General features: G+C 38.0%; 3 protein-coding genes across 3 annotated transcripts in view; 2 read left to right on the forward strand and 1 right to left on the reverse strand.

Moving 5' to 3' along the window:
- cntfr (ciliary neurotrophic factor receptor) overlaps positions 1 to 64,478 on the forward strand; it is a 667,317-nt gene extending 602,839 nt beyond the window's left edge. Inside the window, exons 8-11 of the mRNA XM_055154209.1 lie at positions 30,550 to 30,618; positions 33,711 to 33,834; positions 53,405 to 53,534; positions 64,161 to 64,478. Of these exons, the coding sequence (XP_055010184.1) occupies positions 30,550 to 30,618; positions 33,711 to 33,834; positions 53,405 to 53,534; position 64,161 (324 nt within the window). The 3' untranslated portion in view covers positions 64,162 to 64,478. The remainder of the gene's footprint in view (positions 1 to 30,549; positions 30,619 to 33,710; positions 33,835 to 53,404; positions 53,535 to 64,160) is intronic.
- Positions 64,479 to 73,841: 9,363 nt separating this feature from the next.
- Positions 73,842 to 86,169, forward strand: tmem267 (transmembrane protein 267). The gene is made up of 3 exons (XM_020938201.2): positions 73,842 to 73,931; positions 77,055 to 77,508; positions 80,000 to 86,169. Exons 2-3 carry the CDS (start codon positions 77,107 to 77,109, stop codon positions 80,333 to 80,335), a joined length of 738 nt encoding a protein of 245 aa, XP_020793860.1. The 5' UTR covers positions 73,842 to 73,931; positions 77,055 to 77,106; the 3' UTR covers positions 80,336 to 86,169.
- Positions 86,170 to 93,254: 7,085 nt separating this feature from the next.
- il11ra (interleukin 11 receptor, alpha) lies at positions 93,255 to 201,989 on the reverse strand. The gene is made up of 12 exons (XM_020938193.2): positions 201,852 to 201,989; positions 138,730 to 138,829; positions 126,613 to 126,679; positions 125,185 to 125,351; positions 121,070 to 121,184; positions 120,627 to 120,787; positions 119,275 to 119,441; positions 117,585 to 117,729; positions 116,439 to 116,531; positions 105,087 to 105,192; positions 103,934 to 104,013; positions 93,255 to 101,991 (listed from the first exon to the last, which is right to left on the reverse strand). Exons 2-11 carry the CDS (start codon positions 138,827 to 138,829, stop codon positions 103,935 to 103,937), a joined length of 1,200 nt encoding a protein of 399 aa, XP_020793852.1. The 5' UTR covers positions 201,852 to 201,989; the 3' UTR covers positions 93,255 to 101,991; position 103,934.
- Between the last annotated feature and the right edge of the window lie 19,194 nt (positions 201,990 to 221,183).

A 221,183-nucleotide genomic window follows, 5' to 3' on the forward strand; every position in this document is an offset into this window, starting at 1 on the left:
AAGGCTACGGAGAGGCCTTGAATGTGATTTACAATGTGTGCAAGCGTGTTTTGAGTTAGAAGGGAGAGATGGACGATCCAATGGGGCATATTTAAGACATGAAAAGGCATTCTGGGAGATGTTAAGACCAGAGCAGAGGAGACATGGGGACGGGCCACTCCATCAAAAACACAAGGCCAGATCCCATTTGTCAAACGGAGGAGATTTTCTATTGAAGAACGTTAGAAGAATTGAGAATATAAACAGGGGTAATTTGTATCACAGGGTTTCTAAGGTTTGAGTCAAACAAAACAGGCTAGCAGCAAAGCGAATGGAATTTATAGTGAAATATTAATTTGTGTTACATAAGTTCCAGAAGGCAAAACATCAGTTAAAGAAGACATATTGTGCTTGAGCCTGCTGAATAGACCTGTTTAAATCACAATATTTAACTAAAATTAATTAATAAACGAAACAAGTCCACTGATTTCCACATTAGAAAACGGTGATGCCCAATGGGAACTGACATCGCCATAAATGTCATCGCAACAAACAGTCTGTTACGGCTACGTTTATATGATGACGGTCTGAACAGAAGATGTAAAAGTGGTGTCGCGTCTTCACTTTTTATTCCGTGTTTAGACGAGCGTTTTCGAAAGGAAATCTGCGTGCATATGGTGACACAAAGTGTGTGGAATTAAATTGTGTAAGCATGTCAGGCGGTTAGGTGGTGACGCTAGGTGGAGGTGTATGTGACGTAAACATGTACTCGACGTGAGCAGATTTGACCAGAGTTTTGCGTCTTGGGCAGCGTAGACGTAAACTCTACGGTGGAGCGTATTCAACTTTTCCACAGTGGAGGGTGGGTTTTTGCGTTTTTAAGCCCCAAAACGGCGGCAAGGTCTAAACAAAAGGCACTTCCGATAAAATATTTTGTCGTTTTTACCCGCAAGCGTTCTTGTGTAAACATGCCCTGACTCCGATGGATAGCTGCAGATCACACTAGCGAGTAGAGTTTTTGTTTTCATTAGTACAAAAATGACTACACAATGCTGCCGAATCCTATGTGGACCACTGATTAAGAAAATAAAATTGGAGAACAAAGTTAGCTTTTCTTTCTCACCTCCTGTAATACCTCAGCTAGATCAGTGCGACCATGAAGATCCACAAACGAAGTCCAAGGAGCATAAATCGTGACAAGGGAGCATAAACTCTATCACACACGGGATACAGTCCTGGAGAAGGCGTCATACAGTAGGGGGCATAAGCTTCCCCCCACTCTCACGTCACTACACCATCACTTGTCGCTTCTGTGGGAGGCTACTGCAGTGTTTCCTAAACGTTTTCTGGGGACCCGTATTTTAAAAGTCACAATTCTTCGCACCCTGATAGACATTATAGACTCAATAGACATTATTCGTAAATCACAAAATAAATGTGTGATCCTTATTGAACATTAATGAGGATATTTTATTGTTGACTGAGTGATCGTGTCTCTCTGAACAATTAGTATTACTGTACTTTTTGAACTATAAGGTGCACTGGATTATAAGGAAAAGCGAAACAAACGGACGACACTTGAGACTTGAAACTTGAAACTCAAATATACATTGAGTAATAATGTGTTTAATGCAGCTTTGCACACATTTGTTTAAGTTTTACAGAAATGAAAAATAAAACCACATCGCTCATTTGCATAAACTATAAGCAATAAAAAAAACGGACTGCTCATTTACAGCATCAGTGGAATATAGGTGAAAATCGGTCTGAGGTCAGTAAGCACAACCAGAATTAATACATTAGGCGCACCAGATTATAAGGTGCACTGTCGATTTTAAGTGCGTCTTATAGTCCGAAAAATATGGTACTGCCAGCGGTGCACGGAGATTTTGTGCAAGGACAAGAAATGAGGAGCGGGGATGCATTGAGATGTATGTATATGTATATTGCAGACCTACATGCAGATCGTGATAAGGTAACCCAAAAAAAAATCTCTTGCGATCCACCTGAGGGTCGTGATCCAGTCTTTGGGAACTAATGGGCTACGGGAGATAGTCGGAACATGTAAAGCGGATAAACAAACACTCCTGTCTGACAAAAAGAATCGCTAGACAGAATGAAACTTTACCAAAGACTAAAAGCGAGGATTGGCTATATGTGGTCTTGAAAATAAGTGATTAAAGATTGCTCAAGCATGCATGAATCACTTAAATACAACTTCGAGAATCTAAATGAGAAGGGGATACAACTATAGCATGTATCTGTGTCTTAAAAATGTGTGAATGAAACGAAGCACAACTCCAGGTATGATTGTGATGAGGACACAACATTATAAAAGATCAGAAAATAGCATAATGCGAGCCCTGTGAATGACATTTGCAGCCCTCCACCTCTCGGGGTCTGGCTGCTCTCTGTACTGTACAATAATGTGAGGCAGCTGACACTTTGTGCAGGAGACTGACACATTCCACTCAACAGGCCACAACAGGAGGGCCACAGACAGCTTTGTGTACTGGAGCAAGGGGACAAAAATACACACTGCTGCTGCTGCTAAAAAAGGGAAAAAAAAAAAAAAAAAAAAAAGCTCTCCGTCTACTATAGAAATAAAATTGAAAAATGTTACATGGGGCGAAAGAAGCTCAGTTGGTAGAGCGTTTGTTGTCGGCTGATCCAAAGGTCGGCGTTTCAAATCCAGCTCTCGACATGAACGTCGTTGGTCGAGCAGTCAGATCCACAGATTGGCGGTGTGATTCCAGCTCTCACAGATGAATGCTGTTGTTGTGTCCTTGGGTGAGACACTTAACCCAGCTCATCCCCAGTGTCTTTGTACACTGGTGTATGAATGTGTGTGTTTGTGTGAATGGGTGAGTGGTTCTTTGTTGTAAAGCGTTTTGAGTGCCTTGAAGGGGAAAAATGGAAAAATGCGATATAAAAATGTGACTAATTACCATTTCCCACTTTTTTTTTCATGTATTATTTCATTTCATTTATTTTTTGGCTGGAGTTGTGTATGCAAAAAAATAAATAAATAAATAAAGTAAGAATGATATAAAAATGTACATCTGAATCCAAAATTGACTAGCCTGGTTCATCACCCGGTTTCACTTTGTGGAAACCGTCTGACCTCGCAGCACTAACATTCGTTTGCTCAACGGTTGGCGGGTACTTTTTTTTATTTAAGCAATTGCTGCTATTTGGTCATGATGTATGTAATGCGCCCGAACTCTCAGTGTAAGTAACTGCCGACACAACAGCAAACAAAACAGAGAGTGAACATGCCTGTCAACATTTATTGTGGTTTCTGCGAGATGAACATGCAAATTAAAGGTGCAATAAAAAAAATGCGAAGTTTGTATTTGACAAAGGAATATAGGGTATGCAGTCTGCTATCGCAACTCGGGTCGGTTCAGCTCTTCACTCAACAACAACTTTGTCTAGTGCAGGGGTGTCCAAACTTTTTTCATCAAGGGCCACATATCTAAACACAGATGAACCAGAGGGCCGATCGAGGGCCGTAGACTGGTGCTCATAACAGTGAATAATTGAAATATGTGCATGTTTAACACTTTAGAATGAGCCATCGGTCTTTATTCACTCTAAAATCCTCAAACCACACATTAAATTTTCAGTGTTGGCTTTATCAGAGTAGATTTTCAAAAAACTTGCAGTAAAAAGTTGATTTTTATTTGATGCAAGGTAATTTGGGCCAAATCACCTGGAAGCCTGAGGGCCAAGAAAAATTTGTCCGAGGGCCGCAGTTTGGACATGCCTGCTCTAGTGTATTTTGATTCCTGACCTAGTCGCTGGAGAGAAATGAAATTGAGTGGAGGTACTAGGTCGGGTCAGCCTGGCTAAAAATGTACCTAACATAAAATACAATAATTAACGGAAATGCACATAACCATAACCAAGAGCTGTAAGATCTGTTTTACTGTGCCCAAAACTGAAATTGTTTTGTTTCCTCAAAAAAGAAAAAGAAAACAAAGATAAAACTATGAAAAAAATATATATAAATAAAAAGTCCCATTTTCTGTCATAAGCAGCTACGATGATCAAAAGCATCGAAAAATCAGATACTGGGCCATACTAATATCATCCAATCATTTGAGCAGATATCGATACTAAAAAAGTCACATTCACAGAACACAAATAAAGCTTTTCTGAATGTCTTTAGAATGATCTTGAGCTGTATCAGAGCAAATATAAGAGCACATAGACTAGTATACACCCATGGACCACTATGGAACCTACCTGGACCTCTGAGGGATTACACACATATAAGACAACATGGTAATATAGAAGAAAGTTTTACAAATTAATGCTGAAAATCAAATTAAATTCTTGTCATTGTGGTATCGTAATCAGTATTGAGTATCGAGTCTATTCCTCAGTATCGAAAGAGTTTGAAATTGTGACCACGCGATATGCAGTACAACAAAGCCCGTGTATTTCTCATGTATCAGTCTATACTCTGAGCGCAGGGGCTGGAGCTATTGATTCAGTAAGTGCTCACTTTGGCCAGCCATTATAGAGCATTGGTGTACAGAAGAGGAAGAGCGGAGAGACAGACAAGAGGAAGGAGTGAAGGAAGGAGGGATGGATGGATGAGAGAGGAGAGGAAAATGATAAATAGAGGGAGAGAAGGACAGAAGGACAATTATTAGTTCTAATGTTGTTTCCTCGTCACAAACAGACCTGGAGTTGTGTTTTGTTTCATTAAAACATGTTTAACACACAAATCCTGCATATTTAGGGTTAAGATTCGCAACAGAAGATACTCTGTTCCACCTTGTGATGTCATGTGGTAATACACAAAGTGCTCCAGTGTGTTTTTAAACTCCATACACCTTCACTAGAATCATTTAAAGCAAGGGTCCCAACTCCCGGGCCGTGGGTAATTTCCCGTGCCTCTAAACCAGAACTAAAACCGAGACTAAACCAGAAGTAAAACCAGGACTAAAATCAGGTCTAAACAAGGTCTAAGCTAAGGACTAAACTTGCGGACCACATCTGCTCCCGTACGCCGCCGGTCCATGAAAATATTGTCTCGAAAAGAGCGCCACCCATGGAACAGAGCATTTTGATCTTTGGAGATGTAGACAGACTAATAATAAATAGTTACTCAAACATGTGTGAATGAAATAAAACACAACTCCAGGTACGTTTTTGAGGAGGCAACAACAATCTAACATGATAAAAGCTCACAAAAGTCAATTTTGCATAATAAAGGAACTTTAAATCCTGGGAAAATTTCAAATCCAACCTTTTTGCAGTGTGTGTATTTGTAAGATCACAGATGTAAAAGTAGTAGTTGGTATAGTAGTAGTAGCAGCAGCAGCAGCAGCAGTAGTAGTCGGAGTAGCAGTAGTAGTAGCAGTCAAGTCACGACATTTTATTTATATAGTACATATAAAACAACCATTACACCGTAATGCTTTAGAAAAAGAAATACCACATAATAAAAAAAAATATAGTAGTAGTAGTAGTTGCAGTTGCAGTAGTAGTAGTAGTTGCAGTTGCAGCTGTACTAGTAGTTAGTAGTTAATAGTAGTAGTAGTAGTTGCAGTTGTAGTAGTAGTAGCAGTAGTAGTAGTAGTAGTAGTAGTAGTAGTCGTAGTAGCAGTAGTAGTAGTAGCAGTAGTAGTAGTAGTAGTAGTAGTAGTAGTCGTAGTAGCAGTAGTAGTAGCAGTCAAGTCACATAATTTTATTTATATAGTACATATAAAACAACCATTGCAACAAAATGCTTTAGAAAAATAAATACCACATAATAAAAAACAGAAGTAGTATTAATAGTAGTAGTCATTGCAGGTACAGATATCGGAGTAGTTAGTAGTTGCAGTTGTAGTAGTAGTAGTAGTATCCACCTAAGTGTGCTTTTATATACAGTTGTTGGCAGAGAATTTGATAGAATATGTGAATTTGGAGTTGTACCAGCAGGAGGATGTCTCTCAGGAAAAGACTTCAGGGCTCGTGTCTCCAAAGGGAGGCCCCGGGGCCAGCCTATGGGGCCCAGCCTGGGGGCCCTGAGGGTATGTGGATATGAGCTTGTCTATCACTGAGGAACAGTGTGGAGGAGGCTGGAGAGGGGACTGATATCAGTGCTGTAACCTGTATATAGAGGACAGTTTACATCTCTAACTGCTCCAGACAGAAGCAGCACTGAAGAACGGGTCAAATACAGGGGAAAATCTAATAATGACACAGATGTTAAAAATCCTATATCACGCAAACTGACTCTTGTGAGCTTTAAAGGTGCATTGTGTAACTTTTTTTGGTGGAGGTTTTGTCAAATGCTTTTCTCCGTAGAGATATTCTCACTTTGTCTGGAATGTTTCAGTGTGGTATTGGCAGAGGTGGGGACTTGCAAATCATGACATGAACTCGAGTCAGACTTGAGTCACTATTTTTATGACTTGAGACATGACTTGACAAGACTTGGGACTCGACTTGAACTTGAAGATCAATGACTTGGGACTTAACTCGGACTTAAGGCCTGTGACTTGAGAAGACGTGATGCTTTTCATAAAAAAATATAGGTATTTAAAAAGTACTTTTCTCTTCACAGTTCATATATGCATGATTAATTTTACAGGAACAAACTAGAGAATGTCCCTCCCACATGTCTGTTTTTTACTTTCTGTAATTGAAGTAATGTTATATGGTATCCTCAAATGTACTACAGTAATATACAGCACAATACAGAGGGAACTACAGAAAACATGATCCCTCATGACAAAATAACTGTTTACTTTTAAATCTTAATTCTTTCTATTCTGACTGTAATGATTCACTCTAAGATCTTGTGAAGACATTTAAAAAGGAAAAAGTAGCATTTCTACAACTCTTATATAAATACTCGTATATAAATATATCATGATTTTTTAAGAACAATTTATCTTAAAATTCATATGAATTGCAAAAATCTAAGCTATATACTTTGGTTTTAGGATTTAAAATGATTTGAAGCTCAAAGCAAACGACTTGGGACTTGACTTGGACTTGAGGTCAAAGACTTGAGACTTACTTGAGACTTGCAAAACAAAGACTTGGTTCCACCTCAGCTTCATGAAGACCAAACCAGACCAAGTCACAGGTCAGATCTTGGAAAGGCAATACCACTCTCAGTCAGAATGGTATGTTTGAGCAATAAAACCACCTGTAATTGAATAAATGTATGTTTAATGCCCTATTGTGGAACCTTCTTAACACAGCAATGACATATCCATAAAAACTAGAAGATAGGAAGGCAACTCCCAATAGAAAAGTTACACAGTGCACCTTTAAGTTATGTTATAATGCTGTGTTTTAGTACTTATTATTATTTATTTATTTATTCACACATGTCTACATCTCCAAAGCTCAAAATGCTCTGTTCCACCTTGTGATGTCATGCAGTGGTAGTTTTCAAGTTAACAGCTACCTTGTACCTTTAGTTCATTTCAGTAGAGCAGCAATTCCAGGACTGAAATGATCCAAATGATTCTAGTGAAGGTGTATGGAGTTTAAAAACACGGTGGAGCACTTCCTGTATTGCCACATGACATTACAAGGCGGAACACAACCAACGTTTGGTAGTGTATATGTGAAAATATGTGAATATTATTACTCTGTTTGCGTTGGAGTGTAATGAATTTGCATCACTGTAGAATTTGGGTATAGTTAGACTGCAACTTTAGCAGAAAAAAAGGGGTCATGTATTTGTAGATGTTGTGATTACATAATTAAAAATGTCCTGGAAAAACCTTGTAGATTCACTATGTACATTTACAGGTAGAGAAAAAGAGACGGGTAAATGGATGGATAACTACTGCACACATTACAAAGGTGGTTGAATCCAGCTGATGTTACATTGTCTCTGAAGTCTGCCTGTTTGGCACTGACCTGTGACAAACCCAATGTTAGTGATCATAGACTGTATATCAGAGGTGGGACCAAGTCGTGGTTTTGCAAGTCTCAAGTAAGTCTCAAGTCTCAAGTCAAATACAGGCAAGTCCAAGTCAAGTCTCGAGTAACTGGCCCATAAGTCCAAGTCAAGTCCAAGCCTTCTGCTTTGAGCTTCAAATCATTCCAAGTCTTTAGATTTTTACAATTTATATGACTTTTAATATAAATTGTACTTATAAAGTCATAGTATATTTATATTTGAGTATTTACACAGTATATAAGAGTTGTAGAAAAGCACATTTGTTTCCTCTTTAAATGGCTTGACAAGATCTTGGACATAGCTAACCCACTAGTCGCCACGTTCCAAATAAGCACTTTCGGCTCCATCGATTTTACATTGAAAAAATGTCGCCCCTTTCTCTGTAACTGCAGTGAGCCTCGTCATGTTGGTCTGAAAATGTTCGTATTAACCCATTCCATGTGATGCCTAGTGTTTCTATTTAATTATCTTTGTCATTAAATAAATTCCTATATCATGAGCTTCCTTTGACTGGAGCCGAATACTGTAGATGACGTCACACTCCCTTAAGTCCACTTCTTTACACATGTTATAATGTTGTTCCCTCATCAAAAACAGACCTACAGTTGTGTTTTGTTTTATTCAAACATGTTTAACATACATTTAACACTGCATATTTAAACTGAATTCTTCTCTCAAACTGAAAACACTCTGTTCCACCAGATCTCCTTGTCAAAGCCTGATCCTGTCAGGTCTCAGAAGCTAAACAAGGCGGGCCTGGTTAGTACTTGGATGGGAGAACATTGGGAAAATCAGGTGCCACAGTGGGGTGCCAATCGCAAAAAAAAAAAAAAAAAAATGTCATTGTGTCCTTACGTAAGGTACTTCACCACATTGTCTAGTAATGGTGGTGGTCGGAGGGGCCGATCACATATATTGGTAGCCTCACCTCAGTCAGTCTGTCCTAGAGCAGCTGTGGCTACATTAGTATCTTATAGAGATGCAACAATCACCGAAATATCGTGATATCGTATCGTCAGAGTTCTCACAATGATATCGTGGACCATCACAATATATCGAATTACAAGTCTCTTTGCTTAAATTAAGAGTTCTGGTGCAGCAATAGCTAAAAAAAAAAAGACAGAGGGAACTACATAGACCATGATCCTTTGCTCCATTTCAGTGTAGACTCCAAGAAGAAATAACAGTTCTAAGCACTTTTAAGTCTTAGTTCTTTGGATTAAGTCTTGTCGAGGCATTTTAAGAGGAAAAAGTAGCATATTAACAGTTTTGTTCGCAGCCTCCACAAAATATCACAATAAATATCGTACCATGAGATATATATCGTGAAAGTATCGTACTGAGAGTGTAAAGAATCCCTCAGTCGTCCAGGTAGAATCCATGGCGAGGAGAAAATTCAGTTTGTCGAGTGGACAAAAGTTAGTTTGGTTGAAAACGTTTCGCAGCTCATCGACAAACTGAATTTTCTCCTCGTCATCGTACTGAGAGATTTGGATATTGTTACATCCCCACCATAATGTGAGCTTTCCCACGATATCACAATAAATATCGTTCTGCGAGGTTCATACCATGATGATACCGTACCGTGAGAGTTGGATATCGTTACACGCCTAGTATCTTACCACCACCGAATGTCATGTGATGTGTTGTGAATGATTTCAGACCTGGAATTGCCCGTCTCTACTGAACAAAACATAAAAAGTAGCTGTGAACCTGAAAACTACCGCTTCATGACAACATGGAACAGAGCTTTTAGAGCAATGTTAGATTTATTCAAACATGTGCGAATGAAACAAAACCCAACTCCAGGTATGTTTTTGACGAGGTAACAGCATGATAACATAGCTTAAAACCCACAAGAGTCAATTTTGCGTAATATAGGACAACTTTAAAACAACTGGACCTCAGCCTCACCCCGATAGGCTTCATGTTTTTGGGCTAACTTTTCAGATTACACGGGCTGCTCCCATCACGGTCAGCGGTGCAGGGTTTAATTGTGGTGAGATTTGGAGCTGCGCAGGAGGCATGAACCGGAGTCCATGGGAAAGACAGAGCTCACTCCATTGATGAGGTCACTGACGGAGAATTTAAGCACAGTTTTTGGAGCGATTCTGGCCCATCTGCATTATCTTGTCGTGGGAATACCTTTCGCAACAGGATAGGGAGTGGTTGAAGCAATAGAACTTTAAGATAAGCAGGAAATTGTAGATAAATGCTAGAATTTGAGGTAAAAATGTATTCTCATAGGCAAGTTTGAGCTCCGCAGTTGAGTACCTGGAGGATTGGCGTATACTTATGTTGATGGGAGAAACCAAAATTTAAGTAGACACGGGAAGAAACTTCACACACACAAAAAACTCCACACTCCACAAATCTACGTTTTTAACAATAAACTTCTGTAGATGTTTTCTTTTGTAACATATGACACATTTTGCAACTAATTTTTTTAGCGAACTTTAAGCCAGATATATTTTAATATTAGACTTAGGCTGCTCACAACATTATTATTGTTGTAAAATAAAAATAAAAAAATAATAATAATAAAAATGGAGAGAGAATTAATAATTTTTGGTTTTGACAGAGAGTTAAATAATGATGGCTTTCACATATGACATCGACAAGTACTCAGTGTTGCTACAAAGTACAGATATTGGAGCACGGAAAAGACTCAAAAAAACGACTTCAGGAAAAGTATTTTATCGTATTTTTCGGACTATAAGTCACACTTTTTCTCATGGTTTGGGTGGTCCTGCGACTTATGCTCCAGTGCCAACTTATATATAAATTTTTTCAGACTGACAGTCACTAGAAGGCGGTCTAGGCTTGTGTGTCAGTTTTCTGCAAACATCTCCTGCAGAAAAAGCCACTGTCCTGCTGCAAGTAGTGAAATATGCAGCCGAAAACGGTAATCGAGCCAACAGAAAGAAAGTTTGGAGATTGCAGGAAACTTGTGAGGGACTGACGGAAAGTTGGGATGGAGAACTCAGCTTCACAGCAACCGGGAGGGTGCACCATGCCTGGACTTCAGTGACAGCTGAAGTTGCACGGAGTTGCTCAGAATTAACACCGAGGATAAAGAATTCAATGGATTCAGTGGATTTATTGATTTGGAGCGAGATCGAGAGTTTGGTACACTTGTGTTATGTTGTTTATGCTATAGTTCACTAGCTAGGACAACAATATAGTGCGAAGAAGTTTATTGATAATGTACAAAGTGAGGCAGAGATGACTGGGTTGAGACTATGGGTGGGGGCTCTGTCTCAATCTGCAAGTGGCCCAGCTGGAACGGGACCCCCCTTGTAGGCGTCTTATGACTGAAAGACAAAATAGGGGATGGGAGGGTGGGTTCGAGTTAGCCGAGACAAACTGGGATGATGGGAAAGGCTGATACATATAGGCTTCTGGGAAATTAAAGGCGTGGTCGAGGTGAGTTGTGGTTCGCTGGTGAGAGGAGAGGGCGGCTGAGGCGTGGTCCTGCTCCTGAATCTCAGTTAATCATATTAACTACATTTATCTGAACAACTGTTAATATGTTACATTAACATACCAGATGCCTGTTCAGCTTATTGTTTTTACTATAACTTGCCTTTCAAGATGAAATGTCGGTTCCTGGTCTCTGATTTTATAAAAATAAATTTCCCCCAAAAGTGCGACTTATAGTCCACTGCGACTTATATATGTTTTTTTCTTCTTCATTACACTTTTTTTGGCTGGTGCGACTTATACTCAGGAGCGACTTATAGCCCGAAAAATATGATAAATGTGGTGAAAGAGTAAAAAGTACAAGTAGTTTGCGCAGATTTGAAGTAAAGATTCAAACATAGCAATTTTGATAAAGATTTGTGCTGCATTTTGACCAACAGAAAAGCTAGAAAGAGTATGAAAAAGAGAAAGACAGAGAGAGGAGAGAGAAAGATAGAAAGCGTAAGAGGCTGGAAGAGAGAAAGAAATAGAAGAAGCAGAGAAAGAGAGAGAGAGAGAGCGATTCCGAGTAGGTTTGATAAATGGTCTGTCTCGGCCTGTGTCCTTTGGATGAGATGTTTTCCCCAAACAAGGTCCATGCATTCATCACGCGCCCACGGACCCCAGCGCCACCGTGAGGGATGGGTGCGGAGAGGGACCTGGGTGCGGACATGTGTGGTGGAGTGGAGGGGTGGGTGGGAGTAGCGGGCGTGCATGGAGAGACCGGTAGAACGCGTGTAAGTTGCTCTGTGTAATTTTTCTGGTGGAGGATGCTTTTCTCCATGGAGATGTTATTGCTTTGCCTGGAATGTTTCACAGTATGGTATTAAGCCTTTCGATCTACATGGTGACAAAACCAAAAGTTACTGGTCAGATCTGTGGAGGGGTGACCTCACTGCTCACAGTCAGAATGTTTTTCTAAGTATTTTTGAGCTATAAAACACCACATGTAATTGAATAAATGTAATGCAGAGCTGTTTAATGTCATACTGTGTGTCTGGAACATTCCAGAAAGAGCAATGACATTTCCATAGCAACAAGAAGGTGATGGATCCCCAACCAAAAAGTTAAAAAATAAAATCTAAGATATCTGTACTTTACTTGAATAAATTTTAAAGTGGATACTTTTTACTTCACTATATCTGAGAGCAAGTATCTGTACTTACTACTCCATTACATTTTCGAACAGAACTGAAAAGTAGTTTAAGGATTTTTTTATTATTGTCTGAGACCTGCTGAAAAGGCTGAGAGTTTATTTTTAACACGTTGATAGTGTGAGCAAAGAAAAATGTACAAATATAAACTATACAGATAGAAACTAAAATTAAAAAAAGATTGATCTCAAAATCAGCATGAAATACTTTTACTCTAAGTACATTTTTAAACAGGCTTTACTTAAGTCAGTTTTCCCATGAGATACTTTTTTACTTTAACTTGTTTTTTTTGTTTGTTTTTTTGCTACAGTAACCTTACTTTTACTTAAATAACAAAACCGAGCACACTTCTTTCACCACTGTCGGGAGGCGCGGGCGTGCATGGAGGAACCGGCAGAACGCTGGCACCGGATAACACGACCGACTGGCTCTCATATGTTTTCCTCATTATTTTTTTAGCTGAGCCACTGATTATGATAATGTCCGAACCTGATTTATGTCCATTTATTTGTAAGCTGATGGCTTTAAGGTCTTTAAGAAGAGCTGACTCAGCGGCTAGTGTAATAGATGGAGACTTTGTAGGGATGCGCCGTAATGTTATGAAATGGTCTTATTGTTTTATGTATATAAGGGCTTTTAGCGATTTAAATAATGCAATGCCACCACAAGATACTTATTTTGATGATTAAATGGCCCATATTACGCTATTTTCTGATCTATGCTATAATGTTGCTTCCTCATCATAAACAGACCTGGAGTTGTGTTTTGTTTCATTCACTCATGTTTAACGCACAAACTTTGCTTATTTAGAGGCTAAGTTCTTTTCCAAAACCAAAAACACATTGTTCCACCTTGTGATGTCATGCTGTAATACAGGAAGTGCTCCACAGTCTTTGTATAATTCCATACACCTTCGCTAGAATCATTGGAATGTTTTCAGCCCTGGTTCCCAAAGTTAATTTGCCATTAATTTTTCTCATAGACTTTGTGAAAAAAATAACTGTTAAATATTAAAGTGAAACCTCAGGGTTAATCAGCTCTGTGGTTATTAATGAGCACAAGAACTATAATTTTATGTGAAATTTGTTTCTAAAACTTTATACACCACTATTAAAGCATTTCAAAGAACATTTCGTTTTAAGTGTTTTTTCTTTTTTTTTAAAATATATTATGGATTTATGAATAATTTGCTCATAGCTGGTTAGCCTCCACGAAGTCTTTGAACTTTTAATATCTGAAGTTTTCAAAAAGTCTATGAGAAAAATCTAAATTTGCTTTCGGAACTAGAGCGGACTTCAAAGTGGACGAGACTGTTGCACTCCATGGTTGCTCTGTTTTTCCAGTATCACTCTGTTTAAAATTTCCCTGGATTGTTACACCATATTTTCTTTGCAAATACACAAACATATCTCTCTGTATGTTTTATACAGAGGATCTTGATGGTCCCCATTCCCTCCATTGCATCTCGAGCCAGAACCAAACATGATCGTCCAATCAGATTGATTCTATTTTAGTGACTAGTGACAGGTTAGTAGCCTGACCTCGCAGCATTAGAATTTGCACGGTAGGCGGGTACTTTTTTATTTAACTAATCACTGCTATTTGGTCGTGACGTGTAATGCACTGCTAATGGGGTTAACTGGTATATTAAGCTTTTCACAAATCCCGTAGGAAGAAGGACAATAACGTCTTTCCCCTTGATGAAATTCACCAAACATTCTCTTTATTGAGAATTTGAGATACTGCGATTTTTAGAGACTGATGTAATTGTTTGTTTTATGTTTTAATGAATGATGTTGAGTGTCTAATTGTTTTAACTCCCCTTCCCTTCCTTTGGCTACTCTGGCATGCCCAGGCCAACATTGTAAATAAGAATTTGTTCTTAATGTTTTGCCTGGTAAAATAAAGGTAAAATAAAGAAATTATTCCGTCTTTAAATCCTCGATCTTGCTCGGAATCGTTGACAACACTGAATATATGGATCTTCACTGATTGGCTGGTGCCCGAACTCGCACTTTCGGGGTTTTTGCGAACCATCTAGTGTATTCCGATTCCTGACCTAGTTGCTGGAGAGAAATTAAATTGAGTGGAGGCACTAGATGGCGCCAACCTGGCTAGAAGGTTAATGCTTCGCTCACTGATTCAGCTGAAACTCACAATGTTTTTTGGTCACTTTTTTCCTATTAAGCAACCATATTTGTTTTGGTACAGACAAACCACGCATGTCTCTGATAGGCTAATCCACTTCAATCATGTCTACCTGAACTTGACTAGACTCACATCTTCGTAAAGTACTGGAAAAGTCTGTATTCTTGATCCTACGCAAACCCTACACTATTTCTTTAAAAGCACATGCCCCTATATTTTTCCTCCTGTCCCCGCTTCGTCCTTGAACATCTCCGGCTCCTATGAGTGAGTGACCACCAGCCCTCACGCTCCAACCGCTCTCCAAAACTGTGCCGCACAAATGCAGTCCATTTAGCCCGGTATTGCTCCATACATCACTGACAGACAAAGCAAATGTAACACAATGTTTTCTACTATTCCTTCAGATTTGTCCTGTGGGTGCACGGCCGGCTAAATAACAGGAAGAATGGCCATGTCAAATGTAATAACAAGGTTCATTTTTAAACCAAACTTGGAATATTCTTGTGCCAAAATTCCACAAACTTTTAAAAGCCGTCATTAAATGCTTAACTGAAGATTTAAATGCTGGCGTTCCTGAAAATGGGTCACTGATTTATATGGATGGAATATGGGTTGGAATCATTTCACATGATGCTTACAGATGGGTGAAGGTCCTTAAAGACTTCAAGCAGGTGAATGAAAATGTGGTTGAAATGGTGTGAAAACGCAGTGTACATTTTGTTGGCTAAAACACAATATTGAATCGGTTTTGGTCAATGTCAAAACCCCAAAACTATTTATTGTCTAAAACCATGACTAAATATCTGTTTCTTCAAGGTCGTCATAAAGGATAATAAGATTTACAATTTGAATTTCATTTTGAAATGTGTTTTATTTGGCTTGATAAAAAGAGAAACTAAAAGCTGCTCTCTGAAGATTATGACAAACACTTATTTTGCCAAAGAGTTGCCAAAATGATTGTTGGGTTACATTTGTTCTGAAGGAGGCAACTCACCAAATGGAATTATGTAACCGCTTACGAACAAAACAAATTACTGCTCCAATTATTTATTAAAGGAAATGTAGGAAGCCTGCATGGTTACTGTTTCAATAAAGATACTACAATAACAAATAAACCTGGGTTAGTGCCTAAAACAACTGCAGATAGAGGACACATCCACGTATTCCACAGTATATGGACTTAGCCGGGTTGGCGCCACCTAGTGCCTCCGCTCAATTTCATTTCTTTTCAGTGATTATGTCAAGAATCAGAATACACTAGATGGTTTGGAGGAACACCAGAAGTTGTAGACCACAGACAATCAGCGAAGAGCTGTGAAACCAGGACGTCAAACTCAAGCACCTGTCTGGGTGCTTTTTGGGGTACAGCATAACAGTAAACAAAGCAGTCGAGATGGATGTAGACGAAGACATACATTCTGAGGATTTAAGGCAAAGAGAATGTTTGATGAATTTTATGAAGGGGAAAGATGTTATTGCCCTTCTTCCTACGGGATTTGGGAAAAGCTTAATATACCAGTTAGCCTCATTAGTGGTGCATTACATACCTCACAACCAAATAGCAGCAGTTACTTAAATAAAAAAAGTACCCGCCTATGATCGAGCAAATGAATTCTAATGCTGCGAGGTCAGACGGTTTCCACGAAGTGAAACTGGCTGATGAATCAGGCTAATATGGACAGCACTGATTCATGATGGCTGCACATGCCTTTAAAAAGGTGAAGTAAAAGCTATGTTTGCTTTGAACATGTTTACTTCAAGTTAGGTTTATGAAATTTCAAATCAAAATCATGCATACAGTTCCTTTAAATTCCCCGGGTTATATATATATATATATGTGTGCGTGTGTGTGTGTGTGTATATATATATATATATATATATATATATATATATATATATATATTAAGTAAATTTTTTTGACAGAGAAAATAGCAAAAAAAACTTCACCACAATCATGTAGAACAGGTTAATATGAACATTTTAACCAAAATGACATGGCTCACAGCAGCAGTTACAGAGAGAGGGGCCACATTAGTCCAATGTAGGTCAATGGGAGCCAGGGTCAGTAGGAGTCTATGGTTCCACCTTGTGATGTCATGTGGTAAAACAGGAAGTGCTTTAAACTACACGTGTCATTTCACACAATCATTTGGATCATTTCAGCCCTGGAATTGCCGATCTCTACTGAACTAAAGTGAAAAGCAGCTGTTAACTTGAACTATAACTTCATGACATCACAAGGTGGAACAGAGCATTTTGAGCTTTGGAGATGTAGACTGACTAATAATAAAGCATTAATCAAACATATGTGAATGAAACAAAACACAACTCCAGGTCTGTTTTTGAAGACGTAACAATATTATAACATGACTTAAAGCTCACAAGAGTTCATTTTGGTTAATATAGGACCTTTAAAGATTCAAACTTTACAAACTGTCAAAATCTCTCTTTTTTTTCCTTTTCCTTACCCATACATATCCCACTCAAAACTACCACTACCACTTTTCCAGACATATATGTTAGAGCACTTAACCTCCAGCTCCCTCTCCCATCCATCTTGGACTGACATCTCCAACATGACAACCTAAAGTCGGGTTAATGCTTCGTCACCTTTCGCGCCACCACACCACCACACCACCACACCACGCTGTTTAAGGGTGCACCGCCAGCTATGGGGACTTAGCATCGGATTTAGCTTTCCTCCCTCCATTTATTTTCCGTACTGTAATTGCCGGACTTCAAAGACCTTAGGAATATTGTGTGTGAGAAATTACCCCCGGACTGGACGGTTGCATGCATTTGTGAGCTTAAATGGAACGGCGAGCGGGGTGGAAAAATGGCCGCTGTCAGTCAAGCTAATGAGAGCTAGCTTCCCCGCGCGGGCACAGACACTCGTATATGTAGCGCGCCATCGGGACAGTGGTAGTGCGGTGTAATTGGGTTTTCCTTCCAGGACAATGGGCATGGTGGCTGGATTAGATCTGACCACTAACGGCACTTTCCTCAATGTCCATCTCACTTCGAAATCTCTCTCTTGTTTGTGTCTGGCTCGGGCTTGTTCACCTCCAGACTAAAAGAAAAAAAAACAGGTTGCTATTTCTTGTGTTTTGCTTTTTGCCATTATGGTTTAAAGCTACAGTATGTAACTTTTTTAGCCAAATATTACCAAAAATAAAAGCTCTTTTTTTTGTTGTTGCACTAAAAAACTGATAAAAACGTGTCCTTATTCAGAGTGGGCTTGCATCTCATCAAACCTGAAGGAGAGCCTCTTCTAAATGGTTTCTGTGGATTTTTTTTTCCCTTTAGCTTTTATCTTTCACTATATAGTGTAAAACATAATCATCTCCATGGAGAATGTTCTGAAGTATGGTTTTCTAAAGTGCATATGACAGATTTTTATGATTCTCTCATTTTGACTTAACTGGGAGGATAATACTCACTTATAAATAAATTATAGTTGTACATCAAACAAGCAGTTTGATAAGAAAAGTTGAAAAATATGTTTAAAATTATGTGGTGAAAGGTTCAAATAGGGCTGGACGATATGGAGTAAAAAAAATATCGCAATATATTTTGCTGTATCACGATATACGATATATATCTCTATCTGTACAGGAAAATCATGCCCCAAAAAGGTCTTTTTTTATGAAAGTGTGAAGAGTTCATGTAGGAACAAAGTGCTTCTGCGACACACACACACACAAAAATCCCTGTATACAAAAATAATAATATTACTCTAAAATAATACACATTGCCTTCTTTTTATTCAAAAATAAAACAGCTCAACTCTGTGAACCAAATGATAATCATAACCATGAGCTCCTTTAGCAGAAGAATCTCGGGAGGTTCCTTATTTTAATAGATCCATGTTCATAACGAGCAGTAAGGAGCTATGAGGTATCCCACAATCCACTGCACAGATCAAACCCAATGTTTCCAAACACTACTGTTCAAGTTACACTGCAGCAGATTATTAATTCAAATCTTCTGCATAAATAAACTTTACATTACTAAACTTTACAACATATAAACCATAACTCCTGTCAGCCCACCACATTAACCCGTTTGAGATTATAATGAGTTTTAATTCAACTTTGTGCACTTTTGTTTATGTTTTATAGAAACAAAACTTAAAGTCACGTGGCTGATTTGCATACATTAAAAGCTCTGAAAAAAACAGCTCACTCCTTGTGTCGGGGGAGCGGGGGCAATCACAGAGCAAAGCAGCAAAATCAGAATTGCATATAAAGATTATATCAATATATACAATATGACAGAATCCATTTTGTGTTTATAAAATAATATCTCAATATATTTTAAATATCGAGATATTGCCCACTCCTCAGTTCAAACATACTGATGACATCACACATCAGCTAATATATTCTTAATGACTCAAACTAAAAACAAAGAAAACTAAAATGTTTAATATAATGGCCAAGTTGTTTATGCTCTATTTGTGTTTTTTTTTTAAAGTTCCTACATTGTTCAGAACCAAAACCATCTTGATGTGAGGTTGAAATTCTAACCACTATGTCAGCATGGAGTCTCTCTTTACCAACTTTTAATTGAATTCGTAAACTTGAGAATAACTGATGATTGCAAACTGCACTGCAAAGCCTATACGCAACCTCAAGTTACACCCTGCGACCCACCAACTCTCAAAACTTCTCGAATCGTTTGCATTTTTTTCCTCGCAATCATTTCCTCAACTTTACTTGCGATGCCAACTTAAACTCCGAGAAGACAAGATGAAGCTTTATCGATCAGCCCCGCGAAGCAATTACACTTTTTTGCAGGGGTAAACAAAAATCATCAAATGGAAGATGGCGTAGACGAAACGAACTTTGCGCGAAAAGAATGCCAGACCTTTCTTGCAATACCTTGCCGTCTAATTAAAATGTCCCCTGCTCCGGTTGAGTCCACCAAAAGACTGGAATTCGGAAGGATTTAAAGCCTGGCTGCTAACAGTAACGCACCAGTACTTTTTCTCACAATTTCTTATGCAATCCCCGTGGAATGTCCCCTCCCATTTCAATACACATTTCTCCAAGAGTCTCTTTGCTGTATTTTGCTTGCATCTTGACCTTGCCAGTATTGTTGTAGATAGATTTCGCGGTATCTAGTTCATAAATAAAACATTGTTATCTTGTGAAAGGGGAGACGGTAATAAAAAGAATCTGATCCGTTCATGACTTGTATAATGATGTTTTGTGTTGTCATGGATGTTTACAGTCTGTTGGAAGTGAGGAGAGGTGGGGGACTTTGCTGGGTGCTGTGTTTGTGAATTCCAAGCTCGTACTTACAGTAAGGGCATATGCAGTGAGCTTATCTGGTTCACTAATCAAGGGGTAAAGGCTGTACGCATTGAAAAAAAGGTTGTCTTAAAGGGCCCATATTGCGCCATTTTCTGATCTATGTTATAATATTGTTTCCTTATCACAAACAGACCTGGAGTTGTGTTCTGTTTCATTCACACATGTTTAACACGCAAACCACGCATATTTAGAGTGGGTTCTTCTCTCTCTAGTGTCAGTGTCAGATTCACCTCTAAACTGTAGAGACACTGGCAGTCTTGTGTGTATACATTATAACATGCATTGTATATTAATTTTCTTGTTATTCTTAATATTTTTTTTATATACATACTAGTATGAATTAAATATCATGTGTTCTTAATAAAGGTATAAATAATAAATTAATTGAACTGATCTCAAAGGGAAAACGGTCTGTTCCACCTTGTGATGTCGTGCAGTAATACAGGAAGTCCGCCACTGTGTTTTTAAAGTCGATACACCTGCATTAGAATCATTTGGATGAGTTCAGCCCTTGAATTTCCTCTCTCTACTGAGCAAAAGGTAAAAGGAGCTGTTAACTTGAAAACTGACATCACAAGGTGGAACAGAGCGTTTTGAGTAAAGAGTTACATTTGTGAATGAAAGAAAACACTATTCTAAGTCTGTTTAACAACATGCTCAATGCTCAGTTGTGCTCATTTGTGCTCAATTGTGCGTAATATATAACCTTTATTTTATATTACCTATATTATTTTAACCATATATTTGCCACGTTGAAATTAAACTGATTTGATTTCACGTTCATCATTTGCAATGCTGATATGTTCTTTTTAATTATATATTTTGGTATTGGTGAATATCCAGTCAGAATGCTTTCTTTCTTTAGGGTTGCCAGTTCCTATGAGTAAAACTAGTTTGAAATATAAACCTAAAATGAGTCTCTGATCTGAATGGTCACTACTTAAACCTCAGCGACTGCAGCCAGTCATGAGCCAGTTCTAGTGTGGCCTGTGCAGCTCAGTGAGGGAACTCTGGAGGTTCTGAGCTTTCACATGAGCTCTGTCCATATACTGAAAATGAGGAAAACTTATATGTGTGGTGTCCTCTGGTGTCCTCCATCTGCAGGTTCATTATAGTCATGAAGTGAAAGAGGTACAGGTGGTAAAGTGGCCATTTTGTCACAAAATTACTGGTTTAAGTGCAGCGCTATATTTGCAGTCTTGCAATTTTTCATCCTAATCTTTAATAAGCACACTGAAAAATATGATTTTTTTTCTGTGAGCACTGTCGCCTATCCACAAATCTGACTTGTGACGTAGCCTGGTGGCATTGCCTGCATGTCTATATAAGTTGAAGGCCATGATGACAGCCTTGACGTGGACCCTTCACGAGACAAGCGGTCTAGTGCGCCTTTAGAAAAAACATGATGATGTGATGTGTGCATATGTTTATTCTGCGCTGTATTTGCATGACATTTGTATTTGTACCAGACAACCAAAGTCTGCAGTTATTCTGTCTTGTACAATTCTATTCACTTGTCTTTTCAGGGACAGAGCATTAGCAACAAGTCATTCAATGTCAACATTCTTACAACAATAACCAAGAAAAATCTTTTGAAATCCCCAAGTCTGTGCATAATTATGGTTTTATAGAACACCATAAAATAGGAATTTCCATAAATACCAAAGACAGTTTTTCATCCAGTACAGAATGTGTATGAAGTTATGACTGAGGTTGCAGGCGGTGATTACTAGTATCTGATGTGGTGCAGGAAATATTGTACGCTTCATTTCGCATTCATTTCTTAAAGCTACCATCCGTAATTAGATCTAGCCCCGTTGTAATTCTCACGTATAACCACTAGATGTTATCTTTGTTACTGCTGTCTTATAGTATGCCAGTTTTAGTCTGACAGAAGATCACAGAGCACAGGTGAGTCTGAACAGAAGATAGGTGAGGGGAGAGGCCAGGTGAGTGGTTTCACTTTTGCCATCTACTGGTAAAAAAATCTAAATAAAAGGTACATATGGTAGCTTTAAAGTGCACACATTATGTAAAACTTTTTGATCCTTTAACCAAAAAAATGGTTTCCCCATGAAAAATGTACCTGAAGTTGTATATATTTTGTGTTCTTGTTTACAATGTCCTCTCCCTTTGAGCCTCCAAAATCACTTTGTTTTAATTTTCCCTAGATTGTTACATCACAGGTAAAAGTCTGGAGATCTCTTGTGCAGCTTTAAATTTCATAAATCGTCGCCAGATTTGTTCTTAGCTTTTTTTTTTTTTTTGTATAATTTCCTTTTTTATTGCTTTTTTTTAAATGGCCAAGTGTGGACAAAATTGTTGTTCTGAGCATTTCATCAAAACACATTCATTACAACTGCATGCTCTTTTTAGCACGGGGCACATTGCTTAATTACTAGCTTTTGTTTGTTTGTTTTTCACTCCATGTTAATTACCTTTGCTGCCAGTGCGCACAAAATCCAATTGAGGGACTCCCTAAATGATATAAAGTAATGTGTACTTTCAATACAAACTTTCAATAGATACAACAGATACAAGTTCTAAATCATGAGATGCCAAAAAAAAAAGGTAGTCAAGAGCACGGTTAAAGGCCAGCAATGCATACAACTTGTTCTTAAAGGTTCTATATTGTGGAAAATGTACTTTTGTGAGCTTTAAAACCATGTTAGAATGTTGGTACCTCATCAAAAATATATTCAAAGCTGTGTTTTGTTTCATTCACACATGTTTGAGTAATCCTTTATTATTAATTTGTCTACATCTCCGAAACTCAAAATGCTCTGCTCCACTTTGTGATGTCGGAATTTTGGCCATAGGACCTCATTTCCTTCATTCCATCCAGTCCTTGTATTTGCAGAGGTCGCTGGTGCTAGGCTAGTGCATGTCAATGGCCATAGTTAGCCTTCCAATAAAAACAGTCTTACCCACTCCACAAAACACCCGAAGAAAATCTATTATGAATGCCAGACTGTCGATGTGAAGGTTTGTGTCGATAGAATAATTTTGAAGTAAAACCAACCTTGCATTTGAAGGATTTATGTCTGAGCAGCAGCAGCGAGTTGTACTTCCTGATAGAAAGCTTGGCAGCGACGGACTGATGAGAAAATAGTCCCTCAACATGCGACGATTCATGGTTAGGTTTACTTCAAAACATTATTCTATCAACACAGATATTCACATCAACAGTCTGGTGCAATAATAGATTTGCTTCTGATGTTTTGTGGAGTGGGTGAGACTGTTTTTAGTGGCAGGCTAACTATGGCCATTGACATGCGCTAGCCTAGAACAAACGACCTCTGCAAACACAAGGACTGGATGGAATATTTTAAAAAGTGTCTCCACATGTCTCCAACACTTTGGTTCACTTGGAAATGAGGTCCTATGTCCAAAATTCTGAACTGTCCCTTTAACCTCTTGTTTAGAGATTGGAAATCCCAACTCTGAAATTATCAAATGATTCTAGTGAAGGCGTATGGAGTTTAAAAATACAGTGGACCAATTCTTGTATTACCACTTGACATCACAAGGTGGAACATGGTAGAGTCTTTTCTGTTTGAGAGAAGAACTCAGTCTAAATATGCAAGATCTGTGTGTTAAACATGTGTGAATGAAATGAAACAAAACAAAACACAACTCCAGGATACAACATTATAACTTAGATCAGAAAATAGCGTAATATAGGCTTTTTAAATGAACTATAAATGAAAGTAGGATCTCTCTTCTGTACAAAGTTGCTCTCCAGTAAAATTAGATGTAAGAGTGGCGTGGGGTCAGCCTGATAAACTGTTGAACTCTGCGGACTGAAGAGCTGGTGATAAGGAAGAGGCAGGCTCAGGTTTAGACAAAGGGTCAGTGTTAGATAAGTGTGTGAAAAGATAAGAAGCACAAGGGACACTTACAAGACTGGCCATGTGCGAGCCCACTCTTTTTCTACTGACTTTATATTTGGATACAGTGATGTTTGTGGATGCCTGTTTAGCAATACACATATCCGGTATTTGAAGCTGTCATTTTGACCATTTTAAAAGGTGTGTCATGTGACTTTCTCTGTTTTGGCGTCTTTTATTTTGTTTCACATATGGTTAACACACAAACCTGGTATGTTTCGCCGGGTCATTTCTCAAATTGAAAGTAGGTACTTGAATGCTACCACTACATGACATCACAAGGTGGAAATGTTTTGTAGGGGTGTAACGATATCCAAGTCTCACGATACGATATCGTCACAATATGAACCTCATGGTATGATATTTATTGTAATATTGTGGGAAAGCTCACGATTAGGGATGTAACAATATCCAAATCTCTCTGTATGATATTTCACGATATAGGTCTCATGGTACGATATTTATTGCGATATTTTGTGGAGGCTAAAACTGTTAATATGCTACTTTTTCCTCTTAAAAAGACTTAATCCAAAGAACTAAGACTTAAAAGTGCTTAGAACTGTTATTTCTTCTTAAAGTCTACACTGAAATGGAGCAAAGGATCATGGTCTATGTAGTTCCCTCTATCTTTTTTAGTTATTGCTGAACCATAATTCTTAATTTAAGCAAAGATACTTGTAATTTGATATATTTTGATGGTCCACGATATTATTGTGAGAACTTTGACGATACGATATCATGATATTTCGGTTATTGTGACATCCCTAGGGTTTTGAGTTTTGGGGATGCAATCAGGCTAAGAATAAAGGGTTATTCAAACATGCGTGAATGAAACGAAAGGAAAATACATAAATACATAAAATAAATACATAAAATAAGCTAAATTTTGCATAATATAGGATCTTTAAATGTACAGCTTATGCATTTTTTGTTTTACTACATGGGTTTTTCAAAATCCTTGAAAAATCAACCAAACAAATTCTTAAATGAGCATTGCCACCTCTCCACAGATGTGATTTGTGACTTTCTTGTGGCATCACCTGCTTGTCTTCATAGAGATAGATAACTTGAATGCCATACTGTGGAACATTCCAGATAATTCAGCCTTTTAAAGCAGATGTTTTGGAGTCCAGTCCAAGTTAAACAGTCTGTGTGACGTGAATAATGATCCCAAATATTTGTTTTATTTCTCCTTTCCATTTATGAACTAAAAACGATTTGCAAGTATGAGTGTCCAACCTGAGTTTTGGATGGCTATTTGGGTATGCTCTTTGACTAATTTCTCTCATTTCTAAAACCTCTTCCAACCTCAATGGTCACTCAAATCTGTTCATCTCACTTTATTAAAAACACACTTTTCCAAAAGGATATAAACAGATAAAGGATTTCACTCAGAAATTGCTTTAAAAGTTGTTGCCTTTTACTAATTTGTGAAGTTATATACAGTATGTTGGGGAAAAGTATAAGAGTTTTACCATCTTTGTCGGTGAAAAATGATCTTTAAAGGTGCAATCTGTAACTTTTTGGTTGGGGGTCCGTCACCTGCATGTTTCTATGGATATGTCATTTCTCTGCCTGGAATGTTCCACAGTAGGACATTAAACAGCTCTACCTTACATTTATTCAATCACAGTTGGTTTTATAGTTTTAAAAAAAAATTAAAAATTGTGACTGTGAGCGGGGTCGCCTCTCCGCAGATCTAACCTGAAACTTGGTCTGGTTTGGTCTCCATGAAGATAGAAAGTTTTAATACCACACTGTGAAGCATTCCAGACAAAGCAATACCATCTATATGAAGAAAAGCATTTGACGGACCCTCCACCAGAAAAGTTACACAATTCACCTTTAAAACATAATACACAATACAAAAAATGTACATGGCACTTTTCATTGTACTTTTGTTGTTGTTGTTTTTCATTTGTTTGTTAATTTTTGGAAAATCTGGAAATGTTACACACCCTCTTGATTCTCCACCTTCATAATACAAATTTAAAGTTGCACTGTGTAACATTTCTAGTGGAGGGTCCGCTACCTGCTTATCTCAACGCACACCTTAAGTTATATATGTCATAAGCTATAGAGTTTTACCATCTTTTTCTGAGTCTGTGAAAAACGATCTTTAGGGTAATTAAAGAATAATAATAATAATAATAAAATAATGCAAATATTAACATGACTTTTTTATGGTTATATATTTGCTGTATTTCAAGGTGCATTGTATAACTTTTCGGTGGAGGGTTGCTTCATCTGGAATGTTTCACAGTATGGCATTAAACCTTTCTACCTTCATGGAGACCAAACAAGGCCAAACAGAGGTCAGATCTGTGGAGAGGTGTTACGACCCAGCTCGTTTGGGGTGAGAGAAGTAACAAAAAATAAAACCAAGATGTAAAATGGAATAAATTAGATAATGTTTAATTGACAAGAATGTCAAAGTAAATTAACAAAAGACTAAAAATATACAGAGAACAATCTAAACTAAGAAACAGAACGAGAGAGTAAACAGAGTTTTGTGCCACAAAAGGGGTCACGCAGGCTTACAAAAAATGAGGGACACACATAAGGGACACACATGAAACCAAAACACAAGTTCCCCAAATTAAACCACATAAGCCCACAAACAGAATCAAGTGACCAAATCAAAAAAGTCACAAAACAGAACAAAACTAAACTACATACACAAAACCAAAATGGCATACTGGCCACCAAGGCCAGCAGCCCCAAACAGGTGCTGGTAATCTCCTTAAATAGGGGGAGGTGGCTGCAGGTGAGGTGGGCGTCGACCTGCCCCACCAATCACGGACCAGGGCTCCTGCAGCAGGAATCAAGAGAACTCGGCAAAAATCACACAAACAAATTAGAACTAAGGCTTGGGTCCGTAACAAGAGGCGACCCCGCTCACAGTCAGAATGCCTGTTTTTCTAAGTATTTTTGAGCTATAAAACCACCCGTAATTGAATAAATGTAAGGTAGAGCTGTTTAATGTCATACTGTGGAACATTCCAAGCAGAGCAATGACATATCCATAGAAACAAGCAGGTGACAGACCCCCAACCAAAAAGTTCCACAGTGCACATAATGACATGTTTTCTTAGACGAGTAAAACACAGTAGACATGTCTGGAGGAGTCTTTTCACGCTGTAGCACACAGGTCAAAGACAGCTCTGTTTATCACTGTTTATCTTTCACACAAGCCATCATTTATAAAAGAGCTACAAATCACCGCTCCGGTCTCCATGGTGATCCAAACATTAAGCGACTCCAAGTGTGTACAAAGTCTGGGAGTCAATGGCGTGTTTTATACAGCCTTATAAGCAGAGCTCAAAAATATGTAGTCTGTAATTATTTTAAATAGTACTTATGTGGAAAGGTATTCACGAAATGTGTGATAAAAATGTAAGAAAGTACACATAAATGTCAAATCTGCAAATGGTTGTAATTGCAGTTATTTATAGTACTACCTCTATAATGACATTACTACTACTATTACTACTACTACTATTACTACTACTACTACTACTACTACTACTACTACTACTACTACTACTACTACTACTACTAATACGACTACTACTACTACTACTATTATTACTACTACTGCTACTATTACTACGACTACTACAACTACTACTATTACTACGATGACTACAACTACGACTACGACTACTACTACTACTACTACTACTACTACTACTACTACGACTACTACTACTACTACTACTACTACAACGACTACGACTACTACGACTATGACTACGACTACAACTACTACGACTACGACGACTACTACTATTATTACTACTAATATTACTATTACTACTAATGTTACTACTACTACTACTATTAGTACTACTACTACTACGACTACTACTACAACTACTATGACTGCGACTACTATTACTACTACTAATACGACTACTACTACTAGTACTATTATTACTACTAATATTACTACTACTGCTACTACTACTACTACGATTACTACTATTACTACGACTACTACTATTACGACTACGACTATGACTACGACTACTACTACTACAACTACTACTACTATTATTACTAATACTACTACTACGACTACTACTACTCCTATTACTACTACTACTACTTTCGACAAAGCAAATGGGCTTTTGAATGAAAAGTATAAAAAAATAGTTTGTAGTTATTTAAGTTTTTTGCCACATATTTCCATATATCTTGCAGCATATATCTTGAGGTCTTCTGTGTGTACTAGTATATAAAGTATTAAAAATAGTAAACTTAAAGAAAAATACACTGAAAAAGAAAGAATGTCCAAACCTTTTGACTGGTAGTGTACGCTGAAACCGCCATTGCTATGCTGTATAAAACTTTAAAATGCACAGTTTGGGAAAGTCCGCATTTTCATAGACTGCATTTCACGCTATTATTGTACCACGTTACTACATTCTCTGCTTATATAATGATGTACCCAGGACGCCAACAGCTTTTACTACTCCCAAAAACACCACAATATTTTCAGTTTTGGATGCTATGTACAGTTTATAATGATATAGTATAGAAATTCACAACCTTGCTCTAGACCTTTCAAAAACACATTGTAAATAAATAAATGAACAAATCAAAAAGTGGATGCCAGCTTGTATGCAGCTTGTACGACGAGTCCAGGTCTAGTGCTATACTGAGAATGTAATTTCTAGTTCCTACAGTGCTGTGTGTTTAAACCCCATAGTTGACTTAAGACCTCACAGCGCCCTTATTTTAGCTACACATTTTCATAATTCATAATGTTTTATCCCAGCGGCCTTGGAGCGCGTTCAGAAATGTGTTCAAAATACATGCTTTGGAGTCTGGAGGCCATACAATGACAACAGAAAACTTGTATTTGTAGATGCAGATATGTCATGGGTAAAGTGAAGTGAAGTGAAGTATGTGTTATGTGAAATTTACTTCTCAGAGTTTTTGACGATGTTGTAGTTGTTCTCACGATTTACTTACAGTGTTAGAGTGACTTGAATTAAGAAAGTTTTATCGTGATTTCACAAAATTTCCTCCGCTCAATTTAATTTCTCTCTAGCGACTAGGTCAGGAATCAAAATACAATAGACGGTTCGCAAAAACCCCAGAAGTGCAAGTTCGGGCACCAGCCAATCAGCGAAGAGTGATATATTCAGTGTTGTCAACAATTCCCGAGATCGAAGATTTAAAGACAGAATAAAGAGAATGTTTGCTGAATTTTAACAAGGGGAAAGACGTTATTGCCCTTCTTCCTACGGGATTTGGGAAAAGCTTAATATACCAGTTATCCCCGTTAGCGGCGCATTACATACGTCATGATCAAATAGCAGCTATTGGTTAAATGATAAAAAGTTCCCGCCTACCGTTGAGCGAACAAATCTACGGCTGCGAGGTCAAACGGTTTGTACGAAGTGAAACGAAGTAAAACCAGCTGATGAATCAGGCTAGTAAATTTCTCTTGACAAGTAAAATGATCCAGCAATGGAAAGACTTTTTTGTACTTAAAATATGAAAATGTGTCTTACTAAACAACAACTCTTTGCACTTAAAATAAAAAACTAAATAGAATGTTGCCTGAATTAAGAAAAACTTTCCATTGGTAGATAATTTTACTCAAGTCAAGTTGAATCTACTCAAATAAAGTGCAATGTTTCTCATTTTAACTTACTCAGATATTCATTTTTGAGGTGCAAAGTTGTGTTTGGAGTATGGTACTGTATTTTTGGACTATAAGTCGCTCCGGAGTATAAGTCGCACCAGCCAAAAAATGCGTAATGAAGAAGAAAAAAACATATTTAAGTTGCTCTGGACTATAAGTCGCACTTTTTGGGGGAAATTTATTTAATAAAATCAGAGACCATCAACCAACATTTCATCTTGACATTTGTTCTTGATTACTGTGTTCTGCTGCATATTTCAATACTTGCAGCAGGACAGTGGCTTTTTCTCCAGGAGACATGCGCAGAAAACTGATACAGAAGCCTAGAGCGCCCTCTCGTCGCTGTCCTTGTGAAAATTTTAATGTATAAGTCGCACCAGAGGAGGACCAGCCAAGCCATGTAAAAAAGTCTAACTTATAGTCAGAAAAATACATTATTAGGTTCTTTTTTCAGACCAAGAGTTTGTTTTCATACCTGACAGTTTCGACTGCTCACTGGCGCTCTTCCTCAGAGTGGTTACGTGAAGTGTTTGGAGTGCTTTGTGCATGTTTGAGGACTCTTTATGTGTGGGTTTATATTTACTAAGTTTTACTGCTGCAGTTTTGCTATCTATCTATCTAGAAGTTTTGTTGCATTTTGCACAATGTCGATAAATGTAATCTCATTTTTAATCGCTTATTTTCAGGACGTCATTTTGTTTTCACTCAGCTCTGTACTTACTTTCTTCTCCCATTTTACTTTCCTAATCTGTGATAGGTGTAGGATTCAGCAGCGTCGTGTAGTTATTTTAGTACGATTGAAAAAAATCTGTGCAGCGATCCATCGGAGGTGCCAACAACTTCACAACGTCAGCTCCCATTGGGCACCACAGTTTTTTAACGCAAAAGTCAGGGAATTTGTTGTTATTAAGTTGTTTTAAATGAATATTGTGATTTCAAATGTGCAAATGATAACATAATGATCAATGCCTGTCATAGATTATGTATTTATATTTGTTTTTTTCTTGTTTAGGTGGAACTTTCGGACAGCACCTCTCACACCATCACTGACGCCTACGCTGGGAAGGAATACATCATCCAGGTAAACTTATATCAGCTTTAGTTTCTGTTTAGTTGGTTCGCTTTAGAGCTGGTTTGCACGTGTCTCCACCGACTTAAAGGACAGTGGACTGTGTAACTTGTCCGGTGGAGAGTCCGTCACCTGCTTGTTTCCGTGAAGATGCACCTAGAATATTCCACAGTTTGGCCATAAACTTAAGAATCTCTATGAAGACTTGCAAGACAAATTAAGGGTTAGATCTGTAGAGAGGCGACCCCACTTAGAGTAAGAATTCATGTTTTTTTAAGATATTTCTGAGCATTAAATAACACCTGTAGCTGAATAAATGTAAGACAGATTTGTTTGGATGCTATAAACCAAAGCATCTCCATGGAGACAAAAAGGTTGCAGAGCCTCTCCAGAGCGTTGCATCTTTAAGTGAACCGTACTGCAGATTCTTTATGGGGTCTGAAGTGGACTCTGGGAGGTACTGGCTCTCAGCAGTGTCTGGGTCACTTGGGCTTCCGGACCAGTTTAGATATAAGGAAGGGCTACACGATGAAACAAGATGACTGGACAGAGGACGCAGACTGAAGTGAAAACAAGACTCCACAGCACTGATTTGACCATTGTATTTCTAGCAGATGTTTCCTGTTTATTAGGGATGGGACAAGATCTCTCATCACAAGATCTCTCTAGACAAAACTACTCCAAGGTCGTGCACACCTAAGAAAAATGATCTGACGAGACTTATTTTCCATGTTTTTATGTTTGGATTGGATAAAAAATGAAGTTAAGTACTGGCGAGTTACATTTTTGAGAAGCAGTCTTTCAGTGACGACAGAAATATGAAATAAAGTAAATCAAAAATAGTGAACTGGACTGAGCAATGTCTATATTATAAATAATGTCAAAATCGCGTCTTGTCTTGTATATTCCACCTCATTGTGTCTCGTCTCGTCACTGTTTATCAGTGGACAACACTTGCGTAAACATTGAAACTATGATATTTCCAGTCCATAATGCATTAATCATAACCCAAACCCAATATCTCACATAAGAGATGTGAGTGCTGCCTAGAGGTGCAGAGAAGAGAACTTCATTTAGTAAAAGATGTCTGATGAACTGCCATGTCTCACAGAGCTACAAACTTGCAATTACCAAAAACTGCTAGAATGAATGCAAAGAATTCAAAATAGGCAGACATCAAAAATACATACGGTATTTTTTGGACTATAAGTCGCTCCGGAGTATAAGTCGCACCAGCCAAAAAATGCATAACAAGAAGAAAAAAACATATATATAAGTCTCACTTTTTGGGTGAAATGTATTTTATAAAATCAGAGACCAGGAACCGACATTTCATCTTGAAAGTCAAGTTCTAGTAATAACAATAGAACAGAGAACAACAGACTGTTAATGTTACATATGAACAGTTCTTCAGATAAACTATAACATAAACAACAGAACAGAACAAGTTTAACAAACTCTAAAATCCACTGAATTCTTCATCCTCGGTGTCACTTCTGAGCAACTCCACGGCCTCCGGAGGTAAACAGAGCAGCACTTCCTCTTCTGTGTCGCTGTCGTCAGACTCAGCATCAGTTCCAGTTAGAATTATTCCGGTCTTTCTGAATCCCAACAGGATGGTTTCGATTGTCTTTATGTTTGTTTAAAGCAAGGGTCTCCAACCTTTTTCCTCCGGTGAGCTACTTTTATAAAACAGAGATGACAAGAGAGCTACTCATTTTAGCGGTCACAAGAAATTGAGTAAAATATAAAACATAAATCATTATTCATTTATTAGTGTACAAATTTAAGCAGTAAAATGATACATGTACAATAGTAATAGGCATTTAAATAATCAAATTTGACTTATTCAGCATAATACTTGTAATTCATAAATCCCTTGGTGAGCTACTTGAAAGGGAGTGGAGAGCTGCCAGTAGCTCCTGAGCTACAGGTTGGAGACCCCTGGTTTAAAGTTTAAATTGTCACTGATACAGAAGTAATGGTGCGATCGACTGACATGATACAGACAGGACAGTGGCTCTTTCTCTTTCTTTTACAGCTAAGAGTGAGAAGTGACAGTGGTACAGGAGCACACAAGCCTAGAGCGCCTCTCCTGTCAATGTGAAAATTTTAATTTAATTTAAGAAATAAGTCGCATCGGAGTCTAAGTCGCAGGCGACTTACAGTCAAAAAAATATGTTACTGTCAAAATGAATAGTCCTATCAAGTAGTCCTAGTGAGCTTGGAACTTTGAATTCAGTTGAATATTCTTCATGAGAGGTTGCGTTACCAATCTCTCTAGTAACAATAGCAATGCAGTATGATTTAGACTGCTGTCACATTTTCACACAAACAGCAATTTGAGCAAACCTGGACTAAATCAGAACTAGAACAGGACAAAACCAAGTCTACTTCAGTCCTAAAAGTTGTGAAAGCACATTTAGATGACTGATGCTTCTCATTTCTATGGATATGTCATTGGTCTGCCTGGAATGTTCCACAGTGTGACAATAAACAGCTCTACCTTACATTTACTCAATCACAGGTGGGAAAAAGCAGGTGGCAGACTCTCCACCGTAAAAGTTATACAAAACTCTTTGAAACTTAAAACTTCTTTTTCTTCGCTCACTTTTTTTTTCACTTTTATAAATGCTATGGGCATGTTGATAATGTCTTTTTAACTTTATATATGCATTTTTCCAAGATTTATTTTATTTTTTTCAAATTTGGTTAAACATTTTGGTTAAACAGTAGTTGTTATTATTTTTCATTTATATTGCTTATGAACAAACTGGATTGTTCTTTTTAATGTTGTATAGGTAGTTTTTAGATTTTAGAATGTAATGATGTCATACTTTCAGATGGGGAGCAAGGCACAGTTTTTTCAATTAATTAAAATATCTAAAATATAAATGCACAAATAATATTGAACCTGATCATTTCAACAACTGACCAAAAACTGGACCAAAAACTAACTGTATTACAAAACAAATCTGCATTTTATCGATAATATTTTTAGTTGACTCCATCTGTATTAATTAATATTGGCCTATAGAATGTTGTGATGTCATTTGAAACCCAACAATTACTCTCGACTAATTTAACATCGTTCATTTTCTCAGGTGGCTGCTAAGGACACAGAGATCGGCACATGGAGCGACTGGAGCGTGGCGGTGCACGCGACCACCTGGATCGGAGAGATCACCTCCCCTCCCGAAGTGGAGCCGGTCCCAGGGGTCATCCCAGGTACGAGCGCACCCCTCACCCTGTACGATGGTGTTAGAGCGGGGCGGCCAAGATTTTACAGGCCCGTTCGCGGATATTTGGGGTCCCAGGGCAAGAAGACGCACATGGGCCCCCATCTAATATAAACAGAGAGAGTTCTAATGCTGGGGCCCAGGACAACAGACCCCTCTGTGTCCCCCGTAGAGTACCAGGAACAGGCTGCAAACTGGACAAAAAATGGCGCACAAAAAGTACAGAAAAATAAAATAATCAAATAATCAAACTTGAAGGCACTACACACAATTCAGTAGTTAATTTGTAAAAACTAATACCTCCAATTTGAAAATGTGCCTTTTCCATTTCACTGGTGTTTTCTATGAAAGTAATGATGTGTGGATTTGATGAAGGACAAATGGAGTAGTATTATTAATATTTTTATTGTAGTAAATCTGGATTGGCTTTTGAAATCACTGCTGTTACAAAAAGTCATTTAGCATCGTCAGACATATCTTTTTGGAAATGTACTCTTCAATTTGTAACCAGATTTCAACCAAATATAACTTAGATTTTTGCAATTTATATGACTAAACTGTACTTCAAAAGAAATGATAGAGATTAATTTAGTTAATTTTTCCTTTTTAAATGTCTTGACGAGATCTTAGAGTGAATCATTACAGTCAGAATAGAAAGAATTCAGATTTTAAAAGTGCTTCTCAAGTTTTCTCAAGTCACAGACCTTCAAGTCCAAGTCGAGTCCCAAGTCTTAGTCCGTTTTATCAAGTCAAGTCTCAAGTCGTAAAAATAGCGCCTCAAGTCTGACTCAAGTCCAAGTCACGATTTGCAAGCCCACACTTCTAATGAGAGTAACTATTAATTTCTCAGTATACTTTTCCTCCAATACTTTTTCTATTGCTCTCTTGTTAAATTTTTCTATTTATTAATTTGTTCAGTTTTATTTATCAAACTTTTTCTTAAAGCTTACAGGTCCTATAGAGCACAAAAGTAGAAATGCACTCTTCAATTAGGATCCAGATTTCAACCAATGTAAAAAACAAAACTAACAAACAAACAAAAAGAAGTTAATAAAAAATCTAATAGTCATGCTCCTCATCAACCATTTAAACAGTCTGCATTACTTACATTGGCCAGCAGAGGGAGACAGAAGCATTTTCTAGTTTTCTATGCCTAAACCTATTGACGATTTAGAGCTTTTTTGGGTTGCAAATTTTTGATTTTGCTTTTTTTTTTTTTTTAAGTTTAGTAGACCTAGTAATATATTAAAACTGTATTTACATAACTTTTTGGTTGGGAGGGTCCATCATCGCCTTGTTTCTTGTATGACATTAAACAGATACTTTACATTTACAAAATTACAGGTGGGTTTTTAGCTCAAAAATACATTGAAAAACATGTATTCTGACTGCGCCTCCCCACAGATCTGACCAGTAACTTAGTCTGGTTTGGTCTCCATGATGATAGAAAGGTAAAATACAGACAAAGCAGTAACATGTCCATGGAGAAAAGCATTTGACGGACCTCAAAAACGTAAACATATGATTAAAAATATAGAATTAGTGCTAGTTCTGGGTTCTATTTAGCTTACTGTATTTATTTATTTGTTCATTTCTTTTCATGGTGTTGCATCCTTTCTTGTTTTCATCTTTTTGTTCCAACATTATTTTTGGCCATAAAACACAAAGTTAGCATAAGACAAAGTACAGCATTAACAACTGTATGGAAAAGGGACAGTGATACTTGCAGCACAGTGCTTTGATACATAAAGATACCTCCCTAACTCCACTTCATCCTCTTCTCATTATCTCTGGGGTTATTGTATTTCCAACTACACCATTTTTATTCTACAAGTGCCATCAGTCCTCCCTTTATGTTAACACTAGTCTGGCGCTGTCCCTCCATAAATCGCCCCGAACCAGTTAGGTATGAAATGAAGTTTGCTTAATAACTTTCTTTATCATTACACAAAGGCACAGTGGAGAGCGTTTTCGAAATGTCCTGAACTTTTTATCACCGGTTTAAGCTCCGGGATACACGCCTCTGCAGACAAATGGCCGGTCTTAGCTGTAACGCGCCGCCCCGAGAGAAAGTAGTCCCGTGTATTTGATTAAGCGTGCGCGTCGAGCTACTTGATTGCATAGTGGTTTTAAAGAGGGGGAGTTATGTGAAATAGATTTTTTGAGCTTTCTACCATGTTATAATGTTGTTAGCTCACCAGAAACATGCCTGACATATTTTTAACGTCATCCATGACAATTCTAGACTGATTCATAAGCCGGTTTCACTTAATGGAAACCGTCTGACCTTGTTCGCTCGATGGTAGATGGGTACTTTTTTTCATTTAACCAATCGCTGCTATTTGGTCGTGAGGTATGCAATGTGCCTCTAAAGGGGCTAACTGGTATATTAAGCTTTTCCCAAATCCCGTAGAAAGAAGGGCAATAACGTCTTTCCCCTTGATAAAATTCAGCAAACATTCTCTTTGTTCCGGCTTTAAATCCTCGATCTCGGGAATCGTTGCCAACACAGAACGTATGGCTCTTCGCTGATTGGCTGGTGCCCGGACTCACACTTCCAGGGTTCTTGCAAACCGTCTAGTGTATTTTGATTCCTGACCCAGTCGCTGGAGAGAAATGAAATTGAATGGAGGCACTAGGTTGCATCAGCCTGGCTACGACAATTCTCCATAAATATACAAAAGCGTGATACTAAAGTGTACACAACAACTTGACAATCCTGATGCGATGTGCCGTAGTTTCAATAGCGGGATGCACACATATTGTGTTGTGATGCCGCGCTGAAGGGGGAGAGACTTAACACGGAGAGCAAAGGGACAAAAGACTCAGAACGTCAAAAGTGAAAGTGAAACATGTTAATATGTTGTTTTCAGCGAATATAGCATTTTCAAAAATGGTGAGTGTGTGCTAACGCTAGTGGCCAGTGTAATTTCAAGTACTACGTGACATCACTCAGGACTGCCCTGATTACAGCCAAGTGTTTCTGCTTACCAACAGCAAGACGCTGAGGCGGAGTTTGAAGTGTGGATACTTCTAAGACCAGTCAAAGTCTTCCTTACACCCACAGACCTCACCCCTCCTCCCCAGTTTAGCAGCTCTTTTTGAAATGAGGTTATGAGAGGCAGAGGTGGAACCAAGTCTTTGTTTTGCAAGTCTCAAGTAAGTTTCAAATCAGTGACCTCAACTCTGAGTCAAGTCCCAAGTCAAATACAGGCAAGTCCAAGTCGAGTCTCGAGTCACTGGCTCTTAAGTCCAAATCAAGTCATCTGCTTTGAGTCATTTCAAGTTGTTAAACCATCTTAGATTTTTGCAATTTATGTGACTAAACTGTCATGGTATATTTATATATGAGTATTTATAGAGTATATAAGCGTTGTAGAAATTAATTTAGTTATTTTTTCCTTTTTAATTGTCTTGTCAAGATCTTAGTGTGAATCATTACAGTCAGAATAGAAAGAATTCAGATTTAAAAGTGTTTCTCAAGTTTTCTCAAGTCACAGGCCTCAAGTCCCCAGTCAAATCCCAAGTCACTGACCTTCAAGTCCAAGTCGAGTCCCAAGTCTTAGTCCATTTTATCAAGTCAAGTCTCAAGTCGTAAAATTGTGACTCAAGTCTGACTTGAGTCCAAGTCATGACTTGCAAGTCCCCACCTCTGATGAGAATAACTATTCATTTCTCAGTATACATTTCCTCCAATACTTTTTCTATTGCTCTCTTGTTAATTTTTTCCATTTATTAATTTGTAAAATTTTATTTATTAGACTTTTTCTTAACACGTAGATGTCCTATATTGCACACAATGGACTCTTGTGAGCTTTAAGCCTTGATAAATTATTGTTACCTTCGCAAAAACATACCCGGTGTTGTTTTATGTTTCATTGAGTATTTCTTTATTAATAATCTGTCTGCATCTCCAAAGCTCTGAATGCTCTGTTCCACCTTGTGATGTCATGAATGCTACTTTTTACCTTTGGTTCAGTAGAGATCGGCAGTTCAGGTCTGAAAGTATCCAAATGATTCTAGTGAAGGTGTATGAAGTTTAAAAATGCTTTCCATTTGAGAGAAGAACTAACCTAACCTAATGTTAAACAAGCGTGAATGAAACAAAACACAACTCCAGGTATGTTTAACATAATAACATAGAACATCAGAAAATAGAGTAATGTGGGCCCTTTAAATTTCACACATTGAAAACTGAGACTGTTCCGGACCTTCTTTGCTCTGACCTGATCTGAACCAGCGCGTGTCTGCTCCTCAGACTGATAGATGATGATGGGATGCTCTGATCGCTCATCTGATATTTTGGTTTTCCAGGACAAATGCCTCTGTCTTCTGCAGACTCATGCCCCAGTACGGCTCACGTCTCTGGGCTGAATTTGAGCGCACGGTGGGGTGGTCTGATCCTGGTGCTATAAAAAAACTGTATACATGCTCACGTAACAGGGACCTTGCTTCCTTACGGCGACAAAAATCTGGTCCTAATGATTTAAGTCCTTTATAGGCTCTATTCACGCTTACTGGAAGACACAACGATACTTTGCATGAGATAAAACCATGGATTCAGCTGCAGCAGTCTTCAAAACCAAAGCTTTCCATGGGGGATGTGACTTTCTAATCATATCTTCAATGTCACTCACAGACAGGTGCAATGTCACAGTGGGATCTTTTTATTTATTTATGTATTTTTTCATTAAGTTAGACAAATTATAATACACATATTAATAGGCAATTTATAAAAGGGAAAATGAAAGAATACAAGGACATCTAGATCAAGAAAACCGGGACATTTTCTCAGTTACTATCACCAGCAGAGGAAGTCGTCATCCACATGCTTCCAAACGTTTTGTGACGTAGCGTGAATAGAGTCCATTATTAGATCAACAACAATGTTTAAAGTTCAAATATGGGTTAAAATAGGTTATGGTTAGGGTAGGGTTGGGCGGTATCGACATTTTGATACTGTTAAACCACCTCAGGATTTTACCGGGGTATATGGTATTACTGTATTACCAAAATGTTTTAGTACGACTTTGGTAAGCTACGAAGCCACACCACGGTATGGTCTATGTGTATGACCTGCAGACTTATAATCTCTGAAAAGTTTTTAATGAATCATCTCCAACACAATACATGCACAGAACAGACTCACCATCAGCCGCACAACCTCTGTCACAGAAAGAACACTCATATTCCACTGAGTCATGTCCTTTAGTCCAACAGAATTTAAACCGCATCAGCGCACAAGGAAAGAGCTGTTTTTATTGGCGCTGTATAGTTTATGCAAATGAGCCATGTGGTTTTAAGTTTTGTTTCTGTAAAGCGTAAACAAAGGTGCACCTGAAGCCAAAATACCGCCAAACTGCAGAAGTACCAGTATTTTTTGGGACCAACTCGCTTACGACCTGACTTGCCGTCTTGTCTTGGTCTCCCTTATGAGCGTCACGTGATGACGGAACAAAACTAACGTCATCTCCCCAAGCAGTTAAAAGAAACATTATAGACACCGTTAGTTTTAAATCGTGATAGCATTAAATTGAAAATACAACCACATATTCATTTGTGCTGAGCAAACTAATTTAGGTATGAATAAATTAATGAAGATTTTTTTTAATGATGGTAATGAAACTGATACCATTGCTACTTTTTGATACCATGGGATACCGTAATACCGTATTACCGCCCAACTCTAGATTAGGGTTTAGGTAAAGTGACTAAAGTGAAGAGTGAAAAAGTGGTTATGACAGGTTAGACTACTAAAACAAAGTTCTATATTATATAAAAAATAGTACAGGCCATGCCCAATTTTTTTCTAGTTTTTAATTTTGGTGAAGTTTATCATTTTACTTCGTGGTTGGACATGGGCAGCAGATATGACACACACAGAGGTCATGTCTATACCCAGCAAGTATCGCATAAACAAGGGTCCAAACTTGTCTTAATTGCACAATAGTTATGATTAAACTTAAAAAATAAAAATAAAAAATAGATAACAACATCCATAAAATCCATTCCCTGCATTTTGGATGGAGTTTTCTGTGTTAATGACATAAGTAGAAGTATTGCATTTTAAAAGTCACCTCTACTTCATGTATTTTAGTACTTTTCTTCTCAACTTTTTTTCCACAAACTGCCACTTAAACAATATAAAACTATGATAACTATTAAGTCCCATTTAGTCTTCCTTAGAAAAAAAATTTAAAACCTGTCAAATGAACTTTAAGGTTAGAACTGACTGACTGACTGAATTATTTATTTATTTTATGCTTGATTTTTTTTAATGTGTTAATTTATACTGTGCCTACTCTGTGCAGCACTTCGGTTGTTGTGTTGCTAAAATGTGCGACACAAATAAAGTTGGACTGGATTGGATTAGATTGGACAAAGTGTAGAAACATGAGTTGTGTGTGAGTGTGTGTATTTATAGACAGGTCTGAGAAAAGACGGAGAGAAGAGCTTTGAGATCACACACACTGACAGCGCGGGTTAATGCCACACACAGACGAACAGACGAGGTGTCCTTAAAGCTCAAATTAGAATATAAAAGATTAAAGATTGAAGTCTGGGTTAAAGTCTGACAGAGAACACAGCGCTGCATATGAGGAGGTGTGTTTTGTGATGCAACAGTGACTCCTACAGGCGCTCAGAGGTATTGCAGTTTAGGACACTAGATTACAATAGGGTCGTTTACCTTTAGAGTCTGCCTTTAAATAACTGCATCTCCTCTTTATCTCTTTCTTTTATTTGTGTTTGTGTTTATCTTGAGCTATGTGAAGTGTCTTTGAGTGTCATGAAAACTGCTATACAACACGTTATTATTATTATTATTATTATTATTATTATTATTATTATTATTATTATTATTATTATTATTATTATTATTATTATTATTATTTTTTTTTTTTATTATACTGCAAAATAGTTAATAGATGTAATTAACAGAAGTGGGTATATAGCCAAAATTGTACTTGAAGTAATGGTATTTCAAAATACTGTCATTAATACTCAATTTTTCTCATAGGCTTTCAGGAAAAAAAAACAAAAAAAGATAATCAGTTATGTGGTAACTAACAATGATGAGACCGGTAATTTTACATAGATATAAAAATACATAAAACACATAAATAGTGTAAAATGAAGAACACTATACACTACTTCTATTTCATAAAGTGTCGGGAAAAAAAATCCAGAAATAAAATGCAAATCAATTAACAGTTTTTTCACTGTACACTGTAGTAATACTTGTAGTGTTAAAAAATCTACAAAAAAAGAATGTTCTAACATCACTTTACCTTAAGCCTTCTACACTCGGGAAAGTGTAGTTTTAAATCATTTTAGTGTGGACCCCATATGACATAGCCAGGCTGGCACCACCTAGTGCCTCCGCTCAATTTCATTTCTCCCCAGCGACTAGGTCAGGAATCAGAATACACTAGACGGTTTGCAAGAACCCTGGAAGTTGCAGGTCAGTCAGCGAAGAGCTGTGAAGCCATGATGTCAAACTCAAGCACCTGTCTGGGTCCCTTTTGTAGTGCAGCAGTAAACAAAGCGGTCGAAATGGATGTAGACAAAGCCGTCGAGGATTTAAAGCCAGAACAAAGAGAATGTTTGGTGAATTTTATTAAGGAGAAAGACGTTATTGCCCTTCTTCCTACGGGATTTGGAGCATTACATATGTCACGACCAAATAGCAGTGATTGGTTAAATAAAAAAGTACCCGCCTACTGTCAAGCGAACAGCGACAGCAAATCCTAATGCTGCAAGGTCAGGCAGTTTCCATGGAATGAAACCAGCTGATGAATGAGGCTACATATGACATGGTGTTCAAAATAACAATATATGAGTTGAATTGACACTCTTACTGTGGATACATAAAGGTGTCACAGAATCTTGTGTTTTGAATGTGCTTCTTGGACTTGAAGTGACTCTTAATATAAGATTTTTTTTTTTTTCCTTTGGGAAAAATGAATGACAAAATGTACTTCTAGAACCAGTGGTCACTGTTCAGCTCCATAAGACAAAGCATGACCCTTTGAAACATATGATGAATTCTGAATATTCTTTAAAAAAATAAAAATAAATAAAAAGTGAGTTTTATGTTTGCGATAGAAGGTCTCTGTCAACTTCTACAGCACTTTTACCTTTTCGCTCCATCTCCCTGTGCACTCATTACTGCTGTTCTCAGCCAAAGCACAGGGGCTCATCAGGATTCTCCTCATGCCTCCTTCAGCTGCCTCCTCACCACTCGTTCCCTTTTCTCCTCCCCTCTTCAGTTTGCCACCTCACTCCCTTCCTCCCCGTCTACTTCCCTCCTCTGTTTGTGTCCTCATCCCTCTCTCCTTGTCTCTTCTCTTCCTCCTCACCCTTTACTCTATCCCTCCTTATCGCCTCTCCTCCTCTGCTTACCACCTCTCTCCTCGTCTCCTCTCTTCCTCCTCCCCCATACTCCCTCCCTCCTTATCTCCTCTTCTCCTCAACTTACCTCTTCCCTTCTTATCTGCTCTCCTCCTCGTCTCCTCTCGTCTCCCTTACTCCCTCTTTGGTCCTCGCCTCCTCTCCTCCTCCCCCCCTTTCTCTCTCCTTCATTATCTCCTCTTCTCCTGAGCTTACCTCCCCTCTTCTTATCTGCTCTCCTCCTCGTCTCCTCTCCTCCTCCTCACCCCTTACTCCCTGCCTCCTTATCTCCTCTTCTCCATACCTCTTTGGTCCTCGTCTCCTCTCCTTCTCCCCTCTTTTTTCCTCCGTCCTTATCTCCTCTCCTTTTCTGCTTAGAACCTCGTCTCCTCTCTCCTTCCTCCCCCTCCCTCCTTGTTTCCTCTAGTCCTCTGCTTACCTCCTCTCTCCTCTTCACTCCCCTCTTTCCATGCCTGCTCATCCTTCCCTCGGCCCTCGTCTCGTCTCCTCTTCATCTCATCTGTGTCTGTATTGATCGCTGACACTTTCAGCACCACGGCCAGCGCTCTCGTTGGTTTGTATTGGGCTCCTCAGTCAGAACAGTGCACGTGTGAACAGCTCATTTACTAAAGGGCGCTAGAGTCATGTGTGAGGTAGCGTGGAGAAGACAGGGGCTGATTGGTTGGTCATAGAAAGTCAGAAAATACAATAGAATGAGAAATTATAACAGTTGTATTGGTGGTTTAAAGGTCTTCCATTACGCAGAACTGACTCTTGTGAACCTTTAGCCACGTTACCTCAGAAACATACCTGGATTTGTACCTCTGGAACATCCCCCCACGTGAGATCATATCATGTACAAATTATGAAATGTTTACACACTGGACCAAACAATGATTTTAACAAAACAAACCTGTACACATGAATCTGCCTTATCTTGAATACAGCAACATGAACTGTATATGTTAATAGTAGGGGTGTAACAGTACACAAAAATCACAGTTTGGTACGTACTTCGGTTTTAAGGTCATGGTTCGGTTCATTTTCGGTACAGTTTGGAACAAAATGCAAAGCCATTTGCTTGTTGTTTTTTGTGTGTTTCTTAAACCAACAATTAGTTTTAACATTATACAAACGGGAAAATGAAATAAATGCAAAGTGCTGCTTGGAATTACTAATAAGTATAAAGTATAAGTAATAAAATATTCTCAAATAAGCAACAAATGTATGAAATATTATAAGAAATAAATTCCTTGTAAAAAGTAAACAAAACTTTTTTAAAAGTCAAGCCCAGCACAAACAGTTCCAGCATGAACTTTTACTCAATCTTCATATTTTTGGCCAGAAAAAACAACTTGTCCACACTGTCTGCAGTAAGTGCAGATCTGCTGCAGTTACAACGTCCCCAGAGGTTGAAAATACAGTTTTGCTAGAAACAGAGGTCGCGGGTGTGAGGGGCGGAGATTCCATGTCGGCGAAAGGTGAAAATGAGGACGGGGGTGAGACGACCATAGTTTTGCGAAGACTCATGTGGTTCAGAGGGACATAGTAGAGGCGGCTGCCCTAACTATAAAGTGCTGCAGGAAACACTGCCACCCCAATTATTCCCTCATGAATATTAAAGGACTGAGCCTTCGTGTAGCTGCACATGTGGCGGAACATAAACATACAGAAATTGCGGGAACTCTCTTGTGCACAGCCCTGCACCAAAACGAAGATCCTTTAAGGAAACGGTTCAGCATGAAAACATGTACCATTACACCCCTAGTAAATAGTGTGGATGGATGTGGGGACATTCACTGGGACTAGTTTTACTTATTGATTTAGTGGATGAGTGATTGCATTTATATACATGGTATTTTATTGGCATATATGCCATTTATGACATCAATTTGTCCAGGGACTGAAGGTGGAAATTAGCAATTTGAGATATATACTGTATATGCTTATTTTTACCATTTATCTTTCCCTTAACAAGAAAGTTTAGTAGAGAGAATCGCCCCTGGCCACCATCACAGTCATCACTATTCTTCAAATGACAAAGACTCAGTTTTAGTGCCTATTTTTGCTTTTCCAAAATAAAGAATAATATTTTGGATTCATTGTAGACTGTGTATAAAGAAACAGGAATTATGCAAGTGTGGCCAGAGTGGAGTTTTGCTGTCATGGTAACACAAGTTAACAACAACTAGAATGATAATGTGCAGTTCCTGATTATCAGACAATAAAGCACATTATAATTAGAAGCAGATAGCACAAAGCAGACTTATTTTGACCTCAAGTCAAATCTACAATAGAACTGTCAGTGGTGGAAGAGGAACTCAATTTTGTTACTTAGGCAGAAGTACAAATATCAAATTAGATAAATACTCAAGTAAAAGTAAAAGTATCACATGAAAAAAACTTTAAGTAGAAGTGTTAAAGTATAATTTTAAAAATAATGTAAGAGTAAAAAGTTAAAGTATTTCGTGCAGATTTTGAGATCTAATAAAGCTTCAAATGTAGTGATTTTGATAAAGATTTGTGCACTTTTTTTTTTCTTATCTGTTTTTATCTGTATGTTTTTGTTTGCCCATATCAAGAATGTGTTAAAAATGAGACCCTCTACCTTTTCCTCAGGTCTCAAACTATAATAAAAACTAAATAAACTAAATACTTCTACTTTAGGCCAGTCAAAAATGTAGTGGAGTAGAAAGTACAGACACCTGCTCTCAAATGTAATGAAGTAAAAGTGTCCTTTTTTTTTTTTTTTTTACTTATGTACAGTGCTTATGTACTGCTTTTACTTCGTTACGTTCCACGACTGATATTTGTAGGTATAGATCAGGCATGTCCAAACTATGGCCCTCAGACAAATTTTCCTTCCAACTGAATTAGCCCATCAATTAAAAATAAACTTTTTACTGCAAGTTTTCTTGAAAATCTGCCTTGATAAAGCATTAGTGTGTGGTTTTAGGGATCATAGCATGAATAAAGACAGATGGCTCATTAAACATGCACATATTTCAATTATTCACTGTATTCAGCTCCAGTCTACAGCTCTCGATCGGCCCTCTGCTTCATCTGTGTTTAGATATGTGGCCCTTGATGAAAAAAGTTTGGACACCCCTGGTATAGACCCTTGCAGGTAAAGACCCTTTTAAGTGTTGCTAAACCCAGACAATCTGTTCAAAATGTTACAAAAAAAGCCTGTATTATGAATAAATGTTAAGTTATTTTCCCAACAGCCTTCACTTTGCACATTTGTATTCTAACAAATCCTAACACATTTTGTAAACATCTTTTTAAACTATTTACTCTTGAAATCTGCTCATATAAGTTCATTTTGCCGAGAGAATGGGACGACACCGCCCACGGCAACCATCACCAGCTCTCTGAATGACAGATACTACGGCAAATATTTTTGCTTTTCCCAAATAAAGACTGAAGAATAATATTTTGGATTAGTTGTAGATGGCGCAGTGGGAGACAGGAATCACTCAAGTGTGAAATAACCCAAATTTGGTTTTTGAGCGGTGTGCAAAAGTGAGAATGAAACAGATAAGATCATGTTAAGGGATGTAGCGGAGGAGTGTGTCTGTGTAATAAGCAGGTTAAAGGTGCTGTGCCTCATTTTTACTCGTTTAAAAATGTGAAAACAGAACTGGTTTATTTTGCAGTCGTCCAATTTTATTCCTCACTTAACCTCATTCGGTCAAAGCATCGTAATGATTCACTATGATGAGTTTCTAAGCAATTTGCTGCCATGAATTGCTGTCACTAGCATGCTAACTGTGCTCTTCCTAACTATTGAACATTAAAATGCTTTATAATAAGATTCAGATAGTATACAGCAGACTTATTTTGACCTCAGAAGTTGCTTATACAATATCTGTACAGGTGCAAATCATATTTTTTTCAAATACTTAAAAATCATGCCGCAGATTAAGATAAAACATTATTTTGTTTGGGACCCACAACCTGCTTGGTTTAATTATATTGTTTCCCTGGAATAGAAATGGACAGAGCTAACCCGCTAGCCACTGTGTTCCAAATAGGAAGCGAGCATGGGGACGCCTCTGGCTCCATGGACTCTGGCTCCAATTGACTTTACATTAAAAAATTGTCACCTCTCTCTCTGTAACTGCTGCAGTGAGCCTCATTATTTTGGTCTTAAAATGTTCAGCCCACTCTACGTGATCCTTTTTTTTATTTCGTTAGTTTGTCTGAAATAAATTTCTGTTCCTAATATGGAAGTCGGCTCCAAATTTGCTAGCCTCTTGAGCTTCATTTGACTGGAGCTGAATGCTATGGATGACATCACACTCCCTTAGTTCACTTCTTTACACAGTCTATGACCCTAACCCAGAAAAATGTGATTGTCAGTGACATCTTTCTTATACATGTTAATAAGGTCTTCTTATATTGCACATTTACAAGCCTCACATATCTCTCTAGAGACGCACTCACACTAGGACTTTAGAAACGTGCCTTGCCCAGGCACAATTGCGTCGGGTTTTATGGCCGCACTCACACTTGCACATTCGAACCGGGCCACAGCCCAGTGATGCCATCACATGGCACTGTTTGTTTACATGTGCTAATGCTTTTAATGGAAAAAAAAAGTCCACCAGCAGAAATATCTATTAAATAGTGAGGCAGATGTGTGTCCCCTTATCATACGTGCTCCTCGGTGAGTTTATTGATATAAAAATAGTTGCCACAGTCCTTATTGAAGGTGGGTGTAGGTTTGCCATGTGTTTTGGAGCAAAGTTTATTCACTGTTTTCCTCATATCAGATGTTAATCTGCACATCTGATCATATAGTAAAGTCGTGTGTGTGTGTGTGTGTGTGTGTGTGTGTGTGTGTGTGTGTGTGCGTGTGTGTGTGTACATGAGCAACCATGCTGTGCTTTGGCCCACCTCCTTCAATCAGGCCAAAGTATCATCCGTGCCGCACCTGAGCATGGTTCAACTGCGCTCACACGGGACAAACGTACCATGCTTTTGGGGCAATCCGTGCTTGGGCACGGTTCTAAAGTCCTAGTCCCTGCACCTAAGTGTCTTGCCCAAGGACTGAACAGTAGTATTAATACTTTGCAGGGACATCATGCTGGGGCTGTTCAACCTGTATCTCTAGTGGCAGAATGTTCAGCAGTTACCACGGTGACATAATGCACACATTAGCAAACAGACAAAAAAAGCTTTATGATCAGACTGTGTTCCAATAAAGTTCAGATTAAAGTCTAGTAAAGCCTCAGACAGAGCAGAGCCTACAGTTAGCATCACACCCTCAGAGAATGTTGATGACATCAACTGCAAAGTATCATGATATTATACATTAATTCCTCTGTGAAAACCCGGGTGCAAAAGTACTGAGCTAGTCACAACTACGATCCTGCTGCGTCCCCTCATATTGAAACACACCCGTCGCATGTATAAATAGTAGTAGTATTTTGTAGTACTTGTATTTTTTCTGTGATATCTGGTGTAGTGTTTCAGGTGCTAGACGGGTCCAGTGTCTGTCTCTGGTCTGGGCGAGGCCGACATTTAAATCCAAAATACCTCTGGCCCTACCCGTCTCTGCTCTGGGGCGGTATGCATCCAAAGTATTCAATACAGTGAATGATTTATGAAGTGGATCCAGAAAGGTGTACCCAAATACACTGTGTGTGTTTTGATGTACTAGTATGTATTGGCACACAATGCAGATTAAATGAGCAAATGGTGTGTCTGCCCAATTTAGGGTCAGAAATGTCCCCAATTTATTTAATTTGTATTTAATTTGTATCTAGATGAACTGTCAACAAAGTGTAAAACATGTAAAGCTGCTTCTGTGGCTGGAAATCTTGTTGTGAATCATTTAATGTATGCAGATGACTTGGTTGTTTTTAGTCTGAGCACCATTGGTCTCCAGCAGCTACTCAACATCTGTTCAGTTTACAATGTGGAGCCTGATTATAATGCAACTAAGGGTGTGATCATGATCTGGAGCATTGTATCCCAAAGACTGGGTCACAAGATATTTTTTTGGGGTCACCTTGTGCTCTCCTCCTGCACCCCGGACTGGAACGCACTACAAAAACACAGACACACCCACCTATCTCATTAGAAACATTGAAATGTTAAGAAATGTTATGTATCATTTCTAATCTTTTTGTAATTATTTTACTGACTATTTTACTCCAATATTGCTGGTTCAATTGAATGCTGAAAAGAAAAAGAAATACATTTAATGTCCAAATAGGCGACTTATGGATCCTTTAACTGCTGCTTCAATGACTGTTTGTCATTGTTTAAAATTTGAGTAATACAAATTGTTCAGAGAGACATGATCACTCAACAATAAAACAGCCTCTTTAATGTTCAATAATGCTCAAATCCATCTTTATTTTGTGATTCACAAATAATGTCTATTGACTTGGGTCATGAAGGTTTGTGACTTTTAATATATGGGTCTCCAGAAAAAAAGTTTGGGAAACACTGATCTGGAGAACCAAAGAAGACAATCACGAGACATCACATCCTGACTTTTGCCTGTCACAACAAAAATTCTATATCTTGGGCGTATCATCACTGCAGACATGGAAGATGATGATGATGATGATGATGATGATGATATGTATAGACAGTGTAGGATGCTCTATGCTCAGGCAAATACTCTTAAAAGTTGCTGTAAAGTTGTTATAGTTTAAATCATATTATACACCGCTGTACACAGCCCACCTCTGGATTAATTACACAAAATCCAGTTTGTAAAGACTGCAGGCGCCTACAGTGATGCTTTGTGAAAGTTTTTGAGGAGGCCACGATGGAAAAGTGCGACTGAGATGTTTGTTACAGCACGAGTGAACACTCTGCAAGCTCTACTAAGAACTTTAATGTACAGTTTTATTTGCGGACTGTACAAATCAGACAATGAAATAATGTCACTCACAAATTGGAGATTCAGTGCAATAAGATATCAGTCTAACATGTGGAGACACTGGTATGACTGTCTTTTAAAAACATAAATGCTTATTGTTTTGTAATGTCACTGTCCTTGTCTGTTTTAAAAATTGACCAATGAGTCTGGAATAAAGATGGATTAGTATGTGGTTGCTAGGTGATAGAATAACTGGGGCATTATGATGGTTTCAGTTGATTTCTTTGTCCCTGTTGGAAAGAACACATTTTGTGGATTTAAATAGAAGTTTGATTGTTTTCTCATGTTGTTTTCCTTGACATTTTTGAGATTTCTTTAAAGGTTGTATGGAGGATTTTTTTTTTGTTTCAAATTGTCAATGAAATTTTAAAATACCATTACAGAGACGCAGCAGCCTTGTAATTATGATGACCAAAAAAAATTTTAAATTTAAATCTATCAACTGTGGACGTAGTGAGGCCAGATAAACTTCAGCGAATAGATAATGAGGCTATCTCATTTTCTATTGGCTGTTAGGTTGTCAATCAAACTCCCTACGTTTCTAGTGTAACTGACTTGCCGGCATGCGGGGATTACGTGGTTTATGCAGCAGTTCTTAGAGGCTTTTTCAAACTGTAGCTTCCTCGCAATTCGCACAAAGTTTGTTGCGAAGGCGGACGAGAATCCGCGACCAGTTCGCCGCAAAATAAAGTCAGTTTTTGAGGTCGCTGAAAGGAGAAGGGGAAAAGGAGCAAAGCCAAACTGAGGTGATTCTTGGAGATTCCTTCCAGCGACTAAAGCAGACGAAGGGTTTAAAAACTGACGCTAAATTATTTCTAGACAGGTCACTTCAACAGTAATTATGAATGCGCACTGGCTGTAAAAAAGAGTGATTTCTAGAGTAAGTAGGCGGGACGAGGTGTTTCTACTGAGGGAGTTGTGGAGGAGGAAGGTGGTGTCACGCATGCACAACATTTGAAAAAGGGCTTTCGCTGTATTTCTCTTTCCTTAAAAAATCCTCTATACAACCTTTAATATGTAGGCCATTTGTAATCTTGCAAATTTAGATTGGCCCCAAAATTTGAAATATGCTCCTCCATGTTTTTTAAAAGCCCAACGCATTTGGCCAAATCATCACATCACTTTTGTACACTGCGTCATTCCTTAGTGCTCAAGCATTTGGAGTCATGGCGCCCTCTGCTGGCAGGGCTGATTTTTTTACAATAGGGAACTATATTTTACCTTAAGGTCCGCCACCTGGTCTATGAAGATTTTATTAGTTTGCTGGAGATGTTCCAAAGTATGGCATTGCACTGATTTCTCTTTATGAAAACAAGCAAGCGCCAGCCAAAGTTACAGGTCAGATCCGGGGAGAGGTGACCCCACTCTCAGTTTTTTGGAGCAATAAATTTGAATATAATCGAGACAAGTTCAATGCCATGCTGTGCAACATCTCCATAAAAATAAAAATAAAAGTGCACAGTAAATGTATTAAAACTGAAACCAAATCATGACCTAAATATTAAGATAAAAACAAACTGTGATTCAAACACTTCCTATATACTTTCGCCAAATTTTAGACGTACAAAAATCGTAACTACGGCTGACGCGAACCACAAAACAAAACGCACTCAAAACAAACAATAACAATATTGGTGAGTGCGTTTTCTGTCAATTCTTCACGAGCTTAAATCTGCTTTGACGTTTTTATTACCGTCCCTGTTCATCCATCTCTATCGCACTTCTGTCTTTGAAACCTACTCATTTATTTTACTCCAGCAGACCTATTATTTTTCACAGTATTTTATCCCCCCTTCTCCCCGGCTTATCTGGACTGCCGCTCCCCACCCGAGCCACTTCATAACCGCCTTGACAAGTCGGCGTATTGATTGCGTTTGCAGATTAGAATTGATTCCGACTGCGTGATGCTTTTTCCTATTTGTTTACTTCTGTGCCTCTCCGTGATGGGCACTTTTCGCTCATTCATCAAAGTGGCGTTCTGAAAGTTAAGACTGCCGCGGGCATCGCAAATAACAAGTCAACTGTACATCTGCGCTTATGTGATTGTGATTAAAAGTTGTCTGCAGGCTACGGATCGTTGTGATGGAGCAGGGAGAAGCATTCAACTGCACGGGGTGGAAAAAGATAGAATGTACAATAGAAATAAAGGTTTGCTTTTGAGACTTTGCAGCTGACAGAAGTGGGACCAAGTTGTTCTTTTGTAAGTCTCAAGTAAGTCTCAAGTCTGAGTCAAGTCCCAAGTCAAATACCGACAAGTCCAAGCTGAGTCTCGAGTCACTGGCTTACACTGGAAAAAACAATATCTATGTAAGTTAAAATGACTTAAATTAAGAATATTTTACTTTATTTGAGTAGATTCAACGTGACAAGTAAAATGATCTACCAATGGAATAAGTGTTTTTCTTAATTCAAGCAACATTCGATTTTGTTTCTTATTTTAAGTTTAAAGAGTTGTTGCTTGTCTTATTTTAAGTGTAGCAAAATGTACTTTCATATTTTAAGTACAAAATGTCTTTTTTTTTTTTTTTTTTATTTTACTTGCCAAGTGAATTTTGACTCAAATCATGATAAATGTTCTTAATTCAAGTAATCTTAACTTGACTAGATTTAGTTTTTTGCAGTGTATAAGTCCAAATCAAGTCCAAGTCGTCTGCTTTTAGCTTCAAGTCATTTCAAATCTTTAAACCAAAGTACCAAATATAGCTTAGAATTTTGCAATTTATATGACTTTTTAGAGAAATTGTACTTATAAAGCCATAGTATATTTATATAAGAGTATTTATAGAGTATGCATGATTTGTAGTAATGCAAACCTTTCCTTTTTAAATGTTTTGACAAGATCTTAGAGTGAATCATTACAGTCAGAATAGAAAAAAACTGATCTAAAAGTGCCTCTCAAGTCTTCTCAAGTCCAAAGTCATTGACCTTCAAGTCCAAATTGAGTCCCAAGTTTTAGTTCATTTTATCAGTTCAAGTCTCAACTTTTTTTCTGGGGACCCATATTTTAAAAGTCACAGACCTTTGCGACCCAAGTCAATAGACATTATTCGTAAATCACAAAATAAAGGTGGATTTGACCATTATTGAACATTAATGAGGATATTTTATTGTTGACTGAGTGATCGTGTCTCTCTGAACAATTATTATTACTCAAGTTTTAAACAATGAAAAACAGTCACTTGAAGCAGCAATAAAAGGATCCATAAGTCGCCTATTTGGACATTAAATGTAGCCCATTTCTTTTTCTTTTCAGCATTCAACTTGAAGCAGCAATACTGGGACAAAACAGTCAATAAAATAATTACAAAAAGTTTAGAAATGATACAAAATATGTCTTAACATTTCAACATGTGACCTTCAAGTCCAAATCGAGTCCAAAGTCTTCGTCCATTTTGTCAAGTCAAGTCTCAAGTCCTAAAAATAGTGACTCAAGTCTGACTCGAGTCCAAGTTACGACTTGGAAGTCCCACCTCTGGCAGCTGATGTCATTAACATTCCCTGAAGCGGTGATACTACTCAATCTCAAGCTCGGTTACTCAAGTTAGATTTTAAACTGAGCTTTATTTTAACACAATTTGACCATAAAGAAATGTCCTAAACAAGTCTCTCACACATAAAATTACAGTCATGGGCTAGTTTGCATTAGCCAAGAGTTTCTCAGTTAGTCACTCTCTCCTTTTTGTTCAATGTTTGCTAATATGTGCACTGCAAAGTATCAAAAGTATCAACATTTAGGACTGCAACTATTTTTTTCATGCAATCCTGTTAGATTATGTTGTTCAGAATTTTGGTTTACAATGTTAAAAGCAAAAGTGAAAACTACCAGAGCTTTGTTGCTTTTATTAACGCAGCAGACAGCAAATTACTTGTGAGCAACACATTTTCTACCATAAATAAGAAAGTAAGGTTCAAAGTCAACAGGTTGTAGCTCTCCACAAACCTGATATATACAGTATAAAACCACTATTCATTTTCTAAAAGTTGTTAAAACCACTTCTAAACTCATTGTGGTGAATAATTAGGATGCTGAAATTACATATGGTCATCGAGGAACAACTAGTACATGTATTTAAGAGTAAAAATCAGGTACAGCGCCTTCAAGTTACTACACAATACTGATTCACACATATTCACTTCTTTGCCTATAGACCGGGACAAGTCTGACTGGTTGGAAAAACAAGTTTAGAAATCATACCAAGAGCACACTCAGAGTTCCAGTGCATGTATACATTGCGACTCATCTCTTGTTTGTATTGTTTCACAGCAAAGACCAGCCCGTCCTCCGTGCCCTCGTCCAAGGCTCCTCAGAAGGCTGAACCTCCAGTGGGGAGAGCTGCCAGAGTCCTGACCCTCTTCTCTCCGCTCATGCTGGGGATGCTGCTGCTGCTCATGTGGTAAGACTCACTCTCATAGCACACGCAGATGGCCGATATCCAAAAGCTTTTTTTTTTTAAATAACGTTTTGGCAAAAAATGTCCGTCAGATCATTTTTCTTGCTTTGGACCACAGTACACATAATGGTTGCCAGCCCAGGTGCTCATATCCCCAACAAAGAATACGAGGTCCCAAGGTGAGGTCACCCCGTGAGATCAGCCCACTCTACAGGAAAAAACAATAGGCTTCAAGGGTGTAAGAAAAAATCGATTCAGTGATATATCATGATACTTGGTAAATGGTAAATGGTCACATTTTTCTATAGCGCTTTTCCACCTTCAAGGCACTCAAAGCGCTTTACAACAAGGAATCACTCACCCATTCACACACACATTCACACACCAGTGTACGCAGACACTGTGGGCAATGTGGGTTAAGTGTCTTGCCCAAGGACACAACGACAGCATTCATCTGTGGGAGCTGGAGTCACACCAGCCAACCTGTGGGTCAGTGGATCTGACCACTCAACCTGTGATGTTTTTTATGTTGAGAGCTGGACTCGAACCACCAACCTTCAGATCAGTGGGCGAATACTTCATTGCACAATTCTCAAATAAATTCGAAATGGATCCAAAACAATTTTTAAAAATAATATTTTCCACAAAAGTTCATTAGTTACATTCACTGTTCTCATTAGGGCTGGGTATCATTAAGAAGTTGCCGATACGATACATAGGCCATGATACGATACATATCTCGATACAGTGAGCTTTTGATTCGATATGATATATTTCAAATCAAATCAATATGGTTTAATAAAAAATAAAGGCTAAATTATGGCTGTGACACTAAAAGTCTTTGTTAAACCACTTCTTGTGCAAAGTTCATTTGAAACACAAACATTTTAATCATCAAAACAGTGAAAATGTCAAATGTGTCGCATATACGAGTTTCCTTTCTCTAAACAAGCAACAAAACTGTGGCACTGTAACAAAATGATTTAGTTAAATATAGAAAAAAATACTCTTTGCGATATATCGATACAGCAGCTCACGATATCGATACTGTATCATCATATTAAACTATATTTCAATATTTTTGCACACCCCTAGTTCTCATGATTTTAAAAAGTTTATAAACTATATTTCATACAGTTGTGTTCTTTTGAAGGTGTAGTTGACTATATTATTAGAAGGAATTACTGTTAAGTTGCCATATATCATCCATTGTTTTAGTATCGTGATATATTGAATCATGACATGCGAATCATGATATGTATCGTATCGTCAGACTCAAAGCAATGCACACCCCTAATAAGCTCTATTCACGAAGACGTTTGTAAAGATGCGATTTCAACTTCCCAGGCCCAGTTCTTCATCTACACTTCATTGTAGCTTTCCGTTATGTTCGGATAATCAAAAATAGGAGGGTTTCAGTCACGTGATCACGATGATGCACGAATTTCAGGTGGAGGGCAGGAAGTGAAAGCAAACATGACAAACACGGCTCTGGAGAACACAGATATGGAGAAGAGTCCTTATTGTAAGGATTTAGAGCCAGCAGCAAGGCAAAAGTACGAGCAGTTGGTCGACAAATATATTGGGCGTGACACCATCTTATTGAAAATGAGAGAATTTTCAACCGAAGTAAAAGATTTGCCGACAATCGAGGCAGAGGAGATCAGGAACTATTTAGCTCTTCAGACATCGTTCTACACCAGACAACAGATGAAGGCGTACAAAAGTTTGGAGGCATGTAACTTTTTTTGTCAGTGGATGGGTCCTCAACCCCAATGCAAAACGCCTAAATGATGATTATCGTTTGGTCTTCGCCGGGGTGAGTGTTTCTCTTATTTTATGTGTATAGACTGTTATGGGAAAAACTGCAGTGTATCGGCACTAACCTCTATCTGAACTATTTCATGTCAACAAACGTCGTTAGCCGTTAGTTGTTAATGATTCGTTTATGTTTAGATAAACCACAAAAAACAATTTAGCTTTGTAACAAACCTTTGTTGAAGTGGTCACTGCAGACACGAGCATTAGCAAATTCTGCTCCTTCCGACTGCAAACAGGTTTGTAATCCACTTTTTACGGCGTTGTTCTGTCAGCTTTTCCCATTTCTGACCTTTGTGGACGACTATATTCGGTACTCTAAAAAAATCGCTTTTCCTTCTCTCGGTTAGAACAATTGGCACAGCCGTAAACTACACAACACATCGGCATTTTCCTCCAGTCAGTTCACTTCCTGCCCTCCATCTGATTTTGCATGCTGACAAACGTAGCCCTGTGACGTCACGTGAAACCCAGATATTACAACCACACCTCAGTTTTTATCATTTCCCCACTGACGCACAACTCCGAGCGCACTGGGTACATGCGATTAGAAGAGATGAAGCGCCAAATTCAAGATGATTCCAAACAGCACATACGTATGCAGTCTTCATTTTACTGCTGATCACATTTACTTCAATGGCTTTGATCACAGTCGGCTGGTGAACTCAGTGTCGAGAACTACACCAGAAGTTGTCATTGAATCTTTCCAAACGTCTTCCTGGTTTGTGACGTAAGCGTGAACAGAGCCTATTGGATATTTACATAAAATCATGATCATAAAATACAAAAATAGTTGGACCATATCACAAAAAACATCTTAGATCAAAGTACACATTAAGTCCTTGAGGAGCAAGAGTCTTAAGTGGGTGAATCCAGAAGTGCTCAATTTTTGGCTGGAGCATTTCCAGATTCCCACTCTCTCAGTCACTGCACACATCCATGTATTATTCGCTCCAAACTCTGCGGTTGTGAGCTTCTTTTGTAGCCACAGCTGCCCTGGGACAGATTTATATTGATTTAATTGTTTCCTGATCTTATTCTGGGTCTATATAACGCTATTTTCTGATGTGTTATAATGTTGTTTCCTCATCACAAACATACCTGGAGCTGTGTTTTGAATGATCTATCTTTCAAGTCCAAGTTACAGGTCAGATCTGTGGCCAGGCGAGCCCACTCATTTCAAGTCTTTCAAGAATACAAACAAACTTTAACAACTTATAGAAACATCTGCAATTGAATCAGTGATAGAAATGTTTAATGTCCTACCGTGAAAAACAGGCAATACTATACGTCTCTATGGAAACAAGAGTAAAGGTTACATAGTGCACCTTTAAATGGCCCATATTACGCTATTTTCTGATCTACTGTATGTTACAATGTTGTTTCCTCGTCACAAACATACTTTGATTTGAGTTTTGTTCACTCCAAACTCACTGGTGGTAAGCTTATAGTGTAGCCACAGCTGCCCTGGGACAGACTCATTCAAATTATTGTATTGATTTTATTTATTCTTTTATTGATTTTATTTCTTGCTAGTTTATGGGTATGCTTTTAATTGACTTTACTGGTTTTAGTGTTTTAGGACTGGCGAGGTTAAAGGTGCATTGTGTAACTTTTCTGGGGGAGGGTCCATCACCTGCTTGTTTCTATGGAGATGCCATTGCTCTGCCTGGAATGTTCCACAGTATGACATTAAAACAGCAGTACTTTACACGTATTTAATTACACTTGGTTTTATGACTCAAATATACCTAGAAAAACAGGCTTTCTGACTGTGAGCGGGGTCGCTTCTCCACAGATCTGACGTGTAACTTGGTCTGGTTTGGTCTCTATGAACATAGAAAGGTTTAATATCATACAGTGAAACATTCCAGACAAAGCAATAACATCTCCATGGAGAAAAGCATTTGACGAACCCTCCAATAGAAAAGTTTCACAATGCACCTTTAAACTGTACCCTCTTTTTTTATTTTATTTTTTTCCATTTTTATATATGCAGCACTTAGGAAACCACAAACCTGAGCGCACACTAGACTCATACTTGGCAATGTGGGCGAAGTGCCTTACCTAAGGACACAACAGCCTCCCATCCAAAATACTAACTAAATACAAACCCGCTTAGCTTCTGAGATCACAATCAATATTTATAAATAATCCGTGTATCATTCGTTTTTCAATATAAAACCAAACATAAGAAAATGAAAAAAACAACTACTTTCTTCATTATTTGTCTCCAAAACCAAAATGAAAAAAACGAACAACGATTCTTTTTTTTTTTTTTTCAGTTTTTGATTTTGTGTTTAAATGAATAATGGAAAAAACGGATAACGGCCGTTTCCTGTTTCTGTGACTTAAACTGTGATGCCGGACTGAACCAGAACTGAACCAGGACTAAACAGTTTTCAGTCCTGGTCTGGTCCCAGTCTTAGTTCTGGTATGGTCCCGGTCTCAGTCCCAGTCGCAGTTCTGGTCTGGTCCCAGTCTGGTCCCGGTCTCAGTCCCGGTCTTAGTCCTGGTGTGGTCCCAGTCTCAGTCCCAGTCTCAGTCCCAGTCTGGTCCAGGTCTCAGTCCTGTTTGTTTCCAGTCTAAGTCCTGGTCTCAGTCCCAGTTTGGTTCTGGTCTGGTCCCTGATCTGGTTTACTCCTGGTTCAGTCCGTATGTGATGCAAAAGTCCGGCATCACAGTTTAAGTCACGGACATGGGAAACGGCCGTTATCCTTTTTTTTTTCCATTATTCATTTAAACAAAATCAAAAATTGATTAGTTTTGGTTTTATATTGATATATTGTCCAGATGATTTCCCACCAAAACCAAAAAGTCGCAAGTCTCAATATACAAGCAAAAAGAGCACTACAGAGCCGCAGAAAGAACATGCAAACACCACACTGAAACTCCACTTGGACGCTAACCGCTCCACCGTGTTTGAAATGCGTAAAGAGCATACAAGCACTTTATTATTCAGTAACAAAATACAGCTTCAGCAAATGACCCACACTTACCCGAGCTTATAATAGCCCTGTATCTCCAGATTGATCCAGCCATTCAGTTCCATATTGAAGTCCCTCGTGCCTATTGATGTAAGGAGCGCATTAACAAAAAAAAATAAAAAAACTCTATGGAGATGCTTGGGTCTTCTTTATTATCCATCCGCTCACAGCCAGAAGCGACGGAGGAAAAAGTCAATCCTGAAGTGTCTTGTCCCATTAAGTTTACTGGTGTAGCTGAATAAATCACCGCTAATGGCCATATAAAGGATTGAGAAGTCGTGGACGAAGTAGCAAACCATTTTTACTAGTTCAACATTACACAGTACAGCTATGGCATATGGGGTTGACTTGCTGTTATAGCTTGGTCTGGAATGTTCCACAGTATGACATTAAATAGCTCCACTTTACGTTTATTCAATTATAAGTGGTTTTAAAGCTCAAAAATACCTAGAAAAACAGGCATTCTGACTGTGAGTGGGGTCACCTCTCCACAGACCTAACCTATAACTTGGTCTGGTTTGGTGTCCATGAAGATAGAAAGGTTTTAATGCCATACTGTGAAACATTCCAGCCAAAGCAATAACATCTCCATGTAGACCCTCCACCAGAAAAGTTACACAATGCACCTTTAACTTTAACAGCCAGTCAAGTAATTTTATCACTAATATCAGGGCCTGTTTACACGAGAACGCTCAGGGGTAAAAATGACAAAATATTTTATTGGAAGTGTCTTTCGTTTAGACGGTTGACGGTGTTTTTGAGGCTTAAAAGTGCATAAGTCTGAAACCACCCTCCAGAGTGGAAAAGTTGAATACGCTTTGCCGTAGCGTTTCTGTCGACACTGCCCAAGACGCAAAACTCTGGTCAGATCTGCTCACGTCACGTACGCGTTTACATCACATACATACAGTACACAGAAACAAACATGTTGGACCTTCAAGCCACTCTAATAAACTTACAGGAGGCATCCCGACAAATGTACAAAATATGCAGAGATACTTTTCGTGAACAGAGAAGGATTTGCAATCACTTCTGCCAAATTCTGGATGCACCAGTTCATCACAGGCAAGCCAGACGGATATGGACGAGACCTGGAGAACCAGTTGATGGTGGGACAACTTTGTGGAAGGACTAGCTGATGAAAATGCGTGACGTGAAAACTTCCATATGTCCAAAGATGCTCTTGTTGCTTTGAATACAAGCAACCCAATCCAATTTCACACACTTTTGCGTCACTGTATACATCCAGATTTCCTCCTGAAAACACAAATAAAAAGTAAAGACACGATGCCACTTTTGCATCTTCTGTTCAGACCGTCATCATATAAACATAGCTTCACGTTGCATTCTTGCCATGAGTACGATCGCCTTTCTACACATCTGACCTTAACTTGTTACACGCCATTTTTAGTGGTGTCCGAACGTCCAGTGAGTGAAAAAATAGTGCACTGAAAATTTCCCACAGCGCACCTTGAAAAGCAGTGTCAAGCTCTGGTCAGTAGATCGGTCAATATAGACCACAAGGCATTAGAAAAACAACAGTGGACAGCGACAAGTGATTAAGTGGACACAACTCGACTGAATAAAGCAAACAGAAGCGCTGGTTTGTGGCTCTGTTCTTTTAAATAAACCATTATGGTGTAAAGATCGATCATTTCCATATCTCAGACAAAAAGCAAATCATTTAAATGGTCGTCTTCATCTTTATGTAGTGCTTTTCCACCCTCAAAGCGCTTTACATCAAGGAACCACTCACCCATTCATCCGTGAGAGGTGGAATTGTGGGTCTGACCGCTCTGCCAACCTCCGAATCAGTGGGCAAACGCTCCACGAACTGAGCCGCTGATGCACGTAAGGTAGTCCTGTAATCTAGTCCGTTTGGGTGAGGTCCAGCTTGACAAAAATACCTACAGATACCATAAATCCTCGTGTTCCAGTCCAAACTGATCCTTATTTATGACAGAAATCAAGTTTTATCAGTTTTATCAACCTTTAGACTCTTTAGTCAAGAGTCAAGTGAGCTGTGTGTCCAAATCTCTCTGTGAATGAGACACTATAGAGTCCTCTAAAGCAGTGTTTCCCAAACTTTTTTTCTGGAGACCCATATTTTAAAAGTCACAAACCTTCGTGACGCAAGTCAATAGACATTATTCGTAAATCAGAAAATGAAGGCGGATTTTACCAATATTGAACTTCGGTTATTTTATTGTTGACTGTTATTGTTACTCAAGTTTTAAACAACAAAAAATAGTCATTGAACCAGCAGTAAAAGAATCCATATGTCGCCTATTTGGACATTAAATGTAGCCCATTTCTTTTTCTTTTCAATATTCAACTGAACCAGCAATATTGGAACAAAATAGTTAGAGATTAGAAATTATACAAAACATGTCTTATTTGATTTTGTGTAATTAATCCAGAGGTGGGCTGTGTACAGTGGTGTATAATATGATTTAAACTATAACAACTTTACAGCAACTTTAAGAGTATTTGCCTGAGCATAGAGCATCCTACACTGTCTATACATAGCAGCATCATCATCATCATCTTCCATGTCTGCAGTGATGATACGCCCAAGATATAGAATTTTTGTTGTGACAGGCAAAAGTCAGAATGTCTCATGATTGTCTTCTTTGGTTCTCCAGATCAGTGTTTCCCAAACTTTTTTTCTGGGGACCCATATTTTAAAAGTCACAAACCTTCGTGACCCAAGTCAATAGACATTATTTGTAAATCACAAAATAAAGATGGATTTGAGCATTATCGAACATTAATGACGCTGTTTTATTGTTGAGTGATCATGTCTCTCTGAACAATTAGTATTACTCAAGTTTTAAACAATGAAAAACAGTAAATGAAGCAGCAATTAAAGGATCCATAAGTCGCCTATTTGGACATTAAATGTAGCCCATTTCTTTTTCTTTTCAACATTCAACTGAACCAGCAATACTGGAACAAAATAGTCAAAGATTAGAAATGATACAAAACATGTCTTAACATTTCAACATGTGTCAGAACTGTATATTGCAGACCTACATGCAGATTGTTACAAGGCGACCCAAAAAAAATCTCTTTTGATCCAACTGAGGATCGTGACCCAGTCTTTGGGAAACAATGATCTAAAGAGTACAGGACGATGTAGAGAATCCAAATCCAAATCCACTTTACGAACAAAGCAGTTTCCAAAGTGCTGCACAAAGATCATAAATTGAAGACAACAAAAAGGTCAATTGCTAAAATTGGGTTATACCAGTCCTAAAACAATAAGAGCAGTAAAATCAAATAAAAGCAAAACCATAAAATCATAAAATAAATAAGTAAGATAAATAAAATAAATAAAAAAACACAGAAGACCGCACAACTCACACAGTGTTAAAAGCCAAAGAACAAAAGTGGGTCTTGAGACGAGATTTAAAACACTCCACTACCATGGCCCCCAAAAACTTTAGACAAATGAAATTATAACACCTATACTTTTTATTAAATCGAGGTTTAGACTGGTATAAAAATGTGTTCTTTGCATGTAAATTGTCACTGAATTTTGGATGGAATTTTCAGTAGTAATGACATTAGCAGATGCACTTTGTATTTCGTCTGTTTTTTTGTACTTTTCCTCTCAACTTTGGTCCACAAACTGCCACTTAACTGATGCAGAACTGTGAAAAATGTGGAAACCTATCGTTTGACCTTTGAAACTCAGAAACTCAGAATACGTTTACAGATGCTTGGAAGATGTTGCCACCACTTTATTTGTATTTTTTCTCAAAAAGTGACTGTTGTTATGACTGCAGGAGTGTTTTTCGGAGCAGTGTGACCTATCCAGACCCCTCCTGACCCTCTCGTTCTGGGGGCAGTGCAGCTTTAATTGGACCAAGTCTGGGAGGAAAGTTTAAGGTCAAAACTTGGCTTTCCAAAAAGTGAAACCACCCTCTCCAAATGTTAAAATACAAGTCACTTTCTTTTGATGTTTTATGAATAACTGTGGACTGGATATGTGCACATATTATCTCCTCCACATTAATATTCGATTCAAATGGCATTTTTGACCAATACTGTATTTTTTGGACTATAAGTCGCTCCGGAGTATAAGTCGCACCAGCAAAAAAATGCGCAATGAAGAAGAAAAAACATATATAAGTCACATTGGTCTATAAATTGCACTTTTTGGGGGGAAATGTATTTTATAAAATCAGAGACAAGGAACTGGCAAGTTCTAGTAATAACAATAGAACAGAGAACAACAGACTGTTAACGTCACATATGAACAGTTCTTCAGATAAACTATAACATAAACAACAGAACAGAACAAGTTTACCAAATTCTCCATGTCACTCCAAATCACTAAATCCACTGAATTCTTCATCCTCTGTGTCACTTCTGAACAACTCTGTGACGTCCAGAGGTAAACAGAGCGCCGCATCCTCTTCAGACTCAGTTCCAGTTAGAATTATTCCGGCCTGTCTGAATCCCGACAGGATGGTTTCGGTTGTCACTGAAGCCAGGCTTTGTCGATCCATCCAATGACTTCAGGAAAGTTGCATGGTGCACCCTCCCGGTTCCCCTGAAGCTGTGTTCTCCATCCCTGCTTTCTGCCAGTCCCTCACAAGTTTCTCGCTCACTCCAAACTTTCTTTCTGCTGCTCGATTACCGTTTTCGGCTGCATATTTTGCTACTTGCAGTTTATAATCTGCAAAATCTGATTTTCTTTTTAGGAGCATTTGTGTTCAGTTTTCTCAGTCGTCTTTATAAGTTTGTTTAAGTAAAAAACATTTTCACTTGTACATAAGTAATGGTGAGATTGACTGACATGATACACACAGGACAGCGGCTCTTTCTGCAGGAGACATGCGCAGTAGAAGGAGGTGACAGTGGTACAGGAGTAATAGGAGCAGCAGATACTGACACACAAGACTAGAGCCTCTCGGGGCTGTCAGTGTCAAAATTGTAATATATAAGTCGTACCTGAGTACAAGTCGCAGGAAACACCCAAACCATGAAAAAAAAAACAGTAAAGCCAATATGAGGACAGTATAGCCTAGAGAGTTGGCATGCGTGCAGTAAAATATATTGATTATGTGGGACAGCTGTGGCTCTAGTGAAAATTGTTGTTTTCTACTCACTCAAGGCACTTCCCTCACTGAAAGACACAACACAGTGCATAAGCAACCACATCATTTTTAAAACTATGTAATGAATACGGCTGGGTTAATATAAGTTTTTTTCTCTTTACCACTTCTTTTCGAGAAATGATTTGATTGCATTTCTTTATTTATGAAGCTTTTGTTTTGCTACTTTGAATAATTTTTTACGGATTCATTCACTTTTTTCGCCTTCTGACGTATTTCAGTGATCAAAACTACTACATGGAAATAAATTTGAAAGAGGAAATGATTTAAAGTTGATTTGTTTTTTGTTTTTTTTTATAAATTTTGAAAGCAAATTACAAAGTATGTATACCAAACATCATATTTGTGCAATTTTTTTTCCATGAATAACCCCAAGAAAAAAATAAAATAAAATAATGATTAATAATAATAGCAATAGTACTAAAGTTGATTTGGTTTTGAATGTAAAATTGTCTAAAATGTATGTCAAACCCTAGTGGTACTTAAAAATGAAGTGGTAGTAAAAACAGTTTTGGAGTTTGCATGTTCTCCCAGTCTGTTCTTACAAATAGTTATAAAACGCAGAATATTGTGCAATAAAACCAACAAAATTGCGATACGGCAAGTCAGCAGTTCAACACAGATATTCAAGTATGACATTTTCAGTGTGTTTTTCGTGTATTACCAAACCCGTAACTTTATTTTTGTGTTTATTTCAGATGCGGAGGTCCCGTCCCGAGAGGAGGAAGAGGAGGAGTGGGAAGCAGAGGAGGGGGAGGGCTGTCCTTTTTTCTATTTTGCACACGTTTTTTGAGGACAGGTGCAACAATCGGTTCTGCCCATCACACCCAGATTACAAGACTTCTAATCTGACAACTCAAATTCCCAAATCAAAATCGTCCACTTTGGAAAATCTCAAACTTTTGTAAAAACCCACGGAAGCGACAGGAGCTACACTGCGTTCTACAGTCTTATACTCCCCCTGGTGCCCGTAAAGCGCTACTACAAACTGATTTCTTGACTTGGGAATCTCTTGATCAGTTGCTTCATGCTCAAAAAGTTTTTTTTTCGTTGGCTTAAAAAAAGGATTAATTTTTTTTTTTTTTTTGGAATTTTGAAGATTCAATTAAAAATTTTTACAAAACAACATTTTGTTTAAGCTTTTTTTTGTTTGTTTGTAAATTTGTTTTCTTTTTCCCCAAAAGAATCAAAAAATTCTTTAAACATTTTTAATTGAAGCCATTTCGGAATTAACTCCACTTGAAGTTTCCTATTTTTTTTGTAAACTATGATATGTAACTTTAACATTGAACAAGAAGTTTATTATTTAATAATAATAATAATATGAATAATAATGTATGTACTAGCCGTAGAATGTGGTAACCTGTACCTGGGGTCTTTTTTATAGATGTATATACAATGACAGGTTTCAGCCATTAAATGTGACCATTTCACAATCAGCCTGTCCGCTCTCTTCACTCTGCACTCACACGGACACAGACACATGAAGAGCTGCTGCTTTTTAACTTTTTAATAATCATTAAATCTACAAGTCATCAAGGTTTTGTTCTCTCTTGATTAAAAAAAAGTTATAAATTAAGTTCACAGATGTGAGTGGGATACTTAAAGAGCCCATATACGTTACTTTCTGAACTATGTTATAATGTTGTTTCCTCATTATGAACATAACTGGAGCTTCCAGATGAAGAAAAAAGGTAGAGCGCTTCACTGAGTCATAAAAGAGTTAAAAAATAGCAGCACAGGTCTTCTACGAGGGTTAAAACATTAGTCTTTAAAGAGACAGTTCAGAATTTTGGACATAGGACCTCATTTCCCAGTGAGCCAGAGTGTTGGAGACGTATAGAGACACTTTTTTAAATATTCCATCCAGTCCTTGTATTTGCAGAGGTCGCTGGTGCTAGGCTAGTGCATGTCAATGGCCATAGTTAGCTCGCCACTAAAAACAGTCTTCCCCACTCCACAAAACACCCAAAGCAAATCTATTATTACATCAGACTGTCAATGTGAATGTCTGTGTCAATAGAGTAATTTTAGAAGTAAAACCAACCTTGCATTTGAAGGATTTATGTCTGAGCAGCAGCAGTGTTATGACTCAGCTCATTGGGGTGAGGGAAGTAACAAAAAAAAAAAAAAAAAACAAGATGTTAAATGGAACAAATTAAATAATGTTTAATTAACAGGGATGTAATAAGTAAATTAACGAAACAAACTAAAATATATACAGAAAATAACTTAAACTAAAAAACTAAACAGAATTAACAAATAACGAGATTTGTGCCACAAAATGGGTCACACAGGTTTACAAAAAAACAAGAAATACACAAAACTAAAACACAAGTGCCCCACATTAAAACCACATAAGCCCACAAACAGAATCGAGTGACCAAATTTAAAAAGGCACAAAACAGAACTAAACTACAGAACTCAACACACAAACACAAAATGGCAGACTGGCCACCAAAGCCAGCAGCCCCGAACAGGTGCTGGCAATCTAATTAAAAAGGGGGAGCAGGCTGGAGGTGAGGCAGGATTGGCCAGGTGTAGAACTACTCCACCAATAACAGGCCAGGGCTGCCACAGCAGGATTCAGAACAGCCAGCAAAATAATTTAAAACACACATAACAAATTACAACTGAAGGCCTGGGGCCGTAACAAGCAGCAAGTTGTACTTCCTGATAGAAAGCTTTGCAGTGGCAGACTGATATATGAGAAAATAGTCCCTCAACAAGCGATAATTAATGCGTTGCAAGGTTAGTTTTATTTCAAACATTATTCTGTTGACACAGACATTCACATGGACAGTCTGATGTAATAATAGATTTGCTTTGGGTGTTTTGTGGAGTGGGTAAGACTGTTTTTAGTGGCGGGCTAACTATGGCCATTGACATGCACTAGCCTAGCACAAGCGAACTCTGCAAATACAAGGACTGGATAGAATATTAAAAAAACACTCTGGATAACTATGAAATGAGGCTCTATGTCCAAAATTTCAAACTGTCCCTTTAAACATAAAGTTGCCCTTACTGGAAAATGTAAAAAATGTACAAACCCGAGGCAGTCGACTGCTTCATGAGATTATAACATGACATTATAACATGGCTAAAAGCTCAGCAGACCTTTGAAAGTGTAACTCATTTAAAGGGTCTGAATCTGATTCTTATTTTTTCGCAAAGTAAAATGTGTCTTGCTTTTACAGAAGCAGCTTTTAATATCAAAATGATACCACCTTGAACAGTTTGCAACTAATTCTAACTCCACCACAAATCAAGAAGTGCGCTGACAGCAAACTAGTTGATGATCACATTTTTATACAGCACTTTTCCACCTTCAAGACACTCAAGTCTTTACATGAAGGAACTGCTCACCCATTCACACACACTCTCATACGCATCAGTGTACACAGACACTGTACACAGATGAGGTGGGTTAAGTGTCTTGCCCAAGGACACAACGACAGCATTCATCTGTGAGAGCTGGAATCGCTTTCGCCAACCTGTGCATCAGTGGATCTGACCGCTCAGCCAGTGATGTTTATGTTGAGAGCAGGATTCAAGGTCTTGCCCGGTGATGGGACTTCCAACTCCTTTACTGGATCCGAATCTTTTGGAGCTGTTCATGTCAAAGAGTCGCTCCAAAGATTGGCCCTTTCGATATTTTTCAGAAGAAAGAAGCTCATATAAGAACTCAACAATAAACTAATCACCGGAGAGAAATGACTCAGATCTGTTTTAAATGGTTCAAACTGAGAGTGGGAGTCTGTTTTCCCTTTAGAATTATGCAAAATCAAAATAAAGCATTGCACTACGAAAATAATAATAATAATAATAAAAAATAATAAAATCTTATTATGATGCCAAATATGTTTCTAGCTCATACTAGTGTTATCTGCTCTGCTTCTGTGCTGGTTCAGCTTTAAACAATATAAACATGCATAAAAATTACACAATTACACAATTACATAGTTCACAGTTCAATAAAACAAAAGGACTGGATGAAATAAATATGAATCCTAGTCTGAACCAGGTCTAATCAGTCCTGGTTTAGTCCTGGTTTAGTCCTGGTTTAGTCCTGGTTTAGTCCTGGTTTAGACCTGGTTTAGTCCTGGTTCAGTCCTGGTTCAGTCCTGGTTTAATCCTGGTTTAGTCCTGGTTTAGACCTGATTTAGTCCTGGTTTACTCTTGGTTTAGTCCTAATTTAGACCTGGTTTAGTCCTTGTTATTCCTGGTTTATTCCTGGTTTAGACGTGCTTCAGTCCTGGTTTAGACCTGATTTTGTCCTGGTTAAGTCCTGATTGAAACGAGATTTCATATTTATTTCATACAATCCTTTTGTTTTATGGACATATTTAAAATAGTAATACATTTTTAAAAGTAAATATTTGTATTGGCCATATTTTAGACTCAATGTCATGACATATTTCAGCCACTAGGGGGCAGTGTCACCCCTGACCTCCACAAACTTTGCCTATGCATCTGGTTCCAATTGACTTTACACTGAGTAAAATACAAATCTGATAAATATTAATCTCATAAATATTAAGAATGTTAAGAGCAGATGAGTTGTGTTTTGTTTCATTCACACATGTTTGAGTTCTTTTTTTACTATTATTATGATCAGTCTGTCTACATCTCCAAAGCTCAACATGCTCTGTTCCATCTTGGTAGTGGTAGTTTTTAGCTTAACCTTTAGTTCAGAAGAGTTTGGCGATTCCAGGGCTGAAATCATCCAAATGATTCTAGTGAAGGCATATGTACTTTTAAAAACACAGTGAAGAACTTCCTGTATTATCACATGACATCACAAGGTGGTTCACTATTTTCTGCTTGAGAGAAGAACTCACTCTAAATATGCAGTATTTGTGTGTTAAACATGTGTGAATAAAACATAAGAAAACACAGCTCCAGGTCTGTTTGTGAAGAGGAAACAACATTATAATATAGATCAGAAAATATTGCAATATGAGCTCTTGAATCCTACATTCCATCTTCATGTTCAGTAGACAGTAATGCAATTTGAAGTCTGTCAGTACATTGATTGATTATTATTGTTTACTATTTGGCACTGCATTCCAATTTAGCCCATTAATATGTCAAACTTAGGCTACGTTCAGACTGCAGGGCTTAACGCTCAATTCCGATTTTTTTGTGAAATCCGATGTTTTTGCGAGGTCGTTCACATTTCCAATTAAATGTGACTTGTATGTGACTCCAGTGTGAACATTAAACGGCCCGAAAGTGTCCCACATGTGCAGTGGAGACACAACGACGTCAACCGCAGCGAGCGTCTCTGTGTTTACAGAAGTTGTCCAAACATGGACACGAGCATTGAGCACCTGGAGATTTTAAAGTTCCTCTTGTACCGGAGCCAGAACATGAACAACTTACTTGTTTTAAGGAGGAGATTGAGAAGGAGAAGGACGAGGTTTTTGGCCGTGGTGTTTTGTGGGGCAGCAGCTGCGACGTCCGTTGAAAGGAACATGTGGATGCGCAGACGTAGCCAAGAGTGGTGAGTGGTGATGTGCTTCGCTTCAGTGACACGGAGTTCATTAACAATTTTCGCCTACTTCAGTGATGTTTGTGGCTTGTTGATAACATGTAGGTTGGATTCATGCGCTTTGACCATTCAGACTGAAGTCACATGTCAAAAGATCGGATTTATATCGGTTTCAGGACCACATATGCAAGTGGAGTGGGTCGCATTTGAAAAAATCGGATCTGTGTCGTTCAGACTGTCATTAAAAGATCTGATACAGGTCAAATAGGGGCCAAAAAATCGGATTTGGGTCACTTCAGGCTGCAGTCTGAACGTAGCCTTAGATACTGTCTTGACATTTAGAGATTATTAGGCTTACTTTAAAATAAATGTTGAAATTAGAGATGCACCAATTCTGATTATTGTACTGAATATTGAATATCGGTTGCAATATTGAAAAAATGGACCAGGTATTGGTTCCACGATACTGAGTCAATATCCGAGTGGAGAAAGCAAGACTAACGTTAGAGTTGAGGGAGTCCTGTGATCACTTCATCCAAAAAGCAGGCGATACCAGCAAAAAGTGGAAAACTGAGGATTGTGTGAGCCATGTCATATCCAGATTAAAACACAATGGACAAGACGAGAGGGCATCCTGCCAAAAGCCATCGGGTGGAATGACCTATGGAAAATACCTCAGACAAGACTGAGTTTCATGATAAGAGCTATGACCTATGAATAACTCCCATCTCCAGCCAATCTCTCAAGTTGGTTTGGTGCTCAAGATCCGTGTGACAGTTTTGCGATGCAGGTAATACAACCTACATGTCTCAAAGCGCGCCTTTAAATGGATGTAATAAGACTATTTATAGGTTGAGTTTGGCCTGAGCGTCTCATATGTTTGAACTTCTATTCATGCAGAACTGTTCAGTAGTTATCGAAGGATACATTACAGTTACGATTGCCTCTCTTGTGCATTAAAGGTTGTATAGAGGATTTTTTTAAGGGAAGAGAAATACAGCGACAGTCCTTTTTCAAAAGTTGCACATGCGTGACACCACCTCCCTCCTCCACAGCTTCCTCAGTAGAAACATCTCGTCCCGCCTCCTTACTCTAGAAATCACGCTTGTTTACAGCCAGTGCGCGATCAGAATTACTGTTGAAGTGATCCGTCTAGAAATGATTTAGCGACCGACGCGTCAGTTTTTAGACCCTTTGTCCGCTTCATTCACGCCATCGCTGGAAGGAATCTCCAGGAATCACCTCAGTTTGGCTTTGCTCCTTTTCCCCTTCTCTTCTTCTTTCAGCGACCTCTAAAAACGGACTTTCTTTTGCGGCGAACTGGTCGTTGATTCTAGTCCGCCATCTCAACAGACAAGCTACAGTTTGAAAAAACCTCTAAGAACCACTGCATAAACCACGTAATCCCTGCGCCGGCGAGTCAGTTACACTAGAAACGTAGGGAGTTTGATTGACAACCTAACAGCCAATAGAAAATGAGGTAGCCTTGTTTTCTATTGGCTGATGTTTAACTGGCCTCACTACGTCCACAGTTGATAGATTTTCATTCTTTTTTTTTTTTTTTTGATCATCATAATTACAAGGCTGCTGCGTCTCTGTAATGGTATTTTAAACTTTCATTGACAATTTGAAACAAAAACAAAAAATCCTCCATACAACTGTGTTTTAGGGAAACAAGTGCCATTTTTCGTTAATCTTGGGCATTGGCAGATACTTAAAGTCAAAGTATCAGTATCTGAACTGAAAAAGCTGCATCAGTGCATCCCTAAATGAAAAAGCATTTGAAATTGACAATTAAAGTAAACTGTAGTAAATGCAGTTATTGGAGGCTTTCAGATTTTAGAGTGTGATGATGTCGTACTATCAGAGGAGGGCAAGAGCCAGTTTTCCCTATAGATTACATAGTTTGCCATAAAATATCCAAAAGGCAAATACTTGTTGAACTTTCTAATGTTTAGAGCCAGAAACATACTGGATTACAATAAAAACCTGTATTTTAACAATTTTAATTTTGGCTTCCCCATTTGTATTCAGTATTGTTTTAGCTCGTCCGGTGTAGGATGTTTTGGTGCTCTGTGAGTGCGGCGTGTCAGAGCAGGTGATAGATACACTGATGTTACGTGTTTTGGCAAGTAAAGAAAGGAGCAGAGACAGCAGAGAGGCCGCTATGCTCTGGGACTTAATAAACATCATGAATTTAAAGTCGGACTTAAACTTCACCCAAAATGATATTTCAAACAGAGCTCCTAAACTGGGCAGTACCTGGAGCACTGAAGAGGAGAGTGAGGGGGAGGAGGGGCTGGGTCTGGAGGTATAAGGAAGACTGTGATTGGTCGAACAGGTATCCACACTTCACATAAACACCACACTGTAATAAGGGCAGTCCTGTGCGATGTCATGTAGTTCTTAAAATGTCAGCAGCAGATTTATCTAGGTTGAATTACAATTGCAAAAAAAAGAAAGAAAGAAAGAAGAAAAAGAAAAGAAAAGCACTAGAAAAGAACAGTAGAAAATGCTATTAAAACACCATGAAGACTGTTTAGTTCCACTTACCTGTGGTAGTACTACCTGTATAAAAATATAGGCCTACCTAAAGAGTAAAAAGTAAAAGTATTTTATGAAGATTCTGAGATGTAATAAAGCTTCAACTGCAGCAATACTGATAAAGATGTGTGCTGAGTTTTGTTCAACAGAAAAAAAAATGTTTTGATATTTTTTTTATTCTAGCTGTTTGTTTTATTTAGGCCTGTTATAGTATTTTTGTGTGCTAAAACTATGAGCAAGTTAAAAATAACCTCAGCCTTTTATACAGGTCTCAAACAATAATAAAAAATAAATACTTTTACTTCTCAGTCTGGTTCAAAAATGTACTGGAGCAGAAAGGACAGATACCTACTGCTAAACCTATACCTTCTACTACTAAATATAGAAGTAAAAAGCAGTGGCAGACTGTGCATTTTTCACCCAGGCCTTCAGTAGTAGCACGGAGTGAGAAGAAGAAGTGAGTAGTGGAGGGGACCGGATCATAGCCAGTAAGCCAGAAAAGCCAAAATTTCAGCAACAGTTTCCGAGACATTTTGCGTGGTCGCAGAATTTCAAATTGCATTTACTCAAACACTACTGATCTGAAACCCCAAGGTATCTCTGGAAAGGGGAAATTGTAAGAAATCCAAATCTGGCATTATTATTTTTGCATTTGAGTACTTTTGAGATGAATTATCTTTTGCTGGTGGTTGAGTCTTGCACCAGAGCAGGATTCATGGGGACAAATCATTCTTTTAAGTGGCATCTTTAAATCATCATCATCACTAAGGTGTAAGGTAATCAGATTTTCAAAATCATAAACTGGGACACCCCCAGTTTGGGATGGTTGGTAAGAAAACAAGTTAAACGAGTGCCGTAACTATGGAAAATTGTTCAGCACTTGGCTCATTCATGACTAATATGAATCAGTATAGTTTGTTTTCTTGTGTGTTTTGGTCATTTTAAGCAGGTTTTCTGTATTTTACCTAAACAAGTGATAATTAATGACTCTCTTTACTGGCACCTGGGACTTTTCTTGTATAAAACTGGGGCATATTTTGGATTAATCTGATGGGACACGGGACACAGGATCAAAACTGGGACTGTCCTGGGTAAATATGTTTTGTCACCCTACTGTGGCGGACGGGGGTTCATGCACACGTCAACTTTCCATCTGACTTCTACCAGTGTTGGGGAGTAACAGATTACATGTGCCGGAGTTATGTAATCAGAGTACAAATTATGAGTAACTGTATTCAGTTACAGTTACTGTTTCAGTGAGTGGTAATTGGATTACAGTTACTTTGTTGAAATAAATGGATTACACAGCAGTATTTTACGGTTTTCACATTTTCAGCTAAACCAAAAAACCTAAACTAAAACAGGACTAAAACCAGGACTAAACCAGGACTAAAATCAGGACTAAAACCAGGACTAAAATCAGGACTAAACCAGGATTAAACTAGGACTAAACCAGGACTAAAACAGGACTAAACGAGGACTAAAACCAGTACTAAAATCAGGACTAAACCAGGACTAAAACCAGGACTAAACCAGGACTAAAACAGGACTAAACCAGGACTAAACCAGGACTAAAATCAGGACTAAAACCAGGACTAAAATCAGGACTAAACCAGGATTAAACTAGGACTAAACCAGGACTAAAACAGGACTAAACGAGGACTAAAACCAGTACTAAAATCAGGACTAAACCAGGACTAAAACCAGGACTAAACCAGGACTAAAACAGGACTAAACCAGGACTAAAACCAGGACTAAAATCAGGACTAAACCAGCACTAAAACCAGGACTAAACCAGGACTAAACCCGGTCTAAACCAGGACTAAACCAGGACTAAACCAGGCAGCAGTGATCTCATATAAAAATAATTTCTCTATCAATAATATTTTTAATCTGGTTAAGCAAAGTCTGTATTTTTTGTTTTTTTTCTTTCTTTTAGCAGATAAAACATCTGATGTTAAGATCCTGGTCTTCTCTTCTCTACAGTAAAACAAAAGTCTGTTCATGGAGACTTGGACTCAACAGACAATTTGAAGAGAACAAACAGGAATTTTCAGGATGTGGTTGATACATTCATGTAATTTTAAAAAGCACAACAATATCAAGTAATCCAAAGTATTCAGATTACGTTACTCACTTTAAGTAATTTAGTGGATTACGTTACAAACTACATTTTGGGGTATGTAATCTGTAATCTGTGCTGGAATACATTTTAAAAGTAACCTTCCCAACATTGACTTCTACTGCCAGTCTCCACTTGCTGCCCCGTCATACCAACTTGTAGTATCACATTATATCCACACGATGGCAGCACTCTACAGCAGAGCTCTGAGTCCGCACAGTCAGGTCCGTCAGAGGAAGCGCGGTGTGTTGTTGGAAGGGGACACATCACCGTCAGACCGCCAAACCCTGCACCGGACCGAGCGATGGGGTAAGCGCCTCTGTTTGTGCCTTCTACCTACCAAAAAAAACACCGATCATACCTTTAGATCCCTCTCCCTCAACGCTACATCACGTTTAATCCCAGATGTTACGTTACGATCGCGTTTTTCCCGTATACAGAGCTTGTGATCGGGGCTGTTTTGCGAGGCAGGTGCAATCATCCGCCTACATGAAGCATCCTCCGGGTTCCCCCTGTCGTTGCTCCTGTCACCTTTAGCATTTTAGCATTTAGCACGAACCACCCAGCTAACATGATTCTGCTGATTTAGCTGCACGATTTGATCCCACATATCAATAAATGCTAACTAGCCGGCTTGTAGCGTGCTAAATTGCTGCCCGATATGTGTCACCTTACGTATTATTGTTTACAGCTTGAATTCACCACGTAAAAAAATATTAAAGCTGTAACAATAGAAGGCAGTTTACATGCAAAAACATATATTCACATAGAACGGCTTTTAAAAATAAAATGAATAAAATTTGTCTCGAATCTGCTGCTAAGAGTGCTAATTCGAAGTGATGTTACTAAAATGTGCCCTATATTTCACTGTATTGCACTAGACTCGTCCCAAAAACGCCAAAATAAAGCATATAAACGCGTATTTCTGCTTTTAAATGGTATAGTAATGGGTTAATAGAAAACCGAGTATATTGTAGTCAAGTATGATGTTCAGAAATGTCTTGATTCTTGTAAAAATAACATTCTTGTCCTCATCCCACCTCCTTGGTTACTGTTGCTATGCTACGCTTGTCTCTGTTGTGAGGGCTTTCAGCGTGGATGGACCTAAATAGAAATAATTAGACATGATGAATAGCTTCACTCTCTTACAGAACAATTATGTAATGTAAAAACAGTTTTGTGAATTATTGGAATTATACTGATAATTCTGTGTTGCTGTAGTCTTGATATTTTCTGTTTAAAGCTTATGATGATTGAATTGAATGAAGCATTGGAATTGGTTGAATGGTAATAGTAACACAAAAAGTATTTAATCATTGCATATTATTGTCTTTGCCCACTCAATGTGCAGTTTAGGTCAGAAGTTTGATTTTGATGAACTTGCTGTTGAGATCTTGAGCAGTTCTTACCTGGCGTTGTATGCATGAGTGTGTTTGTGAGCACATGTGGGAACAGAGATGGAAATTGTATGGTTTGTGACCACAGGTTTGGTGTTTAACATGCACTGTCCCAACCTAAACACAAATGACCAAAAATCAAGTATGTAAAGGTGTACAAAAATACAAAGATACAAAGACTGAGAGGGAGGGAAGGCAGGGAAGGTCGGGTTAAATAGGTATACCGTATTTTCCGGGCTATTAGACGCGCTCTTAAGCCTCCAACCCCATCAAAAAAATCGCCTGCACGCCCCGCAATCCAGAACATACTCGAATCCACTCGGGTGTCCCAGCACGACTTCAGTAAACTACAAAGCCGCAGCGCACGTAAACACACACGGAGCAGACAGTGACCGCGCAGCGAAACACACACGCAGATAGGGGTGTGCAAAAATATCGAAATATCAATATATCGTATTGTTTAGTGTGATGATACAGTATCGATATCGTAGCAATATATTGCCAAGGGTATTTTTTGGTATATTTTGCTAAATTATTTTGTTACAGTGCTACAGTTTTGTTGCTTGTTCAGAGGAAGGAAACTCGTTTATGCAACACATTTGACATTTTCACTTTTTGATGAGTAAGATGGGTGTGTTTCATTTTAACTTTGCACAGTAAGAGGTTTAACAAAGACTTTTAGTATCACAGCCATGATATAGCCTTTATTTTTTACTGAACCGTATCGAATCGTTTTGAAATATATCGTATCGAATCAAAGTACACTGTATCGAGGTATATATCATATCGTGGCCTGTGTATCGAGGTATGTATCGTATTGGCAACTTCTTAATGATACCCAGCCTTACACGCAGCCACACTCATCACTCCACGCGGATGAGGAACGGAACAGAGGAACGAACTGAAAAAGCGAGTGCAATGTGCCACTTCTAGACACAACTGAACAATTGAGTCACTGCGAACACGCCGACAATCCAGCGGTCCCAGACAGCACCCTCCTTACACGCCACAACTGAACAAAGCCCAGAGTCACCGTGAACGCGACAAACAGAGTCCCACTGAGCCATCAAACTGTTGTGTTTCGTTTAAAGTCCGATGCGGTTTATCTGTGAAAAAAGTTTGAAAATAGACCATTCAGTGACAGTGCGCCTTATAATCCAGAGTGCCCTATAGTGCAGAAAATACGGTATATGAAAAATAAGAAGAACCAACAGTTGACGATATGTTTAATGGAATGTATATTGTGTATTGTTCTTAATAAAAAATGAATGATAAAATATATATATATATATATATATATATATACAAATACTGAAAAAACACAGTTTAACTTGGTGCATGAATCAATTGGCAATGCAGCAGTGGTAATTCTTACTATGTCCTGTCTACTTGCTTCATGTATTGTGCTGCCATGTGTTGTGTGTGCTTTGTACAGTTGGTCTTATTATGGTCTGTACTGTGTGTGTTGTATGTTGTTTTTGCTTTTACCTCCTCACCCCATGGGACCACGAATGGAAGTAGCTCTGAGCTAAATCTGGGGTATTTACAGCACTTTCTGTCCATGAATACATGCTGTTCCATTCAAATAAATAAATCAGTTAGACCCAATTTAGATAATAATATGTCCTCTGCAGAGAACAAGATGTTTCTCTTTTTACATAGAAAACTATTCTAGTACCTGTAGACTGGACTTCTACAAACATGTTATGAATTTATGAAATGCATGGGACTCTTGTATTCGTTTATTACTTTGTTAGTTTGTTAGTTATTATCAGTTCAGATTTCAATCTTCTCTGGAATGTTTGTGCTTCGGGTGTTGTTTCAAATGAGTGTGCACTCTGAACAGAATTCTACATTTCAACACTAATCACAAATCTAATCACAATTGCAGTTTTTCATTCGTTTTTCCCCAAACTCACGCAGCCCTAGAACAAAGATTATCTTGCACTTCTTGATTACCAGGAAATATTGTTTTTATATGGGTTTTTAACAATGTTTTTACCAAAAAATAACATGGGAATCCTCTGTCCTTCAGTCTCCCAGAGTCGTGCTGACCCCCGTTACCTCCCGCCCCGTCCCACTTGAAGATGCAGGGCTTCTACTCTAAGCTGGACTCGTCCCCCGCGGCCTCCCCTCTCCTGGGTGTGCGAGCGGAGGGTGGGCCGGTGCCTCTGAGCCTGGCGCTGGAGACAGAGAAGGCCCAGGCTCTGCTGCAGACTTTCAGCTCGGCGTCTCTTCTTGCCTCTGCTGGTCTGGGGGTGCTGTGCGTGCTGGCTGACCACGCCCTCCAGCTGTGGGTGATCCAGCAGCACTTGTGGCTCCGCGCTGCCCTGGATAATGCCACACATGGCCTCGTAGGGCTGTGGGCCTGGGCTGTGGTCATCGGGTTGAGGAAGAGGAGTGATCTGTACGAGGTGCTGCTGGCTGGGCTGCTGGCGTCGCTCATAGACCTGGATCACTTCTACATGGCCGGGTCACTCTCACTCAAGGTACGTGAGCTCCCACATACTAGGCACATACAGTACATGAGTCTAATCTGATTTAATCAAGCAAACTCAAATTCATTCTGTCCAAACATATATTTTTATAAAAAAAATATTAAATGTGCAAAGCTGGATGAGGGTCAACCCATCTTCTCCATGAGGGCTTTATTCAGGGTTCTTAATAGTCTTAAAAAGGTCTTGAATTTCATGTTCCTAAATTAAGGCCTTAAAAAGTCTAAAATTAAATTATGTTGTCAAAGTCTTATGGGTTTTTTTCACAAAGGCAGCAGTGCAATGTTAATTGGAGGGGGGAAAAAAAGTGAAATCATATAACTTGAAAGAACGTCTAATTTGGAGTATGTGCAAACAAGACTTAGTTTGTCTTATGTTATAAATCATTATTTGGCCATTTTATAAGCAATGCATACTGCTACAAATGAGTTCTGAATGGTATTTCATAATAAAAGTATTTTTTGTCATTTAAAGCAGTGAGTAATGATCATTATTAGAATTGGATCTACTGTTTTTCTCCCGCATAATGGGTGCGATGTAGGTCTTAATTTCCATTTAAGTGGTCTTAAAAAGGTCTTAAATTTGGGGTAGTCAAACCTGGAGATACCCTGTTATTGCTTTGCCTGGAATGTTCCTCTTTTTTGCATTAAAAATCAGATATTGCTTGTTACACATACATATTTAGACCATGTTACTTTTTATTGTTTTGAAAATGCTATATCCGACAAAAAACTGCATATTAAAATGTTAAATAACTTTTAGTTTCGGCTTTGAAGCTGAGTCCCTTTCCCTTTGCTCTCAGCGCTAAGTCATTCCTTCAGAGCACTATCACAACAATCACAATCAGCATGCATTTCTTTAATTAAACTACATAACATCACATCAGGTTTGTGAAGTTGTAGGTTATGGTTTTGTGTCATGCTTTTATATAATTATATTAAAATTGTCATGTTGGAGAATGGCCAATGTAGGCTTGTGGGCTGAGCCTCAGACAGAATGATACTAATTGTAACTTGTAAGGAGAGTTTGAAGAGGGCCCAGGAGAGATGACAAAATTACTGAAACATGCATTGATGACATAGAAATATGTGCTGGTAGTGATGTTGCGGTTAACTTAGGATCCTTGGCACCGTTTGTCAAACCCACTGTCACAAACCTGGGAGTGAAAATTGATCAAGACTTTAAACTTGACAGACAAATTAGTGCTGTGGTAAAGACTAGCTTTTTCCAGAGACAGATATAGATGGATAAAGCCATCACTCTCAAAACACCATTTTGAGATTCTGATCCACACGCTTGTCAAGACAAGACTGGATTACTGCACTCTACTTTATGTTGGCATAAGTCAGTCCTCACTATCACTATTGCAGCTAGTACAAAACACAGCCGCTCATCTTTTAACTGGTTCACGGAAATACGACCACATGTCCCCAATCCTGTCTTCCCTTCACTGGCTCCCTGTTCGTTTCAGAGTGGAGTTTAAAATACTTTTATTTGTTTTTAAATGCCTAAATAGCCTTGCCCCACAATACCTTGCTGACCTGCTAATGCCATACTCTCCAATGCGCTCCCTCAGATCTGCTGATCAGGCTTTGCTCATGGTTCCTCAGTCCAGGAGGAAGCTTAGTAGCCTGATTCATCAGCCGGTTTCACTTCGTAGAAACCGTCTGACCTCACAGTGTTAGAATTTGTTTGCTCGACGGTAGGCGGGCACTTTTTTAATTTAACGAATCACTGCTCTTTGGTCGTGATGTATGTAAAGCGCCGTTACAGAGCTAACTGTTATATTAAGCTTTTCCCAAATCCCGAAGGAAGGACAATGACATCTTTCCCCTTGATGAAATTCACCAAACATTCTCTTTGTTCCGGCTTTAAATCCTTGATCTCAGGAATCGCTGACAACACAGAATATATGGCTGTTCGCTGATTGGCTGGTGCCAGAACTTGCACTTCCAGGGTTTTTGGGAACCATCTGCAAATTCTGATTCCTGACCTAGTCACTGGAGAGAAATGAAATTGAGCGGAGGCACTAGGTGGCGTCAGCCTGACTAGGAGCTTAGAAGAGACAGAGCATTTTCTGTTGTTGGGCCTAAATTATGGAATGAGTTGCCTACTCACATAAGACAAACTGACTCTTTGGCTTTGACATAACTTCTTTAAACATACTTCTTTTCTTTGGATTTTAACTAGATTTGAGGTCTTTTACTGTTCAATAATTGTTGTATATATTTTTCATTGTATTATACCTATGTTTTTATCTTTGTGTACAGCACTTTGGTTAAATTTATTGTTTTTAATAGTGCTTTATAAATAAACTGGTTTTGGATTAGGATTTGGGAAAACCCCTTCAGGTCTGTTTTTGATGAGGGAACAATCTTATAACATGGTAGAAAGCTCTAAAAAGCCAGTTTTGCATACTTCTGTAAAACTAATGTCTTGGTAAATAAATATAAATATAAGCCTTTTGTGTTTCTCTCTCCTCCAGGCCGCTGTGTCTTTACCCCAGCGCCCTCCTCTCCACTGCTCCTCCCTCATCCCCGTGCTGTGCCTGTCCCTGCGCTTCCTCATGTGGATCGGCAGACTCAAGGACGCCTGGTGCTCCCTGCCCTGGATGCTCTTCGTCTCCATGGCGACGCACCACATTCGGGACGCTGTACGCCACGGCCTGTGGGTGTGTCCGTTTGGGAACACCGCGCCCGTCCCCTACTGGCTCTACGTCAGCACCACGGCGACGCTCCCTCACCTGTGCTCCGTGCTCATGTACCTGACCGGGACCAGGGACGTGATCTCCACCAAGCACGGGGTGGCCATCGACGTTTGACCTGGGCTGTCTGCGCTGGGAGGAGGAGCGGGGTCGGTTGTATACTCTGTAATGTTTAAAGGGAGGGAAAAGTCGGTTCACAAACATCAGCTTCACAGATTCTTATAATGTGAATATCTTGTGACTGTGACCACGCTTCTAACTCACCGGGAGCTGAGTGCACCAATAGGTCTTGAGTTAACCCTCTCCAGGCAGGTGTTGCAGATTTGCAACAGCTAAATGCCAATTACCTACTTACTCCAAATCCATATTTTATGAGCTTTTTTTTACGCAGGAGCCTTTTCTCACATCCATGCTGATAAACGTGGACGATGTAGACTGTGCAAGAATGGCTGCACACAAACGGCCAGAAGTGCAAAGTACTTTTGTTGTTTACAAAGGATAAAAATTGTTTCTTGGAGAACCACACGAAAAAGTGATGTTGTTCTGCCACTGTAAAGCTGTTACGCTGTGCTTTATGTTTTCATTGTTATGAAAAGTGGTTTAAAGTTAGCATTCATATCATTTTCAGTCTTCAGTGTTAATTTACCACACCGGACCAATGCTGCAAATCTGCAACATCCCAAAGAATGCATTGGATGTGAAGGTCTCTCTCAAAAAAAAGTCAGGATTGTATATTAGTACCCCATATGATCATTTTCCCCAAATATCTGATTTTTTCCTGTTACTAAAATTTAGTTTGAGCCTGAGAGGGTTAAATGAGTCCTAATGCTTACTTTGGGGCTTTGTGCTTTTTGCTTGGATACATCAAATGTTCTTTAGTTTAACAGTGTAAATTATCTAATAGACTTGTGGTATTACTCTATTAGAAGGAATGGCATATGGTCCGGCGATCGTGGCACTCGCTGATCGTCTTTGGCTGCTCTTTCAGCCATTTCTCATGTGGGTACGTGCAGAGGGCTTAGCTGGAGCACTAGTCGTAATTATAGGCTCAAAGTTAACTTTCAGATTTAAGTAGGGTTACGATTAGTCTCATGACCAGCTGGTGCACTTGGCTCCTGTTCAGTAGTGATGTGCGATCCCACATGTTGGATCAGATACCAATACTGATGACATAATACCACCATTTCCAGTGAAAAGCATTATTTTGGATTACAGATGCATTTCAGCGTATTTTAGCAGAAACTGACTATTTTGTAGGGATGTAACAATAATAGAAATATCATCATATAATGTGGTCTCATCATGATATCCAGCTCTCTCCAGCAACTAGGTCAGGAATCAAAATACAATAGACAGTTCGCAAAAACACCAGAAGTGCGAGTTCAGGCACCAGCCAATCAGCGAAGAGACATACATTCTGTGTTGTCAACAATTCATGAGATCGGGGATTTAAAGCTAAAATGAAGAGAATGTTTGGTGAATTTTATCAAGGGGAAAGACGTTATTGTTCTTCTTCCTACGGGGTTTGGGAAAAGCTTAATATACCAGTTAACCCCGTTAGTGGCGCATTACATACGTCACAACCAAATAGCAGTGATTGGTTAAATCAGGGGTGTCAAACTCATTTTGGTCCGGGGGCCATATCCAACCTACTCTTGATCCCAAAGGGGCCGGATCAGAAAACTCATGTCATATAAACCCCAAAAATAACAATAAGTTCAAATATTTGTGCAGAGAAACACAAGTCTATTTCAGAAATCTTATTTAATTGATGAACTCTTTCTTTTACAAAATATTATAATATTATGAACAACCTGAAACTTTAAGAAACATGCAATTTCAACACAAAGTTTTAACATGAACTTGTATGTAAATAGGAATAAGTCAATTTTTCTTTTAAAATCCTGCACTCGGCTCCACTTTTCTCATTTGTGACATTTTTCTGATGAGGGTGTCACGGTCAACAGTCAAAACGATCGTCCTTTAAGAGCGTCTGGAAAGAGACAAGTCTTCATTTGTGCTGCTCTGGTGGGAGGGGCCACGTACAGAGACGCTGGAGACGCTGCTGTGATAAACACCACAGAAAATTAACAATATTTTAATAGAAAATATTATTAAAATATTTTAGTAGAAAATCAGATGAGGGCCAGAGTAAAGGTCTTGGAGGGCCGGATCTGGCCCCTGGGCCTTATGTTTGACATCTGTGGGTTAAATGATAAAAAGTACCCGCCTACCGTCGAGTGAATGAAATGTAAGGCTGCGAGGTCAGAAGGTTTGTACAAAGTGAAACTAAATAAAAAAAAATAAAACCGACTGATGAATCAGGCTAATCATGGACCAGGACAATATATCAAATTACAAGTCTCTTTGCTTAAATCCACTGTTTTGGTGCAGCAATAAAGGGTGACAACAGAGGGAACTAAACAGGCCATGACTCTTTGCTCTGTTTCAGTACAGATTAGATGAGACATAACAGTCATTCAGCACTTTTACAGGGTAGCCGCGGGGTCTTAAAAGTCTTTAAAAGGTCTTAAATTACGTGCTCCCAAATTATGGCCTTAAAATTCTGTTGTCCAAGTCTTATTTTTTCTTAAATTTCATTAGCCTATTTTTTGTATACTAAACCGAGCTGTAGTGTAATGTTAAATAAATAGTGGGAGTAAAAATAAAAAAACAACGTGAAATCGTGTAACGTGGATGAACGTCTAATTTGGAGTATACACAAACAATACTTTGGTTTCTGGCCCCGGCGGCAATGAGTAAACAATGAGTAGAGTGGAAGAAGACGTTGGATGGATCATGGGGAAGTGTAGGTTTAATCCACAGTGGCTCTTAGATTCTAGATATTGTACCGGTAGTTGGTTGGTCATTATTAGAAGTGGATCTGGTGTTTTTCGCCTGCATAATTGGTGCGATGTTAGTCTTGATTTTTCTTTAGGTGGTCTTAAAAAGGTCTTAAAAAAGTCTTAAATTTGGGATAGTCAAACTTGGGGATACCCTGTTTTAAATCAGGGTACCAAAGACAAGAAAAAACAGCCATGCATATCATTAAAAAATATTGTATTGAGAGATTTGGATATTGTTAGACCCCTACTGTTTAGTGTGTGAAAAATGTGCAGAAGGTTAAAGCTTTGTGCATTTGTGGACAGGGAAGATCTGTGTGTCTGTGCTTTTCTCTCAACTGGAAACTGAAAGTTAAATTTTTCAGCTTGCTCCTCTTTCAGCAAGAGTGCTACAAAAATCAGTCTGGATTTAGCCAGATGAATTGACAATGAGCAGAATTCAATCCTTTGGTATCATAAGCATTTGCTCGCACATCACTGCTGACAGGTGACAGTCTGCAGACTAACACTGACACTGCAACGTCTCTCAAGGACTGTGCCACCAAAGCTTAACTGCTGCTGTCACTGTGCTCTGCCCCACACTGTTTAGCACGACCCACTCACACTGTGGATCTGTCCTTATAACATGCACATTACACTCACGCTGGTTGCTTAGTAACCAGGTCTGAGCAGATGGGTGGGCCTCGTCACTGTTGGACTGAATGTCAGCTCCCACACAAATGCTCTCTGGACTCTCTGGACTCTGTGCGAATGGAGAACAGTCACTAAGATCCGATCTTCATTCACATTTGGTTGGAGTTTGGTTTCATTGATTACACAGGTACAAATACAATCTGATGCCTGGGATCCTGAATACACACTTGTTCATTATTTTATGAAGATGTGAGTCTGGTCACTGTGAATATCCCTGTTTTCAGATGGGCTTGATTGACAGGTGGATTAGCCAACCTGGGACAGAAAGGAAAAAATATATATCAATCACAGGGGGCTGAAAAACATCATGGATTTCTGCAGAATCAATGAGCAAAGCACTATAAACTCTTAATCTGAGATGAGAGAAATTAAATTGCTTTGTTTCACATGCACCACTGAAAAAAGAAAAAAAAAAAAACAGATCTGATTGGACGATCATCAACAGAGGGCATGGGGTCCAGACTGATATCAATCTAAAAATACAGAGAGATTCTGGATTTACCAGGCAGACGAACTGGCAGAACTGAGAAGAGATAATCAATACTAAAAACTAGTATTGAAACACGATGTTCATTTGAACAAGTGATCACGCTCTGATGAGTAACGTTCTACTTTCTGAATAGTTTCAGACTCTTTCATCTTTATTTATCAGCACTTGTGTTGGACCAAAAGGTAAAATTACTGTTATTCCGTGTTGAAAATGTTTAGTCTATCTGTTATAATTGAAGCATTTTAAGTGTTATCAAGCCTTTTCTTATTGAGACATTAGCCAAGTGCACATGTTTTGGATTGACTGGGAAAGCTGAATAACCTAGAAAAAACCCACCCAGACACAGAGAGAACATGCAAACTCCACACAGAAAGGCTCAATCCAGCCGGGAATCAAACTTGGGACCGTCTTGCTTCTGCTTAGTGCTACAATATTTAATATTCTGCAGGTTTAGAAGGATCTCAACAGTTTAATCTGACACAGATCAATCATACAAACATTAATACACATTTCACTCCCTGTGTATGAGAGGAGGGAATATTTTAAAATGCTGTACGTTTGGTTTTTCATTCTTTTTGTGCCAACTAACCACCAGATTTTGTTGAATGTTTGTGAATTGTCTCATATCCGAGGTGTTGTGAAATAATGTAAATATTTCAAATGATTTTGTATTTTAGTCAGAAGTGGCCTATTTTATCAACACCAAATACAAAAGGGAAATTTGAAAAGATGGGCAGAAAGGATTGATAGTAATGTAGATAGTAATGATAAGGAAATCACTCAACAGTTGTGAAGTAGAGGTATTTTTGGTATTCTATAGATTCAATATAGTTATAGTGTAGTGCACATTATATAGTCTGTCCCATGCTGATAATTTGAAACTTTTTAATTTATGTTACACTAGGCCATACATTCTGTATAATCAAAAAGTTTTTTCATTCTTCTTTTTTTTTTTTTTTATTTATTTATTTATTTTTATTTTTTTTTCATTTTAAACAATTCACTTTGAATTTTCTTTGTCAAAATTGCCCAGAGTTTACAATAGATTAAGGCAGCACAATTTAGAAAAAAAAAAAAAAAACAATAAAAAATTAATTAATCAAATAAAATAAAATGATTCAAATGCAATTATAAATGTATTATTATTATTATTATTATTATTATTAAAGTTTTAGTCCACATTTCAAACATTTGGGAAATTAATTTCAACTGAATTACATTGTGCTGTCCTACTCTAGATTTGAAATTTTACTTAACAAATAATCCCTTTATTTTCCAGATTTGAATGTATTCATATGCTGTTATTTAAACTACTGTATTTCGTGCATTTTCTTAATACTTTGACTTTGAATTCTATTGGTATGGTCTTATTTTCTAGCTGTAGTTCTGACTGTTGTCCACTAGATGTCGTCATAGAGCCTTAGTAAGGTGATCCCGGTGAGAGAGTGGCGTTGGATGGCCCTGTTGTCCATTTCCATCTCCTTTTACAGCTAAGGGAAATTCCAGTCTGACAGTGAATACCTGTGTATTTTGTATACAGTATAATATTTTGCTGCTAATTTATTGAAACATTTTGTACTTTTGTTTATCTAATTATAGTTGTGCATAGAATGGGTAAGTTGGAGCCTTGTTCTTTTGTGAATAGAATTAACGGTGTGTTAATGACACTTTTTGATTTTGCAATTTGCACATTTGTTTTGCCTTCATGTACTTTGCATATTATTGACATACATGGCAGTAGTTGCACATGTATGGAGTCACTAGTGAACTTTTTACAGAAATAAACTTGTAACTAAAGCTGACTTTGAATCGTTTTGTAAACGTTTGTTATAATAGAATACATTTTAATTTGCGGTTGTAGTTCTAATTTATGTTATAATGTTGTTTCCTCATCACAACATAAAAGGAGTTGTGTTTTTTTTTTTTTCATTCACACGACTCACAACCCTGCATCTGCAATCTGAGTTCTTCTCTCAAACTGAAACCACTACTTTTACTACTACTACTCCTAGTACTATTGTTGCTGGAGTGCTTCTACTACCACAACACACACAATGCACATATTCTCTGGTATTTATTGTGTCTGATGACAATGCCCTTTCAACCATTCAGGACATTTTAGACAAACAATCGGTGTTAAGTGGATCATTACACTTTTGTTAGACTAGTGTCTTCCACTTTCTCCTGTGAGCCAATGTCCTCATGGAGCCATTGTGTGAGCCCAGGACACTAATGTGAAATATCCTGAAGGCGGAGCGGGAAGGAAGACTCTGAGTCACGTTCAATGAGTGTGAGTTTTAAAAGAACACTCATAAATCACGTCAGCGGCAAACAAAACAATTCCATTTTCATTCATTACAACTGTGTTTCTCTTCATAGCCGAGAGGTGATAAGGTCCTTTGTGAACAAAGAAAGACAAGATGGTGGAATTGTACCGGTTATGAAGTAGGCCTTAGTGAGCTCAGTGTGTCTCAAAGCTAACAGTCACTTTTATTAAAATCATCCATCCATCCATTTTATTCTGCTTATCCAGAGCCAGGTCCCGGGGGCAGCAGTCTAAGCAGGGACTCCCAGACTTCCTCCAGCTCCTCCGGGATGACCCCAAGGTGTTCCCAGGCCAGCCGAGAGACATGGTCCCTCCAGCGTGTCCTTGATCTTCCCGGGGGCCTCCTTCCGATGGGACATGCCTGGAACACCTCCCGAGCTCCAGGCTCCTTCCGTGTGACTGAGCTCCTCACCCTATCTCTAAGGAAGTGCATAACCATCTTGCAGAGGAAACTCATTTCGACCACTTGTTTCCTCAATCTCATCCTTTCGGTCATTACCCAGAGCTCATGACCATAAGTGAGGGTAGGAACCTAGTCCAATACTGCATCACTGCCGACGCTGCACCAATCCACCTGTCAATCTCACGTGTCATCCTCCCTCATGAACAAGACCCCGAGACACTTGAACTCCTCCACTTGAGGCACTGACTCTCCACCCAGCCGGAGAGGGCAAGACACCTTTTTCCGGTCGAACACCATGGCCTTGGATTTGGCGGAGCTGATCTTCCTCCCAGCTGCAAACCGCCCCAGTGCACGCTGCAGGTCCTGGCCTGATGAAGCCAACCTGACATCATCCGCAAACAGCAGAGATGAGATACTGTGGTCCCCAAACCGGACCCCCTCCAGCTCCTGACTGCACCTAGAATTTTATTAAAATCATAAAATATAAAATTAACAACCTATTAAAATTCAAATTAATGAAAGCCAAGTGTACCCAACTGTTTTTATGTGTAAAATAGGCCTACTTGAGCCTTTTATTATTTATTACTAGGGGTGTAACTACATGCAAGTCTCAAAGTCACGATACAATATCAAAAGAGACAGAAAACGCACACCAAAATTCTTGTAGCGGTGCAAATGCAAGGAGCAGCCAGACAAAAGTGAAAAAATGGATAGCACACTCAGATGCCGATGTCCAAAAGCTTTTTTATTTTCAAAATAACGTTTCGGCAAAAAAAGCCGAAAAAGATATTTTTCTTGCTTTGGACCACAGCACGATACGATATTGTCACGGTATGAACCTCACAGTACGATATTTATTGCGATATCGTGGGAAAGCTCACGATATGGTGGAGAGGATCATGATTAGGGATGTAACAATATCCAAATCTCTGTACGATATTTTCATGATATACATCTCACGGTACGATATCTATTGTGATATTTTGTGGAGGTTAACAAAACTGTTAATATGCTACTTTTTCCTCTTAAAATATCTCGACAAGACTTAATCCAAAGAACTAAGATTTAAACGTGCTTAGAACTTTTATTTCTTCTTGTAGTCTGCACTGAAATGGAGCAAAGGATCATGGTCTATGTAGTTTCCTCTTTTTTTTTTTTTTTTTATTATAGGCGAGTTTCATTGTTGACAAAAGTGCATGTTGCATGCTGGGAAATATTTTGGTCAACGGCAAGAAACACGGTAGCGTAACCTCACGTATTTATCCCCGATAATGGTAAATTCCTGCTGCGTTATCGGATGCACAAATAAAAGCACGGAAGAAGGAAAATGTCTTTTTCGTATTCCGAATGAAATGGCTTTCAAACATCCGCAGAGCAAACGTAGAAGATCCGAGCAAACCGTGGACTCCAAGTTCAGACCGCGTATGTTGGGCCCATTTCTTGACAGGTTTGTGCATTTCTGTTAAATAAATTATTTTAATGTGTAATTTCAATAAATTTTAAGGCGAAATGTGTCATCTTTTTGAGAGGAGAGCCGCATTGTGATCTGAATCATCCAGAGTACACACTGAATTTGGGACACAAATACCAGAAAAACAAGGTCACGCTCAAACGATCGCTGAATCGCTTCGAAAGACAAAACAAACAATTCCGTAGTGACGTAGCAACAGTTTCTGATAAATCCCAGGATGAAATTACCACATGTACTTCTTCACATCCGATTCTAACTTAGAATCCACAATTTCTTACCAAAACTCAGAGCCACAAACCAGCTTGAATGAACCTACTGAAAAGAGTGTTAAGACCGATGGAAACGGAATACGAAAAAGACCTTTTCCTTCTTTTGTGCTTCTATTTGTGCATCCGATAATGCAGCAGGAATTTACCATTATCGGGGATAAATACGCGAGGTTACGCACTGTGTTTGACGCTACCGTGTTTCTTGCCGTCGACTAAAATATTTCCCAGCATGCAACGCGGGCTTTTAATAACAATGATGTCAGCTGAAACTCGCCTATTACTGCATAACTCTTAAATTAAGCAAAGAGACATGTAATTCGATATATTGTGATGGTCCACGATATTATTATGAGAACTCTGATGATACGATATCACAATATTTCGGTTATTGTTACATCCCTATTTATTACGGCTCAAAAATAGCATTAACTTTCGCATCAAAACACACACATCTCTCTTTCTAAATACAGAAATGTCCTCCACTGAAGATTCATTTTGTTCGTGTACTTTTTCACATGTTTTCAGTGACATCCACGCGCAGCTCCCTGTTCAAACTGTCTTATCTTTAAATATTTATCTGTCTTAGCGTGACTCAGCAAAGACCTCACAGATCCACCGCTGAACAGGAAGTAGTGACGCTAGCAGTGTGGTTGCCAGGTGCTATTGTGGACAGAGTCGTTCGGAAACATCTACATTGCGTTTTAGCGTCGCTTTGCACAGACTTAACATGGACAGAGGTGGTTATTCATCAATGAACTGAAATCCGGTCTAGAAATCAGGACTAAAACCTCTACAAAACCACTCGATACTGCCTATATGTGTATGGTGAAATGGTCAGCAGTTACCATGGCGACACAAGATTTTAAATGGTCTATAAAAACTAGAAAAATACAAAATGGATTATAACGTTGAGGGAATCGTTTAACAGCACAAAATCAACTCTCCTGTTGTCGTTTTAGTTAAATCAACAATTTATGGTGAGATTGTGTTAAAAGTGGAGTAACGGAGCTTCAGACACACCACTGCCTCTAGTTTTACCACCCAGGAAATGTTGATGACAGTAATAAACCAGAATTAAACTGACAAAACAAGGACAAAATCAGGATTTAACAAGAACTGAACCATAAACTTTGGGTAATCCAGCACTAAATTTGGTCAAGACAAGAGATTAAATTAGGTATTGAGTCTGAAACTGGACTGTATCAGGACAAACCACTGAAACATAACTGCTCAGAATAAGTTAAAAACATATTTTTACTGATAATTTGGACAGTTTCAGAGTAGAAATGTATTTAGTCTTGTCTGGCCAAGACGTCAGGATGCACCTCCACCCACATGTCCATCACCATTTTTCAGGAGTTTACTTCATTCATGACTTTCTATCAGTTGTTACTTTAGTTCATTATCTATTAAAGATTACTGAAAGTGATGAAGCACATTTCAAATTGTTGGGTGTGAACCACTTAGAAGATATTTTATATAGGGTGACCAGACGTCCCTATTTACCCGGGACCGTCTCAGTTTTGACTCTGTGTTCCCTGTCCCAGCAGATTTATCCAAACCAGTGACTTGTCCCAGTTTTATACAAGAAATGTCCCAGGTCTTCCGTTCAGATCGTCATCATATAAACGCAGCCTAAGGGCAACGTATTTTGTTACTCGACATAGTCAAAACGTCAATTTTGTCAACTTTTAACAATGATTTTAAACGCTGAAGTGGACTAAGGGAGTGTGACATCACCCACAGCGTTCGGCTCCAGTCAAATGAGGCTCATCAAGGCTAACGGTTATAAAGATAAATTATAGATTTATTAACTGACAAAATGGCGAAATAAAAACACCAGGATAATTTAGAGCGGGTTAATACGAACATTTTAAGACCAAAATGACGAGGCTCAATGCAGGAGTTATAGAGAAATGGGCGACAATTTCTCAAAGTCAAGTCGATGGAGCCGGAAACACCTCCATGAACACTTCCTATTTGGAACGCAGTGGCTGACGGGTTTGATCCGTCTATACAATCTATGGTTATCGGATATCCATGTATCGTATCAAGGTCTACTCTATATTATCTAGGGCAGGGGTGTCCAAACTTTTTTCATCAAGGGCCACATATCTAAACACAAACGAACCAGAGGGCCAGTTGAGGGCCGTAGACTGGTGCTCAGTACAGTGAATAATTGAAATACAGACATGTTTAACATGTTAGAATGACTCATCAGTCCTTTTTTCATTCTAAAATCCTTAAAACCACACACAAAATATTAAATATTAAGTTTATCAAGGTAGATTTAAAAAAAAAAAAAAAATTGCAATAAAAAGTAAATTTTTGATTGATGCAAGGTAATTTGGGCCAATTCTCCTGTAAGCCTGAGGGCCAAGAAAAATTTGTCTGAGGGCCGCATTTGGCCCACGGGCCGTAGCCTGATCTAGGGTGACCAGATGTCCCCATTTACCCGGGACAGTCCCAGTTTTGACCCTGTGCCCACTGTCCCAGCAGATTTATCCAAAACCAGTGATTTGTCCAAGTTTTATACAAGAAATGTCCCGGGTGTCGCAATTTTTGACCAATCTGACCCCTGCCAACAGTAAAGAGAGGCATAAATTGTCATTTGTTTAGGTAAATTACAGAAAATCTGCTTAAAAATGACCAAAACACAAAGAAAATGTGGCAATACTGACTCACATGTTAGTTATGAGTGGGCTAAGTGCAGAACAATTTTCCTTAATTATGCTCTCATTTCACAGTTTTATTATTATCAACCACCACAAACCAGGGGTGTCCCAGTTTTTGATTTGGAAAATCTGGTCACCCTAATTTTATCACCAAAAGATTTAATTTCTAGTTTGAAATGATCTTCTTGTTGCAGCATGAATGTTTTGCCATAGGCCCTGTGTGTGGTTAAGATTGGAGAACGGAGTTGGGCTTGTTTTTAGTGTACAATTAACTCAACCTTTGTAATGTTCAGTAGAAAATAGCAGCCAGGAAACCATGGACTTCATCGATCTTTTGACATGGCTGAGTGTGTTTACTTTTAGGGATGGAGCATAGACTGTGTAATAGATTTATTTATTTATTCCTCTGGGTGTAGGTCTGCTAGCCTGATTTATCAGCTGGTTTCACTTCGTGGAAACCATCTGACCTCACAGCATTAGAATTCATTCCCTGGACAGTAGGTGGGTACTTTTTTTTATTTAATCAATCGCTGCTATTTGGTCATGACGTATGTAATGCACCACTAACGGGGCTAACTGGTATACTAAGCTTTTACCCCGTGGCTACCCTGTGAAAAGTGCTGAATGACTGTTATGTCTTCATCTAATCTGTACTGAAACAGAGCAAAGAGTCATGGCCTGTTTAGTTCCCTCTGTTGTCACCCTTTATTGCTGCACCAAAACAGTGGATTTAAGCAAAGAGACTTGTAATTTGATATATTGTCCTGGCCCATGATTAGCCTGAATCATCAGCCAGTTTTACTTTGTTTCACTTCGTACAAACCGTCTGACATCGCAGCCTTAGATTTCATTCACTCTGGACAGTAGGCGGGTACTTTTTATCATTTAACCAATCGTTGCTATTTGGTTGTGACGTTTGCAATTCGCCGCTAACGGGTCTAAATGGTATATTAAGCTTTTCCCAAATCCCGTAGGAAGAAGGACAATACAGTCTTTCCCCTTGATAAAATTCACCAAACATTCTCTTTGTTCCGGCTTTAAATCCTCAATCTCAGGAATCGTTGCCAACACAGAATGTATGTCTCTTCGCTGATTGGCTGGTGCCCGGACTCGCACTTCCGGGGTTTTTGCGAACCATCTAGTGTATTCTGATTCCTGACCTAGTCGCTGTAGAGAAATTAAATTGAGAGGAGGCACTAGGTGGCTCCAGCCTGGCTTTAGGTTTGCAGCCAGATAGGCGCCTTTTTTTGTCACATGAATGGCAACAACAACAACAACAAAAAAGTGTTCATGCTGCCTTTTGTCTTTCACATTCGGTAAAATTGCAATCAAAATTTTGGATTTGGTTACCCTCTGCTGGAACATGTTGAAACGGCTTAATATTATTAACATTCTGGTCATGGACTGTATAAAAAAAAAAAAAAAGTGGATTAAGTGAGTGTGAGGTCCCCCATAGCATTCGGTTCCAGTCAAATGAAGCTCATCGAGGCTCGCATTAGGAGTACATTTGGAGCCGAGTTCCATATTAAAAAGCGAAAAAAAAAACCCATCAGGATCACGTAGAGTGGGTTAATACAAACATTTTAAGACCTAAAACGAGGAGCCTGAAAGTGGCAGGTACACAGAGAGGACCGATGTTTATTTAACACAAAGCAAATTGGAAACGGAGTCTATGGAGCCCGAAAGTTCCCCCATGCTCACTTCCTATTTGGAGCACGGCGTCCAATGGGTCAACTATGCCCATTTATACATACAGTCTATAATTCTGGAGCTAATATACGGCTTTAACATCCACTTTTAAGCTGCTGTCTCTCAATATTAAGCAAATTAAACGACCTAAAAAAGCAACAAATAAATCAGAAAATATTTTGTGATAAAATAGTTTGTTTTTATTTCACAGAACACAGACACAAAGAGGAAAAACATACAAGAGCTTATGGTGCTAAATGTACCCCTGCAGAAACCCAACATTGAAGAAAGGACATGAGGAGGTGGCAACATTTACTCCGGAGGGATGTTGAGGTTAGAATGTTGACGTTTTGATAGTCTAGAATCTACATAATGAAAGATTAGTGAAGTCAGTGAATTTGGAGAGGACGCAAGATCCAAAATTGAGTTGAAATCAGAAATCAAACTGCAAACTTTAGGGGCACTTTGGATTTGTTTTTCTGGTGTGACCTACTAGCTTCAATCTTCCATGCTTTTCTTCCATTAATGCTGTAATACCATAACATTAAGCCATATTTCAGAATGACATTTAGCTCAAATTTTTTCTTTTTTTCTTTTGTGGACTGCGGTCTGAAGCCCACAGAAAGTTCCCATTACATACTTCTCCTGGGTCTTGCATTAGGATTTCACATTTTATAACAATTGGGGCGCCTGGAACAGTTCAAATGAGGCTAATAAGAGTTTGATTAGTGGTTGCTCCATAGGGCTTTACCAAAATATCGATACGGCGATATATCGTAACGGACTTCTTGGCAATATCGACACAGAGATGCATTATATACACTTAACCTGCTGGTATTAAGGATGAAATTGCTGTGCTAAAAATGGGATTTATTCATAGGACAATTGTATTTTGAGACGAAGGGCCTGTTTACACGAGAACGCTTGCGGGTAAAATCGACAAAATATTTTATCGGAAGTGCCTTTCTTTTAAACGGTGACGGCATTTTGGGGGCTTAAAAATGCAAAAATCTGAAACCACCCTCCAGAGTGGAAAAGTTGAATACACTCCGCCGTAGCATTTCCATCTACACTGCTCAAGACGCAAAACTCTGGTCAGATCTGCTCATGTCGCATACACGTTTACGTCACATACATCACCACCTAAAGTCATCACCTAATCGAATTCCACACACTTTTGCATCACCCCATGCGCGCAGACTTCCTCCCGAAAATGCTCGTCTAAACGCGGAATAAAAAGTGAAAACGAGACGCCACTTTTGCGTCTTCCGTTCAGACCGTCATCATATAAACGTAGTAAAACATCTATTTAGTCAACTTTTAACAATGATTTTAAGCGCTGAAGTGGACTAAGGGAGTGTGACGTCGCCCACAGCGTTCGGCTCCAGTCAAATGAAGCTCATCGAGGTCAACGGTTATAAGGGTAAATCTGAATCTGATTTATTAACGGACAAACTGGCGAAATAAAAACACCAGGATCATTTAGAGCGGGTTAATAAGAACATTTTAAGACCAAAATGACGAGGCTCACTGCAGGAGTAAAGTCAACGTAAAGTCAATTGGAAAGTCGATGGAACCAGAAACACCTCCAAGAACACTTCCTATTTGGAACGCAGGGGCTAACGGGTTCGATCCGTCCATACAGTCTGTGGTTTTAACGGACATCCATGCACCATTTCAAGGTCTGAGTATCAAAATTTTGAAAAAGATACTTCTCCATTATCACAACATAAACTTTTTCGTGCTGATTGTGTGCGCATGACAGGTGGTGTTATTGACAGTATGGACATTTTTGGCATCACGCATCAATGAGCTCAGACCTTTTTAAACCAATACGACAACATCTTTGGTTCATTTTCCAGATCTTATTATAGTTCCATGGGAGCACTTCCTGGAAAAGGCGGGGCCAACCGAATGATGTAGAGAAGTGCAGCTGACATTTTTCATCTCTCAAGAAGGAAACAACCTCAGAATAGAAAAAAAAAAAAAACGTGGACGTGGATGTAGACATGTAGACGAAAACTAAACACAACCTGAGGTACATTTTTGAAAAGAAAACCAAAAATAGTGAGATTATATAAGAAGACCTTTAAATTAGAACTTCGAATTTGTTAGTAACTAATGTGTACAACCTATACTGAACTCTGGCAATATTGCTTTGTGCACTGTCTAACTTTTCTGGTGAAGGGTCCGTCAAATGTTTTTCAGTATGGCATTAAACCTTTCTAGCGTCATGGAAACCAAGCCAGATTCAATTACAGGTCAGATCTGCGGAAAGACGACCCCGCTTACAATCAGAATGCCATTTTTTCTAGGTATTTTTGAGCTATAAAAGCATCTGTAATTGAATAAATGTAAAATGTTGCTGTTTAATGTCATACTGTGGAACATTCCGTGTAGAACACAAGCAGGTGACGGACCCCCAACTAAAAACTTTAAATGTTGCCACCTATTAGAAACAATTTTACAGTTGACATGACGACGCACTGCTAATTAAAGTAAAAGTGAAAGAAAGAAAGAAAGAAAGAAAAGCAAAATGGTAAACAAATTGTCCATACAGTAAATGTACAGTAACAGCTTCATATAACTGGGACAGAGGACACAATGTACAATACAAGCAGAGATGGTCCTAGACATGGGTTATTCTCAAAAACACAACGGACATTTTTAGACACTTTTGAAATAGAAAATTGTAGATTGTTTGAACACTGAGTGGACAAGATTGCAGTGTTTAAATCTGTGCAAATCGCAAGGTGTTCCGAAACAAATTTTGACAAAACAAAATCTAAAAAGTGAGAAAACCCATCTCCGTGAAGCAACCCCGAGGATTTTTTTGTTTTGTTTTTCTACATTACAGACACCAAACAATACATGGATTTCATAAAATGTGATATACAATAATATACAAATAAGCTTGAATTGGACTCATGCAATAATAGGTGAGTTATAGCTTGAGAGAACGTACGGTTGGTGCACCTTTGTTCAGAACAATCAATCAAGAAATAGTCACGCAGTTCTGAGAAAGAAATAAAGAAAGGGTACAAAAGAGTTTCAAGAATGCCGTGTTTGAAAACTGAGGGCTCAGAATCAAAAGGGAAAAAAAATTAACTGAAAGCGCATGGGGCTGCTGCTTTTTACCCATAAATTTTTCCCATAGACTTTCCAAAAAAAATGTATGTTAAAATTTTGAAAGTTTGCTCAGGGTTAATCAGCTATGTGGTAAATAATGAGCACAAGACCCATCATGTTATGTGAAAGTCTGCTAAATTATTACAACATTTCACATAATTTAGCATTTTAAATGTGCTTTATGGGCTTAAAACTTTTCATTATTAGGTATCACTATGGGTGTAACGATATCCAAGTCTCACAATACGATATCATCACGGTATAAACCTCATGGTATGATATTTGCTGCGATATCGTGGGATAACAATATCCAAATCTCTCGGTTTGATATTTTCACGATATACATCTCACGGTACGATATTTATTACAATATTTTGAGGAGGCTAACAAAACTGTTAATATGCTACTTTTTCCTCTTAAAATGCCTTGACAAGACTTAATCCAAAGAACTAAGATTTAAAAGTGCTTAGAACTGTTATTTCTTCATGTAGTCTACACTGAAATGAAGCAAAGGATCATGGTCTATGTAGTCCCCTAGTCTTTTTTAGCTATTGCTGCACCATAACTCTTAATTTAAGCAAAGAGACTTGTAATTCAATATATTGTAATAACGATATTTTGGTTATTGTTTCATTACTAGTTATCACATGTTTTGAAAAGTTTATGGGAAAAATTTAAGGAAAATTTATTGAGTGGGTGAGCTCTGTTAACAAGGAATTAAAATAGTGTCATTTTAATTAGTAATGTGCACATTTTTAAAAGTAAATTTAAAAAGGTAAAAAGTAAAAGTATGTTTTAAAAGTAAAAGAAATTTAAAAAGTAAAAGTGATTTTCCTGGAAAGACATTTTGTGCACTGAAAATGGTTCCTTTGAATAAATCTAAAATAAAAAAGAATATTTATTGTAATATTACAGAGCTCAAGTTTTCATTTTCCAATTTTCCAAAATGTCCCTATGATACTAACCCCTCAAAGAAAAGGAAATATTTTTTTATTTGTTAAACTATGGGTTTTTAAAAACATTTTCATAAAAAACAAAAACAAAAAAACAAACAAAACAAACAAAAAAAAAAAACCAACAGTATTTTATTTTTTTCATTGTAACCAAATTCACTTAAAGCCTCCTATCCAACTTCTACTTCTACTGTCACTACTTGAAGCACCCGCCTTGAAAACAGTTCAGACACTTGCTATCAACAGAACGGTGTATTCCTCCTCAGTGTAGGCTGTACTTATACTCATATTCATATTCATAACAGATTTGTATGGAATCATGTGTAAAGTGGAAAAAGCTGCTCGGTGGTCAGATCTGGTTTGTTGCCTGCTAGTGTTTTCAATAAAGTCAACAGATGCGTACGTAGTCAAGGTGTAGTGCTATATTTACATGTGAGGCATAGACAGGAATTGCACATAAAAATAAATTTACGCTACCAGTCAAAAGTTTGGACACACCTTCTCATTCATTGTTTACTGCCCTGTATATTGTGGATACATACGGAGGACAATAACATATGAAGCAAGGCATATGGAATTTTTTTTTCTCAAATTATCCATCCTTTGCTTTGTTGACAGCACTGTGAAACTCTTCTCTTTTTGAGTTACTTGATGAAGTCTCCTGAAATGGTTTTCACTTCACACTAGTGTCAGGGTCAGAGAATGCTGAGACTGTGCAAAGTAGTGATCAAACCAGTGGGTATTTTAAAAAATCGTTAGTTATTTTAAGTTTATTTTTTTGTTTTCTACATTCCATATGCCTCATTCATAGTTTTGATGTCTTCAGTGAGAATCTACAATGTAAATCATAAATAAAATAATGAAAAAACTTCAGTAACAACTGGACTTACTAAGGGCCTGTCCACATGACAACGTTTTTTGGTAGAAACTGTGAAGTTTTTATTGTTTTGGCCTTTCGTCCACATGGATCCAGCGTTTAGAGTGGGAAAAACTGTTTTTTGAGAACGGGTTCCAGAATGGAGAAATCTGAAAAACAGCCAGCGTTGCGTTGTCGTGTGGACAAGCAAATCTCAGCTTTTGGAAAACGAAGACGTCGTGACCCCATCATCGCCAGGGTCCTACGATGCAGTGAAGGCCGCAAGACCGTTGCCGAAATGGGAAAGGTGTAGCATAATGCTAACAACACGCACTGCAGATTACACACACGGCTCAATAACAAAGATTACACACGCAACTGTTGGATTCTGAGACCAAGTTATTCTAATAATTCTCATCCAAATCTTATGGCTAAAACTGAAAACTTATGTTTAACTTTTGCAAAACAAAACGGCTATATTTCTGGGATACATCTAAAATCGGCTAAATTACCTTAAAGTTTTAAAAAAAGGTGATGAGATTTGCATTATTAAATATTATTATCATTGTTAACAGCGCCACATACAGGTGTGGTATATGTATTACATCGTTTTCACTCAGTGCTCCGTTGTCGTCTGGATGTGAACATTTATTGATCCGACACGTGTGTGGATGCAAATTTTTTTCAACCCGCAAAAAAAAAATAAATCCAGAAGCGTTGTCGTGTGAACGTAGCCTAAGATTTTTGCAGCCAACTTTTCGCTACCAACCAGGCAGCTTCTTCAGGGCTTTGTGTTAGTGACTGTGACTCCCGGCCCACTGCAGCGGAGGCAGTAAGTCCAGTTGTTTTGATTAACTTGATGATATCACGAACTGAATCAAAAAATCTGGACTTACTAAACTTTTGCAGCCAACATTCCGCTACAAACCAAGTGGCTTCTTCTGGACGAGTTTAGTGAATCCAGTTGTCTTGATTCAATTTCGTGATAATATCTTAATCCTGGATATTTCGAGATTTGTTTCGATTGATACGTTAAAAAGTGTGTCCACATTTTTGACAGGAAGCTTATATCATAAAAGCAACAGGCAGCTAACAACTATACTTGCTCAGTCGTAGTAAGTGCTTGGATTGAAACGCAAATCGTCAGCGTTGTAGCTAACGGAGCAGATCGTGCAACCGTATCCGTCACAATTCAGGGGTCATCGTGGCAGTGAAGTAAAGAATATATAAATATGTCCCCGAATATACAACTGAAATGGTTATATACTGCATATTAATCATACGGTCTGCATTTTACTTTAAGATGTTTAAACTACTTCTAGTTCACATTTCAGATTTCTGTTTTCAAAAGAATATTACAAAAATGAAAGTAACTAGTGTCTTATGTGTACTTGGTGTAGTTGGTGAATTACCAACAGTGCATTCTTGTGAGAAAAGGGTAAAAGACTCCACTCAAAGCAGCAGTAAACAGCAATTACAGCAAATGATTACAATGTTTAGAGGGCTTAAAACAGATCCAGGAGAAAAATACATGTTTTAAAAAGTTATCAATGAAGCGATTGTTTGTCCTCTAACTCCAGGAAGGACAAGGGTTTTGATGTATTTCCTTGTTTGTTTTTATGATTCATTTTCACACAATGTTCCTTGTTAAAAATGTACAAGCACGGTAAGTGATATGATTTTTTTTTTATAGTTCAGGATATTGCCCTTTGCACCACTTATTAGATGAGACCCATCAAGTAAAAAACAGGCAGGGCTGGGTTATCTAAAAAAAAAATCTAATCAGTTAACTTAATTTGTGTTTTCGTTGATCAAGATTCAGAAAAATTGCTAAATTGTGAAATTGAGGATTATTATGAAGCAAGTTTACTCCTGTCTTTCTTACTTGCAAAGCAGGGTTATGATGAAATTAAACGACTCTCATTCTAATTTAAAAGGTGCACTGTGTAACTTTTCCAGTGGAGGGTATGTCACCTTCCTGTTCCCATGGAGATAGCATTACTTTGCGTAGAATATTCCACAGTATATTAAACTTGAGCAAACTGGTTGAGAAAATGGCACAGTTTCTGTTTGTTATCTAGGTTTGTCATCTGTATCTGAGGATCCTCTCACTCTCATACACATGAATAGGCTGAGCTAACAAACAGAAACTGTAAGCAAGTAGGTGTGTTAGTTTCAGAGTAGTTTCAGAGTAGTTTCAGTGTAGTTAGCTCCTCCCTTCAGGCAGATATAATTCTGACCTGAACTGAAGAAGCAGCTTGGATGAGCTGAGAAACATTTTCAACCTCAATAAATGTTTGTCGAGTTGACCAATTAAAAGAATGAGAACTTCGCACATCAATTACTTGAGTCGGGTGCGTTGGAGGAGCGGGAGCAGCCTAAGAACATAGAGAAAAATCCCGCAAACGGTGTGCCTAATGTAGGCCTAGTGCTGAAACGTTGCACTGTTTGTACTAAAACATCTCACATTTTGCAAGTAAGACGGAGTGAGGGATTTTTCTCCAGTTGACAAATGGAATTTCTCCTTTGCTCTGGATTCCAACTGGACGACTGAGGGATTTTACACCCAAGCGTGCACATGGTAAAAATTCATGTTCATTCATTCACTACACAGCACATGTACTGGAACAAATGCAAGGGAGATATGTTTAACGCACTACTGTGAAACATTCCAGACCAAGAAATAACATCTCCAGGAGACAAGCGAGTAGCAGAACCTCCACCTTAGAAGTTACACAGTGCACCTTTGTTTTGGAAATGTGCCCTCTGCATTTGACCCATCCCTTAATGAATCAGTTAATTTAGATTTTGACACTGGGCACAAATTTTGAATGTCTCTACCTTCTCTCTCTCCAAATCACGGTACAGTAGTCTCTAATAAAGCCTTCAAATAATAATAAAATTAAAAAATAAAATCAGGCACAGGGCCTTTCATGAAGATTATGCATTGTGGACATTTTGGAAGCTGTTTACTGCTGCTACGTTCTTCTCTTTATTCTTTGCTCACTGAGTTTTATGTATTCTTCTAGGTAATCTTCTATAGGCTAAAGTGAATGTCTTCAGGCTAGGCTTGTTTTACCTGATTCTTCTACTTAAGTGCACTTTACAATAGTGAAATCTTTGGATGGGGCTGGTCGCTATAATATATCTCTACACTACAAGTTAAAATACATTTTGCTGGTGCTTTGTGAACGGCCCATGCATACCTTACCTCCTCTTTGAGCATCAAATCGGGCTAATATTACACTCATTCCAAAATATATATGGATCGAGAGAAAGAGGATTCAACATATGCACAAAGGGATGACAAAAAAATATAACGCAAGAAAATAAAAGTCTATATACCCCGCCCCATATATGTATTTTTATAGTCCATTTTAGCAAGTTAGCCTTAATGCCCCGCGATACTGCTTTGGCCTGATCGAAAGAGAGATACTTCCTTCACAGCATTGGGTCGGCCGCTCAGTCAAAATGGACGAACATTTTCTCACAACAAAAACGACGAAAAAGTGAGGAATCCGGAATGGGAGAACAGCCAATTAAAAAATAACAAAATAAAATAAAATAATAAAAAACAAAACCTTAAAATCTTTGGCTTGCGTTCCCCATTTTGGCAGCTGCACTCTAAATCCTTACTTGCAGTGAAATGTCTCCCTTCTTCAAAACATGAAAGGGTCCTGGAGCAGCATCGGTTGTGAGTAAACTCCAAATATCCATGTAACTAAGTCTTCTGTCCCACTGGTGCATTCTGGGTATTGTAGTGTAGATTGGGATAGAAATTCCAGCAGTTGTAGTCGACTCATAGCAGCCTTTTTGGCTTTAGTCAGATTGTAAAGGCTTCTGAGAGGTCATTGTGATGCTGTTTAGAGGCTGAAAAAGCGTCATTCAGCTTCGGATGGGCCAGTTGTGATTCAGCGGATGACCAGCGGGAGGAGCCCTAGAACGGGCCGATGAGGAGAACATGCTTTGATTCAACCTAGAAGGAAGAAGAACAAAACAAAGCAACATTTAAGCAACTTTTAAACATCGAATTCTTATAATACATTTTAAAGGGCCTAAATTACGCTCTTTTCTGATCTATATAATGATGTTGTAGTTGTGGTTTGTTAAATTGACACATGTTAAAGACACAAACCCTGCTTAGTTCTTCTCTTAAACCAGTGGTGTCAAACTCAAATTCACAGAGGGACAAAATAAAAAACTGGGACTAAGTTGTGGGCCAAACTAAATATTTAGTGAAAAATTTCAACAACATCTGCAGGTTTTCTCTTCTTTTGAGATATGTAATGTTAAACCTTTTCTTATTAAAATAAATGTTTAATAATAGTTTTGCTTAAACACTGAATCCAAAACAAGCAGAATATGAAATAATAACAGAATTTTAAATAAATAATGTCTCTATAGTCTACCTGTAGCCGATGAGCCAGCTCTAATACATATTTGGTATGATCTCGGGGGCCAAATTTGGACCCCAGGCCTGAGTTTGACATGTCTGTCTTAAACTGAAAACACTATTCCACCTTGTGATGTCATGTGGTAATACAGGAAGTGCTCCACTGTTGTTTTAAACTCCATACTCTACTCCAATCTCTATTGAACAAAAGGTAAAAGGTAGTTTTCAACTTGAAAACCACCACTACATGACATCACAAGGTGGAACAGCACATTTTCAGCTTTGGGGATGTAAACAGACTAATAAACCAGGATAACTCAACAACATTCTAACATGGTTCAAAGTTCACAAGAGTCCAAATGTGTGTAAAATATGACTTTTACTTCTTTTCTTGTTCCACATATATAGACATTATTTAAATTTAATCAACATTCTACCTGCAATCCATAAGTGTACAAAAGTAGTTTAAAAATGCTGCGTAATTCAGTTTTAAATAGACAAAATAGCATGTTAGACATAGTTAGCCCAGTGGTGCAATTTGTTTGGTTTTCGGAAACACTGTGTGGATGCTGTTTCCAAGGCTCTCTTAAATACATTTTTGCAGTTGCTAATTTGAAGACATCTTGCAACACTTCTACATGTGATACATAATTAGTCCAGCGCTTAAGCTTCAGCCACCAGACAGTTAGTCATCTTCTAGAACTATCTACCAGTGAAGAAAAGAAATGTGTGGCTACAGTTGGGGCTTAACTAAGTACATAACAGACTGGAAAAAACGGTACCAAATAGACTTTAAAATCCCACTTATAATCTACAGATCATTACAATTTAGCGGCCGTTTACCTCACAGAATTACTAATGCCACCCACCATGAAGGCTGAGATCACCAGAGCAAACACTCCTCACAGTTTCAAGGATTAACCTGTTTAAGTCTGTCTATGGGGCATTCAACCACCATGGTCTTATAAAAAATCCCATGAGCTTTTATGTAATATAATGCAAATAATGACTTGTCTTTTTATGTGCTGTAAAATTGCTTTTTTGTAGTGATGCCCAATCCAGCTTTTTCAGTTCCAATACCGATACTATAGACTGAGACTGAAAGCAGCATTTATTTCTTTTGCACAAAAATAAGATAAGACAAAACTGATCCAGATGTGTTATGCAGCTGTTATGTATCTCTCTCTCTTGTAATTATACAGAACCGCTTTGTAAATACAAATACAAACATTCTGAGGTTTTCTGGGCCAACTACCACCAGTGAATGGTCTTATTACATAAATGTAAATGTCTAAACAGGATATCGTCTGGACTGCTATTTGGAAGTTTTCAGTGTCGGGAAAGTTATCGGATTTCGGTATCAGATTGAGGCATCCCTATTTTTATGTAACCACTCTGAAGAACTCTAAACTTGTGCTATATAAATACAAATGCATAAAATTAAAGTTAAATTAAAGCAGCAGTAAGTCTTGTAACATATGAACGTAGAATAGATTATCTTGTATTCTAGCTGTCTTTGTCTTACATTATATTGACATGGACTTCATCTTGACCATGGAGGTGAGCTCCTGCTTGTTCGCCTGATTCCGCCGTCTCTGCTTCACCCTAAGACAACAACAGATCAGTCAGATCACAGAGGTGTCCAAACTTTTTTCATCAAGGGCCACATCTCGAAACACATAAGAAGCAGAGGGCCGATCGAGAGCCATAGACTGGTGCTCATTACAGTCAATAACTGAAAAATGTGCACGTTTATCACATTAGAATCAGCCATCAGTCCTTTATTCAAGCTAAGACCATCAAAACCACACTAAATATTAAATATTAGCTTTATCAAGGTAGATTTAAAAAAAAAAAAAAAACTTTTTCATTGATGCAAGGTAATTTGGGCCAATTCTCCTAGAAGCCTGAGAGCCAAGAAAAATTAGTCTGAGGGCTGCATTTGATGAGTCAAATGCAGCCATAGTTTGGACATGCCTGCTGTAGACTAAATATTCAGTAAAATCAGAACAGAAGCAATACAAAAGTGCTTACTTTTGAGGTGATTTTAGTCTATGCCAACAGAGGGCATTGTTTATGGGAGAATGCCTTTAACCAGATGCACATTTGACCAAAGAAATGAAGCTGCCCTGACATGTCCACTGATGCCAAGGAAGTGAATTACTGTAAATAATTACACAGCACTACTGCACAGTTAATATAATCTCTTGACTATTCTGACCAACAAACACAAATGAGGCTTCACAATATAAGAAAAAATGTAGTATTCAGTAACAATGCGTAATACTTTTAATAACTATATTATTGTGTTTTTTCAACATAGAAGTTCAGTTAAACTCATTAAAGTAAATGTAATTACAAATCAAATTTAAAACTTATCTTAAAATAATAACAATATGAAATGTGTACATATTGAAAATAACACTATCTACTACACTTGACTTTAACTTTATACAATATTTCTTGTCTTGCGGATATTGACAATTCTGATATGATGTTAAAAACCCTACATACCATCAACAAGTCATTTGCTTTGGTTTTGGAGTGAAGCGAGCACCAATGTAGTGAATTATGAAAGATGTGGTTTGCGGCTGTGGGCTGAGAGTGCACGTGGAGCGGCGGAGTGATACCAGGTCGCACTGAGGCTCGAACAGTGTCCAACAGTGTGGGAGTCTTACCACATCACAAACACCAGGGACAGGACGGTGGAGAGGATGACCACAGAGAACAGCACCAGCAGAATCACCAAACCCACGTTCCCGTCATCCTCATACTGCGGATGATCTGCAGAAGAAAAACATGAGCAGAGTTAAGATAGAAATGCTGATGAGGTTTGGCAACTAACTATAAAGCTACCATTTGTAAATACTAGTCAACTGGCCGACCTGCTCCAGTTGTATTCTCACTTATCACCACTAGATGCTATCTACATTACTGTTGTTTGATAGTGTGCCAGCTTTGGTCTGACAGAAGACCAAAGAGCACAGGTGAATCTAACCCTGCGTTCGATAAGCCTTCTGAATCAGTTTTCCGAGGAAGCTGCCTAGCGACACAAGTGACACGCCCCTTTTCCTTGGACGGACTGTGACTCGAACCTCAACCCCCGAAAAGTAGACCGAGAAAGGATTCCGAGTCAGAAGCCAAAATGGTTACAGCCACTGGGACATGTAAATATGCAGTGTTTTCATTGTGTTTGGACACTTTGGTGGTTTAAATGACAATTTCAGTCACTTGTACTTTACTGTGTCCATATCACTGCCATTGGGTTTGGTAGTCGCTGTTGTGGTGAGGCCAATATTGAACAAATACTTGAATGGGTATTAACATCCCTAATGTTGTAACGGAAGAGAAATCATAACATAAAATGAAGAGCAAATTTCTTTTTCATAAAATGAGGGAATAGTCATAATCATAATCCACGTAGTCCGACAAGCAACACATAATAATACGCTTCAAGCTCGGACGTGACATCAAATCCAAGTGAGGTCCAAGTGAAAGTCGGATAATCGAACACAGGTGAACAAAGGACAGGTGAGGGGAGGGGCCAGATAAGGGGTGGTAGATTTCACATTTACCATCTACTGGTGAAAAAAAAAAAAGGTACACTTGCAGATTTAAAGGTGCACAATGTAACTTTTTGGTTAGGCGTCTGTTGCCCGTTTGCTTCTATGGAGATGTCATTGCTCTGTTTGGAATGTTCCACAGTATGACATGAAACAGCTCTACCTTACAACCTCACATTTATTCAGTTACAGATGGTTTTATAGCTCCAAAATACCTAGAAAAACAGACATTCTGCTGCCTCTCCACAGATCTGACTCGTAACATGGTCTGGTTTGGTCTCCGTGAAGATAGAAAGCTTTAATACAGGGGTGTCAAACTCATTTTGGTCCGGGGGCCGTATCCAACCTACTTTGATCCCAAAAGGGCCGGATCAGAAAACTCATGGCATATAAACCCCAAAAATAGCAATAAATTCAAATATTTTTGCAGACAAATGCAAATCTATTACAAAAATCTTTTTTAATTGATGAACTTTATCTTTTACAAAATATTAGAACAACCTGAAACTTTAAGAAAAATGCAATTTCAACACAGTATTTTAACATGAACTTGTATGTAAATAGGAGTACATTTTTCTTGGTAAATCCTGCACTCAGCGTCCACTTTTCTCATTTTGGACATTTTACTGATGAGGGTGTCACGGTCAACAGTCAAAACGATCGTCCTTTAAGAGCGTTTGGAAAAAGACAAGTCTTCATTTGTGCTGCTCTGGTGGGAGGGGCCACGTACAGAGGCTCTGGAGACACTGCTGTGATAAACACCACAGAAAAATTACCAATATTTTAACAGAAAATATAATTTAAATATTTTAGTAGAAAATCAGCCGAGGGCCAGATTAAAGGTCTTGGAGGGCCGGATCTGGCCCCCGGGCCGCATGTTTGACACCTGTGCTTTAATACCACACTGTGAAACATTCCAGACAAAGCCAGAGCATCCCCTTGAAGAAAAGCATTGGGTGAACGCTCCACCAAAAAAGTTACACAATGCACCTTTAAGCTACCTTGCCAAGATGTATTGTTACTAAAGATAATAGTCACCCATTTTGGGGCCATAACCATCAACTGAGAGACACCATTTTACAGTATGCAGTTAAACTTCAAATTGCAGTCTAATCTTCCAAACACAAGTGGCATTTCTGTGCTAATCTTACATTCCAGTCATTTTTTTGCACAATACCCAAACCTCAATTAAGACATTTACCAGCATGCTGTATTTTGTAATAGTAAAAACTGTAAAACATTGTGTCCAAACCCTTGACTGGTAGAGTATGTTTAAACAGCACTAATCAAACTTCTGGACACACCTTTCATTCTTTGCTCTTTTTTCTTACCACTTTGTACATTTGATATATATACAGAAGACATCAAATATATGAAAAGTTCAGATAGAAATACTGAAAAGATTTGGCAACGTGATTAGACATGTTTGCTCCGAGTGCCAATAGAGCTAGACTAGAAAGAATGCGACAGCGCTTTATTTCATGGAATATAAAAGGAAATAGTTTAGTAGTACAGTGGAAAATCAAGCTGTAAATCAAGTCATTTTGAGTCACAAACGAAAACAACTTGGTCATTTGGCAAATTTGTACAACAGATGCCCATTCTGTTACAAATGTGTGTCTAACCAAGCACCGTTAATCCTACCAGTGTAAAATATTTTTGTGTTTACGTGCTGTCTGCATCTGATTATAAAGCGTTTGATCCTCTGGGAAGCAGGAAGGATACGGTTAACATGCTAGTTGTTGTTAGCATAATAACACTGGCGCCAAAACTCCGCTCTGGCATCTGGAAGTGGTGGAGATTTGCTTATGAACTCATTGCAGTGAGGAATTAGGATGAAGAAGAATTTTGGGCCAGTGTAATCTCTTTTACATTTAGCTTTTCCCATTTTTATTATTTATGCAAAACTGACTTTGTATGCATCTGTATGTAGTAGGGATGTAACAATAACTGAAATATCGTGATATCGTATCATTAAAGTTCTCCCAATAATATCGTGGACCATCACAATATATCGAATTACAATCTCTTGTCTTAAATTAAGAGTCATGGTGCAGAAATAGCTAAAAAAAAAGGACAGAGGAAACTACATAGACCATGATCCTTTGCTCCATTTCAGTGTAGACTACAAGAAGAAATAACAGTTACGGTAGAAAAAAGGGGTGGGGTTAAATAAGGATTTACTTCCTCCCACTCCTTTTTCGGACACAAGGAAAATCGGCGTAACATTTATTTTTGCCTATTGTTATAGAATAGAAATATTTACTTTTTGTGTTATATCTATGTATTTATGTTTTTTTGTATGTATATTCTATGTATTACTGGCCAAATAAACATTCAATCATTCATTCAAAAAAGTTCTAAACACTTTTAAATCTTAGTTTTTTGAATTAAGACTTGTCAAGGCATTTTAAGAGGAAAAAGGAGCATATTAACAGTTTTGTTAGCCTCCATAAAATATCGCAATAAATATGGTACTGTGAGATGTATATCATGAAAATATCGTACTGAGATTTGGATATTGTTACATCCCTAATCGTGAGCCTCTCCACCATATCGTGAGCTTTCCTACGATATCGCAATAAATATCGTACTGTGAAGTTCATACCGTGACAATATTGTATCATGAGACTTGGATATCTTTACACCCGTAGTATGTCGCCTCATGTATTTTAGTGCGAGTGTGTGTGTATGTGTGTGCGCGCATGTGGGTTAGACTGTGCCTGTGAGTTGTTTAGTTGTGTGGGGTTGGGCAGTTGAGTTGTGGGGAAGTTGGGTGGAAGGGCGTGTGGAGTTGTGTTTTGTTTCATTCACACATGTTTGAGTAACCCTTTATTATGTCTGTCTACATCTCCAAAGCTCAAAATACCCCGTTCCACTTTGTGATGTCATGTAGTGGCAGTTTTTAAAGTTAAGAGCTACCTTTTACCCTTTTGGAGACGGGTAATTCCAGGGCTGACATTATCCAAATGATTGTAGTGAAGGTGTGTGTAGTTTAAAAACAAAGTGGATCACTTCTTGTATCTTCCTGAGAAATACTCACCCTAAATACGCAGGGTTTGTGTGTTAAATATGTGTGAATGAAACATGAAACACAACTCTGGGTATGTTTGTGATGAGGAAACAACATTAGAACATCAGAAAATAGCGTAGTATGGGCCCTTTAAAGCTGCCATTTGTAATTACAGCTCCCACATCTGACATCTACTGGTATATCAAATAAACTAATGTTGGTAGTTTTATTATTAAAGATTAGAGCCCGACCGATATATCGGCTGGCCGATATTATCGGCCAATATGGGCACCTGGAGACATATCGGCTATCGGTCGATATGCTTGCTGATGTGGGCCGATATTTCACGTGGGCATGTTATATCTCGTTATAAAGCTTAGACTCTCTACATTATGTTCATTTAATCCAATTTACAGACAGATAAATGTCCTCATATGTGGCTCCGCACCAGTATTTATCTGCGGTGTAATTTGTCTGTGTGTGTGTGTCCGTACTGTCCCTGAACACACCACAGAGTCACGTCACTTCACGTGTGTTTGTTTACACCCGCAGCCGTGCGCAACACTGAGATTATATTCTTTTTACAGACAATCTGTTTGAGTTTGGATTAAAAGGACATTTATTAGTGCAAACTTGTGATGTGAGGAGGAGCCTGTGTGAGCGCTGAGTGTTGGAAATACATCGACTTTGAAGCTAGTTTAGGTTTTGTTAGCGGTTAGCTGCTGTAGCTCCCACACATAAACAGACTGTTTTCTATTGGTCTATTGTAAAGTGATTATATTGGCCGTATATTTGTTACTGGACCAGTGAGCTGTGAATAGACGTGTGAATGATCCACATTTATGCATATAATTAATTACCGCGGCGCGCAAGTTTTTACGGTTAAAGGCTAATAGCGGTAGTTTCTTTACTAGCTAGGAGTTATGGGTCGGTCGCGATCGAAGCGGCTCTTAGAGTCCGGCTCTTTGAAGCGAACAACGGGAGCATGTTTCTTATTGGGAACTGTGTTTTCTCTTTTTCTCACTTTTTCTCTTCAAGCCGCTTGTAGACCCGTAGTTTGACAGCAGCAGCGGCTGAAAACGAAACTTTCAGAAATATGCGTGTGCACAGGATAAAAAAAAAAGTGCATATTTGGCTGCAGTTCATCATAAAATGAATAAACCAGGACTAATCTTGAGCTCGAGTGAGGGAGAGAGATAGAAACCGAGTCCCGACACTCAGACCTGGTTAAGTTCTGGTTTAGTCCTGTTTCACACATGGTTTAAATCTGTTTTAGTCCTGGTTTAGTCCTTTTTCAGTCCTGGTTCAGTTCTGGTTTAGTCCTGCTTGCAACAAAACAATCTCAAGAGTCGCTTGGGAGCCGAAAGAGCCAGCTGCTTTAGTGAGCCGAGCCAAAAGAGCCGGTTTTCCAAAAAAAAAAAACTGGAATACCCATCACTAGTAGCTAGAATGTGATGCAAAAATGCCATTAGGCCAATCTACTGTATGTAAATATGATGTAAAGAGGCAGAACAACAATAAATGTTGCCTAAATAAACCCAATTTAGAATCCACTAGAGCCAAACCTAAGTTTTTTAAACAATTCAAGATTTACAGTGAATTTTTACATCACTAAATATATCGGCAAATATATCGGCTATCGGCAGCTCCAACTCCCATTATATCCGTTTCATATCAGCCACAACAAAATCCATATCGGTCGGGCTCTATTAAAGATTAAGATCTTTCTAGTCATGACTGTCTTTTCATGTATTTATCTGGCACTCAAACTTAATATGGGTCGAAAGAAGAATTGATGACTAGTGTAGCAGGTGGTGGCATGATATTAATAACCGACAAACCACATTTTCATACTTTATCTTCCACCCATTTGACTCATCCCGCGCATCTGGATGAAAAAATGCTTTGAAGAAGAAGAAAAAAAAAAGAAAAGGAAAAAAAAAAAGAAGTCTTCTGTGTGTGTTCTGTGTCTAATTACTCCCTGGCGACAACTTCATTTGAAAGCTATCATTATAGGTTTTACACAAACACACATTTATCATTCTCCGGGGCGTAAACAAGGCTGGTTCACACACTGACAAAACGGACCATTTCTAGCCAATCAAAGTGACTAAAACACATGATTTTCAGATTGGAATAATGCCTTTCTGTGGCTCCCCCTCGCTGAGAACACGACATCTGGCTCACAGTGTATTTACGCATAAATCTCTCCCCAAATGCATGCTGGATTTAGAGGAGGCGAGTTTTGGTGGAGTTTTGTGGTTCTCAAATAGTGTTACTTTGAGGCCAAACTTTAAAGCTGCCATTTGTAAATAGACTGGCCGACCCGCTCCTGTTGTATTCTCAAGTATCACCACTAGAGGCTCTCTGCGGTACTGCTGTCTGATAGTGTGAGCTTTGGCTTGACAGAAGAAGAGCAGGGAGCACTGGTGAGTCTGAACACATGTGAGGGGAGGGGGGAAACATTATTACTGGTGAAAAAAACAAAAAACAACTAAACAATAAACTTGCAGCTTTAAACTAACTTTTTGTGTCCTGACCCACAAGTTGAGAGCCACCATTTATTTACCAAGTACTGAACTGGTGTTTTGAAAAAAATGCAAAGTTAGGCTACGTTTATATGATGACGGCCTGAACAGAAGACGCAAAAGTGGCGTCGCGTCTTCACTATTTATTCCACTTTTAGCGTTTTCGGGAGGAAATCTGCGTGCATACAGTGACGCAAAACTGTGTGGAATTTGACTGGGTATGCATGGCAGACAGCAATCACTTAAAACAACAAGGGCATCCTTGGACATACAGAAGTTTTCAAGCATTTTCATCAGCTATTCCTTCCAAAAAGTTGTCCCACCATCGACTGGTTCTCCAGGTTTCGTCCATTGTAATCGCAGATCCCTCTCTGTTCACGAATACTATCTATGCATCTGTACATATGTTGGGACATTTGTTTCTGTGTTCTGTATGTATGTGACCTAAATGCGTATGCAACGTGAGCAGATCTGACCAGAGTTTTGCGTCTTGGGTAGTGTAGACAGAAATGCTACGGGGGAGCGTATTCAACTTTTCCACTTGGAGGGTGGTTTTTGATTTTTGCATTTTTAAGCCCCAAAAACACAGTCATCGTCTAAACGAAAGGCACTTCCGATAAAATATTTAGTCGTTTTTACCCACAAGCGTTCTTGTGTAAACTTAAACAAAGTTACAAGAATTACACAAGTGGTATTTCTGTACTAATTTTCCAGTCCATTTACAGTTTGAGTCATACTCGGGCGTCATTTAAGACTTTTACAAACATGCTGGATCACATTTGAGATGAAATGCAAAAATATCAAAATATCCTGATACTAAATTTGGTGAAACAGTTGGCTACTGTATTGATGTATATTAAATGTTTTTTGGTATCTTTTCACTTTTTTTTGTGACTGTTAGGGCTGGATATCATTAAGAAGTTACCTCGATACATTGGCCACGATATGATACACTTTTTGATACAGTGCACTTTTAATCCAATACGATTTGATACGATTCAGTGAAAAACAAAGCTAAATCATGGCTGTGATACTAAAAGTCTACAAAGTCCACTAAGTTTGTGCAAAGTTTATAGAAAAAATGCCCATTTTACTCAAAACAGTGAAAATGTCAACACAATTGTAGCTCTTACACAAAATAATTTAGTAAAATATACCAAAATATACTCTTGGCAATATATCGATACAGCAGCTTACAATATCGATACTGTATCATCAAATTAAACCAGTATTTTATCAGTATTTCAATATTTTTGCACACGCCTAGTGACTGTACTACAATTGTTTTGCTTATTTAGTGGAAGGAAACTTGTTTGTGCAATACACTTGACATATTCACTGTTCTGATGATTAAAACAGATGTATTTCATATGAAGTTTGCACAAGTAGTATTTTAACCAGACCAGAAATGTCTTATATGACACAGGCGAATATGTTTTATATAACCGTGCATAACTTTACAACCATATAAGATAGAAACTTATTTTCCTTTTTTTTCTCTTTGAAAGATAAGACTTTCGGCTTTCCGAGCATATCTCCGGCATTATCCTACGTCACACACTGCGTGATGACGTCAGGAAAACAAATGTCCAATAGGAACTTTGTTTTCCGTCAAACGCATGCACTCCATCCATTTTGATTGGCCCAAACTTTGCCAAAGAGTGTAGTGAGTCAAGATGGTTGACTGCTCTGAGCGTCAATGCTTCTAACAATAGCTGGGTTTCACGTGACGTCACAGGGCTACGTTTGTCAGCACGCAAAATCAGATGGAGGGCAGGAAGTGAACTGACTGGAGAAAAATGCAGATGTGTTATGTAGTTTACGGCTGTGCCAATTGTTCTAACCGAGAGAAGGAAAAGAGATTTTTTTAGAGTACCGAATATAGTCGTCCACAAAGGTCAGAAATGGGAAAAGCTGACAGAACAACGGCGTAAAAAGTGGATTACAAACCTGTTTGCGGTCGGGAGGAGCAGAATTCGCTAATGCTCGTGTCTGCAGTGAACACTTCGTCCAAGGTTTGTTACAAAGATAAACTGTTTTTTGTGGTTTATCTAAACATAAACGAATTATTAACGACTAACGGCTAACGACGTTTGTTGACATTAAATAGTTCAGATAGAGGTTAGTGCCGATACACTGCAGTTTTTCCCATAACAGTCTATACACATAAAATAAGAGAAACACTCACCCCGGCAAAGACCAAACGATAATCATCATTTAGGCGTTTTGCACCAAGGTTGAGGACCCATCCACTGACAAAAAGCTATATGCCTCCAAACTTTTGTACGCCTTCATCTGTTGTCTGGTGTAGAACGATGTCTGAAGAGCTCAATAGTTGGTGATCTCCTCTGCCTCGATTGTTGGCAAATCTTTTACTTCGGTTGAAAATTAGGAAAATAAGATCAGGGTCACGCCTAATATATTTGTTGTGATCACGTGACTGAAACCCTCCTATTGAAAAAGCAGCTCTAAGTGCTGTTATGTCTCAAATAAATAGCAAATTATGCATCGTGGTCTGCGTAATTGCACATCCCTTGCTATTTTTAACTGTAATAAATGTAAATGTAATAAACACTATGGAAATGCACTACAAGTGATTTTGGCTCTATGCCCTGTACTTTTCGGGAGGTCTTTCCATAACTGGCACCAGTAAAGTAAAGGGGCAACTGCACTTTTTTGTTTTGTTTTGAGGGCAATAAGGATATTTTTAGTTTACTTACAGACTTGATATTTTGCACTTTTGTAGCTAAGGCCCTAAATTAAGCATGTTTTAGGTCCAAAAATGTGTTTATATATGTTTGTTTAGTGAAATAACAGGTTGTACTGAAAAAGGGGGTTAAACGGAGGAGTTTTAATAGCAAAATTAAGAAAAAAATCCAGGTGAGGACAGATGTACTAAAAATGCCCTTAGGTCTGGAAGGGTTAACAAAGGATGGCATGTATTACCATTTATTGTATATATTGCACCATGAGCTATGTATCATGTATCATATCAAATCATGAGGGACCCTGTGATTCCCAGCCCTATTACTATCATAAGAATTATACAAATATTTCCTGAGATATTAATTACTGTCAACATTTTCACCTCTCGCTGGATTTGTGTACTACTTTTTGTCCAAATGCGACTGTGCGGAGCCTGTTTTCATCTTGTTTGCCCTTGTGTTGAGTGAACGGATGTGTACTTTTCATCTGGAGTATATGCTGTACAAAACAAAATATCCAGCGGCTGCAATTTACCCCAATTATGTGTCATTTGGTGATGAAGCCGAGAGCTACCTGCACTGTTCCATCAGCTTATAATAACAGTAAACAGAGCTCTTTAGGGAGGTGGGGGCGCATTAAAGGTTAGATATGTTTCTCAAAGGGGAAAAAAAAGTGGTTCAGATGCTAGGGCACAGATGAGTGAAGCAGTCTGAATCAGGTTAATAATAGTAGCTGCTAATGTGGAGCTTTATTAGATGTGCGGTACAGTGAAGGGGGTTTGAGAGGTGAAATGAATGAGCCTGGTGAATAAATTGAACATTTTGAGCTTTGCAGGATTACGCAAACATGTGATTGTTTTTGATGATGAAAGTACTTTAGAACATGGCTAAAAGTTAAAAAAACAACAAAATACAGTCACAAACATACCTGGAGTTGTGTTTTGTTTCATTCACACATGTAACCCTGCAAATGTTGATTGTGTTCTTCTCTCAAACGTCGGTTCCACCTTGTGATGTCATGTGGTAACAGGGGCGGACTAGGATCAAAAAACAGCCCTGGACTTTTCCCAGATAAATCCCCGTCACAGCTGTTAACTTTAAAACTTCCGCTTCATGACATCACAAGGTGGAACAGAGACTAATAATGCAGGATGTGTGCATGAAAACGTGTGAATGAAACAAAACACAGCTCTGATTACATTTTAACAGCTTTTAACTTGGCTTAAAACTCACAAGACTCTATTTGAGTAGTATCTTTTTTTTTTTTTTTTTTACAAAGAAAACATTATTAATGATGACACGGCTTGGCAGTTTCCTTTCCATCAGTCTGCCACAGGGCAACTGTGGCTACAATAGCACTTTACCACTACTGAGATTGGAGTGAATGGGTAATGCAATGCAAAGCGCTTTGAATGTCTTGAAAGGTGCAATATAGATCAAATGTCTTATCATTATTATTAATGGGTAAGCTTCAGATGCTTTTATTGTTTATGGTAGAATTGATGACTGTGTAGGAAATGTGTTGCCTTGAGTTGGTTAAGTTTATTATCACTGCAATTTTGGGTCTTACATACATACATACATACATTCATACATACATACATACATACATACAGTACATGCTACATACACACGTACATACATAAAAACATGCATACATACATACATACATACATGCAACTTCTTTCACTTTCTGATTATCGAACTATAAAATGCATTATAATTAGATGTTTAGACAGTAAACAGACTAAATAAATACATACATACATACACACATATATAAATAAAACAGGCACCCTTTTTGTATTGAAGCACAAAACAATAATCCCACACAAAACTGATTTAAAAATAATGAATTTGGACATTTCAATAACACCAGTACTGTGCACTTATAGTATTGGTAAATGGTCACATTTTTATATAGTGCTTTTCCACCTTCAAGGCTAAGCGCTTTACAACAAGGAACCACTCACCCACTCACACACCAGTGTACGCAGACACTGGGGGCGAGGTAGGTTTAATGTCTTGCCCAAGGATACAACAACAGCATTCATCTGTGGGAGCTGGAATCACAACCTGTGGGTCACTGGATTTGACCGCTCAACTAATTATGTTTGCATTAAGAGCGGAATTCGAACCACCAGCCTTTGGATCAGTGGACAAACGATCTAACAACATTGAACAAATTGTGATCAGAGGTCTGTCACGGGGCTGTACTCACTGTGTGACCTGGCTGTAGAGGTTTCAGGCTTTGTGGAAATAGGAAATATTTCAGGTGTTACATCCTCGTCTGTGGGTTCAAGCGTGGAGTCGTCTGTAACACACACCAGTAATAATGAGTGGAAACAAATGTACTATGAAGGTCAAATGCTACATAGAAAAGGTGTGGCAGGTGATACATGTGTGTGCCTTTATTACATCAATGTTTATTTTCAACAGACAGACTTCTTGTTGGTTGATGACAGGGTACCGATTTTTGATCAAGCAGATTAAAGGGCCAATATTACGCTCCTTTCTGCTCTGTTGTTTCCTCATCATAGACACACCTGCAGTTGTGTTTTGTTTCATTCGCACATGTTTAACACACAACTCTCAACTCTCAAACAGGAAACAGTTCCACCTCGTGATGTCATGTGGAGATGTAGACTATAATGACATAATAATGGATTATTCAAATGTGTGAATGAAACAAACTACAACTTTGGTTATGTTTTTGATGAGGCAACATTATATCATGTCTTAAAGCTCACAAGGATCCATTTTGTGTAATATGGGACCTTTAAGCAAAAAATGTATGGCTACAACAAATGATTTATTATTTATTTGTATAAGAAAATAAATTTTGTTATTATTTTTGATTAACTGCAGGTACTGGGTAATGACAGTTTAAACTAGAGAGTGTCCATCATCAATGAATCTGACAAGTCAAATGATAGACTTATGTGATTCTCATTCTGTTTTCTGATCGTCTTCATGGTCAGGGTGGCTTGGCTTTGGAATGACCTGCTTAAGGAGATAAGGCTAGTGTTATCAGTACCATTTTTTAAATCACATCTTAAACTTCATGTTTATCAATTCATTGTGTCTTTATGATTTTTGTATTGTTGTTCTTTGCTCAGTGTACAGGACTTTGTAAACAAAGATTATATTGTTATTACTGATTTAAACATATCTACCTATCTGGGGACACACGTCATGTTTATGGACTTTAAAATCAAAATCTTACATATGGTTCCTGGCATAAATGTGTGGGGTTGGCAAAAAAAAAATTCAAATCAGACCATCCCTAGTGCCACACACTGTGGATTATGATGGAAATATGAATACTTTGAAAAACTAAAGAACTTGTAGAACTTTTGCTACTGACCTTCCCAGGGCTGTACATAGACCGGGGCGCTCCACTCGCTCCAATGGGACGATGGATTGACCTCGTCCCGAGCCCGCACCTCCACCTGGTGGACGTGCCCCATCAGTGCGTCGTATATGACGATCTGGCTCTCATCAGAGTACATCTGAGGAGGGACACAAACAGCAGTGAAATCCAAGTGCAGCCCACACAAACGCCTCATCAACACAAATGTATTGTTTTTGGCTTAAGCCTGGGGTCACACTGACCTAACTAAAAGTGAAACTTAGAAGGTGCTGAAAGAGTCTGATGAACTGTTGTGAAGCAGGAGCCAGGAGTGAGAAAAGAAGCATTGACTTATTCTATTTTATTATTCATGGTAAATATTATTCTGAGCAAGCAGTGCACTGGTAAAAATGTCTGGAAAAATCTATCTCTTTTATATGATTTAAATTTAGACTATCAGTCTGGCTATGAGTGACAGACTAATTTAACTATTTAAATGTGTGTAACTTTTCTGGCTGGGGGTCAGTCATCTCCTTTCTCCATAACAATATCAATACAATATCATACATACATTTGTCTGGAACGTCCCGCAGTATGGCTTGTAATGATTTTATCTTGCGTGTTTTTATTGTTCTGGAAATCTTGAGACCAAAGCCGCTTCTCCAGAGATCTGACCTATAACTTGGCCTGGTGGCCTTTCACTTTCAAACTGTTGCACAGTATGGCATTAAACTTATTTACGTCCAAGCACACAAGCAGATGATGGCACTTGGCCAAATAAGTTACAGGTCAGATCTGCATGTCTTTGAAACACTAAAACACTTGAGATTGTTCAGTGAAGTTTGATACTTTTAATGCCATAATGTAGAACACTGTAGACAAAGCCAAGTTACAATGCACATTTAATCAATCTTAACTTGTAAAAATGACTGAAAGGCACCTGCACCTGATTTTTACAGTCTTAAAAATGTGGAAAACAGAACTAGTTCATTTTAAACAGTTTGCAGTGGTCCTGAGTTATTTCTCACTTACCTAATGCATTCCGAGCAGCCTAATTATTCACTTATTCATTTTTTTCACAGCTTGGTAACAACTAGCATACAGCAGACTCACTTTGACGTGTGAGCTTTTTACACAGTATATCACAATATATCTGCACTGGGTCGAGATACATTTTGCCCAAGAAAATTTGCTGATAGAAAAAAGATCATGTTCTGTGATTAACAGCTTTTTGTTTAATGCAGCTCTATGATCAGAAACAGACACTTGCAGTTAACAGCGGGTAATTTTAGTTATCTCATAAGGACTATAAAAGATCAAGATCAAATTGAAATCATGATGATTTGGCTCAGAGAAAACTGTAATGTTTTTCTTTTTTTTTTTTTTTTCCATTATCTCAATTGATACTTTGCAGCTGATGTCATCAACATTCCCTAGCGGTGTGATGCTAACTGTAGGCCCTGTTCTTTCTGAGGGTTGTTAGACTTTAATCTGAGTTTTATTTGAACACAATCTGACCAGAAAGAGCTGGTTTAGTTGAAACTACAACAACAGGTGAGGTTTTACTGTTAAACAAGATTTGGTTGTTTTTTAGTAATGTGTGCATTGTGTCACCTTGGTAAGTAGTGCTTGGTAGTAGTAAGTAGTAATAATTCCGCCACAGACGTACATTTATCACCCCCCTTCAGCATGATTGGTTCCATACCTCTGACCAGTAAGCAGATCCCTGGGGCCTGTATCGGACTTGGAAGGTGAGGGGGAAGGCGATGCTGTCTTCATGCCAGGAGGAGGGGAAGCTCCAGGACACATGCAGCCTGGTGGGGTACCCCTCTATTGCCTCTGCCGCCACCGACTCTGGAGGGTCTGGTTTTACTGTGAGCACACACAAACACACATATTTTGTCACCGGCACAATTAAATGTGATTTTTACTGTCTTCAAAATGAACCAATTCTGTTTTTCACATTTTGAACTGATTGCAGTGATCAAAACATATTCCCTATATTACACTAGGAACAAATAATATAATAACACGCCTGACACTTTACAGGTTTGTCAAAGCCCCTCAATGTGATACACTGTAGTCATTATTCATTCACTCCACACTCAGTGACGTGCACCTCAGTGCTAGAACTGTAGCCACAGCCTCCCTGGGGCAGAGTGCCAAACTGCACCATCGACGCCTCCGACCACCACCAATCATTCACACACACACACGCACGCACGCACACGCACACACACACACACAGACTGTATAAAAGAAGTGGACTAATCGAGTGTGACGTCACCCATAGCATTCAATGTTCACAGTTACAGGAGTGAATCTGGAGTCAGGCTCTATGTTATGAATAGAATTTTTTTTGACAAACAAAAGAGAGCGAAAAAAAAAAAAATCAGGATCATGTGTCACAGGTTAATACGAACATTTTAAGACCAAAATGACGAGGTTCACTGCAGCAGTAACAGAGAGAGTGAAGACAAGATCCTAATGTAAATCAATTGGAGCCAGAATCAGAAGGAGCCGGAAGAGCCTCCTGGTGAACTTCCTATTTGGCACGTGGCGGCCAGCGCATTAGCTATGTCCACTCATATATATGGTCTATGCATGCACACCACTTTGATACTAGGCAATGTGGGTGAAGTGTCTTGCCTAAAGATACAACGGACATGATAAAACAGTTGCATGTAGTTGTTATAGACCAGGGATCTCCAACCTGTAGCTCGGGAGCTCCTGGTATTTCTCCACCCTCTTCCAAGTAGCTCGCCAAAGGATTTCTGAATCATATGTATTGTGCTGAATAACTCAAATTTGATTAAATGCCCCATTATCATTGAAAATGTATAATCCTGATGCCTATCTTTGTGCACTAATAAATGGATAATAACTGTGTAAACGTTATCTGCACCATCTAACAGCTCTTATTGCGTGTAAGATTTCAATTTCTTGCGGCCACTAACATGAGTAGCTTTCTGGCTTTTTCATCTTGAAAAGGTAGCTCACCGGAGGAAAAGGTTGGACACCCTGTTATAGACACACTGAAAAGAGAACAGATCGTACATAGGTCATGGAGCTTCAAGAAGATAATGGTGCTCTGTGAGCCCAGGGCGTTGGTCTCGGTGACCCGCAGGAAGTGTGCGATCTGCCAGAAGCCGGGCAGGTGGATGTCACAGTGCTTCCCCGAGGCGTCCACCACACACTCCTTCTCCTGGTTTTTACTCCTGGAACCAACAAACAACAAACAAGGCAAAGTCACGCTACTGATACTTTGCAGCTGATCTCCTCAACATTCCCTGACGGTGTGATGCTAACTGAAAGCACTGCATTGTCTGAAGCTCTGTTACTCATGTTAGACCTGAATCTGAGCTTTAATTTAACACAATTTGACGAGAAAGAGCTGGCTTTTTTGACACTACAACAGCTGATTTGTGCTGTTAAACAAGTCTGTCAGACATTAGCCAACAGTTGTTCAGTGAGTCACAAATGCTCTTCCTAAACCTTACCCGTACGAGGCAGTGTACTGAGCCGGGAGGTTGGTGTCTGCAGAGTCAGCCCACGAGCAGAGGACGTGTTTGTGACTGGGTACTCGACAGGAAATACTCAGAGGGCCTGGAGGATCTAGGAAACAGAAGCAGCAAAAGGTCACTGCCGAGTCAAGCAAAAAGGGATAGGGCACAGTTCAGTGGGTTAAAGGTTTTTACACTTTTACACTGGGTTTTAACTGTGGCACAATAACTAATCATTTCATTCACACATGTTTGAGTAACCCTTTATTATTTGTCTATCTACATCTCCAAAGCTCAAAATGTGAAGGTGAAGGTGTTTGGAGGTTAGAAACACATTGAAGCACTTGTGTTGAAACATGACATCACAAGGTGGAACAGAGTGTTTTCCGTTTGAGAGAAGAACTCATAAATATAAACATGCAGGGTGTGTGTGTTAAACATGTGTGAATGAAACAAAACACAACTCCAGGGATGTTTGTGATGAGGAAACAACATTATAACAGATCTGAAAATAGTAACATACGGGCCCTGTAGTTTTGTATTTGTGGTTAAGTTCACATAGCATAGCAAAAATCTGATCATTACATGACTTCTGGAGTAAAAGCCACCATCTGTATGTGATTTTTTTTCACTAGTAAATGTCAGTTGTGAAACCTGTTTGCCCCTGCCCCCTCTCCTCACCTGTCCTCTGTTTAGACTCACCTCTGCTCTGGTTTTCTTCTGTCAGATCAAAGCTCACACACTATCACACTGCAGACTAATTACAGATGGTAGCTTTGTATGTCATGTAAACCATTACATACAGTATAATATAAGTCATTTCTTTTTGTTTGTTCATACCCGCGCAGATTTTGACAAGTTATGAAAAAAAGTAATAACTGAAATAATTTATTTTAAATATTTATTAATTAACTACATGTCACTAGGCATTTTTGATCACCCAACATCTAAACACACAACAGAAATTGTATTGAATCTAATTATTGGGTTATCTGATTTTCACTTCGCCTGATTCATCAGCCAGTTTCATTTTGTAGAAACCGTCTGACCACACAGCATTAGAATTAGTTCGCTTAACGGTAATGCGCCGGTAACTGGGCTAACTGGTATATATATTAAGCTTTTCACAAATTCCGTAGGAAGAAGGGCAATAATGTCTTTCCCTTTGATAAAATTCACCAAATATTCTCTTTGTTCCGGCTTTAAATCCTCGATCTCGGGAATTGTTGTCAACACAGAATGTATGGCTCCTGACCTAGTCGCTGAAGAGAAATTAAATTGAGAGGAGACAGTAGGTGGCGCCAGCCTGGGTGATTTTCACTGGCCATGTAAATGTAACCAGTGTCTTTGTAAACCTATATTGATATGTTTCCCTCTTTTTTTCAGTTTTAAAACGCGTGGAATACCCAGCGGAATAAAATGTTGCTATGATAATTCAAATAAAACACTGCTATATACAGAGCCGGATCTTTCTATATGCAGACTACGCAAGTTAGTTTTATCATTTTGCTTCTCCATGTAAATATTACTTTCTGATTTGTTATATGTAATCACACTATTGAAAAAAAAACATTCAGAGGCACTAGAAAACAGGAAAACATTTCTATAATATTGAACATTTTCTGAGCAGTTCCTCTCCTAGCCCCCTCTGGTTGATCATAAGAAAAGTGTTCTTACTTATTTGTTGGTGGTGTTGATGTTCTCAGCCTCTATTATTGCCTTTGTACTTTACTGTCTGATGTGGGTATTTCAGATACATGTAGTAAAGCTCTGGAATGTGAATGATCAATATTTTAGCCAAATATCCCCAGAGCCTCAAGGTCAAATTTTGCTTAGGGCCCTCTTAAGGTTAGATCCGGCTCTGGCTATATTCCTGAAAATTCAAATAAGTCATGTTTGAATAAATAAATAAATAAAAATAGCAGTCTGCATTCTTCATCGGTGAGATCCAAGTTTTTTTTTTTTTCATCTCACTGTAAGGCATTGAAAGATAAGTAAACATTTATGAATGAAACAAAAAACACACAAGTCCATCTTTGATTTTTTTTTTTTTTGGCAAACTTAAGCAACAACTATGTATAAATTGTCCCTAAATGTCTCTAGAGCACGACAGCTCCCCTTTGGCACAATATTCTGTGGAATGTCACGTGTGATGGAAAATCCCTCTCTATCATTCTTCGATAGCGCTCTGTCCCCAAAACGGAAGCCCATTTCCTGTAGGAACAGTCAGAGGAAGTGGACAGCTTTTGTCTGTGTAACAACCAAGTTCATTCACCACAGAGGACCTTGCTTCACTGGCCTGGTTTCTTGAGAATTTTGAAAATAGAAATAACAAAATTTATGAGAAATTACATTACATTGTTCAATTCCGTTTCAGAGAATTTAAAAGGAAGTCAGTAGAATCATCATGTACTGTACTGGAGAAAATGTGTAATTGCATTTTTTTTTATTAGATTATGTTTTAATCAAAGAATTTCTTTCAAAGTTCACATTTTAAACACGTCCAGAAGAATTCAAAATTAAGAATTAACTAAAAAAAAACTGAAATATAAACTGAGAACTAATCGTAAATCGTCACATTTTTATAAAGCTTATGTCAAGAGCGAGACTCGACCCTCCAATCTTCGAATTAGTGGACGAACACGATGAACTGAGCTATTGTCACTGCAAGAATCACTTTTTTTCCAATGAGAATAACACAGAATAAGTTGTTTGCGAAGTAAATCATGAGAAATTGCAGCCTTTGTGTTTCGATTCAGGAGTGATTATTAATGTTCTTGTTTCTTGTCATCACATTTCCAACTTTTTCCATCAAAACTAACCATTTGTCTTCCTCACTAAAAGAATCCTTGTGTCTGGATAAACCGAGTAATGTAAACCTATCTGACGTGCAATATTTCCGTAGATAAATGCAGATTAATGGGAAAGTATACACTCCCTGATCCCATTATCTCATTTTGTATCAGTGGGTTTCAGAGAGATGAAAAATTAGCACCACTGTTGCCGTAGCGATTAAACATGCTGTACCTGATTTTAAAATAAAAAAAACATGAAAAACAGATTTGCAGTGGTCTAAAGTTATTTCTCACTTCAGACGTTTCACTGCAATGAGTTTATTAGTGCTTTTAACTAATTTCAGAGACTGCTGCCCAGATGGTTAAAGCTGACAACTAGCATACTAACACACGCTTTCTGATTATCACACCATAAAATGCTTTCTAATGAGATGCAGACAGAACACAGCAGACTTATTTTGACCTCAAGAGCTGCTTAAACTATATATGTACTGGGGCAAGGGCAAATTTTGCTCAGATACATGTGAAGAAATCAGGTACAGATCTTGAAGTAAGGCCACATTCAGACTGCAGTCTGAAGTGACCCAAATCCGATTTTTTCACCCCTATGCGACCTGTATCTGATCTTTTAATGACAGTCTGAACGACACAGATACGATTTTTTCAAATATGACCCAGGCCACTTGGATATGTGCTCCTAAAACTGATACATATCCGATCTTTTGACATCCGACTTAAGTCTAAACAGCCAGACCAGGTCGCATTCATCCCACCTACGCATCAGAAATGTACAAAAACGTTCTTCTTGTCATACAAAAATTGTGTATGAACTCCGTGTCAGTGAAGCAGTGAAGCACAGAGCAATCCCACAACTCTTGGCTGTGACTCCGCACCCACACGTTCCTTTCTACGGATGTTGCTGCCACTGCCCCACAAAACACCATTGTCCTTCTCCTTCTCAGTCTCCTCCTTAAAACAAATAAGCTGTACATGTTCTGGCTCTGGTACGACAGCAACTTTAAAATCCCCAGCTGCTTAAGTTCTATCGTCCATGTTTAGGTGACTTCCATAAACACTGAGCACGCTCTCTCGTTGTGTCCTCCAATGCACATGTGGGACACTTTTGGGGCGTTTAAAGTTCACACTGGAGATCAGATAAAAATTGCATTTAATTGGAAATTAACAACCTCGCAAAAAAATTCTAATTGAGCATTAAGCCCTGCAGTCTGAACGTAACCTAAGAGTCCAAAGGTCCTCCAAATGTAACTAATAAACAGGATATGAAGTAAAAGTGGTGTTGACAGTGTCCGAACTTACATCCGAGTCTGAGCCTGAGGGAGCGCACGAGCAGGCCCTGGTTGTCATAGCAGCTGTAGTCGCCTTGGGCCGAGTGGTCTGTCTGCAGGAGGATGAGGCTTCCGTTGGAGGTCACTTGGTGCCATGGCAACTCTGAGCTGTGGTTAAAATGCCACACCACGGGCGTCCTGGGGGGGAGCAGGGATGTCAACAATTAGTGTGTACTCTAACCCACATCTGTTTCATTTTAAAGGGACTTTGATCATGTTTGCAAACACAAACACTAACATAATGTAAGTGCGTGAAACCAAGTTGTGTAGCTATTTGTAGTATTTGAGCAGCGTCGGCTCTAATCATTTGGCTATGCCTTCTCATTAGTTTGCTTCTCAATGTTGGCAAAGGTACATTGTGTCAGTCCTACTCTGTAAGTTGAGAATAGTGATCTTGTTGGCGGTCAGATCCCGTCTCAGCTCTAACCAAAATAACAATCAGTGGTTTGAAAGTAACTATCAGTGTTAAAGTCTGGTCTGGAGAAGGGTATTCTGAATTTTATGCAATGCATAACTAAATAAAAATAAATAAATAACTAGTGCATACTGCCATTATGCCTTTGGACAAAATCAAGCGCACATTTTTCAGTAACCCTCTATTACAGACAAACTCAAACTCAGGCCCGGGGGCCAAATTTGGCCCGCAATATAATTATATTTGGCAAGTGAGATCATATCAAATTTGTATTAGAGCTGGCACGCCGGCTACAGATAGACTATAGAGACATTATTTATTAAAAAATGTGTTATTATTTTATATTTTGCTTGTTCTGGATTCAGTGTTAAAGCAAAACTATAATTAAACATTTATTTTAATAAGAAAAGTTTAACATTACATATCTCGAAAGAAGAGAAAACGTGCAGATGTTGTTGAAATTTTTCAATAAAATTTTTAGACTTAGTCCCAGTTTTTAATTTTGGCCCTCTACATCTCAAAAGCTCGAAATGCTCTATTCCACCTTGTGATGTCATGAAGTTTTCAAGTTAACAGCAATTTTTTTCTTACCTTGTGTTCAGAAGTGATTGGCATTTCTAGAGCTGAAATTATCCAAATGATGCTAGTGAAACTGTATAGAGTTTAAAAACAGTGGAGCAGTCCCTCTATTACCACATGACATCACAAAGTGGAACAGCGTGTATTCTGTTTGAGTGTAACATGTGTGTGCGTGTGTCAAATAAGTGTGAATGAAACAAAACACAACTGGGTTTGTGATAAGGAAACATTAGAACATAGATCAGAAAACAGCGTAATGCTGACCCTTTAATGGATTTTGTTCTATATCATGTTTACTTGCAAATGTCGCTGGTTTTGTCTAATAAGAATTCCAATCGCATTAGGAATGTCTTACAGGAACTAGTACCCTGGCATGTCTGTGTACCAGTATTTGTAGTAGCATACCTGATTGGTGACTTCCCACATGCCAGAGTCACATTGGACTTCAAGCGGCCGTACTCCAGTCCCGACACTGCAAAACAGATTCAAACCACACATTAAAAACAGCGTTGAGATTGTGAAACCCCTGCTCAGTCGACATTAACATGATTTAAGCGCCGCCATTTACAATAGTATCAACAGTGTGACAATAACATGACCATACAAGGTTAGGGACCAGAGGGACGTGGGCCGGGAAGACTGTGGCTCCTACATAGACAAAAGCCAGTTGAGTGTAATAGGTTTTATTATTTTCTGGGAGTTTATTACAGCTATCACTGAAATATAAGTCATTGTGAGGCATTAAAAGTGGTCATAATGATAACACTAGAACCGGGGAGTTAAATAACGGGTGTATTTCATCGTGGAAGTGTTGAAAAGCAGATTCTGTTCCCGCCATGAACTCGAAAACATAACATGATTATAACAAACTTCAAATTCTGTGAAATGTTAGCGGGCTGGAGTGTGACTTGGATGGGGCATATGCTGCTCTTCAGCCAAAAGATCAGGTTCAGATTTAGAAAAATAACACAACAAAATAAAAAATAGGCACTTAAATGGGTCATATAATTTAACAGCCTTTTTTTTAACCACATGGTCTTTATTGTCACCGTTTCAAATTTAGGAAAGTAACAACAAAGCAAAACAAAACTGAAGCACTCGAAAGGGTCATATCATTTACAGATTTTATTACAACATTGTTAGGTTTTTTTGTTGTTGTTTTTTTTTTTTTTTTTTGTGGTTTGATCCACAAGGGAACTTTTTGGACACAGTAGCTCACACATCACAATGTAATTTAATAACAAGTGCAAGAATATAAATGGTAATAATAATTCAAAATAAGTACCAATAAGAGCAAAAGATTGGTGTTAAATAATGCAATGTACAAGTAAAAATAAAAAATAGAAATATAGTAATACAAATATATCGCAGTTATATAGAAGATGTTGTAAGGAGAAAACTGTGCAAAGATGAAATTATGATTGACAGGACATAGGGTTATCTGTTACATAAGGGAGAGTTGTTGTACAGTTGTAGGGAGTATTATCTGTTACATAAGGGAGAGTTGTTGTACAGTTGTAGGGAGTATTATCTGTTACATAAGGGTGAGTTGTTGTACAGTTGTAGGAAGTATTATCTACGTTATTACAATATACGTTATCACAGTTCTGTTTATTATGTAATTGTGTGTGTATTATTATGATGCAGGAAGCCGCTCAAAGGCACTTGCTGCTTTCTTTTGATATACAAATTTAGAGCTGAAGTGTGCAGCAGCCAGGTTTAAAGAGAGCAGACTTCGTGGCTCCGTGGAGAACAATGCACAATACTTTACAGCAGCCCGGGCCTTCTTAAGTAACCCCGCAGAGCGCACACTATATACACACAACAGGTTAAATCAGGATACTTCTGCACTGGATTATCCTCCTGTACTGTGACCAAAAACACTGGGCCTGAATTCCATTTGGGAAAAAAAAGTATCTACTACATGCACTTTTTCTGACAAGCTTTGCAATTGTGATTATAGTTGCAAAAGCATTACATTTACCATTTGCTAATTGCGTCCATTCAAATTTGATTTCAATTTGTAGCGTTGTCGCGATACTAGGGGTGTAATGATATCCAAGTCTCACGATATGATATCGTCACGGTATGAACCTCATGAATTCGTGTATCATTCGTTTTTCATTATAAAACCAAAAAAGAAAATGAAAAAAACAGTTTTCTTCAATTATTTGTGTGCAAAACCAAAATGAAAAAATGGATAATGAGTTGTTTTTTCAGTTTTTGATTTTGTGTTTAAATGAAGAATGGAAAAAACTGACTTTTGCTCCGCATACGGACTGAACCAGGACTGATCCAGGACTGGGACCAGAGCGGGACACACGGATTCTCACGGTACGATATTTATTGCGATATCGTGGGAAAGTTCACAATACGGTGGGGAGGCTCACAATTAGGGGTGTAACAATATCCAAATCTCTATTTTCACAATATACACCTCACGATACAGTATTTATTGCGATATTTTGTGGAGGCTGTGAACAAAACTGTTAAAATGCTACTATTTCTTCTTAAAATGTCTTGACAAACCTTAATCCAAAGAACTAAGACTTAAAAGTACTTAGAACTGTTATTACTTCTTGTAGTCTACATTGAAATGGAGCAAAGGATCATGGTCTATGTAGTTCCCTCTGTCTTTTTTTTTTTTTTTTAGCTATTGCTGCACCATAACTCTTAGTTAATCAAAGACTTTTAATTCGAAATATTGTGATGGAACACGATATTATTGTGAGAACTTTGATTGTTACACCCTAAAATGATACTAAAATGACTACTAAATTGGATTACTAAACTTGAACTCAATGCCGATTTCGATACCAGGCTGACAATAAAAAACACGCTTTATTTACTCAATAGAATGTGCATTAAATCATGGTTCTTTCTTTTTATCTTACCACGTGGCCTTATATCTGTGTAACTCCTCATTCATCCGGGTATATGTGGTTTTGTACTAGTTATTGACACAGCTCAAGATCTTTATAAACCCTATTTCAGAAAGGTTAATTTTGGTCCTTTTGAATGTGATGTTTTTAGTATTGATACTAGTTTTAGTATCGATTTGTATCTGATTTTCGATACTTTTGACAACCTCAGTAGATTGTGATTAAAGAGCCCGTATTGTGCTATTTTCTGATCCGAGTTATAATGTTTTTTCCTCATCACAAACACACCTGGAGTTGTGTTTTGTTTCATTCACACATGTTTAACACATAAATCCTGCATATTTAGGCTGAGTTCTTCTCTTAAATAGAAAACACTCTGTCCCACCCTGTGATGAAGTGCTCCATTGTGTTTTTAAACTCCATACACTTTCAGTAGAATCATCTGGATAATTTCAGCCATGGAATTTACAATCTTTACCGCTTTACTTACACTACTAACAAAAGGCAAAAAGTAGCTGCTAACTTTAAAACTACTGCTTTGTGACATCACAAGGTGGAACAAAGCATTATGAGTTTGGGAAACGAAACCAAATGAGTAAACCAGGATTACCGGTACTCAAGAATGTGTGAATGAAACAAAACACAACTCGGGGCATGTTTACAATGACGTAATACCTTTCTAACACGACTTAAAGCTCACAAGAGTCAATTTTGCTCAATATAGAACCTTTAACCTTCCAGCCTGCATGCAAAAGGTTAAATCAGCCTACTTTCTCTTCTGAACTAGATTTTCCTTCCTCCTGTACAGCGACCAGTGACACTAAACCTATCCCCCACACTGTCACTCGAATTGAAAAAGCGTGCAGTGGATTCGAAGCAGTGCTGTGAGTACCAAAGTAAATATTTGCGGTTGGGGCTAATTTGCCGAGTTGATACTTTATCTGGCCCGTCCGAGTGTGCCGGCCAGCGCACGTATGTTTAGCTTGGCTCCGAGGTTCCACAGCCTGGCATTTGCTGTAGACTTCGAGTGGAAAAACATGGGCCCAGCTGCCAGCCTGCCACGCATACACCTCCTTCATTAATTCGCAATCATACAGGCATGCACACTGCAAACTCTGCACACTGCACACTGGGCTCTCTGCACACTGCACGCTGCTGCAGAGTGGAGTTTGACAAGCTTATTTTTAGAGCTGCATGTAGGGTTGTGAGAAGTACGGAAAATCAGATAATAAAATGCTAAAAACAGTGGTGGAAGAAGTACTCAAGTTGTAAGTGAAAGCGCAGATACCGGAGCAAAAAAATACACGCACATAAAAGTAAAAGTATCATGTGAAAAAAATCAACATAAGAAAAAACTATTACCTGTTTAAAAATGTACTAAAGAGAAAAAAGTATTTTGTATTATGTATATATGTAGTGTTTTTAATCAAGATTTGTGATAAATTTGGTTCAATAGAAAGCGCAAATTGAAGATAAAAAAGTAGATCAAATTAAAAAAAAAGAGTAATATAACAATGATAATATAATATAAAACAAAACAAAAAAATTGTAGAAAAGAGAAAGGCTACAGTTTTTGAAGTATCATAATTTTCCTTCATAAACGAGTATCCTGTCTAATCCTGACTAATAAAAAAAAAAACTGCTAATGGTGTTAGTTTGGAATGATTCGTGCATATTTTGAGAAATCTGAAATCACTTAATTTCAAGATGCTATTTTGTCGATCAACCTCGGTTTTTCTGCGGCACAAGCATACACCAACTGCTCTGTGCTTAGTTTGTTCTCCAGTTTTATTTAAATTTTTATCTACAGTACGTGCAGATAAAAATGGTTGATAAAAATTGGTTTAATAGAGTGCACCGGACATGTCCCACCGGAAGACTCAGGACACGCTGGAGGGACTATGTCTCTTAGCTGGCATGGGAACGCCTCAAGGTCCCCCTGGAGGAACTGAAGGGAGTGTCTGGGGTGAAGGAAGTCTAGGAGTCCCTGCTTAGACTGCTACCGCCGCAACCGGGTCCCAGATAAGCAGAAGAAAATGGACGGATGGGTTCTTGATGTGCAGCTATCCATTGGAGGTGTCGACAACTGCATGGCTCTTTGTTGTGATGATGTTTCCGGCGACACCAACTCCCACTGGGCAAGTTTTCTAACATGGAAGTCAGTTGTTTTAGATAAATATTGCAATTTAATGTGTAAATTATAACTACTACTACTACAAATCATACACAAACACAACAGGTCTTCTTTAATCGCAATCGCAAATCTAATTTAATCGCAAGGCTTGTCTGAAAAAAAGTAATTTGATGTTTTCCCCTAATCGTTGCGCTCTACTTACTGTATATTCATGACCAAAACTGCTTGTCTTGGATTCACTGGTGCCAACATGGAACCCGCTCAAGCCTAGCTACTTTCTAATAGGAATAAATGACTCTTAATACACAAAGTTGTGTGTAGGCGGAAGAGGAAATGAGCGCGTAATGGTTTGATTTTCTCTAATACTTTATTTTGAGGATACATTTCTATTGCTATAACCTCATATGCCCCCAGAGACCAACTAGAGTAATCCTTAATCACATTTTATACAGAAGGACATTTAGAAAGGGCATTTCAAGACTTGGCTTCCACCAACACCTCAACATACTGTAGCTTTTTTTGAAATACAGAAACAGCTGGAGTTCTGTGCGAGAGGTTACATTGTGGCTTTAAATGAAGAACCAATATGTTGCTAGCTTGGGAAGTAGTTTTCAATATTTTTTTATTTTATTTTAATACATCTTCAGTCTTTCACAGTGTAATTATGGTATGGGATAGTGCCCAATGGTATGGTGCTCCAACTTGTAATTAGAACTAAAATGTGACTGGAAAAACCATACAGTAATTATCCAAGTGCAACATTTCTCTTCGTTGCTTTTGAAGTTGTTGAAAGACTAAATGTCCAAATTAAAGCAATATTATAGTTACACATATCTGTAATGTAATATGATTTATTCTTTGTGGTTTAGGTTGAATAAAAATACATGTGTTGTTTTTTTTCATAGTTGTTTTAAAGACCAATACTTGGTCTTGGTGTACTTCCCAATACCGATACCAGTCCGATACCATAGTGTGAAGAAATACACTTAGGCTACTTAATTTGTAACACACAAGAGCAAAAAATAAACCTTCTAAAAGGCTCTTTTTAAAGAAATGCAAGAATAAATAAGATTTAGAGGAATAAAATATTTGTGAAATGTATTATAATCTTGACAATAAATAGTGCTGATTTAAGCTGATTGAAGCACTCACTTTATATCAAAATCCCGTAGGAAGAAGGGCAACAGTCTTTCCCCTTGATAAAATTCACCAAACATTCTCTTTGTTCAGGCCTTAAACCCTCAATCTTGGGAATCGTTGCCAGCACAGAATGTATAGCTCGTCGCTGATTGGCTGGTGCCCGGACTCGCACTTCCAGGGTTCTTGCAAACCGTCTAGTGTATTCCGATTCCTGACCTAGTCGCTGGAGAGAAATGAAATTGTGCAGAGGCACTAGGTGGCACCAGCCTGGCTAGATAAAAAACAGCAGTGAGGTCTGTAAAAAGACGCTCATCCTCAGAGCTCATGGCTAATCATGCAGAGTAAAGAAAGTCTGAGTTAGCACTATTGCCGCTGTTATCGGTTATTAGTGTGTTTTAAGAGTCTACCGAGCCGCCACAGTCTATTTAACCTGCTCTGGGCGGTAGCGGTAGTGTTAGCCACCGAGGTAAACAGTAGCGGCTCGCATCTTCAGGTCCTTATGATTTCTCATGTCCTCATGATTTGATTTGAGTATTTGCCGGTACCAATACCTGAAAAATATGCCGTATCGGAGCTTTTGACAACCCTAGTACTTAGTAGTGTTTCACGATACTAACATTTCAAACTCGATTTCGATACTAAGTAATAGACTTGAGTCGTAATACTGTTTCTGATACTGTAATGATAACTAAAACCACTAACTAATAGACTGTGATTTTCAACATTGAATCATATACTTTCATCCCTCAGTGGTGCAGGGAGGTTCCACAGTGGTCCATGGGAGTATACTAGTCTATGTGCTCTTATACTTGTTCTGATACAGCTCAAGATCATTCTAAAACTATTCAGGAAAGGTTCATTTCTGTCCTGTGAACGTGGCTTTTTTTAGCATTGATATCTGCACAAATGAGTATCTACTTACAATATTAGTTTTAGTTCTACTTTGCGATTGTTTTGATAACCCTGTTTTTTAGTAATACATACATTCCTCATAGGATTACATAATGAGTGTGTTCCATGGAAATCTCTGTCGTTCACAGGAAAGCTAACGAAAGCACTGTCCTTCATTTCAGGAAGTTCAATTATAAAGAAATACATATATAATACTTGGCTGAGTGGCGAAATTTGCTCTTCAAAATGTTTACATTTTATCTTGCTATAGTGTTGGAACCCTTACATAAAAAAATCAGCCATGTGTGTGGCAATGACGCAAAACACTCACACAGATACAGTATATTAGCTAAACAATGTTAAAAAGTAAACAAAAGTGCAGTGGATTGAGTCAGTAAGCTGCTTTGTCACTACTGGTCAGACAGTATAATATCATAGCAACTTTTAGGCCATTAGGCTCACAGAAATTTCTATGAGGCATGCCACAATCCCATAGTCTGATTCATCAGCCGGTTTCACTCTGACTGCAGCGTTAGAATTTGTACGCTCAACAGTAGGAGGTGACTTTTTTATTTTTAACCAATCACTGCTATTTGGTCGTGACGTATGTAATGCGCCGCTATCAGGACTAACTGGTATATTAAGCTTTTCACAAAGGGAAATAACATCTCTCCCCTTGATAAAATTCACCAAACATTCTCTTTGTTCCGGCTTTAAATCCTCGATCTCGAGAATCATTGCCAACACAGAATATATGGCTCTTCACTGATTGGCTGGTGCCCGAACTCACACTTCCGGGGGTTTTGCAAACCATCTAGTTTATTCCGATTCCTGACCTAGTTGCTGGAAAGAAATGAAATTGGCGGCACTAGGTGGCACCAGTCTGACTAACAATCCCGAGGTCTAGAAAACTAAAGACAAGATACTGAAAAAAAATTATATATAAAAATAAAAAAATAAAAAATGTGTTTCTCACCTTCCACGGTGGTAGGTCTCTCTCACCCTCATTCAGCTCGGGTCCTCTACCAGAGGCCTGGGAGCTTGAGAGTTCTGCGCAGTATCTTTGCTGTTCCCAGTACTGCACTTTTCTGGACTGAGATGTCCATTGTTTTTCCCGGTATCTGTTGAAGCCACTCTCCCAGTTTGGGGGTTACAGCCCCGAGTGCTCCAATCACCACAGGCACCACTGATGCCTTCACTTTCCAGGCTCTCTCCAGCTCTTCCTTGAGCCCCTGGTATTTCTCTAGCTTCTCGTGTTCCTTTTTCCTGATATTAACATCGCTTGGTATTGCGATGTCCACCACCACGGCTCTGCTCTGTTTCTTATCCACCACCACTATGTCTGGTTGGTTCGCCATCACCATGTATATATATATATATATATATATATATATATATATATATATATATATATATATATATATATATATATATATATATATATATATATATATATATATATATATATATATATATATATATATATATATATATATATATATATATATAATATTACTTTCATGTTTATTGTGTTCTATCATTATTTTATTTGATCACATTTTAGAGTTTATGAGTGAGAGATGTGTGTAGAAGCTGTTATTACAATAATACTTTTATCATGTTTGATAAATTGTGTGGGTTATGTGGCTTGTCTTGGATGGAAATTATATTTGGTTACAATCCTGCATATTTACAAGTATATGTTTTTTCTTTCTTTTGCATTATACTGTCTTTTAATATGCACTGTCCCTTTCAATAAATTATTGCTTTTTTTTTAAACTATGTGCCTAACATCAGATTCCTTTTTTTTTTTTTAAAGTACTTAAAAGTTCACTATGTAACTTCAGCAGTCCAACTTTTACGAACACACAACACTAGTACATAACTCAAAATTATGAAACATTAATGCTCTAATATTTCAACCCATTTTTGTCTCTGCACTGTTCAAAGTTGGCCAGCCTCAATGCGTGTATTCATGTTTTATTGGCAATGGGGAACATAATTCTCCCCAAAAACCCACAACGTTCCACACATATCTGGTTTACACCCTTGGGCCTAGACACATCGCACACACAGCCGAGCACGCCCATAGTAAATAATACGCACATGCTAATGCTAACTCACATTCGTAGCTATACATTTCTCCTGACACCGAATCTTGACGGTAAAAACTGCAAGCTGGTCGAAACTCTAGTCTTTTCCAAACAATATAAAAAAGAGCATACAGGCTGACGCTAAGCTTGCATAGATGGAAAACTCATGATAGACTTACCTGCAGGGAAGCCGTATTGTAATTTAGGGAGTGAGGAAATAAAGATGTCAAGTAAGTAGTGTAGATGCTTTTTTTTTATTACATGAGGGGCCCTGTAGCACTTAAGTCCTGGCTTGTGAGCAAATGCAGAGCTGAGAAGTCGAGGGACAAAAAAAAAAAAAAGAACAAGTTTGAACAAGAATATAGGCTCTCTGCTTGGAAAGAATAAGTCAGCGTTTTATGGTGTGTAGAAGACTGGATAATGGAAAAATCCTGCGCCATGTTCGGTTCTTTCGCTTCAGAAGTTCAGAAGTTGGATAAATTTAGAACTTGGAAGAGGAGATAAGTCAAAAGAACCGAGAAACCCAGTGCACGAAAGAGATGTATGTCTGCTGTGGACCAAGCTGTGGTTTGTAAAGAGTACGAAGGGAGGATGATGTGTGGGAGTTTAAGTGAATGTGAGTTTGCATTGGGGAGTCAGGTAAATCTGGCTGTTGTGAATTTTTATTAGGAAAAAGAAAGTTTCCTAAAAGAGCAATGAAAATCTTTGTTGTAATTTATGGGGGGGATTTTGAGTGATGGTACAGGAATGACAAAAAAAGTAGATATAGGTATACAACGAAAAATGTTGAATAAAATAAATTACTTTTATGAGTGAAAGCTTTTTAAACAATAACATTAAATTTCATTAGCCAGGCTGGTGCCACGTAGTGCCTCTGCTCAATTTAATTTCTCTCCAACGACGAGGTCAGGAATCAGTGCGAGTTCGTACACCAGCCAATCAGCGAAAAGCCATACATACTGTGTTGGCAACGATTTTCGAGATCGAGGATTTAAAGCCAGAATGAAGAGAATGTTTGGTGAATTTTATCAAAGGGAAAGACCTTATTGCACTTCTTCCTACGGGATTTGGGAAAAGCTTAATATACCAGTTAGCCCCAGTAACCCCCGGCTAACCTTTAGGAGCAATATGAGGGTGGAGGGTCCGTCAAATACTTTTCTCCATGGAGATGTTATTGCTTTGTCTGGAATGTTTCACAGTATGGTATTAAATTAAACCTTTCTATCTTGATGGAAACCAAACCATCCAAGTTACAGATCAGATCTGTGGAGAGGCGTTTCAAGGCAGAGCAACGATATATCCATAGAAACAAGCAGGTGACAAACTTCCACCCAAAAAGTTAAGAGTGCACCTTTAAGGCCCTGCCAAAAAATGATCTTGCTAAAGATGTCTAGAGACATGGTCAACTTTTTAATTGCTTAAATATTATTTCAGTAAAATTATTGTATATAATGAACTGTCTAAAAAATATGAAATAATTCACATAAAAAATATACAATTATATATATTTTATGGTTACAAAGGGCACTGATTTTGGGGAATGACACCTAGTTGTAACTTGTTGACTGTTTTATGAAATGAAATATGTACCATTTACCAAGTGCATATATTAATTTGATTCCTTCACCCAGGTTTCACAAAATCTCATATTTAACCCGGTGAAGAGACTCTTCATTGTTTTCAAAGCCCCAAAATCATCACTAGAAGCTGTGCATTTCTGCAGACACATGGCCTTCACTATAGCTGCCTCAACTTGTTACCATGTTAGCAAGAAGGCCCTGGACTTGATCTAAGTTGAGTTGCCCAAAATTGATTCCATCATCTTAAGGTTCAGCATCCGACATGTCAAACAAGAAATCCCCCGCACTGAGTTATTCTTGTGCTTTGTTTGTTGGGTGAGATGAAAGTCCTTGTGATGGTTAATCTGGGATTTCACGATAAAAGCGAACACTTGGTTTTCAGATGTTCATTGCTGTTGATTTTGGAGGTTCCTCGTCATTGATCACATTGACTCTTGTTGGATGAGATAAGCTCGTTTCCTTCTCATGTTACATTTTTATTTTTGTTTACATCTCACTTGGAAATCCAGATGTCTCCGCAGTGACATTTGTGGAACTTTCCCCTTCCGATTTGTTTGTTGTGATCTCCACAGATGGATGTACTTGATCTTTGGTGTTTGGACCTGGGCTACTGGAGATGCCTGATCATTGGACTGACTACTGACAAACGTCTTCTGTTGTGGCCTTGTGATCACCTGTCATTCTTGGAAGACATTTGGGTTTTTTTGTTTCTTTGTCCATCTGGCGGCAAGGACAAGCTTCAATAAATTATAGCAAGGCTTACTGGGAGCTGTGATCAGTTGCAATTAATAACATGTCAAAAAGTGCGATTCATCTGATTTTTAAATGGTTTGATTTGACAGCACTTGTAAATACAGTATGGAACATTATTACACGATGTCCCTTACCTTTCAGGCTAAAAAATTAAAATTCAGCAAATTGTAACAACAATGCTAAGTTATAGCCAGGCTGGCGCCACCTAGTGCCTCTGCTCAATTTCATTTCTCTCCAGCGACTAGATCAGGAGACACTAGACGGTTCACAAAAGCCCAGGAAGTGCGAGTCTGGGCACCAGCCAATCAGCAAAGAGCCATACATTCTGTGATGGCAACGATATCGAGGATTTAAAGCTTTGAACAAAGTGAATGTTTTTTATCAATTTTATCAAGGAGAAAGATGTTATTGCTCTTCTTTGTATGGGATTTGGGAAAAGCTTAATATACCAAATAATACGACCAAATAGCAGCGATTGGTTAAATTTCTAAAAAGTACCCACCTACCGTCGAGAGAATGAATCCTAATACTGCGAGGTCAGACAGTTTCCAAGAAGTGAAACCGGGTGATAAATCAGGTCCAAAATTACGCAAAATTGACTCTACTGAGCTTTAAACTGTGTTAGAATGTTGTTACTTCACCAAAAACATACCTGGAGTTGTGTTTTGTTTCATCCACACTTTTGTCTGTCCACATCTCCAAAACTCAAAATATTCAATTCCACCTTGCGATGTCATGATGTGGTAGTTTTCGAGTTAACAACTACATTTTACTTTTTGTTCAGTAGAGATTGGTAATTCCAGGGCTGATATCCAAATGATTCTAGTAAAGGTGTGTAGAGTTTACAAACATAGTGGAGCACTTCCTGTATTACCACATGACATCACAAGGTGTAACAAGTGGAGGGTTTATGAATGAAAAAACACAACTACAAGTAAATTTGTGATGAGGAAACAACATTATAACATAGATCAGAAAATAGAGTAATATATGGACTTTTGACATAAATATCCTCATATATTGTTGAAGTACAGTACAGCATGCATTACCTTCATCTTTTCCATTCTGAGCACGACTGGGAGCCAGAGACCAGGACAAGAAGCAGATGACTGTCAGACACACAGGGCTGCTGGACCAGAGGCCTGGCATCTGCAAAGGCAAGGACACAGAGGACACATGCTTAGATTGAACACAAGATGTTACACACGCCATTAACAACACAGTCAACAAGTGCAGTACAATTACTCTTTAAAAGGAGGAACACTTTGTGAAGACGCAGCATATAGCGAAGCCTGTTACTTCAAAGGACAGTCCTGAGAGATGTCACCGAAGGCGGACGTCAGATCGGATTTGTCTGTGGCGCTTCTGCTAAACAAAAAGCATACCGCTATAACTGAGAAAACGCACAAGCGATAATAACGGCTGTGTCTCATTCCCATTAACTGTACGACCTTAATGAAGCACAAACGGCTGCTTTAAATCCAAAAGAGGTCACGGAGGGGTTGATAGTATTTGAACTTTTCCTTGTTGCGTAAACGAGTGAACGATTAACAGAGAAGTAAGTTGGGGTTGGAAAATGTGAAGTGAAGTCAAATTTTCCAGAACATTAGTTTGAAATAATTACGAACTGGAGCCCAGTGCACAAAATCAAATCAGTGACCTTCATCAAAGAGGGGGTATTATTACACTTGAGATACTACTATTACTTTGGGGTACTCACGACTAACACATACCATATTTAGAACACTGTGTTACCTTTTATTGTTTTGAAAATGTTATATTCACCAAAAACAACACACACTATGTTTAATAAGTTTTAATTTTTGACACTCTAAGACCTCACTCCCTTTGCTTTCTGTGTTAAGTCACCCCCCCTTCAGAGCACTATCACAACACAATCAGCGTGCATTTCGCTTATGAAACTACCGCACGTCTCACCAGGTTTGTGAAGTTGTAGTGCAGGAATATGGGTGACGTAGGCTTGTGGGCTGAGCATCGGAAAGAATAGTACTGCTAAAGGTATACAGGTTTCAAATAGGACCCAGGAGAGATCGTTAGATTTCTCAAACATGCATAGACGACATATGAAACCTCTTCAGGGATGTTTACGTTGAGGGAACAACTTTTTAACAACGTAAAAAGAAGGTACCCCCCTCTCTAAGGATGTTGCCAAACGTAATACTTTTGTTTCATACCTTGTGGTTGGATACAAGGGATTAGTTTTTATTTACAATTCATATTATTTTCATCTTTTTTTCACCAAAACATAGAATTTATGCACAAACTCTCACACATTTCATTAGCCTAGTGCCTCCGCTCAATTTCATTTCTCTCCAGCGACTAGGTCAGGAATCGGAATAAACTAGACAGTTCGTAAAAACCAAAACCACTAAGAGCCAGACATTCTGTTTTGTCAACGATTCCCAAGATCGAGGATTTAAAGCCGGAACAAAGAGAATGTTTGGTGAAAAATTTTAAACTGAAAAAAAGTACCTGCCTACCATCAAGCGAACAAATTCTAATGCTGCGAGGTCAGACGGTTTCCACGAAGTGAAACCGGCTGGTGAATCAGGCTATGATTTCATATCCACAATACAATAAGAAACAAATCTGTATTCTATTCTTTGAGACATAAAAAGGATAACTTCAGCTAAATTCAAAGTTATATGTCATTCTGCACATCTATTAAAAACTACGCTCTAGGGCCTATATCAGACCCGTAAAGCTCTGGAACGCTGCCGTTGATAGTTTTATCCAGAGGGGATGAACTTAAGCTGTGTCAACAAACACCCACACAGAGAACAAGTGTCTGATAAAACACCAGAGACTGAGCAGGTACAGCGGAGGTCCAAAGAAGGCTAACTGCACACCACACACAACTCAACCCTGGAGGAACTGTTGTCTTATCTCTATGTCACTACTCATTCACATGCACTCCCCAGTCAGATTCCTTTCATTAACACACTACAATAGTCATATGTGCATTTCAGAGGTGTGCTCGTCCAATTCTTTTCTTCATGCTTATCTGGAATGTAGGGATGGGCATGATTAGTCGATTAATCGATATTCATCATAGAATTTCATCGATTACGTTCATTTTAATCGACAAACCGAATGTACGTTGCTGTGTGTAGTGTGACCAAACAGGGGTCCGTACATGTAGCTCTCCGCACTCAGAAGGAGCGAGCAAACAGAAAGACAGTCCGCCTGCAACGTACCGAAGCACAAATGCGTATTTAACGATGATTTGTACAAGAAATTCCACACTTTCCGTTCCGGTCGGGACAAGTGGGAGGCCGTGTGCACAGTGTACAAAGCAGCACATATGTTTTGGTGTCCAGTGGGAAAAAGATTTGCCAGGTGAGAGTCGCACAATGTGGATGACGAGTCTCCACCTCCCACCCCCCGTACGGTGTCCTGGTTTTGACAAACGCAAATATGGTCACACTAACCTGTATTCCACTAAGTCATGTCTTTTAATCCGACAGAAATTGAACCGCATCAGCGACACAAGAGCTGTAGTTTTATCTTCTCTTAGTTTATTTTAAGTTTTAAGTTTCATTTCTGTGAGAGTTGCGCAAAACTGAATTAAACACATTATAATAAACGGGCTGATGTGGCTCTAGTGTCGTTACGGTTTATATGTCGTAAAGTTTAATTTATTTATGCAGATTAGTAGTGCAGATAGTAATAATAATGATGATCATTTTAATATAAAAACGTTAATGATTAATCAATAATCGATCGTTAATTCTCTTGACGATCGATTAAGAAAATTTCATCGAATGCCCATCCCTACTTTAATGCTTCACAGTATGGTATTAAACCTTACTATCTTCATGAAAACCAAACCAGACCAAGTTACAGGTCAGATCTACGGAGAGGCGACCCTGCTCACAGTCAGAATGTTGTTTTTCTAGGTATTTTTGAGCTATAAAACCATCTGTAATTAAATACATGTAAGGCAGCTGTGATTAAAGTTATACTGTGGAACATTCAAGGCAGAGCAGGGACATATCCATAGAAACAAGCAGGTGAAGGACCCCTAACCAAAATGTTACAGAGTGCACCTTTAATAAAATAGTAATAACAATTTAAAGAGACAACGTGCAACTTTTTGGAGGTATATATCATCTGCATAATTCCATGCAAATAGAAAGTTAAAACCACACTGTGGAACATTCTCCAGGGAGATAAGATATATTTTAGGCCAATGTGGAATATAATATTAGCGTGATTCATCAGCCGGTTTCACTTTGGGGAAACCGTCTGACCTCACAGTATTAGGATTTGTTTGCTCAATGGTAGGCAGGTACTTTTTTATTTAACCAATCGCTGCTATTTGGTCGTGCCGTATGTAATGCGAGAGCTAACTGGTATATTAAGCTTTTCCCAGATCCTGTAGGAAGAAGGGCAATAACGTCTTTCCCCTTGATAAAATTCACCAAACATTCTCTTTGTTCCAGCTAAATCCTCGATCTTTGGAATCATTACCAGCACAGAATGTATGGCTCTTTGCTGATTGGCTGGTGCCCGAACTCGCACTTTAAGGGTTCTTGCAAACCGTCTAGTGAGTTCCGATTCCTGATTCGCTGGAGAGAAATGAAATTGAGAGGACGCACTAGGTAGCGCCAGCCTGGCTAATATAATATAGCCAAGGGAACAACATATCCATGGAAACGATCAACAAACATGAGTCAGGTCTGTGAAGATGCAAGCTAGTTCAGAGTAAGGGTGCGTGTTTTTAGTTGAACCAAAAAAAAAAAAAAAGAAATTACCTGTTTATTTTTGGTTTTGTTTCATACTCTAGCTTTAAAACAAACAAAAAGAAAAAATCCGTGATTGGTCAAATTGTCTGTTGTGGCCTGAGCATTAGCGTAGATGAAACGGACAATTTTTCTGGTGAATGATTCTAACTCAACTTCTGCTCCTTCTGTGCAAATGGTGACGCTGTTACTTGTATCCATTTTCACTTCATCAGAAATGTGATAAACTTGTGATAAACCAAAACATGATTCATTTTACCAAAGAAAAAGTATCTGGACCTCACACAAAAAGCGAACTGTTGATACATAGTTGTTTTATCTCGCCATGTTTTCAATGCCATGTACCAGACACTCCTCCACCTTCAGATGCACAACTGTTCTGAAGAGAAGAGGCTGCTTTTCTCTTGAGACATAACTAGAGTGAATCATGCATATGAATGAGAGAATACATGAATTCACTATGCAGAGGAGGATGAAGGACGTTATGACTAAGATTTTAAGAGATTTAGTGCTTTCAAAGGATGACCAAAACATTGAAAAGAGAGTATATTGCTATTCTGCTCAATATTCAAATCTTTTATTAACACCAAATTCATTAAATATGACACAGAGTAGTCCAGTATAGGGAAAGTATCAAAAGTAGGGCCGGGTATCATTAACAAGTTGCCGATATGATACATACCTTGATGCATAGGCGATATATTTCAAGTCGATTCAATATGGTTCAATAAAAGAAATCGTGGCTGTGATACTAAAAGTCTTTGTTAAACCACTTCTTGTGCAAAGTTCATATGAGAAACACCCATTTTAATCATCAAAACAGTGAAAATGTCAAATATGCAGCTTAAATGAGTTTCCTTCCTCTGAACAGGCAACAAAACTGTAGCGCTGCAACAAAATAATTTAGTAAAATATACCAGTACTCTTGGCGTTCTATTGGTAAAACAGTCCACAATATCAATACTGTATCATCACATTAAATGATATGATATTTTTGCACACTCCTAATCAAAAGTACCAAAAATCAAACACGAATCCATACTGAAACTAATATCAAAACTAGATTTAAGTATGTATCGATTCTAAAAAAGTTTACGATAAAAGATTTTTAAAAATTCACAGGACAGAAATGAACCTTTCCTGAATATTTAGAATGGTTACTTTTTTTTTATGAACAAAGAAGCAAAAACCATTCAGTAACAGTCAAGGCGTCTGACACTATATCGCTTCCTGAGCCAACCTGTCATAACGAAATACTTTTACTTTTCAAAATAAGAGCACAAATGATTGTAATTATTATTGTGCATATCATATCTCATGTTACAATTGCATAACATTACAATGAAATGAGGATTATTGTGCAAAATCAAATTTAAAGAGCAAAAGTTTTACCTTTTCGTTGACCATTTCAAAGTTATATTTAGAGTGATTCCTGCATGTTTGAGTCATTTTTAGTCTTCTGTATTCAAGAGGTCATTGCTCCGATGTACCCGTTTTTACACCCACATAGGATTTGTCAGCGGTGCGAAGTCATTTTGGTACAAATGACGAAAAATCAGCTGCTAGATAGATTTGTTTTAGAACAGTTCAATATTGCGATTTACAATGTCCAAAATATTACTTCTTCAACCAGAAAACTGCCAGAACAATGAAAACACTGCTCCTATAAACAAACGGAGAAAGTTAGCTAAATATTTTCAGTACATTTGCTCTGAAGGTTAATCAGTCTGACCCATCTAAATAGGCTGGCATTATCAGCACGACCTCTATTAAAACCAGCTTTAATGGTCTATTCATCACAACTCGACTCGTGACCTTTGCGTAAGTGTAATGTTCTCAAAAGGGTACACGCACTTCATTATAGCTTTGATGTTTATCCAATGGCAGACTCAATCACTAATTTTCCAAAGTTCAAAAACCCAACGGCGGGCTTGTCACGATAACAAATTTTAAAGCGCGAAATTTAGCTGAAGTAAATATGCGTAAATGTTGCAACTCGTTATGCCACTGATGCAAAACCCCAAGAGCAAATTTAAACCACAAAAACTATTCTAAATGCACAATGGGGTCTGTCAACTGTTTTTTTCTCCATAGAGATGTCGCCTGGAATGTTCCACAGTATGTCATTACATGTATTTTTCTCCATGGCGATAGCAGGTAACAGTGCAGGGTGAAGTTACATGTCAGATCTGTGGAGAGGCGAGCCCACTCACAGTAAGAATGCAAGTTTTCATGCCTTTAATGTCACACAGGGACATTCCAGACAAAGCAACAACATCTCCACAGTGCACCTTTAAATTTTACCGTATTGCCAAAAAATAACCAAAACTTTCCCTTTAGTGCCAAGAAAATAGTCATCATCAGCCGGTTTCACTTTGTAGAAACCGTCTGATATCGCAGCATTAGAATTTGTTTGTTCGACGGTACGCGGATACTTTTTTTTTAAAATTTAATCATTCGCTGCTATTTGATCATGACGTATGTAATGGGTAACTGGTATATTTGCTTTTCCCAAATCCCGTAGGAAGAAGGGCAATAACGTCTTTCCCTTTGATAAAATTCACCAAACATTCTCTTTGTTTGTTTTGGCTTCAAATCCTCGATCTCAGGAATCGTTGCCAACACAAAATATATGGCTCTTCGCTGATTGGCTGGTGCCTAAACTCGCACTTCTGGGGTTTTTTTGCGAACCATCTAGTGTATTCCGATTCTTGACCTAGTCATGAAGAAAAATGAAATTGAGCAGAGGCACTAGGTGGTGCCAGCGTAGCTACCAAGAAAATGCACATACGATAAATTTTGACCCCCAAATAAGTATTGTTCCAGCTTTCTTATAATGTTGTTTGCTCATCACAAACATACCTGGAGTTGTGTTTTGATTCATTTACACATTTAACACACAACCCCTGCATATTCTGAGATCTTTTCTAAAACAAAAACACCTTATTCCACCTTATGATGTCATGTGGTAACACAGGAAGTGCTCCATTGTGTTTTTAAACTCCATACACCTTCACTAGATTCACTTGGATGATTTCAGCCATGGAATTGCCTATCTTGAACTGAACAAATGGTAAAAGATAGCTGTTAACTTGAAAACTACCACTTCATGACATCACAAGGTGGAACAACCCATTTGGAACTTTGGAGATGTAGACAGTCTAATAATGCAGGATTAACCAAGCATGCATGAATGAAACAAACACTCCTACAGGTATGTTTTTGAGGAGCTATAAACATTCTAACATGACTTAAAGCTCACAAGAATGCATTTTGGATAATATAGGGCTCTTAATTATCGTGACAGGCCTACTCAAGAGTCTGCAAGAAAAGCTATTCCCATCAGCGTCCTCTGATCTAGCGCACAGATGCTACATTCACCGAGACGACTCTACGGCTTCTCCCAGCAAATTCTAATTCTCACTGTCTACCGTCCATGTTTACATTCCTTTGCCCCCAGAACACTCAGCCCTTTTTTAACTTACAAAAACAAAGAAAAAAACCCACTGGTGGCAAATTTTAGAGAGAATTCTTCCAGGAATAATTTTTTATCACCTGAAAGTAGAACTATTTGTCGATGTGGTGATTGATTGACACGGTTGATCCAAGATATATTTTTTCAGTAAATAATGTTTCCCCACAGAAATGTTTCATGCCATACGGTGGAACATTCCAGATAAAGAAGTGGAGAAAAGCATTTGACGCACACTCCACTAGAAAAGTTACACAATGCACCTTTAAACCGTGCCATGGACAGTTGACAGTCTGTACCGGTCCTTGGCTCTGCTTCACTGCTCTAATTTTGCTAAAGGCCCAAGGTTCTGTAAACTGTCTCTGCCCCTGAGTGACCAGACATGAAAAAGCTGGAAGTGCCTCTGTGAACCTTCGTCACCTTGGACGCGTACTTCCAATTCCCGTCCTCGATGCCACCTCCCCTCATCGTCTGTTTAGGTCTTTGCAAATCCCGTCTATTGTTTTTCAACCTGGGAACACTGTTGCTGTTGTATGCCAAAAAGGATAAGGTCTCCAGTGTGCAAAACAATCTCTAGAATGACCTAAACACATTAAATATTTTACTTGATTTGAGTAGATTCAACTTGACAAGCAAAAGAGTCTACCAATGGAAAAAGTGCATGTGTGTTTTTTTTTTTTATTCAAACATTTGATTTTGTGCAAAAGAGTTGTTGTTTTTCTTATCTTAAGTGTAGCAAGATGTATTTTCTAGGGATGTAACTATAACTCAAATATCGTGATATCGTATCGTCAAAAGTCTCACAAAAATATCGTGGGCTGTCACAATATATCGAATTACAAGTTACTTTGCTTAAATGCATGGTTTTATAATAACAACAGCTTCTGAACGTCGGAAACTACATATCCCATGATTCATTTCAGCGCAGAGAACATGAAGAGATATGTTTTTTTACTTGAATTCTTGGGATTATGATGGAAATAATTCACATCCAAAATCTTGTCAAGGTATTTTAAAAGCAAATAAAGTGTTCTATCTACAATTATATTCCAATCAACCTCTCCAAACTATTTCAATAAATATCGTACCGTGAGATTTGGATATCGTTACATCCCTATTTTCATGTTTTAAGTGCAAAAAGTCAAGTGTCAAAATGTACTCAAATTGTGATGTAACTTTCCTAATTCAAGTAACCTTAACTTGGCTAGATTTGAGTTTTTGCAGCGCAGTAAGAGCCCCATAGAGTTATTAAACAAGTCATAATTCTATAAATGTCACGATGGAACCAATGGAGTCTAGTCAAATGCAACACTATTGAACACTGGAAAGTCCAAGCTTTGAAACGAGGTCAGGTCATCTAACCCGGACTATGAAAAGCCTATCATATGCGTGTGGTGAGTCAGTGTGAATGAGTGATCGGTGGTGGTCTGAGTGGTCAGTGTCATAGATTGGCAGGCTCGCTTCCGTCGGTCTACCCCAGGGCAGCGTTTGATTGCACAGCTGATGGGGTGAATGAACTAAAGATGAAATGTAAAGTGAAAGATGCAATAAAAAGCCAATGCATTATTATCATCATTAACAACCAGAATATCAAAACCATAAATTTAGAGTTTGCTGGTGTAGATTTTTTTGCCCCCAGTGGAGAATATTTCTGTTTTGAGTTTATCTATTTTGTCCACTCTGAGCTACCTTAGCCGCTATATTGTTCTTGACTTTTCAACTGTTCTGCTAGTCCTTTTTTAACTGTTCTCTTCAGTGTTTTAGTCCTGTAAACTGTTTTTTGGGGCCATAGAAATATCTGTCTGTGAGTATTGTAATACTATAACATGCTAACTCACTCTATGGAGCACTTTAGGTTGTTTTATATTTGAGATTCTTGCTCAAATTTAATATGCCATTAGCGTTAGCATGTCTATAGAGATTTCCATTGATTTTAGCATGATGCTAATTGCCAGTTTTATAGATGTTTTTTGTGATGTTATTGCTATTGTTGTACATATTTTGAATTGTTGAGTTGCTCTACGTTGTTTTATGTAGCTCTGCTTGTTCTTTGTTCGTTTAAATGTGAAGACATAATTGTAATATGCATTTATTTTTTGTATGTTACAGTTTTACAATCAACCCTTCAGTAAATATCCAAAACAGCAAGAGGCTTCCTGGATGCTTATTGAGGACACTGTTCGCTATCTGTAAAGCTAGTTCCGAAACACTAGTGGAGGCAGAATATAGATAATATTGTGAAAAAGTCAAATGTCTAATGGATTCAGTCAGAACCTTTTAATTCATGTTCGATGTCCTGGTTTTAAGCAAAGTTGCATGTGTTCTCCACTATTCTGCAGGTCAACAAAGTACAAAGTGATTCGCTCAAACTGCTGCGCGGTTGCCAAATTGAGAGTTCATTATTATTATCCATCATTGTTAATTGTAGTTGGGACAAAGTCTAGTAAACAGAGCACCGAGTTGTCCTTCCATGACATTTCAGAGCAGTGTTGTTCCCTGGAAGCCGAGTGCTAATCTGCCACTAGCCCCAGAGCAGCATGTCCTCCTTCACACCACAGTGTCAGTGAACCTGTGGCAGGGATGTTAGCTCTGCTGTGGTTCAGAACTTTGGCTTTTTCAACTCTATGTTTTGCAGTGGAATGAGTGGACTGGACTTTAGGTGCAGCTCAAAATCCAAATCATGAAGTATTCCTGGCACATCGCCCACACATTTGATCCTAACTGCTTTCAGATGGAAGGAGGCTGAGACAAAACAAGGATTATTCTTAAAGGATTAGGGCAATTAGTTTGGGTTTTTGAAAAGCGATGATTGTTGTGCATTTCATACAATGAACAATGGGAAATGTTTTGGAAAACTTGCTGTTTTGCATATTAAAGCTAGGCCAATGTTTGATTTCTTTATTTTTCCATCACAAAAAGTGCAAACAAATGACTATTACCCTGTGGGACAAACTTGAAAACTGACTATGTAAACAATATATTTTGGGGTGGAATAAAACAATAATATACCACAAGGAGAGCATTTGGAGTATTTTCTTTACAATGACACAAGGTTTACACTTCTTAGTACACATTTTATAGCCGATGGTAGGCAGGTACTTTTGTTATTTAACCAATCACTGCTATTTGCGTATGTAATGAGCCGCTAACGGGTCTAACTGGTATGATAAAATTGATAAAATTCACCAAACATTCTCTTTATTCTGGCTTTAAATCCTGGATCTCAGGAATCGTTGCCAACACTGAATATGAGACTCTTCACAGATTGGCTGGTGCCTGAACTTGCACTTCTGGGGTTTTTGCGAACCGTCTATTGTATTTTGATTCCTAGCCTAGTTGCTGAAGAGAAATGAAATTGAGCAGAGGCACTAGGCAATTGTTTGCATGATAATCAAAATACAAACTTATTTACAAAACTTCTACGGTATAACTCTCCTGTCCCACCACTGGAGCAACCACCTGTAGTTCATTAGAGTTTGTAAATCTGCACAAACCCAGCTGGTTGGAGTGTAAATATATTGAAAAAGTCCTGAAAAACAAATACTAATCAATAATAAAAGTAGTATCAAAACTCGATACTAGTTTGAGCAAGTATCACTACTAAAACGTCACATTCACAGGACAGATATGAGCCTTTCCTGAGTAGCTTTAGAAAGATCTTGAACTGTATCAGAACAAATATAAGAGCACACAGACTAGTATACGCCCAAGGACCACTATGGAACCTACCTGGACCACTGAGGGATTACATAAATATAAGGCTACATGGTAATATAAAAGAAAGTAGTATGATTTTAATGTTGAAAATCACATTGTGTTGTCGGAATAAAAAGCGTTTTATTATCATCGTCGTATCGGAACCAGTTTTGAGTCTCGAATCTTTTCCTTAGTATCGATTACCCAATAATTAATATCCAAAACACTTTTCCAACAGGTGCGTCTCAATTACTCCTCAATGCTTAAACCTGTTATTAGAGAAGTACTACAATAGAATCTTCTCCCTTCCTGTCTACGTTAGTATCAGGCTAACAATGTCAAGGACCACTTCAGGCCTCTCACATTTCACCCTGACTTTCCATGAGCTTTGTGTGTGCGCATGTGTGCGTTAGGCTAATTGCAAGTCTATTCTCTGACTCACTTATCCAGCCACCTTGCAGCTACAACTCTGCCAGCAAGCACCAGAATAGACGGGAGAATGTGCATATGGACACCGTCAATGCAGCTTTAAAAAATGCACGCCACTCATATTTATATTAGCTGGAGCTGGAGTTCGGAGAATGAAAACAGCAGACGAAACCGCACACCCCTGCCGCGTACCACTCCAAGACTTTTAATAATGAGGTTAAAGGTTACCACTGACAACAAGGGAGTACTTAAATTACACCTTAGTCTTGAAGAACTTAGCAAACTCTCAAACCGAAATACCAAGAGCGAACTGGAGGAATTACAGTTTATTTTTCCAAGTAAAAGTCCATAGTCTGTGATAAAAAGGACGCTGTAGTAAGAGATGAGTAATCTGATCCTAGAGGGACTTCTTTTGGCTTTGCGGGCGCACAATCCCACAGGCTGAGTCACTCCCACTTTGGCATGCTGCTGCACATTCAGGCGACTTTACGAGAGAGAGGGAGTGATGGAGGAGAAAGAGGGGCCCCAAGACAAAAGGAGGAGGAGAGAAAGCAGAATGTAGAGCTAAATAAGAACCAAAGAGTACTTTGGTTGGGCTGCTTTCAGATGCACTACCAGTCAAAAGTTTGGATACACGTTTAATTTGTGGTTCTTTTTTTTCCCCCCTAGGATTATGTAATTTATTATGTTATGTTATGTGATTATGTAGATTCTCACTGTGGGCATCAAAATTATGAAAGAAAACACTGACATCTTCTCTATGTATGTAAAATGTAGAAGGTAGTAAACATGAAGAGAAATAGCACTGGAACAGGTGTGTCCAAACTTTTCACTGGCAGTGTAATGACAATGTCATTTTCACAATATTGGGAGAATAATGTTAATACTTTAATAGTAATGTTGGTAAAAACTTTTGCTTTGATTCATTTTTAGTCTGGTACAAGTGACGCCAACAAATCTGTAGACTTTTTGTAGATAAGACCAGTTTTATTTGGCCTTTTATGAGCAGGTGCAATTAATCAGTGCAATTAATCACACTTTGATTGAGATATATATCTGTCAAACTGTCAAGGATCTGCTTGGGTACTTTTACTCATGAAGTCAACAGTCAATCCTCTGTTAGTAAAAACATGTTTCATTTATTATAGCAACTTTACTTTTATGCATTGTATTGTTCATACTCTGTAATTATATAAAAAGGAGTAGGCTGGGGCAATAGCTAACCCAAAGATAGTGTTTTGGAGCAGACATTCTAGAGGGAAATGCTTTTTAGTGGTAAACAATACAGACTTTTAAAAGATCTAATAATAAAAAAGTCTGATTTATCTATTTTTAATAAGGCAAAATAAAATTCAATTGAAATTGTCATTGATCACTATAAGAAAATATACTAACAATTCAAGTACATTAAATAGTGATGTAACTTCTGACAATGATGCCCAAAAAACATAACATGTAAAGTGCATAACATTGTATAACAGTGAGCTTGTCTGTTGACACACATGGAAATCAGATTTTTCTTCAGTGTTCCACCATAAAGCAGGATATCCTGCTCATAAACTGATTACAGGCAATGTCACTAATTAAAAATTAACTCAGACTGATGTTACGTACAGCCTGTCCCCGTCTTCCTTCCACATTGGTTTGTCCAGCACATTAAGGAAATGATGCGTGGGGTCATAAATATCCGGGTTTACCATGACAGAGTGTTTGTATGAGCACAGAGTTGTACTGTACCACAGAGATGAAGAGGTAGAGCAAAGATGTATGTCCAGCCAGCGAGACAATCACAGTGACGACTGTGTTTACCCTGATCACTATAGTAACCACTGGGCACCCCTCCTGTTTGACCTTTTAGGCCGATAACAACGAGACTGACTTGGAGAGTTCCCATGTATCCTTAGGAACTGGAGTACTGACTAACTACTTTACATAAAAATACACATACTTTTTCATGTAGTGTTCAGACCACCAGGAACAAGAAATCCTTTGGGACTGAAGCAAGCTAATGTTTAGTGTTTCCATAGAGCTGCAGGGCAAACATACCTCTGATTACACATTATCAGTGTGGTGCGGCCACATGTATGTCTACTGGACTGAGGTGTCAGGCCATAAACCACTGTATGCCAACTGAAAATACCTTACACAGCAATCTTTAAAGTGACGTTGTAAGTTCAAGTGTGTCTAAGAATGTCTGACGTTGTATTTATTTATGTGTATTTTATTGTCAACTAGGCAAATTTTAACGAGCTGTCCCTTTAACCAGATGCAATGCAGTTACAGTCGTGATCCTAAAATTTAACACTCAATTTCGAGGAATTTACACAATACCGATTACGATACCACACTGACAATAAAAAATGCCTTTTAGTAATAGAATGTAATTTTCTTACACAATATAATAAAACTTTCTTTATGTCTTACACTTATTCTGATGAAGCATGCTCACATTTTGTCACGTTAATATGATTTTTTTTTTTTTTTTTTGCATTTCTTGATAGTCGTTCAAATGAGTATCTAGTTTCAATATTAATGTTAGTATTGATTAGTATCTGATTTTGTATAGTTTTGACAACCCAAAATAAAGCAGCCAAAAGAGAATCACCAGTTTAAAGGCTGCCTTATGTCATTATGTCATCTAATTGGTTACCATGTTCATACCATATCAATGAAAATCTAATTTTACACGATTAATTCACACCACCATTGTCTTAACACTGTCCAAATTTTGGTTAGGAACTAAGACTGTGGAAAGGACTTGAGTGGCTCTTTAGATAACAAACGACTTGAGTGGAAAAAACGAGTGCTTGTTTTTGCCCAGGAGATAAGGCGAGGCAATTGACGCATGAAGTGTTTAACCAGGAAAGCTGGAGCAGTCCTGGAAATGCTACATATGCTGGACAGGGTTAAAATGTCAGCCAAAAAATGCATGCATCCAATGGGACCACTATTAATATATTACAATATTTAAACACTGTGAGGTCCTAGCATACAGTCTGGATATGTGGTTCTCTTGATATTATTTTTGCGGTTTCAAAAATTGTCTAAAATGGCTAAAGTTTTTTTGTTTTTTTTTTATTTTATGTATTAAAGAGGGGGTATTGGAGCTTTTTACCATATTATAATGCATCAAAAACATGCCAGAATTGGTTTTATATATCATCCATGCATGTTTCAGTAATCTAGCGATCTCTCCCCACACACGCATTATGAGACACAGTATTTTTTAGAATGATTGTAACCTAAATAATTAAGCCAAATATTTATTCATACTGGCCAACTGCTATGGGTCTATTTTAGTTTAATTATTAGTATAATTATAAGAACTGGCAAAACCTATTTTTCATTTAATTTAGAAAGTTTCTTATTTTTATATTATATAATTTATTAAAGATATCTACAGTAGGAACACTAAATGTTATGATATATTGTTAATGCTAACAAAAGTTCTAAGCATTAATAACAATGATTTTATTTTTTGACTTAATGTTAATGGTATATTTTCTGTTTTAAGATAAGAAATAATGTTAATTTAAAGAAGTTATCAAAATCAAAGAGAATTATAATTCAGGAGTCCAAAATCAATCGAAACTGAATCGTAACTTAAGTGAACCGTCCCATCCCTAGTAAGCACTATATTAGTCATTTTTGGCACAACAAGAATCAGCACAGTTTATGACTGAAATATTAAATGCAAATGTACAGTAACCAATCCTAGAAAGTAAACATTTGAAATTGCCCAACAAAATCTGCAAAACTGTACCAGATTAGATTACTAGACTACTAAAATTATTATTTGAAGAAAGTTGGGCTGGGAATCACAGGGTCCCTCACGATTCAATACGACAAATGACATTATCACGATATGGCGGTACATGTGATAATCGATATATTGCTGATTTTTAAGAACCAAATGCATTTTAGCAACAGTATTTCTTTGTTAAACCCATAATTGTGCAAAGTCTATATGAAATACATTTATTCAAATCATCAAAACACTGAATGTCAAGTGTATTGCTCAAACAAATAGTAGCACTGTCACAAAAAAGCTAAAATATGCCAAAAAATGATCTTGCAACAGTCCATTATAACAACACAGTATCACCAAATTTAGGATCATGATATATTGACATTTTTGCACAACCTGGGGAAAAAAAAACATAAAAATTTCAGAAAATTTCTACATAACAACACAAGTAGAAACAGGCACACATTAGAAGACTGTGCAAAACCATGCCAGGTAAAATAAGACTCTTCCAATGTGCATGGGGTTCCTTAGAATGCAACTACCCGGGAAAGCTAACGCCAGCAGTATCAAGTGGTCAGGCTTTGCCCAAATTTAAGTGCACACGAAATGGGTACCATGTGTGTCCAGAGATAGCACACAGCCAAGCTTTCCTGTGCATCTGATTATAAGATTTTCTATAAGCACCAATACGCAAATAAATCCGTGGTGCTTTTTGGACGCTAACTCTAGTATTTTCCATCAACGTATTACCTCGATGAAAAGTTAAATATTGACGTTTGGAGCTGGTATCGTAAACCTGCACTGTGAGGCGAGATGTGTGTGTGGCAGGATTTTGGCTTCGGTTCTACAACTCAGGAATTTCCTCCAGCCCGGCCGCCAGTTCAAGATGGCTCCCATATGCCAGCTATTCACACACACACACATAACGCACATACGCACACACGGACGCGCTGAATGAGGAGAGCGGTCCAGCCAGAGTACAAGTTTACCGAAGCTAACCTCACGCATAAACAAACACAGTAAAATGCATAATGGGAGAGTAGGGCCAGGCTAAAGAGATGCACCGGCCAGATTTATGTGAAGGACGTGTGATGTGAGAGACGATTTGAAGACAAAACCGGTGGATACGGCACAATGAGCGTGACGCAAATAGGCAGTTCGGAGAGCGAAGCCAATGTCCAGATGCGTTCAGCTGTAAGGCTCTGAGTAAACCCAACTCCGGAGCGAAAGTTGTTTGACAAAGACCAAAATAAACAGGTGACTTCATTTGTTTTAATTTCCTATCTGCACTCAATGTTGATTTTTTTTTTTGGAGGACAAGTTTGCATTATTTGCCAGAAGCCACATCCAGGTAGACAGATTATTGGCTATTTAAAGGTCTGTATTATGCAACTTTGACTCTTGTGAGCTTTAAGTCATGTTAAAATGCTGTTATCTCATCAAAACATATCTGGAGTTGTGTTTTGTTTCATTCACACATGTTTGAGTAATCCTTTATTATTAATCTGTGTATATCTCCAAAACTCAAAATGCTCTGTTCCACCTTGTGATGTCATGTAGTGGTATTTTTCACATTAAACTACCTTTTACTTTTTGTTCAGTAGAGATTGGCAATTCCAGGGCTGGAATTATCCAACTGATTCTAGTGAAGGTGTATGGAGTTTAAAAACACAGTGGAGCACTTCATGTATTACCGCATGACATCACAAGGTGGAAAAGGGTGGAACAGGGAAAAGCTCCAGCCTAAATATGCAGGGATTTTGTGTTAAACGTGCATGCAGGAAACAAAACACAACTCCAGGTATGTTTCTGAAAAGTATTCAATATTATAATTAAATAAATAAATAACACAAAAGTGTGGCTACAAAAAAAAAATGCTAAAAGATACGAAAAAAGATTCTTGCCGATATATTGAGTAACCCTTTATTATTAACCTGTCTACATCTCCAAAGCTCAAAATGCTCTGTTCCACCTTGTGATGTCATGTAGTGCTAGTTTTCACATTAAACTACTTTTTACTTTTTGTTCAATAGAGACGATTGGCAATTCCAGGGCTGGAATTATCCAAATGATTCTAGTGAAGGTGTGTGGAGTTTAAAAACACAATGGAGCACTTCCTGTGTTACCGCATGACATCGCAAAGTGTAACACAACATTTCAGTTGAGAGAAAAGCTCCAGCCTAAATATGTTTGTGTGTTAAATGTGCGAGCATGAAGCAAAACACAACTCCAGGTATGTTTTGAAAAGGCTTCAACATTATAATTAAATAAATAAATAATAAAAAGTGCTACAAAAATGAAAAAAAAAAAAACACCAAAAAATATTCTTGCCGATATATCGATGCAGCAGCTCACAATAAGGAACGTTCACTAAATTATAAGATTGTGCAAAAATATCAATATATCAATATATCGTATCGTTGAATGTGATGTTACTAAATTATTTTGTTACAGGGATACAGTTTTGTTGTTTGTTCAGAGGAAGGAAACTCATTTATGCGACACATTTGGCATTTTCACCGTTTTGAGGATTAAAATGTTTGTGTTTCGTTTTAACTTTGCACAAGTGTCAATCAATCAATCAAACTTTATTTATGGAGTGCTTTTCATACAAAAAATGTAGTGTAGTGTTTTAACAAAGACTTATAGTATCAGAGCAATGATTTAGCCTTTATTTTTTATTGAATTGTGTTGAACTGATTTCAAATATATCGTATTGAATCATATCGAACTGAAAGCTCACTGTATTGAGATATTGTACCATCACCCGTGTATTGACGTGTTTATCGTATCGGCAACTTCTTAATAGTACCCATCCCTACTAAATTACGGATCACAGTATACTGATATTTTTTTTTAATTTTTTTGCATACAACTACATTTCAAAATCATTCAGCTTGGGTAGGTGATCAAAAAAATATCGCCAGAGTTTATCGGCTATTATTTTCTCAGTGTTTTCTCATATCGGTCGATCTCTAATCTTACAATGGAAACGCCAAATGTACTACATCTCAATATTGTGCTACAAGTTTCACTACTGGTGTATGGTACTGGAATAACCAAACTGTAAGTGCCAGGAGCCGAAATACGTGTTACTATAATTGGACATGAATAAATATCAATAAAAAAGTTCTATAATAAGATTTGGCAGTAAAAGCTGGTAGAACAATTGGAACATATAACGCAACTTCAGCTCGCCTCGGGTCGTAAATTCAAGCCTTCATTTGTCTCTCCGTGCTTTCTTCACTGATGTCAAGGCCTGTATAAAACCATAAAAGCATATTACCAGATGGAAGTCAAAGGAGATGCTTAGAAACATAAATACTGTCAACATCAGGAACAAGTTAGCGTTAAAGGGCCTCTCTTGCACAACTTTTGATGTATGTTCTAATGTTTCCTCATCATATACATACTTGGAGTTGTGTTTTGTATCATTCACACATGTTAAACACACAAGTCCTACATCAGTATACTGTGTTCTTCTTCTCTCAAACTGAAAACACTCGGTTCCTCCTAGTGATGTCAACAAGTACTAATAAAGGATTGTGGTTTCAAACTCCACACATCTTGACTAGAAACCTTTTGATCATTTCAGCCCTAGATTGGCGGGACTTTGAAGTTATTGTTTTAGCCTCAATGAAACGGCTTCATTCCCTGGTGCACCATCAGATACAGGAGACTTTCTATTGACTCTCTCAACTGAACAAAAAGTATAATAAAAATATTCCAAAATAAAAGCAAGGACTTAAAGTGATTCTAGTATCTAGTAGAGGTGGGACCAAGTTGTTGTTTTGCAAGTCTCAAGTAAGCCTCAAGTCTTTGACCTCAAGTTCGAGTCAAGTACTGAGTCAAAGACAGGCAAGTCCAAGTCGAGTCTCGAGTCACTGACCCGTAAGTCCAAGTCAAGCTCAAGTCAAGCTCAAGTCAAGCTCAAGTCAAGCTCAAGTCAAGTCCAAGTCAAGTCCAAGTCAAGTCCAAGTCATCTGCTTTGAGCTTCAAGTCATTTCAAGCCTTTCAACCAACTTAGATTTTTGCAATTTATATGACATTTTTAAATTGTACTAAAAAATCATAGTATACTTATATATGTGTATTTGTAGTATATAAGAGTTGTAGAAATTAATTTAGTAAATTTTTCCTTTTTAAATGTCTTGACAAGATCTTAGTGTGAATCATTACAGTCAGAACAGAAAGAATTCCGATTTAAAAGTGAGTCAGCGTTTCAGGTTCATGAAGCTAAAACCTGGAACAGTCTTCCTGAACATGGGAGACAGACTCTACTTTGACACTGTTCAAATCCAGGCTCAAACCTTTTCTGTTTGACTGTGCATATAACTGAAAGGTTTTCATTCCGCACTCTTCTCTCCAATTTATGTCTCTCTTTTTTAATTTGACTCTTTATGATTATTTATGTTTTGATTTGTTTTTATTATGATTTTAATGTATTTCTTATTCTGTAAAGCACTTTTACTTTGTGTACGAATTGTGCAATACAAATAAACTTGCCTTGCCTTGCCTTCTCAAGTCTTCTCAAGTCACAGGCCTTAAGTCCAAGTCAAGGCCAAAGTCACTGACCTTTAAGTCCAAGTCAAATCCCAAGTCTTAGTCCATATTATCAAGTCAAGTCTCAGGTCCTAAAAATAGCAACTAAAGTCTGACTCAAGTCCAAGTCACAATTTGCAAGTCCCACCTCTAGTATCTAGTATTAAGTAAGATATCGCTATATCGTATAGTTTAATGTGATGAGTATTGGTATCGTGGGCTGCTGTATCAATATATCACCATGAACATTTTTTGGTATATTTTACTAAATTATTTTGCTACAGCTATACACTTTTGTTGCTTGTTTAAAAGAAGGAAACATGTTTATGCAACATATTTGACATTTTTACTGTTTTGATGATTAAAATGTCTGTGTTTCATATTAACTTTGCACAAGAAGTGGTTTAACAAAGACTTTTAGTATCACAGTCATGATTTAGCCTTTATTTTTTTACTGAAAGTTATCGAATCGATTTGAAATATATCGTATCGAATCGAAAGTACGCTGTATATATGTATCGTACCGTGGCCTATGTATTGAGGTATGTATTGCATCGGATACCCAGCCCTAGAACATAACGTTATAAGTTTCACTTTTTTTTTGGATGTACTGAGTATGTTCATGTTTCTCTCTGCGCTAAGTCACTCCCCCTTCAGAGCACAATCACAATATAATCCTGCTAATGAAACTACTGCACATCATATTAGGTTTGTCAAGTTTTTGGGAACAGTTTTGTATCATGTTTTTGTATATTTATTTAGAATATTCATAGGTTTTTGGGCGGAGCATCTCACAAAATCTTACAGCTAACCCGTAAAGAGGGTCCGAAGAGATCAATAAATTACTCAAACATGTATGGATAATATCTAAACCCTCTTCAGGCAATGTTTTTGATGAGGAAACATAAATAACACGTTAGAAAAAAAAATGTATTCGCAATAATACCCCCTCTTTAAGTTTAAAAGACAAACTCTACACACTTTTTCCATTCCCAATGCAATAAAAATGTGAACAAATAAACGAGCTGCGGTCAAACTTAAAACTCCAAATTCGGGATTACATAACCAGCGCGACCCTTATTATGTCCTAAAAAAGCAAATAATTAGGAAGTGTTGAGATTTAAACAGGCATAAACGGCGATTCAAGTGAGACATTTAAAACACACTGCAGCTGTGCGTGTGCCAGACCTGACCACAGCTTGTATCCAAATGTGCCTGTGATGCTTGCTCCAGAGGTCCAGAAAAAAGACAGAACAAAATGTGGTGGCTTTAAAAACAGAACAAGAAGATCGAGTCAGACCGCTCGCCACATAAGCTCCGGTGTGTCCTCAAACTGTTGGCGAAGGAGAAATGTCAAAACTTTTTTTTTTTTTTTTTTTGAAGTTACGTCGTCCACATTAATGGACTGCCGAAATTACAAGCCACAGCAGGTCAGAAATGCAAGCAAACATCGTAAATAGCAAGGTTTACTCTAGGGCTGGTGCGATTTGAGGAAAAAAAAAATCAAATTGTAATTTTTCTGATTCGTATTAGGATTATTTTCACATTATGTTCACATTTTAAAGGGCTCATATTATGGTATTTACTGATATTTGTTATAATGTTTCTTCATCAAAAACATATCCAAAGTTGTATTTAGTTTCATTCACACATTTTTAACTCACAAACCCTGCATATTTAGGCTGTGTTCTTCTCTCAAACGGAAAACACTCCACCTTGTGATGTCATGTGGTAATACAGGAAGCGCTCCAATGTGAACACGCACCTTCACTAGAATTATTTGGATAATTTCAGCCCTGGATTTCAGCATTTCTACTAAACAACTACTGCTTCATGACATCACAAGGTGGAACAGAGCATTTTGAGCTTTGGGGACTTAAACAGACTAACAATAAAGGATTACTCAGACACGTGTGAATGAAGCAAAACACAACTCTGGGTATGTTTTTGAGGAGGTAACTGCATTATAACATGGCTTAAAGCTCACAAGAGTCCATTTAGTGCTGGGGTCTCCAAACTTTTTTTAATCAAGGGCCACATATCTAAACACAGACGAAGCAGAGAGCCGATCGAGGGCAGCAGACTGCTGCTCAATACAGTGAATAATTGAAATATGTGCATGTTTAACACGTCAGAATAAGCCATCCGTCTTTATTCATGCTAAGATCCTTAAAACCACACACTAAACATTAAATCAGGGTATCCCCAGGTTTGACTACGCCAAGTTTAAGACTTTAAGACCTTTTTTAGGCCATTTAAATGAAAATTAAGACCAACATCGCACCCATTATGCGGGCGAAAAACACTAGATTCAATTCTAATAATGACCAACCAACTACCAGTACTATATCTAGAATCTAAGAGCCACTGTGGATTAAACCTACGCTTCCCCATGATCCATCTAACGTCTTCCTCCACTCTACTGATTGTTTACTCATTGCCGCCAGCGCCAGAAACCAAGTATTTTTTGCGCATACTCCAAATTAGCCATTCATGCCGTTCATTTTCCCCTCCTTCCATTTAACATTGCACTGCAGCCCGGTTGAGTATACAAAGAAATAGGCTAATGAAATTTAAGACCTTTGTGAAAAAAAAGACTTGGACAACAAAATGTAAGACTTTTTAAGTCCTTAATTTAGAAACATGAAATTTAAGACCTTTTTAAGACTCTTAAGACCCTGCGGCTACCCTGTAAATATTAGTTTTATCAAGGTAGATTTAAAAAAAAAAACTTGCAGTAAAAAGTTCATTTTTATTTGATGTAAGGTAATTTGGGCCAATTCACTTGGAAGCCTGAGAGCCAAGAAAAATTTGTCTCAGGGCCGCATTTGGCTCACGGGCCATAGTTTGGACAAGCCTGATTTAATGTAATATGGGACCTTTAAACACGTCCAGGAGAACAGGCATGCACCAGTCCAACTTTCCAGCTTCGATACCCATTTCGATACTATAGTTTTAAGTATCTACAAATACCTGATATCAACCAATACCAGTGCAGAGACTTTCTTCAAACAAAAAATAATATAAGACAAAACTGAACCAAATGTGTTATGTAGGTGTTTCGAACACATACAGAACAACTTGTATGAATTAAAAAGCAAATATTCTAAGACTTTCTGAGAAAACTACAACTAGTAAACAGTTACTCTTATTTCAATTGATATGTTCAACTGATATTTTAAAGTTTGAAAGAGTTTTTCAGTGTCAGATTAGTGCATCTGTACAGGAAAACTGGCAAAAAAGACTAAAACTGAACTGACAAACTAATATAAGAACTGCATTTAAGAACATGTTTGTGCAGACCTAAACTACAGGGTTAGCAGTTTTTATGCAGAATAAGATAATTCCTTGTTTGTGGAGGAAATGATGGCACTTCAAAAGCTGCACCCTTTGCGATTTACTAATTACATCCATTCAAACTTGTGCTTAATCTTGCAGCCCTGCTTTACGCCGCATTCAAAGTCCAAACCTGCTCAGTATTTATGCAGAGCAGTCAACAGTTTCTCTCGAGCTTAAGGTAGCCACGTTCTTTTGTTGACGCCAGACTTTGCATTTGAAGTCAATCACCAAAACTTGTTCAGGATTAGTGGTTTTAGTGGCTTCCAGGCCTCTCTTCAGCTCAAGAGTCAAAGAACCATGAGCAAGTGCCCCAGCAGATGTTCTCCTAGGAAACTTCATCTGGGTGGAACCATTCTGGGCTTTGGTTGGTAAGTATTTATTTTTACTTTACTTTTATTATGTTGTTGTTTTTTTTCTTTGCATACGTAGAATCTTCAAAAGCACTTGTAGTAAGAGAAATATCTAACCTAAAAATCTATATATATTTCTTTACAATTAGTTGTAGTAGTGTGTATACATTTTACACACAAGTTTATTTTACCACAAAACATCTATTTAAAGCTTTAATAAAGAGAGTTTGTCTGCATTTAGCTACAAACACATAGTAAAAATTCTTTTCTTAGTTAGTTGTGCTTAACATCTGTACCAGAGCCCTTTTGGAATAAGTTCAAGTGCAGTCTGGCAAAAGCACAATACAACTGGTGTGGAAAATTCCATAACTAGTGTTAGACTAGTTAAGTTCCCAGTCTATGGACATCTGTCTGTGCCATTAGTGCGCTTGCTGATGATTTAAATTCAAAAGAAACAGAGAAGGGGCGTAGGTAAGCTTACTTTTTCACTGGAAGGAAAAATCCTAACAAGACGCGTATAAAAATGTCAAAATGTAGCTTGCCTCAAATTTGTGGATGCCCGATCACATCAACAGACATGAACCTTTCCTGAGTAGCGTTAGAATGAACTTGAGCTGTATCAGAACAAGTATAAGAACACATAGTCTAGTACATTGTTTCCCGAAGAGTGGGTCACAAGAGATTTTTTGGGGGGGGTCACTTTGTCACGATCTGCATTTAGGTTGAAATGTTAAGACAGGTTTTGTATCATTTCTAATATTTTTGTAATTATTTTATTGACTATTTTGTTCCAATATTGCTGGTTCAATTGAATGCTGAAAAGAAAAAGTAATGGGCTACATTTAATGTCCAAATAGGCAACTTATGGAAACCTTTTAATGCTGGTTCAATGACTGTTACTCTGTCAACAATAAAATATCCTCATTAATGTTCAATAATGGTCAAATCCAACTTTATTTTGTGATTTATGAATAATGTCTACTGACTTGGGTCGTGAAGGTTTGTGATTTTTAAAATATGGGTCCCCAGAAAAAAAGTTTGGGAAACACTGGACTAGTATACGCCCATGGAGCACTACGGAACCTACCTGAACCACTGAGGGATTACACAGATATAAAACTACATGGTAATAGTAAAAAAAAAAGAAAAAAAACAAAAAAAAAAAAAAAATTTATTAAAGCCTAATCCTATCATCATACAATTGTAGGAGAGTGACAACACAGTCCAATATATCAAATATCAGTTGTGTTTCTCGAATTGGAGCAAGGCAACAACCAGATACCGGACTAACTCCTCTGTACAGAATAGCCAAAACAAATCTAGGCTTGGCTTGTCAGGTTGTACAATTGTGGCAGAGGATTGACATTCCCACACGATCACTGAATTTTCAGTGTCAAAAACATTAACTCAAAAAGTACAAAGTTGCACAATGTCCAAAGAATTATCCAGTATTATCTTTTTATTTTTCCTAGTCTGTTTTTATTTGTGTATTTTTGTTCTCAAACTATTAAGATGTTATAAGTAAACCTTTTCAGCAGGTCTTAGGCAATAATAAAAAATACTTTTACTTTTCAGTCCTGTTAAAAATGTAATGGAGAAGAAAGTACATATACTTGCTCTCAAATGTAGTGAAGTAAAAGTAAAATGTAGCCACTTTAAAATGTACTGAAATAAAGTACAGAGACCAAAAATGAACACTTAAGTACAGTTTTTTTTAACTTTTACTTCATTACATTCTACCACTGAGTAATACAAAAGAAAATACTATGATTTAATGTTTAAAATCAAATCAAAGGAAGAGTGTTTTTTATCATCCACTTAAATTTCACTTGACGTAGCACAATGATGCATTTCTCCCCCCTTATCTGAGAGGTAGCAGATCTTCCGAGTTAGCACCCTGGGTATGGTAGCCAGAGCGGGACACACATCTGCACTGTATGAGCCAATGACAGGCTTTTTAAACATACACCCCCGTCCCCACCCACTCGCTCCTTCACATCTGCTGTGTGTTATACAACAAGGCCGCACTCAGACGCTGCCAAGGCCCTCATGAATACACATCTCTCCTGGGTGATCAATTATGGACTCTGCACAGCCAACATATCAACAGAAAGATATTATAGCAGGCCTGTAGCATATGGTTTAGATCCAACAAAGGTACGATCTGGAAATGCTTTTGTTTTGTCTTATACAGCATGTTCCACAGTACGGCTTTAAACGTGCGCATCTCCGTGGAGACGAGCAGGTGACACGATAAGGTCGAGATACAGGTCGCATCCGTGGAGAGGTGAGTTTTCCGACTGTAAGCATACAAGTTGACCCACTGAGATTGAATAAAAGCCCATATTACGCTATTTTCTGATCTGTTACAGTGTTGTTTCCTCAAAAAATCTGGACTTGTGTTTTGTTTCATTCACACATGTTGTCATTAACACAAAAAACCTGCATATTTAAGAGTTCTTTTCTCAATACTGAAAAAACTCTGCATCTTTCAGCCCTGAAATTGCCCATCTCTACCACATAAAAGGTAAAAAGGTCGATGAAAATACTGCTTCATGACATCACAAAGTGGAACAGAGCAATTTGAGCTTGACAGACTGATAATAAGGTTTACTCAAACACGTGTGAATGAAACAAAACGCAACTCCAGATGTTTTTAATGAGGTCACAACCTTCTAACATGGCTTAAAGTTCATAAAAGTCAAGTAGGACCTTTAATGCCATACTGTGGAACATTTCTGGCAATGCAAAAGCAGGTGGTGAACCCTCTATCAAGGTTATGTCACCCTCTTCCACGCTTTAAAAGTCCTGTTCCATCTTTTCACATCACTAGGTAGTAATCCAGCAAGAGTACCTCCATGTTTTTTTAAACTCCATGCAATTTCAGATTCAGATTTAACTTCACTGTCATTGCACATGTATAAATACAAGGTAACGAAATGGGATTTAGCATCTAATCAGAAGTGCAAGGAGCAGTGCGATATATAAAGAATGTGCAGTATATACAATGTAGAGAATTATAAAGTATATGTCAGTGTAGAATGTGAATATGTATAAATAAATATGGCAGTATGAACAGGTGGGCCTTTTCACATCTGAAGCTAGTAGAGATGTAACAATAACCAAAACATCGTGATATAGTATTGTCAGAGTTCTCACAATAATATCATGGACCATCACAATATATCGAATTACAAGTCTCTTTGCTTAAATTAACAGTTATGGTGCAGCAATAGATAAAAAAAGACATAGACCATGATCCTTTGCTCCATTTCAATGTAGACTACTAGAAGAAATAACAAGTCTAAGCACTTTTAAGACTTAGTTCTTTGGATTACGTTTTGTCAAGGAATTTTAAGAAGAAAAACTTGTATATTAACAGTTTTGTTAGCCTCCACAAAATATCGCAATAAATATCGCACCGAGAGATTTGGATATTGTTACATCCTTAATTGTGAGCCACCCCACCATACTGTGAGCTTTTCCACGATATCACAAAAAATATCATACCGTGAGGTTCATACTGTGACGATATCGTATTGTGAGACTTGGATATCGTTACATCCCTAGAAGCTAGAAGGAATTGTATTTTTTGTCAATTCTTAAACTCTCACTGTGTCCACGCCTTAGTTGTGGTGATTACATGCGTAATACTGAGAACTGTACTTCACATATCCATTATTTTGAACTGTAAAAAGGAAAAAAAATCTCTAAGCTTTCCAAAAACGATTTTAAAAAAGCCCAAAAATACGCTGAAGTGAACATCGCACCAAATCTGGTAAATTGGAATTATTACTTCCCCATTAAACGCATGCACGGGCTCACATGTCCTTTCTGCTGATGATATTTACAGCTACACCGCAGCGCTAGCCCTTTCGCCAAAAGGTTCTCCGGCCAAAGCTCATTGCCCAGTCCTTCCTGCCACTCGGGCCTGATGATCTGTTAGAAGTTATGAGTCGGAGTATGAGTTATGCGCATGGAGCTGTATGAAGACTCGCCTGGCGCCACACTACTGCTGGGAGTGATTACAGAGACATGGTGCAGATAGCTGGAGATTATAACTTCATGCAATGCTGACAAACAAGAGGAGATACATGGAAGGGTGTATACATGAAGAGTATGCATGTAGAACTGGTAGCATGTGAAAGGGGCACCCACTTACATATGGCCTACAAATCCAAGGACATTTTTGGGGGGATTATGTACTTACAAATAATTTCGGGCTGTCTATACAGGCGTCGCAATTATAATTATCCAGTGCTTATCTCGAACGTACAGTCTGGAGTTTTGTATTCAAACCAGATGTCACTTCTAAAGAAGGCATCGGTTGTGATTTCTGAGGTGCCATCATAACGTGGCCTGAGTGACTGGACTATTAAATCTTAAAAGCGAAAGACCAGCATTAGAATCTTTAGTTTGACAGGGTTAGAGGTTTCGGGTTAGGGGTAAATTGGAGGACATTTGGGGTGTTGGACTATCAGAAAGTGTACTACGTAACTGGAATATTAATCTTTAAAAACGGTAAAACCAACATTCTAATCTTAAATTTGAAAGGTCCCAAGGTTAGGGGTTAGGGTTAGTGGTTAGGAGTTCAGGGCTACAAATTTAAGGACATTTGGGGTGTTGGACCATCATTAAGTGGACTATGTGACTGGAATACTAACCCTTAAAAAATGGTAAAACCAACATTCCAATCTTTAGTTTGAAAGGTACAAGGGTTGGAGTTATAGGTATAGGTTTAGGACTACAAATTAAAGGACATTTCGGGGTCACAACTATCACAAAGTAAAACTATGTGACTGGAATATTAACCCTTAAAAATGGTAAAAACAACATTCCAATCCCAGGGTTCTTCAATCTAGGGTTAGAGCTACATTAGGGTGCTGGACCATCTTAAAGTGGATTGCGTGACTGGAATATTAACCCTTAAAAATTGTAAGACTAACATTCCAATCTTTAGTTTGAAAGGCACCAGGCTTAGGGTAAGGGGTTAGGGTTAGTGGTTGGGGGTGTAGGATTAGGGATACAAACTGTGCGACTGTGCGACAATCTTTAGTTTAAAAGGTAGAAAGGTTGGGGTTATAAGTATAGGGTTTGGACTACAAATTTAAGGACATTTGGGGGTCACAACTATCACGAAGTAAACTGTGTGACTGGAATATTAACACTTAAAAATGGTAAAACCAACATTCCAATCCCAGGGTTCTTCAATCTAGGGTTAGAGCTACAAATTTCAAGACATTTGGGGTGCTGGACCATCTTAAAGTGGATTGCGTGACTGGAATATTAGCCCTTAAAAATTGTAAAACTAACATTCCAGTCTTTAGTTTGAAAGGCACCAGGGTTAGGGTAAGGGGTTAGGGTTAGTGGTTGGGGTTGTAGGATTAGGGATACTGAAACTGAATGACAATTGAGGTGCTGGACCATCACGAAGTGGACTGCGTGACAGGAATATTAACCCTTAAAAATGGTAAGGCCAACATTCCAAACCAATCTTTAGTTTGAAATGAACCAGTTGAGGCATGCCCTAGAGATTCCATGAGACTTAACTAAAACCCAAAGGATAACACAATTACACAGAAACAAAAAGAGAAACAAAAAACCTTAAATGCCCTTAAATTGTATTGAAATGCATTCATTTAGAACACTGTGTTTTTTCAGATAAGGTAGAAAATGCATGCATGGACACTGCAGTTGCGGTCAAGCTGAACAACATAAACTAAAAGATATGTTAAAATGTATTGGATGAAGAACATTTCATCTAGATTTGAGTAGATTTGACTTGTCAAGAAACTGATTTTAAGTGTACCAAGATTTTTTTTTCATACTTTAAGTACAAACAGCCATGTTCCATTGATGGATATTTTCACTTGCCAAGTCAAATCCACAAATAAAAATATTTTCTTAATTGCAGTACTTTTTAACTTACTTTATGCAGTGTGGTTATAAATGTTTGCTCCAGGATTAACATTTTGGAACAACAGTTTACAGCCCAATGCCCACACGTAGCTGTTTCATATTAACATTTTTTTATGGCGGCGCATATGGTATACGTGTGTCATCTGATTTAATAACTGGATTCAGGAGGTATTCTGAGGATAGTAGGAGATTTTAAAAAAGTTTTAATAGTTTTGCATTTACATGGAACTACACTAGAACTAAAGCCAAAAGTAAACACAGACAAAAAAGAACTAAACCAGGCCCTAACCATGTCTACATTAGGACTAAACTGTTTTCAAATCAAACCAGGACAAGTATAAAATCACATTAGGAGGATTCCCACCAGAAGGAGATAAAATGTATTAGCATCAGCATGGAGATGGTTTCAGCATTGGTCATCTGGACACTGTTTTTGCAATCAAGACTTTTCGGCTCCGGTCCAGAAGTCATTTTCAAATTGATGGTACTGGCTGATTCAACATTTTACAGACTCAAGAGGCTAGAGTCAATTGGACAGATGCAAAAGAACGAGTACTTGTATAGTATACCTATCTTTTTTTAAGCTACATTTTTGTATCTAATGTAGGCTACAGTTGACTAAAGAGATGTCCTGCTGATCACTCAATGGACTAAAAAAATGGGATGTGACAAGAGTTCTTAAAATGATTACATAAATATATATCTGACCCAAACTGCACTCACAGGATTACACCTGTACAGGATTTCAGGGGGAAAAAATCAAACAGCTATATACTAACTACTAGGAAATAATGTATTGATATTTTTAGGCAGATTCAACTTGTGAATCATGAGTTTAATCTGACTTTCTATAAATACCACAACATTTCAAAGGGTCCATATTATGCTATTTGCTGATCTGTGTTATATTGTTGTTTCCTCATCAGAAACATAGTTGTATTTTGTTTCATTCACACGTTTAATACACAAATCCTACATACTGTATTTTTTGGACTATAAGCCACACTTTTTAGGAGAAATGTATTTTATAAAATCAGAGACCAGGAACCGACATTTCATCAAAGTCATGTTATAGTAATAATAAAAGAACAGAGAACAACAGGCTGAATAGGTGTTTGGTATGTTAACGTAACATATTAAAAGTTCTTCAGATAACTATAGCATAAACAACAGAACAGAACAAGTTTACCAATATCCCGATTTCACTCCAAATCAATAAATCCATTGAATTCTTCATCCTTGGTGTCACTTCTGAGCAACTACAGTTGCAATTACAGATCCATTGCAACTTTGCGACCTCTGGAGGTAAATGGAGCGCCGCTTCCTCTTCTGTGTAGCTGTCTCAGATTCAGCATTATTTCCAGCTGGAATTCTTCTGGCCTCTCTGAATCCCGACAGGATGGTTTCGGTTGTCACTGAAGTCTAGGCTTTGTCGATCCATCCAATGACTTCCAGGGAAGTTGCAGTTCTGTGTTCTCCATCCCCGCTTTCTGCCAGTCTCTCACAAGTTTCTCGCTCACTCCAAACTTTCTTTCTGCTGCTCGATTACCATATTCAACTGCATATGTCACTACTTGCAGCAGGACAGTGGCTCTTTCTGCAGGAGACATGCGCAGTAGAGGGGGAAGTGACAGTGGTATAGGAGTAATAGGAGTAGCAGATACTGACACACAAGCCTAGAGCGCCCTCTCAAGGCTGTCAGTGTGAAAATTTTCATATATAAGTCGCACCAGAGGACCACCATGAAACCATGAAAAAAGTGCAACTTATAGCCCAAAAAATACAGTATTTAAGCTAAGTTCTTCTCTCAAACAGAAAACACTTCCATGGTGTGTCGTCATGTAGTAACACAGGAAAAGCTCTACTGTGTTTTTTAACTCCATACACCTTTATTAGAATCATTTGGATAATTTCAGCTCTGGAATTGCTGAGTTTCACTTAACTAAAGGTAAACTGTATCTGTTAACCTGAAATGTGTGAATGAAACAAAACACAATTCCAGGTATGTTTTTGAGGAAGTCACAGGATTATAACGTGGCTTATATATCACAAGAGTAAACATTGCGTAATATAGGACCTTTAAATCTTCAGCTAACTCACTAACTTAAATTTTTTGCAGTTGTCCCGTCTACATTTTTACAAACACAATTAATCGACTACCCTGAAATGTTTTTAAGACTGCTTCTACTAGCAGCCGATATCAGTGTGTGTTTTCACCACTGTGAAGTTGAACCTCAGACGACCTTTAATGTAGTGAGTAAACAGGCCGGGCCATATGTTCTGCTCAGAGGCACAACACGAGAAACCCACATATTACACATGTCCGGGCGTACACACAGACTACGCTCGCACATACTCCGAAAAAGAAGTAGAAGCTCCGCCCCCCACACGCAACTCCCGACACGACCCCCTTTTCCCCCCGAGCGGTGAGTCACTCTGCTGGGAACTCCATGCCTTCTACATTACTACTATCAGAGAGAGAGAGAGCGAAAGAGAGAGAGGAGAGAGGAACAGGGAAAGAGAGGAGAGAGAGGTGTACGGGTAAGTAGGTAAAAGATCATAGACTTGATAGACCCAAGCTGAGACCAAAACAAAAACATGACAACGAGGAAATGCGGGTAAGTTGGAAGTTGGAAGTAGGAATATTTTGAGAAAGTAAGTCAAATGGACAAAAAATTAATAAATAAAAAATACAAGCTTAACCAAATAAAGAAGTGAAAATTAAAAAGGTAGTAGCAGTGGTATTTCAACTAAAGATATGCGGGCCAAGAGATAACGGCATAAAAACTGGAGAAAACAGCAGTTGATGCAGAAACAAAAAAAAAAACTGTCAAAATCACTGTTGGGATAATTTTATGACTTCCACAGGATCTGATAAGCCCAACACAAACAAATGTAAAATAGATGAAAGATCTGATGCTATTTCATTTTTCATTTTTTTATACTTTTCTTTCATAAATGGCATTTAAGGAGTTAAAATTTCAAAAATTGAATTTTAAGTAATGATGTCCAAGTCTCTCTATACAATATTGTCATGGTATGAACCTCACGGTATGATATTTATTGCGATATCGTGGGAAAGCTCACTACATGGTGGAGAGGCTCACAATTAGGGATGTAACAATATCCAAATCTCTCTGTAAGATAGTTTTCATGATATACATCTCACCGTACGATATTTATTGCGATATTTTGTGGAGGCTAAACAACTAAAACTGTTAATATGCTACTTTTTCTTTTTAAAATGCCTTGACAAAACTTAATCCAAAGAACTAAGACTTAAAAGTGCTTAGAACTGTTATTTCTTCTTGCAGTCTACTCTCAAATGGAGCAAAGGATCATGGTCTATGTAGTTCCCTCTGTCTTTTTTTTTTAGCTATTGCCGCACCATAAGTCTTAATTTAAGCAAAGAGACTTGTAATTCGATATATTGTGATGGTCCATGATATTACTGTGAGAACTTTGACGATGCGATATCACGATATTTCGATTATTGTAACATCCCTACATTTAAGGGGTTACATTTTCTAAATATTATATCTTATTTGGTATGTATGATTAGGACAGAAGTAAATGAAGATAATCCACAACACAAACAAATTAATATAGAACAAATCTAATTCTTTGAACACAAATCTGTACTACATAAAAATAATATGGTATTCTTTTCCAGTGTAGATTTAGTCACAAAGGACCACAGGCGTGATTATTATTATTAAGGGGTGGGCGCAGGTTAGTGTTCCATTTCATATTGCTTATCTATTATTGTTCTTATCTCTTTTCATCGTCTTGCCTTGAGCAACACATTTCGTGCTTCCATGAGTTTCTCTCGCATGTTTGAATGACAAAGAACTTTGAAAAATGTACAGGTTAACAATGTATTTATATAAAGACAGAGGAAACTTTGAATCTCCCTTTTTACATCAAACTATACCAAAGCATCAGCAAACTTATCCCACACAACCCCATATAAATCTTTATAATCTAAATAGGGCATCTGATGTACCATGTATGCCTGTTTATTATGAAATAGGTAACTTTTAGACATTGCTCCATTTTGTACCACATGCTTTTATAGCGCGAAGCTTTCGTGAGGTCAAATACTAGATACCAGTGATTAGAATCCAAGATAACCTACTGAATGTACAGCTTTATCTGGCCAAAGTTTGTCCAACCTTCGTCACGAGCGAATCCGCGTTACCTCCAGGAGTTTGCTGACATTTGCCTGATTTCAGATGTCCAAGTCCAACTCTGTGAGAGGTAAGGATAATAAACAACGAGAGCTTGCATAATTAAACCCCAGGCTAAAGCAACTCCAGACACAATGACTTTAACAAGGCACAGTGTGAGCTTCAGAAAAAAAAACCACCGCAATGGGTAAAATATACACAGACATGCTTTCTTGATTACTACCGTTGGACTGCGCGCGAGCTTGATGAGGAGAGGCCAGGAGAGGGAAACTCGTACTAATTTGGCTATGATCTCAATACAGTACTTTGAGTAGAAAAGAAGAGAATAAACAGAAGAAAACTGCATTGTTCAGGCCGTCTTTATACCGCTCTGATTTAATGAGGTTGTTAAATATGTTTGCACAGGTGGACTTGCTGGTACGCCAAGTGAGCTCTACAAAGAAAGACAATGAAAACCATGTAAACGGTGCGCAAAAGATCTGGGTAAATATAAAATACATTTGGGATTACATAACAATGACGGTAAATGATTAAAGGTCACATTTTTATACAGTGCTTTTCCACTTTGAAGGCACCTATTCACACAGACACTCAGACACCGTCGTATGCAGACACTGGGGGCAAGGTGGCTAAAGTGTCTTGCACAAGGACACAACGACAGCATACATCTGTGGGATGGGAAATGCATCACCAACCAGTGGGTCAGTGGACACCCTACTGAGCTACTACTATAACAACGTACAACTTTGATGTAGTTACTAAACTTTTGTATTGCAGGCCAAATAATGAGATTTCCAGATGTTAAGCAATTCTAAAACTAGTATTGAAACTAGAGTAGCTTGAGCAAATATCAATACTAATAGGGTCATCAAAAGTATTGAAAATGAAATACTAATTGCTACTAAAACTAGTATCTAAAATGGATACTGATTTGAGCGGACATCTGAAGTTAAAAAGTCACATTCACAGGACAGAAATGAACCTTTCCTGAATAGCTAACAACTATAACACCGCACAGACTAGTATACACCCATGGATCACTATGGAACCTACTTCAACGACTGAGGGATTACACAGATATAAAACCACATGGGAATATGAAGGAAACAATCTGCACGTAGGTCTGCAATTTACATATATCTCCGCACCCCCAGCGCCGCCTTGCCTAACCAATTTTCTGTGGGAAACACTGATTACCGTTTTTCCTTGTTTAAAACTTGAGAACTGTATTTTTCTGACTATAAGGAGCACTTAAAATCACTTCATTTTCTGAAAAATCAGCAGTGCACTCTATAATCCGATGTAAAGCACAACCAGAATTAATTCTGGTTGTGTTTATGACCTCGAACAGATTTTCACGTATATTCCACTGAGTCATGTTCTTTAGTCTGACAGAATCTGCTGTATCAGCACACAAGGAGCAAGCGTTTTTTTGTTTTTTTTTATCACTTATAGTTTATGCAAATGAGCCATGTGGTTTTAAGTTTCATTTCTGTAAAACGTAAACAAATGTGCGCAAAGCTGCATTAAACACATTATTACTGAATCTATATTTGAGTCCTCCTCGTAGGAAATAAAAAAGTCTTAAGTCTCAAGTGTCGTCCATTTGTTTTGCTTAATGTGCCTTATAATCCGATGCACCTTATGCATAAAAATAGATGAGAGAATTCAACGTTATGATATCGCGCCTTATAACCCTGTGCGCCTTATAGTCCAAAAAATACGATAATACTAATTGTTCAGTGAGACACAATCACTTAATCAGCAATAAAATATTCTCATTAATGTTCAATAATGGTCACAAATTTATTTTGTGATTTACAAATAATGTAAATAAAGAAAAACATTTGGGAAACGCTGGCCTAAAGAAAGGGGTTTTTTATCATCATCATATCGGAATCGGTATTGCGTAACGATTCTGGTCAAGTTTGAAATCAACACCAGATATAACAATCACATAAAAAGCACCAAGTTAGACAATATCTCAACAGCTATAGAACAGTTTAGGTGCATACCAGAGCTAGTGGAGGACCGCACATTTTTGCATCAATATTGAGCATCAAGCGATTTTCCCAAATTTCGAAATCAAGTTTGAAAGTTTAGTCTGGTGACAGGTCAGACGCCAACACCATTTCATAAGCCAGTCGCCTTTCCTCAAGCCTTTCCTACAGCAAATAAATGAAACTGCTGCGAAAATAGACATACATGACCATCATAAAACCTTGCGACACAATGACGGGCCTATTTGTTTTGAAAATCAGTAACCAAGAAAAAAATTTGACTTTCTTATCAAATCCAGCAATGTCAACAGATTCATAGAGGTCCACACTAAACAAACCATAAAAAAGCAGGCAGTGTGGTAGCATTTCTAGGAAAACATCATACAGTGAAGCAAGCATCTGTTCATCTGTATTGTAAAACATATCGTACAACGCAAAGAGAGATTAGCCAACACTGCAACTGACAAACATGATTTTTTTTTGGACCTCTGTAAAGGTATAGATTTTGTTTTATTTAGTTGAACGCCATTCCCTCCCCACATCATGTTTCAATAAAATCCCAAAGTATTCAAGGCCAAGGCCAGCACTGACGGCAAAGAACTATCTGCACTTTCACTGTTGAAATGAATCACAATATAACGTCTTGCGCAATTATAATGAATTCTTATGAGTCTATTATTTTATGCGCTTTTTATCCTTGTTTTGCTCATCTTTGGGTACATTCTGGGTTAGAACTACAAAGGGTATATTATGTTTTGGACCTGGATTAGCCTAATTCATATCTGGAAGGTTCTGTAGAAATTCCCGTTCATCTAAAGGTCCTGGCAATCAGTTAGTTGGCAAAAAAGGGCTCCAAACTAAAAGCCATTTCAGTATCTCTGTAATCTGAGCATGTAACTGCACTCAAATTATACAAAAAAACACTATTTATACAGAAAAGTACTAGAAAGTATATGTACAGATGGTGTACAGGGGTGAAAAAAATCTAAATATTCTTGAAGCCAGGTCATGATTTCAATTTGATTTGATTTGAATTTGTGTACACTTTGTAATCTGCTTCATCTGAATGTTCACAAACATTCACCAGCTGTCGCTCACTGAGAGACAAAAAAATTGGAGAACAGCAGTAGAAAACCGCCTGTGTTTGAGCAAGACACCGGCATGAAATAATGAAATTGTGAATCACGATAAAACAATGCGAACAAAATAGCAGATCGTCACAGGGATGGCATCACAAGATTCACTTCCAAATCTTCAACTACCCCAATCCCTACCTTCTCCTTTCTGTTGTTGTCCCATACCAGAGGTGGGGACTTATGACTTGGATTCGAGTCAGACTTGAGCCACTATTTTTAGGACTTGAGACTGGACTTGATAAAATGGATTAAGACTTGGGACTCAACTTGGATTTGAAGGTCGGTGACTTGAGAAGCACTTTTAAACCTATTCTGACTGTAATGATTCACACCAAGATCTTGTCAAGACATTTAAAAGGGAAAAATTAACTAAATTAATTTCTACAACTCTTACATAAATACTCATGACTTTTTACACTATGATTTTTTTTAAGTACAATTTAGCTTAAAATTCATATAAATTGCTAAAAAAAAAGCAAAATTTGGTACTTTGGTTTAAAGACTTGAAATTATTTGAAGCTCAAAGCAGACAACTTGGACAACTTCATCACAGGCCAGACAACTTGGACTTGACTTGGATTTATGGGCCAGTGACTCGAGACTCGACTTGGACTTGCCTGTACTTGACTTGGAACTTGACTTGGACTTGAGGTCAAATACTTGAGACTTACTTGAGACTTGCAAAACAAAGACTTGGTCCCAACTCTGTCCCATACATTTCTTAAAGGTGCATTGTGTAACTTTCCCAGTGTTTTTTTTTCCATGGAGATGTTAATTCTTTGTCTGGGATGTTCCACAGTATTGCATTAAACCTTTCTATCTTCATGAACACCAAACCAGACCAAGCTACAGGTCAGATCTGTGGAGAGGAGAACCCGCTCACAGTCAGAATACCTGTTTTTCAAGGCGTGTTTTTGAGCTCTAACACGACATGCAAGGTAGAGCTATTTAATGTCATACTGTGGAACATTTGAGCCTGAGTAATGACATCTCCATAGAAACAACCTAGTGACGAACCCCCAACCAAAAAGTTACACAATGCACCTTTAGATAATCATATGTTATAATGAAATATATGTAAATATTGTCTCGACTGATTGAATTTTGGTCAACTAAGAGACTACTGACCACGGAATAAACAAACCTTAACTCTTTCAGAAACCATAACAAATGTCTTCTAAAAATGTCTGGGCCCTCATGAGTCAGTTTCTGCCCCCGCATAGTGCAGTTTACTCGAGATGATGGAGCAGATAGGGGCTGATTTACAGTGTGCCGCCATCTTTCAGTATCAGAGTTTGTTGACTTCTGTACACTTGAGTCTGTGTGTGCGAGGTCTGTGCACGCCCCACGAGGCTCCTCATTCTGATTCAAATACAGATTAACATCAAAGTCAGGATGTTTGGCGGGTTCAAAGTCGAGATTCTGTGGACTATATTTATGTACAGTAAAGACATTGTACTGTATCTAAAAAAAATGAAAACAACAACAAAAAAGGATTACAGTTTCCATGATTTCAAATTACTAAAATGGAATAAATGACAATCATAGTTACATATTTAATTCTGTAACTATAATGTGTTTTTGTAGATACATAAGTGAAGGTATAGATGTGGAAAAGTTGAGACAAGAATGATCTTATTGCCAATTTTTGCCAAAGAAAAGATTATACGATATGGTTTCATCAGCCGGTTTCCAAGAAGTGAAACTGGCTGATGAAACAGGCTAATAATTCATTCGAATTCGTTTGCTCAATGTCAGTACATTTTTTTTAATTTAATCAGTCACTGCTATTTGGTTGTGACGTATGTAATGCGCCGCTAATGGGGCTAACTGGTAAATTAAGCTTAAGGAAGAAGGGCAATAACGTCTTTCCCATTGATAAAATTTACCAAACACTCCCTTTGTTCCAACTTTAAATCCTTGATCTCGGGAATTGTTGCCAACACTTCGCTGATTGACTGGTGCGCGGACTCGCGCTTCTGGGGTTCTTGCAAACTGTCTACTGTATTCTGATTCCTGACCTAGTTGCTGGAGAGAAACGAAATTGAGCAGAAACACTAGGTGGTGCCAGCCTGGCTAATGAATTATAGAAATATGTTTCGGATATCATTTTCTTTGTCAACATGTACCAAATGTACTTAAAGGGCCCATACAAAAACATACCTGTTTAACACACAAATCCTGCATATTTGGGTTCTTCTCTAAAAACTGAAAACACTCTGTTCCACCTTGTGATGTCATGCAGTAATACAGGAGGTGCTCCAATGTGTTTTTAAATTCCATACACTTTCACTAGAATCTTTTGGATTATTCAGCCCTGTAATTGCCATTTATTTCAAAATTACCGCTACATGATACCACAAAGTAGAACAGAGCATTTTGAGCTTTGGGGATGTAGACAGACTAATAATAAAGAGTTACTCAAAGATGTCTGGGGGGAAAAAAAATCTGAATTGAGAAGGTAACAATATTATATTATATATATAACCTGACTTAAAGCTCACAAAAAATCAATTATGAGTAATATAGGACCTTTAGATATACTGCACATTCCAAAATTACAATCTACACTCTTCACAAAAATATGTAAGCACTCGTCCTTAAGATGACAAATGACTTCTGGAAACCATTTTCTAAATATCTCATTACTCCCAAGTGTTTCCTCTGAATGGAAGTACTTGTAAAAACCATTGTAAAAGAGGTCTCTTGTGGTGCGTGTAGTACACTTGTCATACAGTAACACTATCCTTCTGGCTTCAGCTGATTCCAGTCTGCTGCCAAATCAGATATGACCACCATCCATGCTCCATAGCTTTCATTTAACCTGCTGTGAGCGCACCAACACTGCATGAAGACAACAATAGGGCTGGGAATCACAGGGTCGATTAGGGCTGTGCAAAAATACCAAAAATATTGCTATATTGTTTAATTTGATGATACAGTATCGTTATCGTGGGCTGCCCTATCTATATATCGCCAAGAGTATTTTTTGGTATATTTTACTAAATTATTTTGTTACAGTGCTACAGTTTTGTTGTTTGTTCAGAGGAAGGAAACTCATTTATGCAACACATTTGACATTTTCACTCTTTTGATGATTAAAATGGGTGTGTTTCTTATGAACTTTGCACAGGAAGTGATTTCACAAAGACTTTTACTATCACAGCCACGATTCATTCATTAGTTTTTATTGAACTGAACCAAATTTGAAATATATCGTATCGAAACGAAAGCTCACTGTATCGAGATATGTATTGTAGGGCTGTGTATCATTCAGATGTTTGGAGATACAATACATACCTCGATACATAGGCCACGATACGATACATATCTCGAAATAGTGAGCTTTCGATTCAATATGAATCAGTATGATATATTTCAAATCGATTCGATACGGGTCAATAAAAAATAACGGTTAAATCATTGCTGTGATACTAAAAGTCTTTGATAAACCACTTCTTGTGTAAAGTGAATATGAAAAACACAGCCATTTTAATCATCAAAACAGTTTCCTTCCTCTAAACAAATAACAAATTAAATGATTTAGTAAAATATACCAAAAAATACTCTTGGCGATATATCGATACAGCAGCCCAAGATATCAATACTATATCATCATATTAAACGATACGATATATAGATATTTTGATATTTTTGCACATCCCTAATGTATCGTATCAAGGCTTATGCTTCGAGGTATGTATCGTATCACCACCTAGATACAATATTATCACAATGTGGCAATAAATGCTGTAATCGATATATATTGTACATGAGACTCTGTGATATAGTGCTGTATATTTTAGCTACCACTTGTGCCAAATTATACAACATTAATACAAAAGTACATTTATTTTATCATCAAAATAGTGAATATGTCAAGTGTGTTGCATAAACAAGTTTCCTTACACTAAAGAACCAATAAAATTGTAGTGCGGTAACAAAAAAAACCAAAACTAAAATATACCAAAAAATGATCTTGGCGATATATCGATTCAGCAGTCTATGATACCAATACTATACCACCAAAATTAGTATCACGATATTTCAATATTTTTGCACACGCCTAGACAGCACAACATACACACAAAATCACAAACAGAAAGAAGGGAAGAGAGGAGGAGACGGGAAGAAGGGCCAAAACAAGGTCATAAAAAGTCAAGAGGAATGCAGCCAGATCATGTAATGTACAAATTGAAGAAAAGTGTTCTGTCTTTACATACTGCAAGCTTAAGAGTGACGCTAGAACAAATGTATAGCCTGAGGAACATTTTCTAGACTGTCTCAAATCTCATAATTTAAACAGACAGGGCTTCATTTTGCATTGCAAGTTCTATAAAAATAGTCTCCGCACCAGGGAAACAAGCTTCAGTTGTCAAGGTTCCACAGGTCAAAGCTGGACATGTTGATGATTTATGACTTTTTACTAAACATTACTATTTCTACTTCTACTTTTTGATCAGAAGTGTTTACTGAATATGCATCAATCAACTAAGGATACAGTAATATCACTCTCCAAAACTACTACTACCACTACTACTACTACTAATACCACTACTTCTTTTGATATCATATCAATAATTGTGAGTTCTAAACTCACAAGACTTTACAAGTAAATTACACTTGCTCCTGTTTACTAAATCATCAATCGCAACACAACAAACTCCCCTTTAAATCATCTCCTATATCTCCTTCGCATTAATGAAGCAAACAGTATCAAAGGTGTGACTATGCCCAGGATGAAGACACGCTTTAATTCCGCGTCTTACAAACAGAGCGCAGTCAGTAAATAAGAACACCTGCGAAGTGTGCGGCGGGCATCAACACGACCATGGCCTCATGCCACTACTGGCCACAGCAGAATTTGAATTGTGGATTATAATCATCTTTATTTATCCAATTGCAAAAATAGTGAATTCAAGAAACAAAATAAAAATTTGTTCTGAATGGAAGTTCTATAATTCAGTATAAGTTTATCTTTTTTTTTTTTTTTTTTTTTACTACAACGGCAACTAGGTTGTAATATGTATGATACATATCTCAATACAGTGCACTTTCTATTTGATATAATTTATTTCAAATGGATTCGATATGGTCCAATAAAAAACAAAGGCTAAATCATGGATGTGATACTAAACTCTTTGTTAAACCACTTCTTATGCAAAGTCAATATAAAACAGACCCAGAGTTTCCTTCCACTAATCAAACAACAAAACTGTAGAGCTGTGACAAAATAATTTTGTAAAATATACAAAAAATACTCATGGGGATATATATCGATAATGCTGATACTGAATAATCACATTAAACGATATTTTGATCATTTTGCGCACTTCTACCTACGACAATACTACTGCTACTACTACAACTACTACAACAACAACCACAACTACAACAACAACCACAACCACAACTACAACAACTACTACTACAACTACACCTACAACAACTACTACAACTACACCTACAACAACTACATCTACAACTACAACAACTACTACTACAACTACACCTACAACAACTACTACAACTACACCTACAACAACTACATCTACAACTACAACAACTACTACACAACTACACCTACAACAACTACATCTACAACTACAACAACTACTACTACAACTACATCTACAACAACTACATCTACAACTACAACTACTACAACTACATCTACAACTAAAACTACATCTACAACAACTACTACATCTACAACTACACCTACTACAACTACATCTACAAGAACAACTACTACTACAACTACATCTACAACAACTACATCTACAACTACAACAACTACTACTACAACTACAACGAACAACAACAACAACTAACTACTACTACTACTACTGCCACTTCTGAAATCACATCAACTCATTAAATCATAAAACAACAAACTCCCCTTTAAATCACCTCCTATATCTCCTTCGCATTAATGAAGCGAACAGTATCAAAGGTGTGACTATGCCCAGGATGAAGACACGCTTTAATTCCGCGTTGTACAAACAGAGCTCAGTCAGAGAAGCGCCGATGGTAAATAAGAACACCTGCGGAGTGTGCGGCGGGCATCAACACGACCAGGGGCCCGCGCCACCGCTGGCCACAGCAGCTGCTAAATCGCTGCACAGTCTTCTCAGCGCTGGTTTGGCAAAGTGTCCTGCTCTGATGTGGGATGACCAGTTTAGATGAAATAAATCACCAAAGCTGTGCGCCAAAGCCTGAATATTCGGTTCAGTTAGCGGCTGTTTTCAAAGTCTGCGTCCAGCACAATGGTTAGTCTGTTAATAAATATGTTAAAGGTTTTTTACGGGTAGTATTCAAAGTAGTGTCAGAATGTTCACATCTTTAACCAATACCACACTGCCGTAGGATCTGGATCTACGTAAAACATTCTTTTATATTTGGTTTTCAAAATAAAAAGTGTGCAAACATCAACAATAGCTGTCTATACCTTAGGGCTGTGCGAGTAAAGCGTCCATATTGCACAAATTCTGGTCTATATTACAATGTTATTTCCTTATCACAAGCAGTAAAGGAGTTTTGTTTCATTTACACATGTTTAACACGCAAACCCTGCGTATTTAGACTGAGTTCTTCTCTCAAACTGAAAACACAACTCATACAGGAAGAGCTCCACTGTGTTTTTGAAGTCTATACACCTTCACTAGAATCAGTTGGATGATTCTAGCCCTGGAACTGCCAATTTCTACTGAACAAAAAGAACAAAAAGGTAGCTGTTAACTTGATAACTACCTCTTCATGACATCACAAGGTGGAACAGAGCATTTAGAGCTTTGGAGATGTAGACAGACTAATAATTAAGGATTACTCAAATGTGGGTGAATAAAACAAAACAACTCCAGGTCAAGAGTCAATTTTGTGTAATATAGGACTATATAATAATAACATTTTAATTGCGATTCAATTAGTTCTTATTGCCAATGATCTACTTGGGGTTTTTAATAGAGAGCTATAGTTACTTAGCCTGATTCATCAGCTGGTTTCACTTCATGGAAACCGTCTGACCTCGCAACTTTAGAATTCGTTTGCTCGACGTAGGCAGGTACTTTTTTTTATTTAACTAATCGCTGCTATTTGGTCGTGACTTATGTAATGCGCCGCTAATGGAGCGAACTGGAATATTAAGCTTTTCCCAAATCCCGAAGGAAGAAGGGCAATAATGTCTTTCCCTTGATAAAATTCACCAAACATTTTCATTGTTCCGGCTTTAAATCCTCGATCTTGGGAATCGTTGCAAACACAGAATGTATGGTTCTTCGCTGATTGGTTGGTGCCTGAACTCGCACTTCCGGGCTTCTTGCAAACTGTCTAGTGTATTCCAATTCCTGACCTAGTCGCTGGAGAGAAATATAATTGAGTGGAAACACTAGGTGGCACTAGTTACTTTAGTCTGTCAGTAAAAGCATGTGAAGCAGTGTTCAAAAATTCACTATGTTTTGTGTTAAATGGCACTGATTACAAATCAGTATTGTGTAACTAGGAAATAAATACTGAAGCAATTTTTATTAGTTTTTAATAGAGAAATTTTACTGCCATGTTTTACTGAGGGTTTTCAGTGCCACTTCAGTCCTTGTTATCCTGTCCTACATCATCAGAGGTATAATACTCCCTACTACAGAAGCATAGCAAGACGGAAATACACTAGACAACATTATCACAGTGTTCTGAGGGGTCATGTCTGGGTCAATAAACTTCCTGCATTAGAGCTACAGCCTCGTGTCTCTTCTTTCAACTTTCAGGCTTCTACAATTATTCTACAGTTTTTAACAAGACAACATTTTATTGTATTGAAAATTATGATCGATCAATATGACGAAAAATAAAAAACTGTATAAAACTAAACCAAATGTGCAGTTTAGTCTGTTTAAATCTCTGCCATTTTCCTTACATCTCTGAAAGCCAATACTGGAAGAGAGATAAAAATACCTGAGATAACAGAAATCACTTGGCGTCAGTATTAGAGTTTATTTTGCCATTCTAGGTGCAAACAAGATAATCCTTCACAAACAAGCACAGAATCTCAAAAGTATTTTCTTATAATTCTGCGTCAAAGAAAACCTTGCATCAAGAGGTTGGGGATAACAACATAGTTAGAGTAAATTCCAGACTATCTCCTGATAACGAAGAGACTGTTTAGCTAAAGAGGACATCGGCTACCATTGAACGCATGATACGGTTGATTTCTGTAGGCTGTTTTTCCAGACGCTAACCAAAACAAACTTGAGCAGTCACAGGAGTAGCAGCAGGAGAAGATCATGCAGACTGGCTCTCCACGTTCTCAAAGCACGTCAGACAAAAGAACAACAACGTCAAGGGGAGCAGGTGTCATTGTTCACCTCCTGTAAAATAATACGAGTCCGTCTGAAAGGCCCATTTATGAAATTCTAGACTGAAAACATATTTATGAAGTGTAAGGTAATGTTAAAAGTGGGTTGTGGAACCTTTCTCGCTTGGCTCATGAAATGTTAGTCCTTAAAGATGTCTCCATGGAGCTAAGCAGGACCACCAGGCCGCGTTACAGGTCAGATCTGTGGAGAGGAAAGTCTGCTGACAAAAAGAAGGGATTTTTGTCCAAATAAAAACATTTGTAATTGAAAAAACGTGGAAGATCCTGTACGTAAGTATAATACCATACTGTGAAACATTCCAAGGAAAGTAATTACATCTCCATGGAGCCAAGCAGGACCACCAGGCTGTGTTACAGGTCAGACTTGTGGAAAGGGGAGCCTGCTCACAGAAAAACTCAAGGGATTTGTGATTACCGTATTTTTCGGACTATAAGTGGCACTTTTTTTCATGGTTTGGGTGGTACTGCGACTTATACTCTGGTGTGACTTACATGTTAAAATTTTCACACTGACAGTCGCGAGAGGTTCTAGGCTTGTGTGCTCCTCACGGTACGATATTTACTGTGATACTATGGGAAAGCTCACGATATGGTGGGGAGGCTCATGATTAGGAATGTAAAAATATCCAAATCTCTCGGTACGATGTTTTCATGATATACATCTCTCATGATATACATCTCACGGTACAATATTTATTTGTGATATTTTGTGGAGGCTGTGTACAAAACTGTTAATATGCTACTTTTTCTTCTTAAAATGCCTTGACAAGACTTAATCCAAAGAACTAAGACTTAAAAGTGCTTAGAACTGTTATTTCTTCTTGTAGTCTACACTGAAATGGAGCAAAGGATCATGGTCTATGTAGTTCCCCTCTGTCTTTTTTAACTATTGCTGCACCATAACTCCTAATTTAAGCAAAGACACTTGTAATTCAATATATTGTGATGTTTCACGAGATTATTGTGACAACTTTGACGATACGATATCACGATATTTCAGTTATTGTTACATCTCTATTCATTACGCATTTTTGGGCTGGTGCAATTCATAATCCGGAGCATCTCATAGTCTGAAAAATACGGTAATAGAAACATTTGTAACTGAAAATAGTGAAAGATGGGTAGGTTTAATGCTACACTGTGGAACACTGCAGGGAAAGTAATTACATCTTTGAAGTTACACAGTGCTTATGGGATGTGCCTATTGGAAATTAAAAGAGCCGTAGCTGATTTTTAAGGTTTTAAACAACATAAAAAAACAGATAAGTTCATTCAAAACTATCTGCAGTGGTCCAAAGTTATTCCTCGCGTCCTAAATATTCACGGCGATAAATACACAAGTGCACACTCTTAGTACACAACTCTTAGAATTTGGCCTTCACAGTAAAACCAACACATAGCATGCTAACACGCACTTCCTAAATACTGGATTATAAAACATGTTATAATTAGATGCAGACATGTTTTGACCTCATGAGATGCTTACACAATATATGTCTAGTGGAGCAAGAGACATTTTGCTCAAATACATGGGGAAAAAAAAAAATCGGGTCAAGGCCTGTAACTGGAGGACAATGGACTCTACCTAATTTGTAACAGGCAACATCATCGGTGCATATCTCATACTTTCCACAATCAACCTCTCCATCAAGTCTCGGTTTTAAGAGCGCTTTACTAATATAGGGAGCTGAGATTTTTTCCAGATTCATAACTGCAAGTGGCTGGCAAGTCTTCAACTTTTATGTAAAACAGATGTAGCAAGATTTCTTGGCAAGGGGTCTCCTGAGTCAAAATGCAGAGTTCTTCGGAATAGAGCGATGGCACAATAGCTCACTAACTTCACCACCAACACTCCAACACTTTTGAACAGCCCGGATTCTGAAGCAACTTGGATTCTGAACCACAAGTCTAGCCCAAAAATCAACCGTTTGGCTCTGCTGGGAAGCGCGTACCTCAATGTTTGTCCTTTTTGGAGGACACACCAGAAGTGTAAATCAGCCACAAAATCCGATGGCGATTTTACAGGTGAAATAAATACAGTTTTACGGCATATAAGAAATCAAATGAGGTCTCGAGGGGTAATTTCATCGTTTGTGGCAAGTACGGCTCTTACCTTCATTATAGTTTATGTGTTATACCGGACAATCTTTAGGAAAATGTCATCTTTTTTAAGTGTTTCTGAGTACTGCTTTCTGTGGAAGAAATAGTCAATTGATACTTAAATAAAAGCATAAATAAGAGAACAGAAAAATACTCAAGAAAAAATCTCATATGAAAAAATCTACTCAAGTAAAAGCATTAAAGTATATGTTTAAAAATGTACTTAAAGAGTAAAAGGTGAAGTATTTTGCACAGATTCTGAAGTCTTATAAGGCTTTAAAGTATTGATTTTGATACAGATTTGTGCTGAATTTTTAAAAGCATTAAAGTACATGTTTAAAAATGTACTTAAAGAGTAAAAAGTCAAAGTATTTTGCACAGATTTTGAAGTCTTACAAGGCTTCAAAGTACTGATTTTGATGCAGATTTGTGGTGAATTTTGTTCAACAGAAACAGCTGAATAAATTGTTTTTTTGTAGCTTTTTGATTGCTCAAATGATGTGTTAGAATGTTTTCAATATAAACCCATCATCATATACTAAAAATACTTTTACTTTTCAGTCCAGTTATAAAACATACTTATGTAATGAACAGATACCAAAAATGGTTATGTATTTTCCTACTTTTACTTTGTTACTTTCCACCACTGATTATCAGCTCATTGATTAAAGGTAATAAATTTTGTTTTTTCCCTCATACCAAAGAAATAAAGTGTAAGCTGATTGTGTTTTGGTAGTTTCTCTCAGTTTTATCTTGTCATGACGAAAGTTGTACTTCATGTGAATATTTTCAACATACCAAAGTGTTTGTGAGAAATTAGTTAGATCTAGACTTTAGGGTGTCAAAAGTACCTAAAAACAGATATTAATCAATACTGAAACTAGTATTGAAACTAGATACTCAAAAAGTCAGAGAAAAGAAGAGAAATGAACCTTTCCTGAATAGCTTCTGAATGACCTTGAGCTGTTTCATCGAAATATGGTATGACTATCAAGTACTGAAATCGAGTTTTAGAATTGTGACGTTAACATTACAACAGATTTTAATATTTTTTATACATTCTTCCTCCTTTCCTTGTTTTGAAAACTGGATAAGACTGCTTTAATGTATTCAAAACAGAGAGACAAAGATGGATAACTAAAATAAAATATAAATGTTTTACAAATTCTATAGGAGATCATTTCTGTCATAGTTTTGGTGTCCGTCACTCCTCAGATTGTCAGTAGTAGCAGTAATTCCAACTTGTACCGCCACATCTTCTTAAAATTATCATGCCACAGACAGGCCCATATGCGGACCACATGCTAACCAACTCCTAAGTGTATTTAAAGTGCTATTTTGTAACATTTCCAAACCGCCGCCATTTATCTCTGGTCTGGATACGTCTCTCAGTGTTTAAAATATACAGGAGCGAGAAGACGCCAGGAGAAGTACCCCAATTAGGGCCCCACGGTTGAGAGCTGCTTTAATATCAATAGCTGGCTGTTTCTGCATTTCTGTCTCTCACACATGGCGAAAGTTTAAATGGTGCACTGTGTCACCTTCTTTTTTCTATATATGTCATTGCTCTGCTTAGAATCTTCCACAATATGACATTAAAGCTCCTATATTACGCAAAATGGACCCAGATGAGCTTTTAGCCCTGTTAAAATGTTATTATCTCCTCAAAAACATATCAGGAGTTGTGTTTCGTTTTATTCAGACATGTTTGAGCAATCCTGTATTATTAGTTTGTCTATGACTCAAAAGCTCAAAATGCTCTGTTGCACCTTGTGATGTCATGAAGTGATAGTTTTCCAGTTAACAGCTACTTTTTACCTTTCATTCAGCAGAGATTTACAATTCCAGGGCTGAAATTATCTGAATGATTCTAGTGTATGGCGTTTAAAAACATGGTGGAGCACTTCCTGTATTACCACATGACATCACAAGGTGGAAGGGTAAATATGCGGTTTGTAAGTTAAATAGGGCTGGGTATCATTAAGTAGCTGTCGATACAATACATACCTCGATACTAAGGCCACGATGTGATACATATCTCGATACAGTGTACTTTCAGTTTGATGCGATATATTTCAAATCGATACGGTTCAATAAAAACTGATTTTGACACAGATTTGTGCTGAATTTTGTTCATCAGCAACAACTGAATAAATCATTTTTTGTAGCTTTTTGTTTTAAATAATGTGTTAGAATGTGTTTGAAATAAACCCATCATCATATACTAAAAATACTTTTACGTTTCAGTCCAGTTATAAAATGTACTTATGTAAAGTACAGATTTATTTCAAATCGATATGGTTCAATAAAAAATAAAGGCTAAATCATAACTGTGACATTAAAAGTCTTTGTTAAACCACTTCTGGTGCAAAGTTAAAATGAAACACAAACATTTTAAGCATCAAAACAGTGAAAATGTCAAATGCGTCACATAAACAAGTTTCCATCAACCATCAACAAAACTGTCGTGCTTTAACAAAATAATTTAGCAAAATATACCAAAAAATACTCTTGGCGAAATATCGATACAGCAGTCCCCGATATCTAGACTGTATTAAACGATACAACGATAGATCAATATTTTGATATTTTTCCCCACCCACACAGTGTTAAACATGTGTAAACAAAACAAAATACAATTCCTAATATGTTTTTGATGACGAAATAACATAACATAGATCAGAAAATACCGTAATATGGGCCCCTTGAAACAGCTCTACCTTACTAGTACATTTGTTCAATTACAGGTGGTTTTATAGCTCAAAAATACCTAAAAAACAAGTATTCTAACTGTAAGCACGGTTGCCTCTCCACATATATGACCTTCAACTTGGTCTGGTTTGGTTTCAAAGAAGACAGAAACATTTAATGCCATACTGCGAAGGATTCCGGACAAAGCAATAACATCTGCACGAAGAAAAGCATTTGACGGACCCTCCACCAAAAAAGTTACACAACGCGCCTTTAAGTATACGACCTCAGACCTGGCAGGCATTTGGGCTTCTTGGAGCGACCTTGCCTTTAATTTAAAGTTGATTACCGTGGTCCCTCTGTGAGTGACTGTTGAAATACGAGTGCGGAGAGAGAGGAGGACAGAGGCTTGGACCCCAGTTTGGCTATGCGTTCGTGATTATATGTGAATGTGCTCTTCGGGGTAATATATCGCCCAAACTTCAGTCTGTCTGTGCATGTAAAAGTCTCTGAGGAGCCTGGGCGTCCTTGTGTGCGTGTGGTTTTTGGCCAGAGTTCGAGCTGAAATTTTGGCCTGCCAGCGAAAGATGTCAACTGGGAATCAGGCAAAAGCAGGAAAGCAACGTGAATAGAAGTGGCTTTCTCCAAGTCTGAGCGAGGTGCGAGGAGGTGAAAAGGCACAGAAGGGAGCTTTGCGTTAGGAAATCTGATGGAATTAATGTCAACAAACAGTTTTAGTAGATGGTAATGTGATAAAAGTTTGACTTATGAGGGGTTCGTTAAGACTGCTTATTTTTGTTCGACATGCAGCGGAGAGAAAGTGAGGTGTACGGTGTTCAAGTAGGGCTGCAATAATTTTTCAGTATAATCAAGACTCAACTATTAAAATAATTGTTAACTGGACTATATAAAGAGTTTTATCACAATTATTACGCAAAAAAATCCAAAAAAAGAATAAACAATTTTGTGTTTTCATCTGTAATACCATTTATTTGTATTTTTCAACAACTAGAAGCCTTCAGTCACCATTTTTCAACAAAAAAAGTGAAGTGAACATGTATTTTACAAACTGTTTAAAATAACTGTATGACTTTTCGAGTAATAAAAAAAAAAAAAGGAAACGCTGACCAGTTGACTTCTAAAATAACAATTAGTTTCAGCCCCAAAAAGAAAAGAAAAGAAGATTAGACCAGAGACAAGGTATCCCCAGATTTGACTACTCCAAATTTAAGACTTCGGGGTCACATTGACCCAAAGAATTTTTTTTTCCTTCCCGCTCTCTTGGGGCGGGTCAATCAGACCCAAAAATGTATTTTCTCGCCTGGTGAAAAAAATTTATGAAAATAAATGTTTGGGTCTGATTGACCCGCCCCAAGAGAGAGGGAAGGAAAAAAATGTTTCTTCGGGTCAATGTGACCCCGAGGAGATCGTGAGGGTTAAAGACTTTTTTAAGACCACTTAAATGAAAATTAAGACGAACATCACACCCATTATGCAGATGACGAAACAAAACAGATCTAATTCTAATAATGACCAACCAACTGCTATATCTAGAATCTAAGAGCCACTGTGGATTAGACCAGCACTTCCCCATTATCCATCCAACGTCTTCCTCCACTCTACTGATTGTTTACTCATTGCCACCGGCGCCAGAAACCAAAGTAATGTGTGCGCATACTCCAAATTAGATGTTCATTCACGTGACTTCACTTTTTTGTTTTTGTTTTTTTTTTTCTTCCATTTAACATTGCACTGCAGTCCGGTTAAGTATACAAAAAATAGGCTAATGAAATTTAAGACCTTTGTGAAATAAATAAGACTTGGACAACATAATTTAAGACCTTTTTAAGACTTTTAAGACCCCGCAGCTACCCTTGAGAGAAGTGGGTTAAGCATCCGCCCAGACACCAAAGGGTTAACAGTTTCAATCCCTATAGGAACCTAATATCGTGTCCATATAAGACGATTTAACCTCCTTGCCTACTTCTGGAGACAGACACGGCGTCTGGTCTAAAAATCACAACCCCATTTAACCCCGCATTTAATTCGCCGTGACAACTCCTGCAGACAAAGTGGCCAAAAATGCAAATACATTTTTTCGGTAGCTAGCGGTAACATGGCATTCCAAACCTCAAAGATCCACGGATAAGGACAAAGGCGCAAGACGGAGTTTCAATTTCAAACTGTAATCTTTGTTCCATCGTCCATACGCTTTTCCAGAAGAGCTACTTTGAAGTGTTGTATAAGTTTCACTCCCACCCAGAGTATACGGTATCAGTCCCGCTTTAATGACAGCGCTGTGCTACCCCCAAAACCCAAGAGCTTTTCACTCCGCAAAGCTGGCGTATTGATAACTACTGCATATAAAATCGTAACTTTTTAGCACAAAAAAGACTGAAATAAAAGCGTGTTTTTGTTTCTTTCATTATGGTTTTGTTTATTGCATTGAAAAACTAGGCCTGCCACAATAACAAATTTTGTGGTACGATATAACGCTGAAGTAAACATACGATAAATGGTGATACTGAAACTCACTTATTCCACTGACACTAAAACCCAAAACCAAACTCTATTCAAAATCTACAATATTGTTAAAAAAAAAAAAAAAAAAAAAAACATGAGCTGCAATAAAAAGCAGAATGAAACACTTAAGTGCTTAGTTTGCATCTGTAATGAGTTATAGAAGATATTATGTCATCCTTTTACGACTCAAATCTTAAATAGCCAAAAAATAACAGCAAATTTCTTGGTAGTGCATAGAAAAAGTACTTACGATAACTGACACTCAAAAAATATTGTTCCAACTTTCACATATTGAAGGATAAGTTGATGTAGTAATTATCGTGACAGGCCTATGAAAAACGTACAAAAACATCCTTATTCTAAGCGAGCTTGCATCTCCACAAACCTGACTCTTACTTGGTCTGGTCTGACTATAATATTCCACAGTATTAAACTGAAGTACTTTCTATTTCTAAAAATCATGCAGGTGAATCACTATAAAGTTATTCTGTAACTTTAAAGTAAATAAAATCAGAACATTGAAGGTGTAATATGTAACTTAGCTGGTGAAAATGTTGGCCAGAGTGTTCCACAGAATTCTATTAAACTTACCTATAAAGCATTTATTGAAATTGTTCATATAAAACTGTTTAACACTCAAGGCGATCTTACCTTTACCAGAAAAATAGCATTTTATTGACGTCAGCAACAAGTGCACCATCTGTAAAAACTTCGAAAAGCTTTTAGTCACAAGACATGCTGAAGTGCAATGTTATGTTATTGAAGAGTAGACCGTCAGACAGGTCAAGCATGCTTCTATTGGCTAAAGAGAGAAGGTGGATCATGTTTTGCTCAGGTCTCCAAAGACAAATCCCGTAAGGGGAAAGATGAAACAACAATTAGCACTGCTCTCTCTTATAAAACGTGCTCACCATAACACCACAAGACCTAAGGGACTACAGAGGAAAATATTGCCATGGGTTAGTAAAGTACAGAATGAATATAAAAATGATCTTTTGTAGGGGTGTAACGATATTCAAGCCTCATGATACGATATCGTCACGGTATGAACCTCATGGTATGATATTTATTGCGATATTGTGGGAAAGCTCACAATGGTGGGGAGGCTCACGATTAGTGATGCAACAATATCTAATATATCTCTCGGTATGATATATTCACGATACACATCTCACGGTACGATGCAATATTTACTGAGATATTCTGTGGAGGCTAACAAAACTGTTTCCCTCTTAAAATGCCTTGACAAGACTTAATGCAAAGAACTAAGACTTAAAAGTACTTAGAAATATTATTTCTTCTTTTGGTTTATACTGAAATGGAGCAAAGGATCATGGTCGATGCAGTTCCCTCTGTCGTTTTTTTAGCTATTACCGGTGCAATATCACGATATTTCAGTTATTGTTACATACCTAATCTTTGTGAAATTATATATTTATAAAATAGGCACATTTTATATCATGGCTTTAAATCAACTGGGCTGTCGTGGTTAGGGAATTTCTCCTGCGGTGCAGTATAGTGTCTCAGTACCATGGTATGCGGTGATACCACACCCCCTCCCTCACCCCCCAACCCCCGGAGTTACAATAGTTCTAGCAGCTCTGAAAACTCTCTCCGATGATGCGCTTGTTGCACAGATGCACATGTACCTTGGTTGTCGCGAGGACATAGCGTGTGCTAGGGGGGAGAAGTAACATTTGCCGTTGCATTTCTCCAGCTCTCACTGTGACAGGTAGGGTCAGAGTCCTGTATCAGGTCGGGTGCCCGCAGACTTAAAAGAGAAAGAACCCCGAGCACGCAGAGCGATCCTTTTGCCTGTGGTCACCCAACGGTCTACGCAGGTGCTAGGTTAGTCCTGGGTAATCATGGGCATGGGCAGTAACAGGTGGAATTTAATAGGTCCGGGCAGGTCTCTAAAAATGGACCCGTGCAGGACTCTGGGTTGGGTCACCGTGGTCATGTGCGGTGGTCGCAGTGGCCAAACATGCACCGCGGTGGGCCTCTTAGTACACGTAGTCCACTTAGACAGCCCTAAACTGTTGCAAGATTAATCGCAACCAAATCGAAAATTTGGATGGACACAATTAGAAAGTCGAAAAGGCTGCAATTTTCGAAGTACCATAATTTCCTCCACAAACAACAAAATATATATCAATATGTTCTGAAATGTGATTTTTGTAATAGTGATTAACGATTGCTCAAACATGCATGAATCACTCCAACTACAACTTAATTAAATCCAAATACAACAACATAATTAAAAGTTCTGAAAAGTTGATTTTGCATATTAGGTCTGATTTCAAAGACAAATCGCAAATCTATTCAGAATCGCAATGCTTGTCAGAAAAACAAAACAAAACATAATTCGATATTTTTCCCATATCATCCAACCTTGTTTTATACTCATCCTCCCGCTCCACCATTAACCATTTCAGTATTACTACGAAATGGCCATTACTATCTCTGTCTGTGCACATACAAAACCTATAAAATATCATGAGGTTGCCAAGTTGATAAACACTGAATTGACGTCAAATCACAGAATGTAATAGCATGGCTCAATTTCTACCACTACTGCGCAATATTAAACTCTACCTGACCTTGATTTATTCTTCGTTGCACAATCTTATTTCAATAATAAACTGCAGGCCAAGATGTTTCACTGTTTGAAAAGAATTATCAGGGAATATAATATCTAGAATTCATTTGACACCTGTTATCCTTGTTTCTACAACAACAGGAAAAGGTAACTAGGGACTTAACCACTAATAGCGGTCAGTTAAATTTCAGCTCCAGATTTAAAGGAATTCCATCTAAGAATTAGGATTAAAATGGTAATTAAGGCCACTGTGAGCACTAAACCTCTCATAATTCTGTACTTTTTTGTATAATTTTTAAGGGGCTCGGATAAATTGTTTTTGTTCTGACCTCAGTAACAGAGGTGAGTGGCAAACAAAAACTCTATCATGATTTTCTACAAGCCAGATCACTGTTTTTGATTTGATCGCGTTTCATGTCCACCGATTGGTTACGTGCGATCTTTAACAACTCTCTCTATCTTTTGAGAGTTCAGACTAGAAATAAGATCTCTATGGAGCAAACAAGTAGGGAGTCCTCCATTAGAAAAGCTACATAGTGCACATTTAAATCAAGAAGTACTGAAACATGATATCAGAAAATGTTGCCTGGGGTCCAGAATACACATTTCATCACTTCTTTAGAAAGATGTGAGTCTGGTGAATCTCCCAGAGTTCAGATGGGTGTGACTGACAGGCGGATTACCCAATCAGGGAAACACATGGTCCATCCATATTAAAACGAATACAGCCGCTTACCAGGAAAAAAAAAAGAAAATAATATCACAAGGGACTGAAAAACATTGCAGATTTCAGAAGAATCCATCAGCAAAGCATTAAACTCTGTTCACTTGAGATGACAGAAACAGCATTTTATTTGAAATGATGGATGAACAGTGAGCTGTTTCATTTCACATGCGTCAGATCTGATTGGACGATCATGTTTGGTTCTGACTGAAGACTAGAGGTGTGCGAAATATATGGATATATTGAAATATCGTATTGTTTAATGTAATGATACGGTATCAATATTGGGGGCTGCTGTATCGATATATCGCCAAGAGTTTTGGTGTATTATACTCAATTATTTTGTTACAGTGCTACAGTTTTGTTGCTCTTTCAGAGGAAGAAAACTCGTTTAAGAAACACATTTGACATTTTCACTGTTTTGATGATTAAAATGTTTCTGTTTGTTAACTTTGCATGAGAAGTGGATTAACAAAAACTTGTAGTATGACAGCTATGATTTAGCCTTTATTTTTTATTGAACCGTATCAAATTGATTTGAAATATATCATATCAAACTGATCAAGATATGTATTGTTTCGTGGCCTATGTATCAAGGTATGTATCGTATCGGCAACTTCTTAATGATACCCAGCCTTACTGAAGATGTGACAGAGGGAGTGGTGACCAGAATGAAAACAGGAATCACAAAAATATTGAAATAGTAATATCGATATATCGATATTGTGGGCTGCTGTATCGATGTATCGTCAAAAGTATGTTTTTGTATATTTTACTAAATTATTTTGCAACAGGGCTACAATTTTGCTGTTTGTTAAAAGGAAGGACAGTCATGTATGCAACACATTTCACAGGTACTGTTTGATTATTCAAATTTGTGTATTTCACATGACCAATGCAAACGTAGTTGTTTAACAAAGACTTTTTGTATCATATGATTTAGTAGTTCAATATTGAGCCTTTAGAGCTGTTAAGATGCGTAATTGTTGTATTGAATCAAATCGAAAGTGCGCTGAATCGAGAGACGTATCATATAGTGGCTTATGAAGCGACTTATCTTATCAGCAACTTCTTAATGATCCCCAGCCCTACATAAGAATCATCCCAATTCTATCCGCATTGCTCATGGACGCTTTTTTGGCTCGTAAAATCTGGCAACCCTGACCAGCTGGCAACATTACAATTTACAACTCTTTCTCTTCCTCTTTTCTCTTACCTGCCTCACCTTTTCTCTCCACAGATACCCTTAGGCCTCAACTTTCTGCTGTTTGCATTCCTCCACCGCTCTATTTAAAGGCCCCAATCAGCCTGTGAACTTTAGGAATGCAACTGACTGACCCATCTCTCTCTTTTCGTTCTCTCTCTCTCTCTTTCTTCGCCGTCCTCCATCTTGGCTCTTGGTCTGCAGTTTCTCTGGCCCCACTAGCGAGCCGGATATGAAGCCGAAGACATAAATATACAAGAGATGATTGGGGTGAGGGTTAACAGTGTTTATCGTATCAACAAGTGTCTTCGGTGACTAACGATCTCGAAGCCTTGCGGTGGTGCCAAGTTCTTTTCAAAGTCTGGCAAAGTGAGAAAACAGACAGAACAAACAGAAATCATCAAAGGAGATAGTCATTCAGGTCAGTTAGCAATTTCAACTGTTGTCCGAGCGAATTAGTTAGGAATAGTTGTAGGATTTATAGGGTTTAACAGGTGCTAGCTGGAGGTCTGCAAGTAAAAGGAAATGAAATAAAAGACATCACATTTTTTTCATGAGAATTCAATTAATATTAAACTTAAATGTAAATGGGTTGTCTTGAAAAAGCTCCAAACTTCCTTCAGCCATGTGAGAATGTTGTTAGTTCCTCAAAAACATACCTGGAATTATGTTTTGTTTCTTTCATACATGTTTGAGTAACCCTTTATTATTAGTTTGTCTATGACTCAAAAGCTCAAAATGCTTTGCTCCACCTTGTGATGTCATGAAGCAGCAGTTTTCAAGTTCAGTTACCTTTTACCTTTAGTTCAGTTTTAGCTGAAATCATCCAAATGATTTCAGCCCTGGATCTTAAAACACAGTGGATCACTCGTGACATCACAAGGTGGAACAGTGTTTTCTATTTTAGAGAAGAATTCAGCTTAGATATGCAAGATTTGAGTGTTAAACATGTGTAAATGAAACAAAACACAACTCCACGGATTTTGTTGTGACAAAGAATCAACATTAAAACATAGAAAATAGTGTAACCTGGGTACTTTAACTTAAGCAAAATGGAAATGGGTTACCTTGAAAAGCCTCCAAACCCATACACTTTTGATACCACAACTATTTTCTTTAGTCGTTTTTAAGATAATAACAGTAGTTTCAGTTTCAGTTCCTTGTGGACCTATACTAATTCTGTTAAAGCTCAAGACCGTTCTAAATTTACTTGGAAAATGTTTCATTCTTTCCTATTCATAGCATTGTGTTCAGTAATGAAACTTCAAACACTTGTAGGTTTATTATAGATTAGTATCTGGGGTTCTTTTGCCAACACATACAAGTTCGGTCAAGTTTGATTATGTTATCAAGAAAAGCAATAAATGAGTTTGAAACTAAAAGTCAAACATTAAAGTAATTCTGGAGCAGTTTCATCAGTATTATTCTATTTTCTGATCTATGTTCTAATGTTGGTTCCTCATCACAAACAGACCTGGAGTTGTATTTTGTTTCATTCACACGTTTAACACATAACCCCTGCATATTTAGGATGAGTTTTTCTCTCAAACAGAAATCACTCTGTTGTTCAGGAAGTGCTCCATTGTGTTTTCAAAGTCCATACACCTTCACTAGAATCATTGGGATAGTTTCAGTCTTGGAACTCTCGATCTCTTCTGAAAAAAAGGTAAAAAGTAGCTGTTAACTGATAATAAAGAGTAGAGCCCAACCGATATGGATTTTGTTGTGGCCGATATGAAACCGATATAATGGGAGTTGGATCTGCCGATAGCCGATATAATCACCGATATATTTAGTGTTGTAAAAATTCACTGTAAATCTTGAATTGTTTAAAAAACTTAGGTTTGGCTCTAGTGGATTCTAAATTGGGTTTATTTAGGCAACATTTATTGTTATTTTGACTCTTTACATCATATTTACATACAGTAGATTGGCCTAATGGCATTTTTGCATCACATTCTAGCTACTAGTGATGGGGATTCCAGTTTGTTTTTTTGTTTTTTTGGAGAACTGGCTCTTTTGGCTCGGCTCACTAAAGCAGCTGGCTCTTTCGGCTCCCAAGCGACTCTTGAGATTGTTTTGTTGCAAGCAGGACTGAAACCAAAACTGAACCAGGACTGAAAAAGGACTAAACCAGGACTAAAACAGATTTAAACCATGTGTAAAACAGGACTAAACCAGAACTGAACCAGAACTGAGTGTCGGGACTCGGTTTCTATCTCTCTCCTTCACTCGAGCCCAAGATTAGTCCTGGTTTATTAATTTTATGCTGAACTGCAGCCAAATATGCACTTTTTTTTATCCTATGCACACGCAGATTTCTGAAAGTTTCGTTTTCAGCCACTGCTGCTGTCAAACTACGGGTCTACATGCGATATGAAGAGAAAAAGTGAGAAAAAGAGAAAACACGGCTCCCAATAAGAAGCAGGCTCCCGTTGTTCGCTCAAAGAGCCGCTTCGATCGCGACCGACCCATAACTCCTAGCTAGTAAACTATCGCTATTAGCCTTTAGCCGTAAATGCGCACCGCGGTAGTTAATTATATGCATAAATGTGGATCATTCACACGTCTATTCACAGCTCATTTACATATCAATGCAGGTCCAGTAACAAATATACGGCCAATGTAATCACTTTACAATAGACCAATAGAAAACAGCCTGTTTATGTGCGGGAGCTACAGCAGCTAACCGCTAACAAAACCTAAACTAGCTTCAAAGTCGATGTATTTCCAACACTCAGCGCTCACACAGGCTCCTCCTCACATCACAAGTCTGCACTAATAAATGTCCTTTTAATCCAGACTCAAACCGATTGTCCGAAAAAGAATATAATCTCAATGTTGCGCACGGCTGCGGGTGTAAACAAACACACGCGAGTGAAGTGACGTCACTCTGGTGGTGTGTTCAGGGACAGTACGGACACAGACAAATTACACCGCAGATAAATACTGATGCGGAGCCACATATTAGGACATTTATCTGTCTGTAAATTGGATTAAATGAACATAATGTAGAGAGTCTAAGCTTTATAACGAGGTATAACATGCCCACGTGAAATATCGGCCCATATCAGCAAGCATATCGGCCGATAGCCGATATGTTTCCAGGTGCCCATATTGGCCGATAATATCGGCCAGCCGATATATCGGTCGGGCTCTAATAAAGAGTAAATCAAACATGTGTGAATGAAATAAAACGCAACTCCAGGTATGTTTTTGATGAGGTAACAACATTATAACATGTTTAAAAGCTCACAAGAGTCCATTTTCCATAATATAGGACCATGAACACACCTTTTTTTTCTCATTTTTTTATCACTTCTAATCAACTTTATTTCAAGAGCACATTTCACATTCACAAACAAAAGCAGTCGATAAGTTATGATTAAAACAAAGTACATATAGGGGCCCACACGCAAAAAGACACCCAAGCTATGTGAAAAATCGGATCGCCAATATTGACAGACATAGGCACACGTCCATATAAGGTCAAGTACAGCTCTGGCACAGTAAGTACAGTCCCAGAGCTGAGCAAACACATTCAAACACACAGTTAGGCTAATCCTCCAGTCAAACAAAACTGCAGCTATGTACTCTGAGAAGAACTTTGAAGTTTGTTTCACTATCATCAAGAAATCCCAGAATTTACTATAGCGAAAAACCAAATAATAGCAGGGTATACGTATTATGAATGCAAGAAAGATTTCCTTAAAGTGTACACTGTGAAGTAACATCTAAATTATTGCAGCAAGGTGCACTATGGGACTTTTCTGATAGTGTCCAGTGTCCACCACCTGCTTGTGTCCGTAGAGAATGAGGTGTTATCGCTTGCCAGGAATTAAACTTATCTATCTTGTGTTTTGTTTTGTTTTTTATGTAGGTTTTATTGCTAAAGAAATACCTTCATAAACAGTGAGGGGGGGCTCGCCTCTCCACAGATCTGACCTGTAACTTGGCCATGTTGACATCGCGTAGCTGTCACCATGGAAATAGATACATTTAATGCCATACTGTGACAAACAAAATAAATGTTACACAGTGTACCTTTAAAATAGCACAGTCACACACAAATGAAGATACTAGGCATGCACCGATATGGTACTGGTATCGAACATTGGCGTCGATACTAGAGGTGTGCAAATGTATCAAAATATCAATATATTGTATCGTTTAAGGTGATGATACAGTATTGAGACCATGGGCTGCTGTATCGACATATCGCCAAGAGTATTTTTGGTGCATTTTACTAAATTATTTTGTTACAAATTTACAGTTTTGTTGCTTGTTTAGAGGAAAGAAACTTGTTTATGCAAAATATTTGACATATTCACTGTTTTGATGATTAAAATGTTGTGTTTCATATTCATTTTGCACAAGACAGAGTATAATAAAGACTTTTAGTATCACAGCCATGATTTACCCTTTATTTTTTTACTGTATCGATTCGAATCGATTTGAACTATATCGTACTGAAAAGTTCAATGTATTAAGATATATATTGTATCGTGACCCATGTATTGAGATATGTATCGTATCGACATTTTCTTAATGATACCCAGCCCTAGTCGACACCGAAAAAAAAAAAAAAAATGCAGGCTCAGGTATCGGCTTCATAGTATCGGTCAGGCTGATGACCTGGTTGGGCCTTTAATTAGGTGTAGTAAGACTATTTACCTGAGCTGATTTACAGCCTGATTAAAGCCTTATAATGTCTGAACTTTTATTCACCCAAGCTGTTCACTGGTGATATGAAGGATAAATAATAGTTGCATAACACAATCTTTAGTGTAATTTAATGTCATGAGAATTCAAACTAATTAAGCCTAAATGTAAAGGGAAATGGAAATGGGTTGTCTTGAAAAAGCTCCAAACTTAATACAATTTTGATACCACTTTTTTTTTTCTGTCATTTTTAAAGATCCTATATTACACAAAATTGACTCTTGTGAGCTTTTAGCTATGTGTCTAACATGTTAGCTCCTCAAAAACATACCTGGAATTATGATTTGTTTCATTCACACAGGTTTGAGTCATCTTGCACTATTAGTTTGTCTACATCTCCAAAGCTCAATATGTTCTGTTCAACCTTGTGATGTACTTTTTGTTCAGTAGAGATTGAAAATTCCTGGGCTGAAACTACCCAAGTGAATCCAGTGATGGTGTACGGAGTTTAAAAACAAAGCAGAGCACTTCCTGTATTACTACGTGACATCACAAGGTGGAGCAGACTGTTTTCTGTTTGAGAGAAGTATTCAGAAGTCTTAAACATGTGCGAATGAAACAAAACACAACCCCTGGTTTGTTTTTGATAAGAAAACATGATCAGAAAAGAGTGTAATATGGTCCCTTTAAGACAAAATAACAGCAGTTTCAGTACCTCGTGGATGATACTTAAATACATAATAAGTTAATAATGTTTTAAGGAAATAAGAGATATGTTCTGTCCCTACACTGGTATTGGTTAATCATCTGTTAATAAGGAATAACAGCAATATCAGTATCAGAACTGAAAAAGCTGGACCGTTTTAAATACAGTAAACTATTTAGCACATAATCAACCAGCAATTTATCCAGCAAATGAAAAAAAACCACATTGCACACTGCATAGCTTCACAAATGAGATAAAAAATAAAAAAAAAAGCAAAATAAAAACTTGCTAAAGCATAAAACAAGCCCACTATTATTAGCCACTAACAACAATTTTATGATCACAATACAGTATCATGATTTATGGTTATGATTATTATGGTTATTATGATTATTATAATTATTATGATTAAAGTTAATCATTTATTTTTATGTAATTATTTTGGGCAAGTAAGCAATTTGCATTCTTTAAAAATCGAACAAAGTTTTATCCATGTAACATTAGCACCATCATAAGAAAAATAACAACAACAACAACAAAATTTGCCCAAAAAGGAGTGGGAAGAAGAAAATGTATTTAATCCCAGCCCCTCTTCTAATATTCAAAGTTAAGAAAATACACTGAATAAGCTACGAAAATGTACAACAACACCTTTCCGAGCGAGTCTACCTGTTTAAATGGACAACCCAGACAGTTATAAATAAATAAGGACACCCGGCGACGCGCACAGCAGTAAATACACGACAAAGAGCGTAAAATGCGTAAAGAAATGAGGTCGCGGCGATAACATGCACGATCACGTTAAGAAAACACAAGAATCCTGCTTAGGTTTGAGCTAAACCAGATGCTATCGAAGAAACAACGTGCAGCTAGCCCGTATGACACATCCCACTATGAGTAACCCTCCCGTGCCGCGAAGTGGAGCGGATAAACTTTTAGCCCCGCACTCGACGCTCCAAAAGCCCGATAAAGCTGCCCAAAAGCGGCGTAAAGTCCACGGAACCCACCTTGGAGAGTAGCCCGCGGTCAGATCGGCATAATTATATTGTCGCCTTCCATGGTTCCAGGGCTTTTTTTCGGAGCGGTGGTGTCTTCGGCTGTCGGGGAAACAGGAGACGGTCGGTCGGCTCGGGACGGGACGGGACTAGCGGTGCATGAGAGCAGAGTGGAGCCGGAGATGGAGGCGGTGGCGCGGGGAGGGGAGACGGGGAGAGCGCGCAGGGTGGAATTGGAGGAGCCGGGTGTCTGTCAAAAAAAGGGGGCGGGGTCAAGCGGTAAGAGGATATAAAGCAATCTGGGCTTTTACGGCTCATGAGCACGACTCATTTGGAGTATTATGGTGGTGTACAGAGTGACCCAAACACAAGATAGTCTGTTACATATTATTACAAAAGTGTGGTTATATATATTTTTTCACTTTTTACATTTACACTTAGCACGCTATTGTATAGGGAAGCCAAATTTTCAAAATAAAAAACTGAAACATCCCTGGTTTGGGTTGGTTGGTAGTGGCAGTGTTAGCAATTTGTGGGCCCTAGACGAACTTGAGCCTAGGGCCCCCATTATAATGCAATACTTTTTTTTTTTTTTGGTTTTGTTTTTTTATATATATATTTAGGCTACGTTTACACTGAAACGTATCACCGTATCAGAAATGATTTGCATTCAGACAGGTTGTTTCTGCTTCTGTCAGACTAAGACTATGTTCAGACTGCAGCCTGAAGTGACCCAAATCCGATTTTTTGGCCCCTATGTGACCTGTATCTCATCTTTTAATGACAGTCTGAATGACACAGATCAGATTTTTTCAAATGTGACCCAGGACACTTGGATATGTGCTCCTGAAACCGATACATATCCAATCTTTTGACATAGGACTTCAGTCTGAACGGTCAAAGTGAATTCATCCGACCTACACGTTATCAACAAGTCACAAACGTCACTATTCTGCGCTGAAGTAGACGAAAATTGTTAATGAACTCCGTGTCACTGAAGCAAAGCACATCACCACTCACCACTCTTGGCTCCGTTTCTGCATCCACACGTTCCTTTCAACGGACGTTGCTGCCGCTGTCCCACAAAACACCACGGCCAAAAACCTCGTCCTTCTCCTTCTCAATCTCCTCCTTAAAACAAGTAAGTTGTTCATTTTCTAGCTCCGGTACTTTAAGGAACTTTAAAATCTCCAGGTGCTCGATGTGTCCATGTTTGGACAACTTCCGTAAACACAGAGCACGCTCGCTGTGGATGACCTCATCGTGTCCTCCAGTGCACATGCGGGACACTTTCGGGCCGTTTACTGTTCAAACTGGGGTTCACATACAAGTAACATTTAATTGGAAATAATTTTTCACAAAAAAATCGGAACTGAGCATTAAGCCCTGCAGTCTGAACGTAGCCTAAAGGACACAACTGACCCAAACAAAAGATAGTCTGTTACATATTATTACAAAAGTGTGGTTATATATATTTTTTTTTCACTTTTTACATTTACACTTAACAGGCTATTGTATAAGGAAACCAAATTTTCAAAATAAAAAACTGGAACATCCCTGGTTTGGGTTGGTTGGCAGTGGCGGAGTTAGGAATTTGGGGGCCATGGGCGAATTTGACTTTGGGGCTCTCACTATAATGCACCGCCTTTTTTGGTTTAGTTTAGTTTTGTTTTTTGATATATTTAGGCTATGTTTACACTGAAATGAATCACCATATCACTGTATCAGAAACGATTTGCATCCAGACAGGTTGTTTCTGTGTCTGCAGGTTTTCCCTACCCACACAGCTTTGAGCATATTTGTTTATGTTTTACAGAAACGACACTTAAAACCGCATGGTTAATTTGCATAAACTGAGCGCTCAAAAACAGTTCCGCTATTGTGCGCTGATGCGGTTCAGCTTCTGTCAGACTAAAGGACGGGACTCAGTGGAATATGAGAGTTCTTGCTGTGACAGAGGGGTGTTCTGCTGATGGTGAGTCTGTTCTGTGCTTCTGTCACATTGGAGATGGTTCATGTGAAACTTTTCAGAGATTATATGTCTGCAGGTCACACGCATATACCGTATATATGAATGGACATATATTCTAGCCTCTTAGCATTTTGGTGGTGAATTACTTCACGGCACATAGACCTACATCAGCATGCTGGATCAGATCTGTACTCAGATGAATTCGTGGGAGCTGGCTGCACCAGGTCGTTCCATCTCTGGAGTTGTTTTCCATCGGATTAGTGTGGATGAACACTGCATCCACCCTGAAAACGACTCAACTATGTACTAGTGTGGATGAGGCCTTATTGTCTGTATTTTCCCCATTGTTCTTGAGACATGCACCTCTCTATTTATTTGAATTATGGTGGATTGGAAACTTGTCTTATTAGTTTGGAAGCCTACTAGATAACCAGAGCTGAAAGTAGTAAAATCTAATTTCTCTGAGGCGTTAAATCAGTCCTATTTGTATCTGTATATTTTATTTTGCTCAAACAATGAACTTGATTAAAAATAAATAAATCTGCCCCTCAGCCTTTTCAGCAGGTCTCAAACTATAATAAAAATACTTTTACTTTTCAGTCCTGTTAAAAAATGCAGTGAAGTAAAACACACAGATACTTACTCTAAGGCATAGTGAAATAAAAGTAAAAAGTATCCACTGTAAAATGTACTATATACAAATGGTTTTATAGTGCAAAAATACTGAGAAAAACAGGCATTCTGACAGTGAGTGGGGTCACCTCTCTGCAGATCTGACCTGTAACTTGGTCTTTTTTGGTCCCAGTGAAGATAGAAAGGTTTAATGCCATACTGTAAAACATTCTGGACAAAGCAATAACATCTCCATGAAGAAAAACACGTATTTTACATTTGACAGGCCCTCCACCAGAAAACTTACGCAATGTACCTTTAAACACAAACTAATTCCCAAAATAAGTCAAAACTTGTTATAGATGTTTTTTTTGTTGTTTTTTGCTTCTTTGGGGTTGTTTTTTTTTAATAACCACCCTTTGCTTTGATCGCAGCTTTGCACTTTTGGTTTTTCTTGACCTTGAGAAGCCACAGCTGTGAAGCTCTTTGAGGGAAGGCCAAGGTTTTGCAGTGCTATGCTTTGAGGAATTTGAAAATAAAATGCTTTTTTCCTTTTTTTTTTTTCTTTACCACATAATTCTATATATCTTACTACATATATTTGATGTCTTCAGTCGTAGTAGTAGTAGTAGTAGTAGTAAATATAAAAAAAATTCCCCAACAACTTCAGTGTTAATTTAAATAGAAAGAAGCTTGTAATTCTTAGTTTATTATAGGGCAGACATGTTATTGCTCTTAACTGGAAGAAAATGGAGAGACCCAGAGTAAACCAGTGGATTAAATACATGTCCAGCAATTTGGCACTGGAGAAGTTGAGCTGCATATCTAAAGGAGAACTTGAGGACTATACAGACATTCGGTTGCCCTTTTTGCGCATTGTAAAGAATTTTGACCTTTTGACATTTTAGAAGACAAAGGGATGCTGCCTTAGTCAGACTGGCGCCACCTAGTGTTTATTTATTTCTCTCCAGCGACTAGGTCAGGAATCAGAATACACTAGAAAGTTTGAAAGAACTCTGGAAGTGCAAGTTCGGGCACCAGCCAATTAGCGAAGAGCCATACATTCTGTGTTGTCAACGATTCCCAAGATCGAGGAGTTAAAATCGGAATAAAGAGAATCTTCCGTGAATTTTATCGAGGGGAAAGACGTTATTGCCCTTCTTCCTACGGGATTTGGGAAAAGCTTAATATACCAGTTAGCCCTGTTATTGGCGCATACGTAGCTACCAAATAGCAGCGATTGGTTAAATACAAAAGTACCGCTTACTGTCGAGGGAACGAATTCTTACACTGCGAGGTCAGACGGTTTCCACGAAGTGAAACTGGTTGATGAATCAGACTAATTCTGCCTTATTCTAGCCATTAAATCTGAGGAGTATTGTTACAACTACATTTTTGTAGTTTAGTGTGTGGTTGAGGTTAGATATTTCACTGAATTCACTTGTGATTGCACAAAAATGAAAACCTAATTCTCTCGGGGGAAAGGGTGGTTAAATGATTCCTTAATATTTACATTGTTGACATGCACATTCCAATATTTGTTTTCTTTTTTCAGTTTAGAGTCAAACAACATTCATTGTAATAAATGACATTCCTTGTTCTTGTAAAAAAAAAAAAAAAAAAAAAAAAAAAAGGATCTCCTCAATAAAAATGTACTATACTGCAGTGCAGTGTGAAGAGTAAATGAAGGACCAACCATCTTGTGTATAGGCTGAAACTTGACTCATGTTTTTATCTTCTCCTTGTATCTAATAAAAAGAATTAAACTACTGGAAAAAAAAAAATAAATAAATAAATAAATTGACATGAAATAATAATTCAAATTGAGTAAACTGTGTTTTAGGTAGGCGTATGTGAGTATTTCTTCTTTGTATAATGCCATTTTACATTTCAATATGTAAAATCTCAATTAAAAACATTTGTGAAAAAAAAATATATATATAAAGACAATGAATGTGAAGGTGTGTCCAAAGTTTGTCGTCTGTGGGAAAGAAACTGCTTTGCCTGGAATGTTCCTCAGTGTGGCTTATTTATTGCTTTATTTATTTGTTTGTTTGTTTATTTATCTATATTTTTTTTTATTTTTACATTTTAGTTAGTTTTTTTTTAAATATAATTTTTATAATTTGTATTATTATTATTATACATTTATTTATTATTCATTTATGTATTTATTTACAATTATTTATTTATCTGTTTTTTATTATTATTTTATTTTTTATTATTTTTATTATTATTTTATTTTTTGTATTTATTTATTTATTACTCATGTATTTATTTATTTACAATTATGTATGTATGTATGTATTTATTTATTTATTTATTCAAAATCACCACAAAACATTGACTTTAGAGCAGAATGTAAGAAGGGCTCACCTCTCCACAGATCTGACATGTAACTTGCTCTTGTTGACGTGGAGATAGGCGAGATGTTTAATGCTCTTCTGTGGAACATTCCAGACAACACACATGCATATTCCCAAACATGCATATACTAGGGCGTATGCAAAGAACAAATGAAAATGGTCATATTGTCCTTATTTGATTTTGAATTGGAATCATATTATTTTAGTTACAGATTCTGAAGGATTTCCATGTGAAGCAGTTGCATCATTTTACTACAGAAGAGAATCCCATTGGTTGTTTTCAGATTCTCTAGAATGTGATGATGCCATACTCCCAAGGGGGCCGTAGCATATTTTCCTATTTTTATTCTCACAGGAAATGTTACAGGGAGGTGAATCAGCCAACGGTGAACTTAATCATTTATAACAGTGACCGCAGAACTCACCACAGTCACAACCCCATGATAACAAAAACGCAAGACTAGTCAGTCAGGTAGAGTTCATTTTCAGGACAGTCTATAAGCTAAATCAGGAATTCTTGAATTCTTGAAATCTCCACAGATCTGACCTGTAACTTGGTCTGGTTTTATCTCCATGACGATAAGAAAAGTTTAATACCATACTTCTGGGAAACATACTGTAAAACATTTTAGACAAAGCAGTAACTTTTCCACGGAGAAAAGAATTTGATGGACCCTTCACCAGAAAAGTTACACAATGCACCTAAAGTTTCATTCTGTTGTTTATTTATTGCGCCAGTGGAGTGCCAGTTGCAAAAAAACTATTGTTGTGTCCTTAAGCAATGCACTTCACCCACATTGCCGAGTATGAAAGTGGTGTGTGCGTGAGTGATGGTGGTGGTCGTAGAGGCCGATGGCCCAGATTGACAGACGCTCTGTAAACACTCTGTAAAAAGCGTCTTTGTGACAAATGTCTGTGAAAAGAACTATATAAATAAAAACTTACTTACTTACACGTGTTTTTGTTTTGTTTTGTCTTTTTCGAACAATATTATACATTTAGAATTTTATTTAATTTTTTTTTAAAACCTGCTATTGGGTTCAAAATGTGTTATTGTGACAGGCCTAATCTAGCCACCTAGTGCCTACACTCAATTTCCTTTCTGTCCAGCAACTAGGTCAGGAATCAGAATACATTGGACCAGGGGTGTCCAAACTTTTTTCATCAAGGGCCACATGTCTAAACACAGACGAAGCAGAGGGACGATCCAGGGTCGTAGACTGGTGCTCATAACAGTGAATAATTTAAATATGTGCATGTTTAACACGTTAAAATGAGCTATCAGTCTTTATTTAAGGCCAAGATCCTCAAAACTACACACTAAATATTAAATACTGGCTTTATCAAGGTAGATTTTCAAAAAACTTGCAATAAAAAGTAAATTTTTCGTTGATGCGCGGTAATTTGGGTCAATTCTCCTGGAAGCCTGAGGGCCAAGAAAAATTTGTCTGAGGGCCGCATTTGGCCCCCAGGCCATAGTTTGGACATGCCTGCATTAGACGGTTTGCAAAAACCCCATAAGTGCGAGTTCAGGCACCAGCGAAGAGCATACATACTGTGTTGGCAACGATTCCCGAGATCGAGGATTTAAAGCTGTTATTGTCCTTCTTCCTATGGGATTTGGGAAAAGCTTATTATACCAGTTAGACCCATTAGTGACGCATTACATACTTCATGACCAAACAGCAGTGATTGGTTAAATAAAAAAAGTACCCACCTACCTTTGAGCGAACGAATCCTAATGCTGCGAGGTCAGATGGTTTCTATGACGTGAAACCAGGCTGATGAATGTTGAGCTCCTAAAGGTCCTGACCCCAGTTTGAGAACTGCTGCAAGTAAAATGATAAACTTCACGAAAATTACATAACTCAAAAAGACTAAGCTTTTTTTGTGTTACATGATAACTGTATTTCAGTAAAATGTGTAATCTAACCTGCCATTTGCAATTTAAAGGGCCCATATTACACAATTTTCTTATTTATGTTATAATGTTTCCTCGTCACAAACAGACCTGGAGTTGTGTTTTGTTTCATTCCCACATTTTTAACACACAAACCTGCATATTTAAGCTGCTCCACCTTGTGATGTCATGCGATAATACAAGAAGTGGTAATCGGTAAACTACCCCCACAACCTGCCCCCGGTAAACTACCCCACAACCTGCCCCCGGTAAACTACCCCCACAACCTGCCCCTGGTAAACTACCTCCACAACCTGCCCCCGGTAAAAATACCCCACAACCTGCTCCTGGTAAAATACCCCCCACAACCTGCCCCCGGTAAAATGCCCCACAACCTGCTCCCGGTAAAATACCCCCCACAACCTGCCCCCGGTAAAATACCCCCTCACAACCTGCCCCTGGTAAAATACCCCCCACAACCTGCCCCCAGTAAACTACCCCCACAACCTGCCCCCAGTAAAACTACCTCCACAATCTGCCCCCGGTAAAATGCCCCACAACCTGCCCCCGGTAAAATACCCCACAACCTGCCCCCGGTAAAATACCCCACAACCTGCCCCTGGTAAAATACCCCACAACCTGACCCCAGTAAAATACCCACTCACAACATGCCCTTGGTAAACTATCCAACAAACAACTAGGGGCAGGTGTGAGGGGGCAGGTTACCGGGGGCAAGTTGTGGGGTATTTTATCAGGGGCACTGGAATCATTTCCATAATTTCAGCCTTGGAATTGCCAATCTCTACTGAACTAAATTAAAAAGGCAACTTGAAAACTATTACTACATGACATCATAAATTGAAACGGAGCATTCTGAGCTTTGAAGACGTAAACATATAATAATAAAGAGTTACTCAAACATGTGTGAATGAAACAAAACACAACTCCAGGCATGTTTTTGATGAGTTAACAATATTATAACTTGACTTAAAGCTCACAAGAGTCAATTTTGTGTAATATAGAACAATTAAATCTAGGAGACATATTCATATTCGGTACATTTTCGGTCACTTTTGGGTTTTGTTTTGTTTTTTTTTTGGTCAGATTTGATTGTAACTCGTAATGATCTCTGTCTCTCAGTGATCACAAGGACTACTTACTGTTTTGTCCAATTATGCAGCTTAAGTTCATCTAATTGGCAATTCTCGTGTCCACAGTTCACGGCTAAAAGCATTTACAACAGTTCAGTGTTACCAGAGCTCAGAATCCTTTTAGCATCTCCATAAGACGCTGTTAGTTCAGTGTGGCCATAATAGACTGGTCCAAAACAACAAGGACAATATTTAGGGACGCAGACTTCCTGTTTTTGTTTGGATTGATATTACGAGAAACGATAATTGGATTCAGCGTTTTAGATGAATTGAGGCTAATTCAGGGAGTTAAAGTGCTTAGGTTAGACTCCTCATTTTACGAAAACATAATTAAGATCATTATATTTAAGATTTTTGCCAAAACATTCACATTCGTTTTCCAAATTTGGCAATTTTTTTGGTTTAAAATTTGACTTCTTTGTTGGAAATCATAACATCACACTAGGGAATTCCATAACTGTTAGCTACCTAAGCTTCTCTAATGTGCATAGAAATTATCTGAAAATACAACTGTAAAACTCCTTTTATTTTGGTGAAATTATGTTGAAAATATCTGAAAAAAAGTGTTTCTTGCGTGTAAATTGTGCTGAATTTTGGATAGAATTCTCCTTATACTGTCTACTTCCTGTAAGTTTCAATATATTTTTCAACTTTTCTTTGCAAATTGCTTCTTAATCAGTGTAAAACTAGGATTTGTATTTACAATAGTGATAATTCCACAAAATTAAGTCAAAATTAAAGAATTATTTAGTTGTAGGTGACTGTGACTCTCATCAGATGTGCTGTAGAGGTGGGATGGGGTGGCCCTGATCAAGCCGTCTGGTTGGTAGTGAAATTTTGGCTTCAAAAATGCAAAGTTAAGTCCAGTTACTTTTATTGAACTCGCTGATAATATTATAGACAGATGTGCACTGAATTCTGCTCTAAACAAGGATATTTTATTGAGAAAAAATAGATTTTTTCCACAGATTTGATTGTGTTTGATGAGGTATTCAGGTCCAACATATGTCTCATTTGCTTGTGCTCAGATCTCTGCTCTGGCTCCTGTGGCTCATAGAATAGACTTTAAAGTGCTTCTTCTTGTGTACAAGTCTCTCCATGGCCTAGCACCAAAGTAGCCAGGTTGACGCCACCTAGTGCCTCCGCTCAATTTCAATTTCTCTTCAGCGACTTGGTCAGGAATCAGAATACACGGTAGAAGATTTGCAAGAACCCCGGAAGTAGACCACGCACCTGCCAATCAGCAAAGCGTGAACTCATTTCTGGGTCCCTTTTGTGGTACAGCACAACAGTAAACAAAGTGGTTGAGATGGATGTAGACGAAGCCAGACATTCTGTGTTGGCAACAATTCCCAAGATCAAGGATTTAAAGTCGGAACAAAGAGCATGTTTGGTGAATTTTATCAAAGGGAAAGACGTTATTTCCCTTCTTCCTATGGGATTTGAGAAAATATACGAGTTAGCCCCATTAGAGGCGCATTACATACTTCACGACCAAATAGCAGCGATTGGTTAAATAAAAAAATAAGTACCCGCCTATCGTCGAGCGCATGAATTCTAATGCTGCGAGATCAGACAGTTTCCACAAAGTGAAACCGGCTGATGAATCGGGCTAGGCCTAATCATGGGCCCTGCTGAAATCACGTTGAGCTCCTAAAGGTCCTGACCCCAGTTTGAGAACCGCTGCAAGTAAAATGATAAACTTCACCAAAATTACATAACTTAAAAAGAGTAATTTTTTTTGTGTTAGATGATAACAGTATTTCAGTAAAATGTGTAATCTAACTTGTCATATGCAATTTAAGGGGCCCATATTATGCTATTTTGTTATTTATTTTATAATGTTTCCTCGTCACAAACAGACCTGGAGTTGTGTTTAGTTTCATTCACACACAGTGGCAGAGTTAGCAATTTGGGGGCCCTTAAGTGAGCTTTAGTTTGGGGCCCTCATTATAGTTAGGTAGCCTACTAGATAACCAGAGCTGAAAGTAGTTTTAAAAAAGTACCCACCTACCATTGAGCGACCGAATCCTAATGCTGCGAGGTCAGACGGTTTCCACAAAGTGAAACCAGCTGAAATCAGGCTAACACCAAAGTACATCTGTGACATGTTAGTGCCATATGAACGATCTCGCACTCTGAGGACCTCAAGGACCGACCTCCTGCTGGGGCCCAGAGTCAGGACTAAACACGGAGAGTCAGCGTTTCAGTTTTATGGAGCCAAATCCTGGAGCAGTCTTCCTGAAGATGTAAGACAGGCCTCTACTTTGGCTCCAGGCTCAGAACGGTTCTGTTTAGCTGCGCATATGACTGAACGGTTTTCATTATGATGATTATTTATGTTTTGATTTGTTTCTTACTCTGTAAAGCACATGAACGAATTATACTCTACAAATAAACTGGATTTGCCTTATAATAATACCACGGAAAAAAATGACTAACTGTACCGGCTCATACAACCCACCATACTATTTCACAATAAAGGTGCACTGTGTAACTTTTCTGGTGGAGAGTCCGTCACCTGCTTGTCTCCATGGAGATGTTATTGTTTTGCTTGGGGATGTTAAACAGTATGGGATTAAAATGATCTATGTCCAAGGAGACAAGTGGATAACCCTACTAGTCCAAGTTACAGGTCAGATCCGTGGAGAGGTGATTCCAAACACTGTAAAACAACAACAGCAACAAACATGTTTTTCAATGTATTTCAGAGCAGAAATAAAACTAATAATAATAAAACAAATGCAAACTAGACAAGGTAGTCCATGTATCATTCGTTCATTTGTTTTTCAATATAAACCAAAACCAAAATGAAAAAAACAAATAACATTTTTTTTTTTTTTCAGTTTTCAATTTTGTGTTTAAATGAATAATGGAAAAAATGGATAACGGCCGTTTCCCATTTGACTTAAACTGCGATGCCAGAATTTTGCACCGTATACGAACTGAACCAGGACTGAATCAGGACTAAAACAGTCCTGGTCTGGTCCTGGTCTCAGTCCCAGTCTGGTCCCGGTCTGGTCCCGGTCTGGTCCCTGTCCCGATCTTAGTCCTGGTCCTGGTCCCAGTCCTGGTCCTGGTCCCAGTCTAAGTCCTGGTCTCAGTCTCGGTCTGGTTTTGGTCTGGTCCCAGTTATTCATTTAAACACAAAATTGAAAACTAAAAAACAAATCGTTATTCATTTTTTCATTTCAGTTTTGGAGATAAATAATGAAGAAAACTGTTGTTTTTCCGTTTTCTTATTTTTGGTTTTGTATTGAAAAACGAATGAACGATTGATACACAGATTCAAGTATTTTTGTGCTTTCTCCGTGTTATAACATTACTCCCTGATCAATAACGTGCCTGTTTCAGATGTTTGAGTAATTTAGCGAGCTCTTCTTAAGGTTAGATGTAAGTTTCTATACAGTCCTCCGCCCACAAGCCTACGTCATCCATGCTCCCACGCGACGACTCTCCATAACTATACAAAAACGTGACAAACTTGCAATACTGTGTAACATTCTAGGCAAAACATGAACATCTCCATCCTCCCTGGTCCAGCTGCAGAGTGATGAGGCGGTGTTATCGGTGTGGAAGTGTGGCTCTGATCCGTCATGGTCATGTGACTGCTGGTTATCTGAGCCCATACATAATGAATCATGATGTATTTACAGCACACTGTCACAGAGAGCAGGTCATTTGTGGTCACGTTCGGGGCTCTATGTAACCTATACTATAATAACGTGGTTTTATTGTACTATCATATATATTTCAAAGGTCCTATATTACGCAAAATTGACTCTTGTGAGCTTTAAGCCGTGTTAAAATGCTTGTACCTCATCAAAACAGACCTGGATTTGTGTTTTGTTTCATTCACATATGTTTGAGTAACCCTTTATTATTATCTGTTTACAGCTCCAAAGCTCAAAATGCTCTGTTCCACCTTGTGATGTCATGAAGTTTTCAAGTTAACAGCTACATTTTTTACCTTTTGTTAGTATAGATTGGCAATTCCAGGGCAGAAATGATCAAAATGATTCTAGTGAAGGTGTACAGAGTTTAAAAACACAGTGGAGCACTTCCTGTACTCCTGTAGGCCAATTGGATTTAAATTCTGACTACTTCTACTTTTCTAACTATCACTACTACATATTTTAATACAACTAATAAGAATTATCAGTGGATGAAGTACTCAATTTTCAAAGTACAAATACCGGGACAAAAGATTATTCAAGTAAAAGTAAAAGTATCCCATAAAGTAGTGAAGTACTTGTTTAAAAATGTACTTTAAGAATAAAAAGACACATTTTGCAGTAACTTAAAGCATCAAATATCATGATTTTGATAAAGAATTTAGCCGATTTGATGTGATTCAGATGATTTCTTAATTTTTCTACCTATTTTTGCGTATTTGTGTATTTGGTTTGCTCAAAGTTGATTTGTTAATTCCAATTAAATGTGCTAAAAATAAACCACCAGCCATTTCAGCATGTCTCAAACCGTAAAGAAAAGTACTTTTTCCTTTTCAGTCAGACTTAAAATGTAGTGGAGTAGAAAGTACACATACATGCTCTCAAATGTAATGAATAAAAGTAAAAAGTATCCACTGTAAAATGTACTTAAGTGAACTACAGACACTTAAAAATGCACTAAAGTATTGTATTTTAACTGTTGTACTTTGTTTCTTTCCACCACTGATAACTGTGAACACTACACTAATCCTGTTTGTGTGAGTTTGTGGTTTAAATAAAACACTGGAGAGTGCTTCTTTTTGTTTTGTAAAATGATCAAGTTTAAACCACATGTAGGATTAAATTATAGCAACATTTACACACTGATACTACAATATGGCCTCCCAAAAAACACAGATTTTACCTTCAAATATGGGTTACACAAGAATGAACTGCTATTAACTATAATTTTGATCATGGGACAACACGGAAATCTATAATGTTGGTGCCCTCTTCTGGAGAATTTAAATTACTACAGTAGCTTTTAACTGCAAGTGTGTTTGAATTAATGTAAGTTTGATTCTAATAATATAATTTCTCAAACTTCAGCATATTAAAGGGGCATTGTGTAACATTTCTGATGGGGTCCGTCATCTGCTTGTCTCCATGGTGACATTATTGTTTTGCCTGCGATTTTCCACAGATATATCTTCAGTTTATTCAGTTATAAGAGTTTTTATTTCTCAAAACTACCACTAAAACATGTATGTAGTGTGAGTGGGCCTACTTCTCCACAGATCCAACCTGTAACTTGTCCTGGTGATGTGGCTACTTGTCTCCATGGAAATAGTTCAATTAAATGCCGCAGTGTAAAACATTCCAAGAAAAAAAATAAATAATATCGACATGCAGTTAGGATTACCTGACCAAACAGAACCACACGCTTTGACAAAAATGTACAAAGACGAGTGGATCTGGAGTTGTATCCTGTCCCCCTGATTTCAGAAGGCGTGATTGACAGGTGGATTAACCAATCAGAGAGGCGTATGATCTGTTTGCAGCAAAAGCAAACATGGCTGCTTACACATTAAAAAGGAGAAACACTGAGAAGGACTGAGGGCTTGTTTACACGAGAACGCTTGCAGGTAAAAACGACAAAATATTTTATCGGAAGTGCCTTTCGTTTAGATGGTGGTGGTGTTTTTAGGGCTTAAAATGCAAAAATCTGAAACCACCTTCTGGAGTTGAAAAGTTGAATAGGCTCCGATGTAGCATTTCCGTCTACACTGCCCAAGAAGCAAAACTCTGGTCACGTCCCGTACGCGTTTACGTCACATACATACAGTAGGCTGACCATATTGACACCTTACCAGGGGCGGTGGGTGGGGCCTCGACATTAAGCTACTCTCACCTTGCAAGCTGTGCACGTGGCCTCCCACTTGTCCGGATCGGGACAGAAAACGGAGAATTTCTTGTTCAAGTCATCGTTAAATGCTCATTTGCACTTCGGCACGTTGCAGGCTGACTGACTGTTTGTGTCTGCTCGCTCCTTCTGAGTTACAGAGAGCTACGAGAACCGCTCATTTTAATGGCCTCAATGAAAGATTATGAAAACCCGGACATTTTCATCACTTTATGAAAAAAAAAAACCCCGACGCCCAGGAGAGGATGCAAAAAAACGAACCCTAACATCAAGTCACCCTAACATATACTATAGAGAAACCTGGCATGCATATCCAATCGAATTCCACACACTTTTGCGTCACCGTATGCACGCAGATTTCCTCCCGAAAATGCTCGTCTAAACGCACTGGGCTCTAAACGAATAAAAAGTGTAGACGCAATGCCACTTTTGTATCTGTTCAGACCGTCATCATGTAAACGTAGTCTGAGAATGAGTGTGGATTGTTTCAGAATCAACAATCGAAGCACTAAACTATTACTTGTTACAGGTAAAAGAAGTTATATATTTTGTTCTGAATGTTACTAGAATTTTCAAAAGGAGATGTCTTCTGTATTTGAGGGACATGTGCTACAAATTAGCAGCTGTGGTTGGATCATTTAAAATTTGGAAAGTTTTCATGCTCTGCAGTTTGGTTCCAGCCCCTTCTGGATTTGAACAGAATGTAGAAGGGACTTAGCCTCTGCCTCCGCTCAATTTCCTTTCTCTCCAGTGACTAGGTCAGGAATCAGAATACACTAGAGCAGGGGTGTCCAAACTTTTTTTCATCAAGGGCCACATATCTAAACACAGACAAAGCAGAGGGCCGATCGAGGGCCGTAGACTGATGCTCAATACAGTAAATTATTGAAATATGTGCATGTTTAACACATTAGAATGAGCCATCAGTCTTTATTCATGCTAGGATCCTTAAAACCACACACTAAATATTACATATTCGCGTTATCAAGGTACATTTTCAAAAAACTTTCATTAAAAAGTTAATTTTTCATGATGCAGGTAACTTGGGCCAATTCTCCAGGCCATAGTTTGGACATGCCTGCATTAGACGGTTTGCAAGAATCCTACAAGTGCGAGTCCGGGAACCAGCCAATCAGCGAAGAGCCATACATTCTGCGTTTGCAACAATTCCCGAGATCGAGGATTTAAAGCCGGAACAAAGAATAGTTTGATGAATTTTATCAAGGGGAAAGACGTTATTGCCCTTCTTCCTACGGGCTTTGGGAAAAGCTTAATATACCAATTAGCCCATTACATATGTCACGATCAAATAGCAGCCACCTACCGTCAAGTGAACGAATCCTAATGCTGCGAGGTCAGACGGTTTCCACAAAGTGAAACCGGATGATGAATCAGGCTAGAAGGGACTGGCAGTTTAGTCAACAATCAGGCAAGTGGTGGACTCTCTACCAGAAAAGTTGCAGTGCTCCTTTAAACTTTGCCATCCCATATGAGGTCTCCTACCAGAACACACAGGTATCCTAATGGAGGTTGTTTTAGGTGGAGTCTGGTCGTCTCAGGTCAGCGGGGTCACGGTGCATTTAGAGCAGAGCAGTGAGTGACAATGTGGGACAGGGACAGAAACAAGCATCTGCTGGATAACCTCTGACATCCTCTGTTAGGAAAAGGACTTGAGATAAATGTAATCAGATGTTTATTTAAAGGTGCTCTTTGGGACTTGTTGTTTGGGGGTCTGTCACCTGCTCGTTTCTATAGATATGCTGTTGCTCTGCCTTTAATGTTCCACAGTATGACATTAAACAACTCTACTTTACATTTATTCAATCACAGGTAATTCTTAAAGCTCAGAAATACCTAGAAAAACAGGTATTCTGACTGTGAGCGGGGTCGCCAAGGGTAACTTGGTCTGGTGTGGCCTCCGTGAAGATAGAAAGGTTTAATACCATACTCTGAAACATTCCAGCTGATGCAATAACATTTCCATTTCGAAAAGTATCAACTAAACCAGGTCTAAACCAGGACTAAACCAGATATAAACCAGGTCTTAACCAGGACTACACCAGGATTAAACCAGATCTAAACCAGGACTACACCAGGACTAAACCAGGACTAAATCAGGACTAAACCAGGACTAAACCAGGACTAAACCAGATATAAACCAGGTCTTAACCAGGACTACACCAGGATTAACCCAGATCTAAACCAGGACTACACCAGGACTAAACCAGGACTAAATCAGGACTAAACCAGGACTAAACCAGATCTAAACCAGGACTACACCAGGATTAAACCAGGATTAAACCAGGATTAAACCAGGACTACACCAGGACTAAACCAGGACTAAACCAGATCTAAACCAGGACTAAACCAGGACTAAACCAGGACTACACCAGGACTAAACCAGGACTAAACCAAATCTAAACCAGGACTACACCAGGACTAAACCAGATCTAAACCAGGACTACACCAGGACTAAACCAGATCTAAACCAGATCTAAACCAGGACTACACCAGGACTAAACCAGCACTAAACCAGATCTAAAACAGGACTACACCAGGACTAAACCAGATCTAAACCAGATCTAAACCAGGACTACACCAGGACTAAACCAGATCTAAACCAGATCTAAACCAGGACTACACCAGGACTAAACCAGATCTAAACCAGATCTAAACCAGGACTACACCAGGGCTTAAACCAGGACTAAACCAAGACTACACCAGGACTACACCAGGACTAAACCAGGACTACACCAGGTTTAAACCAGGTCTAAACCAAACCTAACATCCTGACTCTGATCAGGGTAACCTCTTCGCAGATCTGACCTGTAACTTGGTCTGGTCTGGTCTCCATGAGGATAGAAAGGTCTAATACCACACTGGAACATCCCAGCTGAAGCAATAACATCTCCATGGAGAAAAATGTTTGATAGATCCTCCACCAGAAAAGTTACAAAATGCATCTTTAACTTTTTAAAACATAAAAAAAAAATCATTTTTGTCATGTTTCCTATGATGTTTTCTATAAAATGTTTCATTAATTAACATATTTTTCAGTAATCCTGCAGGCTGTCCAGAGTTAAAATATTAGGACAAAGTTAAGGCAAAATACTGGAAACTAAAAGCCCACCCAGAGACAAGGACAAACAAATGAAATTCCTTGGTTCTGTTGTGAGGTGAGAGAGCTCGCTAACCTTTAAATGAAACTTTATTTCCAAAGGGCGTACAGTCATATGCTGGTGTTGTATACAGCAGATTTTTTCAGAGAGAGAGAAAGAGCGAAAGAGAGAGAGTTTATTGATCCCAAGGGAAAGTTTTTCTGCAGTAACATTTGCACTGCCGTTTTGTGTCTCAGTCAAAGGTCTGAGTGCAGTTTAACAGAAGGACTGGTGGTGGGGTCAGTAGATCTGTGTCAGGGCAGTTTGAGGAGAAGAAGAGCCAAAAGTGTCCCTCCTCTGTGTCCTGCAGCACCACAGGAGTGTTCAGGGAGAGCAGGTAAATACAACAGGAAAGTTCTCCTTCTTATGTCCCTCTGGTGTTTCGGCAGGTGATAAAATGAGATGTTCCCTCTAAGTATTTCTTCTGGAAGATCTGATTTGCTCTGTTGGCTGAAGGCAAGTAAGTGTTCAGTGTAAAGGCCCAAAACATGTGACATTCTGACGGAGCTCCCAGTCAGCTCACACACTAGTCAGTGTGTGACTAATTGTAACTGCAATTAGTGCTGTCCCTAGCCTTTAGTTTGGGCTATATCAGCGTGTGCTGACACCCACAAAAACAGGAGAAGAGAGTGCCATCTATACTGATACTGATGTGTTACTTCAGAGCAGAAGGCCTGTACTGTTGATACTGTCACCCATATCTGTCCCAATGTCCATCCGGTTTCAATCAGCCACTGGAACTGAACCAACCAAAGTGTCCCAAGAACCCTTGAAACGACAGCACAAGCACTTGAGGTGACATTTAAACCAACAGCCCTCCATTTTTCATTATTTTATTTTATTTTATACAATTTTATTTTACTTAAGATTTTGATGGGTCACACAGAAGGATTTCTTGACACTTGAGACAAAATTCCAAATTTTATGCCAATTTTCAGTAAGATCTAATTTACCCTTTACTTGAAGTATAAATACATTGGTCAACAAAATGAAACATGACACTGAAACTTGATTCTATCTATTTTTCAGATTCATTTGTCCCAAATATGTGACAGTTTGGTAAAGTTTACACATAGAATGCTGTCAGAGCCAGTCGGAGCCAGTTTATATTTATTTAAGAGATTATTAATTTGATGAATTCATGTATTATTAAAATGCACTTTTTTATCATAGAATTTAGTATTTTAGATCATGCTGATCTCCTCTCCCCTCCCTTCCTCCTGCAATCAGGTTTATCTAGTCATTTGTAGCAGCAGGGCGGGAAGGCAGTGTCAGCACCTGGAGGAGAGATACTATTTTGTGACCTCATTAAATTTCTATTGAAAGTCGACCATGGAGAATATTATATTTTTTTGTTCTTTAAAAAAAATGGATAAAGGCAAATTCTGGATCTCTGTAAGTGATTATTTTTATTATGTGAGTTACAAACCTCCTCAAGCAAAAAGGGCACAACAGAATGCCTTTTTATAAAACATTAAACATGACATAAACATATTAAAAATTAAAATCCTAATAAATTTTTTTGTAAATGTAGGTAAGCTACAGGGATCATTTCCAGTGGCTATAGGGTCAGTCCGTAAGAAATCAGCCGCCCTCCCCTATGAGCCATCTCAGATTAGACTGAATTTTTTTTTTTTTTAATTTCTAAAATGACCAAATGAAAGAATTTCAAATTTTAGCAAAAAAAAAAATAAATAGAGTTAGGAAGCTGAAAATTTGTATTATTGTAGATTCTTGGTCATAGGTTCTAAATCTGTTGTCAGACATTGGGTATATTTATTAAGCGGGGTGTTGTGGGCCCCTAAAATCTCACATTTGTTTGCCGTTCAATTTTTTTTTCAGCATCCTAGCTCTATTTTTTATGAAGTTATGGTCTCTAAAACATGCTTATAAATTAAGGCTTCCAAAAAAGTGAGCATGGCCCCAAAATTTCAACGGGCCACAACTCAGGAACGACTGAAGTGATTGAGCTATAATTTTAAATTCTGTCATTTGGTCATTTTAGAAATTAAAAAAAAATTGTTCAGCCAAATCTGAAATGGCTCATATAGGGGAGATTCCTTGAAAACGGCTGATTTCATATGGACTGACCCTATATCAAAACTTTAGATTTTTTTTCACCTGCAGTGCCGTGTCTTATTAAAGGTGCACTATGTAACTTTTTGCTTGTTTCTATGGAGATGTCATCTGCCTGGAATGTTCCACAGTATGACATTAAACCGCTCTACCTTACATTTATTCAATTACAGGTGGTTTTATAGCTCAAAAACACCTAGAAAAACAAACATTCTGACTGTAAGCGGGGTCGCCTCTCCACAGATCTGACTTG

Source organism: Boleophthalmus pectinirostris, unplaced genomic scaffold, assembly GCF_026225935.1.
Source record: "Boleophthalmus pectinirostris isolate CB_2022bp ecotype Guang Dong unplaced genomic scaffold, ASM2622593v1 HiC_scaffold_18, whole genome shotgun sequence".
NCBI classification, from domain to species: domain Eukaryota; kingdom Metazoa; phylum Chordata; class Actinopteri; order Gobiiformes; family Gobiidae; genus Boleophthalmus; species Boleophthalmus pectinirostris.

Bases quoted from the DNA above. Each gene is read 5' to 3' on its own strand.
- tmem267 (XM_020938201.2), top strand. From the start codon at position 77,107: ATGCAGGGCTTCTACTCTAAGCTGGACTCGTCCCCCGCGGCCTCCCCT. The intron at 77,509-79,999 runs GTACGTGAGCTC...TCTCTCCTCCAG, and splicing joins CCGGGTCACTCTCACTCAAG to GCCGCTGTGTCTTTACCCCA.
- il11ra (XM_020938193.2), bottom strand. From the start codon at position 138,829: ATGCCAGGCCTCTGGTCCAGCAGCCCTGTGTGTCTGACAGTCATCTGC. The intron at 119,442-120,626 runs GTACGATCTGTT...GTGTGCTCACAG, and splicing joins CTTGAAGCTCCATGACCTAT to TAAAACCAGACCCTCCAGAG. The intron at 117,730-119,274 runs GTATGGAACCAA...GTCCCTCCTCAG, and splicing joins GATCTGCTTACTGGTCAGAG to ATGTACTCTGATGAGAGCCA.